At 42.0% G+C, this 288,358-nt stretch overlaps 3 protein-coding genes across 3 annotated transcripts; 1 reads left to right on the top strand and 2 right to left on the bottom strand.

The window, feature by feature from the left end:
- Nucleotides 1–52,502: 52,502 nt before the first annotated feature.
- LOC134601779 (uncharacterized) lies at nucleotides 52,503–53,456 on the bottom strand. The gene has a single exon (XM_063446280.1). It carries the CDS (start codon nucleotides 53,454–53,456, stop codon nucleotides 52,503–52,505), a length of 954 nt encoding a protein of 317 aa, XP_063302350.1.
- Nucleotides 53,457–110,800: 57,344 nt separating this feature from the next.
- On the top strand, nucleotides 110,801–126,731 carry MTHFD2 (methylenetetrahydrofolate dehydrogenase (NADP+ dependent) 2, methenyltetrahydrofolate cyclohydrolase). Its single transcript, XM_063448671.1, has 8 exons — nucleotides 110,801–110,943; nucleotides 118,795–118,979; nucleotides 119,565–119,687; nucleotides 122,051–122,203; nucleotides 123,240–123,347; nucleotides 124,320–124,412; nucleotides 124,806–124,931; nucleotides 125,404–126,731. The coding sequence occupies exons 1-8, from the start codon at nucleotides 110,864–110,866 to the stop codon at nucleotides 125,541–125,543; spliced, it is 1,008 nt and encodes a 335-aa protein (XP_063304741.1). The 5' UTR covers nucleotides 110,801–110,863; the 3' UTR covers nucleotides 125,544–126,731.
- Nucleotides 126,732–131,874: 5,143 nt separating this feature from the next.
- SLC4A5 (solute carrier family 4 member 5) lies at nucleotides 131,875–271,568 on the bottom strand. The gene is made up of 27 exons (XM_063448669.1): nucleotides 271,429–271,568; nucleotides 258,182–258,273; nucleotides 257,138–257,199; nucleotides 254,696–254,887; nucleotides 238,668–238,797; nucleotides 225,653–225,813; nucleotides 225,004–225,159; nucleotides 224,759–224,854; nucleotides 221,985–222,040; nucleotides 202,513–202,670; nucleotides 196,710–196,797; nucleotides 195,369–195,523; nucleotides 193,175–193,315; nucleotides 192,280–192,454; nucleotides 186,273–186,406; nucleotides 183,366–183,637; nucleotides 155,324–155,385; nucleotides 151,769–151,969; nucleotides 151,482–151,595; nucleotides 148,410–148,571; nucleotides 145,858–146,036; nucleotides 144,603–144,675; nucleotides 141,838–141,906; nucleotides 141,232–141,405; nucleotides 137,336–137,491; nucleotides 134,706–134,773; nucleotides 131,875–133,128 (listed from the first exon to the last, which is right to left on the bottom strand). Exons 3-27 carry the CDS (start codon nucleotides 257,184–257,186, stop codon nucleotides 132,963–132,965), a joined length of 3,387 nt encoding a protein of 1,128 aa, XP_063304739.1. The 5' UTR covers nucleotides 257,187–257,199; nucleotides 258,182–258,273; nucleotides 271,429–271,568; the 3' UTR covers nucleotides 131,875–132,962.
- Nucleotides 271,569–288,358: the final 16,790 nt, after the last annotated feature.

The following is a 288,358-nucleotide window of genomic DNA, read 5'->3' as shown; positions in this document are numbered from 1 at the left end:
CTACTCTTTAATATAAGTGCGGACTCTTGGTGATTCACCAACTGCTAAGACCAGTAATGGCACATCTTCGTTTACAAAGGTTTCCATTACCTCATAGCCGGACTCCTTATTACTCTCCCGCGAGGATGCCCTGGACTGATCTCAACCTCACTTTACGATCCCCTTGTTCGTATACCTAGGCCTCGCAGTCTTCCAAGGTAAGTCAACCCGCCCCCCATTCCAGGTGGTGAAGTTCCAGGTTCAGGATAGACGCGCCCTTAGGAGTACTTCGTCGGCCACAGTCATAAGTATTCCACAATTCGCATGGTGAGCCGGAGAATTCTATGGCGCGACCACATTCCACTCCGCACGCATACCACTCACCTCGGAGGTCAATGGGGAATAGGGAAACTTTTATTCTTTTCTTCCCCAGACTTGGTCGTGGTTCCAAACACAAGTCTTGAGATTGGGGAACTGCTTGCGCGACCACTTCGCCTTTTTCTTTTGCAATCTCAAGTTTCGCCGATAATTTATCAGACTGTTGCATCCTCCTGAGAATGGACACCATATTGGCATTGCATTACATCGACCTCCTTGGTGGAGCCCGGTCACATGTTACCAGTTACAGTGAATCCTGCGGCGGATTTACTTTTTCCCGGGATTGGAGGAACATCAACGACTGGTGTCTCTGTCAGTCACATTTCTGTCACCTCTCGCTGTTGAAGGATCCATTCAGGACAAATCTATTGGCCTTGCAGGATAATTACCAAAGGAACAAGCATTGTTTGCTTTGTTGACTGAGCGTTAAAACAGCAAATATGAAGCCTCCTGTCATGTTATAAAATTGTAGATTATGCTAGCTTTAGTGTACCTATAATCTTAATTTTATTAATGACAGGAGGCGAATATTTCCCTCCCAGTTTTTTCATCCCTACCGTTGTTTGATCTCTGGTCAGAAATTTTGGGTAATCAGGTATGTATGCAACTCTTCTTGTTTCTGCTACCTGCCGCTTTTCATATAACCATTTCTTACATAGAACGGTTGGGATCTCTGTACATTACAGCAATAGTGTTTGTCGCACTGCATGTTTTTTCAGAGTACATTTCATTATCTAACCAGCCCTTTCGATTCTGGTTCTCGTTTCAGTTTATAATCTGTCCGTTGCACGGAAATTTCCTCTCGGCTGGAAGACATCGTTGACTTCACTGCATACAAGGATTTATGTTACACTGCATGGTTTTATTCGGTTTCTTATTCTGTTTTGTCGCAACTTGAAAGAGGAAGTTATGTGTGGGGAGGGGAGCTTTATTTTATCTAACTTTTTTCTGATTGGTTTACTTTCTCTGTGTTAATGTGCTGCTGTGGAGTTCTAGTAAAGAGAGACTTAAGCAAATATTTGCCTCCTCTCATTAACCCCTTAACGCCGTTACGGCGTGCTATGCCGTCACGGGTTAAGTGGGCTTTAACGCCGTTATGACGGCATAGCACGCCGTAACGGCTTGCAGCCCCAGGAGGTAAGTTATACTTACCTCCGCCGCGATCCGCTTCGGGAGGACTGCCTCACAGCCCAGGCAGCCCTCCCACGGCAAATGAGGCCCCCGGGGGCCATGTGATCGCTCTCAAAGAGCGATCACATGGCCCTCTATAGCTGGCTGTGGATATGCCAGCAGGGGGACTGTTTGAAATATCAGACAGTCCCCCTGCTGGTGGGAAGAATTAAAAAAAATAATTAGACATGTGTAAAAATAAAATAAATGCATTTTTATATATATATAATATGTATATATATTATATATATAATATATATACATATTATATATATGTAACGTCATACAAAGTGTATTTTAATATTAATATAAGTATATATATTAATATTAAAATACACTTAGAATGACATTACATATATAATATGTATATATATTATATATATAATAGATGTACATATATATATTATATATAAATACGTATAATTAAAATAATAAATAAATTAAATAATAAAATAAATAAATAAAATATTGAAACAAAATTTAATATAAATTATATATGCATATGTAATTTCATTCTAACTGTATTTTGTTATTAATATATATATATCGGTAACAAAATACACTTAGAATGACATTCTATATATATCTATCTATATATAAAATGCAAATAACCGCAAATATATATATATAGATAAATACATATAATTACATAAAAGATTACATCAGTATACACGTAGAATTTAAATACCTATAAATGCATATATATTAAAATTCTACATGTATATTTAAATAATCTTTTAACGTAATTATGTGATTTGATTAATTAAAATTTGATTGACATGCATGACAACACAGGGAGAAAGTGCAGAGAAATTAATTTGCAAGCACTATATTTGACCCTGTAACTCTCCAAGACACCATAAAACCTGTACATAGGGGGTACTGTTTTACCCGGGAGACTTCGCTGAACTCAAATATTCGTGTTTCAAACTGGTAAATTGTATTACAACGATGATATTTTAAGTAAAAGTGACGTTTTTTGCATTTTTTACAAGCGAACTGCACTTTTATGGTCTATATTATTGTTGTAATATGTTTTACTGTTTTAAAACACTAATATTTGTGTTTAGTGAAGTCTCCCGAGAATAACAGTACCCCCCATGTACAGGTTTTATGGTGTTTTGGAACGTTAGAGAGTCACATATAAGGCTTGCATTTCATTTTTTTCACATTGAAATTTGCCAGATTGGTTATGTTGCCTTTGAGAGCGTATGGTAGCCCAGGAATGAGAATTACCCCCATGATGGCATACCATTTGCAAAAGTAGACAACCCGAGGTATTGCAAGTGGGGTATGTCCAGTCTTTCTTAGTAGCCACTTAGTCACAAACACTGGCCAAATATTCGTTTTTTGCTTTTTTCACACAAAAACAAATATGAACGCTAACTTTGGCCAGTGTTTGTGACTAAGTGGCTACTAAAAAAGACTAAACATACCCCACTTTCAATACCTTGGCTTGTCTACTTTTTCAAATGGTATGCCATTATGGGGGTAATTCTCATTCCTGGGCTACCACACCGTCTCAAAGGTAACATTACCAATCTGGCAAATTTCAATTTGAAAATGTAATGTTCTATATTTGACCCTGTAACTTTCCAAAACAACATAAAACCTGTTAATGGGGGGTACTGTTGTACTCGTGAGACATCGCTGATTACAAATATGTGCATTTTTTTTGCAGTAAAACCTAACAGTATTATGACATTCACAGTTAAAATGTCAGACGGAAATGCAAATTTAAAAAAAAATCTTATTTTCTCACATTTTTTTTACTTTTATTCATAATAAATTATGTTCCATATATGAATAGTTAATGATAGATTAAAGCCCTGTTTCTCCTGAACAAAATGATATATAATAAGTGTGGGTGCATATAATTTGAAAGAGGGGAACTACGGGTGAACAGACATATAGCGCAAATTCCAGTTTTTGTTTACGTTTTGTTTTGATCAGAACGTGCACTATTGACTCCGTCCTGAAGGGGTTAATAAAATGTAAGATTATAGCTACACTAAAGCTAGCATAATCTACAATTTGCATTCATCTCACTTTGGGAAATAACTGTGAAAGTTTGAGCAGGATCACAAGTGAATTGAATCGTTATGCAAAGAGTGGCAAGCTTGACAAAAATTCACTTGAAAATTCTTCAAACAAGGCTTTAAAATGTTACTTTCTAGAAAAGTAAGTTGAACACCAAGAGGGTTATTTCTTTAGCTCCAAATTGTAGAAAAAAAATCAAATTCTAAAATTTAAGCATACCCCGTCCTAGAGACACAGAGGAGCTTAGAGGGGAAAATGAGACACATGGAGGAGCTGGGGGTGAGACACATGGCTGGGCTGGGGGAGAATGAGACCAGTGGCGGATCCAGGGGGGGGCAACGGGGCAATTGCCCCCCCCCCCCCTGAGATTCTCCCCTGCCGGCTAATGCAGGGCTGGCATTAAATAAAAAAAAAACACACATATTATTAAAAAAAAGCCCCCCCATCCTTCTTATCACACACGCACATTGCCCCCGCCCCATACACACACATTGCCCCTGCCCCATACACACACATTGCCCCTGCCCCCCATACACACACATTGCCCCTGCCCCCCATACACACACATTGCCCCCATATACACACACATTGCCCCTGCCCCCCATACACACACTACCCCCATATACACACACATTGCCCCTGCCCCCATACACACACATTGCCCCTGCCCCATACACACACATTGCCCCTGCCCCCATACACACACTACCCCCATATACACACACATTGCCCCTGCCCCATACACACACATTGCCCCTGCCCCCCATACACACACATTGCCCCCATATACACACACATTGCCCCTGCCCCCCATACACACACTACCCCCATATACACACACATTGCCCCTGCCCCCGTACACACACTACCCCCATATACACACACATTGCCCCTGCCCCCGTACACACACTACCCCCATATACACACACATTGCCCCTGCCCCCGTACACACACTACCCCCATATACACACACATTGCCCCTGCCCCCATACACACACTACCCCATATACACACACATTGCCCCTGCCCCCCATACACACACTGCCCCCATATACATACACATTGCCCCTGCCCCCATATACACACACATTGCCCCCATACACAAACTGCCCCCATATACACACACATTGCCCCCATACACACACTGCCCCCATATACATACTGCCCCCATATACATACACATTGTTCCCCACACACTGCCCCCCATACACACATACACTGCCCCCCCCACACACACACACTGCCCCCCCCCACACACACTGCCCCCCACACACACACTGCCCCACATACACACACTGCCCCCCATACACATACATTGCCCCCCATACACATACATTGCCCCCCATACACATACATTGCCCCCCCCATACACATACATTGCCCCCCCCATACACACACACTGCCTCCCCCATACACACACACACACTGCCCCCCCCCCCACACACTGCCCCACATACACATACTGTGGTGGAATCTCGGTAAAAATAAATTTAGTAGGCAGAGATTACCACGTGGCATGTGTACGTGCATATGCTGACGTATCGATCAGTTGGTTGCACGAGGCAAGATACGATCAGTAGTGTACGGAGCATGTGCAAGAATACAGGATATAGTATTCCCCCTCCTCCATTGTGCTGGACAAGCCATGCGGTCAAACAGGAAGTTAATTCTTATTTGTGTTGATTGGTTAAGAGAATGTGCGGGTGGAGCTTAATATGGGAGGAGTTATATGCCTATATAAGGAGCCTGCACTATTGTCCGGGGCTCAGAACTTGCTGTATTTTGGTGACATTAGTCCCTCTGAGTCCCGATCGGTGATCCAATAAAGAATCTCTTCCTTCCTGAAGAAACCTGTGTCCATCTCTCTGTGCTTGGCTTCCGTCAGTTTCTCCGGTATCATTTGGTGCATTGGCCGGGAAGCTCATCGTTCAACGGTAGCTGAGAGGCAGAGGCGTGAGACGGTCTATCTTTGCCCACGTTCTCTACGGCTGCACCCCTGAACTTCTGCGTGGACCTCCCTTCGTCTCGGCGCCACTGGGCCGTTGTCCAGGAGATCATCGGCCTCTACGTGAGAAGTGCTGGGGTGTCCCCGTCGATGAGTGTGAACTCAGGTTCAGGAACGAGGAGGTAAGATAACTGCTGTTTTAGACGGCAGGACCCACTAGGGGTATACCGATTGTGCGGTAGGCCCAAAGGGGTTTTGAATCTGTGTATCTGCCCCCTCTGTCGGAGGGAAGGAGCGAAGGCGCACCGCTCGATCGAACGCTCTTTAGTCAGACCGTTTGATTTGGTTAGTCAGGCGGGGTTCTGGTGTAAATAGCCCTAGCCGGACACCGGTGTCTTGTCTAGACTAGCGTTCTAGGGTGTATATTACGTTCGCTAGGTCGGAGGGACCGGGAGACTAAGCGGCGCCTGTGTAAATTCGGTTCGCTAGTTCTCATCCTATCTGGGCTAAGTGGGAAGGCGTGTAAATTTGGAACCCACTAGACTTTTGATAGTGCGACTAAGAGGCGCCTGTGTAAATTCGGTTCTCTAGCTCGCTATATATGTGGTGATTGGGCAGTGTGGCTAACCAAAACGGGTGTATATAGTTTTAGGTAGTCCATTCAAGGTACTGGCCAATAGTTTAGTTGGGAATTGTAAATGTGTTAACGATTGTTTTAGTAAAGTGTATATCTTGTTAGATAGCGCGAGCTCAGCCGTCTAGCGAGAGTGTTAATAGTGTGTTGCTGTATTATAGTGCACGGTACCATAACCCTGTATATTTACTGACACTGTATATAAGTACTAATCATTGTCGTCCATTGCATGTTTAACACCATAACCACTAATAATTGTATTGTGACCTTAACTTGTGCTTTGACCTATGCTAACCGTACTGTAACCGCTATTTGTAAAAGACGATGTTACTGGGGTGTGTTATAGACGGGTAATTCGTATATAGAGAATTATAGGGTGGGTGACTGTATAGTTACGCCAAAGGGCATAATATTGATTATATAGTGACTGGTGTAACAGCTGTGTGTGTACGGGAATTCCCTGAGTGTTTATTGTTATTGTGTACGTTTCACTTGGTAACCGTACCACGTGGTGCTGTTGCCAGAGGAAACGGGTGTGACTGTTGAATAGTACGCGTGTATAGTATTCGTTGTCGATTCCGGATCCCTTAGGTTGTATGGTGAAGAATTTTAAAAAGGGATTCAAAACTTGTGATTTTGGGGTTAAGATGTCTCCTGTACGTTTAGTTACTTTGTGCACTAGGGAGTGGCCTACTTTGGTTGCGGCATGGCCGCCACGTGGCAGTTTGGATCTAACTCTGGTACAGCGCTTACACGTGGCTGTATCAGGTAGGCCTGAACTTTACGGCCAGTTTCCTTATATTGACTGTTGGAGACAGGCCGTAAATGACTCGCCAAAATGGCTCCAGACATGCCACGAGGAGCAGTGTCGCCTCATGGTAGCTAGGACTTGTTCGTCCACTAGGACTGGTGTTAGGCCCATTTTGGACACGCCCCCTGAGTCCGAGATCCCTTTGCCGCCCCCTTACTTTCCGTTAAGAAGAAGTGACGCAAACGCAGGAAGCCCTGCACCCCTCCCCTCATTACCCTCATCCACTTCCGCTTCCTCCTCCAGTACAGGATCCACCCCCCCTCGTACTAAATCTCCCCTTCCGGAACCAGAACCCACCCCCATTAAAAACGAATATCCTGATTTGGCGCCACTTCAGACTTCCGGTCAAGCTTCATCTAGCTCGGCTCGAAGTGTTTTATTTACGACCTTTTCCCAAAACCAACCTCCCACATCCCCATACCCTACCTCTCCCCGACCGGAACCCATGACTGACGCCTCTCTACGTAGCCCCATCCAAACCCGACAGTTGACTGGTGCCCAACAATTAAAGCACTATCAGATGCCTCTTCGCCTAAATCCCGGGTCAGCTTATATCGATGCCGCAGGTCAAATGGCACACGCTGACCCAGTCTTCGTATATGTCCCATTTACCACTACCGACCTTTTAAACTGGAAGACCCATAATTCCTCGTATACTGAGAAACCACAAGCCATGACTGATCTGTTCACCTCAATAGTACAGACGCATAATCCGACATGGGCTGATTGCCAGCAGTTATTAATGACTTTATTTAACAATGAAGAAAGGACAAGAATAAATCAAGCAGCCATTAAAGCATTAGAAGATAGAGCCCGTGCTTTGAACCAAGCTAATCCAGCAGCATGGGCCGCAACACATTATCCCAACACTGATCCCGATTGGAACGTAAATGGTGCTGATATGGTTCAACTCAGAGCCTATAGAGACGCTATAATTGCTGGCATGAAAGCAGGAGGAAAGAAAGCCATTAACATGTCGAAGACAGTTGAGGTGATCCAGAAAAGCGATGAAGCGCCCAGTGTCTTTTATGACCGATTATTGGAGGCATACCGCTTGTATACCCCCTTTAATCCGGAAGACGCAGACAATTCCCGAATGGTTAACTCCGCCTTTGTCAGCCAAGCATACGGAGATATTAAGCGCAAGCTACAAAAGTTAGAAGGGTTTGCAGGTATGTCCATCACCCAACTAATGGAGGTAGCTAATAAGGTTTATATGAACAGGGATACAGAAAGTAAGAAAGAGGAAGAGCGCAAGATGCGTAAAAAGGCTGATATGCTAGCGGTAGCGATCGCAGGCATAGATAAACGGGGCCCAGATAGAGGCAATAATAGATGGAGTAGGGAGCCTTTGAGTAGGGATCAGTGCGCGTATTGCAGGGAAGAAGGGCATTGGAGGAACGAATGTCCGCAAAGAGAGCAGTACGAGAGAGACCAACCCAGGGCAGGCTACGGAAACTTTAGAGGCAGAGCGAGAGGTAGAGGAGGCCCCGGAGGGAGTAATGGTTATAGAGGGAGTAATGGGAACAGAGGAAGTGTTAGGGAAGACAGGTATATTCCAGCAGCGCAAAGGTCCCGCGATAGAGAAGGTAGGGACTTCGTAGGATTGGCTGACACGGTCATGGAGGACTATTGATACCGACCGGGCTCCATCCCCCTTGGTCGAGCGGAGCCTATGGTCGATGTATCAATAGGGGGAAAAAGGAGTGCGTTCATGATCGACACTGGTGCTGAACATTCAGTGGTGACTAATCTAGTTGCTCCTCCATCTGGAAGGACTATTACTGTGATAGGAGCAACTGGAAGAAGTGCTGAAAGACCGGTTCTTAAAAGTCGACTCTGTACATTGGGAGGCCACGTAGTAAAACACCAATTCCTTTATATGCCTGAATGTCCAGTCCAATTGCTGGGACGTGATATGCTATCAAAATTACAAGCGCAGATTACGTTCCTACCAAATGGAACAACATCCTTAAAGTTTAATGGACCTTCAGGTATTATGACTTTATCCGTACCAAAGGAAGAAGAGTGGCGACTTTATACAGTGTTGACTAGCCAAAACCCTAGGAGTGATGAGACATTATTTAACATACCAGGAGTTTGGGCAGAGAACAACCCACCAGGACTGGCCCGCAATATTCCACCTATAAAAATTGAACTAAAACTTGGGGTTTATCCAGTGAGCCTAAGACAATACCACATCCCACAGAAGGCTAAGAAGAACATCCAATCCTATCTGGATAAGTTCATACGGTATGGTATCCTAAAATTCTGTACTTCCCCCTGGAACACCCCATTGCTGCCTGTTCAAAAGCCCGGTACAGATGAGTATCGACCTGTGCAGGACTTGAGAGCAGTCAATGATGCGGTTGTTAGTATACATCCAGTTGTACCCAATCCATATAACCTGCTTGCTTTAATTCCGGGCGGGGCTACTTACTTCACAGTCTTAGATCTCAAAGATGCCTTCTTTTGCCTCCGAATTGCCGCAGAAAGTCAATGTATTTTCGCTTTCCAATGGGAGAACGCTGTAACGGGCTCAAAACGCCAAATGACTTGGACAAGACTGCCCCAAGGGTTTAAAAATTCACCTACCCTATTTGGTTCAGCCCTAAGTCAAGATCTACTGGATTTCGAGTCTATCCCAGGAGAATGTGTATTGTTACAATATGTAGATGACTTGTTGATAGCAGCAGTTACAAAAGAAATCTGTCAGCAAGCAACGCACGATCTACTGCACATTCTCTGGAAGGCAGGATACAAGGTGTCCAGGAAGAAGGCTCAGTTGTGTTTGCCAACTGTCAAGTATCTGGGATTCCATATCTCTGAAGGTCAAAGGATTATGGGGCCAGAGAGAAAAGAAGCTGTCTGCCAAATACCAATACCCAAGAATAGAAGACAAGTGCGAGAATTCTTGGGGGCAGCAGGCTTCTGTAGGATATGGATTCCCAGCTATGCGATACTAGCAAAACCTCTGTACGCAGCTATCAAAGGTACAGAGCACGACCCCTTCTTATGGACCCAAGAACAGCAAACGGCATTTGAAGATGTGAAGAAGGCTTTGATGAGTGCCCCAGCATTAGGTCTACCTGATCACACACGACCATTCTACTTATATGTACACGAGCAAAGAAGAATGGCTGTGGGAGTATTGACACAGTACTTGGGATCATGGCAAAGACCTGTTGCCTACATGTCTAAGCAACTGGATGCAGTGGCCAGCGGACTTCCACCTTGTCTAAGAGCCGTAGCTGCAGCCGCCCTGCTAGTAGCTGAAGCCGATAAACTCACTCTGGGTCAAGAACTTTATGTACGAGTCCCACATGCAGTACAGACGTTGTTGGATTACAAAGGAAATCATTGGTTTAGTAACAGCCGTATGACCAAGTATCAAGCAATGTTGTGTGAAAACCCAAGAGTGCATTTAGAGACTGTAAACACCTTAAATCCAGCTACCCTTTTGCCACAACCTACTGAAAGTCAACATGATTGTTTGGAAGTAATGGATGAAGTATTCTCAAGTAGACCAGATCTTCGTGATTTTCCCATCCAGAACCCCGATGTTCAATATTATACCGACGGCAGTAGTTATGTGAAAGAAGGGATCCGCTATGCAGGATATGCAGTAACAACAATAGACAAGGTGATAGAAGCTCGGCCACTGGCGAAAGGAACATCAGCACAAAAGGCAGAATTAATAGCACTAACACGAGCGTTACAATTGGCTGAAGGTTTAAGAGTGAATATCTATACGGACTCTAAGTATGCGTTTTTAACCACTCATGCCCACGGAGCTTTGTATAAAGAAAGAGGACTACTGAATTCAGAAGGCAAAGAAATCAAGTACGCAGCTGAAATCCTACAACTATTGGAAGCAGTGTGGGAGCCGAAAGAAGTCGGTATCATACATTGTCGAGCGCATCTGAGAGGAGATGGTGATGTAACCAAAGGAAATCGGATGGCAGATAGTGCAGCTAAGCGTGCTGCTGAATCAGGAAGACAGGAGTATGTGGGGCATATAGCTGCTCTAATACCAACCCCACTGTCTCAATGGACTCCAGTTTATACAACTCAAGAAGAGGAGTGGTTAAAGACTGAACCGGGAAAGTATTTGGAGAACAAGTGGTATCAGCTAGAAGATGGAAGAATAGTCATACCAGCATCACTAGCGGTAGAAATTGTCCAAAATTATCACAACGGGACACATTCTGGGAGAGACAGTACTGAAGAATCTCTCAGGAAACATTTCTACATACCAAGATTGTCCAACTTGACTCAGGCCATTGTACGCAGATGTGTAACGTGTGCTAAGAATAATGCAAGACAAGGACCAGTAAAGCCACCAGGAGTCCAGTTTATGGGGGGACTCCCCATGTCCGATCTACAAATAGACTTTACAGTGATGCCTAAATCGGGTGGACATCGTTACCTGCTGGTAATTGTGTGCACCTATTCAGGCTGGGTAGAAGCATGTCCTACTCGTACAGAGAAAGCAGGAGAAGTTGTGAGATTCCTGCTACGAGAAATAATACCCCGATATGGACTACCCTGTTCTATAGGATCGGACAATGGTCCAGCTTTTGTTCACCAGTGCCTACAACAACTGACTCATATGCTTGGTATAAAGTGGAGGCTTCATACTGCATATAGACCCCAGAGTTCTGGTAAGGTAGAGAGAATGAATAGAACTATTAAGAACCAGTTGGCTAAAATGTGTCAGGAAACCCAACTTAAGTGGAACGTTCTCTTACCTATAGCTCTATTGCGAATCCGCAGTACCCCTACCAGAAGGATGGGCCTCTCTCCTTTTGAAATTATGTATGGACGACCACCTCCCGTACTTGGTAACTTAAGGGGGGATTTGAGTCAGTTGGGAGAAGGAATTACTCGGCAGCAGGTTGTAGAGTTGGGTAAGACTATGGAGGAGGTACAGAAATGGGTACAAGATAGATTACCTGTGAATATTTATCCCCCTGTTCATAGTTATCATCCAGGAGACCAAGTGTGGATTAAAGAGTGGAATAATGTACCGTTAGGGCCCAAGTGGAGAGGTCCTTATGTTGTTCTTTTGTCTACCCCTACAGCGATAAAAGTAGCAGAAGTGACTCCGTGGATACATCACTCCAGGGTTAAACCAGCAGCAGTCGATTCTTGGCAAGTTACAGCAGATCCAGAGAATCCCTGCAAGATCCGGTTGAAACGCACTACTCAGTCGGAGTAACGAGGAATTATTGTGGATTACAAATTTTATTGTTACAGGTGTGAGTGAGAAGGCCATAATAAAGCCTGTCCGCTTACCAACACATAGTGTATAAGCCAGGAAAGTCTCGAAGGGACACCTGTGAAGACGAGCAGAACTCCATTCCCTGCAGCCCTCACATCCTGGAAGCTGAGGTTCCATCGCACGGACGAAGACTGAGGATGACAGCGAAAGATGTGCTTTTGATTGTGTTTATTTATATGTGTTTTTATATTCAGGAAGGTAGAGGTACCGACACTCCTAGCTGTGAGGTATGCATTAAGACTACGAGAACAGGTAACCATATTTCCCAAACCCTAATTTGGCATTCACAATACGAGTGTAAAGGAGATGTATCGAGATGTAGATACTTAAATATAGACTATAGTGTGTGCCATTTAGGAGTAGGAGAACCTAAGTGCTTCAGTCCGGAGTATCAACCTCGTACAATTTGGTTGACTCTCAGGAATGGAGATCCTCAGGGGACCCTAATTAATAAGACTGTGTTAGAATCCGTACATTCTTCGGGTGTTCTGCTATTTGATGCGTGTAAAGCGATATCGAGTGGTAGAAAGCCGTGGAATGTATGTGGGGATCTTAGATGGGAGAGGACGTATGGGTCTAATGATAAATATATTTGTCCCAGTAGTAAAAATAAATATGTAAGTCCTAGATGCCCAAATAAAGACTATAACTTTTGCCCATATTGGTCTTGTGTGGGGTGGGCGACTTGGGGACAGACAGTAGATAAAGACATGATAGTGACTAAGTTGCCGACTAGCCCTTATTGTAAGTCTATGGAATGCAACCCAGTCCATATACTTATTAATAACCCCGACAAGTTCCTAGATAAGTATGGCAATTTATTTGGGTTTCAGATATACGGGACGGGTTTAGATCCTGGGACATTATTGTTTATAGGAATAGAGACTGATACGGTATCCTCCCAGACTCATCAAGTATACCATTCCTTTTATGAAGAGATGAGTATAGATAATAAGATCCCCCATAACGCTAAAAACCTGTTCATTGACCTAGCTGAAAGTATTGCCGGTAGTCTTAATGTTACCAACTGCTATGTGTGTGGAGGTACTAACATGGGAGACCAATGGCCTTGGGAAGCAAAGGAGGTAATGTCCGGTTCTGAGGCAGTTGACCAACTAATATCTACACAAGCCGATTATCATATGAGTGTTAGAGGTAAATCTGAGTGGAGATTAAAGACCTCCATCATAGGTTATGTTTGCATAGCAAGGAAAGGAATAATGTATAATACTTCTGTAGGAGAATTAACTTGTCTAGGGCAAAAAGCTTATGATGATGATACAAAGAATACAACTTGGTGGTCGGCTTCAAATGTCTCAGAACCATCTAACCCGTTTGCTAGATACGCCAATTTAAAGGATGTGTGGTTTGATCTATCCATCACATCTACCTGGAGAGCCCCAGCAAATTTGTACTGGATCTGTGGTAAGAAAGCCTATTCGGAGCTGCCACAGGACTGGGAAGGGGCATGTGTGTTGGGTATGCTCAAACCATCCTTCTTCTTGTTACCGATTGAAACAGGTGAGACTTTAGGTGTTAAAGTGTATGATGTGAATCATAGGAAGAAAAGGGGACCCATAGAGATAGGCACCTGGGAAGATAATGAATGGCCTCCCCAGCGTATCATAGATTATTATGGGCCAGCCACGTGGGCTGAGGATGGTACCTTTGGTTATAGAACCCCTATTTATATGCTCAACCGCATTATAAGATTACAGGCGGTGGTTGAGATTATCACTAACGAAACATCACAAGCGCTCAATCTTCTAGCGAAGCATAACACCAGGATGAGGACAGCAGTCTACCAAAATAGATTAGCCTTGGATTACCTTTTGGCAGTAGAGGGAGGTGTATGTGGGAAGTTTAACCTAAGCAATTGCTGTCTTCAAATAGACGACGAAGGGCAAGCAATAGCTGAGCTTACTAGCCATATGGTTAAACTAGCGCATGTGCCTACTCAGGTATGGAAAGGGTACAATCCAAGTAGTTGGTTTGGTAGCTGGTATGAGTGGTTTGGAGGGCTTAAGGCAGTGGTAGGTGGAGTCCTACTGATTTTACTGTTGTGTCTACTCCTACCGTGTCTTATACCCTTAGTAGTTAGGTCTGTGCAAAGCCTGATAGGAAGTATAGCAGAGAGGAAGGCTGCTGCACAGATAATGGCGATATATAAGTATAAGGCTCTAGATCAAGGAGAACCAATGCAGGAAGATGAGTGTTAAAAGATTCACATCATAAGATAAGTCTGGTCTGGTTCAAGGTAACTTGCGGTGTAAGCAAAACTAAGGTTATGTGATGCCTCAAGTAATTGTAAAATATCAAGAGGCATCAAAGGGGGGAATGTGGTGGAATCTCGGTAAAAATAAATTTAGTAGGCCGAGATTACCACGTGGCATGTGTACGTGCATATGCTGACGTATCGATCAGTTGGTTGCACGAGGCAAGATACGATCAGTAGTGTACGGAGCATGTGCAAGAATACAGGATATAGTATTCCCCCTCCTCCATTGTGCTGGACAAGCCATGCGGTCAAACAGGAAGTTAATTCTTATTTGTGTTGATTGGTTAAGAGAATGTGCGGGTGGAGCTTAATATGGGAGGAGTTATATGCCTATATAAGGAGCCTGCACTATTGTCCGGGGCTCAGAACTTGCTGTATTTTGGTGACATTAGTCCCTCTGAGTCCCGATCGGTGATCCAATAAAGAATCTCTTCCTTCCTGAAGAAACCTGTGTCCATCTCTCTGTGCTTGGCTTCCGTCAGTTTCTCCGGTATCAATACATTGACCCCATACACACACACTGCCCCCACATACACACACTGCCCCCACATACACACACACTGCCCCCACATACACACACACTGCCCCCACATACACACACACTGCCCCCACATACACACACACACTGCCCCCCCTGAAGGGGGGAAGGAGTGAGACACATGGAGGGGCTGGAGGGATAAGACATGGAAAGACAAGGGGAGAATCAGACACATGGGGAAAGAGACACATGGAGGAGCTCGGCGGGGAGAGTGAGACACCTGGGGGGATAAGAGACATGAAGGTGGGGCAGTATAATTTCTAGTTATGCCTCTGTGTGTAATAAGTGTGTGTAAAGAGCATCCCTGCATTTGTACTGTCACTGTAGTGTTTGTGTGTGAATGTATGATGTGGAATTTTGGCTGTATTGAGGGCTGAGAGGGGAGCAAATGCATTTTCATTATTCCTTTAAAAATAAACTTATTCTTTATTCTCTCCCTCCCTTTTACATGTCCCTCCCCCCCCTGCAAGTGAAAGGGGGGGGGGGGGGGCATGTAAAACCCTAGTGGTTCAGTGGTGACATGTTCTACTCATCTCTGCTCTGACAGGCCAAAGCTTGTGGTAGAAATAATCGCAGTCTGCATCAGGCAGAGTTGTAGGCTAACGTTTCCCCTGGCTCTGATTAACACCAGACAGTATGTGAGCACTGTCACTGCGACTTTTGTCATTGTATCCCTATTCTAGCATCTAGCTTCTTTATTGGCAGGGTGCTTATTATTATTATTATTATTATTATTATTATTATTAAAGCACCAACCAATTCTGTAGCGCTGTACAATGTAGCTCTTTTAGAGTATCTGGTCTCCTCTTTTGTTTTTGCTGTGCCAGAACTGACATTATCTCGTTTTGCTTTTACTTTTGACCATCTTTCCTTTTCCTGTAGCTGAACGAATTACGTAGTCCGTTTCCGCTGTCCAGATGGTTGAGTATATTGAGAGTCATAGTGTACACAGCGTCAGCTATCACTACATTGAACGGCATGCTGAAGCTGTCTCGTGCAAATAGGAGGTTCACCTCTGCTAGAGCTTAATATTGTAATTTATGGAGTGCCAACACATTGTGTAGTCAGTCTCGGACAAAAACAATAATGCAAACAAGTTATGACAAGTTTAGAAAACCAGAAACAAAAGCTAAGAAATAACGTGATCAAACAAGCTTACAATCTAAAGGAAGTAGGAAGTAGAGTTTAATTGCTCACTTGTAACTAGCAAAGTGTACAGAAAGAAAGAGAGATTGGCAGAGGTGACAGCTCTATCTACGTAACATGCGTATAATATTTATAACATGTGCGTGATCACACTGGGGGAAGAAGGTGAAACAATACCATAACTTGGCTGCTCCTTTTGGTAAAGAGAAGTTTAAACACAGATAATACATTGACAGAACGCTGCAGTTGACTACATGTGTTTTTATCAGGCAGGCTCAGGCTGTTATCAGTGTATACAGATGCTCAGCACGGTGTTCCTGCCCTAATACAAAGTCGCAAGGCAAAATAGGTCCTAATTTTAGAGGCAAGCAGCTCCTTATAAGAATTTCCTGTCAAAGATTATTAAAGGGAAACTATAGTGCCAAGAAAACAAACTTGTTTTTCTGGCACAATTGCTTCCCCTTCCTCTCCCTCCCCCTCCCCCCGGCAGGGGCGACCTAATGCGTATGCGCGGCAATGTCTCATTGCGATATCCCTATTGGAAAGCATTATACAATGCTTTCCTATGGGGATTTGGGTGACGCTGGGCGTTCCCATTCATAGCGTGAGGACCTCCAGTCTCAGTTAGGCGACCAAATGTTGCATAACAGCACAGAAGTCCCTCTAGTGTCTGTCTGGTAGATAGCCACTGAAAAGTATTACAAACTGCAATAATTAACTTAGCATGGTTAAGAGACTTGGGACACTGCACCAGACCACTTCAATGATCTTAAGTGGTCTGTGTGCCTATAGTGTGTGTCCCTTTAAGGTGAACAAAAGCTTATATGTTGGAATTTATAAGTGAATATTTTCAGAGTGATTTACTAAAGTGTGAATTGTTGGTAATTCACAGTGAGATAACAGTGAATTTTAAATTATCAAACAAAATTGCTGTGCTTCCCGTTTGGCTTTTTTGGCCTCAAATTTAGAATTCACTTTGAATTCCCAATTATTCTCACTTTAGTTTTCCTGGTTAAATACAGTAACACTGGATCCCCAGGGAACAGCTGTCCAGACCCGAGCAGGTGAGTGATAGTTCAGGCTTTATTTCCTATGATAATAAAATTGGCAGTACACCACAGTGCACAGAGAGGGTACGTTGAAGGAGACACAAATATGCATTTTTTTTTTGCCAACAGGGCACTTATATTATATTCACCACAGGTTATAACATTATACACACAATTACATGTCTGTTAGTCCACCCATTGTACAGCGCTACGGAATCTGATGGCGCTATATAAATATAAGAAGAAGAAGAAGAAGAAGAAGAAGAAGAAAAGAGTGGAACATCTACTAAGTAGTAAACAAAAAAAGAGGGTAATATTTACTAAGATATAGATAAATATACCCCCAATGAAAAACATGTATGCATTTAATTATGCATTTTTTATAGGAGTTATATCTAAAACCAACTTGCACGCCTGAATCCTTTGCAAGCCCGCTTCTAACCCCGCCCAGACTTTCTGTGGCTGTCCAATCAGACTTCCTAAAGGTGGCTAAAATGACAACATACAGCACCACACACACCTCCAATAAAATACAAAGATAGATGAAAAATCACCCCATGCAAACCGTCTAACGAGTTTCATGCCGCATGACACTTAATTTTAGGCACAAGAGACTGACAAACCGCCGAAAGACTTAAACCTCAGAAGTAACTGTTACTTAATTGAAAGGGTGGATTAACCCCTTCAGAGCATCCAAAAAAAAAAAAAAAAACAATCAAAAAAGGAAAGTTCTTAGATCAAAAAAGTGCAAAAGAAAGAATCCCTGTCTCAAAGAAATATACATAATAGCATAAGAGAATCAACACAGTAAAGGAGGAGACCATATTTAAAAGAAGAAAAACTACCACAACAAGAGGACAGTCTTAAATTAGAGGGACAAAGGTTTAAAAATAATATCAGGAAGTATTACTTTACTGAGAGGGTAGTGGATGCATGGAATAGCCTTCCAGCTGAAGTGGTGAAGGTTAACACAGTGAATGAGTTTAAGCATGTGTGGGATAGACATAAGGCTATCTTAGATATAAGCGACAAATTAAAGTATTTTGAAATATTGGGCAGACTAGATGGGCCGAATGGTTCTTATCTGCCGTCACATTTTATGTTTCTATGTTTCTAAACATAATACAAAATGTGTAAAGTAAAAATAAATTTAAACAAATATATAATTTAAACAAGTATCAAAAAACAAGAAACAAACCCTGCTGGAGAAAAAAAAAAATCAGTATTCAAGCATTGGTATAATAAAAGGAGCAAAACAATAAAAAACAACAACTTAGTATTAGAGAGGTAAGAGTTTCCTCTCAGAGTGATCTGTCTTGTAGGCCTTCAAGTCAACCAATCAGAGTGCTCTAACTGAGAATCAAGGCATAGGAAGGCCTTTATAAAGACCATCCCACCTTGAATATTAAATCTGAAGGTAGCAATCCATGGCAAAGATGGATTTTTATTTATTTATTTATTTATTTTATTTTTTGGTTGGGGACTTAAGGAGGGATTTTATCCTCCCTATAATTATCTGGGGGTCATACTGACATCCATAGGCCTTTATTATTAGATTTGTTTGCTTTTTTTAACGTGGCAGATGACTAGCAAGAGCTGACCACCTGACATATTATTTAGTATTTGGACAGGCTGAAAACAATATTCTGGCTCATTCAGTACTTAAAAAATCTGGACATTGTTAAATGTTTTTGCTAATGTATCGAAATGTACATTAATGTTCCAGAACTGCTGAACGCTGCTGGAGAAAGTCTCACTCTGCACCTGACTTCCTCCACAATAAATTTATGCTACGCTCCTACTTTTCCTCTCAAAAATAAATTACTTCAACACCCTCATAAGCACACTGTCCCGCCAAACCCATATACCTATTTCACAATTTTAATGCTCTTCTTCGTCCTGTTGCTCCCCCTCCTCCTACCACCTTGTCCACCTTAAACTTTGCAACTCACTTCACAGAGAAGATTTTTACAATCAGGAAAGATATCTCTAACCTCCCTCCATCCCCTTCCAATACAACACCCAACCCCACTCCCTCCGCTGTTCTACGCTCATTCGCACCTACTACAATGGAAGAAGTTTCTGCTCTGCTCCGGTTCTCCCGTCCCACCACCTGTTCCTTCAATCCTATTCCCTCATATCTCATCCGCACTCTGTCACTCTCTCTTGCTCTTCCTCTCATTAAAATTTTCAATCTCTCCCTTTCCTCCGGCACATTTCCTTCACCCTTCAAGCATGCAACCATAACCCCAATTCTGAAAAAGCCCAATCTTGACCCCAACTCCCCATCCAACTACTGCCCTATATCGCTACTGCCATTTGCCTCCAAGATCCTTGAGAGAGTTGTGTATGCAAGATTGACAGACTTGAATCCAACTCTCTGTTTAACCCGCTTCAGTCAGGATTCTGCGCTCGTCACTGTATCGAAACGGCTGTGACAAAATTATCCAGCGATTTAATTACTGCAAAATCTTATTGTCCAGTAGGTGGCACTGTAGTGAAAAAAATACATAACTAACTGGAGTAGAAAACAATTAAATTTTAAGACTTTATTTTAATATCACATGTAACAAACTAGGCCAAATCCTTTATTAAAGGTTTCATTATTATATTTACCTCATACAAATGAACTGAACGTGTCTATATCTAATTTGTGAGATTCCTCAAATCAAATTTGCTAAAAATTATCAGCAGTGCAGTTTGTCAGAATAAAAAAATCAAAAACAAATCAAAATATTTAATACAATCTCAAATAAACCCCCCCCACAAAAAACAATAACAGGAGGTGTATGCATTAGTAGCTTATTTCAAATGTAATAATGATATTTAAGTCATTAGTCCAATATTAGTAACAAATATACAAACCCGGGTAACAGAAAATCAAAAGTGACGGTGAAGGCAGGGCATAGAATCCTGCAATCAGGCCCCAACATTCCACCTATAGGCATTGTCCAACTGTTTATAATTGAGGGGTTCCCTTTTTGTGTACTATTGTCACAAACATACCTTTACCTGGTGCCCGCGCCACTCCTCTCCTCCAGCCACGCGGGCAGAACAGTTGCCTGAATGCTCCACGTGGCTGCGCGGCCGGATTATAATACTTACCCTTGGTCCCGCGAATGGTTCCCTCTGCTGGTTTGCAGGATGAACTGCAACCCCTAAAAATAAAACAAATAGCCATGGCGTCATTATCTTAAAGGGACCACGTCATGTAGGCGACCCAATGCTGTTTGGGCTTGCAGAGATGACCAATGGGGACTCTTTTGAGCCTATTTAAGGCTTGTTTTAGCCTCCATTTTTTTGCCCTATCGTGGTTTCTGTTTGGATCCTTGTTTGGTGCTCCTAGTGAATCGCCTTGTGATTTCCTGTATTTGACCTCGGCTTTGTATTTGAATTCTAATTTCGGGTATCCTGACCATGGCTTTGTATTTGACTTCTGATTTCTGGTGTCCTCACCCCGGCTTCGTATTTGACTTGTGTTTTCTGGTATCCTGACCCCGGCTTCGCATTTGACTCGTGATTTCTGGTATCCTGAATCTGGCTTTGTCTTAACTTGAGTACTTCGGTTATTCCTGTCCTTGATTTATCTTGACCCTGTTTCTTGTTGTATTAATACGTTAAGTCTGGCCATTCTAAGGCTCGGTAATGCGCATTTCGGATCCACCTTTTGTGGCTTTCCTCTTCCTGTGTGTTGGGGTATGACTCCCATGACATTACGATAGGGCCATGGACCCTACAGGAATGAGAGCTCCACAGAATCCTTGCCTGACTAAATTTGAGGAAATGGACCACAGAATGGACCAATTCGCTCATGCCTTCCAGACCGTGTTAGCCAGAAAATTTCACCTCTCTCCTGAAAACCTTTCACCCATGCCTCCCCAGACTGTGCATGTGGTGCTTGAAGCTGAGAAGTGCATGTGGTGCAGAGAGAGCCGGCTGCTCACTGTTTAGTAGACATGCCCTACTCACAGTATAGCGAATAGGGGCAGAAGGGAGATTTTTTTTTCCATAAATGGTTTTAATTAAAGTTTTACAATGGATACAGAAAAATGAAAATGTTCTCATAGATAATGTAATACAATCACAAAAGTACAGTACAGTCCACGGGATAATCTAACAATTGCTATTTGCTACACAGTGTAATTGTTAACAGTCGGTATGGTAGATAGATATTCCGGAGTAGGCATGTGCATGGGGAAAAAAACAAAAAACAAAAAAAAAAACTTACCATTTGATGTTTTCGTTCTTCTAAAATCTTTTTTTCAGCCCGCAAAAAGGCCAAATAAAAAGCCATAATAACGATGCACTTAAAAAAATAAAAAAACGAGCGCAAAAAAAATCCATCTTCACCCGGCGAGGGCTCCGCGCAGACTGAGCTCTGCAGGGCGGGGGAAGGCTTGTAAAGCCTTCCCCCGCCTTGCAATTAGGCTCAGAGCACTCTGATTGGTGGGTTTAAGCCATCTAATCAGAGTGCTCTGACAGGTAAGTCTCTACATTTACCTGTCACAGCACTCTGATTAGTTGGTTTGAAATCCACCACTCTGAGTGCTCTGTGTCATTTTACACAGCGTGGGGAAGTTCTTTGGAATTTTCCCACGCTGTGTAATTTGACTCATAACTCTCTGATTGGTTACTTAATCCACCAATCAGAGTGTTATGAGTCAAATTACACAGCGTGGGACAATTCCAAAGCTTTTGAAAAAGCCCTTTGGATGGGCAAAACGTGTCAAGTGGGACTTATTCTTTTATCTTGTATTTACTTTATTGTTAATATACCCTTTCTAATAAATAGTAACTTTTTTATAGTACTATTTATTTATTCATTAAATTTTTGGCTTGATTCCTGATACCATCTACATCCTTAGGTGGCGATAATACCACCCATGCTGTTTTAACTAGAGCAAGTCTTGCTCTAAAGAATGTAAGTACATTTCTTCTTTTTATTTATTTTATATACCAGTACTTACTGCACCATTGGAGTTTTCTTTTGTTCTTCTACCTCCTATATATATCATTGGTATCTGGAGGACCATCAACACTTCAACCACCATACATCCTTAGACAGGGATTGCACCGTCCATGCACTATACAGCAGAGCTCTAATTAGCTCTAGCATATGTGAGTGTTTTTTTTTATAGCTACTACTTATTTCATTTTGATTGTATCATATACCCTGAGGTTTACTACATTTCCTCGAAGGTTTATGTATGTATAAATGTTAAGGCGCAGTATATGCCACTCTATTTTTGTCTGGTTTTTAATTAGGCCTTTGATTTGTGCCAAAAATGGTTCTACCATAAGTTATGGCCCAAGATTCCCACCACTCTCCCACATCTCCAACAAGCTAGGGGGACCCCCAGGTATATGCATGCCAGCCTTTCCAGGGTCATATACCACCTCAACCAAACCTTGTAGGCAGATTCTAAGTGGTCTAGGCAATGTGTGGTTCGTTTCGTGTGTGAGAATGCTACTTTCCATTGTGAGTCTGTAAGCTGGAGATTGAGTTATTTTTCCCATTGCACCTGTCAGGGTCTTACCTGAGTTGGGAGTCTGTAGCGCAGATATGTTGCTCACCCTTGCAGATAGCCACAGGCCGAGGTGGTCAGGTAAGAATTCACCTGGCCTGTGGGTCTGTGCACGGGGGCTGTGCAGGATGCAGTACCAAATACGCAGGACAGGCAAGGACAGAACCAGCAGGATAGTCAAGGGATAGCCAAGGTCAAAGGATGCCAGAGGTCAGGAACAACGAGGAGTAGCCGAAGTCAAGGGATGCCAGAGGTCAGAATAAACGTAGTCAGAAGCCGAGGTCAAATATACGAAGCAGATAAACTGGAACACTGGTACGACACAGGAACACTAGATCAAAGACTTGACACTGAGCACAGGGCGAGGCTGGGTTTAAATACCCTGCTGATGATCGATCAGAGTCAGGTGAGACACAGACAAGTCAAGGTGCAGCCCCCGGTGTAGTAGCCATGCCAGGATGAACAGGACCGGACTCAGTAGTCTCTGTGTAAAGCTGCTGTGGCTCAGAGGTAGAAATCAGGACTAGGACTGATAAGTTCCCCGGTTCAAGTCCCTTGTTGGGAACTCCAGGAGCGACCACGTCTGGCTATCTGTCTAACAGGTGAGTACCCTGACAGCACCATATAACCAAGTCTAACAGGTCTCGTTAGGGATATTATGGCTCTGTAGCATACCGCTAATGGTTTCAGCTCCTTGGCTGACCCCCTTGACATAACCTCTCAAATTCATTTGAGGGTGTGAAGTTGTCTGTGATCGAAATGCTACTTTTGGCAGTATGTTTTAACAGTGAATATGTAAATATTTCTCTTGGGGGAAGATTATATTTGCTACATAGGTCAGCGAAGGGTAGTATTTTTCCCTTGTCCAGCACTTGGAACACTTTTGTCACTCCCGCATTTAACCATTGTCGTAAAGGCAGATCTGTGGTATAATACCCTAGTGTGGTCATAGGGGCCCTAGGGACAAGTGATTTGGTTACCAATGTAGGAACGAAGGGAAAGAAAAGATCGGAGGTAGAAAATAACTCATACCTCACAAACCTATACTTTCCAAGTACAAGTGCAACACATGAATTGAAAATTGAATGAATTAAATCATAACCTTTAATCAATTAAATGTTAAAACAAAGTATGTTAAAAGTATCACAGCTATTAGTGCTGAAAATACGGAGAGGGGAGGAGTACCGGCTAGAAAAGTCAGAAAATAAATAATAGCTGGGAACAGGAAGGGGGTATTCCCTAACAATAGGAGAACTCTATATACACCCAATATAAACTGAAGTACCTTTGTGGATACCCCTATAGAAAAGTCTAGACTACCAAATTCTCCAATGCCCAAAACCCAAAACGAAATAAAGGAGAGAACCAGACTCCTTCCCCTCACCTCGAATGCTAACCGTTGCTAGCTAGTGAATAGATAATTGCATACTAAAATCACAGCATGGTGGCTTGTCTAAAGAATAGAATATAGCTGCAGCATCATCCCTTATCTAACTAGCCCACTGCTCTAAACTGTCCCGACGTGCGTTTCGCCGAATAATGGCTCTGGACCGGCTGAACTATTGTGGCATCTGATTGAAGGTTATAATCGTCCAGAATATGTGTCGGGTCTGGGTATAGATGCTATCTTTGATTAATTGTATCTATTTTTCACCTGGGTGGCCAGTAATTCCCCAGCTCTATTTCCCTGTGAGTAATAAGAGTGCTTCAGTTTTAATATTTGTCTTTCCATAATAAGAAGCTGTTGTGTCTCTATTTGTACGCAAGTTTCTCTTAGTTGTTTCTCTATTATGTGCGTTGGGTTTTGTTTGTTCCGTCTGTGTTTAAGGAGTTTTTGATGTTCTTGGGTGTTGTGCCTTTTTAACCTCGCACCTGCTTGGATCATAAGTTCACCGCTTTATGAGCTAGCCATATGTTAGCTATAGATGTAGTATAAACCTGATTATGTTCAAAATACATAGTGAGAGACCCTTCGATTTTATCCCTAAGGTCTACTTTGTTAAGTAAAGTCTCGTTCATGCGCCAAGGCCCATAACCCCTAATTGGATATCATGTACGGAATGTTTTTTTCTCACTGGGGCATGATCTGAATATGTGATACGATCGATGTGTACGTCCTGTATGTTTTGGATATTAGCTTTATCCGTCAAGCATGAGTCAATTCTGGTATAAGTAGTGTGTACTTTAGAGAAGTATCTATAGTCCTTGGTCGTCGGGTGATGGGTCCGCCACATGTCAAATAAGTCGTATGTCAAATAAGTTGTACTTCTGTAGTAGTGTACACATTTGGGTACACATTTTGATGAGAGGGTACAGAGGTAGTGTAAGCAGAAATGCGTTTCCTGAAGGTAAGCTAAGGCAGGTTTAGCGTTATGTAACTGGCGAATCAGCTGACTGCGTTTATAAGGCGAATTTAAACCGTGTTTAGGGTAAGTATGAATAATGAGGTCGCCATAATTTTAATGCGAGGGGAGTGCATTGCTGATTATATCACATAGGTTAATACAATGATGCATGTTGTGTGGAACCAGGTTACCCTATCTTGGTCTGCCTAGGGCATTTTCCCCTGGTGTGGGAGGTAGGGAAGACCGCACGGTTTTGCATTATAAACACCCAAAGAAAAACATAACATAAAGAAAGTATATACAAACAAGCTGTCTACACAGCAACAACATTTGACTAACATGGGTAGTAAAGTACAGGAGGCCCTATATAAGTGGTCACCATTAAATAACCAAACACTTGTAGTGGGGGGGGGGGGGGGAAGGAGGTGAAGGGTTGGTCTTGAAACCAGTTTTACAAAGTAACACATTTAATGCGGATAGTGTTACTTCAAAGTAACTGTCAACTGGGCTTGTCTTTGTGGTCATCCGGCTTGAACTAGAGGGAGAAGTCCTCAACCTTTTCTTCATATTTTTGTTCATTTTACTGATACTAGTGTTTCCTCCTGTTTTCTTTACATATAGTACAAGTGGTACGCGCGGGCTAACATGGAGGCGTGTGGTTGTTCTCATATTAAGACCTCTACTTCCGTTTATCACTAATACAATCATATCTGTGCAGGAGCATATAGGGTACTGGTGCACAATATCACATAAAAGGGATGTGCATGGGAAAAATATTCAGTTTGGCAGTTCGGTTCGGCACTTCGGAACTTCGGCAACTTCGGAGCTTCAGAACTTCGGAATTGCGGAACTTCTGCATTTTGGAATTTCGGGATTTCGGCACTTCGGGACTTTGGATGTTCTCTTGCAGCCGCTTAGTAGATAACTCCCTTATTCCCACGGTATTATGGAGCTATCTACCAAAAGGCTGAAAGACCTAAATTGATCTTTCAGCCAAATTTACTAATACTAAGTAACAATTACTTAGTATTAGTCAATTCTACCCCTACTCGCTATACCGCGAGTAGGGGCATGTCTATTAAACAGTGAGCAACAGAGGTGGGGACCGGAGGGGGAGGACAAAAGGTCCCACCCCCCTTATTCTAATTTAGGGCCTGCCGCTCAGGAGTGGGGGCCGGAGGGGGAGGACAATAGGTCCCCCCCATTTACTAATATAGGGCCCCCACCCGCCGCTCAGGGGTGGGGGCTGGGGAGGGCAATAGGTCTCCCCTTCAGTTTAGAGGCCCCCACTCGCATGGCTCGGGACGGGGGACACAGTGTTTTTTTTTTTACATAAAAACTTCTGAATTAAAAAAGTCCATGTCTGTCAATTATGACATGAAGGAAATCAACAGTTAATTCAGACGGTGTCAAGCTGAAGGGTCTGCCGACCATGCCAGGGATCTCCTTGGGACAAATGGAGGGATCTCATCTACCGACCGTGTTCTTCTCTCTTGCGGTGGCGGAGTTACCGCTGAGACTCCCAAAGCTTGGAGGAAGGCAGGTGCATCTTGGAGATTCAAGAGAGGGAATTTCTTGCCGCTCTTTTCTGCCACTAGGTGGTGTGGGCCCCATCTGTACGGGATCTCAGCCTCTCTCAGTAGCTTTGTAGTGGAGCAGAGTAATTGCCTCCATTGCATTGTTGCTCTTGAAAGATCCTTGTAGAAGGATAACTGCGAGCCCTCAAAAGATAGCGAGGGAGATACTCTTGTGGCACCTAGGACTGCGGAATTGTCAGAGTCTCTTTGAAATTGCAGGAGCATGTCCCTAGGGGCCTCTGGTGGTGCCTTAGCTGCCTTGGGCAATCGGTGGCATTGGTCAGTAGCAGCTTGCTTGGCTTGCTTAGGCATTAGCAATGTGACCAGCAATCGCCGTATATAGTGAGGTAGCTCATCTGGTGAGACCGACTCCGGCATGCCTCAGATCCTGATGTTGCAGGCTTTGGCTATGTCCTCCAGACTTGCCAGTCGCAGGCTCATTTTGCCGCACATCTTTTGCAGAGTATGGAGCGCAGCATCTGTGGCTGATTGTGCCAAATGTGTACCCCCTAGCTCTCCTTCCACTGCCCGGACACAGCCTGTCAGCGTGGCGACGTCCTCCCTCACCACAGCTATGTCAGCTTTAAACATAGCTTTGAGGTCTTGAAATAAGGCTTTAATATCAGCCTTAGTCGAGGGAGCTGCATCCCAATGCCCAACATTCTGTGAGTGTGTGGGCAGTACAGCTGGCATTGTGGAATGCAAATCTTCCTCTGGGATGCTCTCGGCTTCTGACGAAGCCGTGGAGTAGGCCGCGGTCGGCGCCATCTTGGACTGCTCGAGAGGTTGCGGCTGTCTGAATAAACTCCCTATATCTCGGCAGCCGGATCCGTTCGCTGTTTTTCTGAGCGGCGCCCCGTGTTCTGTGGACCCAGGGGAGCCTAGCTTGGGCTTCGTGTGCGTCTGGTGAGTCGGTATATTAGCCGGTGAAGCATGCCGCTGTTTGGAGCTCCCTGTGAGTGCGACCGTCTCGCATGGGCGCTGGCTCCGCCCCTCCCAGAGACTGCTCTTTATTAGTAATATTCATTATTTAACTGTAACTTAAATTTATTTTGAAAAACAGCTGAAATAACAAAACTTATGTCAAAACTTTTATCAGTTTCCAAATAATTTCAGGCCTAACTATGTGTCAGGGTACCTGTTGTCTCTACCTCTGTGGAGGTGAGACACTTGGACGTTCTTCCTCGCAAAAGGGTTGAATCACTCGTTCCTCGCGGTTCCCTCGGTCGTTTACACGCCGGCCGCGAGGGATCCACTTCCTTTTATGACGCGGCGTTCAGTAGCCGACGTCATGACGACAACCCAACCCGATCTGTCAATCAAGCCCCAAGCACGATTCGTCGGGGGCGTGATTACCTGTTTGGAACCAGGGTATATAATAGGGCTTTCTACATTTGTTCATTGCCCTGTCGTGGTTCTAGCTTGTCTAGTCACTCAGTGCTCTTGTATGCTGTTAGTTTCTTTGGTTTTGACCCGGCTTGTCTGTTCTACCTCGTTTACCTCTATTACCCTTTGACTCGGCTTGTCTCTCGCTTACCTGCTCTCTCGTTCCCTCGACCTCGGCTTGTCTCTAGACCATTCTTTACTTACTACTTACGTTAGTCCGGCCATTCTAAGGTCCGGTATACGTACCCTGTACCTGTTTGTACTCTGCGTGTTGGATCCCTGTCCCGATCCTGACATTACGACAGGGCCAATGGATCCTGCAGGTACAAACACTCAGGTTGGTCCTTCCGATTCTAGATTTGATGCCATGGATCACAGAATGGACCAGATGGCTCTAGCGCTGCAAGCTTTATTATCTCGATCTAGTAATCCACCGGAAGAGATGCGAGCCACGTCCATCTCCTCTGTAAGTTCAGGTCTAGAAGTAGCCACTGTAGGTGCTTCTTCCCGTATTACACCTCCTGTACGTTATGGTGGTTCTCCGGAGAAGTGCCGTGGTTTCTTAAACCAAATTGGTATTCATTTTGAATTACAACCTCGCTCTTACCCTACAGATAGGGCAAAGGTTGGATTCATTATCACACTCCTCATTGATAAGGCTCTGAGATGGGCCAATCCTCTGTGGGAGAATGATAACCCGTTAGTCTATAATTATAATGCCTTTGTCGCTGCTTTTAGAAGAACTTTTGACCCTCCAGGTAGAAAGGTCAATGCAGCTAGATTACTATTGCGCCTTAGACAAGATAACCAAACCCTTGTGGATTATGCACTAGAGTTCAGGTCTTTGGCGGCAGAAGTTAAGTGGAATGAACAGGCCTATATAGACGTATTTGTAAACGGATTATCTGATGTAATTCTAGACGAGGTGGCTACTAGAGAGCTTCCTGAAAATTTGGAGGATTTAATTTCTTTTATTTCTCGTATTGACGAACGTTTAAGAGAGAGACAGAACACTCGAGATAATATTCGTAGACCTTCCTTTAAACTAGCTCCTTTATTTCAAAGTCCTCAAACCACTATCCCAGTTTTTTCTGAACCTATGCAGATAGGCAATACTCGCCTCTCAGAAGAAGAGAGACAGTACAGGAGGGGTTGTGTATGTATTGTGGAGTAAGAGGGCACCTTCGCCTAAATTGTCCTAATCGTCCGGGAAACGCTCGCACCTAAGTTTCTCTAGAGGACAGGCCTTGGGTGTTTCTATTTTGTCCTCTATACACAATTATAAAGATCACAGGCTTCTGCTACCTGTTTCTTTAGCATGGGAGAAGGGAGTAATAAAGACTATGGCATTGATAGACTCCGGAGCTGCTGAGAGCTTTATTGACCAAGTTTTTGTTTCTAAACACTCTATCCCATCTCAGCTAAGAGACACCCCCTTGGCCGTTGAGGCCATAGATGGTAGACCATTATCTGAACCTGTGATTTCTCATGAGACTATACCTGTTATTTTGACTGTTGGTATCTTACACGAGGAGGGTATATCCCTTATGCTTATCTCTTCCCCTTCTGTTCCTATAGTTCTGGGGTATCCATGGTTAAAGAAACATAACCCTATTATTGATTGGGAGCTAGGGGAGAACTTCATGGGGTCTGGGTTGCCAGGACAGGTGTTTACAGAAAGTCTCACCACTTTGACTAGGTAATACACCGGTTAACTCCACCCAGTCTACAGACTTACAAATACCGTCTCGGTATATAGATTTAAAGGCAGTCTTTGACAAGAAGAATGCTGATACTTTACCTCCACACAGGTCCTTTGATTGCAAGATTAATCTCCTACCTGGTACTATGCCTCCGAGGGGCAATGTATATCCTTTATCCACTAAGGAGAACTTAGTCTTAGAGGAGTATATCCGTGAGAATCTAGACAAGGGATTCATTAGGAGATCATCCTCGCCTGCCAGGGCCGGTTTTTTTTGTGTGAATAAGAAGGATGGCACGTTAAGGCCTTGCATTGATTACCGAGGTTTGAATAAAATAACTATCAGAAATGCATACCCAATCCCTTTGATTACTGAGCTCTTTGATCGTTTAAAGGGTTCCAAGATTTTCACCAAGTTAGATCTCAGAGGGGCGTATAACTTGGTGAGAATTCAGCAGGGAGATGAGTGGAAAACAGCGTTCAATACTCGATATGGGCACTATGAGTACACGGTAATGCCTTTTAGGCTCTGTAATGCACCGGCAGTATTTCAGGATCTGATCAATGAAGTTCTTAGGGAATTTCAACAGGATTGTGTTATTGTATATTTGGATGATATACTAATACACTCTAGAGAAATTGAGACCCACCACAGACAAGTCAGAAGGGTATTGCGCAAACTCCTACAACATGGGTTGTACTGCAAATTGGAGAAATGTAGTTTTGACCAATCTCAGATAAACTTTCTTGGTTACGTGATTTCTGGGGAAGGCTTTAAAATGGATCCGGATAAACTCCAGTCTATTTTAGATTGGCCATTACCCAGGGGTCTCAAGGCCATTCAGAGGTTTATTGGATTCTCCAATTATTATAGGCGCTTCATTAAAGGATACTCTTCCATTATTGCTCCTATTACCAATATGACCAGACAGGGGGCTGACACTAAGACTTGGTCTACTGAAGCTCTCGTTGCCTTCAAGACACTTAAGGAACTTTTTGCTTCTGCACCAATTTTAGTTCACCCTGATACAACTTTACCTTTCCTACTCGAGGTAGACGCCTCAGAGACAGGTATAGGTGCCATCTTGTCTCAAAGGTTAGGCGTGGATAAACCATTACATCCATGTGGTTTTTTTTCCAAGAAACTATCTGGGGCTGAAAGCAGATATGATATTGGTGACAGGGAACTACTAGCTGTTATCATGGCTTTAAAGGAGTGGAGACATTTATTGGAGGGGACCTTGCATCCTGTTACTATTCTGACGGATCACAAGAACTTGTCTTATATTGGGGAGGCCAAGCGCTTATCCGCCAGACAAGCTCGTTGGTCCTTGTTCCTCACCCATTTCAATTACGTACTCACTTATAGACCTGGTTCTAAGAACTCTAAGGCCGATGCTTTGTCTCGCCAACATGAACCTTCTACTATATCTGAGACGGTTTTGTCTTCTATAGATCCAAAGTGCAATATTATCGCCAACACTAGCCTCAGGATTCATTCTCCGTTGCTTGCCGAGATTATGAAGCTACAACATCTGGCTCCTAGACAGAGTCCTGAGTCACGGTATTTTGTTCCTGCTGAACTCCAACTAGAACTGCTACAATGCTTTCACAATAGTAAGGTGGCTGGGCATCCTGGCATTCGTAAGACATGCTCCTTAATAGCCAAAGATTTCTGGTGGCCCTCCTTACGTAAAGATATTAGGGATTTCGTCGAAGCATGTGAGGTCTGTATGAAGACTAAACGACCTCAGACGCTTCCATGTGGGCTTTTGCATCCCTTGGAAATTCCCGAGAAACCATGGACCTGTTTGGCTATGGACTTCATTGTCGATTTACCTGTTTCTAAAAAACAGACTGTGATTCTCACGGTGGTTGACAGGTTTACTAAGATGGCTCATTTCATGCCCTTACCTAAACTTCCATCTTCTCCTGAATTGGCTGAGATATTCGCTAAAGAGATATTTTGTTTACATGGGATACCTTCCGAAATTGTTTCTGATAGAGGTTCCCAATTTGTTTCCCGTTTTTGGAAGTCATTCTGCTCTCAAATGGGTATCAAATTGAATTTCTCTTCTGCCTATCATCCCCAGTCTAACGGAGCTGCTGAACGCACTAATCAAAATATCGAACAATATTTGCATTGTTTCGTTTCCGAACACCAGGACGATTGGGTTGGTCTGATTCCTTGGGCAGAGTTTGCACACAACAATCTCGTTTGTGATTCTACTCGTTCTAGCCCCTTTTTCATGAATTATGGCTTTCATCCCTCCATTCTTCCCTCGGTTTCTCCTTCCCAAGGAGTACCGTCGGTTGATGTTCATGTTGCCAATTTGAGGAAGTTGTGGGATCAGACTCGACAAATTCTTCTGCATAATTCCATGTTGTTCAAGAAACACGCTGATAAACATAGAAGGGCGGCTCCAGTCTTTGTTCCAGGGGACAGGGTATGGTTGAGTACCAAAAACATTCGCTTGAAGGTTCCTTCTATGAAATTCGCTCCTCGTTACATTGGACCTTACAAGGTTCTGACTCGAATTAACCCAGTTGCGTATCGTCTGGCTCTTCCATCTGCCTTACGCATTCCTAACTCCTTTCATGTTTCCTTGTTAAAACCCCTAATATGTAACAAGTTTTCCTCCACTGCATCCTCTCCTCGCTCTGTTCAGGTTGAGGGACAAGAGGAGTATGAAATCAATTCCATCATCGATTCTCGTATCTCCCGGGGGAAGTTACAATATCTGGTTGATTGGAAGGGATATGGTCCTGAGGAGAGGTCTTGGATACCTCAGGAGGATGTGCATGCGCCTCGCCTCCGCAGGGCTTTTCACTCCCGTTTTCCATCTCGTCCCGGTTCCTTCCGCCCGGTGGGCGTTTATGAGGGGGGGGTACTGTCAGGGTACCTGTTGTCTCTACCTCTGTGGAGGTGAGACACTTGGACGTTCTTCCTCGCAAAAGGGTTGAATCACTCGTTCCTCGCGGTTCCCTCGGTCGTTTACACGCCGGCCGCGAGGGATCCACTTCCTTTTATGACGCGGCGTTCAGTAGCCGACGTCATGACGACAACCCAACCCGATCTGTCAATCAAGCCCCAAGCATGAATGAGGATTCGTCGGGGGCGTGATTACCTGTTTGGAACCAGGGTATATAATAGGGCTTTCTACATTTGTTCATTGCCCTGTCGTGGTTCTAGCTTGTCTAGTCACTCAGTGCTCTTGTATTCTGTTAGTTTCTTTGGTTTTGACCCGGCTTGTCTGTTCTACCTCGTTTACCTCTATTACCCTTTGACTCGGCTTGTCTCTCGCTTACCTGCTCTCTCGTTCCCTCGACCTCGGCTTGTCTCTAGACCATTCTTTACTTACTACTTACGTTAGTCCTGCCATTCTAAGGTCCGGTATACGTACCCTGTACCTGTTTGTACTCTGCGTGTTGGATCCCTGTCCCGATCCTGACACTATGTCCAGTTAGCTAGAATTTCATTCCTTATTGTTGCAATCTACCCTGTGAAACAAAACTGAACATTTTAGAGTTTGGAGTATTGTGGCAGTGGAAATGTCAACAAATAATGATCAGAGAATGGATAACGGGTGTTGGAGAAGATAGAAATGAATGAGAGATTAGAAAAGATTAGGTCAGGAGTGCTGCCTGCTGTGAGAAGGTTAATTAGTCAATTGGAGGTCCATTAACCCCTTAAGGACACATGACATGTGGGACATGTCATGATTCACTTTTATTCCAGAAGTTTGGTCCTTAAGGGGTTAAAGGAAAACTCCAGTGCCAGGAAAACAATCAGTTTTCCTGGCACTGCAGGTTCCCTCTCCCTCCCAATCCCCACTTGCTGAAGGGGTGAAAACCCCCTCGTCGCTGCTTCCTACTCCGCGCCCACTGATGAGACCGCATGCGCATTAGCACCCCCATTGGAAAGCATTGAAAAAGATTTCCAATGCTTTCCTATGGGGAATTGAGCGACGCTGGAGGTCCTCACACAGCGTGAGGACATCCAGCGGCGCTCTAGCAAAGATCTAAATCTTTGCTATGAGTCAGGAAGTGCCCTCTAGTGGCTGTCTAGAAGACAGCCACTAGAGGTGGAGTTAACCCTGCAAGGTAATTATTGCAGTTTATAGAAAACTGCAATAATTACACTTGCAGGGTTAAGAGTAGTGCGAGTTGGCACCCAGACCACTCCAATGGGCAGAAGTGGTCTGGGTGCATGGAGTGTCCCTTTAAGGAGTTAAATGTGACCAGAAGAGGAAGCCACTATTTGGAAGTAAGGGAACTGGTTTAATAAATGTTCCAAAAGATTAGAATGATGGTGCTCTCAGAATCCCTCTCATGTGAACGGATAACTGGAGATTGACATCTGCATAGTCATAGGGATAGAAAACATAATGTTTTGTTTTTAATTTTTAATTTTTTTTTTTATATTTACAAAGCTTCAAATATTATCACACCAATCATTTTTAATAATTGGCACACAGCCAGCAGCTATGGCTCAGCAATAAAATTCTTGACCTTTCCAAGAAATACTGAAAGAAAACAATAGCGCATATATTTACACTTTGCTACAATGCAAATACTAAAAGTAACACACAACTAAAGGGCACCATTGTCATAAAACACAAGCATAAAAAGGGAAATAGAACTTTGCAAGAGGACTACCGCCTATTGCATTTTTAATTTTGTCTGGATTCTATCCAATGTGAGGGGTATAGAAGGCTGTCTGACCGGGCTAGGGTGTTGATATCAAGTGAAAGAGTTAATTTAAGGTCTCTCTCAGAAATAGACGGCAGTAGAAACAAAAAGCAAACATCAAAAATCATATTTTGAGACACTTTTGAAAAATTCTTTATTTATTCCAAGACATGACATTACATCCAAAACAAACGTGACAGGAAATGCCTACAAACAATCAGACCATTATACATTCACATTAACATTAGGTAAGCACAGAAAACCCGTAGAAACAAAACAATTTAGAGTTCAAATATTATGGTTAATAATTATATTCATGACCGTGTTGAGACACTTTTTTATAGAACGTAAAAAGGGAAATGTAACTTTATTTCTTTAACAAGAAAAAGATAAAGCTGAGACACCTCCCACAGACAAGGAAGGAGGTGACCTGACTTCACAAGAATTAAAGATTACTATTCATTGATATAGGAAATGGAGGGTAAAATAGATAAAATGTATTCATGACAATTGGAACTCATATGATAAAAACGAAAATAATAATCGCGAAAAAAATGTGAGTGTAACCCATGTACTGTGAATTAAAAATAGAGGGGTAAAAAAGTTGGATTAGAGAAAGACAAAGGATAAAGGTCAAACCCGTGTCAGTGATAAATGCTTAGTATAGTAATGCCTCGTTTCCACTGAGCGGATCGGTTCGGGTCGGTTCGGTCTGGTACGCTATTTTGAGTGTTTCCATTATGAAAGTGGCCCATACAACCGAACCAAACCGCACCATTCATGGTCCCCCTTCAGATGTAGGGCCATAGGAAAAGGTACGGTACGGTTAGGGCGGAGCTACTGGCGTCACACAATACATTCCACTGATTGGAGGACAGAAAAACGTCAATGCTCACGTCAAAGGCAAGCGCGAAACAAACACCACGTCGCCGTTTAGTCCAGATAATAGGAGAAGGATGCCTGCAAACAACAGCAAGGTCTGGTCGGCTCAGGAACTATCCACTTTCCTAACTATAATTGGCAATAGTGAACTTGATGGATCAGTGAGAAATAAAAAGGTGTATTAAGATATTTCTCAGCGGATGGCAGCTGAGGGATTTGAACGGACATCGGGTCAGTGTAGGGCAAAGCTTAAAAAGCTGAAAGGCCAATATAAAAAAATTAAGGATGCCAACAGCCGTAGTGGAAACAGTCGAAGTACTTGGAAGTGGTACGACGCCATGGATGCCATTTATGGTCATAGGCCGGAAAACCAAGGCAGGGAGGGAGGTCTGGACTCTGCATCTGCACTTCTCGAATCCATGATAGAACCCGTTGGTAAGTTGTTGTTTTTTCTCCTACTTTGCATTGGCTTTCACTCTGCTAACCATTTATAAATTCACTGCACAAAACCATTAACTATTTGCACCAAAAAACACATTTTATTTGTACAGTAGACTGAACTATTGATCTGTGCATTTTCAGATACAGTTGATGGACTCTCCAATGATACCTCAACCTTTTCTTATGTTTCTGACGATGGTCCATCAACGTCGTTCAGCAGCACCAGTACGATGATGTCAACACCGACCCAACCACAGACACAGAGTATGCCCAATGCACCCCGGCACACTGGTAAGACATAATGTTCAGAGTGAAAGTTGTAATTGTACATTTTCCTAACTTTTAATTCACAGCAAACTGTGAACTCACTCAAAATGCTTCTATATGTCGTCTGTTTGCATAATTAAATCCATAATCATAATTGTACATTCAAAATTAATAAGGTGCGCTACTATTTAAAAAAAATATTATTTAATATAATGTGATATATTATAAAGTGCATGTGCAATGTGCAATATGTGAAAGTCCAAACAAGAGAAATATACACTCACAGTTTATAACTGGAATATGCAACACTGGCGATGGTTATCACTCAGGGTGACATAAATATGCAAAATAAGCAGAACAAGAGAATCATAGGATAGTATGACTAAAATGGAAACAAAATAAAAAGGAGGGAATAAATCTCACTCACAAAGCAAGAGCAGTAAGAAGTCTGCTCTAACTGTATAGGCAGAAGTCCTCTTATCTCAGGACTTAGAGACCTTTAAAATCAGGACAGCAGCTGGATCCTTCTAAGACACTTTATTCATCAGAAACATTAAAAATCACACAGAGTGATAAAGTGATAAAGCTCTTGTCACCCGTCCAGAAGATATCACCATACAGACAGCGTTCGCAATAGATAAAGCTGAAATTCGCCGGCTTTCTGTCAGGGTACCTGAGGCCTCTACCTCTAAGGGAGGTAGAGACTTGGTGGTGTATCCGTCCAGGCGAGCTGTTTCCTCCGTTCCTCGCGGTTCATCCAGTCACTTAAACACCGGCCGCAAGGAATCCACGTCCTTTTCTAGCAGGACGCTCAATACGTGACGTCATGACGCTATCACGAGCAATCTGTCACTCAAGTGTCCGATATCCAATCGGTACTTGTCAGAGGCGTGATTTCCATCCAGAGCCAGGGTATTTAAGCTTACTCCTTACTTCAGCTCATTGCCCTGTCGTGGTTCTAGCTTGTCTAGTCACTCAGTGCTCTGGTATTCTAGTTTGCTCTATTGGTTTTGACTCGGCTCGTTGTACTACCCTGCTTCTCTGTTATCCCTTGACCCGGCTTGTCTCTCGCTTATCTGTCTTCTCGTTCCCTCGACCTCGGCTTGTCTCTGACTATTCTTTACTCTCGGTACGTTAGTCCGGCCATTCTAAGGCCCGGTATACGTACCTTTCCACTCTTTGTACTCTGCGTGTTGGATCCCTGTCCCGATCCTGACATTACGACAGGGCCAATGGATCCTGCAGGTACAAACAGTCAGCTTGGTTCTTCGGATCCCAGGTTTGACGCCATGGAACATAGGATGGATCAGATGGCTTTGGCACTACAGGCACTTTTGTCTCGTGCTAGTAATTCACCTGAGGAGACACGTACTCCTTCTATCTCTCCTGCAGTCTCAGGTCTAGAGGTAGCCACTGTAGGTGCTTCTTCCCGTATTACCCCACCAGTACGTTTTGACGGGTCACCGGAGAAGTGTCGTGGCTTTCTAAACCAGATTAGCATCCATTTCGAATTACAACCCCGCTCTTATCCTACAGATAGAGCAAAGGTTGGATTTATTATTACTCTACTCATTGAAAAAGCTTTGAGATGGGCCAATCCTTTATGGGAGAATGATAATCCACTAGTCTATAATTATAATGCCTTTGTAGCTGCGTTTAGAAGAACTTTTGACCCTCCTGGCAGAAAGGTCAATGCAGCTAGATTAATGTTGCGCCTTAAACAGGACAATCGAACACTTGTGGATTATGCACTAGAGTTCAGATCCTTGGCGTCAGAAGTTAAGTGGAACGAACAGGCTTATATAGATGTGTTTCTGAATGGGTTATCAGATGTAATTCTTGACGAGGTCGCTACTAGAGAACTCCCTGAAAATTTGGAGGATTTAATTTCTTTTATATCTCGTATTGATGAACGCTTAAGAGAGAGGCAGAACACTCGAGATAGGACCCGTAGACCCTCCTTTAAACTAGCGCCTACCTTTCAAATCTCTGAGTTCGAAGACTTACGTAGTCCTGAACCTATGCAGATAGGCAGTACTCATCTCACTGAAAGGGAGAGACAGTACAGGAGAAGGGAGGGTTTATGTATGTATTGTGGAGTCAGGGGTCATTTACGCCTAAATTGTCCCAATCGTTCGGGAAACGCTCGCACCTAAGTTCCTTTAGAGGACAGGCCTTGGGTGTTTCTACTTTGTCCTCTATTCACAACTACAAGGAGCTCAGGCTTGTGTTACCCGTTTCTTTAAAGTGGGAGAAGGGAGTAGTTAAGACTATGGCACTAATCGATTCTGGAGCTGCTGAGAGCTTTATAGATCAGGGTTTTGCTGCCAAGCAAGCTATTCCATCCCAGTTAAAAGAGACACCTCTGGCTGTCGAGGCCATCGATGGTAGACCGTTACTTGAGCCTGTTATTTTCCATGAGACCATACCGATTAACTTGACTGTTGGCATCCTGCATAAAGAGGATATATCCTTAATGCTCATTTCTTCTCCGTCTATTCCCATAGTCCTGGGGTACTCCTGGCTGAGGAGACACAACCCTATTATTAATTGGGAATCAGGGGAGATAGTTTCGTGGGGAGAGAATTGTCAAGAAAAATGCTTGCGGAAGGTCTTACCTCTTGGATTAACTAATACATCGAATACCTCTGACAATCCTACAGAAACACAAATTCCGCCTCAGTATCTAGATTTAAAGGCAGTATTTGACAAAAAGAAAGCCGATACCTTACCCCCACACAGGTCCTTTGATTGCAAAATTAACCTACTCCCTGGTACCATGCCTCCCAGAGGTCATGTATACCCATTATCTATAAAGGAGAACTCAGTCCTAGAGGAATATATTCACGAGAATTTAGACAAGGGATTCATCAGGAGGTCCTCCTCCCCTGCCGGGGCTGGATTTTTTTTTGTTAAAAAGAAAGATGGTTCTTTGAGACCTTGTATTGATTATCGAGGCTTGAATAAGATAACCATTAAAAATGCCTACCCGATTCCCTTGATTACCGAACTCTTCGATCGTTTGAAGGGCTCTACAATTTTCACCAAGTTAGACCTCAGAGGGGCATATAACTTGGTGAGAATCCAGCAGGGACATGAGTGGATGACGGCATTCAATACTCGATATGGTCACTATGAATATACTGTTATGCCTTTTGGGTTATGCAATGCGCCAGCTGTGTTCCAGGATCTGATAAATGAGGTTCTTAGGGAGTTCCAGCAAGATTGCGTCATTGTATACCTAGATGATATACTCATTCATTCTAGTGAGATTGAGATTCATCACAAGCAAGTCAGGAGGGTTTTGCACAAGCTTCTCCAGCATGGCTTGTACTGCAAGTTGGAGAAATGTAGCTTTGATCAAACCCAGGTAACCTTTCTCGGCTATGTGATCTCTGGGGAGGGATTTAAGATGGATCCGGATAAGCTCCAATCCATTCTAGAGTGGCCTTTACCCACAGGTCTTAAAGCCATACAGAGATTTATTGGTTTTTCCAATTATTATAGGCGCTTTATTAAGGGCTATTCTTCCATTATTGCACCTATCACTAACATGACCAAACAGGGGGCTGATACTAAGAATTGGACTACTGAAGCTCTCCTTGCGTTCAAGACTCTCAAGGAGCTTTTCGCTTCCGCTCCAATTTTAGTTCACCCTGACACTTCTCTGCCTTTTTTGCTTGAGGTAGACGCATCAGAGACTGGTTTAGGTGCTGTTCTATCTCAAAGGTTGGGTGTTGATAAACCATTACATCCATGTGGATTTTTCTCTAAAAAATTGACCGGTACTGAAAGCAGGTATGACATTGGTGACAGAGAATTACTAGCGGTCATCAAGGCTTTGAAAGAATGGAGACATTTATTGGAAGGTACATTACATCCTGTCACCATTCTGACAGACCACAAAAACTTGTCCTATATCGGAGAGGCCAAGCGTCTGTCCTCCAGGCAGGCTCGTTGGTCGTTGTTTCTTACCCATTTCAATTACGTTCTGACTTACAGACCTGGGTCAAAGAATTCTAAAGCTGATGCGCTATCTCGCCAATATGAACCCTCTGCTTCAGTTGAACCACTTTTGTCCTCCATTGTACCCAAATGCAATATTATTGCTAATACCAGTCTCAAAATTCATTCTCCGCTACTTGACCAGATCTTGAAGTCACAACATCTAGCTTCCGGAAACACTCCTGAGGGAAGAAACTTTGTTCCTCCTGAACTTCAACTGGAGCTCTTACAATGCTTTCACGAAAGTAAAATAGCTGGTCATCCTGGTATTCGCAAGACATACTCTCTGATATCCAAGGATTTCTGGTGGCCTTCACTTCGAAAAGATATTGAGGAGTTCGTCGCAGCTTGTGAGACTTGTGCCAAGACTAAACTACCTCATGCATCTCCATGTGGCCTGTTACACCCCTTGGACATTCCTGAGAAACCGTGGTCCTGTTTGTCCATAGACTTTATCGTTGATTTGCCTGCTTCCAAGAGACAGACTGTTATTCTCACGGTGGTGGATAGATTTACTAAGATGGCCCATTTCGTGCCATTACCTAAACTTCCGACTTCTCCTGAATTGGCGGAGATTTTTGCGAGAGAGGTTTTTCGCCTACATGGGATTCCTTCAGAGATTGTTTCTGATAGAGGTTCTCAATTTGTCTCACGTTTCTGGAGATCCTTTTGTTCTCAAATGGGCATCAAATTGAACTTCTCCTCTGCCTATCACCCTCAGTCTAACGGAGCTGCTGAACGTACTAATCAAAAGATCGAACAGTATCTGCGTTGCTTTGTTTCCGAACACCAGGACGATTGGGTCGGTCTGATTCCTTGGGCGGAGTTCGCACACAATAACCTTGTTTGCGATTCAACTCGCTCTAGCCCTTTCTTCATGAACTATGGCTTTCATCCTTCGATTTTTCCTTCGGTTTCCTCTTCTCAGGGGATACCGTCGGTTGATGATCATGTCGCCAACCTGAAGAAATTATGGGATCAGACTCGGCAAATTCTATTACATAGTTCCTCGCTGTTCAAGAAACACGCTGACAAACATAGAAGAGCGGCTCCTGTTTTTGTTCCTGGGGATAGGGTATGGTTGAGTACCAGGAATATTCGCCTAAAAGCTCCATCCATGAAATTTGCTCCTCGCTACATAGGCCCTTACAGGGTTCTCACTCGTATCAATCCGGTTGCGTATCGCCTTGCTCTGCCACCTGCCTTACGCATTCCTAACTCTTTTCATGTCTCCTTGTTGAAACCCCTCATTTGCAACAAATTCTCCTCTAAGGTCTCCTCACCTCGCCCTGTTCAGGTGGAGGGTCGGGAGGAGTACGAGGTCAGCTCCATCATTGACTCCAGAATTTCAAGGGGAAAACTGCAATATCTGGTCAACTGGAGGGGATATGGTCCTGAGGAGAGGAGTTGGGTACCTCAGGAGGACGTCCATGCTTCTCGCCTTCGCAGAGCATTTCACCTCCGCTTCCCATCTCGCCCCGGTTCATTCCGCCCGGTGGGCGTATCTGAGAGGGGGGGTACTGTCAGGGTACCTGAGGCCTCTACCTCTAAGGGAGGTAGAGACTTGGTGGTGTATCCGTCCAGGCGAGCTGTTTCCTCCGTTCCTCGCGGTTCATCCAGTCACTTAAACACCGGCCGCGAGGAATCCACGTCCTTTTCTAGCAGGACGCTCAATACGTGACGTCATGACGCTATCACGAGCAATCTGTCACTCAAGTGTCCGATATCCAATCGGTACTTGTCAGAGGCGTGATTTCCATCCAGAGCCAGGGTATTTAAGCTTACTCCTTACTTCAGCTCATTGCCCTGTCGTGGTTCTAGCTTGTCTAGTCACTCAGTGCTCTGGTATTCTAGTTTGCTCTATTGGTTTTGACTCGGCTCGTTGTACTACCCTGCTTCTCTGTTATCCCTTGACCCGGCTTGTCTCTCGCTTATCTGTCTTCTCGTTCCCTCGACCTCGGCTTGTCTCTGACTATTCTTTACTCTCGGTACGTTAGTCCGGCCATTCTAAGGCCCGGTATACGTACCTTTCCACTCTTTGTACTCTGCGTGTTGGATCCCTGTCCCGATCCTGACACTTTCAGATTAAGCCTCCACAAGTAGATACTTCCGGGTTTCGGAACTGTCACGTGGTGACGTCGTGCGTGATGACGCGTTTCGCCCAATCGGCTTCCTCAGATCACGTATTGGATCATGCTGTCCCTTCATTTTTATGCCGGCCTCTCTGGGCGTGAGCATTATCTAGTCCAAGTCCATTGGTTAAAATCTCACAGTAAATAGGTAACATAAATGTCCAGTTAATATGCCTAGGCATATCACCTAAATGTTGTATTCAAATAAAGGAAAACACCATAGGAAACAATTATATATTCCCAAATAAAAATAGCATGACTGACAATTTCTTTATATATAAAAAAACATCCTAAACACATACTAACTAAATATAATATATATTAACAAATTTTATATGCAAATGGATGTATAATCTTCTTAGATACAGACTCACTAATCATCATCCTGTCAATTATAATGTTTGTCTTATGAGAAATCCCACAGCCTGCTTTAAAAATAGATAAAAATAAAAATAAAAATAAAACAGAACAATTAGTGCAGAATAGTAATACATATAATAAATACATAAAATTGTTTACAAAAAATTAAAGAGATCGAATTCTATGTTTAAACCCTTCGGTTCCAAAGTTCCCAATTTGTGGACCCACTTCATTTCCTCCCGACCTATGTGCTGTATATGATCACCTCCTCGCCAAGATTTTTTAACCTCTTGTATCCCTACAAAGGTTAATCCTCTCGGATGTTTATTATGGTATTTTTTAAAATGTGCAGAGACACTGTGTAACTCAAATCCTTTACGTATATTGTTAACACTCTCTTATGTAGCGGACGGATCGTTCTTCCCACATACTGAAGTCCACATGGGCAAATTAACACATATATAATATTCTTACTAAAACAGGTGATAAAATCCTTAATTTTAAATTCATAATCTGAGTGTCTACTTTTAAATTTGTGCTGCATTTACAGCCTACACATGTCCCACATGAGAAGATACCTTTTTTACTAATGCTTAAAAATGTGTCTGGTATTTCTTTTTTAGGATGGTTAAACGTAAGGATTTGTTTCAAATTTGTGGCACCTCTGAATGTAATGTAAGGTTTTTGTGGAATAAGATTATTTAATTCTTTATCTTTTCTTAGCAGGTGCCAATGTTTATTTATAATGGATTTAAGTTTCTGTGAGTCCCTATTAAAATCTAATACCAGAGGTTGAAGCGTGTTATCTTTACTTTTTATATTGCTATTATTGAAGACTAAAATATCTTGATCTAATTTATTTACTTCCTCATAAGCTTTTAGCAACAGTTCATTAGGGTATTCTTTTTGGGAGAATTTTTCCATTATAATTTTTGCTTGCTCTTCAAATTTATCCTTATCTGTACAGTTTCTTCGTATACGTTGTAATTGTCCTTTAGGGATATTGTTAAGCCACGGGGTATAGTGTCCACTATTATACAATACGTAACTATTCGCATCTACTTTTTTTTTTTAAATTTTAGTTTTTAAAACACCTTCCTCAATATAAATTTCCAGGTCTAAAAAGTTAATGTTAACCGTACTAAAATTACTAGTTAACTGGATTCCCCAGGTGTTATGGTTAATATCTGTTAAAAAGGTTTCTAAATCTTCTTGGGAGCCTCTCCATATAAAAAACAAGTCATCGATGTATCTTCTATAGGAGACCAGGTTCGTCCCCCAGTATCTATGGCAATAGATAGAAATAGAAATTCTCCCAAAAAGAATACCCTAATGAACTGTTGCTAAAAGCTTATGAGGAAATAAATAAATTAGATCAAGATATTTTAGTCTTCAATAATAGCAATATAAAAAGTAAAGATAACGGGGGGGGTAGGGCTTAGCAGCCGAGACAGATAGTCGCACTATTCCGGAGCTCCGTGGCCCAAACGAGAGAAAACTGACACAATCCCAACAAATCGGCACCCGAACCACGGCAAAAGTCATAGACCTACACCCCAACGATATGGGTCGCAAAACCGGCAAGAAAATCCCGGGGAAAATCAACCCGGGACTGACTATAGGAGACATGTGGCGGCAGGCCCGAGGCGCAAATGAAGCCAGCATGGCGGCGCTCCACGGAGGCTGCTCAGACTTCTCCGACGATCTCTCAGGTGAGGAATACCTACCGGTCCACACAGCCAGACGGCCCTCACCACCGACCAATGCCTCTCCAGACTCCACTCCAGTGACAGTAGCCATCCTTAAACAAATGCTGGCAGACCATCACGATGACATACACAAAGAAATCATTGCACTGAGGGGGGTTCGAAAAAGGGGTGTCTAGCCGCCTAACTACGCTAGAAAATCGAACCGAAACGAACTCCGAGGACATACGGGAGCTCAAACACGCGGTGCATGAACTGCGCTTGCAACAACGCTCTCACGACGTCTGCATGGCCGACATCGAGGATGCCAGGCGCCGAAATAACCTTAAGCTCAGGGGGCTCCCAGAGAACATCACGGACGCAAGCCTTCCACAGACAATCAAACGCCTGCTCGCCATGATCTTGCCACCGGCGCTAGCAGAGCACACCCAGAACACTGCTTCAGAATCCCCAAGTCACCAAAGGCCCCGACTGGGTCCACCAGAGACACCATAATAGTTCTCCAAAAAGATTCCGACAAAATGGCGATACTAGATGCCATGCGGGGCAAGACGCCTCCACAGTATGAAGGCAGGACCCTAAACTTTTACGCAGACCTCTCCAGCGGCACCTTAGCTTGGAGACGGTCCCTCCAACCACTTACCACTCTACTCCGCCAAAAGGGCCTCAACTACCGCTGGCGACCAGCTCACACACTCACGGTCCACCAGGGTCCTGACTCACACCAGATAAGGGACTTAAGCGATGCAGCACCACTTTTACTATCCTTAGGCCTCACCCTGGACTCCATCCAACCAGAAGCCCAGAAGAGCCAAGCATCCCCGCAACACAGCTGGGACCCATCCAAGACCGTCCCGTTCATCCCGCAGGGCCTCACACCGGACCCATACGCCACCATCACCACCTGAACAGCGATGGGCGACCACAGGGACTATCGGTCCCGAGGACAAGCACACATATGGCAGAGGACTTATACCAGTTTTCCCTTTTTATCCTGGACTTTTTCCTGGAAACCAACTCCCACATATTAAGACCCTACCCAGGGTTGGTGTCACGTCTAAACATTTGTTATGAAGGAACACAACTGCAGATTTCGTATAGTTTGAATATTTATTATAAAAAGTAAAAGGTATTGACTTTAATTCCAATTTACAGGTACTGTAGTTTTAAGTAATAAACGATAACTGAAGTCCACAATTATAAGCACTGTAGCTTTAAGGAGTAAACGATAGTAAATTGCAGACACTGAATCAATAAAGAGTCTCTTAGTAGAATCAACGGTTTAGGTGATAAGCAGTCACAATAGCTGTTCCATAGACTTTAACCGAAGCAAGACAGATGCAGCTAACTGAGATAAAGTATGAGTTGAAGTTAGCTGTAACGGTTTTGTATTATCGAAGGATTTTGGAGACAGGAAATAACAGCTTGAGATGCAATGCTTATCACAGAGGTTTTACTTAGCTTCCGGCACATAGAACACTGGTTCCCGAGATCTCCTCAGAGGCGTTTATCCTGGATGGAGAGTGTTAAGCTTTTAGTTGTGGATGAGGAGAGGTGAAGGGAACTTGCAGAGTCTTTCAGTCCGGTCTGGTAACAGAGGTTTTCACAACGAAGTTGTAGCCGGTTCGTGAGTACGGAACGTAGTTCAATAATCCAGCCTTGATCAGCTGGTGCAGTCAGATTAAATAGGCAGACCGTGTCATACAGGGGTGTGGCTAGGCTCCGTGGAACCAGGAAGTAAGAGGATACCATAGTTAAGGCATTACAGTACCCCCTCTCTAATGAGCAACCTCTGGGTGCTATTGATTTGGCTTAGAAGGGTTATGCTTGTGAAATTTGGAAATCAATTTATTAGCATGAACAACAGAGGAGTTTTCCCATGTATCTTCATCAACACCATATCCTTTCCATCTGATGAGGTATTGTAAGGAGCCACGATGGATCCTTGAATCCAGTATACTTTGAATTTCGTATTCTTCTTCACCCTGGACCAATATGGGATCAGGAGAAGTAGTGACATTTCTTTGGAAAGGGTCAGGATGATGAGGCTTCAGCAAGGACACATGAAAAACAGGATGTAGCTTTAAAGTAGGTGGAAGTTTCAATTTAACAACATTACGGTTGATAACCGATATTATTGGAAAAGGACCAAGAAAAAGGGAACTTAACTTCTTTGATGGACGGTTTGTAGAGATGTTCTTTGAGGAAAGCCAGACAAGATCACCGATTTCATAAGAGGGTGAAGGTTGTTCCACCAAGAAGTCCATAGAAATGGATTGCCAAGGCTGTTCAGGAATCGGTAATTTCAGTAATTGACCGAATGGTCGATGATGGACATGTTTGGATCTTTGGCATATAGAACAAGATTTGACATAAGATTCAATAGTTCGGTCTTGACAAGGCCACCAATAGTATCTCTTAGACAATTCAAGGGTCTTTTTCATACCTGGATGACCTGCCAGAGGAGAATCATGAATAAATTCAAGTACTTTAATTCTGAAAGAGGGAGGTACATAAATCCGGTCTTTAAAATAGTAGAGACTGTTTTTCTTGGATAATTTCATTGATTTAGGAAGTTCAAGAGCATCTTCACTGAGATCTTTAATGTCGTCAATAAGAGAAGATAAGATTCCAATGACTGTAGGAGGAGGAAACTCCAGTTCGGTGTCAGAACAACATGAGGTTTTAGCTGGTTCTTTAGTAGACTGAAGAATTGGAATACGTTGCAAGCATGTTTTCTTGCAATAATCGGAATTAAAGGCAAGAGAGAAGGGAAACCATGAGATTTGAGGGTTGTGGTTCCTTAACCAGTTGATCCCTAATATAATAGGAAAAAATGGTGATGAGACAACATCAAATATAAGACTTTCAGTATGAGTATGATTGATGGTTACTTTTAGAGGGATGGATTCATTAAGTATTGGTCCCGATGAAATGAGGGACCCGTCAATCACTTTAACAGGTACAGAAGTTCTTTTACGAACACAAGAAATTTTATTCTTGGTTACAAAGGCTGAGTCGATGAATACTCCATTTGCACCAGAATCGATGATAGCTTCAGTCATAATTCTTTTATTGTCCCACTGTAATACAAGAACGATAGGGGACATTTGAGTATTTGCTGTAGAGGGAAGTACACTTAGGATGGAAGAGGCATGAGACTGCCTACTGCCTTTTATCCGTTTCAATGAAGGACAATCAGAGACTAAATGAACTTGAGAGGCACAATACATGCAGAGGTTTAATGTACGTCTTCGATTTTTCTCTTCAGGAGTGAGGGGACTTCTTATTATCCCTATTTCCATAGGTTCGATTGGTTCGGATGGGTTGTCAGGAGGCTTTGGAGGATGAAATGATTTTTTCCCAGTTGAAGTTGAGAGAGCCTTTTCGGTCTTTCTTTCTCTAAGCCTTCTGTCAATGTTGATCGATAGATGAATCAGAGCATTCAAAGTAGTAGGGAGTTCTATTCTGGATAGTTCATCTTTTACAGCTTCAGATAAGCCGATTCGAAACTGGTTGCGCAATGCGATGTCATTCCATTGCGTTTCTACTGCCCATCTTTTAAATTCAGCAATATAATCTTCAACGGGTCTATGGTTTTGTAACAAGGTTCTAATTGTTAATTCAGCAGTATTTTGTTTGTATGGATCTTCATAAAGAAGAGACATGGCTTTAAGGAATTCCTCCAGTGAATCTAAGATGGGGTCATCATTGTCCAAAAAGGTATGGGCCCAGGACATAGGTTCACCTCTCAGAAACGAGATAATTGAATAAACCTTAGATCTTTCTGTGGGATAAGATCTAGGTTTTAAAGCAATCAATAATTTGCAGGAATAAAAAATCTCCTTATATTTGGAACGATCACCATAGAATTTTTCAGGGTTACATACAGCAGGATCGCTAAGTGATTGCAGAACAGTATGAGGAGGATGTGTCTGTAAGTCTTTGACATAAGTGAGAAGTCTTTCATTAGTAACTTGAAGGTCTTGCAAACCTTGGGCTAGTGTATCAACTCTTTGATTCAGCGTAGTTATAGTAGAATCGAAATCTGCTGGATCCATTACAATGGCTGGATTATTCTGTCACGTCTAAACATTTGTTATGAAGGAACACAACTGCAGATTTCGTATAGTTTGAATATTTATTATAAAAAGTAAAAGGTATTGACTTCAATTCCAATTTACAGGTACTGTAGTTTTAAGTAATAAACGATAACTGAAGTCCACAATTATAAGCACTGTAGCTTTAAGTAGTAAATGATAACTGAAGTCCACAATTACAGGCACTGTAGCTTTAAGTAGTAAATGATAACTGAAGTCCACAATTACAGGCACTGTAGCTTTAAGTAGTAAATGATAACTGAAGTCCACAATTACAGGCACTGTAGCTTTAAGGAGTAAACGATAGTAAATTGCAGACACTGAATCAATAAAGAGTCTCTTAGTAGAATCAACGGTTTAGGTGATAAGCAGTCACAATAGCTGTTCCATAGACTTTAACCGAAGCAAGACAGATGCAGCTAACTGAGATAAAGTATGAGTTGAAGTTAGCTGTAACGGTTTTGTATTATCGAAGGATTTTGGAGACAGGAAATAACAGCTTGAGATGCAATGCTTATCACAGAGGTTTTACTTAGCTTCCGGCACATAGAACACTGGTTCCCGAGATCTCCTCAGAGGCGTTTATCCTGGATGGAGAGTGTTAAGCTTTTAGTTGTGGATGAGGAGAGGTGAAGGGAACTTGCAGAGTCTTTCAGTCCGGTCTGGTAACAGAGGTTTTCACAACGAAGTTGTAGCCGGTTCGTGAGTACGGAACGTAGTTCAATAATCCAGCCTTGATCAGCTGGTGCAGTCAGATTAAATAGGCAGACCGTGTCATACAGGGGTGTGGCTAGGCTCCGTGGAACCAGGAAGTAAGAGGATACCATAGTTAAGGCATTGCAGTTGGTTCGATGGTACCGGGACTCTTGGACAGAGCATCACCGAACCCGTGTCATGCTGGCCTGGTCACCAACCCTGCTGGACCTAATCACATGGCTTCAGCATTGCACGTCTTCACGCTGTCCCATACGAACTCGTTTTCTCTTTTTTTTTTTTTTTCTCTTCCCTTTTCTTTTCTTAAGCATGCCACACTTCGCAAAATGTGACCACCCACAGTCCCAAGACTCCAAGCCAGATGGTTGAAAGCTACATGTATAACCTGTCTGTTAGCATTACTCAGCCAGACCTCACATAACGGGTTCCTAAATGTTAAAATTTTGGTATTCTTTCACTCTCTCTCACTTACATGTAAGAGGCAAATCAACCCCAACCAACGTGTACCAGCCCACCTATACTGACACACATCGATTATATACCACAAGTCCCTCCGTTAATGGAGTACTACAGGAATCGCCTTAACAGACGAGCTCACATTGCTGGGTAGGCCAGTGGCAATGTAACGACCGGCTCCATAGAGCTAGTAGGCACCCAGGCTTACCTATATTGGCTACACGCATAATATACTCCACACCTGTACTAACATAATGTGTTCTACCATATAGAGAGGCACACCGCCTAAAGTCCCCAAGCAGACACTGAGCAACGGCTGTCGAGCCCACCTCAGCGCTTCTCAAGTGCACAGGCCACGCTTGCTCATAGATGACACACTCCTACTGATACAACACTTTTAACTTTGCTCCAAGTACCGTCTCAAAATTATACTAACGATGCTAGCAAACCATCCGCACACACACGCGTGCAGCCCCTTAATTCAAATGTAATGTCGGGATAACGGAGGTGACCACTACAGTTACAAAAGCATATTTTATTTAACAATGTTATCTTTACCCTTTATTTCAATACCTAGCCTCACAGCCCTTCATGCAAGCACAATATGATTATCTGCTCAGCGTGCACAAAAGCATACTGCTCTCGCTACTCATGCTAGCCTAGTAACTGCTTAGCTTGGTATATTAACCAGCAGTTCTGTAAGCCCCACCAAAATGCAATATGTTTAGCGAGGTGTGCGAACCAAGCGCCTCATATAAGATCCAGAAGGGGGTTACAAGGAGCTTTTGATTTCGGTTTTGCTTTGTTTTCCTTGTTTTTTTTTTTGTTTTTTTTTTTTTTTCTCTTAGGGTAAATGTCTAAAAATAACCCATCTTGAATATTCTATGATATTCTGCCATGGCAACTTTAACCTAATACTCCATGAAGCGGACCTCTTGCATTGCATACATCGAGCCCAACTCACCTGATGAACCATGTCTTTAGCGTCTAATCTGTACACCAAATGTGTCCCGCATATCTAACATATCCTCCCTCCATATAATGCATCCATAAATGCCTGTATGTTAAATGACCGTACCAACATAATCCCCATGTTCATAGTTAAGGCTTTATGCCTTCCTAGCAATGTTAAGACATGGTATATAGTGGAACTGTCACACACGTACCATTGCATGTTTTTCAAGCCTGTATATAATATGTTTTCGTTACACAATATAAAAACAAAAATGAGGCATAAATGTCGCGGAAATGTACAACTTTAATGTCATTGCTGCACCGGCCCTACATTGTGTATCATTTGTATATTTCACTTTCTCCATTCTGTAACCCAACTTGTATGCCTTAATAAAAGAAAGATTGACAAAAAAAAAAAAAAAAAAAGTAAAGATAACACGCTTCAACCTCTGGTATTAGATTTTAATAGGGACTCACAGAAACTTATCGTATTTTTCGCTCCATAAGACGCACCTCACCATAAGACGCACCTAGTTTTTAGAGGAAGAAACCCAGAAAACAATATATTCTGAACAAACTGTCCCATAGTGGGTCTTCATCCCCCCTCCCCTCCCCATAGTCTTCATCTATTGCGAACGCTGTCTGTATGGTGATATCTTCTGGACGGGTGACAAGAGCTTTATCACTTTATCACTCTGTGTGATTTTTAATGTTTCTGATGAATAAAGTGTCTTAGAAGGATCCAGCTGCTGTCCTGATTTTTAAAGGTCTCTAAGTCCTGAGATAAGAGGACTTCTGCCTATACAGTTAGAGCAGACTTCTTACTGCTCTTGCTTTGTGAGTGAGATTTATTCCCTCCTTTTTATTTTGTTTCCATTTTAGTCATACTATCCTATGATTCTCTTTTTCTGCTTATTTTGCATATTTATGTCACCCTGAGTGATAACCATCGCCAGTGTTGCATATTCCAGTTATAAACTGTGAGTGTATATTTCTCTTGTTTGGACTTTCACATATTGCACATCGCACATGCACTTTATAATATATCACATTATATTAAATAATATTTTTTTTTAAATAGTAGCGCACCTTATTATTTTGGATTGTACATTTAGTGGTGTTTGGAGCTATTCTACACTCTAAGGTGCAGCTTCAGTATTTATAATATTGCTTCACTTTTATGTTCACTGTCACTGTCAACATATAGCGCCTTTTTTTGCTTGTATATATTTGTAATTCATAATTGTACATTGTCTGTATATACTGCTATTTAAATTTTGTTGTATTTTGAGCTTATCTTAAGTATATTGTGTTTATTGTGTTTATTTTACTTTGTGCTTATACTGTTCTTATGTGTTACATCTTTTCCTTATTTACATTATGTTAAATAATATATATCCACCTGTTTTTTGTACCAATTGCTAAAAAAAAAAACACTATTATGGTCTTTTGTATATTCCAGGTGATAGGAGACGGTTTCAGCTGGATTTGCGCACAGTCATGGAGGATATGCGGGCAGCAGAGAAAAGGCAGCAGGAAAGGATGGAGAACCTTTCTGAGCGGCGGTTTCAGGCACTGCGTCAGGATGCCCAGGAAGCGAGGCGCCAGGAGGCAGAAATCGCCCGGCAGCAGATGGAGCAGTTGGCTACCTTCAACCAGGCCTTCCTTGGTGTCCTTGGGCAGCTTGTTCAAGTGCTGGGAGGCAGTCGTGATCCCAGGTCACTGCCCAGGCAGTAGTGCCTTTCAGCTAGCACAGGACCTGTACACTTCTTTTGTTTTATTTTTTGGTAAATATATTTATTTTTGTTTTTTGTAAAAAAGGTTTATTTGTAAATATATATTTTTACTCTGTACCTGTAAGTATATTTGGAAAGATCACTTTTTCAGTTGAATAAAAAACAGGAGAGACTTTTTGTCTGTGTCTGATTAAATGTAAAACTTTCTTAAAACTTTCTTAAAACTTTAATAAAACCGTAATAAAATGTTAATAAAACCAGGGTAAGAAATTAAATGTTGAGGTGCCGCATAAGAGCCTGACGTATTTCACTGCACTCTTCTTCGCTATCCTGTGTAATTACCCGTCCTGGCTCTTCTGCAGACGTATTCCAATCCTGGTGGAAGTCTTCTCCATGTCTTTCACAAAGATTGTGAAGAGCAAAGCAAGTAAGCACCATGGATTTGACAAGTGCAATGTCACTGTCATTCCTCTTCATAAGACAACGCCACCTACCCTTAAGTCTTCCGAATGCATTTTCAACTACGAACCGTGCCCTGGATGTTTTCTTGTTGTAGGTTTGTTGTTCTGGTGTCAGGCGGCCATTGTCAGGAAATGGTTTCAGGAGCCAATTTTGTAAAGGGTAGGCAGAGTCCCCGAGCACATAATAGCCAACATTCACCCCCCCAATGTTCTTAGTGCAAACAGGATACAGGCCTCCCTGGCCAACCCAGTCCCAAAATATGGACAGTCGTAGAACCCGAGCATCATGCAAGCTCCCAGGCTTTCCTACATTCACACTCCAGAATAGTCCTTTTCCATCCACTACTCCTTGGAGGATGATGGAATGCCAGCCTTTTCTGTTGAAGTAGTCAGTGTGGTATTCTTGTGGTGCTATTATTGGTATGTGTGACCCATCAATAGCACCAACACACTGTGGAAGGCCCCACCTGTTCTCAAAGTAGTCAGCCATGTCTTTAAGCTTTTGCCAGTCCGGAAAATGAATAATTTCAAGAGCTAGCAATGTGCATACAGCCTTACAGAAGTCCTGCACACACCGGCACACTGATGATTTACTGACACCAAAAAGATGACCTATACTTCTGTATTCACTGTTGGTAGCCAGCTTCCACAGTGCAATGGCAACTCTTTTCCTCACAGGCAAACAGGCTCTGAAGTTGGTGGTTTGCTTCTCCATCGCTGGACGTAGCTTTGCACAAAGGTATAAAAATGTTTCCTCCGACATTCTGAAATTGTGCACCCACTGTGTGTGTGTGAATCCAGGGACGGTCACATCCCACCACTCATTGGCGCGGCGGAGAGCCCAAATGACTGGTCCGCGTCGCTGTTTTGACAAAAGGAGAAGCATCTAAAAAAAAAAAAAAAAGGACAGATGTTACCATATCACTAATAATACAACATAAAATACTTTACACAGACAGATAGCATCATGTATAAAAGCGAGCAACATAAATAACATAAGGAGTATTTATGTATAAGGTGTAGTTCTTGATTTTTACATATGTGTGCAACATGTATGTTGTTAAATACATAATGTATATCCTTCCGATCTTATATTCGATTTTTTACATATTCTGTATTATTTTTATTTTTTAATACGTGTAGAACTACATGACAAATGGCATAAAGTTGCTTACCCTATAGTGCTGCCGTCTTTGTCTTTGCCGCACAAAGGGGTACTTCTCCTCCCGGCTCAAGACCCAAGCCATAAGTTTTCTTCTCTTTTCTGCTGTGTTTCTCTTCGCCGCTCGCAACCTTCTCTCATAAAGTGCGGCATGTACTTTGATTTCAAAGAACCAAAAGCCAAATAGAGCAAAGACGAGCTGCTGGATGACCTCCATTATTGTTATTTGAAGTGTCACGTATGTTGTCGCACTAGTGTGATGCCACACATTTGGCGTAAACCACGCAAGCCTCCAGGTGTTCCAACTTGCAGTGGAAACGCTCGCCGGAATAGGCCAGACCATTCAAAACCTTCCAAACTGTACCGACCCAAACCGATCCGCTCAGTGGAAACGAGGCATAAGTTGCCCTGTAGTCAAACAGTACACACAGAGCGTACTTATAAATTTGTATCTAAAGTAAGTTTCTATGTTACAATATTGTAACAAGAGTTTGTTCAGAGGAGGGATACAAATAGCAAGTTTGATAGGAACATTAAGGATGCTTGATGCTCCAAACTCTAGAGAGTGGAACTTGGAACCAATATAGATTAGAAGGGATGAAATGTAAGCACCTGTGGTTTCAAGATAATCGTCCTCCAACGGTGTGTGAATGTAGATAAACAATTACGATTATGATACATGAATAGGTAGACCCAACACATAGAGGATACAATTAGGATCTATCATTCATTATGCTGACTGAGTAGCCGGCATCTCTTTTACAGGGAACTCATCTAGCTCAGAATTCCATGGATAGAGGCATGGATAGGACTTTAAATTGTATCCCAGCCCCCTCCAAAAACTGACACCACATGGGGGTGAGCAATCAGGCTGCTGTGAAGAAAGCAAGCAATAAATTTGGGGGCTGGGGAACACAGTTGAATAGAGAAATTGTGTGTTTTTTCTTGGTGGCATAGGTGAGATGGGGGTTGGGTAAGGGAAATGAATACAAAGCAGCACTGCAATCAGACACACAGACAATGCACACAACATTCCCCTTACTTCAGATACACTCTACACACACTAATTTATGTGGCACAGTAATTGTTTACTAGCGTGAGAGAACAAGGAACTGTCACTTCTCTGTACGTGACAGTTCTGCTTTCAGGAACACATTTCTAACCCCTAAAAACCCTATGCTAGTTTACTGTAGAACAGGGTTTCCCAGTCAATTTTTCCCTTGGATCCTTTTGACATGGTATAGCAAAACTTTGGAACCCCCCAAAAATATGTGTGCCGTAGAGTAGCTCAGCGCAGAGCAAACCTTTCAATGAGCAGAGTGTAATGTTCTGTTTAGCTGGCAAATTCCTTTTATATGTGGTTTAATTGTTGACAATTGTATTCGCATGTCTGCAGTTGCGTCAAGTCTTTTTCGATACTTTATTTTTGTTGAGTAAAGTGAGAATCCAGTTTCACATAAGTACGTGCTGGCAAATGGCAACAGAACTTTGATTGCACACGTGGGCAATTCTGGTTATTCTTTGCGTAAATCACCCAAAAAAGCAATAAGAGAAACTTCTTTAAACTTTTGGCTTAGTTGACTGTCATAAGTTATATCGATCAGATTCTCAAAATCTACATCAGAAAAATTGTCTGGCTTGTCTTTTATAAATGGATTTCTAACCCACTTATTATTGTTTTCATCCACGAATGGAAAATACTGATTAATAGATGTGATTAAATGACTGAGATGATCTACAATTTCATTGCGAATTTAATCTTCAAGTTTAACAAAATGAGATAGTGATGGCTCTGATTCAGAGGTCAGAAGAAGTGGCCAATGAATAAGTGCCAAACAAGCCCTAAAGATTACTCTCCCAGAATAGGGAATAACCCTCAGATATTTGTAGGAAAAAAGGAGAAAGAGAAAGGGCTAAAGGAAGCCCATGTGGAGAGTAATTTAGTGAAGGGAGTCCCTACCTTTTAATTATCCTAAGGGAAAACACAGGTAAATAAAATAGATAGACAGGAAGGTAGTGATAGACCAGTCATAGAGGGATGTATACACAGGCAGCTGCTCACTGTAAATAAAGCAAGCTGATTAATGTCCTAATTTAAAGGTACATGGTAAACCCCTCAGAGATGAAAAGTCTCACAGTAAAATGGTACAAAGTAGTGTGTACTTAGTAGGGTAGGAGTCATAGGGGGATGTATACACAAGCAGCTGCTCACTGAAAATGAAGCAAGCTGATTACCTAATTTAAAGGTACAACGTAGACCCCCCAAAGATGTAAAGTCTCACAGTGAAAACGTACAAAGTAGTTGAGTGAACTTAATAGGGTAGGACTTAAGAAAAGAGCCGTCTCTAAAGAGAGACCCTAAAAAACCTCAAGTTTCTAAGCCCAAACAGAAGCCCCTGTGGAGGGTAGGCTGTCCCTAAGTACCTCAGCACAAGCAGCTGCTCACTGAAAATGAAGCAGGCTGATTACCTAATTTGAAGGTACGTAGTAAACCCCCCAAAGATGTAAAGTCTGACAGTAAAATCGTACAAAGTAGTTGAGTGAACTTAATAGGGTAGGACTTAAGAAAAGAGCTGTCTCTAAAAAGAGACCCTAATAAACCTCGAGTTCCTAAGCCCAAACAGAAGCCCCTGTGGAGGGTAGGCTGTCCCTAAGTACCACAGCACAGTGGATAATCCACTAGTGCCTACTGAAGTCCAAGTCCCTGCCTGTCTAAATAACTTAAATAAATCAAAAGGAAATTAATTCATAAGTGCTACCTATAAAGTGCAAATAAATAAATAAAAGGCTAGCTCGACGCGCGTTTCGGCGTTTCAGCACGCCGTCGTCAGGAGCAATGAACTTGTAGTGGTCCTTGTAGCTGTTTAAATAACTTAACATATCATGACGATTATTGCCGGCTGTGTGCAGTCACGTGTGCGGTCATGTGGGTCGTCCGTCTGTCATTCGCTGGATTCCGCCTCCCCACTGGTCGCGTCATATGACGCGGACCGGGAGGTAGTGCCGAGGGTGGGGAGTGTGTGTGTGGAGTGTCTCTAACCGCGCCCCTTGTCAGTCGCGTCATAATACGCGGTATCTGACTAATCTTCAAGTTTCATTTCCGATTCTTCAAGAAAATCCTTAAGTGTTGACAAAGAGTTCGAATAATTTTGCTTAACAGATGAGGTCCAAAACTGCAGCTTACGAGACAGTGAAAATATTTTATCTCTTGCATTAAAATTCTTAGTGTTTTATCCTTGGAGTGATAAACATACTGTTGCGGTTGCTGGCCCGCCGCGTGACACAGCTGTGCCTGACCGGCACAGTCTAGCCGACGGCACGAGCTTACCTGCTCACCGGCGAGCCGGCAACCGCTTCACCCGCATCCTCCGGCCGTCGCGCCCAGATCTAAAATGGCGCTGACCGCGTGGTCGCGCCTAAACTTAGCTCCGCCCCCGAAGTTTATACTGACGTGCGCGTGACGTCACGTCAACACGCACGCAAATTTTGTGGTCAGAGGTCGCCCTCTGAGCAATCAGACCTTTGAGAGGGATATTTAAATCCCTAACTCACTCCAGTACCTTGCCCTGTCGTGGTTTCCTGTTCCTGGTTTCCTGAGAGTGCTTTATCTTTGTGAATCTGATTTCCTGGTATCCTGATCTTGGCTTTTCCCTAGTTATTCTGAATTCTGGTTTCCCTGACTTGGCTTGTGTAAACGGTATTGTGTATTTTCTGGCTTCCTTGACCTCGTCTTTCCCTTTGACCATTCTCTGTCTCTAGCGTATTAGTCTGGCCATTCTAAGGTCCGGTTTACGCTCTGTCCTTTTATTTTCCTTTTCTTGTCTATGTATATGTTTACATAGTTTCTGCGTGCTGGACCACACTAGTAGTCGTGACATTACGACAGGGACATGGATCCTGCAGAACTATTCAATCATATGACTGCCTGTGAGAATAGGGTGGAGGATATGGACCACAGGTTAGATCAATTTGCCCAGGCATTTCATACCTTGCTCCAGAGAACTGCCTATTTAGAGGCACCCCCAGAAAACTTGCACACCTAAGGCACGTACGGGGACCGATCTTAGGTGTGATGTATATGTCCCCTAAATTGACTAAGAACCGTTTCCTTGTCAGAGTTACCTTGTCTTTTAAGAAAACCGCTGTACAGTGTGATTGACTCTGGGGCAGCGGAGAATTTCCTAGACAAAGAATTCTCTGCAAAGTTTCTCCTGCCCTTAAGACAGAAAGAGAGACCCATAGCAGTAGAGGCTATTGATGGAAGGCCTCTTACCCAGCCTCTCATCACACACGAAACTCTGCCAATCACTCTCTCAGTGGGTATTCTTCACTCTGAAGAGATGTTTTTTCAAATCATATCTTCGCCAACATTTCCGATAATACTCGGTTTCCCTTGGCTCCAGAAACACAATCCACATTTAGATTGGGTTGAAGGAGAGATTGTGAGTTGGGGTGAGAGATGCAGAGGTGTTTGCTTAAAGCAGATACCACAACCAATTGGTACCATCAATGTTCCCATTGCACCTCCCCTGACCACACAAATACCACTGCAGTATTTAGACTTAAAGGAGGTGTTCAACAAGGCCCAGTCGGAGGGGTTGCCACCACATAGACCCTATGACTGTGCCATAAATGTATTACCAGGTACTATGCCTCCAAAGGGAGGAGTGTATGCTCTATCCCCCCAAGAAAACCTTTGTTTAGAGGAGTATATAAAGGATGCTCTCAGAAAGGGTCATATCGGTAGGTCCTCCTCACCCGCCGGGGCTGGGTTCTTCTTTGTCTCTAAAAAAGAGGGAGACCTACGCTCCTGTATAGACTATAGGGGTTTGAATAGGATTCCGATAAAAAACGCTTATCCTATTCCCCTTATATCAGAGCTATTCGACAGGTTGAAAGGAGCTCGAGTCTTCACTAAGCTCGACCTCAGAAGTGCGTACAACCTAGTCAGGATTAAGGACGGTCACGAGTGGATGACTGCATTTAATACTAGAATGGGACATTACGAATACCTGGTTATGTCGTTTGGATTATGCAACGCTCCAGCGGTATTCCAGGATTTTATTAACGATGTCCTAAGAGAGTACCTCCACATGTTCGTTTTAGTGTACCTAGATGACATTCTCATCTATTCCCCAGACCTAGAGACACATCACGAACATGTGAGAATAGTACTCAAAACCCTGTTAAAGAACGGTCTCTACTGTAAGCTGGAGAAATGCCAGTTTGACCATACGGAGATACAATTTCTTGGATATGTTATATCTCCGTCCGGTTTCCAGATGGATCCCCGCAAGCTGGAGGCAGTCTTACAGTGGCCATTGCCCAAGGGCCTTAAAGCCACACAACACTTTATAGGTTTTGCGAATTACTACTGCAAATTTATTAAAGGGTTTTCTTCATGCAGGCGTGGGACTCGCTGCGCAAAAACACGCACGTATCACCGATCCCTAGTCCCCTTCTCCCAATAGTCCCCAACCCTAACCTTGCTGGTGGCATTCCAGCCAAAGCATGGATATTCCTGGAAGAACAAGATTACATACCGATTAGAACGGTCCTCCACGGAGGCGCTGTCCGACCCCTCCGAGCGTTACTGGCCGATAGACCTAATACACCTATGGCATCTCTCCGCTATTTACAACTTACACACTACTATGGGTCTCTCCCACATAAGGAACGCCTCCACAGAGATCTTACGTGGTTTGAAGAAATATGTCACCGGGGAGACACGCTTGGCAAGGCAGTATCACTACTTTACCAGCACCTGCTAGTGGGAAACACCACAACAAACAACACGTTCAGGAGACTATGGGAACAACAAATGGGGAGCCCGATCTCGCAACCACAGTGGGACACGGCACTCCTCTGGCAATACAAGAGCTCCTCCAGCTCCCATTATCAGGAAGTTAATTATAAGTTAATATCCATGTGGTATAGAACACCAGTGGCACTACACAGGATATTCCCGACAACATCCCCCACATGCTGGAGATGTCAAGAGGAGAGGGGCACGATAGTGCACATCTGGTGGGACTGTCAACTCATCACCCCATACTGGATCAACATCGAATCTGAAATCAAAACGATGCTGGGAGACGACACGGAATGGTCCAGGGAACTGGCCCTACTACATATCACCACTCGATCTATCTCTGGTTATAAGAAATCCATCCTACGCCACCTCCTGAACGCGGCTAAAGCACTCATACCCACGTATTGGAAGCGGACCGAGGTCCCCACGGTTGAGGAATGGTTACACAGGGTCAGAGACATACAATTGGCGGAAGCACTACAGGCGTCCCTTGCGGGTAGGGGAACCAGGCACGCGGAACGGTGGCAGCCATGGTTCACATACCAAGCTAACAGACGATAGACCCCCTGTACAAGGGGGAAAACTGTGACTCAAACGACAATTAACATTCCACACCACTGACTATGTGAGCGACAGGACATCCACAGCAATAAGGGCGCCGCCCAGGACTGGCAAAACAGACACGGTCCCGACGACCTGACACACACATGCACACACCCCACGGGGCTTAATACACGATACCCACTTAAAAGCACCTCACTTACACCGAGCCGGTGGCGCTACTGTGGGCGCGGGCTGCGCTCCATGGAGCCGGGAGGGGGCCCACTACGACAGCCACTCTACTTCATCCTATCTCTACCTTTCTAATTTCCCATCTCAAGATACATAATCGTACTGAAATAAATGACACTAAAATAACGTAACGGAAACAATGGATAGCAACATCACCCCGGATACCCTGAGCTGAGTGACACGGGTACTCGCTCAGGAGATGGCCGGCCATAATGCCCCGGTCAAATACGTAGCCATACACACTCACCTACTCACTTAATACTCCCTCTGACACATATGCAACACCTCATCATCACCTCCAAACTGCCACCCAGCCTGGTTCTGGCACAATGCACAGTGTTGTTTCGTAGTCGACAATGTATGTGTAGGTCCAGGTGTTTGACGCCACTCGATAAGCATACTCAGAAACCTATCCAACCTTACCTATGCTTTTACCTAAAGTTATATGTAAACTTGAAAACTTGTCTTGCAATTCAACTTTTATAAATGCAATGATACTCTTGATACAGCCGATCTTGGAGTACACACACCCGGCTCCACCGAGGTGTACTTCTACTCTTTGTTGGCCTGCGAGCCGAGCCTTTCTGTAATCTCTCTCTTCCTCTATCATAAATAAACAGATTTTCAAAAAAAAAAAGGGTTTTCTTCAGTAATTTCTCCTATAACCAACCTAACCAAAAAAGGAGCAAATTGCAAATCATGGCCCAAAGAAGCAAGTGAGGCATTTGAACAGTTAAAATCGTTATTTTCCTCAGCACCTGTCCTGACCCATCCTGATACAACCAAGCCATTTATTCTAGAAGTGGATGCGTCAGAAACAGGAGTTGGAGCCATCTGCCTGTGCATAACACTCAGAATGACAGGCGGATGCGTATTAGGGACTTTAACTTGTGGCTTGGTGAATGGTGTCGGGAGCAAGGATTTGGCTTTATTGCTCATGGTAGCTCTGTTTGGAATGGGAATACACTATACAAAAAAGATGGTTTGCATCTTTCTCAAAAGGGAACAAATGTTCTCAGTGAGCAGTTCAGAGGTTTTGCTAAGATGTATTTAAACTAGGAGGGGGGGGCAAAAGGGTGATAAAACATCAATCCAATTGTCCCCCAAAACAAGGACAGAAGGTGCCTGTAGCAAGTGTGTTAAAAAATGATAAGCTTAGAGTCATGTCTACAAATGCTCGCAGTTTAGGGAATAAGATCCATGAACTTGTGGCAATAATGGCAACTGATAGTGTAGATTTAGTCGCTGTTACCGAGACATGGTATAATGAAAAAAATGACTGGGACATAGCAATACCAGGGTACTCTTTATATAGAAAAGACAGGGAAGGCAAGAAAGGGGGAGGGGTGGCCCTGTATGTGAAGGATAGCATAAAATCTAGCCTAATAAAGGTTAGTGAGACGAACATAGAGTCCATTTGGGTTACGTTAGAATTTGGTAATCACACAGTAATTCGTGTAGGTGTGATTTATAGGCCCCCAGGACAAATTGAAGAGTTAGATAATCTACTAGTTGAAGAAATAGCTAAAATGACAATGAAGGGGGAAGTTATCACCATGGGTGACTTTAATCTTCCTGATGTGAATTGGAAAACAAAAATAGCTACTTGTGCCAGAAGCACACATATTCTAAACACTCTACTGGGATTGTCTCTAAAACAAGTCGTTGAGGAGCCAACTCGTAAAGAGGCCATACTAGATTTAGTGTTAACAAATGGAGATTTGGTATCAGATATTACTGTAGGTGAAAGTTTAGGATCCAGTGATCATCAGTCAGTGTGGTTTAATATAAGAACAGTGACTGAGTCACACCACACAAAATCAAAAGTTTTAGACTTTAGAAAAACAGACTTTTCTAAAATTAGAATATGTGTAAAGGAGTCATTATCAGACTGGAGCAACTTAAATGGAGTCCAAAAGAAATGGGATTATTTAAAAGCTGCACTACTGAAGGCAACAGAAAATTGCATTAGGCTTGTCAGTAAAAGCAAAAAATTCAAGAAACCACTGTGGTACTCCGCAGATGTGGCCAAAATAGTAAAAAACAAAAAGTTAGCATTTAGTAATTATAAAAAAACCCAGAGTGAGGAAGACAGAATGACCTATAAGATTAGGCAGAAAGAGGCTAAGCAAGTTATAAGAGCTTCCAAATCACACACAGAAGAGAAAATAGCACAGTCAGTAAAAAAGGGGGAGAAAACTTTTTTTAGATACATAAATGAGAAAAGAAAAGTAAAACAAGGATTAGTTAGATTAAAAACAAAAGAAGGAAGGTATGTAGATGAGGATAAAGGTCTAGCTGACTGCCTCAATGAATATTTTTGTTCGGTATTTACAGCTGAAAATGAAGGAAAGGGACCTCTGTTAAAAAAAAGGATAAATGAGTCATTTATTACACGTGAGTTTACAGAGGAAGAGGTTCTATTTCAACTGTCAAAAGTAAAGACAAATAAGTCAATGGGACCTGATGGAATACACCCAAAGCTATTAAAAGAGCTTAGTGGTGTACTAGCAAAACCATTAACAGATTTATTTAACCAATCATTGTTAACAGGAGTAGTCCCAGAAGATTGGAAGTTAGCGAATGTTGTGCCCATTCACAAGAAAGGTAATAGGGAGGAGTCGGGCAACTATAGGCCAGTAAGCCTTACTTCAGTAGTGGGGAAAGTGATGGAAACCATGTTAAAGGATAGGATTGTTGAACATCTAAAAACACATGGATTTCAAGATCAGAGACAACATGGGTTTACTTCAGGGAGATCATGCCAAACTAATCTTATTGATTTTTTTGATTGGGTAACTAAAATTATAGATCAGGGTGGTGCAGTAGACATTGCTTACCTAGATTTCAGTAAGGCTTTTGACACTGTTGCACATAGAAGGCTTATCAATAAACTGCAATCTTTGAGTTTGGATTGCAATATTGTTGAATGGGTAAGGCAGTGGCTGAGTGACAGGCAACAGAGGGTTGTAGTCAATGGAGTATATTCAAAGCTTGGGCTTGTCACCAGTGGGGTACCTCAGGGATCTGTACTTGGACCCATTCTCTTTAATATTTTTATTAGTGATATTGCAGAAGGTCTTGATGGTAAGGTGTGTCTTTTTGCGGATGATACTAAGATATGTAACAGGGTTGATGTTCCAGGAGGGATAAGCCAAATGGCAAATGATTTAGGTAAACTAGAAAAATGGTCAGAGTTGTGGCAACTGACATTTAATGTGGATAAGTGCAAGATAATGCATCTGGGACGTAAAAACCCAAGGGCAGAGTACAGAATATTTGATAGAGTCCTAACCTCAACATCTGAGGAAAGGGATTTAGGGGTGATTATTTCTGAGGACTTAAAGGTAGGCAGACAATGTAATAGAGCAGTAGGAAATGCTAGAAGAATGCTTGGTTGTATAGGGAGAGGTATTAGCAGTGGAAAGAGGGAAGTGCTCATGCCATTGTACAGAACACTGGTGAGACCTCACTTGGAGTACTGTACACAGTACTGAAGACCATATCTTCAGAAGGATATTGATACCTTAGAGAGAGTTCAAAGAAGAGCTACTAAACTGGTTCATGGATTGCAGGATAAAACTTACCAGGAAAGGTTAAAGGATCTTAACATGTATAGCTTGGTGGAAAGACGAGACAGGGGGGATATGATAGAAACATTTAAATACATAAAGGGAATCAACACAGTAAAGGAGGAGACTATATTTAAAAGAAGAAAAACTACCACAACAAGAGGACATAGTCTAAAATTAGAGGGACAAAGGTTTAAAAATAATATCAGGAAGTATTACTTTACTGAGAGGGTAGTTGATGCATGGAATAGCATTCCAGCTGAAGTGGTAGAGGTTAACACAGTAAAGGAGTTTAAGCATGCGTGGGATAGGCATAAGGCTATCCTAACTATAAGATAATGCCAGGGACTAATGAAAGTATTTAGAAAACTGGGCAGACTAGATGGGCCGAATGGTTCTTATCTGCCGTCACATTCTATGCCATTCTGTCTCAGAGAGAAAGTCCTGATGCGCCTTTACATCCCTGTGGATTTTTCTCTCGCAAACTCACACTTGCAGAGAAGAACTATGACATAGGGAATAGGGAACTTTTGGCCATTGTACTTGCCCTTAAGGAATGGAGGCATCTCTTGGAAGGTTCCTAAGAGCCACTTTTGATCTTTACCGATCATAAGAATTTGGCTTATATTGGGGACGCTAAGAGATTGTCCTCTCGTCAGGCTAGATGGTCATTGTTCCTCTCCCGATTCAACTTTGTAATTACTTATAGGCCTGGGACCAAGAACACAAAGGCAGATGCACTTTCTAGACAGTTTGAGACAGATGAAGTTCCTGAACAGGAGGTATTTCCTATCATACCCCTAGAATGCCTCATTGCCACCACAGTTTCCGAAGTGTCTTCTCCACTTTTCTGTGCCATAAAGCAGATCAAACTCAGGCACCCGTGGGAAAACCTCCTGATAAACTGTATGTGTCACCTCCCTTAAGAAAAAAGGTACTTGATTTATTCCATGATAATCTCACAGCAGGTCATCCTGGAGTCCATAAAACCCTCTCTGCTGTCTCCAGGAGGTTTTGGTGGTCTACTCTTAGGAACGATATAAAAGATTATGAGGGGGCATGTCAAATATGTGCCGTTTCTAAAGTTCCTCCTAGATCACCTCCTGGACTGTTACAACCACTGCCGATACCTAATGCTCCATGGACCCATTTAGCTATGGATTTTATTGTGGATCTACCCAGTTCAAACGGGTTTAATACAATCTTTATGGTCATCAATAGATTCTCAAAGATTCCTCTTAAAAAATTACCGTCTGCTCAAGATCTCGTTCAGATATTCTTGAGAGAGATCTTTCGGTTGCACGGAGTGCCCAAAAACAAAGTGTCTGAGAGAGGCACCCAATTTATTTCTAGGTTTTGGCGTTCCTTTTGTTTATTTCTAATCATAGTCCATTTTTTGTAAATCAGGGTTATCACCCTATAATTTTCCCTTCTGAATTCCCAGACATGGACATTCCTGCTTTAAATGCCCGTTTAGAATCTATTCATGAGACTTGGGATACCGTTCATTCAGCTCTGCAAAAGACTTCGATACGTGCGAAAGTCCAAGCTGACAAGAAATGGGGTGTCAATCCTGTCTATCATCTAGGCATGTGCATGGGGAAAATTTTCGGTTTGGTTCGGCATTCTGAAATTCAGAATTTTCGCAATTCGGGACTTCGGCAATTCGGCACTTCAACACTTCGGAACTTCAGCAACTTCGGAACTTTGGCACCTCAGCACTTCGGAACTTCGGCACTTCGGCAGTTCGACACTTCGGAAATTCGGCACTTCAGCACTTCGAACTTCGGCACTTCGGCACTTCGGAACTTCGGCAACTTCGGCACTTCGACACTTCGGAACTTCGGCATTTCGGAACTTTTGAATTTCGGGACTTTGGCACATCTATTGCAGCCGCTTAGTAGATAACTCCCTAATTCCCACGGTATTAGGGAGTTATCTACCAAAAGGCTGAAAGACCTAAATTGGTCTTTCAGACAAATTTACTAATACTAAGTAAAAATGACTTAGTATTAGTAAATTTTGCCTCTACTCGCTATACCGCGAGTAGGGGCATGTCTAGTAAACAATGAGCAGCCCTAAAGTGGGGGCCCTAAAGTAAAACGATGGGGGGGACCTATTGTCCTCCCCCCCGGCCCCCACCCCTGAGCGGTGGGTGGGGGCCCTAAATACTAATAAGGGGGGACCTAATGTCCTCCACCCTGGCCCCCACCCCTGAGCGGCGGGTGGGGGCCCTAAATTGGTATAAGGGGGATCTAATGTCCTCCCCCCTGGCCCCCACCCCTGAGCGGTGGGTGGGGGCCCTAAATACTAATAAGGGGGGGACCTAATGTCCTCCCACCTGGCCCCCACCCCTGAGCGGCAGGTGGGGGCCCTAAATCCTAAAAAGGGGGGGACCTAAGGTCCTCCCCCCTGGCCCCCACCCCTGAGTGGCAGGTGGGGGCCCTAAATACTAATAAAGGGGGGGACCTAATGTCCTCCCCCCTGGCCCCCACCCCTGAGCGGTGGGTGGGGGCCCTAAATACTAATAAAGGGGGGGGACCTAATGTCCTCCCCCCTGGCCCCCACCCCTGAGCGGCGGGTGGGGGCCCTAAATACCAGTGGGGGGGACCTATTGTCCTCCCCCCCGCCCCCACCCCTGAGCGGCGGGTGGGGGCCCTAAAAAAAATGTCCCCCCCAGGTGACTAGGGGTCCCCAAACCCCTAGTCACCCCCTCCCCCCAAAAAAAAGAATCCCCCTACCTACCCCCCTCACCCTAAAAATAATGAGGGGGGGACATTTAACTAAAAACCTGTAAAAAAAAAATAACTTACCATTCAATGTTTTCTTTCTTCTAAAATCTTATTTTTTCAGCCCCAAAAAGGGCCAAATAAACAACCATAATAACCAACACAATTAAAAAAAATAATCCTTCTTCACCCATTGAGGGCTCCACGCAGACTGAGCTCTGCAGGGCGGGGGAAGGCTTATAAAGCCTTGCCCCGCCCTGCAATTAGGCTCAGAGCACTCTGATTGGTGGGTTTAAGCCATCCAATCAGAGTGCTCTGACAGGTAAATGAAGAGACTGACAGGTAAGTCTCTACATTTACCTGTCACAGCACTCTGATTGGTTGGTTTGAAATCCACCAATCAGAGTGCTCTGTGTCATTTACACAGCGTGGGAAAGTTCTTTGGAATTTTCCCACGCTGTGTAATTTGACTCATAACTCTCTGATTGGTGGATTTGGGTACCCCTAGTCACCTGGGTTGGGGGGACATTTTTTTTAGGGCCCCCACTCGCCGCTCAGGGGTGGGGGCCAGGGGGAGGACATTAGGTTCCCCCCTTTATTAGTATATAGGGCCCCCACCCACCGCTCAGGGGTGGGGGCCAGGGGGGAGGAAATTAGGTCCCCCCCTTTATTAGTATTTAGGGCCCCCACCTGCCGCTCAGGGGTGGGGGCCAGGGGGAGGACATTAGGTCCCCCCCCTTTATTAGTATATAGGGCCCCCACCCGCCGCTCAGGGGTGGGGGCCCTAAATACTAATAAAGGGGGGGGACCTTAGGTCCTCCCCCCTTTTTAGGATTTAGGGCCCCCACCCGCCGCTCAGGGGTGGGGGCCAGGGGGAGGACATTAGGTCCCCCCTTTACTAGTATATAGGGCCCCCACCCACTGCTCAGGGGTGGGGGCCAGGAGGGAGGACATTAGGTCCCCCCTTTATTAGTATTTATGGCCCCCACCCGCCGCTCAGGGCTGGGGGCCAGGGGGAGGACATTAGGTCCCCCCCTTATTTTACTGTAGGGCCCCCACCCACTGCTCAGGGGTGGGGGCCAGGGGGGAGGACCTTAGGTCCCCCCCCTTATTAGTATTTAGGGCGCCCACCCGCCGCTCAGGGGTGGGGGCCAGGGGGGAGGACCTTAGGTCCCCCCCTTTTTAGTATTTAGGGCCCCCACCTGCCGCTCAGGGGTGGGGGCCAGGGGGGAGGACCTTAGGTCCCCCCCTTATTAGTATTTAGGGCCCCCACCCACCGCTCAGGGGTGGGGGCCAGGGGGGAGGACATTAGGTCCCCCCCTTATTAGTATTTAGGGCCCCCACCCACCTCTCAGGGCTGGGGGCCGGGGGGGAGGACAATAGGTCCCCCCCATTGTTTTACTTTAGGGCCCCCACTTTAGGGCTGCTCACTGTTTAATAGACATGCCCCTACTCGCGGTATAGCGAGTAGGGGCATAATTTACTAATACCAAGTAATCTTTACTTGGTATTAGTTAATTTGTCTGAAAGACAAATTTAGGTCTTTCAGCCTTTTAGTAGATAGCTCCCTAATGCCGTGGGAATTAGGGAGTTATCTACTTATTCATTCCTGTTATTACATTGACTGGCCAAGTAACTTACATTTTATATGAATGTATGTTAATTGATTGTTGTAAGTGTTGCAAATGCTTACAGGTGAATCGGGAAGTACCCGAATGTCCGAATTTCCCGAAATTCGTCCGAATACATATTCGGACCGAAACGAATTGCACATGTCTACTATCATCCGGGTGACAAGGTGTGGTTATCCACACGCCATATCAAACTTAAGGTTCCTTCCATGAAATTTCCCCCTCGGTACATAGGTCCTTTTCGAGTCATCCGACGTATCAATCCAGTGACCTATTCCTTGGCACTTCCTGCCCATATGAGGATTGCCAATTCATTTCACGTATCTTTACTCAAGCATCTTACTTGCAATCGATACACTAGAATGTCCACTTCTCCTCCGCCTTTGCTAGTGGGTGACCAGGAGGAGTACGAAGTTTGTTCTATAATGGACTCCAAAATATCCAGAGGTATCTGGTCCTATCTTGTTGACTGGAAGGGGTATGGCCCCGAGGAACGTTGTTGGGTTCCTGCTGACCGGGTTCAAACTACCACAACAAGAGGACATAGTCTAAAATTAGAGGGACAAAGGTTTAAAAATAATATCAGGAAGTATTACTTTACTGAGAGGGTAGTTGATGCATGGAATAGCTTTCCAGCTGAAGTGGTAGAGGTTAACACAGTAAAGGAGTTTAAGCATGCGTGGGATAGGCATAAGGCTATCCTAACTATAAGATAATGCCAGGGACTAATGAAAGTATTTAGAAAACTGGGCAGACTAGATGGGCCGAATGGTTCTTATCTGCCGTCACATTCTATGCCATTCTGTCTCAGAGAGAAAGTCCTGATGCGCCTTTACATCCCTGTGGATTTTTCTCTCGCAAACTCACACTTGCAGAGAAGAACTATGACATAGGGAATAGGGAACTTTTGGCCATTGTACTTGCCCTTAAGGAATGGAGGCATCTCTTGGAAGGTTCCAAAGAGCCACTTTTGATCTTTACCGATCATAAGAATTTGGCTTATATTGGGGACGCTAAGAGATTGTCCTCTCGTCAGGCTAGATGGTCATTGTTCCTCTCCCGATTCAACTTTGTAATTACTTATAGGCCTGGGACCAAGAACACAAAGGCAGATGCACTTTCTAGACAGTTTGAGACAGATGAAGTTCCTGAACAGGAGGTATTTCCTATCATACCCCCAGAATGCTTCATTGCCACCACAGTTTCCGAAGTGTCTTCTCCACTTTTCTGTGCCATAAAGCAGATCAAACTCAGGCACCCGTGGGAAAACCTCCTGATAAACTGTATGTGTCACCTCCCTTAAGAAAAAAGGTACTTGATTTATTCCATGATAATCTCACAGCAGGTCATCCTGGAGTCCATAAAACCCTCTCTGCTGTCTCCAGGAGGTTTTGGTGGTCTACTCTTAGGAACGATATAAAAGATTATGAGGGGGCATGTCAAATATGTGCCGTTTCTAAAGTTCCTCCTAGATCACCTCCTGGACTGTTACAACCACTGCCCATACCTAATGCTCCATGGACCCATTTAGCTATGGATTTTATTGTGGATCTACCCAGTTCAAACGGGTTTAATACAATCTTTATGGTCATCAATAGATTCTCAAAGATTCCTCTTAAAAAATTACCGTCTGCTCAAGATCTCGTTCAGATATTCTTGAGAGAGATCTTTCGGTTGCACGGAGTGCCCAAAAACAAAGTGTCTGAGAGAGGCACCCAATTTATTTCTAGGTTTTGGCGTTCCTTTTGTTTATTTCTAATCATAGTCCATTTTTTGTAAATCAGGGTCCATTTTTTGTAAAAAATGCTTACAGGTGAATCCTGACTATGTTTGTATACTTTTTATTTAAAATTGTATACAATGTAACATTTTTCTTCTTTGACTGGGTAAGTATATTAGTACTTAGGCAATACTGTGCTTCGGAACTTCGGCACTTTGACACTTCGGAACTTCGGCAACTTCGGAACTTCGGCACTTCAGCACTTCGGAACTTCGGCACTTCGGAAATTCTGTAATTTCGGAACTTCGGGACCTCGGCAATTCGGCACTTCGGCAATTCGGCACTTCAGCAATTCGGACATTCGGAAGTACCCGAATGTCCGAATTTCCCGAAATTCGTCCGAATACATATTCGGACCGAAACGAATTGCACATGTCTACTATCATCCGGGTGACAAGGTGTGGTTATCCACACGCCATATCAAACTTAAGGTTCCTTCCATGAAATTTCCCCCTCGGTACATAGGTCCTTTTCGAGTCATCTGACGTATCAATCTAGTGACCTATTCCTTGGCACTTCCTGCCCATAAGAGGATTGCCAATTCATTTCACGTATCTTTACTCAAGCCTCTTACTTGCAATCGATACACTAGAATGTCCACTTCTCCTCCGCCTTTGCTAGTGGGTGACCAGGAGGAGTACGAAGTTCGTTCTATAATGGACTCCAAAATATCCAGAGGTATCTGGTCCTATCTTGTTGACTGGAAGGGGTATGGCCCCGAGGAACGTTGTTGGGTTCCTGCTGACCGGGTTCATGCGCCCCGTCTTGTCCGGTCGTTTCACAACCGCTTTCCCCTCAAGCCGGGTCCTTCACGCATACGTCATTTAATTTTGTGAATATGTCTGCAAGATATGCTACTTTGGATAACCACAGAGCGTTTGTTAATCAATCAGATAATCCAAATTGATGATCCTGTAATTATGCAAACAACTCTTGACGCAATTCAAACATTCCATCAATGACTTTACCTTGTTATAGCCAATGGCCTTCTGAAAGCAAAAGCAGAGCAGAGTGGTGACTACCCATATCTTCACATATAATTTTAAAAAGCCGTGACTGTAATGGTCGACTTCTTATAAAATTTATAATCTGGACCGATTCGTCTAGCACAGTTTTAAGTGAGATTGAAATATTTTTAGCTACCAGTGCATGTCTGTGAAGAACTGGTGCTGTTTTTTGCTACATTTCTTAATCGTGTCACAGCTCCTGACACTTTCCCAACCATTGCTTTGGCACCATCACTGCACACATCTACACATTTGTCCCAATGTATACTGTGTGTGCTTATGACATTCTGGATACAGTTAAAGATGTCCTCACCAGTGGTATGAGTTTTCAAAGTTTCACACAGAAGCAAGTCTTCTTCAATCTGTTTGTCAAAATTATATCTAACAAAAAACAACAAAACTGAAAGTCCTGCAACATCTGTGGACTCGTCTGATTGCAGTAAGTACCCATCATATTGATGCAGTTGAGAAATTATTTAAGTATGGATGTCATCAGCAAGATCATGAATACGGCGCAAAACTTTGTTGTTTGAAAGTGACACAGCTTAAATTTTTGATTTTTTTGTAATTTTATTCTTTATTTTTGTTGTGCAAAAGTTTGACAGACATACATATTTTGCCACGGCAAAAAAGGCATTATACTGTGGCATATAAGAGGACTGCACATTTTTACGTAACTAACAGGTTAATACAGGTTGTGTCAGAGAATGGTAAGGTATTAAGCGTGATTGAAAGTAGTGTAGGCTGACATTAACTTTGTCAAAGAGGAGAGAGTTATATAACATGCTTAACTATGATTGACTCTTGAGTTTGGTAGCCACTGGGTACTTATGTTTATAATATGTGGAAATAGCATATTTCCATACAAAAGTAATTGCTAGGCATGGTATTAGCTGGTTATGAGCAGCAGGTAACATGCTAAATTATCTTGACTGGCATATAAACATATTGGAATTAAAATGAAAATGAAATAAAAATTAAAGCACAATTTCCACTGAAACTAGATGCAGTCCTGAGCTGGTTGCATTACAGGTGTGACTGCTAAGGGAGGAAAGTAAAAAAATAAATAAATAAAACAACATAACCTGAGACCATACAAAGGAAGGATGAGCCAGTGGGGGTTATTGCTCTTCCCCAATGCAGCAAGTGGGGATAAGCTGTGCTTTAGGGGGTTAGATGCCTCTGCCTGGGACTGCTTAACCAATTCTCTTTTGATGGCAGACTGTCCACCCCGGGGAACACGAGTCCACCTCTCTGCAGGTGAGGGCCGCACTGGTCCCAAGTGCCTGTGTGCTCTTGTTCTGCGCTGACTGAAAAGCCATCTAGTCCAGTAGCTGGATCTTGGCCTCCGGGCCTTCTCTGTGCTCTGGTTCTGCGTTGCCATGTGTGCACCCTCCGATGGGGTGGTTTGCTAGTGTTTAGTTGGCTCCCAACTGAGCATCGTGCAGAGAAGATGCAGCGAGATTGTAAGATGAGTGGTCGGTGTTGGCGTGCTGCTTTGTGGTTCAGTTCTGGGAGAGTCTGCCGGCGGGCCCATTGGCAAGATGGGTGCAACTCCGTGTGGGCGCTGGATCAGTAAGTTGCCGCCTCAGCCTCCTTCCCCTTCATAGCAGGTAGATCAGGGTGGGTGGCTTTATGCTCCATGCGCTTTCAGAATTCCTGGCAGATTCGATCAAATCGAGCCTCAAAGTGCTCTCTCCAGGTCTGGATCTCAGGGCTTGCTCGAGACTGCAGGGGTTCTTGATCGGCGGCCATTTTGGGCCCAAACTGTGGTCCCCATTCCAGCAGATTAGCCTTTTGTGGTAAGTTTGTGGGATTCCCCAGTGGGGACCGGGATGACCACTACGGGTCCAGAGGGGGGGGGGGGGGATGCGGGACATCAGGATAGCTGATGCTTATAGCGGTCCCCAGGGCGGGAGATCGGCCGCCTCTCCCAATCATTAGGCCGCTTTCCTTACTAGGCCGCATTTGTAGAGCGTGGTATTTCTCGACAAAAGTTCACAAAACAGGTGTCCACAAGCTCCCACGCAATTCAGCAATGAGTTATCGTTGAGCAGGACTGCTATATTCAAGATTTTGGCCAGTTATAGCCAATATTGAGCTTGTTTGTGTCAGAGCTCTCTGAATACACGTCTGGCTAGCTCGGTTGTCAGGCCCTGCCACCCCAGCTTCAATGTTTTTACTCAACTTCTCACTTAAAAATACATGACACTATTTATTTTGCACATGTTTTTATTAGTGATTCCCCAATTGTGTGTGCTTTTCCTGCAAGTGCTATGCGGTAACTCACTCTGTAAGAAGCCTCTGTGGCTTTTTCATTAGCATTTTGAAAGTTTTTGCTCATAAATTGTTTACTCTTCTGATACTCCTTTAGCTTTCACTTAAAAAAGTCAATGTCCAGGGCCGGACTGGGAACTAAAATCAGCCCTGGAAAAAAATTCTATACCAGCCCAATAATGCGTTGCGACAGCATAGTGTGCTGATATAGAGGGTGAAAAAATAACTTGAAATTGAAAGCGCTTACTCCAACGAAGGAACGCATATAGGGCTTCAAAATAAACAAAAGAGCGCCTTTATTTTAAGTAGACGTACATTTGCATGTAATCAATGTTTCAGTACAACTACTTTGGCCTATTAAGGACATTTTAGTAATGGTACTGAAATGCTGAATGTCTGCAGTTGCACAACTAAAAAAATGAAGGGATCTGGTTAATTTTGAAGTTCTATGGGTGCGCTCTTCACTTTGAATATGTTATTGTGCATGAGTATGCAACTAGCAACAAGACTGGGCCAATACGTGCTCATTACACACACACACACATATATTAATGACATTTATGTGTGTATTATGCATATATAAATGTATATTACTATATGTGTAAATATTATAGGCATAGTTATATGTTACTAATACACACATTAACCCCTTAAGGACAGAGCTTCAGAAGCTTGACTTACGCTTAATGACACAAGCAATTTTTGCATTTTCTTGCTGTTTGCGTTCAACTGCAATTTGCATCTCTCTCATTTATTGCACCGACACATATTATATACTGTTTTTTAAAGGACAGAAAGGGCTTTAATTTGATATAACATATATATATATAAATGCTTACTTATTATAAAAAAAATACAGAAAAATGCAAAAAAAATGAAAAATATTGTTTTTTTTTACAGTTTTTGCAATCATAATGTGTGCATAATTAGTGCAGGTTAAGGAAAGTAATTAAAAATAAATTCATTTATTTGTTCTGATTTACAGAATATATAATGTGTCTGGGATTTTAAGTTTTTTTTGGTAGTTACAGGTCACAAAGCACAAGGAGTAAAATAAAATTTTAATGTGGAGCGATTTTAGAATTTGGTATGTTTGTCTTGTAAGCCTAATAGCCATAAAATAAAACAAAATTGCCACACAAAAGTATATATTTATATAAAGTAGACATCACAGGCTATTTGCCTAAGGTTGTTTTGACACTTTCTACGTAGCCATTTTACCGCCAACCTCTGCTAAATATTGGAGTAAAATTGTGTTTTTTGGGGGTTTTCGCACACAAACGTATAACAAAGAACTTCTCATGTGTATTTTGTAAAGTTGGTGTGTGCTATTCCTGTACAAAGTTTTATTATGTGTTCAGTTACTTCTGCTGAGTACAACGGTACCCCCATTGTATGTCTTTGGCACTATTTTGTGAAGCTACAGTGCCATATAGGAGACCTGTCCTTTTCAGTATTCACAGTAGAATTTTGAGAGACGGATTTAATGAGCCTATGCTTCCATTTGGGGTATTATAACAGTTTGACTGTTCAAAACCCCCAACAAAGGCCTACCATTTGTAAAAGTAGACACTCCAGGGTATCTCATAAGGTGCATATTGTGCCTTAACATGCCCCCATTTTTTTACCATTACATGCCAAAGTATGTGGTAAAAAATAATTTTGTGCATTTTTTACATACGGATTGCATTTTTGCTGGGCATTTTGTATATTTCATATGTGCCACTAAGTTCAAACCCCCAAAATTATGCTCAGCTAAGTCTTCTGAGTAAAAGGACACCCCCATTGTATGTCTATGGCACTATTTCGTGAAGCTACAGTGCCATACAGGAGACCTGTCTTTTTCAGTATTCACAGTAGAATTTTGAGAGACGGATTTAATGAGCCTATGCTTCCATTTGGGGTATTATAACAGTTTGACTGTTCAAAAACCCCCACAAAGGCCTACCATTTGTAAAAGTAGACACTCCAGGGTATCTCATAAGGTGCATATTGTGCCTTAACATGCCCCCATTTTTTTACCATTACATGCCAAAGTATGTGGTAAAAAATAATTTTGTGCATTTTTTACATACGGATTGCATTTTTGCTGGGCATTTTGTATATTTCATATGTGCCACTAAGTTCAAACCCCCCAAATTATGCTCAGCTAAGTCTTCTGAGTAAAAAGACATCCCCAATGAATGTCTTTGGCACTATTTTGTGAAGCTACAGTGGCATATTGGAGACCAAGCCATATCAGTTTTTACAGAACTTTGAATTTTGACGCTGGGCCTATATGCAATTTCCAAGCATCTTCGTAAGTTTTAAATTCAAACTACCCCACAAAGGCCTACCATTTCTTAAAGTAGACACCCCAGGGTATTTCAAAAGGCATATTTTGAACCTTAGCGTGGGATAATTTTTCCGCTAGCTTGTACCAGGTGTAGTGGTAATAAGCGTTTTTTCTGCCTTTTTGACACACAAAGTGAGTTTGCACAGTATATTTTGCAAACCTTATGTGTACCACCACTCTATAATACTTTATATGTTGCTCAGCTATGTCGGCTGAGTACAAAAATACCCCCGTATGTACCTTTGCCAGGTATATGTGGACATCGGAGGGGCACATTTGGGACACAGCCATTCCATTTTTTTTCAAACTTTAAATTTTTACGCTGTGCCCATGTCCCATTTTAGAGTATTTTACCAGGCTATATAATCCAAATACCCCATAAAGCCATACCATTTCTTAAAGAAGACATCCCAGGGTATTTCAAAAGGCATATTTTGAAAATTAGTGTGGGATCATTTTTCCGCTAGCTTGTACCAGGTGTAGTGGTAATAAGCGTTTTTTCTGCCTTTTTGACACACAAAGTGAGTTTGCACAGTATATTTTGCAAACCTTATGTGTACCACCACTCTATAATACTTTATATGTTGCTCAGCTATGTCGGCTGAGTACAAAAATACCCCCGTATGTACCTTTGCCAGGTATATGTGGACATCGGAGGGGCACATTTGGGACACAGCCATTCCATTTTTTTTCAAACTTTAAATTTTTACGCTGTGCCCATGTCCCATTTTAGAGTATTTTACCAGGCTATATAATCCAAATACCCCATAAAGCCATACCATTTCTTAAAGAAGACATCCCAGGGTATTTCAAAAGGCATATTTTGAACCTTAGCGTGGGATCATTTTTCCGCTAGCTTGTACCAGGTGTAGTGGTAATGAGCGTTATTAAATTAATTTTGTAACTTTTTAAAACTTTTTTTACTTTTTTAAACTATTTTTTAAACTTTTGTTTTGCTTATTAATTTTTTTAAAGTTTCCTAAACTTTCGTAAAACTTTTTTTTTACAGATTTAACATTTTTCTAAGCTTTTTCTTTTACCGTTAACCCCTAACTAGCAGTAAGCAGCACTAACAGTAAATTCCCCATTTTCCCATAACTCCCACCCACCCCAGCTAGCAAAATATTTAATTATACAATATTTAAATTAGTTAATTAAATTAATTTAACCCCTGAGGGTTAAAAAATAAATAAAAGTTAATCGTCAGGGGTTAAAAAAAAATTAGATCACAGTATAATACTGTGATCTGTATTTTGATCACTGTAGGCAGTGATAGACTGGCAGGTAAGGGGTTAATTTTTATTTGGACTGGGTAAAGGGTTTATTTTTTTTTTTTTTTTACTTAAACGTTATTAAAACTTTTTTTTTACTTAATTTTTTAACTTTTTAAAGCTTATTTTAAAACTTTTTTTAACGTTAACCCCTAGTTAGCCTAACACTAAATCCCCCAATTCCCCACTAACTTCCACCCTCCCCAGCTAGCTAAATTTATCATTTTAAAATATTTAAATTAATTAATAAAATAAATTTAACCCCTGAGGGTTAAAAAAAAAAAAGAATTAACCCTCAGGGGTTAAAAAAAAAATCAGATCATATTAAAATGTAATCCCTGCCAATTGATCACTGTAGTCAGTGATCATTTGGCAGGGAAGGGGTTAATTTTTTATTAATATGGGTAAAGGGGGGTGGGATTTTAATTTAACTTTTTTTTTTAACACCAGGGGGCAGGATCATCACTGATCCGGCTCCCTGCACTTCACAGTGAACCCGGAAGTGCAGGGAGGCGGAGGTGAGTATACAGAGCACATGTGCCCGCTCTGACATGCTGTCAGAGCGGGCACATGTACTCTGACAGCCCGATCCGGTGCTCCCGGTCTGCCTCTAATGCAGAGGCAGACCGGAGCACCATTAACCCCACGATTGCCGCGATTGCGGCGATCTGGGGTTAATTTTACCGCGTGACGGACGAGGTCCGTCACCCGTCGTTAAGGGCATCCCCAGGATGACGGACCTCGTCCGTCACCCGTCGTGAAGGGGTTAATATACATGCATATTTATGTGTGTATTACTGTCAGGATCACATCAATTTACTTCTATTACCTTTTCCTCGTTTAGTGTATCTTGTCTCCAATTGTCTCCTTTTTTTTCTCTTACAGCGACCCTTGTGCATCTTTTACTTCATCCCAGTCCATGTGTGTTTCTTTTTACCCTTCTCCAGCCTCTGTATTTCTCTTTCCCCCAGCCCCTTTTGTGTTGTTCTTAGCCCCAGACACTTTGTCTCTTTCTCCCCTTCCAAATCTCATCTGTGTGTCTCTTTCTAACTCCAGACTGTGTGCCTCTTTCTCTTCTCCCAGCTACTCTCTGTCTCTTTTTCCCCAGCCCAGCGTTGCCTCCCACAAATCTTGTGTCACTTTGTCCCCCTTCCCTACTGTATGTCTCTTTGTCACCCCAACAAACCTTCTGTGTGTCTCTCTTCCCCATCTCCTCCCTGTGTCTCTCTCTTACCCCTCTGTCTCTTTGTACCCCCATCCCCTGTGTCTCTCTATTACCCCATCTGTCTCTGTGTCCCCCCTTCTCCTGTGTCTCTCTATTACCCCTCTATTTGTCCCCCCATCCCCTGTTTCTCTATTACCCCTCTGTCTCTTTGTCCCCCCTTGCCCTATGTCTCTCTATTACCCCTCAGTCTCTGTGTCCCCCCTCTCCCTGTGTTTCTATTATTCCTCTATTTGTCTCCCCCCTTCCCCTCTATTTGCCTACCCCATCTCCTCTATTTGCCTCTCCCCTTCCCCTCTATTTGCCCCCTTCCCCTCTATTTGTCTCCCCCTTCCCCTCTATTTGCCTCTCCCCTTCCCCTCTATTGTCTCCCCCTTCTCCTCTATTTACCCCCCTTCCCCTCTATTTGTCTCCCCCATCACCCTCTATTTACCCCCTTCCCCTCTATTTGTCTCCCCCTTCTCTTCTATTTACCCCCCCTTCCCCTCTATTTGTCTCCCCCCTTCCCCTCTATTTGCCTCTCCCCTTCCCCTCTATTTGTCTCCCCCTTCCCCTCTATTTGTCTACCCCCCTTCCCCTCTATTTGCCTCTCCCCTTCTCCTCTATTTACCTCCCTTCCCCTCTATTTAACCCCCTTCCCCTCTATGTGTCTCCCCACCTTCCCCTCTATTTGCCCCCCTTCCCCTCTATTCGTCTCCCCCTTCTCCTCTATTTGCCCCCCCCTCCCCTCTATTTATCTTCCCCTCTATTTGCCCCCCCTCCTCCTTCTCCTCTATTTGCCCCCCCTTCCCCTCTATTTATCTTCCCCTCTATTTGCCCCCCCTCCTCCTTCCCCTCTATTTGCCCCCCCTTCCCCTCTATTTATCTTCCCCTCTATTTGCCCCCCCTCCTCCTTCCCCTCTATTTGCCCCCCCTTCCCCTCTATTTATCTTCCCCTCTATTTGCCCCCCCTCCCCTCTATTTGCCCCCCCCTTCTGTGTGCCTGCTTAACTTGTCACAGGAGGACTGAGGGAGGGGGCGGAGCTAACGACCATGCTCCCTCGCGGTCCCCATAATTCCTAGCATCTACACATCATAGAGTAGTGATTACTCTATGATGTGGCTGAGCTGGGGATTATGGGAACTGCGAGGGAGCTTGGTCGTTAGCTCCGCCCGCTCCCTCAGTCCTCCTGTGCTGACAGCTATGATGCTGTCAGTATCAGTGAGTGTGCCGCCGGATCGCTTAGGCGGCCGCCCGGCACACTCACTGATACTGACAGCAGGTACAGCTGTCAGCACAGGAGATGGGGCCGCCGGCCGCAAGGTGAGTAATCACCTCAGAGTGTGCCGCCGGACCGGCCACCCGGCGGCACCGACAATGCGGCCGGCGGCCGCAATATTATTAAAATATAGGGAGCAGGGCTCCCTCTCTCCCTCCAGCCCCCCAGGTGCCGCGGCCCACCGGGAAATTTCCCGGTATCCCGGTGGGCCAGTCCGGCCCTGTCAATGTCATTATCTGTGTACTCTGCGTGGTTTTTCTCAAAATGACGACGTAATTTAGCAGGTACTAATGAACTGTTTGCCTATATTTTATAGCAAAGTACGCATTGTGCTTTAGGACAATCTTCATTTCTGGCACTTGTGAATCCAAATGACAAGTAGCTATCATCGTATTTTATTTTCTTTGTTTGAGAAGAAGATTGGCTAGCATTTTCTTTTTTTCTTTGACTTGTCATTTGTCTCTGTTATTTGAGGAACAGTAGGTACAACTATTTCGGGCATGTTTCCTGGATTTTTAGTTGTATCTTCTTTCTCAGTTCCTATAAGTGTAGAACAGATAGAAGTAGTAATAATTTTCTCTGAAGAATCCCCTGCTTTAACCCCCTTAAGACCGCAGGACGTTCTATGCCGTCCTTAATTGGCCGGCTCTAAACGCCGCAGGACGGCATAGAACGTCCTGGGCGGTCTTACCCCCCACGTGGCCGGCGGCACATGGCCGCTGCAGATCGCGGTCGGGGGGCATGCCTGGCCCCCCAGGCAGCCCCCCTGTGCCTGGGGACCACGGTCTGCAGCTTCCGATCGCAGTGACAGGCTGTCACTGGGATCGGTATTTACCATGTGTCAGACGATTTTCACTCTGCAGATCGCGGTCGGGGGACATGCCTGGCCCCCCAGGCAGTCCCCCTGCGGTCAGTGACCGCGATCTGCAGAGTATGATCGCAGTGAGAGGCTGTCTCTGCGATCTGAATGCAGAGACAGCCTCTCCCTGCGATCTGATCGCAGTGACAGCCTGTCACTGCGATCAGAGGTTACTATGTGTCAGCCTATTGGCTGACCCATAGTAACTGCAGGCAGGACCCCCCTGCAGATCGCGGTGGGGGGCATGCCTGGCCACCCAGGCACTCCCCCTGTGGCCAATTACCGCAATCTGCAGGAGGTGATCACAGTGACAGCCAGTCACTGTGATCACTGATCCTGTGTGTCAGTCAGTGATGTAAAATCACTGGCTGACACTGTCTCTGCCCCTCTCCTCCCCTCTTAACCCCTTAAAGTTTAAAATAAATTAAAGTTACAAATAAAATATACTTAGATCATTTATATATATATATTATATATATGATCTAATTATATTTATATATATATATATATATATACATATAGACACATTTACACATACACTAAGTGTATTTTAATATTTATATATATATAATTATATATATATATTAATATCAAAATACACGTAGAAGGATATTGATTAAATATATACATAATTATAATTATATATATATTTTATAATAAAAAAATATGTAAATACGTTAAAAAATAAAAATAAAAAAATAAAAAATAAATAATTAAAAATATATATGTGTGTAATTTCGTTCTAACTGTATTTTGATATTAATATATATATATAGATATCAAAATACACGTAGAACGAAATAATATATATATGTATATACCTAAGTATATACGTATACATCACTATATGTATACCTATATATAAATAAAAATAATTGTAAAAAAATGATATACATATATATATAAACACACACACACGTGTATACATAATAATTTTACATATATATTTATGTAATAATTTTACATAATTAGGTCCTTTTATTAATTACAATTTGCAGGACCTGCCTAACAACCCAGGCCGAAAGTATAGGGGATTTAATTTGCTAGCACTATATTTAATCCACTCTAAAACCTGTACATGGGGGCTACTGTTTTACTCGGGAGACATCGCTGAACACAAATATTTGTGTTTCAAAACCGTAAAATGTATTACAACAATGATATCATCAGGGAAAGTGAAATTTTTTGCATTTTTCGCACACAAACGGCACTTACACTGACGATATTTTTGCTGTAATACTTTTTACTGTTTTGAAACACAAATATTTGTGTTCAGCAAAGTCTCCTGAGTATAACAGTACCCCTCATGTACAGGTTTTATGGTGTTTTCAAAAGTTACAGAGTCAAATATAAGGCTTGCGTTTCAGTTTTTTTTTCAGTGGCTGCTAAAAAAGACTGGACATACCCCATTTGCAATACCTTGGGTTGTCTACTTTTGCAAATGGTATGCCATCATGGGGGCAATTCTCATTCCTGGGCTACCATACTGTCTCAAAGGCAACGTAACCAAACTGGCAAATTTCAATGTGAAAAAACTGAAAAGTGTAACATGCTATATTGGACCCTGTAACTTCCCAAAACATCGCTGAATACAAATATGTGTATTTTATTGCAGTAAAAGCAAACAGTATTATGACATTCACAGTTAGAATGTCACATAGAACTAAGAAAATAAAAAAAATTCGTATTTTCTCTCATTTTTTTATATTGTATTCATATTACGTTATGTTCCATACCTAAATATTTGATGTTAAATGAAAGCCCTGTTTCCCCTGAATAAAATGATATATAATAAGTGTGGGTGCATTTAATATGAAAGAGGTAAATTATTGTTGAACAGACATATAGTCAAAATCTGTGGTTTGTTTACATTTTTTTGGGTTAACAACTTGTACATTTGGCTGCGGTCTTAAGGGGTTAACCAGCTTTCCAAATTCATGGTTGTTTATTGGTAAAAACAAAACAAAAACAAAAAACACTTTGAAAAATACAGATCTCACAGCCTGACTGAAAAGGATGCTGATTTTGATAACACTCTTAGAAAGAACTGAACTTAAGCAGGATTTTTGTGTTAGACTTGGAGCAAAAAGATTTGAACACTTTGAAAAATACAGTTAACATTTTTTTGCCCCTAACAGAGTCTTTCAATGCCCCTGACAGAGCCTTTTAATGTCCCTTACAGAGCTGTTTAATGTCCCTAACAGAATTTCAATGCCTCCCTGACAGAGTTTTTCAATGCCCCTGGCAGAGTCGTTTAATGTCCCTTACAGAGCCGTTTAATGTCCCTAACAGAATTCCAATGCCCCTGACTGAGTCTTTCATATAGTTACATATAGTTACATATAGTTACATAGCTGAAAAGAGACTTGCGTCCATCAAGTTCAGCCTTCCTCACATTTGTTTTTTGCTGTTGATCCAAAAGAAGGCAAAAAAAAAACCAGTTTGAAGCACTTCCAATTTTGCAACAAACTAGGAAAAAAATTCCTTCTTGACCCCAGAATGGCAGTCAGATTTCTCCTTGGATCAAGCAGTTATTACCCTACATTGAAAGATTATATCCTTGAATATTCTGTTTTTGCAAGTATGCATCTAGTAGCTGTTTGAACATCTGTATGGACTCTGATAAAACCACTTCTTCAGGCAGAGAATTCCACATCCTGATTGTTCTTACAGTAAAAAAAACTTTCCTTTGCCTTAGACGAATTTCAATGCCCTTTCAATGCCCCTCACAGTCTTTTAATGACCCTTACAGAGCCTTCTAATATCCCTAACAGAGAATTTCAATGCCCCTGACAGAGTCTTTCAATGCCCCTCAGAGAGTCTTTCCAGAGTCTTTCAATGCCCCTCACAGAGTCTTTTGATGCCCCTGACAGAGCCTTTCAATGTCCCTAACATTTAATTTCAATGTCCCTACCTAACAAAGCTTTCTAATTCCCTACCTAACAGAGCTTTCTATGTCTCTACCTAACAGAGCTTTCTATGACAATAACAGAGCTTTAACTATCAGCTCCACTCTCTATCACTCCTCTACCACAAGTGATACAAAAAGGCTGACAGCAGGGCTGGCTGGCTGACTGCTGGGCGGGTGGCTGACGGCTTGGCGGGCTCTCTCAAGGACGAGCTAAGTGGCTGGTTGCAGCTAAGAGGAATAGGCCTTGACAGAGCCAGGAGGTAGGCATAGCAGCCACAGGAAGTTAGTGTCAGCTAGCATGCTGGGTGGGGCGGAGCCATCAGGGGTGTATTTATACCAGCCATTTTATGAAGTGGCCATTGTAAATTAAATTAAGCTTACCTGTCAGTTGTACAGGTTGGCGTGTTTTGTGCCTTTTTTCTTGCAGTTATGGCATCAGCTGAAGTAATCTGGGCAGACTTGTGACTGACGGGAAGGAGAAGAGGATGGCATGGTGGCAGGACCAGCTGGGGGTTTGAGCACCTCTGCTCCCCCCCCCCCTCAGTGAGGGAACGGAGGCCAAGGAGACGGGCGCGACCGCCCCAATGTATCAGCCTGGGAGCGGCGTCAGCGGGAAGGAGGCAATGGAGTACGGCGACTAGCGGCAAAGGAACTGCGGCCCAGGCAGAAGGACGGGCCTTGGATGTGGGAGTACGGCCGGCGCAGGTCGGGCGCGGAGGCCCAGCACAAAGAATGCGCCCAGCCACATGGCCGCGGGCAGGAAGGCACGGCAAGCGGCTAGATCCGGTTTAACCGGACGGCGGCTGGGAAGGAAGGCAGAGTCGCGGCTGATGTGGCGTCCCGGTGAGTCCGCCACTGGTGGCGATACCGAGGGACAGGGGGGTTGAGTAGAAGGGAGCAGCTCGGCACAAGTGACCCCTCTGCTGGCAGGGGGCAGGGGGTCAGGACGGCAGGAGAAGATGGGTCTCCCCCTGGAGGGGTATAGGCGCAGAGCAGAGGCAGGGAAGAGGAAGGAGGGCGCTGCAGGCGCAGCGTTTTTACAGGCGTAGCAGAACGGCGGGGGAGGTGAATCCGGGCCCCCAGGAGGGCTCTAGTGTCACAGGATCAGACAAGGTGGCTAGGATGTGGATGAGTCAGCGGGCAAGCAGCAGCTACAGGGAACATGGAGGGGAGAGCATGGCTGGGAGACAGAGGAGAGCAGGAGGCCACTAGGGGTTGCTTCCAGGGTCTGCAGGACTGGATAAAGAAATGTATCCCTGTCCTTGTTGGTGGGTCCAACTGATGGAACTCCTCAACACTGGCAGAGATTCACCTAGTTTGCTATAGCGTAGCTCGAGGTATGGCTGGATTTTTATCCGACAAAGCAAGTAGAGAGGCATGGTATACAGATATTGATTATGTGTTTTCAGAAGGACATCTAACAGAGAACATTACAAATACTAATATTCACTCAACTTTCAACCATATATCATATTTATTCAAACAACAAATAAGAGCAGGGTGGGAGGTAGCCTCACTTGAGAAATATCTCAATAAGGAGTTAATTCCAAGGGGACTTAGAGTCCAAAACATCCCTGGACCCCACATAGAAGAAACTGAGTTCATTGAGGAATGGAAGGAAGCAGCAGGCGTCTGTTCCCGTAAATTCATGGACATCTTATGTAGATGTGAAAAATTGAGACTAGAGAAAATCAATAAAGAAGTGGATGAAGAGATAGACAAAATTCAAGTTTTTAAAAAAGAAACTAACTTTGAACAACTTGAAATAAAACTAAAAAAACAACTTGACAGGTTTCAAAACTCTATTAAAACACGCAAACACACAAAATTCCTGAGGGACTCTAAAGACTTTCAGACAGGAAACATCTACCAAAAATTTAAGCGCAATAGAAGAGTGGATTTTGATCAATTTTCCACATCGGAATACGACACCAGTTGCTCTGAAACAGAACCAACCATAGAAAGTGCTTCCACCTCCACAGACTCAAATCCCAAAAGTATTTTGAAAAAGGGTATTAATTTTTTAGAAAGGGAAAATTTAGAAGGAAAATCCCAAAGGAACACAAGAAGCAGGTCAACACAAAAGTACAAACAGAAGAAAACATACTAACAAAGGAAAGCCTGATCATCAACCTGTCTTCTCACCAGCTTACTACCCTTGAGACTCAGATACTTAAGAGAGGGCTATCCTTTGTCCCCACACCAAAATTCGATAGATTTTGTTGGACAAAAGATATTCATCTATTTGCCAGAAAACTAGCTCTCCACAAATTTCACTGTATTCAAAAGACTAAAAGAGCGGGAAGACTAGGTCTAGAAATTCAAGATATGAACTTGCTGGACAATCTAGTGGACCTACTCAACCCCAACGATCCAGTGACTACGATGACGGCTCCTTTTACGAATTTAAAACCTAAAAGCAAATTTACTCCCTATATCCCAGAGTTCAAATACATAGACCTTTTCGTAGAACTAACCTGTAAGGAACTAGAGACTATAGGGGATGACATTTGTAAGGAAACCAAGTTTAGCCAAACCGCGTTCGGTAGTTTCCTCCCGAAAGGTCAGAGCCTAAGGTAGTGAGAGTTCTGTTCGGTAGTTACAGGAAACGAAATCCATACGAAATATAACAGCTGCATAAGATAATTCCCTTGTTACAGCATACGAATTCCAAATAACAGTCAGAGTCCAGGTTCAGGATACAAGTAGAACTAACGTTTATTCACATACATGGCTTTTTATGCAGGTCCCCATGCAAGGGGACATCCCACAGGGAGGAGTAACATTTATCCAATCCTGAACAGTAAAAATATAAAACACACCCAATACAAACAGGCAGTTCCCTCCCCTAGTCCTGGAGATAATCAGGTCTGATATAGTAACAACCTAATTATCTCCAGGCTGAAAATTCACTGTTTTTCCCAATTTCTGGAACACCCCTTTATACCTGGGGTATCCCCACAAATCTTATGTCCCCTGATAGCCCCGATCTGGGTGACCAACATATCCAAATTTCACCCAGATCGGTTCAGGGGTTCGCAAAAACTATGGAAGTCCTTTGTGACCGGTTCACTGTGGGTGGGCTGCCCAAAATAGTTCCAGAGATTCGTGGGGTTTTGCCGGTCACTTTAGAAAAAGGGAAAAAATGAATAAAAGTACAGAATGAATTCCCCTGGCTCCTAGCAGCGATTGTTCCCCTCATTCGTGTGCATATTTGTACCGAATAGCGCTCTTCTAGCTAATCGGTATCACTAGTTCCAGCGTTCGTATGATTGAGACCGGTGTTCGGGAAGTCGAGTGTCCGATTTTAGTTCCAGACACTCGACGACCAAGTCCCGCTGCCTTTGTTTGACGAAAAAAAGATGGCCGCGGTTTTCTCTGCCACGTGGCGTTCGGCAGTACGAACGCTGACCGCACACATAGAGGGTGAAAGTGATGCCGGCTTTGAAGTTAAGTGAGCCAGGGGTGGTCTTTGTTCGGCAGTCCCATCTGCCGAATGAAAATACACAGAAAAAGCAAGAACTATGCAAAAAATACCGAACAGTATAGTAATTTCTTCACACTGCTCCCCTATAAGTCCGTAAGTCGGCATACCCGCCTAGACCCTGTCGGGTTGGCTTGGGGATGTCCGAGAAAAGTAGAGGTTTAGGAGTCCAGTTCGGTCTGGCGTGACAGGCCATCCGCATTACCATTTTGTTTGCCGGGCCGGTACTGCATAGTAAAATTATAAGGTTGAAGAGCTAGGCTCCACCGTAATAGCCTGGGATTGTCTCCAGCTACCCGGTTAAGCCATACCAGGGGGTTGTGGTCAGTCATAAGGGTAAATGCCCGCCCATACAAATAGGGCTGTAGCTTCTTGAGTGCCCACACGAGGGCCAAGCATTCTTTTTCTACGGTGGCATAGCTGACTTCTCGGGGTAACAGTTTACGGCTGAGGTATGCCACCGGGTGTTCCATGCCGTCTGTTCCCACTTGGCTTAGCACGGCTCCCAGTCCGAACATGGAGGCATCTGTGTGTACAAGAAATTGTTTAGTGTAGTCGGGTGCTGCCAACACAGGAGCCTCACTCAATGCCGCTTTAAGCTTCTGGAAAGCGTCCGTGCACTCTGGGGTCCAGGAAACCTGTTTGGGAAGGGCCTTTTTGGTAAGGTCGGTGAGGGGTTTGGCCAGGGCGCTGTACTCTGGGACAAACTTTCTATAATAACCGGCCGTCCCTAAGAAGGCTAGTACCTGGGTTTTGGTCCGAGGTTGAGGCCAGTTCGCTATGGCCTCTACCTTAGCTGGTTCTGGACGCTGTCTACCGGAGCCCACCCGGTGGCCGAGATACTGTACCTCGGCCAGTCCTACGTGACATTTGTCGGGTTTTAACGTGAGCCCTGCAAGGTGGATTTGTTTGAGTACCCTGGACACATGACCCAGATGGTCTCCCCATGTGCGGCTGTAGACGGCAATATCATCTAGATACGCGCATGCGAAGTCCTGAAACCCCTCCAGGAGCCTATCGGCCATCCTCTGAAATGTAGCCGGGGCATTCTTCATCCCAAAGGGCATAACCTTGAATTGGTATAGCCCGAAAGGGGTGACGAATGCCGACTTGGGGATGGCCGCAGGCTCCAAGGGGATCTGCCAATAACCCTTGCACAGGTCCAGGGTAGTCAAGTAGTTCCCCCCCGCCATACGGTCTAAGAGCTCATCTATTCTGGGCATGGGGTAGGTGTCTGTTATGGTACGATCGTTAAGCCTCCGATAGTCTACACAGAAGCGCGTGGTGCCGTCGCGCTTCGGTACTAGTACTACCAGAGGAGCCCCAAGGACTTTGCGAGGGTTCTATTACCCCTAACCGTAACATATCCCTTAACTCGGTGAGCATACTCTCACGCACTGCTTCCGGGATCCGATATGGTTGTTGCCGCAGTGGCGTCTCTCCCTGGGTTTCCACGTGGTGTACCGCAGCGGAGGTATAGCCTGGGGTGGCTGAAAACATCTCTCGGTATCTCTGCAGCAGTTGCGTGGCCTCACCCTTCTCTAGGGGGTTTAAATTTTGACCCAAGCTTACTTGGTCAATAGTACAGGGAGCGGGGTCTAGCAAATCTGGGAGGGGTAGTCCCTCACTATCTTCCGTGGCGGGGGCACACACGGCGCCCACATCCTCTGTTCTCTCAAAATATGGTTTGAGCATATTCACATGGAAGGCTTTGGTCAGCCTTTCATCTGAGCATTTGCTCACGATGTAGGTAGTCTCGCTAATCCGTTCTACTACCTTAAATGGTCCCTGCCATGCTGCTTGCAGCTTATCCTTTTTAACTGGCCTCAAGGCTAATACCTTCTGCCACTCTATCTTGGGCTCCCCTATCGTACCATTTCCTCTGGTCCTCCTGGGCCGTCTGCAGGTTCTCCCGAACCGATGCGGTGAGCGCCCGCAGACGGTCCCGGAACTCCAGGACATACTGGACGATAGGGACTCCCCCCTCATCTGTATTGCCCTCCCAGTGTTCCCGTACGAGCTCCAGTGGGCCCCGAACTTTTCTCCCGTACAGGAGTTCGAAGGGGGAAAACCCAGTGGAGGCCTGGGGCACCTCACGGTAGGCAAACAGAAGGTGGGGAAGGAATTTTTCCCAATTCTTGTGGGACTCTGTAAAGGTTTTTAGCATCTGTTTTAGAGTGCCATTGAAACGTTCACAGAGCCCGTTAGTCTGGGGATGATACGGGGCGCTGAACAGGGGTTTCACTCCACAGCTCTGCCACAATTGTTGTGTCAGGGTAGCCGTGAACTAAGTTCCCCGATTGGAAAGGATCTCCTGTGGGAAACCTACTCGGGTGAATATCTGAATAAGGGCCTCTGCCACGGTCTCTGCCTCTATATTGGGGAGGGCGACTGCCTCCGGGTATCTAGTGGCGTAGTCGACCACGGTTAGTATGAATTTTTTGCCCGACTGGCTGGGTCGGCTGAGGGGTCCTATTAAATCTACCGCTACTCGGTGAAAGGGCTGTTCTATAATGGGCAATGGGTGAAGTTTGGCCTTCCGAAGGTCTCCCCTTTTCCCTACCCTTTGGCAGACGTCGCACGTCCTGCAATAATACTTGAGGTCCTGGGTGACCCTGGGCCAGAAGAATGTTTGGGTTAACCTGTCCCTTGTCTTTTTAACCCCTAAATGTCCTGCTAGGGGAATGTCATGACTGAGTTTTAACAACTCAGCCCGGAATTTACGGGGTACAATTAACTGTCTTTTGATGACCTGGGTGGCCCCCTGTCCCACCCCCTCGGTCACTCTATACAGCAACCCCTTATACCACTCAAACTTTTCGTGCGGGTTGTTCCCTGGGGTAACGGCCGCTGCCTTCCTATAACCCTCTAATGTGGGGTCGGTACGCTGCTCTTGTTCAAACCCCTGGGGGGTATCCCAGAAAGGAAAGGGAGGATCGGGTAAGGGGGGTATTTCGACTCTTACCTGGTTTTCCTCAGAGTGCAGCGGAGCTTCCAGTCTGGCTTGAGCTCGGGTGGTGACCGGGTATGCCTCGGCAGGGGGGTCTCGGGCTAGTTGGGAGGTCAAGCATCCCACATCATTTCCCAACAAAACCTCGGCGGGTAGCTCTTGCATAATCCCAACCTCCAGCTGTTTGGACCCAGAACCCCAATCAACAAGGATATTAGCGGTGGGCAGTTTGTGGATAGCGCCCCCAGCCACCCTCACAGCGACTGTGCGTCCGGTGCGAGCTTGCGCTCTGATCGTGTGAGGTTGCACCACAGTCAAAGTAGCCCCAGAGTCTCTCAGAGCCCGGGCCCCCACGCCATCTACGGTAATCCATTGGCGGTGGTGGTCCCGGTTGTCACCCCCAGCTTGAACTGGGTTGACCTCGTGTAACACACTCCACTGTTCTTCTTGGTTAGGGACACCGGTTGTGCTTTCTTGTTGCACACAATGAGCAGCTGCCCTGGGTTGTTGTGGGGGTTGCCTTTCCCAGCTTCCCCGGTTTAAGCGAGGGCACTGATTCTTATAATGTCCTGGTTGCTTGCAATAATGGCACACTGCAGGGGGTCGAGGTGTGTTTGCTGGGTTCGGTGAGGGGTTACTCATGGAGGGTCTAGGAGGGGTAGGGGTTGTTGGAGCCGTGTAATTAGGCTTAAAAGGTGGTCTGCTCACCCCTTGCTCCTTCCTCCTGTTATCCTGGTACTCATCCGCTAGCCTGGCGGCTTCCTCCACAGTTTTTGGTTTTCTATCTTTAACCCAGTCTTTTATGTCCTCTGCAGAGTGATTAAAAAATTGCTCCAGTAACATTAGTTGCAAAGCATCCTCCAGAGTGGTTGCTTGGCAGCCCTTCATCCAATTGCGGGCCGCCCGTTGTAGCCGAAAAGCCCATTCCGTATGGGAATCTCTCCCAGTCTTCCTCAGATCTCTAAACTTTTTCCGGTATGCCTCCGGAGTTACAGCATATCTGGCCAACAAAATGTCTTTTATTTTTTCATAATTATGTATGTCCCCCTCAGGTACTGCTCGCAGCGCCGCGGCTGCTCTACCTGACAATTTACTGCTAATGACTGCAGCCCATTTCGTGGAGTCTAATCCCTCCAGTGCACATTGACGTTCAAAGTCTTGCAAGTAACTGTCAATTTCCATCTCATTGTCATTAAACGATTTAAAGGCTGCATAATTTACCTTCTTTGGTATCTCCCCAGTACTTCCCGGGGAGTGCAGTAAATCTCCTTGTGACGGCCTGTCCCGGTCCTCTCGCTCTTTTTGCGCTTGTCTGGCTTGTGCCATGACCTGCAAAAGCGCCTCTGCAGTTGGGCTGGGTCCCAATAGACTGATCATCCATCGGATGTCCTTTTGCATCACGGTTTCTTCCTCTTGATCCATCTCTGTATTACTGGTATTATCGCTCTGTGGTTGGCGTCCACGCGCAGGGTGAGAGGCAGGGTGAGAGGCAGGGTGAGAGGCGGTGAGCTGAAGGAAGTGACGCCGGTAACGGAGATGGCGGATGGGGCAGGGGAGCAGTCAGTAGTGAGTGGTGAGTTACTGTCATGGCGCGGCAAAACGTGCGCATGTCCTGTGTGGGGCCTTTGGGGGATCATTTGGAGAAGGGGTAAAATAAAAATTTCGATTGGTGCCCAGTTCCTCATGAAGGTGCAGGAAAAGCGCTCTTTCCGGGGGCGGGTGGCGTGATCCGGGGTGGCGCGGTGCTGGCCGGCCAGTAGAAAGGTTTTGCTGGATACATTAGGAGGGTTGATGCAACTGGGGACAGTCGGGTAGGCCTGGATACGAGTGTTCTGGATGTGGGAGGGTCACGGTGTCAATTGACGCGGCAAGAAAGGAACACCTAAGGCAGGAAGGGTACTCGCTGGGGCTTCAGCACCGCGTTTGCCGATCTGGGTGGCACCGGTGACGCTCAGTGCGTTGATGCTGTGGCTAAGGCGGTACGCCTCATAGACAGGCACAAATTTTATGGCTGGGATTGTTGGGGGGGTTTCTCCTATTCCATTCCAAGTTGAGGGAGTGGGAACGGTGGTAGGCGAGTATCGAGTCCGTGGGGAAACAGCTGGGATTGGTGGCGAGGAGTCACGCAAGGAAACTCAATTGGGGGGATGGCGGGCTCGTGTCGCCCTGCCAGTAGCGGATCGGTGGGTGTCTCCATAGGAGGTGGACCGCGAGAAAGAGGCGGGCAAATTCTGTAGCTACAAAAAACTTATCACGCCCGAAAGGGGGCATCGGTAAATGAGGCGTCAACGCAGCCCAGTTCTGTATCTCAGGCATAATTCGGCCTTGCTGTCGAGTTGGTTCGGGGGAGCGGGATGCGTTCGGTTATTGGCGACCCTTCCATCTTAAGGGTAGCATGTTTGCAGGTGCCTGTTGGTAAACTCTGCTTGCCAAGGGGCGATTCCATGTCATGTTCCTACGTTAGAAGTTGGTTTGTATGGCTGTGGGTGGTGAAAAGAGATTCAGAAAAGGGTTCAGTAGTACAGTATCTGGAGGGGAGCTTGCTGAGTGGGCTCGGCTGGGCCGGGCCGTTGTGGACTTACATTTCGGTCGCGGGAATCCTACCGCACGGCTTTGCTGGGGTGGGTAACTCTTTCGGTGGTAAGAGAGTGGCAATTGCCCAGGGGCAGTCAAAGGCGTGGGGGAAGGCAGGGCGAAGTTTTGGCAGGTCCAAAACGGTCACGCTGAGAAATTGCGGTGGTGCATAAGGCAGGATCAAATCCGTACATTGGGTGAGTCACGGGGGGTTGGTCTTTAGCCGTCACGTGGGGGAGGCTACTTGTGGAGCCTTTGATGGTGGCATGGAGTTGGTAACGGTTGCTGGGAACATGGGTTCCAGGGCATACCGGGAGGACAGGTGGTGCACGGATCGGTGGCGGGATGCATGAAAGGTAAGTCCTCTCATTCGAAGTTGGCATCTTTTGTGGTATTGGTGTAAGAGTAAGGGATGGAAAGTCGTAAAGCACGGACAATACGGGGGGTGATGCGGTTGTCCATCGAGCTGGGTCTTCGGGCTGGAAGTACGACGATTGCGGCAATTTCTATCACGGTGCAGGTCGTTTTAATATCGGGTGTGGGTACGGCACATGCCTTGTTGGCGGATGGTAAGGGACGATTCCGGGGTTTGTGTACAGGGTTACAAGCTGCGAATGGCGTCCCCGGGGGCGCAGGAGGAAGGGCAGGCAGGTTTGAGGAACATGTGGCAGCTCGGGTCGCCATGCTTGGAGGATTGATACTGGATCCTATGGCACCGGGCACGGGGATTGCCATGGGAAGGCTTGGTCCATGTGAGACGAGGCGGTTGCTTTCACTGGTGGGTCCCAGTCAAAAGTGGGGCGAAGGGTTACCTTGCGGTGGTTCCTAAGACTTTGGTACATTCAGCGTTAGCTACATTGGCAACAGGCAGGTGCATGGATTTTGGTGTTAAGGTTCGAACGGAGCGATTAGGGAGAAGTGTTGGAACATTGTTACGAACGTCAGGCATCGCGGGTCTTGCGAAGGATTATGGTTATGTCGGTGCCGGGCGACTGGTTTCCTTGGATAACGCAACGCCGGGTAGGCGTGCGGAAGGTGGTGTGTTACTCTAATTTTGAGGTGAGTTTGTTTTAGGGGGCCTTCCCGTGGGCTTGGGACAATTCGGTTAGGGGAGCCGGTGAGTGCCTTTCGGGCTGGTGTTGGGGGGTTCCACAAGTGGTTGTCGAACTTCAGTCGGTTGGGGTAAGGATTCGGTGGGGTTGTACAAGAACGGATGTGTCTGGAAAAGGAGGTTTGGTGACGCTATATTCCCTGCCGGGGTCCAAGTTATGCCCGGTTTTCTCAAGCGCATCACACTAAGTGGAGATTCGCCCGGACATCCCAGGTGGCTTATGGGTAAGAGGGGACAGATCGGCGCTGTCACGATTCCGATTCGGCAGGGGTTTGTTCGAATGGGTCTGACGGCACTTTGGGGATGATTCTTCTCGGATATTGGCGGTGACAGAGGCGTCCCGTCTGGGTTTTTAAGTGAGGATTTGAGGAACCATTCAGGCAGGTGGAAGTCAGTATGGTTAAGTCCTGTTTACTGCCTGTCTATTGGGTTCATGGTCGGAACGTAAGGGTTGTTTTGTGCTATGCTTGATCGCTAATTACTTTCGTTCCGCTGGCATGGTAGATGGCCCACTCGCACATCTGAAGGGCACAGAAGGAGCCCCGGCATGGGTCTAGATGCACAACGAGGCTGTCCTCTGGAAGTGGGAGAGCTGGAGAGGTTGGTTTTTCGGGGGTTTCTGGTGGCAAAACGTAACATCGGGTATGGTTCGAGGCTTTCGGGTATTCCGCGAGGGCGGAAAGGATAGGGCATGGTCCCGAAAAGGAATTGGTCAGGAGGTGGCTGAGGGTGGTGGATCGGCTACAGAAGTTGGCCACAGGTGGAGGTGGTATGGCCCGAGTGGTTCCTCGGTTACATTGGAGACTTATTAAGGACCTGGTCGCAGTGACTCGGTGTCGAAGACGAATTCATAACAATTGGTGGCGGTATTTATTGGAAGTGGGTTGCGGTGTAACAGGGAGACACAACGGAGGGGGAGGCAAGTTCCCTGGGTACTCCAAGGTGGATGGGGTACGTTTCGGATGTAAGGGGTGATCAGTTCAATTGGGCCTTCAATAAGGCATTCCACAGGCCTTATTCCTGTGGTGTGGGTCGCTCAGGAGCTTTAGGTGTCAAGTCCTGAGCTGTGGCGGGGAATGGCCTGGTTAAACCGGAGGGCAGATGGAGGAGAAAGTGGGCATCCTGTGGTTTTAGTGTGGATTGGGCAGTGTTGCACGTGGTTGGTAGGTTCGAGCCCGTCAGTGGCTCCGAACCTGGGGGTGTGGCGGTGTCTTGGTACACCCTACACTGGAACTGGTGGGGAGCGGTGTCTTGGTACACCCCTACAATTGATATGGTGGGTAGCGGTGTCTTGGTACACCCCTACAATTGATATGGTGGGTAGCGGTGTCTTGGTACACCCCTACAATCGATAAGTTGGGTAGCGGTGTCTCGGTACACCCCTACAATTTAACCTGGTGGAAACGTGCCCATATTGGGCGGCCAGTTTCTGTATTAACATGTTATTTGGATTGTTTTCTATTGTTATTATTGGGGGGTCATTGCTAGGGGGATGTTATGTACGTGGGGGATGTTAATTATAATAAGTTCAGTTGGCAATCCGACTGTGTGCCTGTCATGTAGCTGAGCTGCAGGCAGCCACAGACCCCTGTTCATCGTTTAACTGTTCAAAAACTGTTTAACCCTGAAAAGTGGGACAGTGTCAGGAGAGTCCAGGCACCAACACCAATTCAATGAGATGAGGTGCTTATGGTTCCAAGAGTGGTCAGTTAAAGACTTCTGCACACCAGAGATTTGACACATGGCATGGCTCTAACACGGGGGATGGGGAGTCCCTTTATTTTGGCTTGGAAAGAAAGCATTGCTTCCAGCATGAGAGAATAAGGAACTTCCAGCTCACTGGTTGAGCCCATCCCTCCCACCCCCAGAGGAGTGAGACTGTAGGTGGGCACAGCTGATAATACAGTAAATAGTAAGATGTGAGTCAGCTGGCTGGTAAACATTGCCAGGCAAGATGGGGGTAGACAACAATGGGATTTTTCATTAAATTAAGAATTGTAATTTATTGACAAGAGAATTAAGCATTTTCTCCAAAATAGCTGAACTTGAAAACAGCTGAGTTTTGAGAATGTCATCATTTCAGATACATAGTCCTAATATTAGCTATTCCCTTTTCATGTGAATACACCATCCTTCCTGGCTTAGTAAATAAACCTTCATACCTAAAGTAAACAGTAAACATGCAGTGTTATGACAAAGTATATGTAAAGTCATCAGTGACTGGAGCTGAGTAGTTTTCCAGATTTTTTGCTTAAATTATTTCATTTAATTTGACACAATATGGAGGTAATGGTTTATCACCATGGAGTTACAATGTTCTTTAAAAATGGAAAATCCCTCAGTTTGACCTGACATTGTTATCAAGTATTTACAAAAGGCATTGCAAAGTAAAATGTGGAAATAAGGCTTTAATGTACAAATATAATTGATTCAACTTGATATCCACTTAAAAAAACTTCCTACAAAAGTTGGAATTCTATAAAAACTGTTGGAATTTGTAAATTTTCAAACACTCAATTTGAGATGTTTTCTCACTTGCTTCTGAGTCCAATGTGATAGAAAAATGCAAAATCTGCATTACACAGTCAGTGGATAGAGGGATTTAAAAGAGAAATGAAATAGCTCCATCTTCTGTGTATTATTTAGAGGTAGTCCAAAAAATTCCCTATTCACTGAACCTGGGGTGGCAGTGTGAAGGTTAAAGGACCACTATAGTGCCAGGAAATAGTGCCCTAAAGGGTGCCCCCATCCTCAGGATCCCACTCCTGTTGGGCTGAAGGGGGAGGAAGGGGGTTAAACACTCACCTTTCTCCAGTGCCGGGCTCCTTCGGGACTGGGGACTCTCCTGCTCCTTCGGTCGTCATCGGCTGAATGCGCATGCACGGCAAGAGCCGCGCGCATTCAGCCAGTCCATAGTAAAGCATTCTCAATTCTTTCCTATGGACGCTGGCGTCTTCTCACTGTGAAAATCACAGTGAGAAGCGCAGAAGCGCCTCTAGCAGCTGTCTATGAGACAGCCACTAGAGGCTGGATTAACCCTAAAGTAAACATAGCAGTTTCTCTAAAACTGCTATGTTTACAGCAGGCAGGGTTAATCCTAGATGGACCTGGCACCCAGACCACTTCATTGAGCTGAAGTGGTCTGGGTGCCTATAGTGGTCCTTTAATTAAAAAAAAAGTATTATCTTGTTAGTTACTTTTTTTAAATTAACTCTTCCATGCTATCCGTGGTCATAGCTGGATTTGCTGCAAGGTCACACTGAGACCTCAACCTCAGGGCAGCAGGGCTGTGAGGCCAAAGCAGATAGGGGAGATTTTCCCTGATCTCTGCTGCAGGGATGGCGCTTCAATAGAAAGTGCCATAGTTGCCTGTACTGTATCAGAGTATTGATGTTCCTTACCACGGCAGCTGGATCACATCAGCTGGAAGGATCATGATTCCCCTCTCCCTGTCCCAAGGTAAGCCTCAGGGAGGTGGGAATAAGCTTTAGTTTAGTTTTTTTTCAATAGCACCTGCCCCTCACTCTTTCCCCTACACCCTACTACAGCCCCATCTCCACACTACAATGTCTATCCCCCACTACAACCACTATCCCCCACTACAGCCCATATACTACCACTACAGATACTACCCCTTTACCCCACAGCCAATGTCCCCTTGCTATAGCCACTATTCCACCTAATACAACTCCTAATCTTCCACTACAACCCTTATTCCCCTACTACAGCATCTTTCCATCTCTATGGATACTACCCCCTTAATATAGCCCTATACCCCTATTATAACCACTATTCCCCCACTATACCACTATTCCCCCATTATAGCCACTATCCTCCCACTACAGCCCATATTCTTCCACTGCAATCCCTACACTGCCACTACAGCTCCTATCCCCACATTATAGACCCTATCCTACATCCTATCATACACTATAGGCACTGTCCAACGCTACAGACCAAAGGCCGCACAACAAGCAGTCACCGCCATGCACACAATCCCACAAGCTACATACCCAAAAACATACAACACCACAATCAGCCTTCACACACATAAACACACACACAAACTCGCCCTGTCCCACTTATCATCCAAACATTCACCTAGTCACATTCACCATTCTGTCATACACCAAACTAGTAGCATAGATACATCCAACTGATTGATCCAAACTTTGCGTATATATATATATATATATATATATATATATATATATATATATACAGAGAGATAAGAGATGCACTCACAGGACTTGATACGAAAAAAAGTCACTATTTTATTGTCCAAACAAGGTTTACATCATCCGATCGACGTTTCGACCCCTTAGGGTCTTCCTCAGGATCAATGTATCCCCACAAAAATACCAAATATATACAGAAAGACAGTAATGTACTCACCAATCGTGATTCAAATCCCTCACCTCCGACGTGTATACCCGGAAGTGCACCCGCGATCATGTGACCTAACGTGATTGGCCGTGATGCGTGCGTGCTGACGTGTCAAGCGGTTGCTAAGTGACCAGAAAAACAATTCTTAGAATAGCGAGAGCATCTTTTCCCGGGCATACAAGCGAAAATATGAATGTGTGTATGTAATGTGTGTTGTGCACCCCATCTGGGATGTTACACTGAAGTGTATTAAGTTGTGTATAATATTGTGTTAGTGATCAAGGCGTGTAGTACGCAACCAAGTGAAACAGTGTATGTAATAAAGTGGATGAATACAGAATACACTATTTCCACAACCCGTGTGTAATAGTGAAAGTGCGTAGCGCTAAAGAATATTTACTTACTCCCCGAATTTCTTTAGGGGTGCAAATAGTCTCCTGGTAGCTAGAAGAAATAAAAATACATAGTGTGCTCCAATTTTTTCAAATGATTATACCCCTTATAACTAAGAAGCACTCACGTGGTTTAGAGCCTATTTGGATTGGCTCTAATCACTTTCGCTTTTGTGTCATTCAGGTGACACACACCTCAACGTCCAGATGGAGTGTACTCCTCAGAAAGGGAAACAAAAGCAGGGGAGGGGAGGACAGGAAGAGCTCGCCCTGGTGTTGAAATCCTTATGGACACAATATAATAATAAGCTAAATATAAGAGTAAAGGTTACTCCTCACCTGGTTCAGAGCCTGTGACCTGGCTCCCAGTATAACAGTGTATGAGCTCGTTTTAGGGACAGCTCTCTCCCTTCTTTTAACAGGATTGATAGAACTTCAGATGCATGCACTCCAACTTTTAAGAGCATTTATTGCTTAAAATTTAAAATCAATCTGATACATACAATAAAATAGTCCAAAACGCGTTTCGCCGAATCCGTTCAGCTTTCTCAATTGGTGTCTTCTGATCCGTTTGGTTCCGGTTAAATTTCCCACTTTCCGTCCTGATTGGTGGCCACAAAACAATTTCTAACCAATCACAGGCGTTCGTGCAGGGGAGGGTGCGTTAGCACAGCTGTGTTACTTTATCCCATAACAGTGGCGTCATCACGTACCCACACGTGACCGGGCGTGTGACGTCACTTCCGGGAATTCGGGAGAGCAGTATCTCCTCTATTGCGCATCCGGTTTGGTCCGTTTTCAAGTTCTACTTCCTGTTGTACGGATCTGTAACCGATCCTCACTTGTCTCAATGTTCACTTTCCGCCATTGCACTTAAGGGCAAAGTGCTGGCAACCCAAAAAAACCCAAAAAAATAATTGGAAACTGGAGAGGCGGTGATCCGATAAAACAAATAGGGCAAACAGAGATGAGATGGATTTTTAACTTGAACACCATGCAGCCTTTCGGTTTAAATGATGATTTTGAACTGTGCCACTTTTTGTAAATGGATATTCTTAGAATAATTTTTTAATGCTATTAACCAATTTTTTAATATTATTAATTAATTTTTTAATATTTCCTATATCCATATATTTTTAATAGTCTTAATTATATTGATATACATTTCCTTTTTTAAAGTTTGTTCAAAATCATCATTCTTTTGAGGGATTAGAATGTTGAGAGAGGAACCTGAACTTTTGGGGTCTATCTTCTAAATATACGGAATGTGAAAAATCTTCTGTGAGAAGAATATACATGTTTTTACTGATGATGATGTTTTGTATATATCCCTTTTTTCTTTCTTTTTTCTGTGCCTCATAATGCTCTGATATGAGCATGGCATCTTTAGAGCAAATTGAAGACGAACCGAGTGTATTATGGAAGTTTTTTTGGGTTGCCAGCACTTTGCCCTTAAGTGCAATGGCGGAAAGTGAACATTGAGACAAGTGAGGATCGGTTACAGATCCGTACAACAGGAAGTAGAACTTGAAAACGGACCAAACCGGATGCGCAATAGAGGAGATACTGCTCTCCCGAATTCCCGGAAGTGACGTCACACGCCCGGTCACGTGTGGGTACGTGATGACGCCACTGTTATGGGATAAAGTAACACAGCTGTGCTAACGCACCCTCCCCTGCACGAACGCCTGTGATTGGTTAGAAATTGTTTTGTGGCCACCAATCAGGACGGAAAGTGGGAAATTTAACCGGAACCAAACGGATCAGAAGACACCAATTGAGAAAGCTGAACGGATTCGGCGAAACGCGTTTTGGACTATTTTATTGTATGTATCAGATTGATTTTAAATTTTAAGCAATAAATGCTCTTAAAAGTTGGAGTGCATGCATCTGAAGTTCTATCAATCCTGTTAAAAGAAGGGAGAGAGCTGTCCCTAAAACGAGCTCATACACTGTTATACTGGGAGCCAGGTCACAGGCTCTGAACCAGGTGAGGAGTAACCTTTACTCTTATATTTAGCTTATTATTATATTGTGTCCATAAGGATTTCAACACCAGGGCGAGCTCTTCCTGTCCTCCCCTCCCCTGCTTTTGTTTCCCTTTCTGAGGAGTACACTCCATCTGGACGTTGAGGTGTGTGTCACCTGAATGACACAAAAGCGAAAGTGATTAGAGCCAATCCAAATAGGCTCTAAACCACGTGAGTGCTTCTTAGTTATAAGGGGTATAATCATTTGAAAAAATTGGAGCACACTATGTATTTTTATTTCTTCTAGCTACCAGGAGACTATTTGCACCCCTAAAGAAATTCGGGGAGTAAGTAAATATTCTTTAGCGCTACGCACTTTCACTATTACACACGGGTTGTGGAAATAGTGTATTCTGTATTCATTGAATTTGGAGGGATTGGAGAGATCCCACTTTTTGTGTGTGAGCAGCTGTATCAAAGAGCACTTGTTTTAATTTTGTTTAAAAGCGCCTATAAAGCACAGATTATTTTGTATATTGAACACTGTTTGAAATTCTCCATCTCTGTGTGTGCTGCTATTACCAAATATGTCTCTCTTTGAGAACAGATCCAAATATGGACAAAATATTGATGCTCTTTTTAACAATCCACTAACACCAAGGGTAGAGCATGAACAAGAACTAAAAATCAAAATACGTAATTCATGCTATAAATTAGAAAAACTATTATTAAGGGAAATCAAGATAAAATGGGAAGTTGCTACGCTGGATAAATATACCAGGGAGAAAATTACTCCAAGAGGCCTGAGGTTTACAAAAAGTCCCTCATTCGATCAAGAGGAGGAAGACTTTATACAAGAATGGACGGACCTCTTGGAGAGTTTCTCCTTTGGTATGATGAATTTAATTATTAGGAGAAGGAATAACTCCCTACCTAAAATAGATTCAGAAATAATTGAGATAAAAGATTTTTTGTTAGAAAATATGACTAAAGAAGAATACACCAATGCCATGAACGAGATACAAATTAATTTGGAAAAGAATGAAAAGAGTGTTATAGAAATTAAAAAAAGGAAATATTTACGTGATAAAAGGGATTACGCAACAAACCAGGTGAGGACGTATGCAAAGGGGAAGGAACCATCGTATACATATGGGAGACAAAATAATAGAAAAGAGACAAATAGGAACAATAAATTAGAGTTTTATGGAAATGAAAGGAGGAGGGGGAGAGAACAAATAAGGAGGACTCCTATTCGTAGGAGCAGTAGAGAATGCCACCAGAGGGAAAGGTCGCCACAAAAGATCCATGACCCACCGACACGCAATGAGGGCAGATGGGAACAGGTGGTCAGAAGGAAACAATTTAGATCCCCAATAGGAGGCAGGAAAGGACCATCTAGAGGCAGCCCGAAAAACATAAATGATAGACAAGTACATACGTCTAAACACCTTATGAATAGAGCTGAAGCCCCAACACAGAATAGGTTCCAGATTCTCTCCACACCCCGAGTAGAGGAGGATTTTTGGCACAGACAGGCAAGAGAGAGGTACAAAGAAGCCTCACTCCCCAAGGCATCTCCAAACAAACGGAGACGCAGTACAGAAGAAGGGGAGCTAGAGGAGGAACATTTTTTCAAAAAAGAAAAGAAAGAAAGATACCTAAACAAAATGGAATCTTCAATCTTTCCCAAAAGGAACTAACTAAGAACCAAATTAATTTACTAACTAAGGGTTTAAAGTTCGCCCCTACGAAACCAATCGATAGGTTTAGTGTGTATCTAGACTTAAACAGATTCAAGCGTAAACTCTGTTTGAAAAAATTCTTTCTAAAACATCCTATGAATGCTAATCCTGTGGTAAACTGTGAATCAGATGTTATTCACACTGATTTGAAAGTAAATTCCTCTTTTTTTCCTCGTTACTATATTTCCGAAGAAATGACGACATTCGAAAAAATGGTAATGAGTGATATAAACAAAATAAAGAAACCTAAAGTCTGCAAATACAATCTAAATATTCAAGAAAGACAGGCCCTGAAACAACTAAGAGAAGATGAATCTGTGGTAATTAAACCAGCCGATAAGGGTGGGGGGATTGTTATTCTCAGTATAAACGATTATAAAGAGGAAGCACAGAGATTATTGAGTGACGATTGCACATACCGCACTCTAAAAACAGATCCCACTAAGGAAATTAAACTTAGCTATGGCAAATTAATTGAAAAGGGCAAAAGCATGGAAGTTCTGAACCATAAGGAATACAAATTCTTAGATGTACAACATCCCAAAATTCCCGTATTCTATTACCTGCCAAAAATTCATAAGAACAAAGATAGACCTCCAGGAAGACCAATAGTTTCCGGAATAGGGTCAATTTCCAGTAAATTATCACAGTACATTGACAGGTGTCTGCAGCCCATTTTTGTAATTGTCCCAGTTACCTTAAAGACACCATCAGTGTATTGCAAATAATTAAGAATATAGAATGGAAGGAAAATTATTATCTTGTAACTGCAGATGTCAACTCACTGTATACAATAATCTCCCATGGAAAGGGTTGTGAAGCAACGAGGCACTTTTTGGAACTTTCAAAAAAATTTCCACAGCAGCAAATAGATTTTATAACAGAAGGGATAAATTGGATTTTAACAAATAATTATTTTTGGTATGGTGACCAGTTCTTTCTACAAATTTGCGGTACGGCGATGGGCACGAGATTCGCACCCAGCTATGCGAACCTGTTTATGGCACATTGGGAAGAGGAGTATATCTATAAGGACCATAGATGGGATGCGAATCTCGTGTCCTACAGCCGCTATATTGACGACATATTCTTCATCTGGAATGGAGATGAGACATCATTGATTCAGTTTTTAAATCATCTCAACACAAATGAATGGGGCATTAAGCTCACAAGTAATTTCAGTAAAGATTCTGTGGAGTTTCTGGATCTTAACATTTATGTGGAACAAAACATATTAAAGACCTGCACGCACTTTAAAAAGGTGGACGTTAACAGCTATATAGGGGAAAGTAGTTGCCATTTCTCCCCCTGGCTGCTAAACGCCCCTAAGGCACAATTACTCAGAGTCAAGAGAAACTGTACAGACCAACATAAATTTGTAGAGCAATCGGAGAAAATCATTAACGATTTTAAAGAGAAAGGATATAAAAATGACCTTTTAAACAAAGCCCTCACAGAAGTGACATGCAAAGATAGAATAGAACTATTAGACTATAAAGGGACCAGAGATAATACGAAACCAGAAAACACGAAACCAGAAAACGTGAAACTAATCTGTGATTTTAACCATAACAGTTGGCGTTTTGAAAAAATCGTCCGAAAATATTGGCCAATCCTAAAGAATGACCCCATTTTGAATTCAATCCTTCCAGTGAGACCCGATATAGTGTATAGAGGGGTACCAAATTTAAAAAGTAGCCTAACGAAAAATCACATACCGGTGAGGAAATTAACGAATCAATTTTTTAAAGAAAAAAACGGTTTTTATGGATGCGGTATGTGTGGAGCATGTAGCGGCTCAAATAATGGTAAAAGAGTAGTAAGGGAATTCCAAAGTACACAGGAGAAAGATAGAAAATTTAAAATTAAACAAGTAATCACCTGTCACACAACTAAAGTAATTTATATGATCACTTGTCCATGCGGATTAATGTATGTAGGTAGGACTACCCGGAGCCTGAATACCAGGATCCAGGAGCACATAAGGAACATCAAAAACGGATTCCTGAAACATAGTGTGTCCCTACATTTTAAGAACTGTCATAATAAAAATCCTCACCTAATGGAATTCACAGGAATACAGAAAATAATTGGAAACTGGAGAGGCGGTGATCCGATAAAACAAATAGGGCAAACAGAGATGAGATGGATTTTTAACTTGAACACCATGCAGCCTTTCGGTTTAAATGATGATTTTGAACTGTGCCACTTTTTGTAAATGGATATTCTTAGAATAATTTTTTAATGCTATTAACCAATTTTTTAATATTATTAATTAATTTTTTAATATTTCCTATATCCATATATTTTTAATAGTCTTAATTATATTGATATACATTTCCTTTTTTAAAGTTTGTTCAAAATCATCATTCTTTTGAGGGATTAGAATGTTGAGAGAGGAACCTGAACTTTTGGGGTCTATCTTCTAAATATACGGAATGTGAAAAATCTTCTGTGAGAAGAATATACATGTTTTTACTGATGATGATGTTTTGTATATATCCCTTTTTTCTTTCTTTTTTCTGTGCCTCATAATGCTCTGATATGAGCATGGCATCTTTAGAGCAAATTGAAGACGAACCGAGTGTATTATGGACGTTTTTTTGGGTTGCCAGCACTTTGCCCTTAAGTGCAATGGCGGAAAGTGAACATTGAGACAAGTGAGGATCGGTTACAGATCCGTACAACAGGAAGTAGAACTTGAAAACGGACCAAACCGGATGCGCAATAGAGGAGATACTGCTCTCCCGAATTCCCGGAAGTGACGTCACACGCCCGGTCACGTGTGGGTACGTGATGACGCCACTGTTATGGGATAAAGTAACACAGCTGTGCTAACGCACCCTCCCCTGCACGAACGCCTGTGATTGGTTAGAAATTGTTTTGTGGCCACCAATCAGGACGGAAAGTGGGAAATTTAACCGGAACCAAACGGATCAGAAGACACCAATTGAGAAAGCTGAACGGATTCGGCGAAACGCGTTTTGGACTATTTTATTGTATGTATCAGATTGATTTTAAATTTTAAGCAATAAATGCTCTTAAAAGTTGGAGTGCATGCATCTGAAGTTCTATCAATCCTGTTAAAAGAAGGGAGAGAGCTGTCCCTAAAACGAGCTCATACACTGTTATACTGGGAGCCAGGTCACAGGCTCTGAACCAGGTGAGGAGTAACCTTTACTCTTATATTTAGCTTATTATTATATTGTGTCCATAAGGATTTCAACACCAGGGCGAGCTCTTCCTGTCCTCCCCTCCCCTGCTTTTGTTTCCCTTTCTGAGGAGTACACTCCATCTGGACGTTGAGGTGTGTGTCACCTGAATGACACAAAAGCGAAAGTGATTAGAGCCAATCCAAATAGGCTCTAAACCACGTGAGTGCTTCTTAGTTATAAGGGGTATAATCATTTGAAAAAATTGGAGCACACTATGTATTTTTATTTCTTCTAGCTACCAGGAGACTATTTGCACCCCTAAAGAAATTCGGGGAGTAAGTAAATATTCTTTAGCGCTACGCACTTTCACTATTACACACGGGTTGTGGAAATAGTGTATTCTGTATTCATTGAATTTGGAGGGATTGGAGAGATCCCACTTTTTGTGTGTGAGCAGCTGTATCAAAGAGCACTTGTTTTAATTTTGTTTAAAAGCGCCTATAAAGCACAGATTATTTTGTATATGTAATAAAGTGGACTCAAATCAAAAACCAGTGAATGTGTATATAAATAGTGTGGATCACCTAACAACAATATGTATACAATCCCGTGTGTAACAGTTACCTGATGAATTATAAATTAAAAAACACATACAATATTTTTAAAAATACAATGAAAGGCAGACCTTGTCCTATTCTTTTGTATGCAAAAATGATTATACATGGAATAATTATATATGGAGAAATAATACAGAAAACGGTTTTAAGGAAAGTAATACAATCCTACAAACATAAAGATCTCAACATGAAAATCAAATGCCAGTAGGGGTAGTCTCCCACAGCTATCAACAACAAAGTGGCTCTGTATATCTGCACTAGCCGTATAAACACCATAAGCTCTCTGTTACAGTATTAAATGAATACACTCTCCCATATGTTACCCGATAGGGACCATAAAGAACCAATTCAGTTCACACTAGTGAGTGGACGAACCTAGATAGGAAATATCTGGTAACAAGAAACCACCTGGTAGGGGACGGACAATATAATGAAGGGCATCCCTCCATTGAACCAGAAGGCTCAAATACGAACAAATGGACCAGAAGTAAGACCAAATCTATTGTATGAGAATAGGGTCTAAGATCTCAATCTCCAGTGAGTGCTGACTCATAGGAACATCCCCAATCCGGGTATTAGCTAGATTAACGTACAACAGACCCTATAAAACTCGAGGTCTGAAACTCTGTCAATTGCAAGGTTATATCTAAATCCAAAAAGCAAGAATAAACCACTATATACATTTTTTACATTTTTTGGGGTGAGCCAATGACTGTTCAATTTATAAGAACATAGAAAAGACTATGTTCTCATTAAGTCCCTTTGGGGCCACAGTGTCCAATCGGTGTATCCATTGGGCTTCCCGTTGTAACAGCATCCTCGATCGATCACCCCCTCTAGACATCTGGGGGATGTGATCTATGGCCACAAATCTTAAAGTTGGGAGTCTGTGTCCCATATTCAGAAAATGTTTGGCGACCGGTTTGTCGCTGTGTTGATCTCTAAAAGCGGTCATAATCGTGGATCTGTGTCCTCGTATCCGATCCCTCAGTGTCAAATCCGTTTTCCCCACGTATGACAGGCCGCATGGACAGGTAATCATGTATATGACATGATCAGTGGTACATGTGATGTAATGAGGAATTTTGATCTTTACACCACTCTGGGGGTGTGCAAAAGTTGTACCACTGATCATGTGGCTGCAGGTTACACAACCAGTGCATTTATAGCATCCTTTCTTGCAGATCTGTGTAGTCTTACGGTAACTTGCTACAGGGTCATTCTTCACCAGAAGGTCCTTCAAATTCTTGTTTCTTTTATAGCTTATGGTCGGAATGTCCTGGAATGACTTGGGTAATGTTTTATCTGAGCGCAAGATTCCCCAATGCTTATGTATGGATTCTCTGATTTTTGCGGTCCCTGTGTGAAAAGTGATGGGAAGGTATATCTTCGGTTTCTTCAATGTTTTTCCAGTTTTAGCCGTGGATGTCTCCCAATTCCTGATGTCCACTGCTCTGGTGTATGCCCTCTTCAATGTATCCGTTTGATATCCTCGCTGTCTGAATCTTTCCCACATCTCTTTAATCTGGACATCACACCTTTCTATTTCCGAATTGTATCTCAAAACCCTGAGAAACTGTGATATAGGTAAAGATCGTTTGAACTGTTTTGGGTGAAAGCTGGACGCCATCAGTAACGTGTTTCGATCGGTCTTTTTCCGATGCAAAGTAAATTCCAATTTATCATTTTTCTTGTATATTGTGACATCCAAGAATTGTATTGCCCCAAGATCGTGCTCAACACTTAACTTGACCGGGGTGGGTAATAGATTGATTTCTGAAATCATAGTTTCCAAGTCAGTCAAAGTTCCAGTCCAAACAAAAAACAGGTCATCCACAAACCGATAGTAATGTTTAATATGTTTACCATATTTTTGTAGGATATATGTCTGTTCGAACATAAACATATATGCGTTGGCATATGATGGCGCCATGGCCGCCCCCATCGCTGTTCCCGCTAGCTGAAGAAAAAATTGATTTTCAAATTTGAAGTAATTGCATGAGAGTGCTATAGATAGGAATTCCATGAGGTACTCGATGGGCGGTCCTTCATATACTGTCGACTTGATCAAGATCTCTCTGAGGGCTTGTATACCTTCCCCATGAGGTATAATGGTGTATAGACTTTGTACGTCCATGGTTACCAACAATGCTGTGTTTTCAACAAAAGGATCTTGATTAATTCTAAACATGAGGTCTTGTGTATCCCGTATGCATGTTACTAAAGCTAATACACTCTTTTTAATAAAGATATCGATGTATTTGGCAATCGGTTCCAGAAGACTGTCTTTGGCCGACACTATGGGCCTCCCTGGTGGTAGTGTAGGATCTTTATGGATCTTAGGTAAAGTATATAATAACGGATGTTTCGGATGTTCTACATAGAGGAATTGAGCAGTTTTTTTATCCAAATATTCACACTGTACTCCAAGATCTATATGATTTTGTATTCTCTTCTGGAATTTCTTGGTCGGGTCAAACGTAAGTTTGACATATGTCAAACTGTCATTTAATTGTCTGTAAATTTCAGTTTGATAGTTGTGATATGATTGGATGACTATATGGAAGAAATATTGGGACACTTGACCATTACACCAACAGGGACTTTTATGACATCACATTCTAAATACATAAACATTATAACAGCCCCATACCATTGTCCCTCGTCCACCAAATTTTACAGTTGGCACAATGCAGTTAGGCAAGAACATTCTCCTGGCAACCACCAAACCCAGACTCACCCATAAGACTGCCAAACAGAGAAGCGTGATTCATCACTCCACAGAACATGTTTGCATTGCTCCAGAGTCCGGAGAAGACATGCTTTACACCAATTGATCACTTGGTGATGTGAGGTGCATGCATCTGCTCGGCCATGGAAACCTGTTCCATGAAGCTCTCACTGCACAGTTTATGTGCTGATATTGATGCCAGTTGCAGTTTTGAACTCTTCAGCTATGGAATCAGCAGAGCGTTGACGACTTTTATGCTCCATGAGCCTCAGCACTTGATGACCCTGCTCTGAGACCTTGCCTCTTCCAGTTTCCAATAATACCACTTACAGTTGACAATGGAATTTCTAGCAGGGATGACATTTCATGAACCGACTTTTTAAAATGGTGGCATCCTATCACAGTACCACACTTAAATTCACTGAGCTCTTTAGAACCACCCATTTTTTTCACAAATGTTTGTAAAATGAAAGGGTTACCCCAACCACCATGACCAATTCTGCTTTTAGTGGTAGGAGTCGGGATGTGCAGTGTTTCTGCTTGAAACACTACATATCTGGATTTATTTGCAATTGTGTGCTGAGGGCTAGTTATACCCCATGCACATGCGATAGTTCTGACCTGCCAAATGTCAATTTGATGCATATTTTACTGCTGTAGCCAGAGAGCAATAGTGACAGACCCACTTCTCTCTTTGCAGTTCTGTCTCCTCCCTCCTCCCTATCCCCTCTGCTATTGTTTTCTCCCACACTCCATCCTCCTCCCTTCTCTATGAGAAGCCTTTAATTGGACCTCAGCGCGATTCCCAAGATGTCGGTAGGGAGTGTTTCAATTAAGTGAAGTAAAACTTATTTTAAAGCTTTTTTTTAAACTTGTTTTTAGATGGAGGACATAAAGAATAATAGGGCATTATTCGAAGAAGAAAAAAGGTTGGAATATCCCTTTAACCCCTTAAGGATACATGACATGTGTGACATGTCATGATTCCCTTTTATTCCAGAAGTTTGGTCCTTAAGGGGTTAATATTATCAATAGGAATTATGTTAGTAAAATAGGAAAACCAACTCTTTTAACATACATTTTTATTTTCTTCTCATTCAGTAAAATAGGAAAACCAACTCTTTTAACATACATTTTTATTTTCTTCTCATTCAGTAAAATAGGAAAACCAACTCTTTTAACATATGTTTTTCTTTTCTTATCATTCTTAAACAGTTAAACATATGATGTTGATGTTAAAAGCTACACAATATTTTCTGCAGTAATTCGTCCCACCCCTTCCTCCCGGTTCCTACACCAATGGTCGAGGGACCTCTATTTTTTTTTTTTTAACTCTTTATTTCTTTAATATCCAGTGTTGACACAATACAGGTAATTAGAAGATATGCAGTGGCACAACATACTCCATACTGAGTTGATACAGGTGCACATTTACATAAGAGTACAAAGTATGAGAATATGGAGAAACGAAAGACGTCCCCCGCTTCTTTACAATTGAGTGACCCCTATTTAATTTTATTTATTCATAACTTTGGGCTGTAAAACCTTTTGTGTTTTAGTAAAGCGGAAACATTACCGAAAGCTCAGTTTACATTATAGTCTGTTTCAAACTGTGTACACTAGCTATGCGAAAATAATCCTGTATCTTTGGGCATTAAACTATGAAGTTATTAAACATCTGTTATTAAAAATTGCAATCCCATTGTCAACTCTCCGTTAGTAAACAGCCCTTGAATGAGTTGTGCTAAGTCGACAGATATTCAAGTATATGGTAAATAAAATTGTGAATAGCCATACTGGGAAAACTTGCTGTTTTGTTAGGCAGTTCTGGCTTTAAAATAAAAATGTCATGTTAACCCCTTAAGGACCAAACTTCTGGAATAAAAGGGAATCATGACATGTCACACATGTCATGTGTCCTTAAGGGGTTAAATTCACAACATTCACACTTCAGTAAATAACCCTATATACTGGGACTTTCAGAGAGAGGTATATTTCACTCCAAAGTAGTTAAGTTGTAGAAATAATTCTATTTTTTTTCCTGCCCAAAAATTTCCTATAACCTTGCAAATTGTCCCACATTCTTTGTATAGTGTCTGTCTTATTATCTGTCTAAGGCGCCGAGCTGCCTAGGATGCAACAAAAGCATTAATACAGGGTAATATACCTTGCCATAGCATATTACAAGGTACCCAGCCATGGCAGCTCTGCACACACACCATATTATATTATGTGTACATTATACAGTAGGCAAGCAGAGAGGCTTTCTGCTCAGCCAATAAGGGTGGCGCATAGGATGTCAGCAAAGCTGGGCGTATGCCTCGCGAACATTCCGTGACGTCATCGAGTTTATATAAAGCCTCCGCATCTTCACCGCTCCCCCTTCTAGCTTAAGTCACAGGCGCTCCACTATCGGACCTCTGGGTTCTAATCACCATGGCAACCATCACCTCCCTGCGTTCCATCTGCTGCATTGTGAGAGCCCATGCTCGGGCATTCCACGCTACACCCAGCCGGTGAGTAGCCACAGGTCCACTTACCGCCTCCTCTTTTGCTCGCTAAGGGCTGGCTGCCTGTGCCTGATGGGAAGGACCAGACGTCTAGTGTCTGCCTGCTGTCTTCATTATACCGTTATATAGTTTAATCGTGTGCTATTAGAGTAATCATGTGTTTAATACCCTTATCTCCTCAATCCCATTAATCCTGCCTACTGCGGGTGGTGGTAACACAGTGCTCTGGTCCAGTCATTATAGATATTTCTTGCTTCTGTAAGCTTTACCCTTATATACTCTATAATATATACTATACTGTATAGGGGTATGCAGCCCATAATGAAGTGTTTTTAGGAAAACGCGCCACCGTGGTCTGTAGTGCTGTACTAGAATAGGCAGACATGACATACAAGGAAACACAGATCTAAGCAAAAAGAAACTGGAGGTGACCTAACCCCTTCCAAAAATAACTTGTGAATAATCTCAGTTCTGTTCTTCACTTTCCCATCAGTAGGGTATTTCTAATTTAACCAGCAGATCACAGAGTAAGGTAGAATTCAATGTACTGCGTTTTAGAGAAAACCCTTAATTACACAGAGCTAATTTAGGTAGTCTCATGTTAGTGCTTTAGTTGTAATACATAGTTATGTCTATGACGGCTAAATGAAATATGTGAAGTTGGATGTCATCCTACGTAGTTGGCTTATATAAGTGCTTTCTGTGTATTGTGTATGTATACACGTTGTGCAGTGGCATGGAAGGAGCAGTGGTGGATATAGGAAGTGCAGAGTGGCTGATGAAATCACACTCACTGGTTGCATCTATGTGCCTTACCACTCCCCCTTCCTTCCTCATGTTGTGATCTACCCATGACACATTTTACAGGGGGTTTACTCAAGTTTTCCCTCCACACATACCTGTCAAGTGGCCCATATAGTAATTCCTTTTTGGCTTTGCTGTGTTTTGTAGGCGGATACAAATTACACATTTACTTCAGTTTTAATAACCCAAAATTGATCTGCTGAACTCTGAATATACTTTTCAAACTTTATTATCCACAATCATCATCATTATTTTTTTTTTACTTTATATAAAACATTTTTTAATAAATGTAAAATTTACCTCAAGTCTAATTTGTGCTAATTGTTTTAGATGGTCTTTTTGATATGACTTTATCACCCTTGTTACATTTATTTGCTGTCTATAGGCATAGATGCCAGAAAACATTAAAGGGACACTGTAGGCTCTGAAACTGTTTTATCTTATTGAAGCAGTTAATGTCTGGAGTACACTGGCGCTTACTCTCCATTCAGTCTTAAACCATTTTTACAGAGTTATTGACTAAAATGAGAATTCTAAGGTAATTAAAAGTAAATTTCAAAATGAAAAAGTAACTGTCTTGGTACTTTACACGGTGCATGCACGTACCATGTGCTAGCAAAATAGCTAGACAATGTAAAGATTTTGCACTAAATTACAATGACATCGTGGTTCAACTGTCAGTTAATGCCAATGTCTGTCTGCAAGGAAACACGCCTTCAGGCTGATTTCTGCTCAGATTCGAGATCTACAGCGTGCATACCATCCCCACACACAAACCCGCAACTTCGATTAGAAAGGAGAAAGGTGGGACTCCTGACATTACGTTCATTGGGGGGCTGTGCCATTTGTGGGGAAACCATCTCAGGCTTCCCAAACTGCAGTGCAAGTTAGTGCACTATGCAAGATAGAAGGTTGCTGCCCACAAAAACACGCAAATAGCGGTGCTGGATCCCTTGAGAGGTAAGAGGTAAGTATGATGGAATCGAAATGGTAAGTAAAGACACTTTATTTGGACAATACGACAGGAAAATCTGCAATATCACACATAGTTTAAAAAAACTAAAATCAATTACTGGTTCACTTTAATGGCAGTGAGGCTGAACTGGAGGCATTTAGTGTTAAATGAACACTACAGGGTCAGGAACACAAACCTGTATTCCTGATCCTATAATTTTAAAACCACCACCTAGCGTTCCTTACCCCCCTAAATATAGATAAAAACTTACTTTTGTTAGTCTGCAGCTGTTGGCTCTGCCCCTGATCTGCCTGCTTCGCTGGCATCATCAGAAATGATTCTCTGAGTCAATCACAATGCTTTCCCATAGGATTGACTGAGACTGTCAGCGAGGCAGATCAGGGACAGAGCCAGCACAAGCCAAACACAGCCCTGCTCAGCATCTCCTCATGCCAAACACAGCCCTCCTTAGCACCTCCTCATAGAGCTATATTAAATCAATGCATCTCTATGAGGAAAGTTCAGTGCCTGCATGCAGAGAGTTGAGACATTGAATGTCAGTGCTGCTCACTGTGCAGCACTGCTCCCGGAAGCACCTCTACTAGCCATCTGAGGAGTGGCCAGTGGAGGTATCCCTAGGCTGTAATGTAAACATTGCATTTTCTCTGAGTAAAACCGTGTTTACTGCAAAAAGCCTGAAGGGAATGATTCTACTCACCAAAACACATACAATAAGCTGCAGTTGTTCTGGTGACTATAGTGTCCCTTTAAAGGAGCACTATAGTGTTAAGAGTACATGTTTGTATACAGTTCTCTAGTACCTACATTTCCACTCCTTCCAATAATATATATTAAAAAAAAGAGTATAACATAACTTATTTCCCCAGGCGTGTGCCTTTCTCCATGCAGTCTCCACATATATAAGCATCAGGAGGCTAGTGTGCATATAAGACAAATTGCCGCACTGTGCCAGTCAGCATCTCATCATAGAGATGCATTGAGTCAGTGCATCTCTATGGGGAGTGTTAAGCATTTCCATGCTGAGACGCTGAACAAAAACCCCAACAGTGACTCCTCCGGGGGTCCGCTTCGGCTCCGGCCCTTTATCTGCGAGGAAGCCATGTCATTGTTGTACTTTGATCCTCCATAGACCATGTCTGTTTCCTTACAGCCGTTAACAGAGCAATAGGTAAGACCTAGAGCAAATGCAGTTTGTGTACTGACTGAAATTAAGAAAGGTGCCAAATAAACATTTATTTTTTTCGGAATGTGTTGGGAAGCTCTCAGACTGGGATGTGTGGCGGGGGCTGCAAAAATAAAGTAGCTTAACACCTAAATGGCCGAAAACAGAGAAGTGAGAATGCAGGGGCATGGTTAAGCTAAACTGGTTTTGTGACATCTGTTTGTTTGGGTTGACAGACAAGCAGTTGAGGACATGTGGGAGGGCCTGGGAAAATGGTGTCATCTAAGGGTGTTGGTGTAAGCAAAAGGTATTGTATTATGGGAAATGGGGATCAAAGAATATATGATTTACTGAGACTGAGTGCAGGGAACAGATGGTGAAGCAGGATATGAGGATGAGAACTAGTGTTGCCAATGGCAGCTAAAGTAAAGTTTAACCCCTTAAGGACACATGACATGTGTGACATGTCATGATTCCCTTTTATTCCAGAAGTTTGGTCCTTAAGGGGTTAAGCTACCGTGATCTTCGTCAGTCAGTGGAGAGGTCAATGAGAGAACTGGAATATATTATTCTTATACTGAATACAGTGAAAAATCTGTAAACCAGCAGGCCTTTCCATTAATCTACAAATCAGGTGGCAATCTGGTTAGTGTTTTGTTCTACACAAAGGATGAGGGAGTAATTGAATAGCATAACCAGACAAAGGTAAACAAAAGCAGCCTATACACAACAGAAAATTACAGAAAGTTCCCAGAGTAAGGTATTTCATTCCAGGCTATTCATCTGGTCACATTTTACAATGTTTTCTGAAGTTATTTGTTAAATCACTAATTTTTTTATTTTTTAAACCGAAGTTATGTTAATCATTAGTTTCCATGTGCCTTAATAGCAAAATAATATTGATACCTTGCCTAAACAGCATGATTTGATATAATATGCCAGTACTATTTTGTCTCGTCAGAAGACCCACATTTCTCGAGATATTGTCTTGCTGTTTTCTAACCTGTGTATTACAGTGGAACTTATTTGAGGAAGCTATGAACATTCAGAATCTGCTCAGACTGTGGCCAAAATATTTGAAAAAAATAACATTCAATTAAATATCAGGTATTTTACAAATGATATGAATAAAATACATTGTGAAATTTAGAGGGACACTATAGGCACCCAGACCACTTCAGCTCATTGAAGTGGTCTGGATGCAGTGTCCCAGGTCCCTTAACTCTGCAAAGCTAATTACGGCAGTTTTTTTTGTATACTGCAATAATTAGCTTTGAGGATTACTCCACCTTTAGTGGCTGTCTAAAGGGACTTCCGGGCTATTAGGCGACTTTTGGTTGCCTAACTGACCCTCTGTGTCCTCATGCTATGAAGTGGAGGAGAGCAGTGCAGAGGGACTTCAGCGCTGGACCCAGGTAAGTGACAGAAGGATTTTTTAATCCAACCTGCATCACGGGGAGGGGGCCTTGACAAAAGGGGAAGCTATAGTGCCAGTAAAACATTTTTATTTTTTTCTTGGCGCTAAAGTTTATCTTTAATTCTCCTCTACTTGTATGCTCGTAGGTTAAAAAACAGACTTTGTTTAGTTAACCCCTTCACACCACATGCATCCACAGAAATTGTGTATACATGAGGTTTAACACTCAAATTACTTTTGTTTGCAAAGTCTGTCCTTAGTAGGAAGGCCACCCGGCCACTGTCACTGGCAATATAAAGACTGCCAGGGATGTTGCATGCTGAGCTGCTGTGGGGAGAACAGGGAGGGAAGGATCCAGAGGCTGGGCTTGAGCATTAGCAGAATTAGATGGAGAAGAGCAACAATTGAAGCCAAAGCAAGGAGTCAGGTAAGTATTTACTTGCAAGTTTGGAGAGGGGGCGGGGGGGGATTCAAGAAGTCACGTAAAAGGGTGGGGGCCATAAAACATGTATGAGGGTGGACACGGTCAGTATGTGTGTCAGTGTTTTTGCGTGTATCAGTGTCCAAAGATGGAACTTGTTAGCAATACGCCCCAGGTATGCAATATACTCAGGGCACATATATATCTATATCTACACTCAGTGTGGGAATAGTTTCAGTAAATGTTTTAACAGTGCTGTTTTCAAATACGTAACTTGAATTTTCATTTTTGATTCCATTAAATAATGTGCGACCTATGAAACTAAATTACATACGGAATTGAAAAATACATTTAAACATCACTTTAGGACATTCAGAGTACTTGGATTCCTGAATTGGGTATGTTTGGCAAGCTGCTTGGTAGTTAAAAGGGATTCTATAGTGTAAGAAATGCATTATAGTGCCATATTTTGTTCCTCTTTCTGCTGGTGCATAGGATAGGGGTGTTGTCTGTGGTGTTCTAGTGAAGGAATTGGGTATTGTATGTTAAGTAAACTTATAACGTGCTTAGGACTACAGGTTACTAACACAGGGACCTTTTTAACTTGCCGTTGAGTGCCTAAACAGTCATATTTCCAGTTCCGACTGTTTGATTACCCAAGCTCTGGATTTGACGGCCTTCTGGGTTATGTTTACGTTTGATTCATTGTGAATGACTCAGTAACCTGTCTTTTTAAAGGTGTTTAGTATGGAATAAAATAGTGCAAATTCATACTGACCGGTATTATTGGGGCAGTGGCAGCCACTCCTTGTCTGCAATGCTGGTGGTTACCACTCTGCAGTGAGCTGTACATCACACTTCATGTGTCTTTATAGTAGAGCTATTTTACTTTACTTCACTTTGGCTTAACCCCTTAAGGACCAAACTTCTGGAATAAAAGGGAATCATGACGTGTCACACACGTCATGTGTCCTTAAGGGGTTAAACCCAAGCCACCTGTGTGAAAACTCCTTACAGTAGTGCCAAATAAATGTACAGTGGTCTGCTCTTTTAGTGGACTTTACAGACTTTACTTTCATGGTTCAGGGTATGGAGTATTTTGTTCTGCTCTCTTTATATTTCATGCGATAATAGTGTACGGTAGCTTTAAAATTGTCTTTTTCTTTCTAATATCACAAGGTCCCCAGTACTGACCCTCTTCAGAGACAGTCATGTCAGTTTGGGTTTTTTCTTCCAGTTTAATATTGGATTCAACAACTTTGCCAAATAATCTAATACATCTTGCAGCCATTTCAATTAACATATCTACATCTTTAAGTTTTTAAGCCCTTTAATGTTTGGTCCCTCCCCACCTGTTGATCAGTTCTTGGCATTAAACCTTGGCATATACAGGCCTAAGACTGAGTGACAGGGAGATAATGAGAACCCTTCCAAAGGTGGTTCAACTGCTCTCTGCTATTCCACCAGTGAGTTTCTCACACATCGAGGGCAACTCATCCCAATGTACTGGCGATAAGCCAGCAAGTTGTTGTCATCAGGGAGGCTTGCTCTGCTTATCGTGAGTCCCCAAGCTGGGCTAGTGACAGCAGAGTGAGACAGTAGTGGAAGGTGGGTTTTATAACAGTGGAATACCCACAGACATTGAAGAATGGTAACTTCCAAAGCATAGAAATACCTGTTAAAGTCTCAATATGAACTGCCTTGGGAGCTGTCATATGTTGGTGAACTTGTCATGAAAGGACCACTTAACAAAATGGGTAACTGGCTATGTATATAACACTGCATTGTCGGGAAACTTAATCAAAAAGTAATTTCTGCAGGATCATACATGGTCATTCACCGACTAATATTTACAGTAAATTACTGTATTGGATCCTGGTTCTGGAAACTGCTAACCTTGGTTGTATAATTCCTCTGGGTCTGGTTTTAAAATGTTTGTTTAGTAGAATGTGTTTGCATTTGTTATTTTTTTGCTACTGTTCAAATTATCTTTAGAAGGCCAGTGGGTTTGTTATATAACATCTATTGATTGTGTGCTGGGCAAAAAACCCAGTGTCATTGGAGCGCAGGGGAGTTCATGGAGTTTACTCAGTCTGCCATTTAGAGTTATGTAAGAATGACAAGATTGATTTTTACCATCTGTCTTGTAATTGGATATAAATGTGCATTGTGGAAGAGGGACTTGGTAATTAGCGAACACTCACATGTTTAAAGTGGATTATTGAAAGCCTGTGTGGCATGTTCTATACTTCTCAAGGTTTGCAAAAAAGCTAAATAAGAATATTTCAATTATTGTCAGAATTTTTTCACGAAGTTTATAAAGAAACACTTTTAAATGCAACGAGGACATCAAAGTATAGTTTTGTTTAGATTGGGCAAATTATTTTGTATATTTTTGACATATAAACTTTGTACAGTAGTTCAAATTTGCTGGCTACCTAATTTAAGTATGCCATATAAACTGTTAGGTCTAGTAACATGCAACAGTCACACTGGCAGCTCAGTCTATTATTAGTTTGTGCCTTCGATAAGCATTCCCATACCTAGAATGGGCTGGTGGAGAGGCGTTCAGAATGCTGAGTGGACATTTGATAACTGTCATATCTTATACTGAACTAAATTTGTCTGTCTGAAAATAGCATGGTGAAAAAACATCAATAAAATCCACATTTTCTTATTTCTTGAATGCAATGCCACTGCAGATACTAGCACTCTATTTTCTACCTAGTTATACATTTCCTGGATAGTTCTTGCCACAAACATTTCTGAAATCGCTTTGTGAATTTCCTAACTCTTCTTGAAATGAATGCCATGAACTCATTTGCCCCTACAGTGCAGTTAGTCCTCACCTCATTCATGACGACAAGTCTACCTTAATTAGAAATTGTTTTAGCAAAGTTTAAATCTACATCATTTTTAAAAATATTTTACAAATATGTTTGGCTCTTCCTCTTTGCTCTGTTCTCTCCAGTGCCAGTCTTTTAATTTCATACTTTATGTAGGTGCTTCACCTTGATATAGCCGTGTTGTTAAGTTGATAGGTTATCTTATTACTTCCTCGTGTCTTGTCTGTGCAGGAATGAAGCCGTTATCATATCAGGAAGGAAGCTGGCCAGGCAGATACGGATGGAGGCTCGGCATGAAGTTGAGCAGTGGGTGGCTGCCGGCAACAAAAGACCACACCTGAGTGTAGTACTTGTTGGAGACAATCCTGCCAGTCATTCCTATGTTCTGAACAAGACCAAAGCTGCTGCCGATGTGGGTATGTATACAGTTTTCTGTATATTAACGGCTGTTTGCAATAGTTTTCTGGGGCTGTGATATGGTAAAAAATTTAAATAAAAAAAATCTTTAACCCCTTAAGGACCAAACCTCTGGAATAAAAGGGGTTAAACACATCGTTGGCTATTCTGTTCTTTTAGTTCACACTTTATGCTTTCTTTAAGGATCACCTAAAGCAGAGGTGTTGAACTGCAATATTCCCCAGGATATTATTAAAGTGCTATTGCTGTCAGGGTTCAGGTGTAGTCCAGTTATTGAATAGTGCAGAGTTTGAACCATGCCTCTGGTTTGTGTCAAACAGTTTTTGAGACGTTTTACAAGGCTGGTTTCTCACAGCTCCTCTGTTGAAGCTTGGGCTTTGAAGATGGACATTTCTTACCTGTCGGACTTTGGGCAGCAATGGAAGACTAAGAGTCCTGACACAGTGTGAAGCCATGGCCTCATAGGATGTAAAATATAACATACACCAGTTTATTCTCTGGGCCACACAGAAGAAATGTTTTTCTCTTTGTGAAATGATTAATGTTCCAGAATTCCCCTTATTAGATTCACTTTTTGCTTTCAGGGATCAGCAGTGAAACAATCCTCAAACCAACCTCCATCACAGAAGAGGAGATGCTTGACCTGATCAGCAAATTAAACCATGACGACAAGGTGGATGGTCTTCTGGTCCAACTTCCCCTCCCAGGTAATTCATGCTGGCCTCAATCTTGTGTAACGCCAGATTAACAGCAAGGCAGTAGCAGTTCTGCCAGTTCAACGGTTGCACGTTTTTCAGGGTCTGTGTGTCTTTTAAGTGAGGCTGTAATTTGAGTCGTCCCCCCCACCCCCCTATATTAAAATCTTTATAAAAACTATCCATGTCTGAATTTAGATTTGAATTGATACATTTGTGTATGTGTTAGGTAGTATATATATATATATATATATATATATATATATTCCCGAAAGAGTGCACTCAAAGGACTTGTGTAGATTTCAAATAAGTGCTTTTATTCAGCAAATATATACAAAATATGCGGATCAAGTCGACGTTTCAGTCCAAACGGACTTTTATCAAGATAAAGTCTTGATAAAAGTCCGATTGGACTGAAACGTCGACTTGATCCGCATATTTTGTATATATTTGCTGAATAAAAGCACTTATTTGAAATCTACACAAGTCCTTTGAGTGCACTCTTTCGGGAATATATGGAGTGGCTGGAGCTGTTGCACCGAGGCACCGAACAAGACCGACTATATATATATATATATATATATATATATATATATATATATATATATATATATATATATATATATATATACATTCTTACCCCTCCTCTACAACAGGCCTGGGAGTTCGAGGGTTCTGCGCAGTATCTTAGCTGTTCTTAGAACTGCACTCTTCTGGACAGTGATCTCCGATGTCCCACTTGGAATCTGTTGAAGCCACTCCCCCAACTTGGGAGTTACAGCCCTGAATGCTCCTATTATATATATATATATTTGCCTCTTCAGTACAGTTAGCCCTCACCTCATTCACGACGAGAAGCCTACCTTACTAGAATTATTTTTTTTATTCTTGTAGACCTAAATATACTCGCTATTGTTACCTATCCTGCAAATACAGTGGTTGCTCTGCAAAGGCAGGCCATTGCATAAGGACACCGATGGCTAAATCACTAGCAAATACTTGGATTGAAATATAATGATATATTCTATTTAATTACACTATTGGCAGAGATGACGTCTTTTCTTGACAATGCGTAATATTCTAATTCCAGTAAGATATGAGCACCATTGTTACACAAATTACAATCACACAATGCAATGACGCTTGTGGTTTGCATTAGTCACAAACACACCCTAGTCTCTAGTTAATATGTAGAATTAGCGTTTTTATTCTAGACTTTTGATTTCATTGTAGTACATATCAAAATATAAACCAGTCCAGGAGGTAACCTTAGTGAATTAACTACTCTATAGATTTCATCTTGCATTAGCACATGTTGATGTGGAGCTGGGTAACTTCCGTGGAGATGTTCTCTGTTCTTTGCACAAGTGTTAATCCATAGTTACATAGATTATGAAAAAAACATGGTGGCCCTCTGGAGTCCATGTTTTCTATTGTTTTGGCAGAGTTTAAAGTGCTCTACTATGTACAATTCAGATTTAATTTTTTCAAGCTGCCCATTCAGATTACTCACTAGAACCTTGCCATATACTTGTTTATTGGTAACTGGTCAACCTGGAAACTTATATTTGGTGTGTACTTTTAGAGGCTGACTTTGTCCTCACTCGAGTGATTTCATTAACCCCTTAAGGACGGTGAGTCCCCCTGCTGCTGATCCGGCCCTCCTGGTCCATAGCAGTGCCAGCAGGCGGAGTGCCTGGAATATATATATATATATATATATTCATTCTCTGGCTATCTATGTAATTCAAAGAATCATGGGAGTTGTAGTTTAGCAACATCTGGGGGGCTGGAGTTTGAGGACCCATGCCTTAAGGGGTTAATGAATTGAGGTTATTCCCAGTCAAACATTTGCACACGGAGCCATGGGAGGCCTAACCGATAATGTTTACGTTGCCAGCTGTATTAGATTATGGTTCCGAAAGCTACTAACCCTGGATTATATATTGCTATATCTTTTTTGTCTGTCTTTACATACCCGAATGTTTGCATTTGTTATCTTTCTGCCCTTGCGATTAGGAGGCAAAAATATATATCTTGGACTTTGAATAACATATTGTATGCTGTAGAAGTTGGATTTATTAATACTCTATCTGAAATAACGCAGACTTATCTGCATAGGCTGAAAGTCTTGTTTGAAATGTGGATGGCCCTTACACTTGTGCATAAATTGAAAGAATTTGAGTTTACAATGTTTACTTTTGCGGGCTGCATTTACTTACACAAATTGTTTCAATTAATATTGTTTTCCTTACATAGATTGAAAAGACAGCTCAATACCTTCAGCTTTACAGTTGTTAAAGTAAATCACTTATCTTACTGATTTCCCATGCTTACTGTCAAAATGTTAATGGAGTTTTTATTTATTTATTTAGAGCATATTGATGAGAGAACAGTCTGTAATGCTGTTATCCCAGATAAAGATGTGGATGGCTTCCATGTAGTAAATGTTGGCAAGATGTGTCTGGACCAGTATTCAATGCTACCGGCTACCCCCTGGGGCGTATGGGAGATCATAAAAAGAACTGGTAAGAACCAAGGCATGGCAATATATTTTTCCCTTAAAATTCTATCACCTGACTACAGGGATATCTGTGCATTCCTGGAAATGGCTGTATATTTCCAACTGATTCTTGGAATGGTATAATCAAATACTCTGAGCATTTATCCAAGTTTAGAGCTCTGAATGTATTGAGTAAAGGGCATAAGAACAAAATCATTTGACGGCAACAAACTAACACCATAGATTTGAGAGCTATGGATGCACACTTAGTCTAGAAGTCAGATGCACCCGTATTGTGCTTCCACCATAGATATAAAAGGGAATGATATTCGGAGGTAGCAGTACAATTTAAACCGCTTTTATGTGTAGTCTATATATGTATGTAGTCTATAATGAACATGTGCAAGTAACTCTGATTTCTGTGGGGATACAGGCTGCACAGTAAAGAGTGTACGCACAGTACAGTCTCTCGACAAAAGGTCAGAGACAGGTTGAGAAGTAAAGGTTCTGTTACAGATTTAGAAATATACCTGTCGAACTTGTAATATGCGTTTAAAAAAAAAAATGCCTACATTTTCTGAGATAGAATGTCTGGTGTATACCTTTACTTTATTGCCCGTGTTCCCCAGACTGTCCAATGTATACCTAACCATGCTGCTTTAAAAAGATCTACTCGTTCTAAACAACTTGACTAACTGAAGTCTACATGACATGTGGGTCTTTCAACAGTTTATAGTCAAATCTTTAAGGATATTTTTTTTGTGGATTTTTTGTGTGAAATTGGAATAGCTGAACAAATGCATCACGATATGGCAGTAGGACAGTCAATTCTCCTTGTTATATTTTATTTGCTTGGGCTTAAGAGTGAAAAGTAGCCAACACAGGGCTTCTAATACCTTGGCATAGCATAAAGTGAAGAGTTGAATGAACATTTAAATACTTGCAGACCTCCCCTATGGAAAGAAACACACAGATATATTATGTTGCGGGAGCTGTATAGCATAAAGATAATGTTGCCAATAATAAGACTGACCATAATGTTTATTTTTTTCTCAAAACAGGAATCCCCACTCTGGGCAAAAATGTGGTGGTAGCTGGGCGATCCAAAAATGTGGGGATGCCCATCGCTATGCTGCTCCATACAGATGGCAGACACGAGCGTCCTGGAGGTGAGTGCTTCTCCCTAGTGTTGTCTACATTTACATTGTCATCCGTTCACTTACATGGATTTGATGGTTGACCTTTTTGGTCGAATAGAGATCCATCCCAGCTGTTGTACTATTTCTACTACTAATGCTTTTCCAGCATCTTGAGGCAAAAATGGAAGCATAAAATACTATTTCTGTAGAACTAGAAAAGAAGCAAGTCCCTTTTAAATGACATAGGTCGGCACTTTCTCTTGATGGACATTCTGTATGGGATTGGAATCTTTCTCAATTTCACAATTTGAAAGTGCAAAAAACCTTGACATCTATTCCTAAATGTTTTATGAATGATATGGGTGATTCTTTTACTTAAAAATTAATATAGATCAACCCTTGGTGTAATACCGTTCTGAATGCACATTTGAAGGACAACATACATTCATAATTCATTATATGCATGTGGTCTTTTTTTATCTTTTTGTAATCTGATTTTGAAAAAAAAAAATTTTTGTGTGTGGCATATATATATCTAGGATTACTCCAGGCAGCCAGGAATGTTTGGTTAGTTCTGCTAAGATTGATTAGTAAATAACTACAATCCCAACCTGCAGTGTTTCCCTATCTTCTCTAGTAATCCAGGTCCACTTGCTATCATGCCTTTGTACCTCTTTGAGCTGTGGATCAGCTGTTAGCTTTTACAGTAGAATACTGGCAATTGAACTAAAACTTCCGCAAATCATAACTTATTAAATAAGCCATATTGCTAGGGTGTAAAACTTGACACCCTGTACTACTTGCCTGTTCTTAAGTTACTTGCATTTGCAAGCCATAGCATACTTACCAGGGATAGATTTGCAAAAGATACAGAAACTTCGACAGTTTTGTTTTACATTTAATGTATACCATGCAGAGAACTCCAGTCTGGACTGTCCTTTTTTTTTTTTATAAAAAAAATCTGATTAAGGCCAGTTTTTACAGTTTGTGCTTACATTTCAGGTGATGCCACAGTAACCATCTCTCACCGGTACACCCCTAAAGAACAACTGAAAATGCACACTAAGCTAGCTGATATTGTGGTTGCTGCTGCAGGTACGTTACTCAACTCAATAGTTATATAGAAGCACTAAGCTAGTTTACAAGTAGATGTATCCATAGCCCTTCACAGTAGAGAAGGAGAAACTGATATTGTCTGGCATTTTCAAATGAAAAAAAGTCTTAAATAATATAACAGATGTTCAGTAATATAGCAGTCTTAAATATATCCTATTCATTTATATAAATATATCGTATGTTTTGGTGATTAATTAAAAAGTAATAGGTTTTATAGTCTTTGATGTTTTTTATTTTATTTATTTTTTTAAATTTATATTTCAGCATATAATTCCAATGCATGAAGCGTTCCTTTAACATGAGCTTTTAACTTATTTGATTTAGTTATTTTGACCTATAATGGGTATACTAAATGTCCTTATTCCTCCCCAGGAATCCCCAATCTTATTACAGCTGATATGATTAAGGAGGGTGCTGCTGTTATTGATGTTGGAATAAACAGAGTGCAGGACCCTGTGACCGGAAAACCTAAACTTGTTGGAGATGTTGATTTTGAAGGTAGGAGAACGGATAGTGTAACTAATGAACAGAGAATCCGGATAAGTAATAAATATGCTTTTAGAATGTCCTTCTGTTTAATGTCCTGTATATCTGTGATATGGAATGTTGCATTGTTCATCCAGCCTGTACAGGTGGTCATATTTGAGACGATGGCCCTTCAGAAAAGCAATTTCAATATATAAACTGGAAATGTATTCATTAAATGACACATTATTTTAAATTTGCTTTATTGCTGCTCACCAGTGCTTTCTGCATTTCAGCTGCATGCATCGCATTTTGTGTGCCTTTGCAGCTATGCATTTGGTGTGAGATTCAGGCACACATCAAGCTCTTCATGCAGCTTAACCTTATATTAATTAAAATCTTGTTCTTTCACTTTCTACTTGTGTTGTGAAAGTCAGTGTTTATTTCTCATGACAAAGCACGTTTTGTTATGGTTGTAATAACAGCTCTGTTTTCCCTGAATTAGGTGTAAGGAAGAAAGCCAGTTACATCACACCAGTCCCAGGAGGAGTTGGTCCCATGACTGTTGCCATGCTGATGAAGAATACAATCATTGCCGCCAAACGAATGCTAAAACATGCAGAGCTTCAAGCTGTTGCCATGTAACATCCGCCCCCTCTTACAACTGACTTTACATTCCGAATCCATACAAAGAACAGGCCGAAGTTGAAAATGCAATATTTATATTTATTGTAGTGAAGCTGTGCTCCGACGGTGAATTTATTTATTCTGAGCAGTCGTCTCGCTCGGTGTGCAGAGCAAGGAAATAATTGACTTTTTGGAGTCATTTCCTCTGCATGAAATGTAAAGTCCTCACATGTGCTATTTAAAGTGACTGTAACTAGTTACTGGTGCATGATTTAAGCCAAAGTTGATGCAATTGTGCATCTAGGAAGTTGATAGTTTATTAGGCCTATGCTGGAGGGCTATGCAATGAGCCAGAGTTCTCACTCAACCAGAGAAGGATTATTCTGTTACAGAAAGGAGTCCTATGGGGAATGGACATTTTAACTTGTTGAATGCATGCAGGGTTTTCATACCAGGATTTTTTTTTCTTAGGATTTTTTTTAAACTGGGACCCTGTTGACATGTTTTATAAACTGCAGGTCTCTGATAATGGGTTAAAATGGTCAATCGTTCATACATTAATTTACTTGAAGTATATTGGTCATAATAACTTCATTCTAATAGTGGCGCCTTAATTATTGTGTATGTATCACCCAGAGGGTCAAGCCTCTAGAATGTGACAGATTCTTTAGAATAACTGAAGAGAATGTAAGTGTAACTGATATGCGTGACCAGTGATAGCAGCAGGTAGACATATCTAATAGTTAAGTGATGGCTAACCTTTTCTGCTGTAGCAGCATGAACTACATCCTCCATGATGCCCAGCCTGTGGTATGCCATTATTATAGCTTATGGAGCATATCCTAGACCCTGTGCCTGACTGCATTAAATGCTGTACTTGCACGGAAGACCATCTGGATATAAAAATGTTAATATTCAGTTGCTAATGCTCATATGTGAGCACCTGGGTTTATTTTAATAACCCATCTGAGTAACATACCTATTTTTACATGTTTTTATGATTTTGTGTGAAATGCAACAAACGGCAAATGTTTTTTATCTACATCAGCATCTGATAATGGGTTTACCAATGCTGTGGATACAGATTTAATATTTCATGCTGATCTCGAAAGGAATTATGAAATGATTGCCTGCTCTATCATTTGTGCAATGACATGTGAATGAGATAGGTGTCATTATTACATCAATTAAATTCTTAATTCCTTATTTGTTTCTTGAATTCATTTTTGTTTAAGAGGAGAAGGGTTTATTCCATGTCCCTGTAAAACGGATATTGCTGCTCTGTTTTTATTTATTTGAAGAAAAAAACAACAACAAATTTTTCCATCTATTTGGGCTTGAGATGGGATGGAGAGGTTTCCAATCATTTCAAATACACACAAGCTTGCACAAACCAAAAAGATCAGCGTATGCGTGGACCTAGGGCGAGATTCTTGCCGATACTCCTTTGTTCAGAAATGGCACCCAAGGGTTAGGGTCCAGTTGTTGAATAGATTGTGTGCTTGCAGATACAAGCTCTCCCATTAAGGCCTAAGTAATGGACTGGGCTACCAGGTACGCAAATATATGCCCTCCTCTCCACATCCCCAATAGTGTATAGCAGTCAAGCTGGGGGAATATATATATTCCATTCTAGAAGGGTGTATATATCCACTAGCAAGGACTTTGAAGCAGTTTTGTTTAATTAACATACATGACAATGTCAGTGTTATCAAAAATATTAAACCAGTATTACTTAATCAGTTGGACCAGACAAATCATGCTCCCATTTCAATGTATATTGAGGAGGGCTATAGTAATATGAGAAAGTGAGACTGCAAAAGAGATCTACCTGGCACTGGAGTATTCTCTGGGAGGCCACTTTCAGGCCTGTTCCTGCAGCAAGATCCACTGCTTGAGTGCAGGAGGCGGGGCTTATGTGCGTAGGCGGGGGTGGAGCTACAATGCAGGGCAGAGCTTCCCTGCTGGGCCGGTAATATGTCTGCTGAGGAAGGTGCTGGGAAATAGGAAGGGAGACTCCTATGCGAGGGAAAAATTATTTAAATTAAACATTAGGGCTTCCTGTCGGCCTCAGGTGCTGCGGCCCACTGGCGAAATTCCTGGTATCCTGGTGGGCCAGTCTGACCCTGGAGATCTTAACACAAGTTAAGCGCACACAGGAGCCTCAAATAATGAATTGACATTTATTGCATGAAAAGAGTATGAAAACATAAAATGCACTCAATTGTGCAGGACAAAGCACTTATTGTGCTGCACAGAGGTCCATTCAGTGGTTTACTGCACCAATACAGCTCCCTGTGTGACTCCTATCAAGAGCAGCTTCCAGCAAATGCTCTTACTGTTGCTCAGTTGCATGTAGGTTGGTGATTAATGTCACAGGGAAGCAAAGGATAGCTAGATGTCATCAACAAAAAGGCTCAGCTAATGTTTCTTTCCCAATATCCACCAAGTTAATATCCAGGTTACCCTGAATCAAACAGACAGAAGAAACCAGGGGCAACTCTTGAAGGTCCCATTTGTAAAAGTATTTGTTCCATCCATTTATCTGCCTGTATGTCCTGCTGGGGAAAAATAATTGCCCTCTAGTTTCCATGCGCGAACACAATGTGGAGGAATCATTTAAACCTACGAGACATTTCCAGAGGTCCGCTACAGTCTTGCTCCTCTGGTACTTTCTGTGGCCTGCAATATCAACCTACGTCGAAAAATCAGACTTATAAGCATTCCAGGTTATCTTAGAAACCTCAGTGAAACCTTCAATGTAGCACTCACAAGAGATTGAATGATATAAGGCTGTAAACTCCTCCAATATTGGAGGAGCTTAAGGCCTTCTATTATTTAATCTCTTGTGAGTGCAACATTGAATAGCCTTTAAGCTCCCACCTGACCTTATTACACTATTTTAGTTTTTTTTCTTTCTTGTAGATATACTTGTGTGTATATGTATGTCAGAGGAAATAGAGGTTTCAATCACCGTGTCTCAGAGAAGGGACTTTGTCTCTATAGTTTCAGTGCTTCTGTACCTACATTGAAGCTGGGAGTATTATATAGAGAGAGTCCATTTTCAAGCACAGTCTGACCCAAGGTGCATGTATATGGCTGAAGGATCTTTTCACAATGTGATGAAGAGATTATTATACTTAAGTTGTTTTGTGCTGAAAGTTGTCCTTTAAGGAATCCTATTTAAAAAAATACATACTTTAGTATCACATGACTTATCGTATAAATATGCAACCTCTAGCACTCGACAGTGCGGGTTTTGTTGTGTGACCGCTAGATGTTGGACTTCTATTTTAGAATTAAACTGGCAGAGCTGGGCAGGAGGATCTTTGACAGTGTGTGTGTGTATAACCAACCTTGCTATGGGCAGCCAATCCAGAGGCATCTGGTGTTGGCATGCTATATGTGCCAACACCAAATGCAAAAGTCTCAGAAAAATCACATAATCAGCCAAGAGGAGCAGTCAATAGAGGCGACACTACACACGAGGAGGGAAAAAGGTTTTCTTATAAAGAGAGGCTGCATTAACAGTCTTTGTACCAAAAATACTTAAGATGACATTATTATGATGCTTAGAGTGACCCTTTAACCTTTTCACTGATAAAACTTTACCATGTATGAGTGTGCATTTGCAAAAGCAAGCAATAAACAAGTACCTAAACAGAAGATTGTTAGACCATCAGAGCCATTGTTTCTCCACCAAATTGTACACTCAAAACAAAATTCAAGGGCAAGAATTCGACACACAACCATAGGACGAGAATGACATTTTTATTCTGTAAAATATATTAACATTTATAGAACAGAAAAATGTACAATATTCCTTAAAGCATGAGGAGTGTGTAAAGTGGGTCGTTTTTTTTTGCTTCTTTTAAACCTGTCTAATACATTTACAACAACTCATTCATTCCACCTTTACCACACGTGAAGGTTGCAAGAAGGTAATTAAATGTTTCAGTTTAGAAGATATAGCGTAAATTTTCCAGTACAATTTATTTGTTTTTTTTTGTAAGATTTAAATTTTTAGACTGTTTTTGCTTCCTATATATTGGACATTACATAGAGAGATGAATGACTTGTTTAACTTCCATGTACCCCTGAGAGAGTGGTAGCTTACTTTAGTAAGGCGTGGAGTATGTTTGGTGAGGAATGCTCACATAGGAACCCTCCATAATGGTGAGTGAGGAAAGTGGCAAATGTTTGCAGCTTGCAGGTGGCATGGTGTTGAGTATTGATGGGAGTGGGTGGCTCAGTGTAGCAGAGGTCAACTCCACTATCTATCCCGATAGAAATAAGAGGGTCCTTTAATCAACTGCTAAACATAGAACCTCTGTATATATTAAAAAAAAATAAAAAAATCCCAAATGCAGTGGGGGCTGTTGAGTGTTTAAGATGGTGGCACATTTGTGGTATCAGTTGCCTCCTACTGTATAGTCAGAGTTAAGGAGCTTCTGTAAGCTCCACTGTGCTAATCCCTGTTGTGCAGGGGCAACTCTATGGCTGACTGCATCAACCAAGTTTTCTCCGTCAATGAGAGAAGCCCTGAATTGGCCTGCTCAAGGCAGGAGCTGACCTGGGGCACAGGAGAAGGTGACCGTTGCTTGGTGGACCCCAGGTGAGTTGTTAAGCAGCATTTGTGAATGCTTGGACTACATATACTATAGACTTTAGGCTTGTCTGAGCAGGGTCCTCTTCAGCCTATTGTTCCTGTAAGCATTCTTGTAATTGTCCTATTTATAGTTAAATCCCCCCTATTACGCCTGACACTTCTAGACACTTGGCGAAGCTACCGCATGCACGATAATACAGCAGTTATGTCAGCTTCTGGCAGTGAAGCGCAAGAAGCTGAAGAAGACACTCTGGAAGAAGATGGCAGGTTCCGATAAGTAGAACTCCTCTTTGCCAGTCCCCCCGGCAACAGGACCCCCAGCGGTGATGGCACCATCGGGGGTCTTTGCAAAGTCCCTAAATGATGACAGTACAGCTTTAACCCCTTAAGGACCAATCTTCTGGAATAAAAGGGAATTATGACATGTCACACATGTCGTGTGTCCTTAAGGGGTTAAGGACCCTTAGTATGCCACTCATTTAGAAACAATATGGCTGTAGAGAGTTGTCATTGCTATATAATTAGGGTGGTGTTAGCAAAATTCGGTAATCACTCAATGCTAATCAAAATGTAGTGAATTGAAATATAAATTGCTAAATCCAGAAAAAAACAGCCGAACTGGAGATTATTTTTTGCAATGTGTTTTTTTTTTTTTTTTTTAATTCTTTATTTTATGCGTGCATGTATAAACATTAAGGTCCCATGCGCCACAATAGCGGCATACGACCTTACATCAACATCTGTAAATATGGCTTATGAGATACTGTGCAAAATTTTCCTTTTTTTTTTTTTAAACGAAAAATACAGGTTGGGTCGAGGTGCGGGCAATGTGGTTTTTAATTCATTGTTTAGTAATTAAACCCCAAATGTAAATGAAGAACCAAACATTAAAAAAACGAATTCAGGGACAAATCGGGTAAGTGGTTGTAGAGTTTCTGAACTTTTGAAATACACAGAACACATAAGCATTCATTTGTAACTCTTTCAACGCCTTCATATAATACATGGTTTGCCTACACTCCTCCTTGAATGGATTAATATAAAAACACGTGAAAAGGTGACAAACCAACATAATTCTTGGCTGCAAATGTTGTTCTAATTTAATCCACAGTTAAATATCACATACAAATGCAAAATAAATTAAAGGTTAGGCACATGTCACTTGTGTCAATTATCTACTGATGCTCAGGATCCAAACATTCACACACCCTTGGACAGAATATTAATCAGTGTTTTTATATATGGTGATTTACCAATGTTAATAGAAACTAACATTGTATTTGTACTAACAGACACAAGTAATATTTGTTTATACCCTTTATATTGCTTTACACAAATCTTGCAATATTTAACCCCTTCAAGAAAATTTGCTCCGCTAAGGCCCTAGTTTTTCAGTTCCTCTGCATAATGCTGATGAACTATAAATGTCTCTCCTCTCTCACTGTACACACGTTTCTGCATCAAAATACAATGTCTGCATTGTAGCCACCACACAGGAGGGAGGTAGCTTGCCATGCCCATTATAGTACACAACCCTGGTAGCCTAGCAATTGTGCTTACTGTATGTGGTAATTCTCTGAATATTCATGTAAAATTGTTACACTTACACCATGCAACAAAAACCTTGTTTGAAAAGTCACACGATAAGGCATGCCATATAGACTTCAATACTTCCAATATTTCTGTAAAGGATGGATGAATGAATGAGATGTAAAAAATATTGCGTAAATATATAAATGTAATTTTGTAACTAACTATACCTGAACAGGAATCTATACATGTAGTAGGCTTTGTCATGATTTTAGAGTGAATTTCATAATTAAGGCCAACATAGCCAAACTAGAAAAAAAATATGTAATCTCTGCTTTCAGTTAGTTTAATTTGGCCTTACATTTGAAATTCACTTCGAATTTTCACTTTAGTGAAAAACCTTGAATATTCTGTAGCTGATTGATGGATAGTTGTTTCACTATTGTATTCACTTTCATTTAAGAAAATGATACACTTATATTTGTGCCTGGGAATCTTTTAAACTTTTTAGTTTGTTTTGCTTCACTTAGGGTTTGGGGCCTAGCTACTTATGTCATCACCTATGGTTGCCTGACCACCATGTTTTTGTTGGACACTTGTGAATTCTTCACTTACTGGTATTGAAAGTGCTATATTACAGTATGAAATAAAAAATGAATTATAACATTGAATTAATCATCAGAAATTGCTGTGATTGTGGTTAATTTTGCCCTAAGATCACATATGTTCCATTAACTTACAAATTTACAAAAATATGGCGATTGTACCACCACTATACACCAGCCTTGCCGAAGCTTTAGCATCCTGTAAATTCTCAGGTCTGGGCTTGAGCATAGCTACTGTTCTGAAAACATATACAAACTCTGAAGAAACATAAATTAACTTGGTTAGGTCAGTGTAGCATGCAACTGGTTTATGCCTGTGCCGACCTTCTCCCCCATCTTTGAACTTTTTGTGAGCAATGGTCTGCTCTACATGTAAAAGTTACTGTAGTTATATTAGCACATTGTCTGGAGTTACTGATTCGCTGCTTACATTCCAGGAAGCACCTCACCCGCTCGTGTAGAATGGAGTAGTGTGGGTTTCAATGCGGTTGTCCTATGCACATTTACCAAACATTTTTAATTCATTAGTAACTTGTTTAAATTGTCTTTTAGTCATGCATTTGGTAGTCAGCCACCCCTAAATTTATAGATACTCTAGGCACCTTCTTGCACCGCCTTATCTGAAATCCATCCAATCTTGTACAGTTTCCAGTGGACATATTTTAGTATTGATTGGTGACAACAGGGCAGAGGTTATAAAGTGGTTTCACTTCCCCTGTCTCTAGGATTTCTCTCTATATCTGAGTCGTCATACTCTGAATCCATCTCGATTTTGACCTGTGGGACCGCACCGATGGCACTCCTAGGATAGCTGACGGCAGGGGACGAGGGGCAAGATATCTTCAAATGCAGTGTAATACTGTAAAGGGAAGGAAATACATGCGTGATGCTACATAATAAAGCACATTCAGAGCATAAAAATAAGAAATACATCATTGACTTATGCCTAAACTTTACTTGTGATCAGTATTTAGACACGTAACTTTTACGTTGTAAATTCAACGTGGTTTACAGTTACGGCCTAAAAAAGGAGTTGAAATATTTTCTGCACTAATTGCTCTTGTCGCTCTGCTATTTTGTCCTAAATTTCTGAGCTGTTTAGTAATTAAAGGGATTCTCCATTGCCAGGAAAACAAAGCTGTGGGCTCTGCCCACGCTCCTCACCCGCCAACATTAGCTGGCGGGGGAGACCTGATGCGCATGCGCGGCAATGGCAGCACACGCGCATTAGACCACCCCATCTTTCCTATGGGGAAAATCTGACACTGAAGGTCCGTGACGATAACGGATAAAGGACCAAAAGTCCATTTAGATTCTGGAAGTGCCCCCAGTGGCTGTCCGGTAGACAGCCACTGAGGGCAGACTTAGAGCTGCAATGTAAACATTGCAGTTTTTTTGGAACTGCAATGTTTTACATTGCAGCACTAAGTGCAAAAGGGTCACAGCACCCAGACTACTTCAATTAGCTGAATTAGTCTGGCTGCCTATAGTATCCCTTTAAGATAGAAAACTATTTTATAGAACTGCTAAAAGTGATCTAAAGTAGCACTTCTTGAAACTTCCCTTTTAGTATTTCATAATCTTGTTTCCCACATGAATATTTTGTTTCTCAGAAATACTATGTGCAATATTGGAAAACCCAGAAGAAATGTACACTGTGCTTTTAAATCTTGTATAGCTTTTAAAATGTGGCAATAGATCCAAGATGCATTGTTAACAAGCAGACTGCTGAGTTATGAGGTTAGTAGAATGGAAAGCTACCTTAGTGATAGTGTGATAGTAAAGGCAGTAATAGGATTTCTGACTTATTTTTCATATAATTCATTGTTCATATGAGGACAGTATAGAGATATAGAATGACACTGTTTTTAGGTAAGGACATCTAGCAAAGCAGCAATCTATAGGAGTAATGCCAAGCACCCAGTTTATCAAAATAGGATAGACACACTAAGATTAGTGCCAGTAATTAGAACTTTACTGTGACATGGAGGGGTGCTACTAGCTACTACAATGTTTTTGGCATATTTGTCTTGGTCATGTATCACTCATAAGGTACAGGGACATAGCCCTGGATTTATGAAGGTTAATTTTAAACCCAAAGATATGGGAGAATGTACTGAGAGGGGAAACTAACGGTGACAGGGTAGTGGAGAGTCACCTAATGATATCAGTACATTGTCAGTGTATACTGAGACAGGAACAAACAGATAAGGCCACTCCAGCCTCTCAAATGTCTTCTCTGCATTAAACGAGAGAAGAAAAAGAAGGCACCTTCTTTGAGCAAGAATACAATTTTGAGTGTATGTTGAAATGACATAGCTGTCTATATAGTGCATCACATTAAATATATATTCATACTTTTTATTTCTTTAAATTGCATTGATTGCCCAATAGTAAAACAAGGATAGGTCCATTATAAGGGATAGGTCCACTCACCTTCGATCCACATCAGAGCCATTGGCAGAGGAATCTGAATTTAATGCCCCAGGATGGCCAGCTCTTTCCTACATTAGAAGTGAGAATTATTTGCATGTCACATCAGTAGTTGACAAAAAGTAACAAATGTTGAGCAGATTCGTGACACATTTCTTAGTGCCAACGCTATACAATGCAAAACAAACCCACCTCTCCTGTTTAGTTCCAATTTGTTTAAAGGAACACTATAGGGTCAGGAACACAAACATGTATTTCTTAACTCTATAAAGTAAAAAAACAGATTAAGTCCTCAGCTCTGCCATTAACCCTCCTTAAAAATGTATAAAACATAACCTTTTCCCGAACCGCACAGGACTGCTGGTACTAGCTCCACCCAAACTCCCCCTCTTTGGCTGAGATCATCAAAATTTACGCTCTCAGCCAATCCAATGCTTTCCCATAGGAAAGCATTGGGAGGCTAATGCACCAGTGCAGCAAAATGCCACTCTGCACCAATCAGAATCTCCTCATAGAGATGCATTGACTCAATGCATTTCTATGGGGAAAGTTTAGTGCCTCCATGCAGAGTGTCTGAGTGACTTCCACTGGAGGTGTAACTAGGCAGTAATGTAAACACTGCCTTTTGCCAGTAAAGGCAATGTTTACATGAAAATGCCTGAAGGGACTGACTATTCTCACCAGAAGGGGCGTACCTAGAGCTTTTGGCACCCGGGGTGGTTCTGAGTTTGGCATCCCTCGCCACAATTGAAATGTAAAAACACATACTAATTTTTTTTTAATGTTTTCTTGTCTCTCTTTTTTTATTGTTTACTACAACACCCTGCCCGCCCCCCCTTTTACAAAACACCTGCCCCCGCTACAAAAACTCCAGCCCAGTCCCCTTTCTACAAACCCCCCCTTCTACAAAAACCCCTGCACCCCCTCTACAAAAAACCCTGACCAGTCCACCCCTCTACAAAACCCCCTGCCCAGTCTCCTTCTACAAACCCTTGCCCAGTCCACCTTCTACAAATCCCCTGCCACCCTACACAAAAACCCTGCCTCCCTCCCTCTACAAAAAACCCTGCCCAGTACCCCCTCTACAAAGCCCCCTGCCCCCTCTCCAAATAAACTTGCACCCCTTTACAAAAAGCCCTTCACCACTCTAAAAGACCGCTGCCCACCCCTCTACAAAGCCCCTGCCCAGTCCCCCTTCTAAAAATCCCCTGCCATCCTGCACAAAAAACCTGCCCCACTCCCTCTACAAAAAACCCTGCCCAGTCCTCCCTCTACAAAAATTACTGCCCTGTACCCCTCTCCAAAATCCCCTGCCCCCCTCTCCGAAAAAACCTGCACCGCTTTACAAAAAACCCTGCAACCCTCTACAAAAAACCCTGCCCCCTGATTCACAAAAAAACCTGCCCCCCTCTACAAAACCCCTGCCCACCCCCTCTACAAATACCCCTGTCCCACTGCAAACCCATTTACAAAATCCCTGCCCCGTTTCAAAATCCTTGCACAAAAAACAAACAAAAAAAAACACTTTAACCCCTTAAGGACACATGACATGTGTGGCATGTCATGATTCCCTTTTATTCCAGAAGTTTGGTCCTTAAGGGGTTAAAACAAAAAAAAAAACAATATTAGCAAGCACCGCTCCTTTGCCTGCTTGCTGCTCCCTGCTGATCCGGGGCTCCAGACTCTCCCGCTGCGGCGCCGCCCACACAGTGTGTCAGAGCGCTTCTGCTCAGAACACTGAGAGGGCGTAGCATGTTGACAGCACGTCATTGCATGTCTCTGTGCACCTCCGCATTCCTCCTCCTGCTGCCCAGCCGTAGCTCTCGCTAAGAGGGTGGATGGCACCTCCCGAACGAGTGGAACCCGGGCGCCCACCCCTCCCCATATTAGTAGGCCACTGCTCAGCAGAACAACTACATTAAGCTGTAGTTGTTCTGGTGACTATAGTGTCCCTTTAAAGGATCACTATAGGGTCAGGAACACAAACATGTATTCCTGTCCCTATAGTGTTAAAACCACCATCTAGCCCCTTGGGCCCCTCATGCCTCCATAAATATAGCAAAATCTTACTGTATGCAAGCCTGAAGCTGTAGCTCTGCATGTTGTTTGTCTCAAAAAAACTAGCAGTCTGCTGACATCATCAGAAGTGGTGGCCTGATCCAATCACAATGCTTCCCCATAGAATTGGCTGAGACTGACAAAGAGGCAGATCAGGGGCAGAGCCAGCATGATTCAAACACAGCCCTGGCCAATCAGCATCTCCTCATAGAGATTAATTGAATCAATGAATCTCTATGAGGAAAGTTCAGTGTCTGCATGCAGAGGGAGGAGACACTGAATGTTTGGATGCATTTTAGGCAGCCATGAACCAGGAAGGATCTCAAACAGCTATCTGAGGAGTGGCCAGTGAAGTTATCACTAGGCTGTAATGTAAACACTGCATTTTCTCTGAAAAGACAGTGTTTACAGCAAAAAGCCTGAAGATAATGATTCTACTCACTAATTCAATAAGCTGTACTTGTTCTGGTTACTATAGTGTCCCTTTAATATTTATTACAATCAATATGGAACTGAACCCACTATTATTTCTGTATAGAATCATTTATTTGCCTAGAACCTCTGTTAAAGTTCACCTCATCACTCTCTGCTTCATCTTTGCCTTTTTTCTTCTTTGACTTGTCGTCCTCTTTCTTCTTTTCCTTTTCGGGCAGGATATCATCCAACCAGGCAAGGTCATGCTGGCTGAACACCCAGTCCAGCATTTTTCTAACCATTATGAGACCAAGGATCTTCAGAGAAACCAATGGTTAAAGTCAGGATAAACATAGTCCATGTGTACAGCTCTTTCCAAAATGCAACAATTTATTCTACGAATGTTTGCACTCCCTTTGTGAATGCTTTATGGATGCAAATACAACCATAGAACTCTCTCTAGTCTCACAACATAATTGAATATCTTCAAATAAATACAAGCTTTGTTCCTTCATTCATTAAAATATATTGTAAAATAAAAAAATGTTTCTACACATATACACATAATGTTGTCTAATTTTTATTTTGATGGTGTACAGAGCTGCATTTCTCCATGTACATTTGCTTACATTATGCATTTAGAAAACTTGGAACAGAAGTATTAGTAATGCTCTGAATTAACGGGGGAGATTTATCAAAGTGTCGACAACAATTTTCCACAAAATGTTTTGTGAAATCCTGGCACAGTTTATTAAATTGGATTTTTTTCATCTGTTGCTTTTCTTGCGCCCTAACCATAATTTTTTTGGTAACATAACATAATTTATATTTCTGCCGTTTTTTTCCAACAGAAAAGTGGTTACATCTTATTGTCACTATAAATTTGGAGGTCTTCTAAAATGTGAATTTCTGCTAAAACTGGCACAATTTACTATGAACAAAACTGTTACATCTAGGTTTGCTTTTATAAGTACGCTCAAAATAATGATGGCATTTTAATGCCACTTTTTAGGACACTTTTACGTATGCCCCATTGTGGTAACCATGAATCTTGGACTGGATAAGAATGATTGAATTAGTTGTCTCATCTTCTCATTTAGCTTTTCCCAAATAATGATTTACAAATTCTGTGACAAATTCATTGCAAAGCAAAATAGAATGAAAGCAGAATGATAAATTAGAGAGTGCTTAAAGAGACACTAATCATCAGAACAACTTTAACTTAATGAAGCAGTTATTGTGCATAGATCATGCCACGGTAATATCACTGCTCAATTCTTCGCAGTTTAGGTTTTGAATCACTTTGTTTATGACGTTATAACCTCATCTACCCTGGCTGGGACTAACACAGACTTCCTACACATTACCTGAAAAAAACAACAATTTAGACCTTTTTTACACTGCTCTGTTAATTGCCGGATAGAGTCGTTAGCAGCCTCCTTGGTGTGATTGAGATTCAATTAACAGAACAGGAGACAGGAACTGCTAAAGTACTCACACTGTCCTGTAAAATGGGTTTAAAAATAAAACCTTTGGGGGGCGGGGCCTGCCCGCCATGTAGAACAGCCGCATGGAACAACAGCTCCTGCAAACAAGCAAAAGTTCAACATGTCAAAGCTAAACTGGTACCCCCCTGACGACCAGAGAACACGGTCCGAGACACGAAGGGGCACTGGACCTGGGGAGAGGCTTGCACTCCGTGTTTTAGTCCCCCAGAATGACTCATGTCGTCCGCATAGGATGAGGCCTACTTAGGCGGTGAGCGGGGTAGACGGCCGCTGCCCCGCTATCCCGCCCGACTGAATCACACCAGACCCCCTCAAGGTCGTGGAGCAGGTCCCGTCTCCCCCCTAGGGCCGGTGGGGGTTATCCCGGCCCAAGCCCCAAGACCCTTGAAACGGCAGTGACGACAGCATGTCCACAAGGGGGCAACAGCTTACACAAACTCTCCGCCGTGCAGTCAGAATCCTCGAGTAAAGCAGTCGACAGCTGGAGGAAGACACTAACGGCAGTTCCATGGGATATCTGCCTCCACCACACTGTAGCACTTAACATCATGCAGAGTCCTAACCTTTACTCTGGGCCCTCTCCTTTTGATTTATGATTATTGATAAATGCTGTCTGTAATACTCACATGCCCTACATCCTAAACCATGGATCAGCCTGGGGGAGGGAGGGGGATTCCTCTGCATACTCAGCATACTACAAATTGGGGAGGTCTCTGGGGCAAAATAATCTTCTGTAACTTATTTCAGCAAAAGTTATGTCCAGCCTGCATTTAACTTAACGCCTGCAATCTACACTAACGGTTGTTCCTGCAGGAGGGCATAGAGTGGGTAACCTGAAGCATTTGAATCACATCCCAGCTTTTAGTTCAGATACATATTTTATAGTTGTTCATGTAAATGATCTTTTGGCAAGGTATTAGAATGTCTGGTAGAATGTCCTCTCTGTTAATCTTAGCATTGTGCATAACTAATGATATATCCATTTCTTAACTGTAAGATGATGCCTTATTTAAATTGCTGCCCACAAAACCAGATATGGGACCATGCTTAGCAACTCCCTCACACTGATTGCTTTAGTTACTCCAGCTTCACATTGTCTAGCCTGTATAGCCTACAAGCTATCTAACTTAAAAACGAGCCACTATTTTAATCAACAATAGCTCGACTAACTCATGCTGTACCTACAAACTTGTTGTTAGCTTAATCGTTTACTATAATATAAAATTTCATGCTGTTTTACTAAATGATGCATGTATTAGTTCTAATAGCCCTCAAAGTCGTCTAACATGTATCATTGTACCGCAAGTCCTCGCATTTGCTGCTGTGGCAATGCAGGATGCAATGTAACCTCATGCATGTTCAAAAATAAAGAATTTAAAAAAAAAAAAAAAAAAAACCTTTTTTCATGGAGGCTATGAGATCTTAGCCAGGGGAGGTGAGGCTAGGGTTGCATAAGTGAAGAGAAGGGAGCAGTGACACTGCTAGGGCATGATCTACACACAACAACTGCATTAATCCAAAGTAATTTTGGTGCTTAGAGCTTCACGTTAAAATACAGGAAAACATATTGGTTTGCTATCTATATGAGGTTGATTTAAAGGAAACATTGGGAGCCTCAGTGGCTCTGAAGCATTGATAATACCTTTCAAGCAGTAAACATATTGAGAAAGAACAAGCGAAATTTGCTAATTTTGCTTACAAACAACATACATTCAAAGAAATATATTCACTGAACCTGGAAATATAAAATATTTACATCAAGGAAGGAAGTATTAGGCCAAAATAGTAGAGCTAGAAATAAAGATGATTGCTCTGTAAGTTAAAAAGTTTGGACATTTCGAACCTTTGTCTTTTGTAATTAATGATTGCATTTGACGCAAATAATAATAATAATAATAATAATAAAAAAAGAAATATAGAGGATAACTTGTCAGGTCTCCATGATTTCCAGTTTAGTGAACCCCAAATTAAAAATGGCGGGTACTCAGATTCTAAACCATAGTATAATAAACATTCTCAAGTCCTGTCTACATTTACAGAACTCCAGTCCAAACTACATAGTGACATGCCCCCATCAATACTCTATGAGCTGTTTGGGGACGTTTGGGGAGTGGGGGGTGTCTGGAGAGAGTATGGTGAGTTTTAGCTATATGGTACCATGCAGTGGCGTACATACCGCGGTCGAACTCCTGCGAACGGGTGCCCGCCGCCATGTGTTGCGGCCCCGGCCGTGTGGTATAATTGCCGGGGCCGCACTGAAGGGGTCCATTGGGTGGCCCATGCTGTTTGGGCCAACCGATGGAAATGAATATAACCATCAGAGAGCAGTGCGACCAGCCCCCTCTGATGATGTCAGACGCTGGGAGGAAGTGACTGCTCCAGTCACTATTCCCAGCAAACATCGGGAGCAGCGTGGGAGGCAGGAGAGGGGGGCCCCATGGATCAGTTTTGCACCAGGGTCCCATGGATTGTGTGTACGCTACTGATACCATGCCAAAATATAGTTAATTTTATAATATTTAGAGCTGTTACCCACATCCCGTCCTTACCATGACTGGGAAAATAATTGCTGCAACTGTAGACTTCAGTATCCAGAGAACAGCAAGGCAGACTATTTGTACAACAGTAAAGAGATGGACTCGGCGTAAGGGGACATGTCGAAGATATGCATAGTCTGGCTGATGCTTTGCAGGCATCATGAAGAGCTTACAGCGATCCCAGAACTGGAAATACAAAAGACACATCAAAGCTCCACTTCTGAGCAAAAAACAATTACGAGAAACACAGTTTGACAGCCCCAAAATAGAAATTGGTTCTTAAATTTCTCTTTGTCAATCAGAAAAGCGCCTGTTCCTGCTATGGGTCTCTCTCTTCCTGTAGCACCATGGAGAGGGGATCTCATGGTGAGCAAAACCACGAAAAGGCCAGGTGGCCTGTGATAAGTACCCATGTCCCAAAACCATTAACCATGGTTAGTCAAGCTTCCATGGTTAGCACCTGCTGCTAAACTACAATTAGCAAATCAAATGAGTTCTAGTCTAATTTCAACTGCCTTTAACAGCGATTGACATTTAAAAACAAACTATACCACAAGTTAAAAAAAATACTTTAGAACAATCTAAGACATAAATGAAGAAGGGCTTAGAATTCCTCACCTGTATTCCATTCAGTGATGCCACTCCCATGTACAGGAAGATGCCATAAAGCACTGGCATTGGGATATACTAGGGAAACACAACACAATCATTCAGCCATTCTACTTCATGTTTATAAAACGGAGTTTAACAATTAATCAATGTATTTGAAGGGGAGCTAGCCCAAATCATAAAATGTGACAAAAATGCTCCTAGAAATGGAACGCATGATAAAGTGAACTTTTAAACTTTTAAAATGCAATGCGAAGCAGATGACACAGGTAAATATATAATCACAAGCAAGATGATCAACGTTTCTACCCAAATTACTATACTAAGTAGATTAGCGGATATAATTATTATTTATATCATATCTGCAAGCTGTCGGCAAACAGGTATACGTGTATGCTATGCTAGTGAGCTAGTGTATGTTTAGTGCACTTGATTGATTATCCCATAATAGACTGCAAGTGGATACATGCTGCTCTCGGCAGACTAGAGCGGACTACAAAGTCATAAACCTGATCTCTTCTTGTGGATTGATTGCTTATTATTTATCTTTTAAAACATACGTGACATTTTCCCCTCCCCCTCCCACACCCACCCCCTTGGTTTTCCTTAGCTGTTTGCACAAGGCAATGTAGGAAGTCTAATGTTATCAGAACCAATATGCTTTATTGAAAAAATATGAAAACAGGTTACTTAATGTGTCATAACTTTCTTTATGAGTTTAGAAGGATGTTCCCCTATTCTTCTTCCAAGACAAACGTGCCCAGGACCGCAGACCATTCATTTGTAAAGGGGATGATGGCAGTATGCATGTGAGAAATATGTTGGTTATAAATAGCTGGAATTATTCTGGGCTTTCAAAAAGTTGCAAGCCATATATGTTCAAATGGGTCGGGTGACATTAAGCACAAACATAGACTTTGATGAACAAAAAGGCCCAGCAAGTCTGTTTATATTGCACATTAATCATATTCTTAGGCCTCACAGTATTATTAGATAGGCTTTAGATTTAATATTTTTTGATAAACTTTCAAAATTGTGACGAAACCAATCTCGCCACATTGTATTGGAGGACCCGGTTGCCCGCCTGCAGCCTTTGGACTATGGCCCTGGGAGATTGGGCCCTTTACAAACAGTATTCGGCCCTAACAGAGTGCATGTCACTCATTCTGGCCCTTTAAATACAGTGGGGCCATTCGGTACTTGCCCTGTGTGAGCAGTGATACCCCCAGATAGCTATGCCATGGAGCCTATTCATATAATGAAAGACTATGGGAAAGACTTTGGCGCCATGGCAATTAAACTGTATTTGTGTGGTCTGCGTGCCATTCACCTAATAATGTGTACGCAGACCTGAGCTATCTGGGGATATGTGAAATGTAAGTGTGTTATGTGTAAAATGTGACTTTATGTATTTTAAAGAGTTTTATGTTGTTTTGCAACCATGTGGTTAATGGAGTCTGCCTCTAGTCCTGGATAATTGGATTACTTCTCCAATTATCTCCAGGGCAGAAGGGAGGAAACCAGGATGCATTGTGGGGATGTTTTTCTTCTGTTTGAACCATATTTTGCCATGCTGCAAGCCAGGGCCCAAAAGATACTTTTACTAACTTTTGAACCCCTGGTCTGATTCATGCAATTTTTGAGTATGTTGTTCCCCCGAATGGATTGATTGTGAATATGTATTTTTATGTGAATGTGATGTATGGTTTTAAAGTTATGAAAGTTATGCAAAAGTATATTTTGAACTGTACACATAATGGGATTAAGTGTCACACTAAGGGGAGGGGATGTGTGGAAGGTAACATCTATGTTATTGGTTATTTTATGCCTCCCCCTGGGTGTGGCCTGTATGTGTACTCATGTAATAAAAACCAGGCTGGGTGCCCCAGCACCTCAGACCACTGCTTGACCCTCAACACGGAGCCTTGTCTCGTTCTTGGGGGGATTCACTGTATGCTGTCGGAGATTGATTGCTAAGGAGTGTAAGCTGATGTCTGCTTTTCCTATTCATCTGCTAGCAGCTATTTGTGAGGTTCCAGCTGGAGTGCTACCTTATTCATCTATATCCAGTTCGTGAGTTTTGGTGCTTTTACAGTAGCTGTGCCTTTCTGAGAAAAGGGGATTATCGCCTAAACTGATTTTAACCCCTCATATGCTGAAACGGTCCGTTACAAAAATTATTTAATATTATTAAACTATTTTAATTTTGACATTTATAATTCTAAAATCAAATATATATATATATATATATATATATATATATACACACACACACACACACACATATATATATATATACACACACACACATATAACCAGGCTACAGAAATATGTTTTGATATTTTAATATTTAAACATTTTTATTTCTTTTAAGTTTATCGAAAAATATTAAATCAACACCTTAGTTTGTTAGGATGTTCATATGCATATCGCAGGCATTCCTGTATTCCCTTTCAGTCTTTGACTTTGCCGTACTCACCGGACATCTATTCCATGGAGGAACGGCCCTTTCTACAATGCCCATTAACATGTTACGCTACATTCTAATATCAGGAAATCTTCACCTGGTACTATTTTTGTGAACAAGTAAATCTACTTTCTTATAGTCCTTCATGCAGATACAGTCATTGGTTAAGTTGTGTCTGAATGATCTAACCTTTAATTTTTTTTAACGATGCCAAAAACATTTAAAGGTACACTCCAAGTACCATAACCACCACAGCCCATTGCCTTATAGTTTATTTCTATTTTATTCTCACGTAATGACAGTGTACCTTCAGGACAGGTGCCAAGAAGACAGAGATTCCGGTGAGAACAAATACTACAATTCCTGTCACTCTTTGTTCCCTTGGGAGAAAAACAAACAAAACCAGAATAAATGTCCATTAAGATAGAAACATATGGCATGAAGTAATGATGTTCTGTAGAGGTTTAGACATAGACTTTGTCCTTCCTCTGACCTTTGGTTTCCTTAAAACAATTAAATGCTTTGTATTTAGATAATAGTGTATTGTATTTGTATGTAGCCTGGTGGGATAGCTAGGTTAATGTTCCACTTTTATGACATGGTCAATCATCAAAGCTGCAGGTTCTATTCTCTTTGTGGTCAACTCTTCTTCATATTTCAATATAATACACACCACTGAGCTAAGTAATGAGATTGTAAACCAGAAGTGTACTTGGGAAGAAAAGTGATCTTATAAATGATTATATTTACTGCTTAAGTTTCTTTATAAAATGTATTCATCTAATAAAGTACCCCATTGTAGATAACCACTGGATATGTTTAGGACTGGTTTATACCACATAGTAAACTGTAATAAAAAAAGATTACAAAAACAAACATAAATAATTCTTTATTTCTGAAATCTCTTATCCTGGGACTATAGCCACACAAACTGCTGTGTAAGAATGACGTGTGTGAATTTACAATTTAGCTACCTGTGCAACTTTTAAATACCTAGAAATTCTTAGTGGACTTGTACTGTGATGACATGACTTCACACATGCCTCCTGAATATAAGAAACCAAGCTCATGTGTGCCTGTGTTCCACCAAACCCCTCAATGATGAGAAAAGACAAAGTCCTCAGCACAGAGGAACGTGGAATAGTGGTCGTTTATTCAGTCATGAAATGTATAAAGGCATTTCCACGTTTAATAGACGAATAAAGCACCATTATAGCATTTTAACGTGTGCTGAGGATTTAGTCTATTTTTCACGCATGCTATTGTATTGGGTAGGAGCCACTTTTCATGAAATCCTTTTATTTAGAATTGCTTCTCTAATTGAATGAAGTTCTCTTTGTCATTTTTCATTTTCATTTGTTATCCTTTCTCAATAAATATTTTTGCTGTGTTACTTTAGGCATATCCAATCAGTATTTTGCCTGTTAAAACATATTTCATAAACAGTTCAGTTTAAAAAAAAAAAAACATTATTGTATAATGTATTTTCATTTTATGGTGAATGTGAAATGCATCTCATGTATGAGCATGTAGGTTACAGATCCTTTTTTGCAGTTGCCTACCGTACTCCCAAAAACTGTGGCTGTTCCCCAGGTGCGCTGGTCTCTGTCTCCATTTTCAAACTGTCGATGTGAGCAATGGAGATAACTGTGGCAGCCACATACCAAGGTAGCCCCATGAACGAACAAACAGCCAACAGAACACCTACCCAGAAGAGATCCAAATGGTACCCACAGGCTTTCTGCACGGGATAAAATATATTTCAGTATTAACAGAGGTATTCACTAAACCAAAACCAGATGAAGGAAAATCTACCTTCACTAGTGGTAAGCCAGTCTTAGCACACAGAGCTTCTGTATTTGGAAAAGATATATCTATATGTCTATCTATGACTCCCACACTGTATCTCGAAATTGTAAAACATTGCTAGAATACACAGATAAGAGCATCTGCAATGCTTTATCTTTATAGTTTGAACAATGAGTTATTGCTCATAAACCTAATGATAATACATCAGTTTTCTTGTGAACACAATGACATTTCTGTAGTGATGTAGAAACAACAGCTTATAGAACTTATGCTTTTAATAATCTCGCTGGGTTACCATAATGGCAGTTTTGCATGGTTGTGATGAGCATGTTTAAATTAATACAATAATTATTTATTTCTCTCCAGAAACAATTCCGTTTGATTTGTTTTAGGTTTGTCACCAAAGTGATTTTTTTGTTTTCCATTTTTACGTAGGAATCCAGCATTTGGTGGTACACAATCATATTCCAGCAATTCCTATCATCCTGTCATAGTGGAAATCTTTTCAAGTTAAATGCTAGGAATTGCATGGATCAAATAACCCAGCACCGCTTAGGAGTATATTGTAAATCATGCAGTGTACTATAGACAAAATGATCCACTATCACTTTAAATGCCATTATTAGAATGGGAAATAGGCTTAATAAGCTACCGGACTTCAATATTTTATATTATACTTTGATCAGCCATAACATTAAAACCACTGACAGGTGAAGTAAATAACATTTATCATATCATTACAATGGTACCTGTCAAGGGGTGGGATATATTAGGCAGCAAGTGAAGAGTGAGTTCTTGAATGTCATGTGTTGGAAGCAGGAAAAATGGGCAAGTGAAAAGATCTGAGTGACTTTGACAAGGGCCCAATACTGATGCCTACACGACTGGGCCAGAGTATCTCCAAAATGGCAAGTGTTCCCAGTATGCAGTTGTTAATGCCTACCAAAAGTGGTGCAAGGAACGACAACCAGTGGACTGGTGTCAGGGTCATGAGAGTCCAACACTCATTAATGAACATGGGGAGTGAAGACTAGCCTGTCTGCTTTGATTACACAGAAGAGCTTCTGTAGCTCAAATTGCAAAAAAAACATAATTTTGTCCATCTTATAAAGGTGCATTGCAGTTTGTTGCATATGGGGGCTGCATAGCTGCACACCAGTCAGAGTGACCATGATGACCTCTGTCCACTGCCGAAAGCGCCTTCAGTGGGGACATGAGCATCAGAACAGCACTATGGAGAAATGAGAGAAGGTTGCTTGGTCTGATGAATTATATTTTATTTTAGATGAGGTGGATTGTTAGGTTCATGTGATTTGGGTTAAATGGGGAAGAGATGGCAAAATGATGCACCATGCGATGAAGACAGGCCAGCAGAAACAGTTTTATGCTCTGAGCACTGTTCTGTTGGGCAATCTTGGGCCCTGCCATTCATGTGGATGTTACTTTGATACGTACCACCTACCTAGAGATTAATACAGACCATGTACAGCAAATGATGGCAATGGTAGTATAAAGTACCCTGTCACACTACAAAAATTGTCCAGGAATGGTTTAAGAAACATGACAAAGAAATCAAGGTGTTGCCTTGGCCTCCAAATCCCTCAGATCTCAATCTGATTGAGCATCTGTTGGATGTGTTGGTACAACAAATCTGATCCATGGAGGCCCCAACTTGCAACTTGCAGGACTTAAAGGATCTCCTGCTAATGTCTTGGCACCAGATACCACAGGACACTTTCAGAGGTCTTTTGGAGTCCATGATTCGAAACATCAGAGCTGTTTTGGCAGCACGAAGGGGACCTACACAATATTAGGGAGGTGGTTTTAATGTTGTGGCTGATCAGTGTATTTTTAATGCAATGTTTATATTTAAAGGGATGCTATAGGCATCAAAACACTTTTAGCGTAATGAAAGGGCATGATCTATACACCATAACTGCTTCATTAAGTTAAAGGTATTTTGGTGCCTATAGTATCCCTTTAAGTCTTACTACTGATATTTGTGCATTTTATTTCAAGAAATCTGTTTTATTCCGAATGTGGCTGGATTCAGATAATATTTAGCAGTTACACATTCACGGTTATTCACTAAAGTGGGAATTCCTGGGAATTCAAAGTGATTTTCAAATTAAAGGACAAAATAGCCAAACTGAAAACTTGCCTTGGAGAATTTTTATAATTTGTCTATTTTGGCCTAAATTTTGAAATTCATTTTGATTTCACTTCAATTTTCAGTTTGGTGAATAACTATGTATGTTTTTTGAAGATCATTGTGCTTTATATAAGTTGTGAAAAAAAATCCTACCCTGAGTTTGTGCTCCTTCCTGTTGACTATAACAGCTGTAATCTGCTCGTCCATGAAGATTAGGATGGTTACCAGTAAAGCAGGTAGAGCGCTGGCCAGGTAAACCCACCAAGGGTTTTTCCCGAAAGGATAAACAAACCAGCCTCGGTCAGGGCGTGTGGGCTTGTGAGAGACAAAGATAATGTGATTAGTAAGCTACATTTTACTCATTTGCTATGCCTTATTAATAGGCTCTCATCATTTTTGAGTAAACAGCTAATAGAAAGTCATAGTTGTTATAAAGAATAATAAGACTATATTTGATATGTGCACACGGTTATCCTATTACAATAGCAATGTCCAGCAATTTATCACAACCCTTAAACAACTGTTTGAGTCCTCCTGCTCGCAGGAAGGTAAGTTAGCGGATACTCATGCTACCTTGCAGACTAGTTATTGTGCAACAATAAAATAGCATGCTTTCTGCCTCGTTAAGACAATTGATTGTTCTTTACCTTAAAATCAGTAGGCACTTGCAGTTTAGGAGTATTTAATCCACAAAGTAGGTCAAGACCAACAAAGATTAGAATGGACATGAAGATTGAGAAGTCACTAATTAGTTTGCGTAGCTAAGAAGGCAGCATGTGGGAGAGAAAAGGAGGACAGATTTAAGAAGCAAATTTAAAAGAGACAGCATATATCAGATACACTCATTACTCAATGTACTGGAAGACTTGCTTTTAGAAATCAGATTTGTCCACTGGAATAAGATCTATATATCTTTCGATGGCTTGGCAAGCATTTCCACAGACCAGAGGTGTAGAAAACTTTCCAGAGTCATACACCCTGCAATGTCCACCGTGAATTTATCAATGGTAGCCAACAAGGATTCAGTGTAAAAATGGACATGGTTGCTGTCATGTTAGCAACACTTTTCATAACCCCCCCCCTCCCCAAAACAACGATAGGTATCAATACCATACTGGGTACAAGACTTGGATATTGGTCGAATTCCCAAAGCTCAAATGTACCTGAATCACAAAGCAACTGAAATGGATTATGGCCGAGCATGTCGACCTCGATCCGTGATTCTGAATTCCGCCCATAACGCCCACCCAAAAAAAGAGACGATTGAAGAAAAAAAAAAAAGGTCATTTATGGCTAGGGTACAGTTACTAAATGTTTATTTTTTTTCCTTGATCAAGGGGAAAAAAAGAGGATCAGTAAAAAATATATATTTTTGTGTAACAATATAAAAATATATTTCTATATTATAATTTATTTGTAATATTTATATTTTTTCTTGTCCTCCTGTTTTTCTTGTCCGCCTGTTTCTCCCTCTATTGGTTACTTTCCCTCACTTGATCTGTGAACGAAAAATTTAAATAATAATATAGTATGTATATATTTTGATCTACACTGTTTGGCCACTTTTCACATCCTTTGGCTCATCTAATTTGAATCAGTGTGCCAAGCCAAACTGTTATTTGGCCACCCCAAATAATTTTCTGTTTTCAGGGAACTATGTCAGGCAGGTGGGACAGGACCGAAAATTGAGTGATACAGGTTGAGGGACAGCTAGGGGGCTTGGACAAGAGTGGACATAGCGTTATAGCTAAGTGTTAAAGGAACTCTATAGTCATCCAGACCACTTCAACTCGGTAAAGTGGTCTGGGTACAGCGTCCTTGTCCTCTTTTTTTGCAGCTTCACCATATTGAGATGTATAATCATAGTAACATGGTACTTCACATGAAACAAATTAATTATATGCCGTGAACCTATAGGTCTTTGGAGTGTTTTACACTATATGTTCATTTATTGATTTCAGAAGATATTGTAATAAATTAGTTGATACGTAGAATGAGCAGTCGTCTAATTATCCCAGGATCTCGATCCTTTTTTTTTGTATTGGACACCTCACCTGGAAGCCCCATAGGAAAACATGGATTCAAAGCTTTCTTATGGAGAAATTTGAATGCGTGCATAATTTTCCCAGTGCTCCTCTACGAAGAGGAGAGCAGCATTGAAGAAACCTTGGTAAGTGAAAATCTTTAATTCTAATGCACAGGGACACACATACCTAAACATGAGTAGGAGCAGGTATATTACTGCATTTGTAGATTCGTATTCCTAATGCTATAGTGTCCCATTTAAGAGGACATTATGGGTTACATGGCTTCAAGATGCAGTGGACTGTAACCGCTATCATGGTAGGTACAGTCTACAACATCTCGACGTATACAACATCTCGATGACAGGTAACCGCTTTCACCAACAACCTGTAATGTTATAGACCCCTCTTACCTACCCCCAAACCTAACCTTACCCATAAGCGAATATGACATGCCCTTTCCACATTAAAAAGTTCTACAATGTTTTAGACTATACGGCTATAGTGATGTTTTTAGAACTATATAGAGGCGAGCTAAGTTGAGCATAAGTTCTTCAGATAACAGTAGAATCTGACCTAACATGGCTGATTAGACAGATAAAATGTTACATTTTCTAAAAAAAACAACTAAAAAAACAACTTAAAACCAATATACATTATGAATAAACTTTAAAACAAGAAAATAAACTTTGATGTCCTTTAAGTGAGTGCACTACGTCCGCATATGTGTTCAAAATAAGATTTGGCTGATTCAGGGGATTTTGTTCTGTGGGAAGAGACGTGGTTGATAGTTATATTGTCAAAGGTCTCAGGATCAAACATCAGTTTTGATTTTTTTTTTTTTATGTCCACTATCACTTAGGGTTTCATAAAACTTCTAGACAAGGACACTGAAGTTCTTGACAGCCATAGCCTTCATAATGGATGCTTTATCTTCCATTAAAAACAGTCCATTTTAGAAAATACTAGTAGGCAGAATTAAACTTGTTAAAAAGGCCATATGTACAACATGTGTTTTTGATCCACTTTACAGGTTATCCCCCAACACCTAAATATTACCAATCTGTTCCTAAAAGATTGTGTGCACAATTAGTAGCAGACTCAAACATATAAGTTATCAACACACATGTAGATATTTAAATGGAAAATACGAGAGGAAAGACAACAAAACTGAAAAAAGGAAAAAAGCAATAGGGCCAACCTTTATTTTACTGGGAACATGCAACTTTGGTGTCTCCAATTCAAAAAATGCATCCACCCCACAGAAGATAAGGATGGTGAAGACAATGGCAAAATCAGCCACCAGGGTACGTAGCTGGGGAAAACAGGGAAACGGTTGAAAATGAGATGAAAATTATGGATATGGATGTAAGAGGATCTTATGGATATGGACTATAACTTTCAGTAACAACACCACAATTATATCCTCCCTCATAATCCATTATGCATATACATAGTACGTGCTCATTTGGAAGAAGATGGTCTTACCTTGGTGGGAAAGTAGCGACTGAACTTGAACTTCTTCAGTGTCAAGGTCATGGAGTATGTTCCAAAGAAGAGTATAAAGGACATGAGTGCTAGGTCGGGTACATAGTTACATGAATTCCCCAGCAGACTGCCTCCATATTTCAAGCATTCCTTCATGCTTAATTGACTCCAGTCCAGCGCTGTATTATTCATAACATTGTACTTGGAATTCATGTAAGGAGATAATAACCAAAATATTGTTAGAACAGCACTTATCCTCTACCTTAACTGTGCATTACCCAAAGTGATTTAGATCATGTGGTTGATACAAACGCACAGTCAATCAAGTCCATCCTTCAAACAATATACATTTGTTTATGGAATAACATATCCGCTACAGAAGCTCCTGACAGACACCATGTGTGAATTGTTTATAATCACAGTCAAGGCCTTACCTCGTTTGCCTGCGTCCATTAGTGTTGGATAAAATTCCATCCAAATTGTTAAATTGCATTTGTGAGCTGATACATATATTATATGTTTTAAAACAAATTAGAGAAATGAAATGAGTTACAAGTCTCATGTTTTTTTTTCTGTTTTGCAATGATAATGAATACCAAACAGACTGATAAAAATAGTTTATAACAAAATGATAAAAAGAGCTCAGGAGGATCAAGGACATATATAAAGAGTGAACCATAGGCACCAGTCATGGTGTTTTCAACAGAAACCTGGCTGGAAACGGCAACCTTAAAAAGTGTCATATTTGTAGAATGTGCTTAGGTAGATGATTTAATTCTCCTTCTCTCCTCTGGCTAAGTCTCTGCCACCCTAATCCTATTATACTCAGGTTGCTCATCAGAGAGGAATATATTAGGAATTTTCTTAGTCCAGGTGTATATTGGACTTTAGCTGTCTTTGGGTACTAAGGGTCTTTCGTGTCTCTTTTCCTTTTACCTTAACTTGTACTTAACTTAAATGATGTGATTGTTTGTGAGAGACCATTGTAGAGCGCTGTGGACTCTATATTAACTTTCTATAAATAATGCGCATTCATAAAGGAACACTATAGTGTTAGGAATACAAACAGGTATTCCTATCACTAAAGTGCCTGAGTGGCTGTTTAGGTGACCGCCCTCCTCTCTGTGCAGTAAAAAGGTATTTCAACTTATCTTTTCTCCACTGTCTCGCTGTGACTGGCCCCACCTCCATGGCTCAATCTTGATGATCTCAGCCAATTCAATGCTTACCTCATAGAGATGCATTGAATCAATGTATCTGTATGGAGGAGCGTAGAGATGCTAAATGTATGTGCTGCACACTGTGCCGCACTGGGATCAAAAGCACATCTAGTGACTGCCACTAGAGGAGTTACTAGGCAGCAATGCAAGCACTGCCTTTTCTGCTGGAACATCCTGTAGACCGCAGAACCACTTAATTAAGCTGTAGTGGTTCTGGTGAGTATAGAGTCCCTGTAAGAATGACAAAATTACTGACATTTTTGATTTTTGTTCACCTAGTAGGGAAAAGAATACAAAGCCACCACTGATGGAATAACTGAATGGCCCACAGACTGACTTAATTGTCACTGGCTACTTGCTGTTTAGCATCCTTGCCCCCACTTATGGTGGTGGGGAATAGGTCAGGTATAAGCAGCCACTGGCTGCTCGCTGCGATAAAAAAACCTAGTGATTGGGCAGCTGTACAATCCCCAATGCCTACACGGTAAGGGCTAATATATGAAATAAAATATATAAATATAAAATAAATATAGGTACTTTATTTTTAAATAAATACAAAATAAAACAACGAGGGGCTGACATAGTGCCTACCATGGGCATGGTGTGTGGGACGTCACAATAATTTAATAATGGCAGGTATACAGATGACTGTCAATCCTCGGCCCCCACCCATGGCCTTGGATGAGGGCTATTAGAAAGAACGGAGGGGATATCCGAACGTCCCCCCTGCACCCACCCATGGTCGTCATCTGCCATTATAATTAAACCTCTCACCTGCCATCCATGTGTAGGGACTCCCCGCTGGTATTATAATTACCAGGATTTTATGTAGGGATATAATATTTACATTAACTGGCATAATATATTATATAATTACTAGGAAATTAGGATGTCCCTGCCCCTAATAATATCTCGTCTGAACTAAGTGTGCAAAATTAATTTAACCTTATGGTTTGAGAGTAGGAAGTGGTGGGGAGCACTGCTTCCATTTTTAACCCTCACTCGCGGTCAATGAGTGAAAAGTTAAATATGAAATGGATTGATCTAATTTTCGTTTGCAACAAAAATATGCAAAAAAATTCAGATGAATTCTGATTAACTGAACCAAACCATGGGCAAAATTCGGTTTGTCTGAAACATTTTTATTCTTCAGACGAACTTAATTTTTAATCTGTGCACAATCCTACTTGCTATTGATGGAAACATACTGTGTCATATCATTAGATTAAATGTATCCATATTACTAAGTGTGATTGGGTCTTTCCATTTTGGTAGCGTGCACAATATGTGCACTGCTTGGTAGCAGGGATTTCAAATCGGTTTTGCAGGATACATTTTCTATAGCCATCTCCCGTGTTATGCGAAGCTTGGTCACACTCCCGGATCAGTGGATTTAACATAAGAGCAGCAGTATATACACAGTCCATAGTTTCACAGGCCTGGATGATGCAAGACTAAATACGTATCTCTATGTATAAAGTATGAGTGTAATCTATTAACAGAGATGCATGTTCAGAATTCTGTGTGTCCATAGAGTAGCACTTTGGGATCAAGGTCATTCATTCAGACAGACAGACTAAACAGTCAGCTGTGTCAGATATCTGTTCAGCCATGAAACCAGAATATATCAAGTTATCTCCCTCTCAATATTCTTGCTGCAACTAGCCTTAGGGGAATACGTAATAATGGGAAATTAAACATTTTAGAAGAGGCTAGGAAATAGGAATTATATGATTCAATACCTTTCTAATTTGCGTGCGCATGTGCATTAAGTTCCCCCATCGCTGTGACGTTGTAGGAGGAGGCAGTTTGGCACTGATCAGATGAGTGAAAGAAAGGGTTTTTAACACTTTCATGACAGGGGGTTGGTTTGTGCAGAGGCAGAGGGACACTATAGTGTAAATAAAACTGTTTTGTTTTCCATACACTATAGTGTTCCTTTAAAGCTTATCTTACTTAGATAATGTCTCCAGTTTGGCCATTCTGAACTTCAATTTAAAAATCAGTTTGAATTCTCACTTTAGTGAATAACCATGTTATTGTAAAGTATACATTTAAGAGATAAATATGAAGAAGCAATGGCTCCACTTGGAACTAAAGGAGTTTGTGAACTACTTCTCTATTATTATTATTATTATTATTATTGCCATTTATATAGTGCCAACAGATTCCGTAGCGCTTTACAATATTATGAACTATTTCTTGTGTTGGATGGGCACATGGGAATTGTAGTTCACAAACTGCTTTGCCAAGCTTAGCCATTATAGGGCTCAACCATTCTATGAGAGCACAGCTCTTCCTCAGTGAATGAAAGCCAAGCTAATTAATTACTTACCAAAGAACTGTTAGTGTTGTTTGGTGCAAATGAAGCTGAATCATTGAATAAAGTCAAGTTCACTGCGAAAACAGAAATGTTTGCATTAAAAATCTCATTGTTACAGAAAACACAGTGAAATCTATGATTTTTTTATTTACCTTTTTTATTTTTGTATGGAACAGTTACTTATAATTACTGTCACAAGATTGCCATTTTATACAGAAAAGTAAAAAACTTGGTACCCTTGTGGGATTGCCATATTTAAGTCTACCAAATTAGAGAACTGTTTAGTAGATGGCTCCTTCTTGCTATCCTTATGGCATCCCCACATAAGGATTATGGAGCAATCTACTAAGAAGCTGAAAGACCAAAATTACAAAAAGCATTTCCTTTTTGTAACTTTGGTATTTTAGCCAACTTTACTAAAACTATGTAAAACATACTTAGTATTACTAAATAGGGGCCCTCTTACCCCCCACCATGACTTGAGTAGGAGCATGTCTACTAAAGTGGCTGATCACAGATGAACTAGTGACTATGCAGCTACTGGTGAGGCACCTAATAAACGCAGAACGCAGGTGGGGTGAAGATGGATAATTTTTTAATCAGGATTTTCTTTTCTGCTTGGTTTTTTTTGCAGTCATTTTTTTATTTTAATAGTTTGACGCAACCTTATAGATTTTTATTTGGCCTTTGGGGCTTAAAAAACGAAGATGGAAGAAAAAAGAAGACATCTAATGGTAAGTATGATTTTTCTTATTTTACTGATATTTAGTTTATTGACCCCCTTCACTATTATTAGGGTGAGGAGGGGGTTGACTATGAGCTTGGGGACCCTTCGTCACCGGGAAACGGGAATATTTTTTATTATAAGCCCCCACCTTTGACAATTGGTGGAAGATGGGTGGGGTCCATATTCCTTATTTCACCCCCCTTATCATTTAAGGCCTCCACCCACCATCGATGTGTGGTGGCTTTTGGGACACTGTGTCCCCCCGTTATTACTTATAGATCTTATAGATCCACTTATACATCTGTTGTCAATGGCAGGGCAAATGGGAGCTATTGAATAAACAGGGGAACCTAGTGCCCCCAGTTAATTTATTAGGTGCCCCTTTGCCATGTACCAATTTATTGCATTAGCTATTGCTGGCCAGTCTCTAGTGTTTTTTTAGGACATCGAGCAGCCACTGGCAGATAGATGTAAAAATGTATGTAATCACCCTGAAAACTGAATGTTGTTACCAAACTTATGTACCTTCTGATGAATTTAATTTAATTAACTTAGTTTAGTATAACAGACATTACGTTACCCTCTAATATTGAGGGACCAGTTGTTCATGCTGAGCTGGCCATTGGGCAAATGACCATTGAGCCACAGTTGCCATGGGCTGAGGTTGGCAGGAGCTGTTAAAATATATCTCCGCTAGGGGCGTGTCCTGGCTCGTGGAGAGAGCATCTGCATGTTTGAGTAGCTCCGTGCTACCCAGGCCTAATTGACGATCTAAAGTGACCAAAAGGGGACCTAAAGAGCCATAACATGTCCCAGACCAAGCACAGGTGTCCGACCGAAAGGAGAGAGAGAGGTCTAATTTCTTTGGGGTGAAGGCAACCTACAGAAAAACACAAACTAGCCTCAACAACACCCAAGATGGCAGAGGTGAAGAACTGCAGCTTTCACAAGACAACGCCGCCGGAGACTTACCGATCACGCAGCAAATTCTACAAAACATGCTGGATGCCCTGTTGGACAGGCTCCAGCAATCGCTCCACAGCTCCATCAAGGACTTGCGCTCCGATATTCAGGAGTTGAGCGCCAGAACTTCCACCATGGAGGACAAGATGGCGGAGCAAACAGAGGCCCACAATGACCTTGTAGCGGCAGTGGGAGGCCTTAAAGCACTAATGCGAGAATATGAGGTGAAGATGGCTGGCATGGGGGACAGGGGCCGGCAGAACAACATCAGGATCCGAGGTATAGCCGAAGCGGTAGGACAGGCAGACCTTCATGCCTACATAAGTGCACTACTCAAATCACTAGTGCCAAAAATACCCCAAGACATGCTGCCACTAGACATGCTACACAGAGTGCCTAAGCCAAAAATTTTAACGCCAGCAGTTCTCAGAGATGTCTTGGTATGTTTACACTACTACTGTAATGGATCCTGCTATCCGTGCAGCGCTGATCCCTGTAGTGTCTCCCGAAATCCAAGCTGAAGTAGGATAAAGTAGTGATTACAGCTCCCAATCCCCCAAACATGAGTCGAGACTTCATGAAGGGGTAAAACGATCTGGTTTATTGATGGCCAAACTCAGCCCTTTTATGATGGTCTCCCAGCAAGGGAACTCCCACATGGGACCTTGTGGAAGACTGTGACAAAATATACAGAACCAATCAGTGTACAGTACAATTATTAAACACACCCACAGTAACAGTGCAACCCCTCCTCTCTATCCTGGAGATAATTAACTTAAGTGGTTGAAAAGAACATAATTATCTCCAGGTAGAGAAAAACATGTCCTTTTTATATTTTAACAAAACAGTATTAAAATCCATAACTTATATTTAGCCGAACGTAGTCTCCATGTTCCACATACCCCCAGATAGCTTGGATCTGAGCGCATAATATAGACGAATAGCGCTCAGATCCCACGAACACAGTTCTCAATATCGTTGAGTAAAGTTTTAGTTTACCTGTTGTTTGAGAGATTGAATCCGAAAAGAGTTCCATAACTGCAGCTACCTGGGGTCGGTCTATTTTGTATAGAAGGAAAGTCCCGAACGGTAAAGTGGTTAACGTGTTCGGGAGTTATTAGCCGTATGAATGGGGACTTGGTACGCATCAGCGGTGTGCGGCTGAATAAGTGTCCGAAAATAGTTCCAGAGGATTGATGCCTTTCTACCGCTGAGCGTTCAACGACTTTAAAATAGCGACCGCCACGTGTTCGTCAAACGAATGAGGACCACCATGCCTTTCATCAATTATCTTGCGGTTAACCGCATGGTCTGGGTGGTAAATGGGCTGCACACGACCTCAGTGGGAGGTCGGGTGGTTCGGTACTTTGTTCGGTTCTTTGAAACTGCACGACATGTACAAAGACATTCAGGTATTTGCGGACATTTCTACATTTACACTGAAGGGGCGGACCACGCACCGATTACGCTAACGCTTAAAGATAAATTTAAACAATCACACAGGAGCTCGTGGAGAATCAATGACTCGCTCCTTAAAGATACACACTTTACTAAAGAATTAGATCACGCAATTCACACTTATTTTAAAAAAAATTTACCCCAGACCTCCAACACAACACAATCTGGCAGGCCCATAAGGTGGTAATTCGAGGCCTACTAATTCGTAGCGCATCCTTTATTAAAAAAAGATCCCAAGCTTAACTGCTGAAGTACCAAGCACCATTGTATGACCTAACTACACAAAACCAACTCTCTCCAAACGAGAATCTGAAAGCCCAAAATATCGAAACCACCAAACATTTGCAACAAATTGCGATAGATAAGGTAGGATACCATTTGAAACAAATGAAAGCTAGGTATTATATGCAAGGCAAAAGGGCGGGCAAACTCCTTGCTCAGAGATTACAAGAGAAAAGGGCAAATAAAAAAATAGCTTACCTTGTGACCCCACGGGGAAAATAACTAAAAATATATAGCATGTGTGCTCCACAAATAATTAGAGGAAACAAACGTTCCTATAAAAGATATATACCTTTAATAAAAAATTAAAAATAATTACCCTCGATATTTTAATTAACTCTTAGGTGGAACATATAACACACTAAATAAACAATGTATCCAATTCTAACATTGGTTCATAACATATACTTCCCAAAAACTGCAACAGTTTCAATTAATACAGAAACAGCATGTAGCAGTCCAAAAGGAAAGTAGATGTGAACACATAGGGGGTTGAGAAAATAAATGTTGCAAACCTAGGTGAGAAACCCTTTATAGCATTACATGTAGATTGTATAAAAACTGTAGGTAATGTAAAATACTGGATAAATACCCCTAACTAAGAGAAAAATATCAAATAAATATACAAAAACAACAATAATATTTGTATTGAAAAATATAAAAAAAATAATAAAAATATTTGAAAAATCCAAAAGTTCAAAAGGTAACAGCTGATATAACAAATGTAAAAGTACCTGACCTGGGGCGTGGCTTGGATGCCGACCAGGATGGACGCTTAAGCTTCGAGCTCCGCTCCACCGGTCCCAACAAAGCCCTTTTAATACGCTAACACTGCTCCTAATGGGAAGGAATCGCAGGGGGGACCCTCCGAGAACCCCAAGGGGAACCCAAACACAACAACCGGTGGGCCCGATGGACGATTTCGTTCACTCTCCAGCAGACTCACACAAGGAAACCGGAGGCCCCAAAATGGCGTCTGCCTCCTCCATGCCAGGAGCGCCGTCTACCTCCACTCTGGACGGGGTCATGGATGAAATCCGCGCCCTAGCAGCAAACATGGTCACCAAAGCAGACCTGCTGATACAGACCACGACCATCCAGGACGCCCTGCGAGCTGAAATGGCCGGCATTAGAACGGAAGTAACGGCGCAAGGTACCCGCGTGCAAGGCCTGGAGCGTTCCCATGAGGCCATTAACGCTAGACTGACTGCCACAGATACAGCAGTGGCCCGTCAAGGCACTATGCTCCTACAACTGCGGAGAACGACGGAGGATCTGGACAACCGCGGACGCCGCTGCAATATACGGGTACGCGGCCTGCCAGAAGCAGAAGGCGAGGAACTAGTTGAGGCCGAGCTGACGGCCCTGTTCCGCCTGATTTTGCCCGACACTAACACCATGGAGATCAGGTATGACAGGGCACATAGAGCACTCAGACCCCGCTCCTTAGAAGACAGCCCAAGGGACATCATCTGCTGCTTACACTCATTTGCCGTCAAGGATGCCATCATGAAAGCGGCCAGATCCCAACGCACTTGGGAATACAAGGGGGCTCATGTATCTTTATTCAATGATCTGTCCCCAATGACCCTGGAGGCTAGAAGAGCACTAAGACCCATCACCACACTCCTTAGAGAACACAACATTGCGTACAAATGGGGCTTCCCATTCGCCCTCATGGCGAAACACCAAAATGGGTGGATAGCCATTCACTGGCCGGAAGAGATCCCCAAATTCCTAGAGGACCTCGGCCTACCACACGTGACTGTACCGGACTGGGTGTTGGGTCCGCTGGAGGCGGGCCCGAGACCACCACGAGCGTCACGTCGACGCAGGCGTCGGTCCCCACTGGAACTACCCCACCACCGCCGAGAAGAAAGAGGGGGACAAGACTAATGACAACCAGCGATAACGTTGTCCCACCGGGTAGTTCCCGCCCCACGCACCCTGGAACTACCCCTACCCCGTAATGTCACAAGGCCCACTAACCCAGAACTGCACACCTCACTGATGTCTACACGGAGCTGTAACACGACACTGGACTACCGTTGCCAAGTGTTCTGACTTGCCCGAATCCCGCCACAAGAACGCGGCTGGTGCCCCCGGCTAGGTGCTGGAAATCCCGTCTCCATGGAACTGTGGACTTGCCTAGCTCTGACCCCATCTCACATGTTGCACTGATGACCTCGCTTTTCATGCCCCTCTGCGGCCCCGGACACCCAAATCCTCATCCAAAAGCATATGCAAGGGCCCAAGGGTTCAACCATGTTGGGGTGGGAGGGGTTGGGGGGAATAGGGGTTCATGGACTGCCTGGTCCCTGTTCAGATGTCATCACTATTACCCTCCTCTCCACCGTTGACACATGGGACGCTGCTACGCATGAAGCAACATTGAACACTGTTGCTTTGACAGTTCTATGGGACATTTTCAGCAGCTGGACCCAGAGACTATCCGCAACTGCTAAGTATCCACAAATACCATATTATCATATACATGTTTTGCTAATATGTCTCTTTATATGTCTATTTGCTCGTCATATCTAATGTTGTTGTTATACACCTCCTACTCTCTGAATGGGGATGTCAGACTGGGTACAGAACTGGACACCAGGACAATTAACACTGGTTTAAAGTCAGTGGGGCACAGACAACTTGATCAATACTATAGATACTGCAGGGAGCGACCTGAGTGCAGTAGGTTTCACGGGACGGACACCTGGAATCCGCTCATGTACAACCCCTAGCGAGACTCACATATATCTTGGGACTAGGATAAAACACTAGCAAACCACAGCTAACCCACACCCTTAGCTCCCATATAGACAATGGGCTACACTCACTACTGGCGCACAACACTGGGCGGGCTACAGGGACAAAGGCTACAGGGGTCGACCCAGGGGGTGGGGAACTGGAATAACTGCCTGTAGGGTAGCTTCTACGGATGGGGCGGGAAAGGGATGCTACCGGTTGTTATTATTGCTGTTGTTATTGCTGCTATTGTAACTGCGTATACTCATGATGTTTGAAATGCTATGACGTTGTTTGATTCCCCCTAAGGTGACCTTACCCACGACTACACACTAGGGCAGGGTACTGGACGGAGCGTATAGAACTGGAACCAGACTTATCTATAACACCCAGATCACACAATTCCTGGACGGAAATCCAACCACTGCTCTACACTACCACTGGCGCAAAATCCCCAGAGGAGTTCCAGGTTTTTCACCCACCGATCTGGCCATCGGAGGGACGCCTGGCCACTCCTGCTGCGGCGCAAGTGACTCTCCTCTTACGGGAGATCGCGGGGTACCCTCACCCCCGCTGGGGACGCTCCCCTGAGGGCGAGCACATCTGACTCGCCCTTATTTTATTTTATCCCACCCTAATCTTTCCCTTATTCTCCCCCCCCTCTCCACTACAACCCATTGCGCACATCCCCCACCCCCCCCCCCATATACACCCGCACATACTTACTTTCACCCACAATATCCCTGGTGGCGGCTGCACACGTCCTAGCCAAGCAAAGATAACTAGCAGAGACACTCCCACGAGAGTCGGCCTCACACCGAGACCCGAGGGACCCCTATCCCCCTAACTATACTCAGGACTAAACTAGACACATAAGACGGTACGCCTCATAGTCACATTCCTGACATTACTAACTGCCATTGCTTTCCCGACTGCCCGTCTCACCCGAACCCTCCATTTGAGTACCGAGCAAGGGGCCACGAGGGCGCTATGGCATACAGCCGTGCACCCCTGTCCGTCATGACCATCAACTGCAGAGGGCTAAATATACCGGAACGCCGCTCCCACCTTTTACGATCCCTGCGACAAAAACACATTTCGATAGCAATGTTGCAGGAAACCCACTTCAAGGAGAACGCGGCCCCCAAACTTAGGAGCCCCCACTACCCGGTGAGCTATTGTAACAACCACCCATCGGCTCGCCGTGCGGGGGTAGCGATCCTACTAGCTGCGAACCTGGGCTTTCAGGAGTTGGATAGAATGGCTGACGAAAACGGTCGCTACCTCTTTCTGAAAGGTACAATAGCCGACAGGCTATACACCCTTGCAACCATATATGCCCCCAACTCGAAACAATCACAATTCCTACGTGGGACACTGGACAAGCTCCACGGTTTCTCAGAAGGGGCGCTGATAGTGGGTGGAGATTTTAATGCTCCCCTAGATCCTCTCATGGACTCTTCTACTGGCCACAGTTGCCTATCCCAGGCCCGCATCAGGACCATCCGCAAATCTTTGGACAAATTGACATTAGTAGACTGCTGGAGAGCGACCCACCCCTCCGTCAAAGACTATACACACTATTCGGTGATACACAACCGATACTCCCGAATAGACTACGTATTCGTCAAACAAGACGGACTCTCTCGTCTACAGTCGGCCAACATAGAACCGGCCTCATGGTCGGACCATGGTTCGGTCCTGGTGGAACTGGAATCCCCACTATTTAAGCCAGCAACTTGGACGTGGCGTCTGAACGAATCCCTACTCCAAGACGTCGGAGTGAGAGGGGAAGTCTCACGGGCCTTGGAATCTTATTTCACCGAAAACGGGACGGATGAGATGTCCCCGGTAACGGTGTGGGAAGCTCATAAGAGCGTGATTCGGGGTACTCTAATCAGTATCGCAACGCGAAAACGGAAAGACCTGACCAACGCGATGGCAGAAGCGTACAAATCCATCACACGCCTAGAAATGCAACATAAACACTCCCAGCTATCCGCGACCTACGATGCACTGACAGAAGCCAGGCAACATTTACTGACCCTACTCACACAAAGATACCACCGATCACTTCAGAGATCTAAATCATTCTTCTATACCCACGCGAATAAAGGTGGAAAGCTCCTCGCACACCTTTTGAAAGGAGACACACCCCGCACCCAGGTGAGAAAGTTACGGCTAGCAAACGGCAACACATCCCCGTACCCGGAGGAAATAGCGAATGAATTCCGGGAGTACTACAATGCTCTTTATAACCTCCGCACCTCGGAGAGTCCGACACGCAGACAAGAATCATCGACACTCGCCAGAGCATACTTGGAGAGTAACGTACGAAAACGGCTGAACCCTGAGGCAGCGACCACACTAGACGAGCCAATTACTACAGAAGACCTGGCTGCAGCACTGAAGAGCACGAAAGCCGGACGAGCACCTGGTCCGGATGGATTCTCCACGGGGTACTATAAACACTTCGCCGAGATACTCCTGCCCTGGCTAATGAAGGCGGTTAACAAAGTCGCAGACAGAGGCAGCTTCGGTACGGAATCCCTGACGGCGACAATCACAGTCCTGCTTAAACCCGGCAAAGACCCGGAACAATGCGGCAGCTATCGTCCGATTTCCCTACTGAATGTAGACACCAAACTCCTGACGAAAGTACTGGCGACCAGACTCCAAAGGACACTACCGAGCCTGGTCCACGCGGACCAAACGGGGTTCATCCCAGGCCGGGAAGCACGAGACAGCACGCTACGACTATTTTCCATTCAACACCATGCACGGAAACATCAGAAGCAGCTCCTTCTGCTGTCTACGGACGCCGAGAAGGCATTTGACCGGGTCAACTGGGACTACATGTTCCATACACTACGATATTTGGGCTTCGGTCAGAGGACTATGACATGGATCACGGCTTTATACAGTAAGCCGAGAGTGGCAGTTAGGGTCAATGGAGCGCTGACGGCTAGTTTTGGTGTCGCAAATGGGACCAGACAGGGCTGCCCCCTGTCGCCGCTTCTGTTTGCACTCGCATTGGAACCACTCCTGCAGGCGATTCGGGACTGTCCAGACATCCACGGCTACACCTGGCAGGGCACGGAACATAAGGTGGCCGCCTACGCGGACGACCTTTTGTTCTTTATCTCACAACCTCGAATCACACTGCCGTGTGTACTCTCGGAGATGGACAGGTTCGGCCGAATATCGGGGTTCAAACTCAATCTGGCGAAATGTGAAACGCTCAACATCACCATTCCCACGGCGGAATACTCATCTCTCAGTTCACTATTCCCATTCCGGTGGTGCACAGAAGAGATGAGATACCTGGGCATCTGGGTCACCACGGACCACCGGGACATATACCCGCGCAATTTTACGAAACTACTGTCGAGCATTGAAAACGACTTACAGAAATGGTCCCACCCATACATCTCGTGGCACGGCAGGATAGCGGTCCTTAAAATGAATATCCTGCCAAGGATCCTATACCTGTTCCAGACTATACCGATAGCCCTACCGGCCAAATTCTTTTCGTCCCTAAAATCTGCGGTCATCAAGTATGTATGGAGGGGGGAGAGGTCCAGGATACGCCACGACATTCTATGCAGGCCTAGACACAGGGGGGGCTTAGCACTTCCCGACTTCAGAAAATATCACCAAGCAGCTACGTTACAGAGGATCCTGGAGTGGCATGAAACTGAGACGACCAAACAATGGGTGCTCCTGGATCGAGAAGGCAGGGACACCAACCTGAAAGCGGCAATCTGGAAGAGGCAAACAACGAGAACCAACAGGAATGTAGATAGCGACCCAATCACACAAACCCTCCTCACATGGGAAACCCTCAGGGAGGCGACACAAATATCCCCTACCCCCAGCCCCTTGTTACCAATCGCTCATAACTCCGACATAGGGGGCGGACTGCCGCCAAATGCCTGGTCTTTCATGGGCGAAGCAGACTACATCCCAATCTACAAAGCCACTAGGAACGGCAGTCTGAGATCCTTGGACTCCTTATTAGACACACGGCCGCGCTCACATATGGCAGTCTTCCGATACATGCAGCTAAAGCACTACTATGACGCAATCCCACACAGAGATAAGCTCCACAGAGACCTAACCTGGTACGAGAAGTTGTGCTCTCAGGGCACCCCATTGGAAAATGCTATTTCGAAACTCTACCAACATCTACTAACCAGCCCCGAACTGGAAACTAACACCTTTAAACGACACTGGGAACAAGCCATGAATAAGACCTTTACACCAACACAATGGGACAAGGCCTTGATATGGCAGCATAAAAGCTCCTCTAGTTCCCACTACCAGGAGGTAAATTATAAATTACTCTCCATGTGGTACCGCACACCGGTGTTACTACACAGGATTTTTCACACTACACCACCAATGTGCTGGAGATGCCAAGAGGATAGGGGTACCATGCAACACCTATGGTGGGATTGTGGACAGATTGTTCCCTACTGGAACCGAACTAAATCCGACATTCAACTAATCCTGGGAGATAACCTTGACTGGTCGGAAGAATTAGCCTTATTACACATCTCCTCCCAACCAGTATCTGCCTACAAGAAGTCTATTCTACGCCACTTACTCAACGCAGCCAAATCGCTCATACCGGTATACTGGAAGAAAACAAGCATTCCCACAAGGGAAGAATGGATCCGCAGAGTCGAGGATATCAGATCAGCCGAAGCTCTAAAGGCGGAATTGACGGGCAGGGAGACACAATTTGCTGAGGCCTGGTCACCGTGGTACACCTACCGGGCACGACCATAGGAGGGATTCGGGACGCAGACGGGCCGTGGGACAGTTACACGTCCACAACACCCACGATACACACAATACAGCCCGAGACCACTATATCACACCCACTCAAGCAGACTGAGACGCTAACATACCACATACATGACACGAACGACCGAGAGACAGACACGCCCCTACCGACTGGACGAGCACTTGAGCCAATACCCCTTACAATAACCTTCCTAGACCTCATTTAACCACGACCACAGGAAGACCCCTAGAGAAATAGCCCACACCCTCGCAGGGAACACAACGAGGGGCACCTCGCACGGACACCACTGGGGAACCTACACCCCCGATGGGACAACTTTGCGACAAGGCCTTGGGACATGTGCAGCCGCTCTGAGGTTCCACAACATACACACACTAGACTTCCACACCACCTCTCCCCGAAACGCCATGAACAAGTTAGGTCCAAGATCACACCGTACCAAGCATTAACAGGCATACCTCCCCACTCTTCACCCCCGTCATGCCACAACACAACCACAGAAACAGTCAGTACTTCCACTTGGATGCAGACCACCCTTCCTGGCCATATAACCACTACCGAACTAGATCGAGTAGTAGGCCCCCTGCACTTCTCCACCTATGCCCACCTCTGGGGGGGAAACGCAAACGTCCTAAGTGCGAAGCCAATACATAATAGAATGTAGCAAGATAGGAGGATACTGATCACACAACACCCTCGATCCACACGGACCACCCCCCCCCCCCCACTACTTCCACTATCCTAATACAAACACCTAACAACACCCCATCAAAACCCGCCTCCCCCACATGATCTCTAGGTAGATCACCCCTCCCTTTTAGAACTAACCTGCACGACATACCTTCACAGACGACGGTCTGGGAACCCAATGTGACCAATGAACACCACCTGTTTAATACCTATGGCCGTTATTATGCCCACCTCACCCTAAAACATCCGGACGCTCCTGGCCTCAAAACATGCTGATGCTCAGACCCTTTGAGCTATGACTATAATACAGGAACAATTCTCGCAATATTATTGATACATAACGATGCTATAAAATCAAACCTTGTTTACACCTGTACGCACCTATGTTATCTGTAAAACTGTTAACCTACTACATGTTTCTTGAGGGCCTGCGTGCCCACCTTTACCCTGCTTTCCTATCAATAAAATCTTGATTTTCAAAAAAAAAAGTACCTGACCTCAGGGGGGCCCCCCCAAAACCGAGGTGACGATCCAAATTATTCAAAAATAGAAACAGCAGTTCTAAGATCAAAATGTGGCGATAAAAAAATGGTTTCCCTTGTTGATGAATGGTAGAAAACATGGGATCTCAATGAAGGCAGTCACACAGGCAGTAAACCATAGATATACTTGATGAATATCAGCACGCCAGACAATCAATATAAATAAATAGCAGAGTAGAAAGGTACTGCGTCTATGCACGTTTCGTCCTGTTCACAGGAGTTTCTCAAGACCTTTTTTTTACCCCAGGGGGAGACAAGATAATAGCCCCCAAAGACATTAGCAATCAGTTAGTCAAATATTATGCAGCGCTGTATAACCTCAAAGATGATACACACATGACGCAACCCCAGGAAGCCAAAATCAATGCATAGTCAGACTCAATATCCCTACAGCACCTGACGATATCCCAAGAAACGGAACTAACCTCACCCGTTGAGGACAATGAGGTACTCTAAGCGATTTGGCTGCTTCCGCTAGGGAAGCCACCAGGACCGGATGGCTCCTGAATTGCTACTACCGACAATTTCAACACACGCTGACACCATATCTTATTAAAGCGTTTAATGAGGCAGTGTTAAGACAGGCACTCCCTTCTGAAACACTACTAGCCAATATTTTTACACTCCCGAAGCCAGGCAAGCCACCCACTTACCCACAAAACTTTCGCCCATCTCGCTCCTAAACACAGAAGCGAAACTCTTCGCCAACATTTACGCACTTCGATTAGGACGTATTTTACCACACATAATACATACAGTTCAAGTGTGGTTTGTGAAAGGGAGGCAGGGGGGTGATAATACAAGAAAGGTCCCGGACCTACTACACACAGTCCAGAGACGGAGAGAGGGAGGTGTTACTGTGTCTTTGGATACAGAGAAGGCTTTTGGAGGTTCTTTGAAGCAGTATTACACAAGTTTGGGATACCTGGGGGCTTCATCTTGGCGGTCAGGGCCTTATACAATGGCACCTCCTCTCAGGTCCTAAATACAAGCTTCGCATCCAAACCAATTCACATCACCAATGGCACCCGCCAGGGATTCCCGCATTCGCCCCTACTGTATGTCTTGGCGCTGGAGCTGTTGGTGGAGAAAATAAGGAGCCATAGTGCCATACATGGAGTGCTAGTAGAGGATAGATCACGTTGTTAGGCATTTGTTCGCTTTATATGGGCCAACAAAAAAGTGTGTGTAGCGACCAAAGTACTGCAGGGGACAATTAGAGAAGGTGTACTGGGATTACCAAATCTGAAACTCTATTATAAAGCAGCACTATTGTCTGCTATAGCAGTTACTAATACTGAATCAGAACCCCCCAGTGGATACACATAGAATCTCACTAGGCAGGCAAACAAGGATTGGCACCCCTGTATAGGATACCCAGGGACATACGTCCCCAATACTTCGCTATGCTGCTAACAACAGCCTTGATGTTCAAAATATGGGATGCACTGCGGGGTCCCATGGGAATGACCAAGCCTACTATGACATACACCTCATTAAAAGAAGTTAGTGTGGGGATACTGACCTTTGACTATACCCCATGGGTGAAGGGAGGATGCACATTACTACACCAACTATGGGACAACGATAATATCCTGCCGTTTCCTGATATCCAAACCAAGTTCCAACTACCCAGCCGTATGCTGTTTTCCTATATCCAACTATAGTCCCTTTTATTTAAAGTAAAAGTGAGCACGAAGCCCACTGAGGCGATAGAGACCCTAGAAAATATGTTTAAAAAGATATGTTTATCCAAAAAACCCTGAGGTATCTTCTATCTCAATTGTATACTTTTCTGTTGACTCACACTATAGACAAAGGGGGACTTTAGGGAGGCGTGGCAGAGATAATTGGGAGGGGAGTTGGATGATCTCCATGGGCGAAAGCATTCTCGATCCATAGGAGTAAAACCTCATGTGCATCTCACTTAGAAATTACTTGCAAAATACAGTATAGATGGTACTTGATCCCTGACAGGTTATCCAAGGTGTCCCCAGGGACATCCAACAAATGTTGGAGATGCAATGTGGGAGTGTGGACTATGCACCATATCTGGTGGACGTGTCCTAGTATCAGACCATTCAGGAGTGCAGCAGTCACACTCATTACGAGGGCGTGGAAAAAAACCACAGGCCCCAATGAAAATGGCCCTAGTGAGCCAAATCACAAGGAACTGGGAATATGAGGCCATGGCACATAAACCTATAGCTGTAGTACCCTGTACCCTGGCTGCGAAAGCAAGATAGGAGGTATTCACGGAAGAACACATACTGCTGATGTCACATGAGGGGTAGCAGCACACAAACATACCCGTAGTACAAACCTGGGAACTGAATATACAGTCTCACTGCCAAGAACAACTTAGGCACCAACCACTGATCTAGCAAACAGATAATAGCGCACGTCGAGGGAGAGGGAAGAGAGATATCCATGCGGGATAATCCCCCCTTATTTCCCCCCAAGTTCAAGTATATTGGTTGAAATATGGTACACAAGCAAAGTACACCACCGCAACTGTGCCTCCTATTTATCAAAAATTTTACTTTATAACACAAGGTACAGAGGGACAATGAGAGGCTTGAATAACTGCTGACAGCAGCCCAAGGCCAAACGGAAAATATAGGATGACAGGCAGCAGGCCATGATTAATATAACGGCACGAGAAGATGTGGTGGGACACAAAGCATAAAATATAAGTTAATGTAATAAAATGTGTATGTACTAAGATGTAAACCATATGTATGCATATGCAACCTTTCCCCCATAACCCTCCTTTCTTTTTTCTGTACCCAAAACGCAATAAAAATGTCTAAATTTAAAAAAACGATGGTAACAATCTGACACTTGATGTAAGTGCAGAAGCTTGCAAGAAATTAACACTGTCTGCATCTGGCCATGGTGCAGACCAGATATGCAGCCTGATGGACCACCAGGTATTGGCATGTCCCTTTTCCTTGCAAGGTGACAAGATGGGTAATAATGTTTTGCTTTTAATTTTAAATTAAAAATAGTAACTCAATAAATAAAGCACACACTATGCCCCTAAGTGGGGTCTATGCTGGTGATGGCTATGTTATGGCTATATTTCCAATTATGCCCAGCTAGCCTGAAGGTTAATATTAAAAAATATATATATATAAAAAAAAAAAAGGAACTTGGGTTCCACGCACACAAGTAAAACAATTATCCACACCGAATAAAGTGTCTGGATACTCTGAAATTAAACATTTAATTTATCTGACAGCAAGACAGGATGATCCAATCACATGCAAGCAGAATGATTCTAAGAACCAGATTGTGATAATGACATAGAAAGTCCTACAATCGTAATTTTTCACAAGACCCTGAGCAGCAGAGATTAATTCTGTAACTCTCAAAGACGCATATCATCTCAATTAATTTAATACTAATATAACTTGTATAGAATATAAAAAATAATGCATATGCAGCGAATGAAGTATTTTTACACACTTTAAACGAAACGTTTTCAAGCAGTGAGCTGACTCAGCAGACCCATAATGACATTCATATATACTGGTTTATACTAGTACCATTCTAGCACATACAAACAGTCTGCACACGGTCTAAACAGAAGGTGAGTCAGTGCACTGAGCGAGTCTGTGCAAACACAAATACTTTAAAAAAAAGAATTACACCATTTTTTCTATTAGAAATTACACAATACTACTAATATTATAGAAGTTATATCTAGACCAGTTTTGTACACTATAGTCACACAATTTGTTGGTATTACTTAACTAAATAATAAATGACGTTTACTAAAGAATTATTTTAGACATTACCCTTTTATGCCCTATCTGAATAAGATTAGTTTAGCGAAAATCCTGACAAGCATGGATGCATTCTTAAAGGGACATTATAGTCAGCAGAACAACTACAGCTTAAAGGGACACTATAGTTACCAAAACAACTTTAGCTTAAAGGGACTCTCCAGTGCCAGGAAAACAAATCAGTTTTCCTGGCACTGCAGAATCCTGCAGTGCGCCCCTCCCTCCCATCCCCCATCCCATGTTACTGAAGGGGTTAAAAACCCTTTAGTAACTTACCTGAATCCAGCACCGATGTCCCTCGGCTGCTGGGTCAGGCTCTGCCCACGCTCCTCCCCCGCCGATGTCATTTTTGGTAAATATTTTTTTTAAAGGCTTTTCTTTTGAGACAAAATTTTGTTTTTTGTTTTTATTACATAGTGTGCTGTCTATGAATACTATAATGAAAACAAATTAAATTTTTTATTTTCTAGCTTGGGCAGTGGTTTCCTTCATGTCTATTCATGAGTGATACTGCTGGTGAGTGCTTAAAGGGACTCTCCAGTGCCAGGAAAACATATTAGTTTTCCTGGCACTGCAGGACCCTACAGTTGCTGAAGGGGTTAAAAACTCTTCAGTGACTTACCTGAATCCAGCGTCGATGTCCCTCGGTGCTGGGTCAGGCTCCGCCTGCTCTCCTCCCTAGCTGACTTCAGCCGGCGGGGGAGACCTAATGCGCATGTGCGGCAATGCCCGCACATGCGCATTAGACCTCCCTTTTGGAAAGCATTATTTAATGCTTTCCTATGGGAATTCCGGCGACGCTGGAGGTCCTCGCATAGCGTGAGGACATCCAGCGTCGTTTAAAACACTAAGAACACGTTAGTGCCTCTAGTGGCTGTCTGATAGAGGATAGAGGAGGACTTAACCCTGCAAGGTAATTATTGCAGTTTATAAAAACGGCAATAATTACACTGGCAGGGTTAAGGGTGGTGGGAGTTGGCACCCAGACCACTCCAATGGGCAGAAGTGGTCTTGGTACCTGGACTGTCCCTTTAAGTAGTGGGTTGGCTCCACCAATCAAAACAGAAATACTTTTTTACTTCTAAAAATATCTCAGTTATGTTATAATACTGGCACATATTTTTTTTACTTGTGTGTGCATATATTTGGCCACTAGGGGTATATTCTCTATATATGATTATGGTATGTCGTTGAAACGTTGTTGGTTGGATTACATGGTAACACCCAATATGTAAATAAAGTAGTTTATATGGGCACTATATTAGGTGCAGTTGGTTTCTTTGCTATCTGGTACTTCTTGTTGGTCTAGTAGTGTCCCATGAGACTGGAGCTCCACCAGGTTCCATATAGCCCATCAGTGAAGCATTTCTAATCGATGCCACCAAAACAATCTGTTTTCTAAAGATTATTTTCTGAAATTAAATATTTTATATATTTGGACGCAGTCAGGTTGATACAAACTAAGAATAATGCATCATGCAAGAAGAGTGTTTTTATGGACCATATTGTGATAAAGGCACGGAATGTCCTACAATCTAAAGAGTTTACAAGACCCTGAACAGCAGACATTAATGCTGTAATTCTCAAGGATTCAGATATTGTTGATACGATGACTCACCACAATGACTTTTATAATTATATAACAATTAATAGAAAGAACTAGTACTACATACACAGCGACCAGGGCCGGCGCTACCTGTAAGGCGGACTAGGCAGCCGCCTAGGGCGTCCCTTGGGAAGGGGAGCCGCCAGGGGCGCCGGCCCCCCTCATGCTGCAGCCGCCCGAGCGCTCTGTTGAGAGCCTCAGGCGGCTGCAGCCTTGCCCAGGCTGGTGCGTCCATGAGGGTGCACTGCCCGGGCGCAGCCAGAGGAGAGGGACTGACAGGAGGGAAGCGCTCAGCGCTCCCTCCTGTCACTCCCTCACTGTAGCGTGGCCGAGCCCTGTATGGTCCGCGGGTACAGGGAGCATCTGTCTCCTGTACCCGGCCGGACTAACAGGAAGTGAACACTGAGTGTGCACTTCCTTTTAGTCCGGCCAGGTACAGGAAACAAAAGCTCCCTGTACCCGCGGACCATACAGGGCTCAGCCACGCTACAATAGAGGTAGGGGAGGGTGGGGGGGGAAATGGAAAGGGGGGGGGGATAAATGGAAAGGGGGGGGGGAATAAATGGAAAGGGAGGGGGAAGAATAAATGGAAAGGGAGGGGGGGTAATAAATGGAAAGGGAGGGGGGGTAATAAATGGAAAGGGGGGTAATAAATTGACAGGGAGGGAGGGGGAATAAATGGATGGGGGGTAATGGACAGGGAGGGGGGGTAATAAATTGACAGGGGGGATAAATTGACAGGCAGGGGGGGAATAAATTGACAGGAAGGGAGGGGGAATAAATGGACAGGGGGGGTAATGGACGGGGGGTAATAAATTGACAGGGGGGGGATAAATTGACAGGCAGGGTGGGGGGAATAAATTGACAGGGAGGGAGGTGGAATAAATGGACAGGGAGGGAGGGGGAATAAATGGACAGGGAGGGAGGGGGAATAAATGGACAGGGAGGGGGGGAATAAATGGACAGGGAGGGAGGGGGAATAAATGGACAGGGAGGGAGGGGGAATAAATGGACAGGGAGGGGGGGTAATAAATTGACAGGGAGGGAGGGATAAATTGACAGGCAGGGTGGGGGGAATAAATTGACAGGGAGGGAGGGGGAAGTAATAAATTGACAGGGAAGGAGGGGGAATAAATGGACGGGGTGGGGAATAAATGGACGGGGGGGGTAATAAATTGACAGGGGGGGGATAAATTGACAGGCAGGGTGGGGGGATAAATTGACAGGGAGGGTGGGGGGAATAAATTGACAGGGAGGGTGGGGGGAATACATTGAAAGGGGGGGAATAAATTGAAAGGGAGGGGGAAATAAATTGACAGGGTGGGGGGGGAAGAAATTGACAGGGAGGGGAATTGACGGGGTTGGGTGGGGAGAAGAGAGTGACAACGGGGAGACGAGAGTGACAAGGGAGGGGGGAGAAGAGAGGGACAAGGGAGGGGGGAGAAGAGAGGGACAAGGGAGGGGGGAAGAGAGGGACAAGGGGGGGAGAAGAGAGTGACAAGGGAGGGAGAGGGGGAGAAGAGAGCGACAAGGGAGGGGGGAGAGATTGACATCCATCACACACACACACAATGCACCCCTTGCACACATAAAAACACAGTGCACTACACACACAGACACACACACACACAAGCAATGCAACCCTTACACACACTCACACTGCATCCCGTACATACACAGAAACACACCTTGCAGCCCTTACACATACAAACACAGATTCACACAATGCATTCCTTACACACATCAGGACATCCCCTACTCCACCTCCTGTGAACAAACTTATTGGTGGAACATGAAGGTGGACCCTGGGACCCAGACCTTGAGCTGTGTAAAGGGCGTTAAAAAAATGGAGCTGCTTCCCGTTCTCCCAGAACATTGATTTTTGTGACCACAGTTACAAACAGCCTCCAGAGAGCCTGTTCTACACCAGACCAGTGGAGCCAGACTGAAGCTAGAGCCCATCATCATCCTCATCTGGTTGTAAGTAGGCAATCTAGTATATTATTCGTGGCACTAATCTCTAATTTACCTCACATTAAAGAAACACTATAGTCCCCAGAACCACTTCAGCTTAATGTAGTGGTTCTGGTGTCTATAGCCTGTCCCTGCAGGCCTTTTAATGTAAACACGTCGGCACTGCTGCACTTGCGTTAGTTAACATGGCAGATCATATGGGTGGGACATTGTGATGTGATATGGGGGGGCAGTCTGCACATGGTCTAGAGTCTGTGTAAACACAAATACATGGGAAAAGCTAGAATTACATCATTTTTTTGGCATCGGGAATTATTATTTACTATTATTTTTCTATTTACTATATTTTTACATATCTTTTTTTTTTTTTTTGTAAATCTTTTTATTGAGGTATTAACATGACATAGAAAATACGCAGTAAGTAAGCAGTGTGAAACACGCAGGTTTCTGGTATTTGAAGTAATATGTCATAACACGAGATATGCAAATCTCAGCGGGATTATCAATAAGGAGATACGCAGGTCTCGTGAGAGGTAAACATAATATTCATGCTTTATGGATAAAGTAGGCACTTAAATAGGTGTAATGAGGAGATCTCTCGGAGCACCAAGCAAAGGGTACCTATAGGGTTTCCCAAGACATAGCTATATGCTAAGGACAAGTGTGGCTAATGTCGGAGGAAGCCGTTTACAACTAGGTGTGGGGCACGGGAACAATACGTAATTATGGAACTCCAGAATCTGTGGCAGAGTGCCAGGGCAGAAATAAGAAAGGTGGTCCATGTGTCTCTATCGAGTCAGGCGCACCAATCTGTAACTGTGGAGTCAGTCAGTCATTTGGGCCCATGGATGTCGGGGTTACTATGGGTGCCTTTCACAGTCAGCTACGGGGTCCCCGGGATGTCATCTATTCACTTCAGTGTGTGGATTGGGGCCAGATCGCCCTCTCAAGACAAGGTGGTCGGAGATGTTGCCCCTTCTATGGCTTTGCTATTTTTACATATCTTAACCCCTTAAGGACACAACTTCTGGAATAAAAGGGAATCATGACAGAATATTTCCGTCATGTGTCCTTAGGGGGTTAATATTATATAGATTTATGCCTCATACTTATCAAAGATTGATGGCCCCTTTAAAATCTCTGACATGATATATAGAATCTACATAATAAAATGAATCACTATCTATCAAACTTAAAGGTGCACAAATTTTGTATGAGACCCCACTATGAGGTTCCATCACAGATTTCAATGAGGTAGCCTGTATCACATGTGTATCCACCTTAAAGGGATCCTCTCATTGAAGTGATCTGGGTGCAATGTCCCAGGTCCCTTAATGTTGCAAAGGCACCAGGAGCAGAGGCAGAGCCTGACCCAGCACTGAGGGAGATTGGCACTGGAATCAGGTAAGTAACAGAAGTGGCTTTTAACCACTTCTACCCCAAGGGTGGAGGTGGGGGGAGGGGGGAGGGATGGAACTATAGAGAGCTATAGTGCATGTGCATTATCCTGGTATTATTGAGATACAATTCTTTAAGGTAAATTACATCTGTTTGAAAGTTAAACCAGTTTTTTTTTCATGCAGGCTCTGTCAATCATAGCCAGGGGAGGTGTGGCTAGGGCTGCATAAACAGAAACAAAGTGATTTAACTCCTAAATGACAGTGAATTGAGCAGTGAAATTGCAGAGGAATGATCTATACACTAAAACTGCTTTATTTAGCTAAAGTAATTTAGGTGACTATAGTGTTCCTTTAAAACTGTTGGTGCATGCACAAGTAATGAGTTGGCTCCACTAATAAAAGCTGACATACTTTTGTATTGTAACATCTATAAGAACACTAACAGTAACAGAAAGCAGGCAGTACACATGGTAACAACAAACAAGGGTGCGATGTGTGCAGATAAACCTGTACAAAAACAGATACATTAAAATGAAAAACAATTATTAAAAAAGGGGAAGGATTCCATAACTCCCAAGAATACTCACTTCAAATGGGAGGCAGCAAGGCATGCAAGGAATAAGAAGAAATGTGGCAGATATCAGTTACAATAGTTGTTTTGATCAAGAATTCACAACAAATCACCCAGTATTTAGCAGAGGACGTGTGAGGGATTCCTCACTTTGCATATAGTTCTACCGATTCATTTACATTGTGCTTTACACAGAATGAAGGCAGATTTATGCTGTAGATAGGGCAGGCTGGTAACTAAGCCCGGAGGGGCAAGACGATTCATTGAATGGTCCAAAAGATAGATATCATGTATCACATTCTTCAATAAAGTCAGTGTAAATGAATCTGTCCAACACATTTAAGGAAAATATTTGGAAAAATGAACTGTGTGAAAAAAAGTTATAATAATCATTATTTCATCATATTAGATGTAATGAATTAAGGGTAAATGGAAAACATGACTTGCAGTGAAATATAGTGTTAACAGAACAAAATGATCCATTAGTTAACATATTTGTACAATTATAACATTTCCTGGGAATCTTCAATGTATTTAAGAAAAACTGCTAGTGCTGCACATAACAATGTCATAATTATTTATTGGTCAGCTTTGTGTGATTTATTAGCACATCTCCCATCATCATTTAGCCATGGCAGCATTAATAAAAAGCCAATTGAATTAGTATATTTCCTAGTCATGGATAATTTCCACAATATCCACTAGAGGCAGAATCCAGAAAAAAACTATTTTCAGCTTATTTTACATAATAGGTCCATGATTATGGTTGGAAATAGGCCAGCCAACTACAAAAGCTAGTAGTATTTATAGTTATTACCACAATGTACGCTATGCACTCATCTGTACAGTATACATTCTTATGAAAAAAACGAGAAACAACAAAACAAACAAACAATAAATTCACTAAGAACAAACTGATGTAAAATGTGATACAATACAAAGCCATAAAATACACAGCTATTTTTCCGTCAAATATTAATCTGCAGTTTGCTCATTTTCCACGGTAATAAAAATCATGTAACGATAATCTGTAGAAGGATGTGTTCTCACTGCCACTTTGGAATAACGCAAATAGAGGTGTAATGGATGCTCAAAATACATGTATGTATGGCACTATAAAACATTTACAAGCATTTAGAAACTAGGCAACGATAGCAAAACAAAGCCCAAAACCCTTTCTACGCAAGAGCGACATCCCTACCTAACATTAACACTTTAAGGTTTCACCTGTGACCACTAATGCTAAGTCTCAGATGCGATAGCCGGAAGAGTTCCACAACAGGTCCTAAACATTAAAAAAGTTGGGCTCCACAGGGATTCCTCAAAAGAGGGATGGTGAATGGCCTTCCCCCTCCCCAATAACACAGGCTTAATGGGACCAACACAAAGCCCCCTTTACAAGAAAATGTAACAAATAGTTCCTCTCTTTTTCCACCGTGTGTGGTTGTGTGAAAGGTAATTATATCAGGGAAGAGCGAACAAGTCCCACCGATTCCCAGCCTGTGCAGTGAATATACAATTGCATTCTAGTGACTCCTCATGTCCCATAATCCAATTATTGTATTTATTTGCTTTTCTCAAATGGTAATTGAAAATACTGCACTCGGATTATTTCTCTTCTTTTCCATATATACCCTATTATGAGAATATACCTTGGATTGATTCTAAAAGAAGGTCCAGTTGCCACCATAAGAGCACACAAGCTGGAATTTTAGAGCCTATTTGCATTCAATTATGTGAGTTTTAATACTATACACATAAACAGTGTAAATGTTAAAAACGATATCACACTATCTTTCTCTGTTTTATTTACATATTTTGAACATCAACCCCCAATATAATTGAGGGGTAAGTGTCTATTTTCTGAGCGCTGCACTTGACCTTACACTATCTGTTTGTGAACCTGGTATAAATATTAACAGAGTATATAGAATTAACGTCTGTGAAAGGAGCAGAGAAAGTCTGAATATATAACTTACTAAGGCCTCCATTTACTTCTTTTGGATTAGCTTTTCAAATGATCACAATCTGTTACAAAAACTTTTCAAATTATTTATCTACAAAAATTCCCATAGGTTTTAATGATGACCTTCTGTAGATATATAGTTTGAAAGGTTTTTGTAACAGATGGTGATCATTTGAAAAGCTAATCCAAAATAAAAAAAAATTGAGGCCTTAGTAAGGCATAACAAATAAATCAAATATAAAGCAATATATCCTTTAAGGGGTGAATATTATTTTAAAAGTTTGATGTGTTTCCTTCTATTGTTAGATTCACCCCTGTTTAACCCCTTCCCGACCGCGGACGTACTAAGTACGTCTGACAAAAACGGTCCTTAAGGACCTCGGACATACCTAGTATGTCCGTGGCATTCCGAATTACTTACCCGATCACCACCATTCGCCCACCGGCGATTGGTGTTCCTCTCGTTTTGGGGGTCTGTCTGACAGTAAATTAGGCCCCCGCGGGCCATGTGATCACTCTAACAGAGCGGTCACATGGCCGTAATAGGCGTCCAGGCATCTGCCTGCAGGGGGACTGCCTGAACTGACAGGTAGTCTCCCTGTATCTGTTAAATTAAAAAATAAAAATATTAGTTATTAAAAAATTTATATATGTATATTTTGTCATACTAAGTGTATTTTTACATTAATATATACATATATTAATGTAAAAATACACGTATAATTAAATTACATATATATATAATAACTATATATATATTATATAGTATAAAAAATAAATAAATAATTACAAATAAAAAAATTTAAAATAAAACAATTATATATATATGTAATTTTATTCTAACTGTATTTTAATATATATATATATATATATATTTATATCGAAATACACTTGGAATGAAATTATATATATCTATGTATATATAAAAAAATAAAAAAATAAAAACAATACAAAATATACATATGTCTATATACATAATTACAGAAATAATTTCATAAATATACATGTAGACTTCAAATGTAGAAATATGTATATATATTTAAATTCTACATGCATATTTATGTAAAAAAATCAATCATTTTATTGATTGCAATTTGAGAGATCTGCCTGACAACCCAGGCCGAAAGTCCAGATAATTCAATTTGCTAGCAATATATTAAACCCTGTAATTTTCCAAGACACCCTAAAACCTGTACATGGGGGTGGAGGGGGGACTGTTTTACTTGGGTGACTTCGCTGAAACACAAATATTTGTGTCTAAAAACAGTACAACATATCACAGCTATGATATTGTCATTTTTCACACACAAATGGCACTTTCACTGATGATATCATTGTTGTGATATATTTTACTGTTTTGAAACCTTAATATTTGTGTTCAGCGAAGTCTCCAGAGTATAACAGTACCACCAGTGTACAGGTTTCATAGTGTTTTTGAAAGTTAAAGGGTAAAATATATGGCTTGATTTTCCATTTTTTTCCATTGAAATTTGACAGATTGGTTATGTTGCCTTTGAGAAGGTATGGTAGCCCTGGAATGAGAATTACCCCCATGATGGCATACCATCTGCAAAAGAAGACAACCCAAGGTATTGCAAATGGGGTATATGTTCAGTCTTTTTTAGTATCTACTTAGTCACAAGCACTGGCCAAAGTTAGCATTCATAATTATTTTTAGCATTTTTATCACACAAACAAATATAAATGCTAACTTTTGCCAGTGTTTGTGACTAAGTGGCTACTAAAAAAGACTGGACATACCCCACATTTAATACACTAGGTTGTCTACTTTAAAAAAATATGTACATGTGAGGTGTTTTTTGGCGGTTGTAGATGCGTAACAGATTTTGGGAGTCAAAGTTAGAAATGGTGTGTTTTTAAAAAAATGTCATCATATTTTATAAAACATTTTATAGAAAATTATATGACATGGTGAAAATAATGGTGTCTTTAGAAAGACCATTTAATGGCGAGAAAAACAGTATATAATATGTGTGGGAACAGTAAATGAGAAAGAGAAAAATTACAGCTAAACACAAACATTGCAGAAATGTAAAAACAGCCCTGGTCCTTAACGGTAAGAAAATTGAAAAACGGTCTGGTCACCGAGGGGTTAAAAGAAACCATTAAACTTACCTGTAATTTAGTGTCAGGACACACTCTGCAGCCTTTCTTCCCATTGTGAGATCATCAAGTATGATGATCACTGATCCCATCTGCTGCTTCTCACAGAGAAGCATTGTAGACTTACGGTGCATGCTTGGCAATCGCCGCTCTCTGCCAACCCATTGCTTCTCTGTGGCACTGAACTTGAAGCCTTTCGAAATGCCAAAAAGAAAGTGCCTCTTGTGACTGCCTGTCGGCCAGACGCTATATACCTTTTTCATGCAAAATATAAACATTGCCATTTCTCATTTTCTCACCAACCATGAGTGGCTTTGGTGCTTAGATCAGCCCTTGTTATGCATTTTTTCTCTTTCTGTACGTGACTAAGTTACTGTGACCCATCTAGCTATTTTCCCCCACAAGGATCGAATTCTCTAGTATCCTGGGTAATCCACTTTCTTTCTTTGGTGAGTCTGACTTCTTATCATCCCTTTGAATACTTTTTCAAGCTGCTGTTTGTTTTGGTCCCGAACTGAACCCCTCTTTGTTTATCTAATGATTATGTGTGTATTTCTACTAATGTACTAGTCAATGATTCTTTATGAGCTGGCCTGGTTACATTTTAAGCTAAAACAGCTTGACTGATTGATGAACACGGCCTATTCTATTTACCTGTTAATAAGTGGCTTATAGATAACCCAACTATTGATATGTTTATTGTCATAGTGCCACACAGAGTTAAAAAGGACACACTGGTATCTGTATTGAGGAGTGACACTCTCCAAGGATTGTGGCAGTTGTGGGTTTGTTTGTGGTCATAAAGTCTGCTTTGGACGAAGATCTAAGTTTGACGCAGGGTGTAGGTTTTATGGAATTAAGTGTCAGAAGCGATCTAAAGAACGCACATGGAGATTGGCAATGAGGGATTTAGTATCTCTTGATCTGGTGGGCAGGTATAGGCAAACAAACGTGTAAAGTGGTAGTAAGATTGGCAGCATAGATACAGCAGTGGAAGATGAGCAATGTATGCAAAGTTTGTGTGCGTGGTGTGGACATTAGGTGGATGATGTATCTATTATATGATGGGCATAAATTGTACATGAATACAGAAGGGGATGTAATGGCCGTAATGGGAGAAGCATGTGGGTTTTAACAAAGTAATAGCATGTGAAGGTAGAGATTTTAAATCCTTTAAATCTGATTTCCAAGTGCTGCTTAAACCATCCTTATCTGTTAAAAATATGCATTTTTGTTAGCTACTAATTGTACATTAATTATTTGCTTAATTTGCAGGCTCTATCACAGTAGATCAGGGACTTGTGGAATAAAGTGTTCTAATCAGAGACATTTGTTATTCTCCTGAAGCAGAACAAGATTTATTTATTAGCATTCCCAGGTTTATGAAAAATTTGCATTTCTGATTTGAAGTATTTTTTTTTTTCTAATTATGTTGTTTTTTTAGATTAACTAGTAGTTTTCACTGACTAGCATGGGCAAATAGAGAAGATGTTTTTTATATACTATTTCACACATGGACATGGCTATTGAATGCAATACAGAAATTAACGTAATACTGGAGAAACCTCCAAATATTGAACTTAATCGAAATAATTCATCATTACGTCTAAATATTGATATAGAGCACAAATTCAATCACATTAAAAATAAATCAAAAGCTGTTCTGTTGCATGTTTTCTTCCATAAAGGGAAAAGTAAATAAGTGTCAACAGTGGAGATTTATGAGTGTCGCTAACAGAAAAATACAGAAAAATTGTAAAGTAAGGGCAGTTGTCATAGGAAGCAAAATAATTAGCAGCGATATTCCCTTACAAACCACTGAAAGCCACATACCCACTAGTGTGCAGTGTAGTGGTTATGGTAGCAAGAGTGCCCTGGTACCCCCCAATATAGGTAGTCAGACCATTTGCTTTAGCTTTGACAACTTACCTCGGACCAGCTGTGTGCTGGTCACTTCCTCTGTGAGACTCGGAGGCTCTCTACTCTGACCTAATCCTGGTGGAGCAAGGATTAGCTAATTGGCTGAGAGCAATCAGCTGACACTCCATGCAGGCACTTCTGGCTCTCCATAGTCGTACTGACTGGCTTCTGACCAGTCCCCAGGTAAGAAGTCACACTGTAAGTAATTTGGTGTAACTACTTACATTGTGAGGTGCGAGGTCACTCTTGGCAGCAGTGGGTATGGTGCTTGGAATGTTCCTTTAATTTCCACATTGATTTTTCCTCTTTTAGAGCTATGCATTAAGTTAGTATTGGCAACATTTTCCTTAATCTCCCTTGATGTATCCAGCAATCTGTGCCACCGAAAATGCTACATTCTACCGGTTGATTAATTACGGTATTTTTCAAATGTAGATTCCTAAATCGAGAAGAAGATTGTTCATGATATGTCCACTCACCTGGGTCGGGGGCCACACACTCACATCTGTATAAGGTAACATAATCAGGTTTGAAGTCAGAATTGATTGGGTAGTATTTGAAAGCTCCAATCATTTTTTTGATAGCATCATAAATGAAAATGAAGCTTATAAGCGTTGAGAAACCCTCTTCTGTGAAACGCGTAATGTACTTAATGATGAAGCTGGCATCAGTAGCAACTAGAATAAGGCACTGAAGGGCTGAGTGGAGACCGATCCACAGACGAAACTCCATGTAGTCTATATCATTACCTCTGCAAGCAAATTTGGGGTAATATTAGTAAATATCAAACAGACACTCATCATCGTGAAAGGAAGGCAGACAATACTTTAATATTAAGGTTTACAACATCAATTTAAGTCTTTGCCCTTAAAGGATTGTTTATTCATTTATACACTCCTATGTTCATTGTGTGTGTTTTCAGCATAACTATTACAGACACATGTAATACCAAAAACGAAGTGAAGAAAGTGCTGAAAATATTATTAAACCCAATAAAATACTAAGATTCTAATAAGCAGCACCTTATAAACCAAATACGGTAAAAAAAAAAAAGGTGCACTGTGTCTTTAAATCACAATTTTTTGTGATTGTGACAACCACAAAACAAAATATGAAATTTATATAACGAAGTGCTTTATAACAAAAGTGCAAGGTGTAACAATATTGTTGCAATAAAGTGCTTCTCAATAACTGTGAAATGTGTACAAATATACCGTTGATATATGCAAACAAAGTGATAACAAAAGTGCCCTGTGCACATTAGACACTGATGGTAAATGGTGTGTCCATTCAAATGATATAAAAAAAAGAGGAAAAAAACATACAGTGTAATATTTGTAGATATTTATACAAATAATGATATAATAATTTCATATCTTGCAAATATTTTGTATTGTGGTGGTTAGGAACATAAAACTTTTCGATTTAAAGACACAGCGCACCTTTTTATGATATTGCAGACACATGGTTTAACCACCTGATCAAATGCACATCTTATGGAGTGGGAGAAAAGTGAAGACAGAATTAAACCATGCTATCGACAAGTCTACAAATAATTATAGTAATGTGCGAAACACATATGGATCCTGCTTTAACGATAACTGAAAATATATACATATTGGCGTACTAAAATGCTCCACATTCTCTCAATATTGCACATTAATGCATATGCCCTGGGTATCTATTATTCACCACATTTAATAAAAATCCTTGAATAAGTGAAGGTGGTTTAATTTCTGATAATTACAACACTTTTGAATAATGTATTAAATAAATATAAATGTATTTAAATTCAGTAAGCTTTAGAGAGGAACTTATTTTGCAACTAGCAAAGCTCACGGTGTCCTCTATTTGAAGAGCACATTCTGGGTTTTCATTTTTGTCCGAGGTTAGGTCACCATTGCTTTCATATGACATGATCATGTGTTGGAAGGACCTCACCAGAGCAATGCTGGGTTTCCCTGAATTAAGCAACTACCACATTTACAATGTGTGGCAAGGCCCCTAATGGACAGGTTGAATGTGTTTCTTCCGAGCTTTTTACATACATGCAGGCTTTACATGTGACTCCGAATTTATGTTGCTGAGCCTAGGGGCATTCCGACAGATATCTTGATGATATCACTAACTAACTAACTATGATACACTAACAGAGAGGTGGGGCTATGTCATGACATATCCCACCTCTCTATGTGACCTCTTCTATAGCCGTAACCAGCATGTTGCCGATGCTCTCTGACATCTCAATGGAAGCATAGCCTGGAATAAGAACATGCTGTACAGCCAGGTGTTCATTGAGATCCTACCAGGCTACCTAATGAATAGAGGATAAAGAGCCCCACATTCACGGCTTCAGCCTTCAAAGCCTCCCTCAGCAACACCTGTGGTTGAACCGCACATTTTGACATTTTAATTCCAAATCTGTGGAGGTGTTACTTTTGTGTCAAAATGGCATGATTCTGTGTGCCATGCAAAAGTGTCTCTCTTGCTATGTATTGTGGGGCAAGATTGGCATAGTGGCTATTTTATGCCATACTTGCTGGACATAATGTTTTTGGTAAACAATGCAGCACAGAGCAAGCCTGTGTAGTGTAGGGCAATGATATTGAACATGTGGCTATGATTTGTAAGCCAAGGCACACATGCTGGGCACAAATGTATAAAAATTGGTAGAATGGCAAACAATCCTCTCATATTACTACAACGCTGTCATAGCAAGAGATTCGCCCAACTTTTGTCCTATTTTAGCTACAGAGACATTCAGTAGAGGGAATACGTACTTTTTCTAAGCAATCTGCATAATTTGTGTAACAAATATGTGAATGGGGTGTGGAAGAAACCACATTTTAGATTTTGGACAAATATTGGAAAAAATTACTAAATATAAATACAATTTTACATGTAAAAAACAAGCACTCTGTTTTCTTGCCCATTGTTCATGATCTGTGCCTTTTGCCCTGTGAGATGATACCTTGTTTCCCCGAAAATTAGCCCTAGATTCGCGGAATTCCATTTGCAAGTAAGCTTATCTATGTTCCGGGAAGTTACCCCGAACATAGATACGCAAAATTCCATTCGCGAGTGAACTAATCTATGTTCGGGGAAGTTTCTCCAAACATAGATTTGCAGTATTCTATTAGAGAGTAAGCTAATCGATGTTCATGGAAGTTTCCCTGAACAGAGATTTGCAGGATTCCATGTCCTAGTGAATTCGGGGAATTCCCATGAACATAAACCTGCTTTCTAGCAAACTTTTTTCCTTGAAATAAGACCTCCCCTGAAAATAAGCCCTAGTGTGGGGAAAAAATTGATAGAAGACCCGGTCTTATTTTCGGGAAAAGACGGTAGTTCTTTATGGTCTTTAGATGGAACTTGTTTCAACTTACTTGCTGAAATCAAAGAGAAGCTTTTCAAAGATGAGGATGGGTCCAGTACTGCTCAGGATGATGAGAGGCTGCCCAGCAAAGAGACAGAACACTGCGCCTGTCATTGCTGTGCCAAGGAAGCTCTCCATTACCCCCTGAAAGGGAATGCAGAAAATTCAGATTTATACAGTTAACATCATTGAGAAAACTGGACTGAGAAACCCTCTCTATTACAGCACTCTATGGGGACATCTAGTGGTATAATTTGCTAATTACACATTACAAGAAGTTCAACAATATGCATATTCATTATGAAACAACATGTGCTTATCATTTCACAGAACACCGTAAATACTAAAGTGTGCTTGTTTGCACACATTGATGAAATACAACATCATACAGTAGGAAACTAGATACTGCGAGAAAGGGATTTTGAGATGAGAAAAGTTATAAATTGATTTGCATGTCAATGAGGGAAATAAGTATTTGACCCCTTGACTTAGTACTTGGTGGCAAAACCCTTGTTGGCAATCACAGAGGCCAGACGTTTCTTGTAGTTGGCCACCAGGTTTGAACACATCTCAGGAGGGATTTTGTCCCACTCCTCTTTGCAGATCCTCTTCAAGTCATTTAGGTTTCGAGGCTGACGTGTGGCTCCCTCCACAGATTTTCTATGGGATTAAGGTCTGGACACTGGCTAGGCCACGCCAGGACCTTAGTGTGCTTCTTGAGCCTCTCCTTTGTTGCCTTGGCTGTGTATTTTGGGTCATTGTCATGCTGGAATATGCAACCACGATTTTCAATGCCCTGGCTGAAGGAAGGAGGTTCTCACCCAAGATGTGACGGTAAAAGGAATGTCCATCATCACTTTGATGCAGTGCAGTTGTCTTGTCCCCTTAGCAGAAAAACATCCCCAAAGCATAACATTTCCATCTCGATGTTTCAGTGGGGATGGTGTTCTTGGAGTCATGGGCAGCATTCCTCCTCCTCCAAACACGGCGAGTTGAGTTGATGCCAAAGAGCTCGATTTTGGTCTCATCTGACCACAACACTTTCACCCTGTTCTCCTCAGAATCATTCAGATGTTCATTGGCATACTCAAAGCAGCCCTGTACATGTGCTTTCTTGAGCAGGGGGATCTTGCGGCATTGCAAAATTTTAGTCCGTCACTGCGTAGTGTGTTACTAATTGTATGGTTCCAGCTGCCTTGAGATCATTAACAAGATCCTCCCATATAGTTCTGGGCTGATTCCTCACAGTTCTTATGATTGAAACTCCATGAGGTGAGATCTTGCATGGAGCACCAGTCCAAGGGAGACTGTTATTTTGTGTTTCTTCCATTTGCGAATAATCGCACCAACTGTTGTCACCTTTTCACCAAGCTGCTTGGCGATTGTCTTGTAGTTCATTCAAGCCTTGTGTAGGTCTACAATATTGTCCCTGAAATCTTTGAACAGCTCTTTGGTCTTGGCCATGGTGGAGATTTTGGAAACTGAGTGATTGGTTGCTTCTGTGGACAGGTGTCTTTTATACAGGCAACATGGTGAGATTAGGAGAACTCCCTTTAAGAGAGTGCTCCTAATCTCAGCTCGTTACCTGTACAAAAGTCACCTGGGAGCCAGAAATCTTGCTGATTGATAGGGGATCAAATACTTATTTCACTCATTGACATGCAAATCAATGTATAACTTTTTTGACATGCATTTTTCAGGATTTTGTTTGTTTGTTATTCTGTCTCTCACTGTTTAAATACACCTACCATTAAAATGTAGACTGATCACTTCTTTGTCAGTGGCCAAACGTTCAAAATCAAATACTTTATTCTCTCACTGTATGTGAATTCCACCCGTAGTGTAAACCATCCCTTCTGTTGCAAGAACTATAGTATTCTGTTGTGAAGTTATCTATACTTCTAATTGTAATAGTAAGGATAGCCAGACTTTGCTATTATAGAACTACATCTCCCATGATACTCCTCTGGTTGCATGGTGCTTAATGATTTGCAACTTGGAGCAATACATTGCTGTACTCTAATACATTTTAAATAAAAATGCATAGAAAGGGTACCTCATGCCAAGTACACTCTTTTAAAAGAGCGTAAAATGTCATCCATACATTGTGCGAGCAGCCCCCTGTACCCACCTCAGCCCCCAGTACTCATCTCTGCCCCTCATTACCCACCTCAACCTCCTTTACCCACCTCAGCCCCCAGTACCTACTTCTGCTCCCACCTCAGCCCCCAGTACCCACCTCTGCTCCCACCTCAGCCCCCCTGTACCCACCTCTGCTCCCACCTCAGCCCCCAATACCCACCTCTGCTCCCACCTCAGCCCCCCTGTACCCACCTCAGCCCCCAGTACCCACCTCTGCTCCCACCTCAGCCCCCAATACCCACCTAAGCTCCTCCTCCACACACCACATCTCCCCTTGCACGCACCTCAGCCCCCTTTATCCCTGTACCCACCTCAGCCCCCCTGTACTAACCACAGCTCCACCTGCACCCACCTCAGCCCCCCTGTACTAACCACAGCTCCCCTACACCTACCCCAGCCACCATTCCTCCTTACACTCACCCCAGGATCTACCTATCCCTGTACCCACCTAATCCCCTATGCACCAATCACAGCCCCTATGCCACCTCCACCTAGCATAGCTCCTACGCCTTCCAGTACCCACACAGCCACTATGTCCCTCCCTGTGCCCACTACAGCCTCTATGTCCCATCCTGTGCCCACAACAGCCCCTTGTCTATCCGCACCCACCACAGCTCCTTCTGCACACACCACAGCTCTCCCTTTACCCACCTTAGCCTCCTGTCTCCCTGCACCAACCACAGCTCCCCCTCGCACCCACCTCAGCCCCGTCTGCATCCACCACAGCTGCTCCTGCACCCACCTCAGGCCCCCTGCACTCACCTCAGCCACCATTCCTCCCAACACTCACCCCAGGATCTACCTATCCATGTTTCCACCCAAGCCCCTATGCTCCCACCTCAGCCCCCAGTACCCACCTCGGCTCCCACCTAAGCCCCCCTGTACCCAGCTCTGCTTCCACCTTAGCCCCCCAATATCCACCTCAGCCCCCAATATCCACCTCAGCCCCCTGTACCCACCTCGGCTCCCACCTAAGCCCCCCTGTACCCACCTCTGCTCCCACCTAAGCCCCCCTGTACCCACCTCTGCCCCCCTGCTCCTAGCTCAGCCCCCTGTACCCACTTTAGCCCCCAGTACTCATCTCTGCTCCCACCTCTGCCCCTCATTACCCACCTCAACCTCCTTTACCCACCTCAGCCCCCAGTACCTACTTCTGCTCCCACCTCAGCCCCCAGTACCCACCTCTGCTCCCACCTCAGCCCCCCTGTACCCACCTCTGCTCCCACCTCAGCCCCCAATACCCACCTCTGCTCCCACCTCATCCCCCCTGTACCCACCTCAGCCCCCAGTACCCACCTCTGCTCCCACCTCAGCCCCCAATACCCACCTAAGCTCCTCCTCCACACACCACATCTCCCCTTGCACGCACCTCAGCCCCCTTTATCCCTGTACCCACCTCAGCCCCCCTGTACTAACCACAGCTCCCCCTGCACCTACCCCAGCCACCATTCCTCCTTACACTCACCCCAGGATCTACCTATCCCTGTACCCACCTAATCCCCTATGCACCAATCACAGCCCCTATGCCACCTCCACCTAGCATAGCTCCTACGCCTTCCAGTACCCACACAGCCACTATGTCCCTCCCTGTGCCCACTACAGCCTCTATGTCCCATCCTGTGCCCACAACAGCCCCTTGTCTATCCGCACCCACCACAGCTCCTTCTGCACACACCACATCTCCCCCTGCACCCACCTCAGCTCTCCCTTTACCCACCTTAGCCTCCTGTCTCCCTGCACCAACCACAGCTCCCCCTCGCACCCACCTCAGCCCCGTCTGCATCCACCACAGCTGCTCCTGCACCCACCTCAGGCCCCCTGCACTCACCTCAGCCACCATTCCTCCCAACACTCACCCCAGGATCTACTTATCCATGTTTCCACCCAAGCCCCTATGCTCCCACCACATCCCTTATGCCACCTCCAACTACCATAGCTCCTATCCCTTTCAGTACCCACCACAGCCCCTATGTCCATCCTGCGCTCGCCACAACATCTATGTCCCACCTCATACTCTGTCCAGCCCCACCCCCACTTCAGTCCCCGTGCCTCCCCGCGCCCACCTCAGTTCCCGCGCCTCACAGTGCCCACCAGAGCCCCTGTGCCTCCCTGCACCTATTTCAGCATTTATCCCCCTACACACACACTACAGCCACTATCCAACTTATACACAGTAGAGCCTCTATAATCCAAACACGCACACACTACAGCCCCAGTAACCACCAGGTGCCTACTACAGATTCTATCCCACACACACTGCAACACAGCCAGCCCTCTCTACTCACATAATGCACTGCAAATAGCCCAATTCACACACGCAAAAACCCACAAGGAGCCTCACTGTATAGACACACCACAAGCAGCATCCCCACACATACAAAATTACATGCAGCCTCCCTTCACATACACATCACAAACAGCATACCCACCATTGCAATACTGCACACAGCCTTCACACCCACAACTTTTACAATCTCTTATAAAGCGCCAACATATTCTGCAGCGCTGTACAATAGGTAAAACAAGAGAGGATTAATCTAACACAACACTTTGACATACAGGAACACAACACCACTAGCCACATCCCCACACACGCAACACCACAAGTAGACTCCAAACACATGTGGCTAGTTGTAAGGTTGTACATGTGGGGGATGCTGCATGTGATGTCCTAAGCAAAATTAGTGGAAGTGTGTAATTAAATTTGCTTTATTTCTTTATTTTAATTGCTGGGGAGGCACGCCAGCAAGGGTTACTCCATCTAAAAACAGTGTTTATTAAAACACTGGTTTTGGTTGGATTAACCCCTTAAAAGTAAATCTGGCCATTTTGGGGGGCACTCAGGGATGTGGGAGTCAGGGATGTGTGGCTCTCACACATCTATTCTGTGTGCTGGGCAGCCTACACATAATATATGTATAAAAGCACCAGAAAGAAGGGGGAGAAGAATAGACGGGGACCAGAAAATCTTGTACCAGGACCAGGAGGGCGGGCCCTTGATCACCCACTGCCCGAGGGCCCTTGGAGGTGTCAGTCCGCCCCTGCTCATTCCCAAGCATAGTAACGACATGTGCTGTGGTTGCTATGGTAACTCCTCAGCGGACGCTGCTAGTGCTGGCTAGGGAGCATAGGAACGGAGTGCTGTCAAGCCATTCAAAGCTGGCTGCCAGTATGTCCCCATCATGGAGGAGGTTTGCCCTGCTTCCATAAGCAGGGTAAATGAAAAAAGAGCTAGGGTGGACTACAGGTCAGTATTAAATGTAGTGTAATGCCCATGAAGATGTGGGAATGGCAATGCAAAGGTGAGCAAATCTCAATATTTTACAATGTATATATTTATACTTACCTTGGGAGGGCACCAGGCCACTTTTGGCACCATAACTACTACAGTTTGCTGTCAGACATATTATGCCAGGAAATATGAATAATATTCTATTACACATATTACAGGTCACAATTAAGAAAAATTGTATCACAGCCTTTTTTGTAGCCATGTGAAACCAAATAGTGGAAAATGTTTTCTGACTTTTCTGAGAATAGTTGAGAACGCAAATTGTTCATTGACACCAAATGCCTTATTTTAGAGTTTCTTTAATGGGATGTTTAATGGGATAGACAAATATGATCAGACCTAGAGTTGGAATATTATATATTAATTTGCTACAGTGATTTATTGACCTAGAAAATGCAGTGACCTTTTAAGACGAATTACCTCTTGAATTATTATTGATTATGGTTTTTATTTTAAAGCACGCCAATTATTGTGAGCAAATGAGTTTGACTTTAACAGGTTTTTCATTTTTGTTACCTTTTTAATACAACAACAGCACAGAGTCATAATGCAGAAGACAAGCCTATTGTCCGCCTTTGTGTACCTGGTAGTTGTCTGTGGCATCTCCAAGAAGGCCTCCAAATGTTATGGCATTTGTAATGCAACCAAGGTAGATGAAGATGATTGCAGAAATGGACTGGATGTGGAAGGCCTCATAGAAATCACTAAGAAACCAGGGCAGCTTCCTCTTGATATCAAGATACAGACCACCACAGAACCTACATGGAACATTGATTAATTTCCTAAGTTTACAGCATCCATAGCTGGAGTCCAAATGCAAAGGGAAAGGAGGGTCACATACAAGTTCCATACATTTTGCAAATGAAGCAGAATTATGTCAAAATGTTGAGGAAAGGAACAACAAAACAGAAAGACAATAAAGATAAAAATGGAACGGTCTAATAACTAGCATGGGCACAGCTGTATGGCCCTCTATTCCGTCACCTCATGGGCAGAAGTATCAGTGTAATAAACTGAGCAGGGGCATGCCACTGTCAGTCATATCATTCTCTCATTCCAATACGTAAATTAACAATAGAAGGGGTGCAGCACACCTGCTAAACCCAAATGGGAATGCTAGAACCTGCTTAGACCCCATACGGAATAATCTCCATCAGAATGAACAAAAGCAGAAAAAATATATGGAAAAATATTACAATAGGTCCCAAAAACCTTTATAAGTTATAATAATATGCATATAAATAAGACTGCTCAACTCACTTTTTAAAAATACAATGTTAAATATGTAGACTAGAACATCATTAATGATTATGAACTAATATATTATACAAGAGCATTAATTACATGCTTCTTCAATTATTTTTTATGCAATTCTAGACCACCGCAATCAGCTATTTGTGAGATTGATGTTCAGTATTCCAAAATCTCTCTTTTCTTCATTACTTTGAAATATAAACACAAATGCAGCATCTCCGTACCTTCCTGTAAATGCAAGTTCTTCTCCAATCTCATGTGCACATGGCATCTCTCCTTCTTCACTTCCTCCACCACCACTGCCACCTCCTCCTCCAGCCGAACCATTCATTTGTCCAGCCTCATTCACAGAGAACACAGATTTTCTATAAGGGCACAAAGGGGTAAGTTTGGAGAGTTTTACCAGCAAACAAGAATTAACCATAGAACATCAGTTTAGTTTTACATGGTGATATAGATAACTTCTCTCCTTCTGGTCTATAAACATAATTTCCAGTGTAGACTCCAGGTGTTATAAACCAGCTAAATAATCACTAAAGTGGCTGTCATTATCTTTACCAAGTAGTAGCTGTTTCCCTAATGCATAACCTTACCATTAGCATGGAGTTACCATTAAAGTGACACTATATTCACCAGAACAACTACTGCAACTCTCCTTCCCAGGCAGGTATCCACCTCGGCCTTCACTGTGGCTCTCAGGCCTAGGCCCAGTGGTGGAGCTTTAGGAAGGGCTCACCAAATTATTTCTGAGCTAAAGCCCCAAGTGTTTTTGACGCTAGCAAAGCCCCTGTATGAAACCAAATTAAAGAATATAAAACAATGCTGAATAGCAATTACAATCAAGGAAAAGGCCAGACTTGAATAAAAACAAAACAAAAAAGTATTCTTTATATAAGTAAAGTGCATGTGTCCTTCAATTGAAAACTCAGAACAGAAATATCATCTTAAAAATAAGGTGTAGGCAAATAAATAAATCACATTTCAATCCACGTAGCATAACTCTACAACAACCATCTCGTACAAATATAGCAGATTGGGAAGTAATATTGTTTAATCAAAATTCTACTGCAAATCATAATAATTCATACCATAAGACAGCAAATATTTTTCTAAATAAATATTGTCATCTTATTAAATATATAGCATTTAGCTATACATCACACATAACAAACATCATACATAACCAGATAGAACTTATCAATTTATCCCAGAGGTAACAAGTGGCAGCTGATATCAGATCATTTAAAAAGAATGGACTATGAATGTAAGATACACTAGATGAACATTAGGGAACAGCCATCTCACACATATTTTCGAATTATTCATGATTAACCATAATATACATTGATCTTCAAGTTGGAGGACACGACAAGCACATTCTATGCACTAGATTGCCTCCCAAAACTGTGAGTGCATCGTGGATCTGAGGTTAGGGATCTCCAGGTGATATGCCATTTCCAGAAAAACATCATTCGGGACTACCTTCTCCTCTCTTCTCTCTGACAGCCCCTATTACTGGTAGGCTAAGTTACCTTTTGCTCTCTGCATTCTGAAACAAAGTCCTTCCTGATCTGTAGCAGAACCCTGTGACTGCTCTTTTACTCATCCTCCCTACTCTTCTCTGAGCTTCCTGAGAGTGGCCCCCTCAATCTTTTCCACCTCCTCCAACACAGCCCTTTGGCTTTCTTTTTTTTTTACTTTCTTTATTTTGATTTTCAGAAGTATTGGCATTAATATTGGCCAACAGAAGATAAGAGGTACGTACATGAATGCATTAGTGCGACAGAACCTTTGCCCTTCTTAATGCCCTTCTAATGACTCATCTCCCTAACATCCCCTACCCTGCTTCATGTGCATTACATGTCGCCCAGTTGTGACTCCCATGACAATGAAGTAGAAGACTCGCTTTATACTATATTAAGTGTGAGGCTACCACTAACATAAAGTTGGTATCGGTAGGAGCTGGTGTTAATACTGGTAGACCACAATACCTGAATGGGAGGGTTGAAAACCGGTTGGTTATTTACAGTCACAAATAGTTACTGGCTGTTTCTCACAACAGCTGATGGCAGATATTTACCGCTAAGATTGGAAATAATTTTAAAGCCATATTCTCAGCCTATCGAATATGTACACCAGGGATTCTTCAAAGCTACACTTCCGTCAGTGCCAGTAAAAATGAAATACTGTGCAAAATAAATACTGACATTACGTGGGAAGTTATTAATGAATAACGCATTATTAGGGGTGATGTTTTATCAATTGAAAAAATATGTATATTGCAGGTTATTAAGAACATTAGCCACATCTGGTATGGGTTAATGAAACAAAATGTCTGCTTGTTCCCTTCCACGAATAACTGCTACGTTGGAAGAGGTAAAGCTTTCATTACACATTGGCAATATACCCAGTACATACCTTTGATCGGCTGACGGGATTTTCTTTGGAGGTTCTATTCTGATTGTTGGATCCCATTCACCAGGAGGAAGGACAATCACTTCATCAAGAAATTCATCGATACCTGCAATCAGGTCTTCCCGCACTTTGGCTTTGTAAGCAACATCACTAAACAGCTGAAATTAAAGTATATATTTAGGCACATGGAGAACGTTTATGGAACTTTTTGCTCATCTGTTAAATCCCTACAAACTATTTTTTCCTCAAATGGGTGAACAGTAACAGTAGTGAGATGAGAAACATTCCTGGCATATAGATATTTTGAATTTCACAAGTCTCTATATATAATACTATGGGGATAGTCAAATGTATACATGATAATGTACAAATCAGTTTACAGATCATTGATTAGGTTTTTAGGGGGAAAAAAAACAGTTTATGAAAATGTTAAATGCGGCATAATCTGAAAGAAATTTTACTAGATTAATAAGCACTTTGTTTTAAGAGAACAGACATGTTATTTTCTGCCAATCAGTTTGTGGCCATGTTTTAAATCTTGGCTATTAAACAGAAAATGCACAAAAATATCTATAGAAGATGGTATTTCTTCCCCTAGTCAGAACACTTCTGTAGATCTCTGTTCATGGACTGAATGTCTGAGGGCAACATGTTAGCTAAGGGTGCATACACTCTGTGTTGCCAAATCCCTCTCCCTTAAATGGAGGGCTCTAGTGGCTATGATGCTTGAAGTATATCTTTAAACGCAGTTTGTGCATGCGCAATCGTATTCACTTAAAGTTGAATTGAATGTCTTGGTGGCCTCTATTCCCTTGCTCTCTTGTATCCAATTATTTTTTTAAAAGTGTATGAGAAACCAATAGTGAATGTCCAGCACATGCATGACTTTCATCCTCATTTACTGGAATAGTGATAACGCAGTGCAGGGGTTTAGAGGAAATGTACAATTGTATGTTCCTCACCATTTGAGATGGAAATTGAATGGTTGGAGCTAGTGCACACTATTTTCTTTGCCACCTCACATAAACTTGCATCTATCATTACACAGTAAACGTGGGTGATATCCAAGCCAAACGCTCGATTAGATGAATGGGTCAGGATATTGTGTCTGGAGTGTCTCTTCAAATTAAGACATTAGTATATCTTCGATGTTTTATGCAAAATAGTAAAAAAAATTCTAAATTATAGAGTTGTCAAACAGTACACATGACAACCTCTACATAAGATCACTTCTCATTTGACTTTCTAGCTCCTTACAGTAGGCTCACTCAGTACCCTGTAGCAGTAAGTTTCCCAAGAGTTCAATCCGATGTAGAATGTATTTAATATTTTTCCTTTACTCACATCATCTACCATCAAGGTTGCAATCGCTCTGCCAATTTCAGTATATGATTTAGCTTTTCCAATTGGGCCCAGCAAGATGAATAAAAACCTGGACGTGAAGAAGAGTTACACATGTGAATTTTATTCATTGTTAATAATTTATTTATTAATATGGTGAACACCAAAGAAAGATTGATGAAATTAAATATTGTTTTCCAAAATATTTTCTTAAAGGGACACTATAGGCACTCAAACCACTTACGCTTATTGAGATGGTCTGGGGTGCTGTGTCCCTATTGCACTTAGTCCTGCAATGTTAAACATTGCAGTTCCAGAGAAACTGCAATGTTTACATTGGAGCTCTAAGTCTGCCTCCAGCGTCTGTCTCCAACATAGCCACCGGAGGCGCTTCCCGCTTCCAAATGGACCTTTGGTCTGGTAATGAGGCATGAGAACATCCAGCGTCAGATTTTTTTCCCCATAGGAAAGCATTCAAGTAGAGGAGATGGAGAGGGGCTATAGTGCCAGGAATACAGCGTATTCCAAGCACTTATAGTATCTTTATTTAAGTAATAAGCCAATATAAAGATGATTATAGCGGATCCTTATGAGACAGAGATTGGAGGAATGTTGAGTTGAGCTTTTCAATCTTTTGAATATCTCTAACGTTTGAGAAGTAGCTACCTAGTGTTGAGTTCTCATTAATATTCAGAGCCCTCTTCCAGGTCTAAACATTTAAAAAAAAATTTAAAGAACAAATATAATGACTATATCGTCATATATCTAGTTATCATTAGAACAAAAATATTTATTTTTAAAATTAGTATTCATTAGTATGGTTTGCATGATGATGCTATTTTGGTACACACCCTAATGTAGAATGTTGCCTAAGCTTAATATTTTTGGATAAACTTCTAAACAAAAATAATACAGTATCAAAAGTATTACAATATTTTTCTAAACATTAGGTAATTCGAAAAGCTTATCCAAAAATATGAAATCATTTTTAAAGCTTATACAATTTGTATAAAATCAAGGCCATAATGTGTTATGTATGAAAGCAGTAAATGTCTAAAGAAGAGCACTGGTTTCCAGCCCTTGTCCCTTTAATGTAGTTAAGTCCTGAGCTTATCATTAAAGGGACACTATAGTCACCAGAACAACCACAGCGAATTTGTTCTGGTGAGTTTGTTTTGCTGTAAACACTGTCTTTTCAGAGAGAATGCAGTGTTTACATTACAGCCTAGTAATAACTTCACTGGCCACTCCTCTGATGGCTGTTAGAGATCCTTCCTGGGTCATGGCTGCCTAAAATGCATCCAAACATTGAGTATCTCCTCCCTCTGCATGCAGACACTGAACTTTCCTCATAGAGATTCATTGATTCAATTCAGCTCTATGAGGAGATGCTGATTGGCCTGGGCTGTGTTTGAATCATGCTGGCTCTGCCCCTGATCTGCCTCTTTGTCAGTCTTAGCCAGTCCTATGGAGAAGCACAGTGATTGGATCAGGCTACCACTTCTGATGATGTCAGCAGACTGCTTGTTTTTCTGAGGCAAACAGCAATTAAAGGACCACTATAGTGCCAGGAAAACTAACTCGCTTTCCTGGCACTATAGTGCCCTGAGGGTGCCCCACTTAGGGTCCCCCTCGCGCCGGGCTGAATGGAGAGGAAGGGGGTTAAAAACTCACCTTTCTCCAGCGCCTGGGCTCCCTCGGCGCTGGGGACTCTCCTCCTTCTGGCCGTCATCAGCTGAATGCGCATGCGCGGCAAGAGCCGCGCGCTCATTCAGCCAGTCCATAGGAAAGCATTCCCAATGCTTTCCTATGGACGCTGGCGTCTTCTCACTGTGAAAATCACAGTGAGAAGCGCGGAAGCGCCTCTAGCGGCTGTCAATGAAACAGCCACTAGAGGCTGGATTAACCCATTTGTAAACATAGCAGTTTCTCTGAAACTGCTATGTTTACAGCAGAAAGGGTTTATTCTAGATGGACCTAGCACCCAGACCACTTTATTAAGCTGAAGTGGTCTGGGTGCCTATAGTGGTCCTTTAACCCCTTAAGGACACATGACATGTGTGACATGTCATGATTCCCTTTTATTCCAGAAGTTTGGTCCTTAAGGGGTTAAGATCTACAGCTTCAGGCTTGAATACAGTAAGATTTTGCTATATTTATGGAGGCATGAGGGGACCAGGGGTGCTAGATGGTGGTTTTAACATTATAGGGTCAGGAATACATGTTTGTGTTCCTGACCCTATAGTGATCCTTTAACCCATCAGCAATGGCACAATAGAACCTTCACAAGGATAAGAGTTTTCACTGGTGCCATCTTACTCTGAAAGGTGGAACTTTGACTTTATAAGACTTAAAATCCTGCAGACTAAGGAAGTGATGCTCAAATAGGTCACCACATTCCCATTGTCTGGGTGTGCAATGGCAATGACACAGCAGAACATCTACACACAAATTGTCATTATGACACAAGTGAGAGTGTATTCTTTAAAACCTTCCAGACCACCAAACATCCTGGCACACTGTGACAGTGTTCCACAACGATTATGTTCTTGTGCCTCTAGTGATGGTTGGTACATATTGCATTCCTACTTGCACCACATTGACAATACTTTGAGTTGCATAAATCCAAGCAAATGTTAAGACTGCATTATCAACATTGTTCTGCAATTGCAATTGATAGCATAAGACAAAAAACAAAATACAAAAACAAAAAAACCCTTTCCAAATATAATTAATCTTATACTTATAACATTTCTCTGTTTTGATTCCCTTAAAATGTTTTGCTTTGAACACTGCATCTATTAATTGTCATTTCAACTGAACCAAATAAAGGGAAATGTTGTTTGATATTAAATATTAAGATTGATTGCTATTCTGTGCAATTACATTCAGCCTACCATACAAATTAATCTTGGGGGACATATTAAAATACATTATGGAGAATGTGTACTTTATCATCACAACAGTTTTATATGCAAACCAAGGAGACCTAATGGAATTCAATTGATTTTAAGAATAATTGAGTAAAGAAATTAATCTTTCAAGAGCTTGTTTATTGGATACATTTAGATCTCTTTCATTGTGAATTTGTATTGGGTTTACAGTAAAACATAATTCATTACTGAGCAGTGAAATATTGTGCATTGATTAAAAAATGTTTTATTTTAATAACTAAATAAATAATAAATGGTGAGCAATAGTGTAACACTTTAGCTTTTGTTCCCATGGGAAATTGCAATGAATGACTAAGAGAAACATATCAAAATATAATAGAGAAATGGATAGGTAAGTAGACTGATACATTGATAGATATACTACAGCCGTAGGTTATACAGTAGAGTAATCGATAATTCATTTCTTGAAAGCATTTTGTTTAGTGACGCACTGAAATAAAATATTACAAACAGGTAGACTTTGTCACCAATATTTGACTATCATCTTGCAAGCCAAATGTTGAATTAGCCCATGTATCACAGATTCAAAGTGGCTCTGTCACCACCCAAACATTTTTTGAGCATATGATAAAGATAAAATATTTATGGAATGATCATAAAGACTGTGTTGGAAGTTCACTGAAGTTGTAGTACACCAATACCAAAAATTCCAAGTGGTAATAGTGCTTATTTCTTTTTAAGAAAATAAAAAAATAAGTCATATAGCAGCACCTGTCAAAATGCAATAGCTTATGAATACACTACAATAACATAAAACAAAAATGAAGGTGCACTGTAACTTTAAATCTCTTTCATGAGTATTCCCACTCTCATATAAAAGTACACTATGCCTTTAAGGTGAAAAAAAAAAAGTGCAAAAAAACACTGTGCACTATTGTTACAATAAAGTGCATCAAACAAAAGTGCAAAACATTCGTGTACACACACTGCCTTGTAAAGTGCATACAAATATATGATAAACACACTTAATACAAAAGTGCATCAAACATATAGTGCAAACATAACTTGGAACACTTGTTACATTTATAAAATATATGTAATTTAAAAAAGGGAACAATATAGTGTAATACTGTAAATACCAATAATAACTTATACATAAATATATGCACACTCACAAACAGGGAGCAGGTGAAGACAGCTCAGACTATAGATGCTCCAAACAAAACACTTGGATAGGTATCCACCAGGCAGCAGCTTTCTTCCAATAATCTTTATTAATTAAAACAGTGAGAGGTTTAACATAACCGTCCTTGGAAATTAAGTCCCCCACAGATAGAGTGCTCCGAGCACTATTTGGTTCAATTGCCGGCTCTGAACCTCTCACTCGCAACTCCAGTTTTGGGAGGCAGGGCAAAGACATCACATGCAGCATAATGACGTCACTCGAAATGATATTTTTCGCGATCCAATCGGCTCTCTCAGATCATTATTTGTATTTACAGTATTACACTATATTTTTCCCTTTCTTCCTTACATATATTTTATGAATGGAACAAGTGTTGTAAGTAAAATCTAAGCACTTTGAAGTTATCGTTGCACTATATGTTTGATGCACTTTTGTATTAAGTGTGTTTACACTTAGCACTTTATCATATATTTTACACTTTATTGTAACAATACTGCACAGTGTTTTTTGCACTACCCTTTTTTCACCTTAAAGGCATAGTGCACTTTTATATGAGAGTGGGAATACTCATGAAAGAGATTTAAAGTTCTAGTACAGCCCAAAAATATCATAAGACAATGTACTACCTACTTTGTCATATAGTAAATGCCGCAAGCAAAAGCTGTGAAAATCAGGCACTATCTCACTCATAATGACACAATATGTACGGAGGTTCCCGCAGAGTTGCCATTGTTTTGGTGCATTTGCAAGAGTACAGCACTGATGTGGGTTCCTGGTGAAAGACATGCCAGGAGCTAAAGATTGAATACTGTGGCACCCACGGGGAACAGCATCAGGTAAGTATAACTTATTAAGGCTGCACTCCCGGGCAACCACATCTCAAACAGTGACATCACCATTGGAATTTATGCAAAATATGCAAAAACTCCAGATAGTGACAGAGGATTTTTAATTTGACTGGGAGTTCCCTGGACATAGGAAACTTCCAGGGGCACACAGTCACTTTAGTGCGTAAAGGGGAACTATAACATAGAACCATTGAATAAAGCAATGAAAATCACCTATAACATGTATTACCCATATTTCATGTGATGCTCTGTTTTCTTTTAAATTGTATTAAAGAGTTAGCAAATTGCATTACAATCCAGTTCGGATCAGATCAGGTAAAGCCAGGGCACACAATGCAAATTAGGAAACAGTGTTTATGTTTCTACTCTACCAGTAACTATGCTCAGTAATAGAACAGGGCAATAGAGGTAAATATGGCAGTGTGGTTATCTACATTTGATTTAGTCTTTTTCATACCTCACAAACACATATTTGCTTAGCATAGAGCATAGTATTAAACATCAAACAGTAAACATAATATTAAAAATCCGGGAAAGCAACGGTTAGCTTTTTATTATCTTGTCAAATTATTTAATTCATTCATGAGTTCTTTTTATGAATGCACTCATTGTGGCTTCATTTAGTGAAAATATGTTTGAAACATCTGTGTAATGCATTAAAAACTCCAGACTGAAGTGTCCCTTTAATCTTTTAAGAAATCTATGGATCTTTGTGGGTTATTCATATTCTCAAATTGTCCCTAGTTGCGGTCCTCTACGTATTGGGCGGTTTGTTTAAGCCATAGCTATGTAGTACGCATAAAGTTAATTGTTATGGGAGTGGGATACCCACTCAGAATTTGCTGTTTTAAGGTCAGATTATTATTATTTGCACATACCTGGTAGGCACAGGTACTTCAGTGACACCTCCCAGCATTACAGATTGGACCAGCCTGACAAATGCTACAAATGGTTTGTCTAGAAAATCCACTTCTCCGACCAATACATTGGAAGCTTCGGCATCCCGGGGGATCTTCTTCATAAATTTATTTCTAAGCTGAAGTAAAATAAGCAAAGTGTATAGAAAATCAAGCAGTTTTATTTATGGAAAATTGTCTGGGTTATTCATTAATATGATAACTGTTCGGAATTAACCAGGGAATTGCAAGTGTTAGGCCAAGAGAGCCGAGTTGGAAACATGTTTATGTTAGAGAATTTTTCACTGCTGAATTCCTGGCAACTAACAGTTTTGTTAAAGGGACACTATAGTCACCAGAACAACTACAGCTTAATGTAGTTATTCTGGTGAGTATAATCATTATATGCAGGCATTTTAATGCAAACACTGTCTTTTCAGAGAAAAGGCAGTGTTTATATTGTCCCCAGGATACCTACCTCCAAGTGGCCACTCCTCAGATGGCCACTGGAGGTGCTTCCTGGAGCAGTGCTGCACAGTAGGCAGCACTGCCTTTCAGTGTCTCCACCCTCTGCATGGGGACGCTGAATTTTCCTCATAGAGATGCATTAATTCAATGCATCTCTATGAGGAGGTGCTGGTTGGCCAAAACGGCGTTGAGCCCCGCACCCATCCCGCCTCCATGCCGATTTTGGCAAATCCAATGCATTCCCCTATGGGAAAGCATTGGATTGGCTAAAAATAGGCAATTATGGTGATGTCATCAAAGAGGCAGATCAGGGCTGGGCCAGCACCGGCAGGCCCACGCGGCGCTGCAAATATGGTATGTTTTAATTTCTTTTAAGGGGTTTAAGGGGGGGGAAGCCACCTAAATGGTGGATTAAACACTATAGGGTCAGGGATATATATTTGTGTTCCTGACCCTATAGTGTTCCTTTAAGAATCCTGGAAGTCACTTCTCTTGTGATGAAAGCAAGTATCTTAATTTTATTTCTGATCAGATCATATCCTGTGTGAAATTAACAGTATGTACACAGATGTCATAAAGGATAAAACACAATTGCTGCTAACCTTTTAAAGGGACATTCTACGTACCATGACTACTACAGCTGACTGTAACAATATGGTTGTATGACTCCATGGTCATCATCTATGCAAAGAAGTTTAACCTTATGGGGGGTGGATTAGGTTGAACAGATTTGTGCAGAAAATGCAGCTCAGTTTCCATGTTGTCCCTGCAGCTGCAGATTGGCCGGGCTATAGGCGCTTAGGAGGATCCCTCATTTTTATCAAACCACTCAAACATTTTAACAGAAACATAGAGGAGGTGCCCATTGACTCATAGTAACATAACCACTACAATGAGCTGAATTGGTTATGGTCTTTAAAGAGCCCCTTTAAACCCTTCTCTACCAAACACTTTTGGATTAAAAAATATTAACACAGCATTTATTTGAAGCAAGGGATGCATAGCTAGAACATAAACATACATTTAAACTCAAAACCTAAAAATGGAAAATATGTAAATACAGTACTATTTTTATTTTTCACTTATTCATACATCCTTTAAAAAAATATTTGGAGAGGGGCGGAGCCAGCACCCAAGCGAGTAGGACGCATCCTGCAGCAGCTCCGCTAAGAAATTCACCCTAACGCTGAATATAGGAGAAACACGGCACATTTAACAAGCCAACCAACGCTTCCTGAGTGTCTTACACCATGGGCAAAAAGGCTAAAAAGTATAAAGCCGATCCCGGATCGGGTTCCAGAGACATAGGAACTTTTCTTTGCACGGCCACGTGGCCGCGGCCCAACCTAGGCAAGATGGCGCCGGCAGAGGCCTCCACCTCACCATCGTCAGACGAAGAGAGCCCGACAGCCGTTTACTTACCTCCACCGAAGGTACAAGCCAAGCCCGTGTCACCCTCGGAACTAGGAGACTCAGCTCCCTCCACGAAAGCCGATATAAAGGCACTAATTAAAGAAATACAGGCTATGTTCCATGCTGATATGGCGCTGGTCAGGGAGGAAGTCTCGACACTCACAAGCCGGGTAGTCACAGTGGAAGAGAGCCTCAGGGGTGCCGGGGTCGCCCAAACTGCCACAGACGCAACCCTGGGATCACTGCAAAAGCAATGTAGTGCCCTGACTACACAGCTAGCTTATATGGAAGATAGGGCGAAGGCACGGAATGTGCGGATCCGAGGGGTCCCTGAATCAGTCACCAACTCTGAATTACCCCATTACTGCCGACGGATGTTAGCTACATTACTGCTGCCCAAACAAGTGAAGCAGATGGGAGTGGACTCATGTTTTCGGCTCCCTAAAGCCACCAAAGCACCTCGGGAGGCCCCCAGAGATGTGCTTGTTAAATTTAATCGGGACTCTGACCGGGTGGTCCTCATGGGAGCCACCAAAGACTCTCCCACGGTCCCCTTTGAAGGAACACACTTAACCTATTATAGGGACATATCCAGGCACACTCTGGCATGGAGGAGATCTCTTGGACAGATCACTCAGCAGCTGCGGGAGAAAACCATCACATACAAGTGGGGGCAACCCTGACTGATGGCGGAGAAAGAAGGCAAGATGCACATCCTAACGCACAAGTCGGAAGCGCCAGTTTTCCTTCGAGCCCTAGGCCTACCAGCAGAGACAACCCCGCCGGTCACCCGCCCTTCATGGACTGTCGCAAACATCAGCCTATTTGTGCCTAGGGGAACAAGAACGGGCACACCCGACTCCCCTACCTGAAACGTGTAATGTCTGCTGTTTATATTGCCACTTACTGTCTTGTTTTATCTTATATTTTGTATTATTTAGAAAAGTTCACTTAGATCTCCAATTGGTTCGAATATATAAATCTATATAATAAAGCTCCCTACACCTGGCTCTGAAAGTTACAAGCCAGCCACCATGACCAGCTACTTACCCCTACCCCCCTCACCTTATTTGCACGTGCCCATCCCTTTGTAAGCAAACGAGTGATTGCAGGGCACGTATAACAGCCAACCTAGCAGACACGACTTCTCATAGGCTAACCACCACGGGTGGACTAGGTTCTTACCTACCAGTTGACAAATTGTACTGCTCAATGCCCACGCACCCTAAGCGACGTTAACCCCAGCCAAAGCCTTACCTGACTACACTGAGGGTGCACATGCTAAAAACCGGCAACCTCCAGTCAATAACCGACCTAACCGACTGTACAGTGAGAGGAATCCATGTTGGAAAATTATTATAAAAATTGGGTGTATAACATGCATGCGACGCTGTTTTTACTGCAAACTGTAACCTATGTTGAAAACCTTTATTGCACACAATGTAACTTGATATGTTTATGACTACCCGCAAAAAAAAAAGAATTAAAAAAAAGAAAATATTTGGGAAATGAAAAGCTTTAGACAGTGTCTATATTTCACACAAGGTCTGAAATGTTAGTATGAAAGCAAACATTAACATTTTCTCACAATAGGGGTGTAAAGAATATAAATAAAAATGGTCAAAAACCTTGCCTATAAGTATTTGTAAGGACCCTGAAGGAATTGCTAGCAGTGCTGGCTAGTAAAAACAGAATGTAAAAAGAATTTATGCATTTGAAAATAATGACCACATACCGTAAATACAGTTAAATCACATATTTCTAAAATAAAGGTATTTAAAAGTGCTAGAGTAATTTTTATCAACCTCTGTAATACTAATGTAATGTAACAGTAAAATGGTAAGTTTAATTTTCTCCTTCCATCTCTCTGACTGTTAGAATGGTATCACCCAGTGAAACTTCCTGTGCTCTTTGAAAGCATGAGTGAGCTTACTTTTTAAAAACTGTACATTCATTATATCAATGACTAGAGGCTTCTGGCAAAGAAAATTGCTCCTCTACAGGCTGGTAATCATAACAAGAGTATAAATGAGAGTGAGTTTTTATGGACAAGATGTTATACTGCAAGTGAACCTATTTCTGTCACAATCAGTGGATACCTATACTTCAGAGGCGTGTCCTGAGAACAAGTTATTTTGTTAGTACCACGATTGCAAAAATATTGTAATGAATGACAATGGACATTGTTAATATATAATGACTAAAAGGGAAAACAGACATGGGAATTAAAATTTCATAACAAGCCGAATACAGCCTTCATTACCATCCAACATCTGTATTCACTCAATAACTTTTTCTGTCTTACAGATCACGCAACAGTTATCAAAGTGATCACAATATAAAATCACAAACCATTTTCCTCATGATGTTGAGATTGATAGACCGATACTGCGTGGTGGACAAGAACAAAAATTGCAATTATGTTATTGATCTCTCTATGATATTGTTTATTTACTGTAACGGATTCCCTATACTCTGGCTGAGTATATCCGCTGAAGTTCTCCCATATCCCCAGTGAAGCACTGATTATAGCTCACAATTCCTCAAACATCAGCCTAGACTTGATGAAGGGTAGAAACGAATGTCTTTAATCATGGCCAAATGGCACACTTACATACAAAAAAAGGATGCAGTAAAACACGCCCAGAACACTCCCACAAAATGTCCACAAATTCCTGTGTCAGAGTGACTCAGCATAAAAACATAAAATATCAAAATACATAAAAAATACTTACAAAACAAGTTCTCCAAATATGAAATAAAGAAAAAACATCGACCCAGGAGCCATAAGTTTGACCCATGAGTCAGTGTTTGAGAAAAAAAAGCCCCAATAACTCTTCCCATCGGGGAATAACCCACAAATTAAATCATAGAAAAGTATGGAACCAAAGGTCCCAAGTAGAAGAGTTATTCAGAAGAAATCCCTATCTTTAATAATCCTAAGGGTATAGACAGTAAAATAGACAGGAAAAAGTAGAGGAGCCAGGGTAGAGGGGGTGAGTATGACTAAATACACACAGACCCTAATAATTCCTTAACAGAGAAATTGGTTAAAGCCTAAGAATTAAGCTTAGATCAATTAACATACAAAAACTGTAAGGAAATAAGACTAGGTAGAGGAAAAAGTGGATAAGTAGGGGAGAAGGGGGAAAAACCCTCTAAAACAGAGGAATGAGAAACTCCCACCAAAACCTAATCCCATAAGGGTCCACTCACTAGGAGAGGATCCTATAACTAAGTGATGTGGGATTATTTAAAAAACCTTATTGTATTTGTATTCAATTATTGCACTAACTCCATTTTAACTTTATACTGTGACAATCCTCCATTTTGTCCCCCTAACCTGACTTCTTCAATCCTCCATTTTGTCCTCATAACCTAACTTGTTCATTTTAAAATCACCTTACATGACAGAATTTCCCAGCACATCTAATACAATAGAACAAAGACTGTATTTTCTATAAAGATATGATTAACACAGGAATTGCTGACTTTTCCTTAGATTTGCAACAAAGTATAATTTGAAGGCCATGCGAACACAGTAGTAATGAAATGTTCTATTCATAAGAGACCTTGCACCTGGCCACGAGGCCTGAGATCACCGACCGTGTAAAATGACGCTCAAGACCCCTTGTCCCCCACCCGTGTCCAGAACAATCCCACCTCTTGGTGGGTGGACACGGGATTAACCACTTAGTCTTTTGAGCCAATTAATAATATTGATAGGTGGACACTAATCCCGACACTTGACAATTAATCCAATTAATGATGTTTATTTACTGATATTCTAATAAGCAATGATGACGTAAAATGTCTCTTAAAAGGACCTGCGTGTCCGCTTTTTAATCACTTGCCAATAAATTTTCTCGAAGTTATTTTAACCTGAACCTTGTGTGTCAGACTTAATTACTTCAGCGTATATACGCAATTTATTTTATTGATTTGGACAGGAACAGATAGACATTTAAACATTTTGGTTTACTGCAAAAAGTACCATAACAACTTGGCGCCCAACGTGGGGCATCGGGCTATGTCCGGCCGGTGAGCCGTCCTAAGGAAGACAAGGGTGGACGGAGGAATCCAGGGGGAAGGAAGGGAGATTGATCACCTCCAGATACACGGTAGAGACTTCTGCAGAGCCACCGGTACGTTCCGGCCCCTTTGATTGACCCGTCCACGTGTCTGTGACTGCTTCCCGGGAGGACATCAAAGACAGGTAATATCTTGCCCGGTGTCTCGTTACTCATTTGTTTACCTGCATTTTAGTCTATCTGTTGCCTGGGTGTGTTTGAATTGTGTTTGAATTGTTTGCCTGTTTCCCCATTTTGAGATAAAGGGGGGGTGGACCTGCAGGGGATTTGCCTGGGGTTCTGTCTTGCTTGTTTTCCCCTTTTTGGGATAAAGGGGGGTGGACCTGAGGGGATTTGCCTGGGTCTTCTGTTTTGTCTGTTTATCTGTTTGTATTTTGCCCCTTTTGGGATAAAGGGGGGTGGACCCGAGGGGATTTGCCTGGGTCTTCTGTTGCCTGTTTTACTCCTTTTAGGAACCACGGTGCCGTGGTTGTAGGGAAAAAGGGGGGTTGACCTGTGGATGCGTTCCTGGGGGTCTTCTTTGCCTGTTTACCTCTTTTAGGAGCCTCGTGGCTGTGGCTGTAAGGAAAAAGGGGATTGTTGGAACTGTGGATTTTGTGTAGACTCATAATTTCCTGTGATCCTTCTCGTGACACTCTGAGAGCTTAGCTAGCCTCATTGTGCACGTGGTAACCCACAGTTTCGAGTACTGGGGCTAGTGGAATTCCAATTTTGGTAACCACTGTCCCGAGTACCGAGGCTGGGGGGATTCCAGTTTTGGTAAACCTCAGCTTCGGCTGGGGGGATTCCAGTTTTCTCTTGGTAACCGCCGCCCTGAGCGCTGGGGGCTGGTGGAATTCCAGTTTTTCTGTTTATTTGTGGTAGTGAGACTTGTAAGTGGGTTTTATAGGGGCACTACGGGGTTGAGGGAGGTGACTTTGGAGTAAGCACATGAGTAAAGGAAAGGAATTACTGTTGATTTCATTTGAACTGTGATGCATACACTGTATTTCAACTGTATTGTTGTCTTGTTTGTTTAATGAGGAGTCTCATGTACTCCTGTGTCTGTCTCTAAGGATTTTTCCTTGCCTATCCACTCCACTATCCACTCCCATTCCTCTTAAAAGAGAAGTGATTGGTCACACACTTCTCACCTCGCTCCAATCCGTGTCTACCACCCCGGGTAGGCGGATTCAGTGACTAGTCTACGTTTTGGGAAGACGCACCTGAGAAAGTCCCACGATTCTCGGGTGGCAGTCGAGCATTGTAGACGTTCTTGTTCAATTTTCCTTCTCTCCCTCTATATCTAGGACGCTGGTATAGGGGTAAAGGGATTATGGGACAGGATTTAGATAAGCCCAGCAAGGGCTGGTTAGCATGTGATTTGGTAGAGAACAGAGAGGGTGAAGAGATGGTTAAAGGTGTTGAAAAGATTGCAAAAGTATGTAAAATTGCTGTACCGACATGTGGGAGATTGCAACCAGAAAGTTGGCGCAAGTTACTAGCAGAAATGAAAGGCAAGCTTACAGATAATGGTTTATTAAAGACTGCTGAAGCATGGTACAGAGTAGCGAAGGCTATTCAGTTAGAAGGTTGGGTTGAGGAAGAAGTAAATCACAAAGGTGTGAAATTGTTTGTGTATCATAAAAACTGTGTTGCTGGGGTTTTCCCTCAGCCAGCGCCCCAAAATGGCGCCCAGGGGATGTCCGTCCCTAAGGTTCAGTCAGCCATAGGTGATAGCCAGCTGACCATGTTCCCCACTCCCGATCCTCCCGAATCCCATCCCATCACCTCCCCTGTCTGCCCGGTCCTGAATTCTGATGGATCTTTCTTTACCCCTTCCCTTTCTCTAACGGTCCCATCATCCTCAGCCATCCCCACGCTCCCTTCCATGCCTAATCCTAACATCTCATCTGCCGCCTCCTCCCTGCAATCCCTCTCTATGGTTAATCCCCTTCCATCAGCACCCGTCCAGCTAACTACCCCTCCCTCCCATGCTACGACTCCTCTTTCTGCATCCATCCCTACTAATCCTGTCCTGTCTCCTCCGATAACCAGCTCCGCCCCAGTCCAATATCCTACCTCCTTAACCGTACCTGCCCACCCTACTCTTTTGCCCTCCCCTGCCTGGCCCTACCCCTTCCCATATCCCATGGCCCTGCCCTACCCCGGTTACCCTCCCTTTCCCCAAGCCACTCCCCAGGTTCCGGTCATGCCCAGTCCGGCCCAATCTACCCCGGAAGTGCCCATATCAAATATGGCCGCCGCTCCTTCCCTTAATCCTGAAGCAACTCCTTTCCCCGCCTCCAATATGGCGGCTCCCAGTTCAGCCCTGATGCCAGTAATTCCCGGCGACTACCTGTCCCCAGGTTACGACTCGCTAGCCACCCCTGCATCTGGGGCTCATTCCCAGCCACCGACCCTTTCACCTCACGCGGGACCTGCACCGCGTAGAAGAGTCAATATCATAGAATTCGATGATGACGAGATGGACAGGGTGTCCCATGTCTCATCGGAACTTGCTGCGGGAGCCCCATCTCATCGTTCTATCGATGATCCCTTCGGCCACAAGGGTCGGGGAGAACAGGCCCCTCCTAAATATGTAGCTTTTAACCCCACTCAAGCTAGTGCTCTGATGAAATCACTCCCGGACCCAGAAAAGCAGCCCATGCCCTTCTACCGAGGGATAGTTCAAATTCAAAAGACTTATTCAGCCGCATGGCGTGATCTATTGAGCATTTGTGCTATTAAAGCAGGGGATGCATATTGGCCAAGTATGGCCCGACACCTCAGTACAGATCAGCTCAACAGTGATGTTGATTACCCCTCTGGAGTAACTTTTTGCACCCAATTAAAAGAATGGGCTAAGGACAAACTTGCAGATCAGGCTGCTGGCCTTACTGATGTTATTCAAGATAAAGGAGAATCAGTGGAAAGGTTTCATGCAAGACTGTATCAAATGTTTACAGATTTGGGGTTTGATCTTACTGACAAAATTCATTCACAAATGCTGTCAGGTGCGTTTGTCCAAGGTGTTAAGGACTCTATACGCAAGGGAATCATTGCTGCACGCCCTGAATATAAGGTTGTTCCCCTGGACACCCTACTTTTAGTTGCTAGAGGTTTGGAATCCGCTCAGACCCCAAGAAGATCCACTTCAGCGCCTCTCATGGTATCCCGCTCCACCCCAGTCCCAAAAGGTACTAGACCGGAGGAGGGGGGACATTGTTTTAATTGTGGAGCCAAGGGGCACTTTAGAAGTGACTGCCCAGAACCTAAAAAGGAGCCAAGGGAGCCCAGAAAGCCCTCCAAACCTGCCCCAGCTCCCAAAGCCACCAAACAGGTTCCGATAATTGAGGAACCAGATGATTAGGAAATTGGCAAGCCTGTGTCTGCAACCCCTGTTATGGCAGTGTCTACAGGGGATAAGGGGGGGCCACTTGCCACAGTGACTTTGCCCATTGAAGGCCACCCTACCACATTTCTAGTTGACACAGGTGCAGCCCGTAGTGTTCTGCGAGAACAAGACCTGCCAGACCCATCCTTTCTGTCAAATATTGACGTCTCTTGTGTTGGAGTGGATGGCCAGCCAAGACATAGCCCTTTAACAACTCCATTACGAGTTGGCTCTAGCCTGCTTGCTCGCTTTGTGGTATCCTCCACATGCCCAATTAACCTATTAGGTGCTGATGTTCTTTCACGCCTGCAAGCATCCATCACCTTTACCCCGGATGGGCAGGTAGAAATGTCCACACCTCTATCTGAATCAGACACCTCAGCCTTGTGCTCCTTGCCTCTAATGCTGCATTTAGAAAAGCCCCGTGAGAAAGCAGCAGAATTAAGGTCCAATTTCCCAGAGGCATTAAAAACACAGGTGCCCGCCAAGTTATGGTCCTCAGGCCCAGAGGACATAGGTCACCTAAATGTTCCCCCTGTGGTGGTAAAGCTTATTCCAGGGGCTAAATTACCAAGAAAACCACAATATCCATTAAAACCAGCACAGGCTGCTGCCATTTCTACCCACATCAAGGCACTCTTGGAGAAGGGTGCCCTAGTGAAATGCAAATCTGAATGCAACACCCCATTATTCCCTGTGAAAAAGAAAACTCCAAAAGGTGAGCCAGAGAAGTACAGGATGGTTCAGGATCTCCGTGCTGTTAATGAAGCTACCGTCCTGGACACCCCTCTTGTACCAAATCCCCATACTCTGCTCTCTGGAGTCCCACCATCTGCAAAATTTTTCACAGTCATTGACCTAGCAAATGCCTTTTTCAGTGTTCCACTGGACCCATCCTGCCAATACCTGTTTGCTTTCACCCATGAGATGCAACAGTATACCTGGACTGTCATGCCCCAAGGGGCACAAAATTCACCAAGTCAGTTTGCAAAGGCCATGGCCACCATCCTTGACCCATGGCAAGCCGAGCACCCAGAAGTTGTTCTGCTTCAGTATGTGGATGATTTGCTGCTCTGTGGAGATGATATACCCACTACTGAAAAGTGCTCAATTAGCCTGCTTTGTTATTTGGCAGAACAAGGATGCAAAGCTTCACTCATCAAGCTACAGTTCTGCCAACCCTCAGTAATTTTCCTTGGACATTGCCTATCTCAAGGTACCAGACATCTTACCCGGGACCGGGTAAGAGCCGTACTGGATATTCCAACTCCAAGAACCTCAAAATCTCCCCATGCCTTCCTAGGCCTCATTTCCTACTGCAGAGCATGGATCCCAGAAGCCTCCCTGCTCATGCAACCCCTCTATGACGCACTTAAGTCTGACCCTTTCTGTTTAACTAATGAAGCTCTGGACAATTTCAATGCTCTCAAACGTGCCATGGCTTCTGCTCCTGCCTTGGGCCTACCTGATTACTCCAAACCTTTCAAATTATTTGTCTCTGAAAGACAAGGCCACGCAACAGGAGTTCTCACCCAAACTAATGACTTAAGAGGCCGCCAGAGGCCTATTGGATATTTCTCATGTCAACTGGACATTGTGGCCTGAGGGACTCCTTCCTGTCTCAGGGCTGTTTTTGCTGCAAGAGAGCTCATAGAAAGAACCTCAGACCTGGTCCTTGGCCACCCCCTGGTTGTTTTGGCCCCTCATGACATTTCTGCCATCATCAACCAAGTCCAGCTCAAGCACGTGTCTCCAGCCAGACACCTACGCCTCCAGTGCCATCTTCTTCTACCTGACAACATTTCCATCCAAAGATGTCAAGTTCTTAACCCATCCACTCTTCTTCCACTCCCTGAGGGGGGTATCTATTATGGATTTATCACAGATGAAACCTACATTTACCTGCTTTGTGGATGTATCAAGAAAGTCATGCATCCACATTTGACATTTTATGAAGGTGAAAAGCCTCTCTGTGAAGGCCCAGATCACGCCTTCTGTACCATGTGGTACAAACCAGACATTACTCCCGAGCCTTGCTATGAAGATGAGCTCTACCATTGGACTGATGTTAAGCTCACTGCTCAAGATTTCTATTGTGACTCTGAAGGCAATAGCATGGTCTTGGTCCAACTACCTCAACAACTTAACTACCTCTACCGCCATTGGGATACTGCTATCCCACATATTCCTGTTACCAAATTGAAGACAAGGTCATGGAATGACCTTGGGCCCATGGCAAAGCTATGGGCCACCATGGATGAAGAACAGCTACAGGAAAATGGTATTGTCAAATACCCAACAACTGACCTTCTGGAAGCATGGCCACGCCACTTCCTAGAAAAGGAATTTCAAGATCTGGTCATAGTGAATGATTATGACCCCGAAACACCTCATGACTGTTTTGAACAGATGAAAATGGAGACAGTGCACCTACCAACTGTGCATGAGAATCCATTACAAAATCCAGATTTTACCCTGTTTGTGGACGGCTCAAGATATGCTGATGAAGAAGGAAGATATCATACAGGATATGCCGTAACCACAACAGACGAAGTTATCAAATCATCATCTTTACCGCCAGCAATGTCTGCGCAAGAAGCCGAATTACAGGCTCTGACTTCAGCATGCAAAATTTCCGAAGGAAAACGTGCCAACATCTATACAGATTCAAGATATGCTCTGGGTGTGGCACATGACTTCGGCCTAATTTGGAAGACAAGAGGATTTCTTACCACCGCCGGTACACCAGTCAAACATAGTACTGCAATTAAGGAGCTAATGGATGCCCTCCTACTCCCTGAAGAAGTGGCCGTTTTGAAGGTAAAGGCCCATGGGAAATTGGATACAGATGAAGCAAAGGGCAACCATTTGGCTGATCAGGCTGCTAAGCTAGCAGCCAGGGATCTGCAGGAAGTGGATGAAGAAGTGTCCGGACAAGAAGAAGAAGAAGAAGAAGTCCCTATTTTTGCTCTGCAAACTCTTCCTACTGATTTGCGAATTTTGCGAGAACAGCAAGCTGCAGTCACTCCTGAAGAAACCCAAAAATGGAAAAATAAAGGAGCTGTCCAAAAGGACGGAGTATATTACAACAACTTCAAATTTTGCCTTCCAAAAAATTTATATCCAGCAGTTGTCCAATGGGCACATGGGCCTGCACACCTGTCAAAAGAATTGATGGCCGCCCTCATACAGAAGTATTATGAAGCACCCGGAATCACAACATTGATCAACAGCTTCTGTAAGGCCTGTGTTATTTGTGCAAAATGCAATCCAGGAAGACCAATCAAGGTGCCTGCAAAACACCTGGCAAAGCCCATGTACCCCTTCCAGCGAATTCAAATTGACCACATCCAAATGCCCAAGAGTGGGCCCCATGAATATGCACTAGTCATAGTGGACATGTTCTCAGGGTGGCCAGAGGCCTACCCAGTGGCCAATATCACTGCAAAGACAACCGCAAGACGCCTACTTACAGAGATAGTATGTAGATTTGGACTCCCAGAAGTCATTGAAAGTGATCAAGGCCCAGCCTTCACAGCAACAGTGACTAAAGAAATTTGGACTGCTCTAGGGGTGACCCTAGCCTTCCACACCCCTTACCACCCACAAAGTAGTGGTAAAGTAGAGCGCATGAATGGCACTCTAAAAGCCAGAATGTTAAAAATGTCGCAAGAAACAAAGATGCCCTGGCCAGAAAGCCTGTCAATAGCTTTATTCAGTGTTAGGCACACACCTAGAGGGAAGCATTCACTGTCCCCATATGAGATTCTATTTGGGACAGCACCCAGACTAGGTTGTTATTATCCGCAGCAGTTACAGCTCCAATCAGATGTTTTAGTAGATTATGTAACTGAACTTGCAAGTGCCTTAAACAAAATACATGCCCAAGTTTTCTCTTCAATTCCAGATCCCGAATTGGATACAGGTGCCCATAACCTGCTCCCCGGAGATTGGGTTCTGGTCAAGAAGTTTGTGCGGAAAAATACCCTGGAACCAAGATTTGACGGTCCATTCCAAGTTCTCCTGATTACCGCAACTTCCGTCAAACTGGCCGGTAGGCCAAATTGGATCCACGCTTCCCACTGCAAGAAATCTCCTGCCCCAGAGGAAGCAGATACCGCACAAGCATGTACCTCTGGCACATCTTCTCCTTAATCAGCCTCATAAAGGCCCAACAAGTAGCCATCACCAAAGATATTAGTGGGTATACCTTCTGGTACAATTCATCATGCACCCATGTGGCTACTTACACCTTTGACTATTGTGATATTGTAGAATGCCCGTTCCCCACATCACAAATCCAGAGTATTTACAGAGATATCCCTCATTCAAAAGATCCATATGTTTGTGTAGTTGACAAGCAATGGGGGCACAATTGTAATCATTGGGGGGCGGCGGGATGGAATGCCGGGCCTGCCTGGGGTTACAAGCCAAAAAGTGCCTTATCTAAAGTAGATGATCAAGGTAGATCCCTTCTCCAGAGAATGACTTTAAGAAAGCCTGGGGGGGGTACACCAATGAAATTAATCCTTAACATTGAGCATCCAAGCCCAACGGATGCAGACCAGTATGTGATGGGAATGTATTGGAAAAAGGGTTCCTACCGTAAATTAGGGCATTTCTTCTTAAAAGATATGTGCAACTCTTCTGAGTGGCAAGGGGCCACCCACATGGTCCCTAACCCATTAAAACCTCACATCCAGACCTTTCAAGACATGATGGCCATTGCTAACCCCACCTTTGAAGATACCATGGCCGCTGAAACAGGTTTTAATGATGTAAATCTATGGTTAGAATGGATGAAATATAATGCCAATAAGCATAATAAGACTGCATGCTATGTGTGTGGTGGTGCCCGGCCTCACCTGGGCACTGTACCTCTAATCCTGCCAGTAGATATAGAGGAATGTGTTTTAAGCCTTTTTGCCTATCACTATGATTTTAACAGGTCCATATGTATTGCATGGACAAAGGAGTATCCTCTCCTAACCAAGGATGTCAAACCCCCAGATGGTATTACCGTGTATAAAGGTAATTACACTTGTTATGCTAATTATGATGGAATTGGTAAATTCTTGGGTAACTTCTCTAAGGGGTATTGTGCTACCTACAGGAGTGTCTCTATGAACTTGTTGCAGTTTCACACCAGGTCATTAGGGGATATCTACTGGTTGTGTGGGGATTTACAGTTAAGATCCAGAATGGACAAGGAGTGGTGGGGGGAGTGTACTTTGGCTAAAGCTATTATGCCTATACATATCATCTCTGACACACACCTCAACACCCATGAGTCCAGACACACTAAGGTTAAGCGTGATGCCCCAGTAAAAGGAAGTTTTGATCCTCATGTCTATATTGATGCTATTGGGGTGCCTAGGGGGGTGCCCAATGAATTTAAAGCAAGAGATGAAGTTGCTGCAGGATTTGAATCACTTTTTGCCATAGTTACCACAAACAAGAATTTAAATTGGATAAATTACATTTATTATAATCAACAGCGTTTTGTTAATTATACCAGAGACGCCCTCCAGGGATTGGCCGAACAATTGCAGGCCACATCCCAAATGGCTTTCCAGAATAGAATGGCCCTAGATATGATCTTAGCCGAAAAAGGAGGAGTTTGTAAAATTTTGCCCGACACCTTGACATGTTGTACCTATATCCCAGAAAACACAGGCCCTAATGGTAAAGTTACATTAGCCATAGAGAAATTAAATGACCTGTCTATAGAGTTGAAAAGGAATTCTGGGATACAAGATCCCTGGGAAAGATGGTTTGGCTGGATGACGGGATGGCAAAAGGCTTTAATGCATATTGGTATGGCTATACTAATTTTTCTTTTTCTCTTTGCTCTTCTCTTTTGTTGTATTCTCCCATGTCTGAGAAAATCCCTCCTGAAGACTGTTGACCAAGCGGCACCCACTTTCGCCCATCTTGAAGTTGATGACCAAGATTTCCAAGACATCAACTCACCCTGTCTGCCGCTGCAAACAATCCCTTTTGTTGATAAAGTGCAGGAATTCTAGGAAGGGACTAGCTCAGGGACAGCATCTGTCAGTGAATGGTAAAGGCCCCATGTGGAGAAGTGGTGGGTTAGCTGCCATGGGATACCCTTGGGTGTGAAGTGTTCGAGAGCCATACTGACGGATGAGTTAGCCTATTAGGGTCAGATCTAGGGACAGCCTTGCACTTTGCATTAACACCTAGCTAGCGGCCACGGGGTTTCTGTGCCTTTGGGTTAACACGTCTTCCTGGTACTAACTTAATAAAGTTTTATCTCTTAGAATCTAACATTTCATAGGGGGGACTGATGTGGGATTATTTAAAAAACCTTATTGTATTTGTATTCAATTATTGCACTAACTCCATTTTAACTTTATACTGTGACAATCCTCCATTTTGTCCCCCTAACCTGACTTCTTCAATCCTCCATTTTGTCCTCATAACCTAACTTGTTCATTTTAAAATCACCTTACATGACAGAATTTCCCAGCACATCTAATACAATAGAACAAAGACTGTATTTTCTATAAAGATATGATTAACACAGGAATTGCTGACTTTTCCTTAGATTTGCAACAAAGTATAATTTGAAGGCCATGCGAACACAGTAGTAATGAAATGTTCTATTCATAAGAGACCTTGCACCTGGCCACGAGGCCTGAGATCACCGACCGTGTAAAATGACGCTCAAGACCCCTTGTCCCCCACCCGTGTCCAGAACAATCCCACCTCTTGGTGGGTGGACACGGGATTAACCACTTAGTCTTTTGAGCCAATTAATAATATTGATAGGTGGACACTAATCCCGACACTTGACAATTAATCCAATTAATGATGTTTATTTACTGATATTCTAATAAGCAATGATGACGTAAAATGTCTCTTAAAAGGACCTGCGTGTCCGCTTTTTAATCACTTGCCAATAAATTTTCTCGAAGTTATTTTAACCTGAACCTTGTGTGTCAGACTTAATTACTTCAGCGTATATACGCAATTTATTTTATTGATTTGGACAGGAACAGATAGACATTTAAACATTTTGGTTTACTGCAAAAAGTACCATAACATAAGTACCTCTGCACTGTGAACAATCACAAATGTCTACCTATTACCCTGCTCCCTAATAGCACTCAGATCCATGTAGTGTAGGGGAAACGGCACTGTGTGGAAGTTCTGACCGGCCGCACACATGGTCTTATGCCCAAAACAGTTGCAGGGCGTTTGGTGCTTTTGCCGGTCATCTACCGAGAGCTCCTGCAGCCACAGTACTGGCTGGCTTCTAGGTAGCATTTGTTACCCCTTAATCTCAGGCATCTTCCCTCCAAAAAGCGCTACCCATGCGGATTTAAAAGTGGTTCAAAACTGCGAACCAAGTTGTCTGGGTTGGGATTATTCGTGGGTTTGGTTCACACGATGCCGCCAGACAGCCAGCTTTTGGTTCCATTCGCATGAAGGGAAAGTGCTGAAAATAGAGCACCCAGGGCAAGTTACTAATGGCAGTTGGGGGGGGGCGGGGCCGGGCCGACTGGACGCCATCCGCATGAGCTCCAGCAGCAAGCCGCCGGGAACGGCGCCAACCAGGACCCAGACCCACTCGAAAATAGCACAACCTACCGCATCTGACGGGGGAAAGCTCCGACACCCGCCCGATACCCGCATAACTCTGACCGCATGGCGGGCGGGCATGGAGGGCGGGCTCGGCCTACATGCGGCATATGAGCATCGGCCGCCATTGTAAGTGGCATGGCGCCGTGAAATGGCGTAACACAGTGCCAACCTGCCGCAAGACAAACATCCCCGGCATGGAGAGACCCTCGGCCCGGGGCCCGGCCCCGTCTCCCCCCCATGGCCGGCGGGGGATATCCCGGCCACATGGTGGCGACTGGTGCCACAGCGGGAGCCCCCGCATGGACACTATGCCGACTACCTAACCTGGCAATGGCAGAGAGACGGCCAGCCAGCTGCAATGGACATCACCATTGAAAGAGGAATGCAGAGGCACCAAAGGAGATATCTCACCTTGGGGAGATGACCTGGATGGCCGGGGCGGACCCCGGAGCTGCCGGGCCCCTGATGGACCCCCCGTGATGCCTGCCGGCCCGCAGGAGAAGTGAGTGTCCGGGCCTCTGGGTCTGGGAGGTCCCCAGAGAGCCATGTCCCTGATGCTGAGAGCCCTGTGGGGTGGGCTCGCGCGGCCCTTCCGGCGGACCGGTGGCCGGGGGCCGCGTGCACCGGTCCCAAGTATGAGGCCGGCACCGGGAGAGACACTGGGACACAATCTTCACTGGGTTTGAGGTGGTGATGGGGAGGTGCAGGGGGCGGGCGACCCGCGGACTCTAGGTGTGGGGGTCTAACGGACTGTCTCAGTTCCCGAGTGCCCACAGCAACACAGAGGACTCAGGTGCTGGGCCGAGGACGTCCCGGGGGAAACTGACGGAGTCTCGGCGGCCCGGGAGACGCACCACAACCAGGCCATGGGTGACCCTCATCAGTTTTGTTTTAGCTAACTAAGTCGCCTCTCCTCTGTAAGGGAGCCCACATGCACTCTAGTTCTAGACGTTTCCTATATTGTTGCTTACAGATTTAGTTATATTGCATGCCTCCTCCATGACGCATTAGATGCCGCCCTACCAGGCATTGTCTGTTTTCAAGTGATACCTATTTGCTTAGTGATACATGCCTCTGAAATAAGATTGTAATGCATTTGAGCTGTCTCGCTAACACACATTTATGCTGCCCATATTTTGCACCTGATTGAAGTGTTATCATATTAAAACTGCAGTACAGCGCTTACCACTGCATACTTGCTAATCAGATAGCTCCATTATATATTCTTGCACAGCAGCTTAACAACGAATGTACTCCTTGTGCTAAAAGCCTGAAAGCCATTATTTTTAATATTTGTCCACCTAATCCATAGCATGCTTATAGTGCAATTAATGGGACATTGGCATAATGCTAATAGCTATGATATAATACAGCATCACAATGCCAGACACATACACCGCTTCAGCCACAAAAGCTTTAAAGTTAGGCTTATGTTAATTCCTGTTATGTAGTTCAATAATACGCTACACCATGGAACTGTAAAGCTACATATTATTCTTGGTGCACATAATTGCCTTCACTGACTACGTTATACTATACAAGCTATGACAAATCTGCTTCTGCGTAACCGACAAAATGTTTGCACCTTTATCTACTGTTGTTTATGCCCCTGCGTGGGCGACTACCTGCATTACCATAAATCAGTTTGATATATGCGTTTATATTGTGAAAACAATAAAGATATATTCAAAACTAATGGCAGTTGGGTTGGGGAGATTTAATTTCCCAACAGAGTCTTTGTATAAGACCCATTGTGGGTGGGCAGGAGGCCAGCTTCTGCACTCCTCCATGAATTTGTGACAAACGTCCAGGGCAAGGAGTGCTTATCACAGTTACATTTCTTATTTGTTCGTTTATTAGTGTAATTCATTAACAAGGAATCACCATCTAAAGTTGCTTGAACATCAAGTCGGTGGTTGTCTTTATGGTGTCGATTCTGCTTATTTTGGGCTACTGTTTATTTGTTACAGAAGTGTTTTCAAGTCCATTGAGATGTTGAATTCACTACATTTTTTGATGGTCCCATTAATTTATTGATAATTCCTCTTTGGCAGGAATGTAAAAGCAGAGAACACTTTTTCACCAGTACTGGTGAAAGTTATGACAGGAAGTTTTGCTATGGTTGGATTGTGATAGCGTCAACATTGTTAATGAACATTTTTAATGGTACCCGTTAACTTTTCAATAAATATGGGATAAGAGAATGTAATTTCCATATAAGTGTCAGTTGTAATATTAAATGGTATTTACCAGTATATGATACTCGAGTGACCTATAAGGTAACATCAAAATGCATATACCATTGCTTATTAATTTATTTTATATATGCATTAAAACAAGATCTAAAGGGGCAGTTGCCCAGAGTCCAGGAATTCCTAAAGGGTCCATAACTACAGTGCTGCCTCTGTGTCACATGTTCAACTGGATGTATAATATATAATAAGTTATTTATTATCATTAATAGAATAATGTTAATTGGACTTGGGACTCACTACCTGGTCTGTGCTTGGAGCGTCTGTAATGTCATTCATACTCCTGCTCTGCGCATGGCCTGTGAAAGAAAGAAAGGTATTGTGTAAGTATTGTATCAAATATTACACATAATATGCCATGCTTCACATTCGCTTACTGGATTCCCAGCAATGATATCTGCCCTACTTTCTAGCACAGATTTGAGAGATAAGCACAAGAAAAGCTCCCAATCGTGTAATTTTTGTAAAGTTTTTTTACATGCGGCAAATACAAAATAAAAACAAGGTGGCTGTAGCAGAGTAGCAGGGGTTAATCCAAGAGGTCTCCGCTGGCAATAAAGATTCAGCATACAGAAGGCAGGAAACACAGCATAATTCCCATTCCCAAGGACTAGACGACACATAGTCTGGGAGTCAACTGATTTTTAATAACACCATCTCTGCTTTTATGGGATTCCCCCATGCAAGGGAGGCAACTACTATAATTATTACATTGCCCAATCACATAGATGGTGTCTCCCCCACATCTCCTCCCCTTAGCTTAACAGTTAACATCATTAAAAAGTATACATTTTCCCCCAACTTTTGGATGTACCCCAAATATGATAGGTACACCCTTAAATGATAGGTACACCCCAAATATGATAGGTACCCCCTGGTAGCCCTGGTCTGGGTGAGAAACATACTCAAAAATCACCCAGATCGGACAAGGGGTTTGGGAGTTATGGACGGGTAAAGATTTGACCGACCGCACGGGCAAAGTAGCCGAAAATAGTTCCATGAGTTTTGGCCCTGTGGTCGGTCTCAGTTCACACATCAAAAGTCCCGAAAGTCTATGCCATCCAGTATTAATTTAACGTTCGGATGAATCCCCTGGTTCGTTGGATTCATCCTACCGAACGGCGGGCCGTTCGTGGGTTTTAATCTGTCTTTTCGGTATCCCTGGAGGTCTTAGCGGTGTTTGGTTAGTCAAGTGTCCGATTTGAGTTACAGACACTTGACGACCAAACACCGCTATTCATGCGTTTAAGATGGCCGCCGCCACGTGTTCGGCATACGAACGGCGGCCACACACGAACCCTATTTAACACTGGCAACATTGTTTCATTCTGTTAATGAGCGGCACACGACCACACCAGGGTGGTTTCTCATTCGGTAGTTTTAATCGTTTCCCGAACAGGACGGAGTTATGGTTCGGGAAACGATTGCCTGGTGCATATATACATACAATACTGATACGACCATTTTAAAAGTCCCGAACATAGCCTATTTGTATCAGGACAGTTCTTTCCCAGTCTGTTAGTGGCTAGTTTTGCCACAGTGGCAAAAAATTTAATGAATAGTCTGTACTTTGCAAAAATCTGAGAATTGGAGCAGCATGGAACAAAAAGATGTTGGGACTCTTAACACACAAGTCACCAGAAAACTAAACAAGTGGTCAGCCCGTGCTTTTATATTTTGTGATCATGCAGTTTTGTAATAGTGCTTTATGAACACCTCATTGTTGTTATTTTTGTACATGAAATCAATAATATTGCACCAGTAGGAGCTTCTGTTTAATCCAATAAGCCCTCCAAATGTAACCTGGGTCCCCCAAACCTGGCTACCAGTACTCCCACAGGGCCAACACATAGTCTAGAGAAGCATGATTCCTCTTACATACCAGAGTGGTGTAATACCCTTATACTCATTTAGTATACAGAAATATGATTACAGTAATGGAACCCCTCTGATACCTAAAAAGCAGTGATGGGACCCCATTGTTCAACACACACAATTCAGTAGTCCGAATTGTATTTGATGCCCAAAAAAGGTTTTTGGGATTTGTAGATCAGCTGTTAGCTTTGTAGAGCAGAACGATTGAGCTACATCATCCAGAAACCCATGAGGCAGCAATATAACACTGCTGTTCTGGAGTTTTTAGCATAAACCCAACATTTTCATTGAAAGCTGCAGGATCATTTTAATTGGCAAAGCATGAGTATTTATACCCTAGTAAAACGTGAGTATAAAATGGACAAGCTAAGTCTGTAGAGAGAATTGTCCATTATGTTTTCATATTTTCTATATAGTTACACTATAACATGTTTTTCCTTTTTTCAATATATCAGTTAAGTTATAAAACTTAAAATGTGACTTCACACACCATAACCACTTCAGTGACTTGAAGTGGTCATAATGCATGGAGCTTGTATGGGCAGGGTTTTGCTATGAAACTCAGCACATACAGTGATTAGCCCCTCTTCTGCTGGAGGTGTAACTCCACTTTCAGCAATGTCATCGGGGCATCAGTAACAAGCCCAGAACAAGAGTTCTGGGTGGCTAATGTGAATTCTGTGCAAATTTGGCATCTGATATCAACATCCACAGCATGTTGGCACCAGATTGTGAACTGCAAGATGGCCCACCCTCTGTGAAGCTCATGTTATTACTTCAGCCTCCTTAGTTTCCCTCCAACGAGGGTGGCATAACATCACTGGAGGAAGATCAGCCTGCAGAGAGAACTTAGCCTCACAGCTTGAACGGGGGTAAGTTTGAGATGTTTTCCTTATTTTTTATTTTTTGGGGTTGGGTACCAGTATAGGAAGGTTTACTGTGGCTAAAAACAGGGCTTACTTAAAACACAGTTTTTGGTTGGTATAACCCTCTAACATATTATCAGTTAAAAAAATAATATTAATAATAAAAAAACCTAATTGCTGGCAAATACATCATTTTTTCCCAGTCACATTGGTGATATTATACACTTGGATAACACTTTCACTGGATAGCAGAATATTAAAGAAAAAAAAACATACGTAATCTTCCATAGTTTGAATTCTGTCTCATTCTCAGGTCTTCTGTGGAGCGATGAAATTGAGTTCCAACAGGAGTACTTGGAACAGGGATTCGGTCTACAAAAAACAAAAAATACATTAAACAAATCACCTTATATCCTCTGCACGGATGGATGAAAGCCTGATTTCCATTTCACAATTATTCTTATTCAAACAGTTAAGTCAAATGATGTTTGTTTCACCATAATTCTCTCATTTTGACTCACTTGTGCTGGATGAGACAGACTTCCCGATGTCCGCCAGAGACCTGTGGATGGGCTTCTTGGTTTGGTGCTTGTGTTTTCTCAGGAGGACAAAACTGATTTTGTCTCTGAGCTCTGGCTTTAACATCCCGTCCTCCACCTGCTTCTCAATGATGTCATCTTCATGAGAATATTTAACATTAGTATGCTATGTGGCAAACATGTCATACTTTGCTATGTTAAATATCATTAATAGCTATTTCTTTTACTCATTATTCTTATTATGTTATGTTTATTCAATACCTGAAAGATTTTTTTCCCCCTTAAAATCAAATAATATCATTGCAATTACACAGGGTAAGTATCCACATTTTGTATGAAAAATCTACTCTTTATTATTCATCTAAAAAATCTATTCGGAGTATATATATTCACTATGGATGCACTACACAAGGCGAAGATAACCGGTTTAAAAAATAAACAGATCCTTGTTATAACATTAAAATCTATAAAATAACTAAAGGTAAATAATTACCAACTAAACAAGTGGAAAAAAAACAATCATTTGAAAGATTATAATATAAATAAAATAGTAAAAATAAAATCAACATATAAGAAAAACTGATGTTTTGTTTTTAGTAAATGGTTTAATTCGGCAAGCTTTGGTTTGTACCTATGATCTGCGGCAGTGAATACCCATCTAAATCAAGCATCACAGTTCCAGTCTGAAGACACGTTCTCAGCTCAAAAAGACTGTGCAGGGACAATGTAGACACATGAGGTTTACTCCACCTCTCTCCTCCTTCCTCGACCTTCTCCTCAAACTTTATCCACCTAAATGAGAAGAGGAGAATTAAAGACATAACAAGTGTTCAATTAAAATACAGGTATATTAATATGTAAAAAAAACGTTAGAATTTATAAACAAAAGTGCTTACAGTGTTGGTTATAGAAAATAACGGGTTTGTCCAAAAGTGTGAAAAGGCATGTAGTTAAGCAAAAAACAGTTTTCAGATACATTTGGTCTACTTCATTCCTGAAATAACCCTACTATACAATGTGAAAATTGATTAAAATAATGTAAAATAATTTGCATATAGAGCTGTTTTAATTTTTACATCTTTTACATTGATTCATTTAGAGAGAGACAGCCGAGGAAAAAAAATCTAAAACAATTATTGCTTATTTCTCCTTTTATCCAAAACTACATCTGTTGTTTTTGTAGGGAAGCTTCTTCCCAGTCTGAGATATTTGATACCTAGTGACTGATGGAAATAATGAAATGTGTTCACATTATTTGTAATATTATGTAAACTGAATACATGACAGTATAACACTGAACACACCTGGTTAACTCCGGTTAAAAACAGCATGGAAAATGGGATGGTGAAAGTTAGGAGGGGGAGGGGGGAGGGGGGGGGGGGGGAGATTTACAATAAATGAGACAATTACAGTGACACAAAAACAATAAGTAGATGAGGGCCCTGCTCAAACCAGCTTACAGTCTAGAGGGAATGGGGTACAAAAACACAACATGGCAGCAAGGATGACAGCCACCAAGCAGGGTGGAAAAGTATCAGAACTGGAGGAGAGAGTGGAGTGTAGCTCTTTAGGAGAGCAAGAGACAGATATGGATGGGTATTGATAAGTTACTCTTGGAGTCCATAAGCATTTCTGAACAGATGTGTTTTGAGGGACTTCTTAAACAATTGAAGACTGGGGGAGACACATTATTGACGTGAAAATTCAAAGTAAATTCAAAATGATTTTCAAATTTCAGATTAAAGAACCCAAACTGCATTGCTGAAGTTTCCCAACTCAACTAATGAAATTACTTTGGTCTTACGTTTGAAATTCACGTTTTTGACCATTGAAGAAAGCTCTGCAGCTAAAAGCCTGCAGTTGGCCTCTCTGATACACAATGAGAAATCTAGAATTTCTTTTTTCAACAGTTTTAGGAGTAATTTAATTTTTTTTGATTTGGGAATTCATTATCCACTAAATATATTTGAAAAACATCTTGTAAATCAGGCTACCTCTATCAAACATCTATCGATAGAGATATTGGTAAAGTTTGTCTAATCATCATGGATTATGTAGATCATTAATATCTGCCTTGCCAGTCTTAGCCACCATAGTACATTGACACTCCAATAAACTCAGGATTAAAATATAAGCGGAAACATTTAGGATAAAATAGGCAAGCTGTGACTATATCAGCTATTTCAGCCTAAATTGTGCTATTCCGATTCTAATCATGCCGTATAAATGTTTATTGTTATAGAAAGTAGAAATACAATTATACAAAGATACAGGGACCAGTAAGAAGAGGTAGGCACTGTTAGCAGTATAAACACAAACAAATTGCAATCACGTTTCTTTTGTGAAAGAACAATCTCATTGTATAGGTAAACATTTTACAAGAAAACCAAACTCAGAAATGCATTTACAAATGGTAGACAGTTACTTCAGCCTGTGGGGCTAGAGTACACTTTCGCGAGACCCAAAGCGTTGCCATGACAAAACTCTGAATCTCTAGAGAAGAACAGCTGCACGATAGAGCTCCTCCGGGTTCCTCTCCTGTCTCCCTCCCTCTCTCCCCCGCTGGCGGCCGCAATACACTACACGTGGGCCGGTGAGGGAGATCTTTGATCTCCCTACCAGCCCGTCATGGAACACAGTGGCACTCTGATAGCGCGGGACCTGCATAGACTGGCAGAGGAGATCCTGTGATCTCCCCTGCCGGCTTCGGCCCATGGCCACCGCAGCCCACCGGGCATTTGCCTGGTGTGTCTGATGGCCAGTCCGGGCCTGCTTGATTCTGTAATTTGAGTATTTGCCCATTGTGATGGAGTTACACCCTTTATTGCTTTAGATTGTAAGCCCGTTTGGGCAGGGCCCTCTTCACCTACTGTTATCATATATCAAACATGTTTTGTCTGGTTTACCTATTGTATAGCGCTATGTTGGCACTAAATAAATAATTGTGATTAGATAAATAATTTTCTAGTCTGTGCCAAAAGGGAAAAGAAAAAGGAGGGAGAAAAAAAAGAAGAAGAGGGGAATAAACATTTAGAAGGCAAGAAAAGTAAGGGGAGGTAGTCCCCCCCAACATCCTCCCAGATTCAGATTGTAGTTAGAGATAATTCAGTGTTTGTTAAACAAACCCACAGGGTTATTTACTAAAGCCAAAATTGTTGGCAATTCAAAGTGAATTTTAAATTTTAGGTCAAAATCTCTGAATAGGAAAAAGTCAGATTTTTTTTTGTTCAACTTGGCTTACAATATTTAACTGACTTTAAATTCTCCAAGAATTCAAACATTAGAGAATAATGAATACCCTGACAAAGTGTTAGTCCAGATTTTGTTGTTTATGAGTAATGATTTGATTTTGTATCAGCAAAGTAAACCACTGCAAAACTAAGCAGAGGCAGAATAATTTGTTTTTGCCAACGGCAGAGAACATCCTTAACAGGCAGCGAGGCCATCAGATTAACAACTCATTGATATTAGTTTGATGCATCCTTTAAATGAAGCAATCATTTGTTATTTTTTTTTTTTTTTACTTTCACTGCTCACTTAATATTGAATATTGTAATTTGAAGCCATAAGCATGTAATAAATGTTACCAGTTAACTGCTATTGACCTTTGTTGCAGTTAAGAGGAGAATTTAGCTCATTTTACATTTCCCTTGCCTATAATAAAGACTTTAATAGTCAAGCGAAATTGGAGCATGCATGGCCCATCTAATCTGTGTTCTGCGGAGAATATGACTGATTTATTCTTCCAGTTCTAATCCTGCTAGAATTGTTTTTCTCCCCCCATGATTTGTTAAAGTTGCGTGACTTGTATTATGGATTACAACAGGAAACAACAGAGGACTTAAAGAAACTCCTAAGAGTTACATTTTCTCGGAAAACTGATTTTTAAGCAGAAGTACAATAAATCGGGTGATATAATCCTAATCCAATTTAACATTCCATGCCTGTTCCCTTTCTGTTATTATAATGTTTGATTATTTGTTCCATCAAAATATGAGGAATGATCAGACTAATGTAAAGATACAAAGAGTTAGAAAGAGGTAGAAGAGGAAGACAGTGTTTGTTTATTAACTAAGCTCAGTTGAGCTGCAAATTTTATTCTTAAATACCAGAGTAAAAAACTAAATCTCACAATTTTGGTGGTTATCCTGGTTTCTACCAAGCAAGGCCTTATTTATTTTACAGCAGTTCCTGTGAGTATCTAGTGTGAGCTGCTCTTGCGTGGCCTATCTAAAATGGCCAACGGCAACAATGCTGCACAGCAGGACGCAAAGGCTCTGGTGCATACCCGGGAACAGGGCCGGACTGGCCCACCGGGATACCGGGAAATTTCCCGGTGGGCCGCGGCACCTGGGGGGGCTGGAGAGTGAGAGGGAGCCCTGCTGTCTAATAAAATCGCGGCCACCGGCCGCATGTCAGTGCCGCCGGGTGGCCGGTCCGGCGGCACACTCTGAGGTGATTACTCACCTTGCGGCCGGCAGCCCCATCTCCTGTGCTGACAGCTATGCTGCTGTCAGTATCAGTGAGTGTGCCGGGCGGCCGCCTAAGCGATGCAGCAGCACACTCACTGATACTGACAGCAGCATAGCTGTCAGCACAGGAGGACTGAGGGAGGGGGCGGAGCTAACTACCAAGCTCCCTCGCGGTTCCCATAATTCCCAGCATCTACAGATCATAGAGTAGGGATTACTCTATGATCTGTAGATGCTGGGAATTATGGGAACCGGGAGGGAGCATGGTAGTTAGCTCCGCCCCCTCCCTCAGTCCTCCTGTAGCAGCAGCAGGTACAGAGAAAAATAGGGGAAGGGGAAGGGGACAAAAAGAGGGGAAGGGGGGACAAATAGAGGGGAAGGGGGGACAAATAGAGGGGAAGTGGAGGACAAAAAGAGGGGAAGGGGGACAAATAGAGGGGTAATAGAAACACTGGGGAAGGGGGGACACAGAGACTGAGGGGTAATAGAGAGACAGGGGATGGGGGGGACAAAGAGAGGGGTAATAGAGAGACACCAGGGAAGGGGGGGGGCAAAGAGACAGAGGGGTAATAGAGAGACAGGGGATGGGGAAATAAAGAGAGGGGTAATAGAGAGACACCAGGGAAGGGGGAGACAAAGAGACAGAGGGGTAATAGAGAGACATAGGGGTTGGGGGGACAAAGAGATGGGTAATAGAGAGACACAGGAGAAGGGGGGGGGCAAAGAGACAGAGGGGTAATAGAGAGACAGGGGATGGGGAAATAAAGAGAGGGGTAATAGAGAGACACCAGGGAAGGGGGACAAAGAGGCAGAGGGGTAATAGAGAGACACAGGGAGGAGATGGGGAAGAGAGACTCAGGGAGGAGAGGGGGAAGAGAGACAGGGAGGAGAGGGAAGAAAGAGACACAGAAGGTTTGTTGGCTGGGGCTAAGAACAACACAAAAGGGGCTAGGGAAAGAGAAATACAGAGGCTGGAGAAGGGTAAAAAGAAACACACAGGGACTGGGATGAAGTAAAAGAGACACAAGGGTCGCTGTAAGAGAAAAAAAGGAGACAATTGGAGACAAGATACACTAAACGAGGTAAAGGTAATAGACGTAAATTGATGTGATCCTGACAGTAATACACACACACACACACACATATATATATATATATATATATATATATATATATATATATATATATATATATATATATATATATACACATTGATGTGTGTATTAGTAACATATATTTATGCCTATAATATTTACACATATAGTAATATACATTTATATATGCATAATACACACATAAATGTCATTAATATATATATATATATATATATATATATATATATATATATATACATATATGTGTGTGTGTGTGTGTGTGTAATGAGCACGTATTGGCCCAGTCTTGTTGCTAGTTGCATACTCATGCACCATAACATATTTAAAGTGAAGAGCGCACCCATAGAACTTCAAAATAAACAAGCTAACTTCATTTTTGTTTAGTTGTGCAATTGCAGACATTCAGCATTTCAGTCCCATTACTAAAATGTCCTTAATAGGCCAAAGTAGTTGTACTGGAACATTGATTACATGCAAATGTACGTCTACTTAAAATATAGGCACTCTTTTGTTTATTTTGAAGCCCTATATGCGTTCTTTCGTTGGAGTAAGAGTTTTCAATTTCAAGTTATTTTTTCACCCTCTATATCAGCACACTATGCTGGCGCGACGCATTATTGGGCTGGTATAGAATTTTTTTCCAGGGCTGCTTTTAGTTTCCAGTCCGGCCCTGCCCGGGAAGCAGGCTTTCAATCGACAAACAACACCCTCTGCCAGAGATCCTGTTCGAACCAGCAGAGGCAAGAACCGCAATCCACACTGTACATTCCAGTGGTGCAGTTTGCTCACACAGCCTCGAGACTCACTTCTAGATGGAGCTCTGGCTCAGTGGAGCCACCTTCACGGAGCTACGAACAGATAATCCCATGATAGACGCCACACTCAGGGTCTGGTGTGGCTTGCGGTACCCCCGACAGCTAGCCACCTCACCGAACCCACTCACCCCCATTACACACAATCCGGACCTCAAAAATTTCCAGACGACGGACTGGATCTACATACATCAGTGGTGCTCTGGGAGAACACTTAAACCGTTAACAGACATACTGACGGGCCGACAACCAACCCAACTAGACACATTCCCCTACCACCAAGTGAAGACATACCACGCTAAGCTGCGAGGGAAAGACCATCTACATAGGCAACTTCTGGACTTCGAACCACTGTGCACGAATAGACGATACATGGAACATGGCGTATCATACCTGTACGCCACCCTCCTGATGAACGGAGATAGTAGCCCACTGGGTTTCATGGAAAAATGGGAAAGAGAGACCAGGATTCAACGGACGGACCATGACTGGGACAAAATATTCCTCTTAACTTACAAATGCTCCATAAGCTCGAAGTTCCAGGAAACTAGTTACAAGTTACTGACACACTGGTATAGGACGCCAGACATTCTCAGGCATATATACAACACCAGCACAGGCGACTTTTGGAGATGTGGTGCAGCGATAGGGACTAGCCTACACATCTGGTGGTCGTTCCCCCGTATAGCACCATTCTGCCAGATGCTTAACACAAAGATAAGGGAAATCACGGGCACCCACCATCCTGCAGGCATACAAAAACTTCCTCACCATCCAACTGCTCTCTGTGGCCAAGGCCCTCATTCCCTTGCATTGGAAACGCCCGACAATGCCTACTTTCAGACAATGGGTGGGCAAAGTCAAAAAAATCTATGACATGGAGATGATGACCGCCTCCCTGTGGAAACGCTCAGACAAGTGCGCCTTAAAATGGTACCCATGGAGAGCATACATATCGAAGGGGATTACATAGCCCACCCCCAACGAAAGAGACTCCAGACAAGGGTCTGGAGCGGGCAGACGCACAGCTACCGATCACAGTCCAAGAAAATGCAGGCACCGTGCTCGGGGCTCAGCGACCCAACCCGGGCCTCTCACTCTCATTCAATCTCACCCATGTCCATCCTTCTCTTAGGACCCCTATCCCACCTCTCCCCTTACCCCTTCCCCGATCCCTGGATCATGACCCACCCACCTGAATTGAAATAGACGGACACGCGACACACAACTACACACGATATGGGACTGGGAAGACGACCTGAGGGAGGTCTTGAACAGGGGGGCTAGAGGCTAAAGAAGTAAATAGACGGTACGCGACATGGGTCACACGAGCACAACATAGGGTACTCATCTACTAGGGCACCAAACACGAAGTACCGAAGAAACATAGAGAGACGCAAATAAGACTGAACTAGACAGCTTGCCCCCACACACACCGAAGAGTGAATCCCTAGGCAGTCAAACGAATATCGTACTTCACTGCCATGGCCCGTTAGTGAGGGCCAGTCAGCAAAGTATGCTATCATCGAAAAAAAACACAAAATAAGAGCAGGAACAAGCCTTGAAAATGCCAAAACCCGAACAATAAACAACCTGGCTACAGCTTGGCTACCCCAGGTAGGCAGCAACTGACCCTAGTAATCGCTAAAAGGTACACCAGTGAAACCCAGGAGCGGTAAACCATAAGCTAACCATAGTCCCAGGGCCACATATTTCCAGCACTGTTTATTGACACCCCATGTTGCATTATACAGGTCGTCTCAACTCCCCAACCTAAATGCCCCTCACAGTTCTACGCGACCCAGGAAGGACAAAGGCGCACTGGGACAGGATAACCGAAAACACATAGACCAGCAGAGGGAATCCCAGTGCCTGAACTAGGCCGGATAAGGACTTAGCCATAGGTCTGAATCAAAGCATGCTTCACGGGTAGAAATAAAGCTCACACGAGCGGTGTTGTTTATAACTGTTCACTAAACCGACATACAAGTTGCATCTGTAATATTTACTTGAACTAAACTGTTACATGCATACCCCTGTTTAAAATATAAAACTACAAAATAAAGATTGTCAAAAAAATAAATAAATAATTATTTGGTTTTGGTAGTCCGATATTTCATGTGGTGATTCTGGTTCTGGTTGTCCGAATATCGTCAATGCAAAATATTCATAAAAAACAAAAAAGGGAGCAAAACTGGGCCAATTTGTACACTGCAAAATGTAAACGTAATATAAATATTATGTATATTGTGACAGTATTCACCATCACTGGGAGCATAATACTGACACTTCACATGCAGGTCCCTGGATGACTTTGTTTAAGTCACCCTCTGCCCATTATAGCTGCGTGGTGTATATCGTAATGTTATTTGGAGAATGTCTTGTGCTATTCCATGTGTGGCTGTGGGGCCTGTGCAGTGCCACCTGTTGGTTGCATCAGTTATGTGCACTACATGAAAAGCAAGGATAGTTAATTAGATTTGCATATCATGGTTTATGCAGGCAGGTGACATATTTCTTGTTATTCTTTTTCTCCCCCACTCTTCATAGATATTGTATTGTATTATTATGAGTGCCTGTATGATTCCCTATATGATTTTGTTATATATATTGGACTGAGTGTGTCACAAAAAGTTTATTGTAATTCAGATAGGGGCTAGTCCAGAGTGTAAATAAAATATTGTGTGCTAGTTCCACAGGGAACTGTATGTCCTACCTTGTTTGTACAGGGATTCCAGCTGCAATGTTTTTGTACCTGCTTTCAAGCTGGCTTGGTCCTGGGAACTGAGAAAGAGCTGAATTCTGCAAGTGCAGTGCAATGCTGTGTTAAGGCAGTAGTTGGAAGAAAGACAGGCAGATGGGTCAATACCTGCCTGAGAGAAATAGGACAGGCAGAGGGGTCAATACCTGCCTGGTAGAAAGAGGACAGGCAGAGGGGTTGCTATCTGCGTTGGGGACAGAGAATGGGCAAAGTAGTCGTTACCTGCCTGGCAGAAGTTGGACAGGCCGAGGGATTGATACCCGCCAGGCAGGACAAACCCTTACAAATGCAAGCGCAGCTGGGGTAGCTGTAGCTGCTGGCTTGACCCGCGGTCTCGGTGATGGTCTTCACTGGTAGATCTACATCCCCGGTGACGTTTCATCACATATATATTTTGTAGTATATGGATAGGCACATTTTCCTGGCATTTCGTTCACAGGTCAAGTGAGAAAAAGTAACCAATAGAGGGAAAAAGAGGAGGAGCAGTAAAAAAAGTATCTATATTTAAATATTCATATATTGCATAAGTTTATTAAATATATAATACAAACAGAAAGATTTCTTCTTTTGTTTTTACAGCTCTTCTTTTTCCTCCTTTATTCGTCACTTTTCTTTTGATCAGTAAATAAAATTTACATTTACATTTAGTGGCTGCCCCCTAACCATCAATCATCATTTTTCCCATTAACCATCTCTTTTTTTGGCATCATGGACAGAAGTCCAAAACACAAATTAAACGAACAAGCTCATTCACTGCAAGAGTTGGTTGTTGGGTTATATATTCATATGGCACTTTGGAGTTATGGAATGCGGACAAATTGCAATTCAGCCAAAAAACAAATGCACAAGTCTAAAAAAGACAAAGCTTTGTCTTCAAAGCCAAAATATTAAAGGGATACTTTAAGCACAGCAAACATTTCATCTGATATAATTAGTTATAGTTCATTAAGTCCTCTGGTGCTTTCCCTCCAGTCAGTGTTATATCATGTTTGTGCAGTTTAACACTAAATTAGGGTCCAAGGCCTCCCATTGCCTGGCCCCTGCTGAAGGTTTGGCTAAGGCAGAGAGAGTACACAGTTTTTTTCTAGCCATGCCAATTTATACCAGCAGTGGGCACTGTGATAGGATGAAAGCGATCTACTGATACTCTCAGCCAATCACAGCCATAAATGACTTCTCAGGCTAATGTTTCCTAATTAGTCCATCTAAGCAGCACAGAGGGGATGGGCTGCTGGGGACTCTCATTTAACATTAAAACATTAAAAACAGGTTAATGATGAATAGAAGGAGAGTGACAGGGGACTCCAGACACTATAACCATTTCAATGAGATGAAGTAGTTACAGTGACTCTAAATTCTGAAGATATAAACGAGGTCAATCTATTAACCCCTTAAGGACACAACACTGGAATAAAAGGGAATCATGACAGTATATTTCCGTCATGTTTACTTAAGGGGTTAATGGAAACAGAGGTCAATGAGGGTAAACAAGTAAAAAAAACATCATATCACATTAACAATTGAAACAGTGGTCAATGAGAATAAACAGGGGTTAAACACTTTAATTCAAAAAGGTATATAATGTGCATTCTGTGTGAACATTCTAAAAGCGGAGTTGCGATTATGAAATATTTCTGTTGATTGCCCCACATTTAGAAGTCTGCCCCAGAAACACAACTCAGGAAGAGGTGCAATGCCAGTGAAACACTCATGGATACCTGGCCATGAGTGGTCCACTGGCATTGCACCTCTTACTGAGTTGTGTTTCAAAGCTGTTGTATGCAGCAGACACATACTCCAATGAATCCATGTATAAAGTGGAATTATGAGGCAAAAATGTGGTTGTTTGTTGAGCTCATTTGCATATGACTACCCATAATTCCTTGCAGTAGTGAGAGCACTGTTAAAGTGAGATTTCTGTGGTAAAAGCAAGTCTTATGGCTTGCCTGGTGTGTGTATTTGTGTTTAACATGGCAATATATATATATTTATACATTTATATATATTTTTAATTATTTGGTTGGGGATTGGGACTTCTTCCTGCATGGTGCTGTATATTGGAGGCAGGCCAGGAAGCTGTCTATCAGGTGCAAGTTGAGTCATTGGCAACGCCCCCAGAAGGTCCTCCAAAAGTCCATGCCTCACAATGCTGGGAATTATGACCACCAACAATATGGAGAAAAGAGAGACATTGGGACAGAAAAGAAAGACAAGGGGCTCAAAATAGGGACTGTCCCTCCTAAATAGAGACACTTGGGAGGTATGCTAACCTGTAGTTCTACAATGCTAAAGAAACTACAGAACATGTGTTATATCATTAATATCTAGAACATGTTTTCACAATTTGTAAAGCTCTGTAGTGCAGGCTGGGAAAGGCTCATCTCCTACTGTGACCGACTGGGGAACTGTGAACACAATAATGTTTTACTTGATGTGTCCTAGAGAGAAAATTCTTTGTGGACTTTAGATTTTGACTCGTTAATCTCCAGGTTTATTAAAGTGGGCCTTTCTCTGCGCTCATTTAATACTTTCATTAGAGTTTAAACCAGGATTTGTGTTGTGCCATTTTAATACTGAATGTCTGCCTTTGTTTAATTGGTATGCTAATTTGTTTTGAGAAGACACAAATTACTTATACTTGTAACCCCTCCTTTAACCATTTTGCCACCCACCTTCTGCTATAAACCCCCCACAAATGACAGCAGTAATAATAATAGTAATAATAATAATACTGCTTTTTAATATATTACTAATGAACTAATAAGACTGCTATATATAAATATTATAAAATATAATAACAATTATCATTATACACTAAGAATAGTGATGTTTCTATACTTTCTTTATTTCTTGCATATGTCTATAAGTACTTACTATTAGCAGTCATTTTATCATTTTCTTTGTCTTGTTTATATAGTATATAGTTACACAGCTGAAAGAGACATGTGCCTATCTAGTTCATCCTTTCTCACATCTGTTTTTGATGTTGATCCAAAAGAAGGGAAAAAAGACAGTTTGAAGGGCTTCCAATTGTCTTTCTTTACCCCAGAATGACAGTCAGATCTCTCCTTGGATCTCTCCCCACTAATTAAAAATGATATCCCTGAATATTATGTTTTTGCAAGTATTCATCCAGTTGCTGTTTAAAAATCTGTATAGGCTCTGATAAAACCACCCTTTCAGGCAGAGAATTCTACATCCTTATTGTTCTTATCTCCTTTCTTCGAGTCTAAATGAGTGACCTTGTGTCCTTTGTATAGTCCTGTTTATGAATATATTTCCGGACTATGATTTGTATTGGCCCCAAATATAAATGTATAATGCTATCATATCGCCTCTGAGGCACCATTTTTACAAAAGAAGGAGATTTAAACTTGTAAACCTTTTTCATAACTAAAATGTTCCATTCTTTTTATTAATGTTGAGGATAGCCTCTGCACTTTTTCTAGTGCCATAGTATCGTTCTATAGAAAAGGTGTCCACAATTGCACAGCATATTCAAGGTGTGGTCTTACCAGTGATTTATAAAGAGGCAAAATAATATTTTCATCCTGAGAATTAATGCCCATTTTTATACATGACAATACCCGACTGGCCTTAGCCACTGCTGATTGACATTGCACATTGTTGCCTAGTTGTCTATAACAATCTCCAAATCTTTTTCATGTGTTATTCCTAATTCACGACTGTTTACTTTGTAAGTTGCTTGTGGATTCTTTACCCCAGTGCATAATAACTTTGCATTTATTTACATTGAATCTCATCTGCCATTGGAGTGTCCAGTCCTCTAATCAATCTATATCCCTCTACAGTAATATAATAGTAATTTAATAAAGTAATATCCTACTCACATTGTATTACTTTACAAAGTTTTGTGTCATCTGCAAACACTGACACATGGCTTTCAATGCCTATTTCAAGATCATTTATAAATATGTTAAATAGGGGTCCCAGAACAGACACCACTTACCACTTTTGTCCAGCTTAAAAAATTACCATTAATGATAACTCTCTATACTCTATCTTTAAGCCAATGTTCTCTGTGAAATTTTCAGATACATAGGTTTGTTAATAGTTTCCATTTAATTAAATCGACTGTCTGCCTGGTCTAATGACACCAGCTCACAATGCTGAATATTTGTAATAATAGCATTTCAAGGAAAGAGTTTCTAAATACAGTAAGTGCAGTCAACTATCATTTAAGTATGCCTTACTCTAACATGTGGAGTGAGTGAAGGGACCATTGATTGATTCCTTTATACATTTTTTAAAATATATTTTTGTCTGCTGTAGCCCATGCTAATTGTGTTTGCAATTACTGTAGGTTTCCAAACAAGAAGGCCCTGGATATCCACCTTCTAAATCCACTAAAAACTACACAATTTGCCTTTGTATTCAAACAGGAATCATTTTGAGAATAATAATCTTAAAGGACATGAAACACAGCACTTTGATAAGAATTCCACTGTTTCTTTTTAAATATCACCTTGCAGTTTCCTTCCACTCAAGCTCATCACCATCATGCTGTAGTGTGTCCATCTCTGTAAACAAGGTGGGATTCGGAGCTTCATCGTCTTCTCCCAGAATGTATCGGAGCCGTTCAGCCGCAGGAGACACTGAAAGAGTTATTGAACAATCAAAGCAAAGCCAAGAAAATAAACAGATATCATATTCTTAACACACCAACTTGCTGATATTTGGAGCTCATGAATAAACTAGGATATTCAAAAAAAGGACTTCTTTAGTTTCTATGAACTGAATCACTTATGAAGAGAGTTTCTGTGGCTGCACACTTTAATAGCAGTGTAACAGAGTAGCCTATAAAGCACATTATGTTAAACCTTGTGTGTGTAGAGAGCCATGTCTATATTAATAATTAAGTTTGAAAGGGTTGCGTGTTTCGAGAAGGCCCAGTCCTGGCAGCACCTTCATCAGCCGAGGTACTACTAATCTAGCAGAGTTAGTGCTAAATAATCCATGCTACACATCTCTTTAGTAATAATATCAACATATCTTATATTAGTACCTCAGTTGCTCTGTAAAGGAAAGATACAGTGTCTATATGTCCACATATGTGGTCCCCACACTGGAAACTCTGTGGTTATATTGAGATTACACATGGTACTAGCATCTCTTAAAGCTACAAGTGCTTGAAGTTATGTTGTTCAAAAACTTGAATGGTCAATGACGAAGATATATCTCCTCATTGTGGTGTTGTAAACTGTGGGTAGACCCCTGAGTGCCAGAATTTTTTTTGTGTTTTGCTGTTAGGACAGTTTAGGATTAAGAATCTCAATTTAATTTTTTCGCCAAACATTGTGTAAAAAAACTAGCTGGGAATTGTTTAATTTGTGTGCATATATGGTTAAAACCATAACTAGGTAAATGCAGGAAAAGCTTATGAGTAATTAGCTGTAATCAGTAGTGCAAAATTTAAACCTTGAATTTTTGTTTGCCTCCATTGTCCATTCCCTGTGTGTACTTGCATGGATCAATAAAGTTATTTCCAGAAGAGACAATTGTGAGATTGCCTACGTTCTTACATATACTATGAAAACGAGATAATAGAAAGGTTGCTGGTGTAATAGGATTGCAGATATAGTATTGCTATTGCCAAAAACTATTACTTCAATACTACCATTTTATAATTGAGATTTTCAAATATTTTTTCAGATTAGTTGAACCCACACATATTTCATCCGACAGGTATGTGTATATATCATTTGAGTTAGTCTTGCAAAGAAATAGTGGGGATGTCTGCTCTGGGTGCTGAAGGGCCTAAGAGGGCAGTTGTAATTAAGACTAACTTTCAGGGTTATTTACAAAAGTGACAATTCAACGTGCAATTCTATTTTACGGCCAAAATAGCTGAACGGAAAGCATAGCTGATTTAGGGAATATTTCCAGTTCAACAATTTTGGGCATTTAATTATTTATTTGTTCACACTGCATGCAAGTAATACAACAAGTGGGCTACCGCCCTATCATTGAAGCAGACAGTTAGTACAGTATTCACATTGGCTTCGGTAAGAAAAAATGCAGAGTGAGGATTTTTGTAACAGGACAGTACAACTGATGAAGTACAACAATAACATCCCTCTGGGGTACATCTGTTAAACTCAATACTGGGGTATTCTTATGCTGTTGGGCTAATTGTGCCCCAAGGGGCACCACCCCCTCCAGGGTTAAACTCTTAGTGTTAACTCTATTGTGGATGCAAGGGGGGGGGGGGGGTAATTGAGCCAGTTTAAGGTGGGACATTCCGGGCGTGTGGCCGCATGGTTTTTGTCCCTAGCGCATGTAACATATTAAATCATGGAGAACTATAAGTGGGGGTGTATATCTACCCACTCTGACATAGGTAGGTTCGTCTAGTACAAAAGATATAATAAAATTAACGGAGAAACATAAATTGGTTAGAAAAAATGACATTAGAAACGTGTTTGTTTATGCATTAGTTGTGGTGGTGGAAAGTGTGGCAGTCCTCTGGAAGGACAGGCGTCTGTTCCAGCTTAGGTCAGTTCAGCAGCCTTATCCAGTAGTTGTTGTCGTAGTTGTGGCCTCGGGATGAACTCCGCTACTGTGGAAGGATCCAGGTGAGACAGGTTGGTCGAAGTCGCTTCCTGTTTGGCTGAGAGGCCCAGCTGGCCCAAAAGAGTGTTTAGTTCTTGCAAGCTCCTTGCCCGGTGTGTAGTCCCTTGATAAGTTATTATGAGTAGCCTAGATCCCCCCCAGTGATAGGAGATATTCTTGGTGCGCAAATGTTGCAGTTGGGGTTGGAGTGATTTGCGCCATGAGAGAGTGCTCCTCGTTAAATCAGGGAACAAGGAGATTTGGGAGTTCTCAAATATTAACGGGCATCTCCCCCGGGCCGCTGCCAGCAGAGTAGCCTTGTCCTGAAGAGACTGGAACCGTACTATAAGGTCCGCGGTGGCCGTGGGTGGTGCTGCTGCGGGTTTCGGCAAACGGAAAAGTCAGTCTAGTTTTATATTTTTGGCCTGCTTAGGCTGTAGCAGCGTAGCCAGTAGGCGCCTAATGTAGTGTGGGAGGTCAGGTAATCCGACGGTTTCAGGCACCCCTCTAATCTTAAGAATATGTTTCCTTCTGTAATCCTCCAAGGCTTCCACTTTTTCAGCGGTGCTGATTTGCTGCTTTTGGAGGTCAGAGACCTTTTCTTCCAAAGTGCTTAGTCGGGTGTCCCGAGTATTTGCTGTGGTCTCAAGAAGATCAAGCCTGGTGGTTGCGCCCGCAATGGCGTCCTTAAAGCAGGCTATGTCCTTAGCTAAGTTCTGCCTAAGTTCGGCGAACATACTCTTTAGGAGGTCTGCAGTGACTGGATCACCCGGCGGAGGCGGTTTGGTCGTTCGCACCACAGGTCTATTCAGGGAAGATCCCTCTCCGGTATACCGTCGTCAGAGGAGTCCGAGAATCCTTCTTCCCCCAGCGCCATTTTCTCCCATGCGGCTTTCTGAGAGTTCCGCAGGAGTTCGCCAATGTCATGGCTAGCAGGAGCTTTGGGAGCTCCGCCCTGGGTTTTTTGTTTTTCCTGCCCATCTTGATGTCTGCGATGCGCAGTGTAAGTTGTGGGTAGGTAAGTGCCCAATTTCCACCAAAAAGTCAGTTATTTTGCCCGTTATGGCACAGAGCCTTCTGAGGTGCGTCTGCTCTGTTCGGTAGCTGGCTCCGCCCCCCCCCGTTAGGACAGTTTAGACAGTTTGATATAAACTAGATGTATGGCATCATTGGCTTCAAAGTACCATAACTTCAACAACACGATGTAGTTTCTTAAAGTGCTTGCTTGGAGCCACAAAGTTAAAATAAGTTCTAACAAAATTAGGTATTTTTAGAAAGGCAAAAGGGTTGTCTGTTATTGTATTTTTGGAATAGCTGCGAACATCTGCTACACAGAGATGTCATTAAAACATGACAAATTAGGAAGCTGCCTAGGACCCAAGAATTCCAAAGGGATTACTTAGCAAAATCCCCTGCAGTTCTGTTCTGATAGGTGGACGGAGGCTGCTCTGTACATCCCAGTGGTCAGCCCTAGCCAAGCTCAACTCCACTATGCTCTCCCTCTTATGACAGTACATATGGGGGGAGATTTTTTCAAAGCTAAAACAGGTGCTATCATTGGGTAATGTGCTAAATAGGGAAACTAATAGAATGCCTCTCAACATTTTACAATTCGCACTGAAAATAAGACCTGCCTTGCCTTACTAAATTTCTTTCATGATATTACATCAAACACTATTTCAGTTCCTCAGTAGTATACCTGTTTTTCTAGCAACTACACCACTTAAAAAAAGAGTAGTGGGTAGGCATGTGCATGGGGAAAATTTTCGGTTCGGCATTACGAAATTCTGGACTTCGGCAATTGGACACTTCGGAACTTTTGCAACTTCGGCATTTCGGGACTTCGGGACTTCTCTGGCAGCCGCTTAGTAGATAACTCCCTAATTCCCACGGTCTTTCAGCCAAATTTACTAATACTAAGTAAAAATTACTTAGCATTAGTAAATTTTGCCCCTACTCGCTATACCGCGAGCAGGGGCATGTCTATTAAACAGTGAGCAGCCTAAAGTAAAATGATGGGGGGGACCTATTGTCCTCCCCCCCGGCCACCACCCCTGAGTGGTGGCCCTAAATAGTAATAAGGGGGGGGGGCCTAATGTCCTCCCCCTGGCCCCCACCCCTGAGCGGTGGGTGGGGCCCTAAATACTAATAAGGGGGGGAGATCTAATGTCCTCCCCTCTGGCCCCCAAACCTGAGCGGCGGGTGAGACCCCTAAATTAGAATAAAGGGGGGGGACCTAATGTCCTCCCCCCTGGCCCCCACCCCTGAGTGGTGGGTGGGGGCCATAAGTACTAATAAGGGGGGGACTTACCTGTCAGTCTCTTCATTTACCTGTCAGAGCACTCTGATTGGATGGCTTAAACCCACCAATCAGAGTGCTCTGAGCCTAACTGCAGGGCGGGGCAAGGCTTTATAAGCCTTCCCCCGCCCTGCAGAGCTCAGTCTGCACTGAGCCCTCCATGGGTGAAGATGGATTATTATTTTTTGCGCCCGTTTTTTTTATTTTTATGGATTTTTATTTGGCCTTTTTGGCGCTGAAAAAATAAGATTTTAGAAGAAAGAAGACATCAAATGGTAAGTTTTTTTTTTTTTTTACAGGTACTTAATTAAAGGCCTCCCCCTCATTATTGTTAGGGTGAGGAGGGTAGGTAGGGGTTAATTTTTTTGGGGGGGGGGGGGGGGGTGACTAGGGGTTTAGGAACCCCTAGTCACCTGTGGGGGTGGGGTAACATTTTTATTTAGGACCCCCACCCGCCGCTGAGAAAATCAATAATCAGAATTGGTCTTTAATAATTTGAAAATCCAATGGCATCAAAATGAGTAATGCACATAATGCACTAATTTTTCTCTCTCTGTAGGTGGTACAACCAATACAAGAAATACCTTTGCGTAGGTTGCATTATTTCAAAGTGAAGCTAACAACCTTGTCTTTGTTCCTCTCGCAGGATTAGCTTGAAATGCAGTTTTCACGCATTATATGTCAAAAGTTAATCCCACTTTATTTCTGTGGAAGAATTCCTTTCCCATTTTATATCTGCATTCTGAAGGGTTTTAATTACTGACCAAAAACAAAGAAATCACAATAAAAGAAACATTATTCAAACATAATGCAAGGCTATAACGTAATCTTCAAGGGCCATGTTTTCAGATTACTCACATATTTAAATAGTTTAAGAAAATTTACATTTTAGTTTATGAAATATATATTTTAAATAAAGTGTACCTTTTACAGAAAGGTCCTCTGGTCCTGTTACTAATTTCCCTCGAACGTTTGTCTGATCCACTTCATTCTATTAAAATTATAGCCCAATATTGCCATTAAAGGAACACTGCTAATTCTTAAAGTATTTTAGCATGCTGAAGTGTTTAAGGCGTTAACAGTGACCCCTTTGTCCACTTTATTTTACCCCATGAGAAATCAACACTATTTACAAATGTCCTAAGTTGATCCCGACTGGCTGTCAATCAGACAGCTGGGAGTGTAGCCTTCCTTATTTGGTTTAAGCACTGGCTCTATTGGCGCAGCCATGCGCTCTAGGACCCCAATGCTTTACTGTGAGAAGCATTGTAATGGCTAGAAGATCCTCATTAGTAAGAATCTTATGAGGTGAAGCGGAGCTTAGACAAGAAGACCGTCTCTCCGCTGGATTAGAGGTATATAACCCCTCTTTTTTTTTTTGCAGTGGGCCCCTAAATCTAATTAAACAGAACACTCCAGTGTTAAAAATAAATGTATCTATTTCTAATACTGGAGTGTTCTTTTAAATAAAAACTAGCAGACTAAAGAATTACTTGAAATGTGACTGTACGAGATGTATTTGATAAAAAGTGATTTATGAAATGTTCATGGTGTAAAATTTAGGTCAAATTTAAGTGAAAATAGTTTATGCAACTTTTTTTCAAATTTTTATTTCAATTTACCACAACTTACCATTTATTCAATTAACTCACTACATCAATTAATTTAAATGTTACTGTCCATACCATGCACCTGCTAAATCGTTATCAAAGCTACACTCACACAAATATATGCTGAATGTGAAAAATATATTTAAGTCATTTTTCTTTTTTTATCAGTATAAAACTTTTATAGCAGTTTAAAACATTTAAAAATGTTAAAGTTTCTAAAACGTTTTCGATTGCAATACTTATTACACCTAGTCACCCAGTAAGTTTTCAATGGTAGATTATAATAAATACGTATTCTGCCTGCCTCCAATATCAGATAGTAATCAATCTATTGTACATTACGGTTAATGGATCTCAAGGTGAGTCTTTTGTTTTTGGATATTTTACATTTAGTACTGAGAGAATGATAAATCAGCCATTATAAACATTAATTCACACATTAAATATTAGTCTAATAACTATACATATAGAACCTGATTATTATTTATGTTTAACAGTTAAAAAATATAAGCCATTTCATATCGTATTTTATATTCTGAGTTATCTGCTAAATCTCCCATTTGTTTGTTTTTTTTAAACGATGAAGAGGTTCCAGTCTATTGCAGTTCAGACATTCAGTGTGTTACTCCAAATCCAACATACTTCCTTTGGCTTTTGGACTTTCTAAGGGCTCTTAGTCACTATGCAGTGAATCATGGGAATTTATGTTTTATGTCTTTTGCAACTCCCCAACACTTGACTGTTAAGAATCGAATTTTTTTTTTGTCATTATTTACAACTTCTTTTTTTCTGTTCCACCATAAACCTTTTATTTTGTACTGGCTTTTAAATTATTATATTACTATGGCAAAAACTTAGAATTACGTCTCAATTGTTTTAAGTGGGCATTTTTAAAGGAAGCTTTACTTGGTAATTTTAAAAAGATGGGCATTTGTTTTTCATTGTTTGATAATTTAATTTTTTTTATTAAGTATTCATTAAATTTAAACTTAATATTACCATTATCTCAGGCAGATGTTTTTTACTTACTGAACTGATTTACTTTTTAGATAGAAAACGTAAATAAAATTAAAACAAAAAACAACAAATTAACTTTCTCTACATTAAAGATATAAAGTACTAGAAAATGCATTGATTTTTCGTGAACCAGCTCCTGAAGTACATTACAAAACATTTTATAGAAATCTATAGAAATGAGAGTTGTAACACAGAGGTAGAACATGGAGTTAATTGATGCAGTGCTAGTAGATCATTGGAGTGGCAATGCTTAACCTTGCAGAGAGTTCTCTAGATCTTACCTGATGATTCTGAATGCATGCTGGGTCCCCTGCCTCTGTCTCTATGGGACGTGAAGTTTCTTCAGCAAAGCTCCACAACTTAATGAAGAGATTACAAGGAATTTCAAGTGTTTCAAATCCAGACTGGGGCTTCCAGTATGTGAGGTCACAAAATCCTGATTAAACTGAGGAGTTTGTTTATCTAACCATAAAACTATTATTCTCCAATAGCGTCAACCTAATGTATAGCAAAATTCAATGTGTACAGACTGCATAGAAAAAATGCATACATATTGTATCTGTATATTACCCCCTACTTAGAGTCTGAGTTGCGTTTCAGACACCTGTAAGCACAAAACATTCAGGTGCCCCTACAACTACCCCTCCAGACAAAAAAATAAATAAATAAAAAATAAGAAATGTGTACTTCTATTCAATAGACATCAATAAACTCAAACTAAATGTGATGGCATATACAAAACTGTCTCCCTGGCATATACAAATTGGATTATATAAAACAATTTCAAAATTCATATATTTATATCTGAATAGTGAAGAAATTTAAATGTGTGTTCATATTTCTGTGTGTAGTGGGAAATTGTGTGTGCTATGTGGAAACAAGTGCATTTCTGTGTGTGTTTAGGTGTGAAGTCATGACTTTCTTTTTGTGTAGTGTGTTGTGTTTGTCGTGGAAATATATGTGTGGTATGATGCTTGAAGGTAGTGTCTATGTGGTGTTTCTATGTGAAGATGCATAGATGTATTTCTGTGTGTATGTATTGTGTCAATGGTTGTGCAGGAGCATGCACATATTTCAGTAATTATGCACAACGGCATGTGAGTTGTGTCTGAAATCTAAGAATGCAGTGTATAAATGCATGATTGCCCAGTGGCAGTGCAAGAGTACAGTATTAGATTGCATGGATCTAGAATGTAGTTTATACATTTAACCCCTTAAGGACCAAACGTCTGGAATAAAAGGGAATCATGACATGACATGCCAAATGGCAAATGATTTAGGTAAACTAGAAAAATGGTCAGAGTTGTGGCAACTGACATTTAATGTGGATAAGTGCAAGATAATGCATCTTGGACGTAAAAACCCAAGGGCAGAGTACAGAATATTTGATAGAGTCCTAACCTCAACATCTGAGGAAAGGGATTTAGGGGTGATTATTTCTGAGGACTTAACCCCTTCAGGACCGGCCTGTTTTTGCGATGTTTGTACGTTAAGGACCAGAGCAGTTTTAACACTTTTGTGGTGTTTGTGTTTAGCTGTAATTTTCCGCTCTCTCATTTACGGTTCCCATACAAGTTATATATTGTTTTTTTCAGGACAAAAGGGGCTTTCTTTACATACCATTATTTGTATTATGTCCAATATTGTATTTAAAAAAAATAATAAAATATGGTGAAAAATTTAAAAAAAAAACATGTTTTTGGACTTTTACTTGAAAAATCTTTTACTTATCTACAAAAGCTAATGAAAAAAACAGCTAAATAGATTCAAAATTTTGTCCCGAGTTTAAAAACACCCAGTGTTTACATGCTTTATTGCTTTTTTTTGCAAGTTATAGGCCTATAAATACAAGTAGGAAATTGCTGTTTCAATATATATATATTTTAAATGTATCAATAGTGACCTTGTAACACCGTTATCTGTCATAAATCCCCGAAACACACCTAACATGTACATATTTTTTTTAAAGTAGACAACCCAGGGTATTCAAAATTGGGTATGTCCAGTTTTTTTTAGTAGCCACTTAGTCACAAACACTGGCCAAAGTTAGCATTTATATTTGTTTGTGTGTTAAAAATGCAAGAAACGCTAACTTTGGCCGGTGTTTGTGACTAAGTGGCTACTAAAAAAAGCTGAACATACCCCATTTGCAATACCTTGGGTTGTCTTCTTTTGCAAATGGTATGCCATCATGGGGCTAATTCTCATTCCTTGGCTACCATACGCTCTCAAAGGCAACCTAACCAATCCGACAAATTTCAATAAAAAAAAAAAGTAAAATCAAGCCTTATATTTGACCCTGTAACTTTCACAAACACTATAAAACCTCTACATGTGGGGTACTGTTATACTCAGGAGACTTCGCTGAACACAAATATTAGTGTATCAGAACAGTAAAATGTATCACAGCAATAATATCCTCAGTGAAAGTGCTGTTTGTGTGTGAAAAATGCAAAAAAATTCACTTTCACTGACAATATCATCGCTGTGATATGTTTTACTGTTTTGAAACACTAATATTTGTGTTCAGCGAAGTCTCCCGAGTAAAACAGTACCCCCATGTACAGGTTTTAGGGTGTCATAGAAAGTTACAGGGTTAAACACAGTGCTAGCAAATTAAATTATCTGGACTTTCGGCCTGGGTTGGCAGGCAGGTCCCTCAAATTGCAGTCATTAAAATTACTTAATTAGGTAAAAATATTACATAAATACACATGTAGAATTTTAATATATATACATATTTATATATTTGACGTCTACGTGTATATTTATGAAATTATTTATGTAATTATGTATATGGACATATGTATATTTCGTATTGTTTTTATTTATTTATTTATACATAGATATATATATCATTACATTCTAAGTATATTTTGATATAAATATATATATATATATATATCAAAATACTGTTAGAATAAAATTGCATATATAAATATTTTTTTATAATTATTAAAAATTATTTTTATTTTTTGTTATTTATTTTTATTAACATATTATTTGTATTTTATAATAATATATATATACCATATATATAGCAATTATATATATATTGTATATATTCGTGTGTAATTTAAATATAAGTGTATTTTTATATTAATATACGTATATATAAATATAAAAATACACTTAATATGACATTATATATATATATGATACATATACATATATTATATATAGATATAATACATGTATATATATCATATATATATACACATATTATTTATTTATTTTTACACTGATTTTTTTTTTACTTTATTTTTTGGATTTTTTACTTGCAGGGAGACTGCCTGTCAGCACAGACAGTCCCCCTGCAGGCAGATACAAAGACCCCTATTGCGGTCATGTGATCGAGTGATCACATGGCCGTGGGGTCCTGATCTGCCGAGGGGGGACTGCCCGGGCAGACAGGCAGTCCCCCTGGACCGGGTGGAGCACTGATCGCCGCCGTGGGACCGACGGCGATCAGGTAAGTAGCCCCAGACCGTTATGACGGTTCAGGACCGTCAGCGGTCCAAACGCACGTTTTACCGCTGACGGTCCTGAACCGTCAGCGGTCCTGAAGGGGTTAAAGGTAGGCAGACAATGTAATGACCTCCATTTGTCTAAATATACATAGGGATTAAGGAAAAAGCGCATGTAACATTTTCTTTTCTTTGGTTTTTACTATATATTGGGGCTGATGTGTGTTGTAGTCCTTGCAGCTTAAGCGCAGGACTTCTCTTTTTGTATTTGTATTTACTTTGTATCACACAGCCTGGTTACAATGCTGCTACCCATCCCATGTGTTCCCTATTAAGGGTTAATAAGTAAAGGGGTGTATATATAAAAAAAAAAAATACCCTTTTCTGTCTCATTGGAGATATTTTTGCCAGAAGCTCAAGGAAGCAGGCTGAAGGGTCAGTGTTAGGACCCGCTTAGGGGGGGTCTGCCTTGACGTTGGCAGGCGGGCATCCCTCCAATGGCCATTGGAGCAACTAAATGACCTCCATTTGTCTAAATATACATAGGGATTAAGGAAAAAGCGCAGGTAACATTTTCTTTTCTTTGGTTTTTACTATATATTGGGGCTGATGTGTGTTGTAGTCCTTGCAGCTTAAGCGCAGGACTTCTCTTTTTGTATTTGTATTTACTTTGTATCACACAGCCTGGTTACAATGCTGCTACCCATCCCATGTGTTCCCTATTAAGGGTTAATAAGTAAAGGGGTGTATATAAAAAAAAAAAATACCCTTTTCTGTCTCATTGGAGATATTTTTGCCAGAAGCTCAAGGAAGCAGGCTGAAGGGTCAGTGTTGGAACCCGCTTAGGGGGGGTCTGCCTTGACGTTGGCAGGCGGGCATCCCTCCAATGGCCATTGGAGCAACTAAATGACCTCCATTTGTCTAAATATACATAGGGATTAAGGAAAAAGCGCAGGTAACATTTTCTTTTCTTTGGTTTTTACTATATATTGGGGCTGATGTGTGTTGTAGTCCTTGCAGCTTAAGCGCAGGACTTCTCTTTTTGTATTTGTATTTACTTTGTATCACACAGCCTGGTTACAATGCTGCTACCCATCCCATGTGTTCCCTATTAAGGGTTAATAAGTAAAGGGGTGTATATAAAAAAAAAATACCCTTTTCTGTCTCATTGGAGATATTTTTGCCAGAAGCTCAAGGAAGCAGGCTGAAGGGTCAGTGTTAGGACCCGCTTAGGGGGGGTCTGCCTTGACGTTGGCAGGCGGGCATCCCTCCAATGGCCATTGGAGCAACTAAATGACCTCCATTTGTCTAAATATACATAGGGATTAAGGAAAAAGCGCAGGTAACATTTTCTTTTCTTTGGTTTTTACTATATATTGGGGCTGATGTGTGTTGTAGTCCTTGCAGCTTAAGCGCAGGACTTCTCTTTTTGTATTTGTATTTACTTTGTATCACACAGCCTGGTTACAATGCTGCTACCCATCCCATGTGTTCCCTATTAAGGGTTAATAAGTAAAGGGGTGTATATAAAAAAAAAAAAAATACCCTTTTCTGTCTCATTGGAGATATTTTTGCCAGAAGCTCAAGGAAGCAGGCTGAAGGGTCAGTGTTAGGACCCGCTTAGGGGGGGTCTGCCTTGACGTTGGCAGGCGGGCATCCCTCCAATGGCCATTGGAGCAACTAAATGACCTCCATTTGTCTAAATATACATAGGGATTAAGGAAAAAGCGCAGGTAACATTTTCTTTTCTAATGTAATAGAGCAGCAGGAAATGCTAGCAGAATGCTTGGTTGTATAGGGAGAGGTATTAGCAGTAGAAAGAGGGAAGTGCTCATGCCATTGTACAGAACACTGGTGAGACCTCACTTGGAGTACTGTACACAGTACTGGAGACCATATCTTCAGAAGGATATTGATACCTTAGAGAGAGTTCAAAGAAGGTCTACTAAACTGGTTCATGGATTGCAGGATAAAACTTACCAGGAAAGGTTAAAGGATCTTAACATGTATAGCATGGATGAAAGACGAGACAGGGGGGATATGATAGAAACATTTAAATACATAAAGGGAATCAACACAGTAAAGGAGGAGACTACATTTAAAAGAAGAAAAACTACCACAAGAGGACAGTCTTAAATTAGAGGGGCAAAGGTTTAAAAATAATATCAGGAAGTATTACTTTACTGAGAGGGTAGTGGATGCATGGAATAGCCTTCAAGCTGAAGTGGTAGAGGTTAACACAGTAAAGGAGTTTAAGCATGCGTGGGATAGGCATAAGGCTATCCTAACTATAAGATAATGCCAGGGACTAATGAAAGTGTTTAGAAAACTGGGCAGACTAGATAGGCCGAATGGTTCTTATCTGCCGTCACATTCTATGTTTCTATGTCATGTGTCCTTAAGGGGTTAAAAGAGGGAATGTTTTTTAATGTGACAGAAAAATAGATCATTAAACTGCACCAAAAAGACATGAGGTTAAAAAGAATGGCACTGAATCTAAATGTTACATCTTTTAGTAATTTGAAGGGGACGGGGTTGTTTGGGGAACAATAGAGAGACCCATGGTTAGTTTGAGGGATGTTTAGGATTAGTGGAGACAGCTTAGCCTGGCTGAGAATCATCATATTAAGTTTAACAGTACCTCGATGGCATGTAAAACCTACCCATAAGCCCCTTTAACCCTAAGCCCCTCTTAACCCATATAAGACCTCCTAAACCTAATAATTCATTTTTGCTTGGTTTTTAACTTCCATCACTAGACATATTACAAGTAAAGGCATGCTGACTTATTAGCTCCGTTCATCTAATTACACACAGACTTATAATGTTTGCAACATATAAGCTGAATCCTTTCCCTATGTCTAGAACAGCTTTTAAAATTTACAGTCATGCCCTCTGTATGTTTTAGCCCTTACTCAAGCACCAAGGTATTGTTCAGTAGTGCCAATATATATATATTTATACACCTATACATATACATATATATATATATATTGGTCAATCTGTGTTTTATTTGAGGCATCAATGAAACAAGTAATACAGCATTATAGTTGTGACATTCGTAATACAGGTATAAATGTAACAGTACAAGAGCAATAACTTGTGTTGGCATGGAAGCATATCTAACTCAATATCACTGCTAAGTAGAACAAATCTGCAGACTGTACACAGACACCTAACAATTAAGCAAGCCTATTTAAAAAAAAAAAGAAGAAAATATGACGACATCAGAAGCATCAATCTATGCAAAAATTTTATAATACTAGTAGCTGTAAAGGATGTAGATTAACTGGCATAGTATAAACGCTACCTATCAGACTATACAGTCAAGATAAGAAAACCACTAGCACTGCATTTCAAAACAGTGTAGTTAAAAATAAAAGTTCATTGTGAACATTACTGTTTGACGTAAACTGGAGACACTCAAAGTAGGCAGGTAGACAAGTCAAAGTAGACAAGTCAATTATCAGCCAATGCCCCGGGTCTGGAATTGAAGGGGGGCAGCTGTTAGTTGCCAAATCAGCCGATTCCTGGACTCTGTTTACAGGTAGTAGGTATATGGAGGTTGCAGAGGGTGATGGTACAATGATGGCAAAGCAAGGCCCCTCTCCAGCCCCAGGCCTGTTTAAGGCCAACATCTTCAAACCAGAGACTCAACTTTGAGAGTCCTTCCCATGACGGGAGCAGCAGAAAGGCCCAGGTGTCCTTCCACCACCAGCGTTTCAGGGGCAAGACCCTGGAGGCCCTCAGCCTAGGTAGGAAAGCTTCAGAAGTAACTGGCACTGAAGAAAGACCTGTGCCCAAGAGAGGCGTGTCTGGCACTTCTTTTCGGTTCCCCCTCACCTCCATGTAAGGCTGATGTGGGTTCAAGGCCGTGCGCTTCTCCAATTCCACTCAGAAACGTCGGGAAATCTCATCCAGACGTTTGAGAGATTGTGCCACTGAGCTGTGGTGATCCACATAGGGTCGTGTGTGAGTATTCACTTTAGTGAGAGGAGCTTCCACCATCTTGCTGAAGCCTCTACCTTTAGATAGAATGCAGTTTGTTAGGAATCAATAAAGATACGTGCTTCTGGTTAGTGGGGACCAGGATAACCCTTTACAGGTCCAGCGTGGGAGTAACGGGACAGCAAAGAGTCTTCAGTAGATTATGGACCTCTCTCCAGCCGGCTGGCCTCTAGTTGCACCACTCAGCAAGATCAAGTTGCCTGCCCCTCAGGACAGTGCAATCCGTGCACGAGAGGTGGCAGACTGTGTAGGATTCGGTCTGCTGCCATTTGCAGTCGATATCTGAAGATTTTAAGGGCATTTGACTCCATAAGTGCGCTCTATCTCAGGAGTTATAAAGAAGTGCGTCATCTTAAACACCAAGACCCCCCCAATTGATATATTAAATTATTGATGACATGACCATCCGACCTCAGACTTCAAATACAATGTAAAGCCATATCTGCCTATTTAAAAGTAAATACATTTCAAGATGACCATAAACAAGTTGCCTTGTACTCATACAATTACCTATGTAAGCAGGAGAACAACTAGTTAAAGGAGGTTCTGCAACACAAATAACACACGTAAGGCTTTGTTTTATTCATATGTACCCCATTGCCTATGAATAAAGTCAAGACAGAGGTACAACACCTTAAAATTAAGTCTGCCCTGCCAAAAACTGTTGGGAGACCTGCATGATTTTATTTCTAAAGTACTTGGTCCCTGATGGTGACAAATGAAGATTACAATAGTATGAGTCTTCCTTAATGTTACTGTGGCCTTTTACACATTAGTAGAGTAGTGCAGTACATAAACCCAACCACCCAATACAACCACTTTTGCCACATGCCAAGCAAGCTCACAAATACACAGGTACATATCCAGATATTATATATGCAATGACATACACATATATTTTTTTTTTTGTTACAAATCTTCACCTTTAAGCTGTGAAGGGATTGTGGGAAATGTGGTCTACAAACATTTGCAGAGCCAAGACTCTTTGGGGGCCACATTTCTCTCACTGAATGTGACCTACATGGCTGTAAGTAATATGCCCATGATGCACAGCCACATTCTGAAAAACAGAACTCCTGGACATTTAGAGTACCATGCTTTTCCCTAGTCAAAGGAGTCGATTGTAGAGGCTTCTTCTGAACCTCTCTCACCTTATGGATTAATCCTGCATTACACATGTGACACTATGAGGAGATCAGGACATTCATTTTCCACCTTTTTTAATTTGATGTTTATGCTCATTCCTACCAGGACGTTGGCGAAGACCACAGACAAACATCATCACAGGATGTGGGATACTACTAATAAGATTATGTTTCTAGTTCAATCATTTATTTAAAAAAAATTATATCCTGAAGAGTAGTAGTAGTAGTAGTATGCACTACAGCTCCCCAATGCAAAAATTAATTTATTTAGCGATGGCAAGCCGTTACAGAAATATTTACTGTGTGTGTTAGCTGAAATAAAAGCTAACACACACATGTAAATAAACAAGGAGTACCTGACACATCCCTGATTTTAATAAATATGAATTACTCACTTGTTCTGCTGATGCTGTAGCTCTCATTGTCAAAGTTCATTCTACCTCCCTCATCTGTATCAGAGTGCTCATCTCTGCCATATTGTTTTTCATTGTCACAGTTCCTGTCCCGACTGGATAAAGATCTTCTTCTGCGTCGCTTTCTCCTGTAACTCCTGGGAGCAGGCACGCCAATATAGATGTTGTGATAATCTACAAAGATATAGGCATACTAGTGGAACATACAGGAACAAAGACATTTTCACATATTAACAGATTGTTGTTTTGTCATTCCGTCCTATAAACGTTGTCATTTTTTTAAAATCAGTTTTTGAGAGTTGCTGTTGGGTAAAGAAATGTATTAATTCATCAAAGTTCATTATATTTTTTTGATAAGGTAAACTCACAAAATCACTTAAAATTCCATAACCTTCTGTGAAATGCGTCTCGAGGGCCAAAGCAAAAATTCTACTGCGTTGCCAGAGTTAATGTGCTCACAAATCATTACATGGCTTCTGTCATGGGGCAGGTAGGGACAGTGTACATGCAAAACCTTCTATTCAGGTTTTTTTTTATGTTTACTTTCTTTGTAATCAAATCTTCTGGCAATTAAACAAATTCAGTATCATATATTGTTTTCCACTTTTTCTTTTAAAAACGGAATTACTTTTCCCACTTTTTTTTTTTTTTTTAGTATAAATTCTTTTATTTAATTTCTTACACACATACATTTAACACTAGGACTACATAAGTCCAATACTGTTTTAACATAATTAACACATTTACATAATACAAAATACAAAATACAGAATACAAACACAATACAGTGTTATCTGCCGGGTCAGGCATTGAGAGAGGATATATCTTTAACTCATGGCTCTAATTATTTCTGAGCTCAGGTAAGTCCTAATATGATCTATAGCCAATTTTCAATTTTGTTAAACCACCTTTGCCATAGGTCTCTTCTTTTGGGGGCATTCAAATATGGGATGCTCAGATCTCTCTCCATCATTGTCTGAACTTTTCCCACTTTTAAATAACTTTTTGCACATTTATTTACTTTTAAGCAAAGGGAAACGTCATCATACAGGATCTTATAAGAACATATTATAATGGCAAAAGCCTGTAAAGGTTGAAAAGTAATTGAGATGACCCTGGAAGAGTACTTTCGCCCTTGGGCAGTTGGCATGATGTTTGGCTGGGAACACCACACACCCTGCACTGAATATTCCCTACCTTCTTACAGACAATCCCTGTCTTAACAGCTAAAGACCACCCACTTCCAGCTCTGTACCCCTCCAGTATTAAGCATTAGGAAAACTATACAAATGAAGAATCCTTAAATGTGACAAAAATGATCAGCTCATTAGATACACCTCATCTTTCCATACATAGCTGCACTCCATTCGTGATATTTTCATGTTATATGAAAAAAGACTCTAAAGGTAATTGTTGTGCAATTCAGTCCATATAGAGTATCCTAAAGTGAGTCTCTCACATGTGGCTGACAGAGTGCCAAGAACAGGCCAACAATAAGAAAACACTTTGATTGAAGAGTTTGACATAAGGTTCCCCAATCCTCAAACATTGATGCCAACATAGAAAGGCAGTGATATTCAAAGAGGCATCACAACTGGTAACAAACACTTTACAAAAAGAGATCATAAAACATTTCCTAAAGTAACAATTGAACGAGTTATAGGAACAGGTGGAAAATGCCAGGTGTGACAAATCTGAGCTTATGATATTTCATGCTTATGTTAAAATTCAGTGGATCCATGCTACCTAGTGACATCAATGTAGGCTGTATGTTGTGAGGTTCAAAATAGGAACTGGCTTTATAATAGGTAAGAATATATAGGTAATCTGATACCGGTGAAACAACAGAAAAATATGTAAACACTGTTGCTAAGTAAGTGCATACGTACATGAGTACAATTCATTCTCTTTTTAACAAGTAAGATAATATACAATTTACCATTGTGTGTGTCACCCAGGAATGGTGGTAAGAACAGGATATTAACTTTAGTCTACAATACTGACTTGTGAACATTTAGAGAGTGTATGTTGGATGAAGTGGCATACAATGTTTGCAGAACTCCCCCAGATTGGTTTGTTTGCGTGTGTGTATATATATTTAAATTTCCATGAAGAAAGGCACACGCTGGGCTTTTTGAAGAAAATTATCCGTCTTTATTAATGACACACGGGTTACCGCAAATCGACGTTTCAGTCCATCATAGGACTTTCCTAATTGCTGTAACCCGTGTGTTATTAATAAAGACAAAAATCTTCTTCAAAAAGCCCAGCGTGTGCCTTTCTTCTTGGAGATTTATGTTGATTTAGCTGAAAGAGCTCCATGGCACTTATACTACAAATGTGAGTGCAGGATCATGGATTATATATGTATATATAAAAAAATAAATCACACAAATCCCAGTTTCATGGTAGTTCTCATCTTACCATCTTCATCTTCGTATTTCTTCCTGGAATTTAACACACTTTCATCCATGGTATCACCAGAACTACAAGAAAAAGATGCAAATAGGTCAGCGTGGTTTAATGTATGTAATGTAACTCGTTCCTTGGAGAATAATGCTTCTCAAATTTTACTTTAGCCCACTGGAAAATAACATCCAAAAAACAGCTACTAGTTTTACATTTAATGAACGCATTTTGTTCCATACTGGGACCTCCAGCAGAGATATTTTAAAGGAACACTATAAATGCATGATGTTATAGGGATTTAAGTGTCCAGCCCCCCCTTCCCCCCACCCTCCTCCCCAAGAGGGTTTAGAAGGTAGTTTTTACTTACCCTTAGTAACACATTGGTCTTTCCGTGGCCATCCGGCCTCCCTGGTTGAGATAATCAAAATTTATAAACTCAGCAAATCCAACCCTTCCTCCCAGGTAAGCATTGGGAGGATGGGGCTCATGAACAGCAAAATGCTGTCCTTCATCAAATCCTCTCCATGAGCAGCATTTGATTGAATAACCTAGTCTGTTTAGCTTGAAGCACCCCTAGTGTTGTCAGGAAAACAGACACTAGAGGTATGTTTGACCCCGCTATCATAACATTGCTGTATCTACTAAATGGCAATGTGTTACAATGCAAGGTTAAAACTAAAGGGCAACTGTGCCCAGACCACTTCTTTGAGATGAAGTGGTCTGGGTGCTTGCAATGTCCTTTAAATACATTTCTTTCTCCTGACTTCATTATAGGAGAAATGTGTTTGTTTATTAAGCATCTAGCCACACATAAAAAGTAACTATTGAAGGATAGAATTCAGTATAATTCTGCCCCGAGCTCTGTGTATTTCTGTGTTTTCTAATAGGTTTACCATTTCTCTTTTTGACTTCTGCTGGACAATGATTGCAGGCACCCAGCACTTTTTCAAAAAATCCTAACATGCCCATAGATTTACACTTCAACTCAAAACCATGTTTGGGGGCAATTGGGATGGTAGACAATTAAAGTGGTGTAACAGTAGCTAACACAACACTTACGAGCTAGGAAGAGGTCTGTGTAATTTACTCGTGATGATAAACAAGTTTCCCTTTCTTGAGAATTAGGTCTTGTTTCTTAAGAATTCTCAACCCTAAAAAAAGAAAGACATACGTATTAATAAAACATATGCTAAAAACGTATGTTCACAAAATATGAAATGTTCATTTTCTTTCCAGGTATACCAAAGTGAACGGGTACCCATTTGGTGCTACCAAGTACAGTAGACATGGTGAATATATTTTTTTAATAAAATCACTGTGCCCTTTGTTTCATTGAGATAGTGGCGGTGTCAACCCTTTTGCTTACAACATGGTGCAATAAGTTATTAGGAATCTGTGGAATTTGCTGGGTGTGTAATAAATAAATACTGTTCAATGGTCTTATAAGGCAATGGACTACATATTATGACAATCATTACAGAGGAACATGTTGAATTATTAATAAAGAATTCAACTTAAAATTTGTAAATTCTGTATTTTAATGGGTCTACTCTGATGGAAAAACCCTGGGGAAATATAGCAAGCCTATGTATACTTATTTGCAAAACGACTATTATATCAGTTTCCTGGTAGCTGACCAACTGCATGACTCCCGATACACATTAAGTGGATAAGCAACATGCCCTACAGGAGAACAAAATCAATCATTGCTTCTATATGTTATATATGTTATGGAGATTATTGGAAGAGATTGATTATATGTTTGTTCATAAACCCAGATGCTATGTCTAGCTTAGTGGCGCGGTATAAAATGCTCTTCTCATCCATGGCTGCTTTTACAGTATCTTAATATAAATTCAGCTCTATTTTAAAATTACTGTTCACCAGTGGTCTATCTGAACCATAAAAGCCCCTTTCAGGTAGACCTTAGCCTGGTTCATAATTATCTCCTGCACCTAGAGCGAAGGTAGCTGTACTTTATTTGTTGCTGATGATGTGACACCATCTGCGCTACCTACAGAATCTTCATCATCATTTGCACATAAAGAGGAAGATGTTCCTCCGTGTCCACCTGTGGGGTCTTTGCATAAACCTGTGTCTGACATTTTCTTCATTCTCCCATGTTTACTTTTGAACATCAAGGAGGGTAAAATGAAATCTGCCAAAACTGCACCTGTGCGGCAATTCAGTGGATTACCACTTTGAACTATATCCAGACCTACCATGATCTAGCCCAGGGGTAAGCAACCTTCAGTTTTCCATGTGCTGTGGACTATATCCCCTCTGATGCATTGCCAGCATTATGGTTGTAAGAGCATTATGGGAGATGTTGTCCACAGTATCTGGAGTGCTAAAAGTTGCCTACACCTAATCTATCATTGTGACATGAGTTGCCCTTAAACTTATACCATCCATCTTTTAGGCCTATTCTGTGTTAAACCATCGGCAGCACCCATCATAGGCATGCACAGCAAATTATTTTAAAGAATAAGCAATTGTCTAATCATCTCAATATCATATTATGCAATCCACAGCTGACACCAACATACATGACAGATTACTATATATGCAGTGTACTTGTAGTTTGATTTACTATATGGCCTGTTTTCTTAATTTCATGTTGCATTGCGAATGTAGCTTATTTGGATGTCTGTAGTGTACAATAAATATCATAAATTGGAAGAAAAAGATTTAAAGTATGGATCTTACTGTTATGTTTTTTTTATCTAGTGATAACCAATATATACAGATATAAACATATTTTTTTTTTCCAGAATACATAAAAAGCTAAAGTAAATTTGTTCAAGAATTACTCAAACTTTGTTTCACAGAGACCCAAACAATGGGCATGGGGGGGACAACTTGGTACAAAATTAGAGTATGCCTGAGAAAACCCAGTAGACCTCTCTGGCACCCATTCACAGCATTCATGCAGGAGATGCACTTTCAGAGAAGGAGATCACTCTGATTCTCAGACTGGCCATACCCAGCTGGATTATATACACATAGTGCCTCTCCTTGCTGCATAACCCCACTACATCCTTAACCATCCAGTACATTAAGATTATATAATTTTGTTAATAGTCATGTACACTTTATCCCTCTGTGGTCTCTTACTACCCTAATAGGAAGTACAAAGGCTTTCACTAACCAATCTTCCAATTCTATTATGGCTTCATTGAAAACCTACTTGTCATTAGACGTGACTTTAATGCCCCTAGGAACCAGGTCTGGACTGTTCCCACCATGCACAAGTTATTTTACTGAACATCCAACACAAATTTAATCTGGTGAATATATTTTGTGCATTGGAAGTGAGCAACCAGGTGACAATTGTAATTAGTACCAAACTTGAATGACCATAATCCATCCCAGCTACAAGGCCTTTCAATTTTGAATACTGCAGCTGTAAGGTACGGACTGAGATGGAGAAGATTTTCAACCGGATTTCTTTAATTTTGTTACTAGATTATTACTTTACTATAATGATATCATTGTTACAAATAGTTTACTACTGTAATATGTTGTACTTGATGTTACATGTAGTTATTAATAATCTGGGTGATAGAATTTTGGTTGCCAAACATTTACTTGTTTATAATAAATGGCTACCCTGCTCCATTCTCCCCCCCCCCCACCCCGCTTGCCTCTCCCAGCTGTAATTCCTTTTAAGTAATTGTTTTTTTTTTTAATCTCTCTTCCTTAGCCCAAAATCATCATACATCTAGGGTTCAAGGCCTTTTAATTTGACTTGGCTCTACCTACCTCCCCCCCCCCTTCCCCTCCTCCTGCCCACCCTGGTTCCAACTATATAGCATGCTCTTCTAGCTGTTTGGAACCACAGCCAATCACCTCATCCTTCCCTTCGCATTCTATCAGCTGCTGCAGTATTACTATTAACTCTCTCTGCCATCACATACAAATCCCTCTGCTACCTCTTGTCTCATCTACCCAGTTTAACTTTTAGATTGTCAGCTCACGGGCAGGGCTGTTTATTCTTATTGTGTTGTCTTTCCCAATTGTACAGCACTGTGGAATATGTTGGCGCTTTATAAATGCCAGTAATAAATAAATAAAAATCTTGCATTTCTAGGGCGCACTATTATAGAGGTACGTTTTATAACATAAGGTATAGAGCCACTTGGTACCATTAGGGGGGGTTCTCCTCTGTACCAGGAAGATCTAACCAGGCTGGTAATGTAGCTGTACCTAGCACTGCTAGTTCATGTAACATCTTGGTTATTGAGTCTTCTCTCCGTGACATATTCTTCTCTACATTGCCTATTTTTCTATTCATGACCTATTCTTCTATTATATAGCTCATGGTGAAAGAGGGATCCACCTGAAGATGCAGACAGCTTCAGGATCTTCTTGGCAGATAAACATTTTTAAAATTCTATTTATTAATGCATTACAAAGTAAAGAGTCATTTTTACCCTATGGATTATTGGTAACAAAGTGCACAAAACAACATGTGTGCTTTAAATTCCCTCTTTCTATGACGTGGCCAAAAAACTGTTTCAGCCGTGTCACTAGTTCAGGTCATTTCTAAAAAAAAAAAGTTTCATACAGAATAAATAAATAGATTTCTATCAATTCTGTGTTCAGGACAACGGAAGATCGGAAATGTAAATATGGGAATGCATCAACCAAAATAAAAAATCAATTCAGTTTCCAATCTTGGTGTGCGCAACCATTTGCGTATTTTATTTATTTTTAACCACTCTGGTAATTAGTTTGCAGAAAATGGCATATAACCTTCACACTTGGCTGGTGGAATATAACAGTGACCTGTTATGGCAGAACGATCAATATCTCACAGGGTGACTTTGGCGGGATCTCTCTCTGTGCCGGACAGCACATGCTGATGAGTGTGCTCTATGATATACATGACGAGATAGAATGAAGCACTCCAGCTAATGGAATAGAACTCCCATAATCTGGATCCAGTCTGGTTTTTTATTTCAATACTATCATTTTTTTTTTATTATGTGGAGCATGTAACAGGAACATAAATATATTAGAGATGTCTACAGTACTTTTGTAGAACATTTCTCACTATTTTATACCAGCAGGTAGATTTGTTGCACCAGGGTATATAGGGAGATGTAGTCAACGTAAAAATTGGAGGTAAATGAATAGAAGGTCTGGAAGTAAAACATGGCTGAGTTCAAAATAGCCGAGATATAAAAACGCTCAAACTGGAGAATCATATTTCTAATGTGATTATTTTATGAAACATTTTTCATTTTGGTTGCCAATGAATTGAATAAGCCCTGCATTTAGATTCTGAACAGTGTCATAGAGATAGAGAATATATGCCATTATGTTTATTATAGGCCATAGGTTATTATTAGATAAATCAAAATACGATGTCTGGGTGAACTAGATAATATGATAGGTAAAGACTCAAAATACTTAAATGAATAGTCCAAAACTAAACCTTTCTGTTTCAACATAAAGTTGCCGTAATGTAGTGGCTTTTATACCTGCAAGTATTCTATGACAAGACCCACCTGGCAGAGGATGCTCCCATACTAAGTGGTCAGAATTTAGCAGGTATCTCCTGCAGGATGGAAGCCTAGAATTTAGGATTTACCACTTTATAAAAAATTAAGATATTTGTGTTGTTGTGTATGTTGCCTAATACTTCAAGATGCCGAGAGCTCTGATAAGCCCAGTGAAATAATTATTAATTCAATTATTTTAAGAAGTTAAAGGGATACAGTATTGCTGGAATTGGAGATGGGAGTGTTCTGGAGGATGTGAGTCCACAATAATATAGAAAAAATATATACTGCTTTCAGAAAGTGAAAAAATAAACACAGTTCCTATTTCTGTTGCAACTGGGATATTGACAAAACACAAACAATTGGTGACCATTGAGAAGGGGTAGAAGAGATAAATGAAAGTCCTACAACATCAACATCACTCAGGGTGTGTATATTTGACACACACATTTTGCTGTATATAAGTATACTATATACGACTGAAAGACATTGAGCATGAACAATACCCTTGTGGACCATCCTCTGGTCTCCTGAACTCATTTAGCTGTCAGGATACCCCAAATGTTCTTGTATGGTTGATATTTTTTATCTTTTTAGATGATCAAATTGCTGCATTCTATGTGTTGGATGTGAATCAGATTTACTTTTGAGGTCCCACCACTCATATATTGGATGTATCACTTCTCAGAATGTCATATGTGTCCCTGCCTGTACCATGACCCAGAATGGTAGAGAAACCAAGTGGATCTATGAATGACTAACATCAGTCAATAGAATGATCCATACAGTGCAGGATTTTCAAATAATCTTTATAACCAAAACAACTGAATTTACGAGATATACAGACAGATATATAGGGGGTTGAAACAATGACACATTATAGATTTTGATGGAATAATGGCCAATTTAAAATACTGCAGTGTGTTGTGAGGTTTGCATTTCATGTACTACTGTGATTAAGACACTGTGACACTGTGAGCTACTATTTTATAGACTCACGTTTGATGGTCTTTCAATTCTACAATAGCCAGTCGGAAATCCATAATATAACAGTAGCAGCAATATGTCTTAAATGGACCTCGCTACAAATTGCTAGGTACAACATTAAAATACAAACTCCACCACACACCCTACAATTTATTAAACCATTCCAGAGTTTGACAAAATCCTCAACCCTAGATCAAAATTGTATTATGGGAACATCTGCGTTGCAAGTAACGGTAACATTAGGAAGCATGACCTTTTTTTTTTTTAAATCCTTTACCATGAAGTGGAAGTTTAAGCAATGTGTTTTCAGCTTATGCACACCATTTATTATTATTATTATTATTATTATATTATTTATAGAGCGCCGTCAAATTCCGCAGCGCTTTACAGTGGGTGGACGAATAGACATGTAGTTGTAACCAGACAAGTTGGACACACAGGAACAGAGGGGATGAGGGCCCTGCTCAATGAGCTTACATGCTAGAGGGAGTAATTTAAGTCATCCATGCCATTCAAGCAACAGCAACCCAGCACTTGCAACAACTAATATAGAATCTTGCAATGCATGTGAATATCATCTCTAAATAAATCTTTGGAGGCTCATTTTTGTAAACTGGCCCATAGGTGAAGCTTTCCTAGGGCCCCTTTAAAGATATGCAGTCAAGAGTAAGGGTTTTTTTGGCTGGATGTGGCGACCTTCATTGTGTTAATTACTTTGCTCTTTATTTTGGACCTACATTCTTCAATGGGACAGAATTCAGGCACAATGGACTCATATCACTGTCTGGCAGGCTGAGCACAGCTATTACAGTAGTGCTGTGATGATAACTGGCACAGTATGTGTTCAACAAATGGCGTTAAAGGGATTCTAAATGCACCCAGACCACTTTATCTCAAATGCGTTCCCCAGTGCAGTAGCCATTTGGTTTTAATCCTGCAATGTAAAATATTGCCATTTTCAAGAAACACCAATGTTTTCATCGCAGGTTTAACACATCTCTAGTGGGTGTCTTCCCGACTCTTGAGGTGCTTTACCTGTAATAACCAAGTCGGATTCGCTTATTCAATCATTCTTTTCATAGAGAGCAGTTGATTGACACAGCATGGTGTTTTGCGCACTTGCCTCCTCATGCTCCTCATGCTCCCTTTGGGGAAGCATTGGTTGGCTGAGATCATCAAGCTTGATGTTCTCAATCTAGGAGGTGGGGTGGCCACGGTAAGAACATCGGGAGAGTTAGGAATACAAGTTTGGATTCCTAATGCTATTGTGTTCCTTTTTAGTCAGCTAGGCTGTGAGTGGATGGGCTGCACTTCAATCTGCTAGCTGGGACTCTGCTCCTACCTACCTCTGATAACTACAAACCCCCTCACCTGGACTCAGTTTTCACTCACACACTGCAAGGGCGCGAGTGGAAATTTTGAGTACCTGTGATAAAATCTAAAGATCAACACACTATTGAATGCTTTGTACACCTCTCTGTGCTTACATAATTACCCCAATCAATGTTTGTAAAAATGATTTTTTTTTTCGCTAGTTTTAATCACGTCAGATACAAATGAAACACAAAAAGCAACAAAGACGTTTTGGTGGTTTTTGTTTGATTTAAAATGAAATTGCATTTAAATTTAAACCATTGCAGCAAACTGATTTTAGTGAATTGTCGGGAGATTTATCATGTCTGATAAAGTTTTCAGCAAATATCTCTCTACGGATATAGCAGACTGAACTTACAAGCGTATCAGTGTACTCATGCTCTCATTTATAGTAAAGAAGTACAAATAATTAGATCGATTCTTTCTCTAAGAAAATTGACACTTGTATTGAGATTTTACACAATATCCTTTGTAAGCATTAGTTTCCTAAATAACCTCATATTGGAATTCAAAGAGTATCACATTGAGAAAACGGCTCCTTTCGACACGATGAATAATTCAGAAGACTCACACCAAACAGGTAATACTGTTTAAGTAAAAGGCAGCCATTTAGTCTTGTCTGTCGGAATTTTCTAAAACAAGAGCATAGGAAATGTAACTGCATCCCCAGTGTGATTGTGATTTTTATTTAAATATAACCAGATCAACCTTCTACTGATTTTCAAATTTCCTTCTGATAGGACTGGACCTTATTAAATAAACATAGCTTTTATCTAGGAATACTGCCTGAACACATCATTCACATTAAGAAGTTATCTCTGATGCAGAGATAGCTACATTGGTACTGACAGGGTTTCCTATCCTTTTACAAAATAATACTTAAGCTCTGGAATAATCAGGGGACCAAACAGACTAAATGATTTAACATTGGTTTAAAGCACTAATGATCATTGCTAACTATATATAAGAACACAATTGATCATTTGACCTTTAATGGCCATCATCCAATCAGACTTAATAATCTGTGTACTTCTAAGCTATATATAAAGTGATCTTGACCATCTGAAAATCATTAAAAAAAAAAACGCAGGAAATACGAAACATTTGCAATGAAAGATAATTGAAACCGCATCTGACAAGGGACATTAAACACCAAAATTGTTACATCTTAATGTAGTGGTTTTGGTGCATAGAAGCTTTGTCTGTTTCCATACAATGTAAAGTGTCAATGTCTGGTAGGCAACCACTAGAGGCACTGCCTCCTTAAAGTATAGTGCCAGGAAAACAACATTTTTCCTGGCACTATAGGCACTATTAAAAAACCCTTCTGTCACTTACCTGGGTCTAGCGCCGATGTCCCTTGGTGCTGGCTATGGTCTGCCTTCGCTCCTCTACTGACGTTAACTGGCGGGGGAGATCTAAACCACATACACGGCAATGGTCACGCTCACAGTAGGATTTCCCCATAGGAAATCATTATACAGTGCTTTTCTATGGGTATTCTAGTGACCCTTTAGGTCTTCATGATAGACAGCCACTAGAGGTGGAGTTAACTCTGAAAAGTAGTTATTGCAGTTTCTTAAAAACTACAATAATTAGCTTTGCAGGGTTAAGGGACCTGGGACAGTGCACCCAGACCACTTCAATGAGCTGTAGTAGTCTGGGTGCCTATAGCGTTCCTTTAAGTTTTTTGTTTTTTTTTCAAATTCTTTATTTTCGTTTTGGTGCATCAAGTCACATTTTCATACATTCGTGACAAAGATCTTTCTGTGAGACATATGCACCTTTTGGGTCAAGCATTATCAATTCAGGTATAACAGTAACAATTGAACAATATGTAGAGATAAGAACAGTGGTATGTTGTCCTGTGTTTTTGGGTGTCCATTAAGGCACAGTGTGCTTTTGCTATATATGTGTGCGATAGTCTAGGAGGAGTTGGCACTCTGCGTGAGTGTGTGGTGGTAGGGCTGTACATGAGGAAACCGGTATGTGGTGTATGTTTGTTTTGTAGATTAGCCCCGTGTGTATAGTAACATGAGTGCCTATATGCCTTAGTGGTGCTGCGCTTTTTGTCGTTAGTAGTATATCTAGCTCGGGTGCCCTTGACCTAGGGGGTGGCGGGGGGGGGGGGATGTGATCGTATGTTGGACGCCAGGTGGCAGGATTTGCTGTGTGTGGGTTTATGGGGTGTCGTATAGCCCGGGTCTCTGTGGACGGGTTATTTATCTGTTATTCTGTGGTGGTAAAGCGTGTGTGTCATTAAAGGAAAGAAGAAGAGATTGTACGTCCATTGACATAAACGATTGTCCATAGGTTATTGAACATTTAGAACTTTAAGGCACGGGTGTGCAACTGTTTGGTTGGCAAAGCTAGTAATAGCGGCTCCCAATGTTCACGGCACTGGATGTTGCGATCCACTAGGTCTCGGTTCGTGCTGAGAGGTGCTCTCTGGGCCCCATGTCGCTTCAGACAGGTTTCTCTGTCGCATAGTCGTTGGGTGAGGCAGTCCCAGGGTGGCTAGGAGAGGGGATGCTTCCTCCACTGAGGTCAATACATGGGTAATTCCCTCATGGGGTACTTCCAGGGTCCCGTTGGTGCCCCATCTGTAGGCGATACCTGCTGATCGGAGTTGTGTAGTAAGTGGTCCATAGGTTTTGCGCCATAGGAGGGTGGCTTTCGAGAGGTCCTAAAAAAACGTCAGTGAAGAGTCTTCAAACTTTAGTGGTGTCTTGTCTTTCAGGCTTGCCATTATGTGAAGCTTATCTTGCACTGAGACGCATCTGAGAATGACGTCTCTGGCTGCTTTGTTCTTCAGGTGGGGGGATCCCGGCAGGCGGTATATGCCATCTATGTTTATTTTCTTTACCACTGTGTGCGGGAGCACTGTGTTAAGCAGGCGCCTGATATATTGCGGCAGTTCTTCGGTTGTTATTGTCATGGGGATGCCCCGGATTTTGATGTGTGAGCGTCGTTGTCGGTCTTCTATGGTGGACATTTTAATTGATAGGTAAGTTTGCTGGTGTTGTAATTGTTTAATGGCTTCTCCCATCTTGTTCATGTGAGTGTGAACCGACACCACCTCCTTCTCTGTGGTGCTCACTCTTTCTGCGACCTTGTTTAATTCTGTCCTGAGGACAGCTGAATCCGCTGCTAGGAGTTTGTGGATGTCTGCCAACAGGATTCTCAGGTCCCTTTTAGTGGTAGGGGCTGAATCATCCTCCATCTCCAATAGTGGCGACTGCATTATTTGTGGGTTTCTGGGTGAGGCAGGTCTGGGCTGTGATAGAGACTGAGCCCTGTCCTGCTGTGTTGCAAGAGGGTGCCCTGGTGTGTCTTGGCTCTGTGGTGCCAGAGTGTGTGGCTGTTCAGGCAGCTGCATTGGAAAGTGCCCCTGGAGGTTGGATCCCTGCCCTGCTGCCCTGGATGCCATACCTAGTAGGTGCCTGTGGGGGCTCCCTGGACGGTCTGGGCACTGCTGGGGATGGGGGGGCGTCTGAATATGCTCCGGTGTTACTGCCGTGGTAACCGGCCGGGTTTGGGCGGGCTTTTGGAACATGGCCCCTATATCTCCGTCTCTGGTACCTTGGTGCCTTTGGGAGCGTCGTCCCATGGCCGGGGTGTGTTCCGGTATGTCAGGGATGTCCAGCTGGTATGTCTGGCCTGTATGTTTCGCCAGATGTCCGCGCAGGATTTCCTCGAGGCCAAGGCTTGAAGGTGAGTGGTAGGCCCCGATCTTGTGTTTCCGTTTCTGTAGCTTCTGCGGTTGGAAGAACAGCATTGAAAGGTGTAGTGTTTTGTGCTGTAGCTTTCTAGGCGGGTATTGTTGCTGGATGGTTGCAGGAACGCAGGGATTTTCGTGGATTTAGTCCGTTTGGTCTGGGAGCTGTGAGATATGGCGTCCATTCATGTTGAGTTGCAAGCTCCGCCCCCTCCTTTAAGTTTTTTGATTGTTTCAAGGTCTTCACATTTGGCAATATTGTGGATCGAATGATAATGTTGAATGTTCCTAATAGAAAAGCTTTCAGTTCCATGCTTCTCTGAGAGCCATTTGATTGGCAGAGCTTGGTGGCTGCTGTACATGTGCTGTAGATCCTCAATGCTTTTCTATGAGAAGCATCTGATTTGACCAGAGATCATATATGTTGATGATAAAAGGGCAGGTGGATTGGGCTGCTAGTTGGATACTGTTTTAGAGGTAGATAACAAGGAATTTGGATGATTTATTAAAACGTTATTCCAGATGGGCCTTGAATCTAACACCTACTAAGGAATATATATATATATATATATATATATATATATATATATTAATAGACAATTTTTTATTTTTGGTATTTATGACTAATCAAGCAGGCCCAGCTATGTCTATTCCATACTATTTTTCTGGTGTCCCATAACAGTGTGAAATAAACTAAAGAACAGCTTTAAAGATAACCTGGCATAAAGCCCCCACTTTCGAGCTACTCAGATTCACTTACAACAACTCATAATCTCATACACTATGTCAGAATTTCATTCACCCGGATAGGCCTAGATCCAGGTACATTCTAAGCCAATCCTTTCATGCTGTAGCAGCTTCTGCAGCCTCTCGGAGCAAGATATAACTACATATTAAAAAGATTGGGCAGGTAGAAATCATTTTGTATTACAGTTTATGTTCCACAGTCTGTAACTGGGATAAACCTAGCTTTCCACTGTGTAGCTTCGTAATTATTTTGGTCTTATCTAATAAAGTGTTTATATTTTACTAAAACAAAACACTTTTGTTGTAACATCATAATGAAAGTTAAATTAATATAATAATAATAAAAAAACATTTTATTTTTATTATATTAATTTAAATTTGATGATGACATTACAAAGACCATGTGTAAATGACAAATATATACATTTCTAGAGCTTTATTTACTTTTGTTAGTTTGCATTTTGCAGACAATCTGAATTTGCAGTAATTGGTATTATTTTTCAAAGAACATTAGAATTGCAAATGTATGTGAGCAGTCAATGGAACATGTTAATATTTTAAGCAAATAGATTCATTAAGAGATAAATAGATTTTTGTTGTTACAAATACTTGCTGTCTCAACACTTAAACACTTCAATAGCATTAACTGGTGGTAAATAAACATTGGTTAAAAAAAAAGTTTACCTTTAATTTGCATAATTTATCTTGGTAAAATCATAAATGGCAGACAGACAAAGCTAGCAGGCAACCCTTTACATTTTGATCTATACATGGGCTTAGAGTATTGTTAAGTAATAAAATAAACACATTTTCATTTACACAGTAGCTTGATTTTGATGCACAATTTCATTTAAGAAACACATGAAAAATAAACCATAGTATAGTAATTTAATTCCATTAATATTTGTTCTCCTTATTAACATAACTGAGAAGTGCTAGTGAATAATAGATTAGAAATTAATTCAAAAATAGCTTCAATAGCTATATCAGGGATAGGCAACCTTCGGCACTCCAGGTGTTGTGGACTACATCCCCCATAATGCTCTTACACTCATAATGCTGGCAATGCATCATGGGAAGTGTAGTCCAAAACATCTGGAGTGCCGAAAGATGCCTATGCCTAACCTATATTATCGGTACCTAAAGCCTCTTATTTCACCATAACCGAAAACATGCATATTGATATGCAAGTGAAATCCCCATTACTTGTCACTCTTAAATAAATTGTCCACAAAATTCACAACATTCACAACTTATCATTATACTCCAGATTTTGTTTAGATTCTTACAGATAAAGCAAAAGTCAAACGTTCTCATTTTTCTAGGGGCAGCAGAGGACCAGGCCTTGGGTGACAGGTCAGCCCCAGGTTTAGTCAGTTCCACAAGAACCAGAAAGTCTGCATTTAAAGACCCCTTTCAATATAATTAATATATTATGTTTCAGTGGCATTGACACTTAGAGTGTCCCCTTAACTCCAGCATAATATGTATTTCTGCAGATATTATTTAAACACATAGTTTAAAGATGTAACATACCAATATTTCTAGAGTACATAAGCTTTGCTTTACACATTGAAACACATATTTAGAATTAAATAGATATTTAGAATTTATTTTGTTAGTCTCTAAATCATCTTCTGGATAACTATTCCATGTATCCACCACCCTTATCAAATATTTCTCAGATGCGATACAACCTTTCACCTTATGCAAAGTCTGGATCTATTACATCTATTTATTTCAAAACCAGGGTTCCAGGCACGCAGAACATCATCTAGTGTTAGACTTCAAGAAGCAGTCCAGTAATTTTTGGAGCACTGGCTAGCTACCACTTGAATGTGAAGTATGTGAAAACACAAGGAAGGCAGCAACAGAGATCTCTGATAGCTTTCATTCATCTAGTATAATACAATAAATAGACCTCTGACATCATTCTCATTAAATCTTCCCCAAACCAAGTCCATGTTTACCTCTTTATGTCTGCGGTGAGGAAGGAGAGATGGTCACAGTGTTGGCATGTGTGGCGTGCTGGGGGCAAACTGCAGATAGACGCTAGAAGCCAGTGATGACAATAGATCTGGGAGGTGTGAGTACTGAGCGCTGATGCCAAATGTCTTTCACTGCCCAGAATACAATTTGGTTTTGGAGCATTGACTTTTAGAATGTATCCCATCATGCCCTTTGGCAGCATCACATTTAGGGAGATGGAATGGAAAATAACAGTGGTCATGACACAATTAATCACAGAGAAAGGGTAGTCATCTACGAAGAGATCAGTGACATCAGGCAGGCCCTGCAGCCAAAAGTAGGAGAAAAAAAAAAGTATATAGAAAATAAAAATATATAGTATACACAAATTTAGCTGCGAAATATATATAAAAATATAAGAAGATAGATAGGCAGACATAGAGATGGTTTAGAATAGTCTCTAGAATTCACTGATTAAATGATTTTCTCCTAAGCTACGCTACAGAATTACATATCTTTTACATATTATTTTTCTTTTTTTTTCTTTTATAAATTAGGGCTAGGTTTCCCTCAATAGTGAAATGTAACATACCCTTTTAGTGATATGTTGGGAGAGATAGATGCAGTGGCTCTGTCTTCGCAGTTCGCCTCAGGATATCAGTTTTTGGAGAGAATTAATGAATTAATTAATGTTGGCAACTGCATTAGGGGCTACTGCCCGCTAGCATATTTAATTAATTGTGACTATATCATTAGAAAATAATCCCATCAAGGCTTATGGAAATATCATAAACCATGATACGGAATGTCTTCAAAAATCTAAGAAGGCATTATTTTCCTCTCACACAATTCACTATTATGTACCTTTTATATTTCATGATATTTTTTCCCCTCTAAATATTTTAAGGCACTTTCGTTGACAGCAGCTGGTGCCGCAGACTCTGCTTCCTGACATTTCTATGGCTGTGGAAGAAAGGGTACATAAAAAATATTTACAAGAAATTTATATAGACCATAAAAAGGTATGTAAAATGGATAAATCTTGTCATCATGGGGTAATAGAGGCCTTCATGCTTTGTTAGGATGTCTCCAGAACCCATTGAATGTTTAATAATACACTCTTCATTGTAATCTATTCTTTCTGACTCTCTCTATTTATTCTATTATTTTAGAAACAGATATGGACTTTAGAAACAGATATGGACAAAGACATGCCTTATAAAGGAGCCATGTGTGAATACATAGAAGGGACCAAGGAAGGTAAGCTAGTGTGAAACCAATGTGGGTGGGGGGGCAGGGAAGAGGGTGGTCTGCTCTAGATTGCAGGTAAGACAGAGGTGCACAGAGCACCCTTGTATCCGTTACTTATTTCAGCCTGGCCTTGCGGGACCATCATAGAGGATCTTTAGTATCTTCTGCCCGGTGTAGGGAGCTGCTCACAGCATACAGAGAATGGATGGGGGGGGATATGATGCTTAGGCTTAGCCCGGCCTCTCATGGCATACTGCAAGAAGCACTCTCTCAATCCTGCAAGGCCACACTACTATAGAGGGTAGAGTTTGCTAGTGGGGTTTTTTAAATTAAATAGCACGCTATAAGAAATAAATAAAATGACTGGCAGGGGCAGTGATTAGGAAGTTAAAAAGTTACTCTAATCACCATAAGCACTTCTGCTTTTAGAAGTGGTCATTGTGGTAGGAGAGTGGATGTGCGGTGTTTCAGCTTGAAATGCTGCACATCCAGAGTTATTTTTGATTGTGTGCCAAGGGCTGGTTATGCCTCCAACAAACGTGACTTCGGTGGCCAGAAACTCTGTTTTGGGCTACCTGTCAATTCTGTGTAGAAGAAATGTCTGTGGTCAGCACACACTGCATGCTGGCGACAGACACTCACTGCTTCTTCCTGGCAGGCAGAGCACCCAGATCATTTTTAAATGAACTAAAGAGGTCTGGGTGCCTACAGTGTCCCTTTAAGTGTGCCAATCAATGGCTTTGATTGTGATGTCAGGATAGGAAGTGCCGAGCAGCACCTGGAGCATCACCTGGCGTTTGATTAAGGTAAGAAAAAACTTTAACTTCTTTGGGAGGTTGACCTAATTAATAATCCCTAATAGGGCTTTATTCTAACAACAAAGAAAATGGTGAAATCTCACCATATCGAAGAAGCTTTGTCGGCTAAAACTTGTCTCTGGAACTTTGCACATATTAATCTAATTTTATGTTTAATAAAGTATATACTTTAATATATTGGCTATCAAGTTCCTGAATTATAAAGAAGGTGGTATGATCCTCAACCATACAGTGCTTATCTGCAGAGACAGCTCCAGGCTTGTGAGTAATACATTAGATTTTTTTATATTGAATGTTTCTTAAAGCAATATCAGAATATATCAATATAAAGAAAGAACATTAATCACCATTATCCTGTGCAGAAGCGAAGGGTCGCCTAAAGTGACCCATAAGCCTCTACTAGCAGAACTCGGTTTTTAGCTCATGAGCAGGTGAGTGTTCCATTGTAGACACTAATTTTATCATATATTTTATGGTTTACACTATATTTAATATTTTGTTTAAACGATGTACACAGAAATGTTAAAGAAATACGAGTTTAACAAAGTCAAGGTTTTTTTGTTGTTGTTTTTTTAAGTGATACCACCGTTCTATTTGCACTTTATTTATTCAGCACTCAACTGTATATGGTTACAAGATAGACAATGTCCCAAAAGATCCCTCCACCTCCAGCATGTCCACCTTAATTGGGAAAAATAAGTGTGAACAATGAGACAAGGAGCTGTGAGTTTACTTTGGTTGCTTCACTACAGACATAGATGTTGCACATAGAGCCACATACAGGTACCATATTTTATGTTATTACTGCTACGATGATAGCATTATGATTGGGGAAGAGGACATCAAAAACGCATATAACAGTTTTTCAGCTGTGCATTTGCAAATAATTTGGATATCACAATGTATAGATTAAATTGTATTCAAAGTGACACTTATTTTTTTCCCATTGTAACACTTTAATCTATTCAAACAAAAAAACCTTAGCACAGTATAAATGCAGTTCCATGCTCACAAATGCTACATACCAATAGTTCCTTGAATCTCCACTAGATGGCACTGGATCTACACCGGTACTTCATTCACCCCCTATAATAAAGCAGACTGCAAAGGTATTTCGCCTTTTATCAGCACGATTTGAAAATGTTACTGAGGGAGAAGCAGTTTTATTCAACAAAAGGCATGTTTAGGGCATGGATATACATACATGGAATAACATTTTTAACAATAAAAATAAAAATATTTAGATATGGTTTCTAGTTTTCAAGTAGGACATGTTGCTATTTACAAAAGCCATTATCATTCTAGACAAAATCCAGTATGCCTTCGCCAATGTCGACATATCGCCTTTAATATCTTTTTTTCTTTTTAGTTTCTGCCACTGCTGGTCTTATTTCTTTCTTCTAGTCTTTTTTCATTGTCTATCCCTATCCCCATTATTTTATCCCCAGTCTCTGTTTCCCAGGTTTCTGTTGGCCAATCTCTCTCTCCCATTATATCGAGATCACCTTTCCATCAGTCTTATTTTTTAACCAGATTTCCCTTTCTTCTCTTCACCAATTTCTATTTCTCTATAGTACTACTAGTATGTTCCACTGTCTCCCAGACAGTCTTTATTAATCATCACTATGTAGGTGATGATTGAGTGGATATGACCAGAACTGTCCGATGTAAGACGTGTATGCACTGTGTTTCCCTGAAAATAAGATCAGGTCTTAAATTATTCTCCTCCCTCCCCTCCTCCCCCCGAAAAATGTACTAGTGCTTATTTTCAGGCGATATCTTATTTTGGGGGAAGAAAGAGTAGTAAGCATGTGCTAGAAAGCAGGTCTACGTTCGGGGGAATTCCCCTGAACATAGACCAGTTCACTAGGGCATGGAATCCCGCAAATCTATGTTCAGAAACTTCTTCGAACAGCATATGGAATCCCGCAAATCTATGTTCAGGGAAAATTCCCCGAACTGATTAGTAAACTAGCGACTAGGGCTTATTTTCAGGGTAGGGCTTATTTTCAGGGTAGGGCTTATTTTCATGGAAAAAGGGTATGTGGATGGATATGCTTGACTGGAATTTTGTGTTTGAGGGAAGGAGCCCTTCCAGCTTTTACTAAAAAAATAAAATAAAATTTCATCATCTACCATATTCATTACCTTTGTGCAGGGAGGGCAGCATAGTGCCTGGCAGTGGCTAGAGAATGGGTCATGCAACTCTGGTGGTTGGAGACCAATATTATTCCAGCCTCTAGTTCTGTGCCCCAGTATGGATCCTTAACACAGTAAATTGAAAGTATACTTTTGCATGTGTGTAGGAAGGGGAGCGTAACCCCCAACCCCCAAAATCTTGTGTACTCTGTACTCCATGCTGAAGAGAATTGATATTAGTGATGCATAACTAGTGGTATTGTGTAAAGTCCACATTGACAATGAAGTTGGGGAGGGAGTGAGCTATTTGAGTTGGAGAGAGACAGATTTTTGTCAAATAGCTATAAATCGTTTTACGAGAAACTGTGGACAGTCATCAATGTTCCACACCAATTACAATGAGCTGTGTAAAAGAGTACTATTTGTAAAATTAAGAGGCTAATGGGCCTGGGACCAATGGATACATGAATATCTATGAAAGAATTAGACAATTAGGACATGTTATTTGGTATTCCTTCATCCAAATATATTTGGTGTGGAGAAGTGCTGCAGTGAGTGCGCCATAGACCCTAGTGTGCATAGAAAGTGGGGTATTCCATACATATGAAAAAGGTATTGGGTATTCTCTGATCCTCTAGAATGTGTGCTTGGTGAGGTCAAGCTTTAGCTTAGAATATCAGTGCCTGCTAGTTCTTTTAATTAAAGTTGGTCATCCTCACAATAACTACCTGTCGAAAGGTGTGTGTGTATGTATGGGGAGGGGACAGGGGGTAGATCAATCTACAGCTTATTTTGTGCATTTTATGTCCCACTCCAAGGGGCAATAAAACGGCTAATGAAGGAAAATAACGTGCTATCAGTCAGTGATAAAAATAAAATAAAATAAAGTGGCATTATATGCACCAAAATAACAATGGAGTGGTTTTGCTATATATACAAATGTCCCTGGAGCTTAACTCCCTGCCATTTAGAAGTTAAACCACTTTGTTCCCAGCATGTGACCTACACATTCTCCCTTCACATTTCCTGTAACAACAAATCTAATGTTTAAACTTCCTTTATTGTACAGTTTGTATAATTTAGAACTAGCTACCGTGTTTCTCCGAAAATAAGACCGGGTCTTATATTAATTTTAGTCACAAAAAACACACTAGGGCTTATTTTCAGGGTAGGGCTTATTTATTTACGGTACCGGTATGTACATTGAACACCCCCTTTCATTAATCCACCCCCTATAATTATTCCACCCCCCTTTAATAAATCCACCCCCCTTTAATAAATCCACCCCTCCTTTAATAAATCCACCCCCTCTAATTAATCCACCCCCCTCTAATTAATCCACCACCCTTTAATAAATCCACCCCCCTCTAATTAATCCACCCCCTTTAATAAATCCACCACCCCTTTAATTAATCCCCCTCTAATGAATCCACCCCCCTTTAATGAATCCACCCCCCTTTAATTAATCCACCCCCTCTAATTAATCCACCCCCTCTAATTAATCCACCCCCTCTAATTAATCCACCCCCTCTAATTAATCCACCCCCCTCTAATTAATCTACCCCCTCTAATTAATCCACCCCCTTTAATAAATCCACCCCCCTTTAATAAATCCACCCCCTTCTAATTAATCCAGCCCCCCTTTAATTAATTCACCGCCCCCTTTAATTAAATCAGTCCCAGACATAAAATATCTACTCACATTTCAAAGATGCCTTCCTTGCCCGCCGAGTCCGACCACTGGGTGCCTCACCGCCCGGAAATGGATCCTTCCGCTGAAGATCCGTGAAGGCAGACTGACGGCGCTGCGCGATGCCGCGGCCTGCAACGCTCCTCCCCCTCCTCCTCATAGAAGAAGGAAGTCCCGCCGGGCCGCAAAGATGCAATGCCTAGGTCTTATTTTCGGGGTAGGGCTTATATTGCAGCCCACCCTGAAAATTCAGCTAGGGCTTATTTTCGGGGTAGGGTGTATTTTCGGGGAAACACGGTATCTGCTATATTAATAGCCTGCAGGAACATTCGGCGTGTGAATTAATTAGCAGAGCAGGAGATGTTTTCTAAAGTAAACACACTGTACTGTCACATAATTTTTTTTTCATGTAGGCTGTGTGAGTCACAGCTAGGGCTGCATAGACAGAAACGTGATTTAACTCCTAAATGGCCAAAAACTGCTATACACTAAAACGTAAGTTGTTTAGGTGATTAGAATTCCTTTAAAGGATGTTTCATCTAGAATTTTGGCCTCTGTATGCATCACTGCAGAAGTAACAAATCACAGTTTGATTCAATGAATAGATATTTAGACCATGTATTAATTCATTACAGGACCAGGAGTGCCCAAAAGGTAGATCCCGCAGATGTTTTAAAACTACAGCTTCCATGATGCTTTGCAATTCTAAATGCATTCCAAAGGCATGCTTAGGCACCCCTGTATCAGACCATTTATTAATTAATTTTAGATTATTTATTAGTCTATTCTCAAATGTAAGCTCGATTGAGCAGGGTCCTCTTCAACCTATTGTTCCTGTAAGTTTATTTGTAATTGTCCTATTTATAGTTAAATCCCCTCTCATAATATTGTAAAGCGCTACGGAATCTGTTGGCACTATATAAATGGCAATAATAATAATAATAATAATAAAAAAATCACAGCACAATAGGAGCTACATACACCAGGGAATATTTCATGTCTTTGAATTGTGCCCTCGTCTTCCATTTTCTAGTAACATTAATACTATTTTAAAAATAGGAGTCAGATTCCTCTATTCTCACCTGCCATTTAAAGGGGATCTGCCACTTCGCTAGAAGTCATACAATGGAGTAAAACATTGGTAATGATAACTTGTGTTCCTTTTTTCATGATTTTTTCAATTTTCTTTCAAAATGTATAGCAAAGATTTAGAAAATTACATCATAACCCAGCTCAGACAAGGCAAAGCCTGGGCAGACATTGGAATAATGATAGGAAAGAGAGATATTTCATTTTTCTGGAGGCTTTCTCTATACTGACTGTGAGGTGCAAAGGACAGCAGTGCCCCCCTCCCCCCAACAATCTTTATTTAGATATTTTATATGATAAAACAAAGTTGGCAAGACGAAGGAGGGTCAGCATATATAAACATAGAACGCAACAAATCATCTGCTGGGAAACAGGGCACCATTATGGATTCATTAACACTCTAGATAATCCAAACAGTGAACAAAAGATCAACAATGACTGTGACCTTTAGAAGATAATGTGCACACATAGTTAGCATGGTGAGCTTGTTAAGACTAAAACATGTACCTCCAACAAATTATGGTAAACCAAGTGTAGTCCGGTCAGGGAGGAGTTAAGAGTTATCAGCTTAACCCCTTAAGGACACATGACGTGTGTGACATGTCATGATTCCCTTTTATTCCAGAAGTTTGGTCCTTAAGGGGTTAAGCAGTAGCAAGTGGAATTTAACTAATGATGAAACTAAGCTACATGTGGCGATCACTATATATGTCATCCATCACACCACAGGTCCGTGCACCACCCATGAAGAAGCAAGGACTAGAAAAATCATAAATGAAAAGGAAAAAAAGAGGGGAGGGGGGGTGGAAGAGAGAGAGGAAAAAAGAAAAACCACCAACCCCCAACCACCATGACCCCTTTGCGCCCCTCACTACATAATCATCGTCGGACAAGGGGAATGTTGTGTGATGCAGCAGTATTTAGTGCTGATTGTGCCCTGGTGAGCTATAACGTGAATTTTCCACTTAGCCATGCACTTTGGCGGAGTCCTCTGCATGGGCGTGAGTAACATAGAATAAAGATGGGGTAAGTTCTCTATCGACCAAAGGCTTAGCCAAGAGAGACATGTGGAAGCAAATTCGGGAGGGACACAACAGGAGTTTTCAGGAAGGAAAGAAGGTCATCCACGTAAGCTGCGATATTATGGTCTTTGGAGCCTTAAGTAAACCCTGTGAATCCCCCGTCCCATCTGACCGCCTCCAGAAAAGGTTTCTGTGTGTCTTAGCTGCTTTTAAGGTAAATTGCAATTTGTCTGTGTATCTTAGCTGCTTTTAAGGTAAAGTTCTTCAAGTTGTTCCTGAGTCGGTGGTCGCTAGATGTACAGTTGTGAGCAAAGGCTTGCATACCCTGGGATTGTTGGTAATATATGTACCATTTTTAAAGAAAACAAGAGTGAGCAGGCAAAACACATTTCTTTTATTCTTTTATTTCTTATGGGATTCATATTAAACTGTAGGTTATAACAGAATGGCACAAGCATAAAACAAAACATGTCAACAAAGAAAAAAAATGAAATTACCCCAGTTCAAAAGTCGGCATAATCTTGGTTCTTAATACTGTGCCCCCTTTAGCATCAATGACAGTGTGCAGTCTTTTTCTAATAGTTGTATCTTCGTATTGTGCTCCTTGAAACTACCACACTGTCTTTTTCCAGAGCAGCCTGTATTTCTCCTGAGTTTACCTGTGGGTTTTTCTTTATAACACAAACAATTCTTCTGGCAGTTGTGGCTGAAATCTTTCTTGGTCTACGTAACCATGTAAACTTTTGATCAGGGCTATTTGGGTGATTTCTGTTATCATTAGGAGTTAAAAAAGAAGCCAAACAATGATGTGATAATAAATGGCTTCATATGATCACTATCCTTCAATAAAAGACAATTTTTGCATTGTCAGTCATATTTCCAAAATTTCACAATTTCTGCCAGGCTATGCAAACTATTGAGCACAACTGTATTGGTTCAGATACGTGCTAATTGAGACCATTCGCTGTTGCTCCTCACCCAAATCGTGCGTTAACGGTAAGTTATAGAGAGTCGTATAATAGCGGTAAAACACGTCCACTATTTTATCTGGTAGTTTGGTTTTGAACTCTCTACATTTTGATCTTCGTGATATGTCTGATGTTTCTCTTTTTTTTGAGCATCCTAGCTAATAGTAGGCAACATTTGCTGGAGAATTTAAGTGCCTCCACAATTTGCACATGGTAAGTTGCAACCCTTCCGCTAAAATCTGTCTAAGGCTACTTTCTTCCAGTAATTCCCTGTAAGTGTCTTCTGATTGCGTTACTTTGTGTGAGCGCTCCAAGGAGGCCACTCTACTCACCCACTCAGTAGTCCTGTGTCTCTGGTTGTTTTTCCCCTGGGTAAAGATGCATATGAGTATTACTGCTTAAAAGTTTGAGAAATAATGAAAACATGCTCAATAGTTTGACCACCCTATAGATCCCCTTGCAAAAAAATTGGAGAGGCCACACCACAATAAAATAGATTAAACCATCATAAAGCAAAGGTGGTTAAAATTTGTAAAGCAACATTTCTTCAGAGTGTTGTCTGAAGACACCTTTCAGCCTATGCCTGTCAGTGGTAGGGTATAGTTCCAAAGTATAATGCTTGAGAATGTGCCATGTGCTGCAAGTAGTGATGAAAAGATAATAGGACAGTCCAGTCCCTGTGTTATTCTCTGGGCGCCCCTCCTCAACGAAGCCCGCACACACAGCCCAGATCAAGCCTGCATGAACGCAATGTCACTAATAAAAATATTAAAGAGAATGTGTCTGTGACGAGACCAATCTCGCCACATTGCACTGGAGGAGCCTGGTCGCCCGCCTGCTGCCTTTGGATTATGGACCGGCAGCTAAAGGGTTAATTTTACTGTGCAGAAGGATTTATTTCTCCCTTTCTGCACAGCCGTTAGGCAGATTCTATCTACCGAACAAACAGCCTGTTTGCAACCTCCCCAGAGCCGTGGGAAGCCGGCCGGCGCCGTTAATTGGCCACCCAGAAGCTGGAGTGTGCCCTCCATTTACCTCCCTGAAACTGCGGTTAACCGCAGCTTAATTGATTGTTACTGGGTGGCTGCGGTTACACTTAGCGGCCGCTAGATGGCGGTGTTCTGGAGCTCCCCGGGCAGCCAGCGCTTTTCTGCCCGGCTTTCATGCACCAAACCCGGACACTTTTACGTGCAGGCACCGTTGAACCTCCAGCCCCTGGTTCTAATTCGTACGGATTTAACCGAATACATGTTAATTCGGTAGTTTGAATATGTGAATGTTAACCCAGATAGCACAGCCATTGAGCCAATTCGTGTAATTAAAGACTTTGGCTCCATGGCAATTGAACTGTGTGAATAGGATCTGAGCGCTATTCGGTAGTTTTGTGCGCTCAGATCCCAGCTATCTGGGGATATGTTACATGTCTGTGTTTTATGTGCAAAAAGTAACTTTGTGTATTTTAAAGTGATAGTCTGTCTTTTTGTCTCCACGTGTGTAATGGAGTTTTGCCTTTGTCCTGGGAGATAATTGAATTACTTCTCCAGGGCAGAGGGGAGGAAGCCAGGATGCATTGTGGGGATGTTTTACTTCTGTATGTCTGTAATTGGTACTTGTCTGTCCGTTGTTACAGTCTCCCATTTGGTCCCCTAGGGGAGTGTCCACCAGGTGGGAGACCTGCATAAATACAGGGGCAGGTAGCCCTCAATAAACAGACCACTGCTTGACCCTCAACACGGAGCCTTGTCTCATTCTTGTGGGGATTCACTGTATGCTGATAGAGACTGACTGCCAGGAGTGTAAGCCGCTTGGGAGCTTTTCCTGTTCGTCTGCTAGCAGCTATTCGTGAGGTTCCAGTTCGGGAGTTTGGAGTGCTATCTTATTGCCTTGTATGCAGTTCGGGAGTTTGGTGCATTCACTTATATCCAATTCGTGAGTTTTGGTGATTTTACAGTAGCTGTGCCTGTCTGTGAAAAGGGGATTATCGCCTAAACGATTTTAACCCCTTGTCTGCTGAAACGGTCCGTTAAAATTGGTGGCAAGCGGCGGGATCGTTCCTACAGCCAGAAGGACAGCTACAGGAGACACCATTTCTGTGGATTTTACAATTTAAGGGCAACGCATGTCTGAGTACAGCGACCCTGACAGCACCAGGATGGAACCAGCAGTGGAGTATGATGGGGGTGTCATGGATGACCGAGATGCAGTCCGCAAAGGCATCTGGTACCAGGCACTGGGTATTGTGGAGTACCAGCAGGGCGAGAGATTCCCCAAGGAAGACCAGCGTTTGCAGAAGCGAGTAGCCCTGCGGATGCCCTTCCTGGGAGAGCAGCCCCTGGAGGAATGGGTGAGGAAATTGGAACACCTAGTATGGCAGGAGATGTGGCTGGAGGATGCCTACCAGGCGCTCTGGTGGTATGGGGCACAGTACCTGCCCTGGACAGCCGAGCATGACAAGCCAGAGGGAGAGGAGTTTGATGGTCCTGGCTTGTTATGGCAGTCGTTTTCAGAGCCCGAGTTTGGGAGCTCTAAGTGATCTCTTTGAGTGGAGGAAGAGCAGGTATGACTGGGACGACACTCAGGAGATAGAGCAAGACCTGGTCCACCTAGTGACCCGAGAGATGGAGCTGGAACAGGGCTACCAAAATCTGTTCCACTCCAGTGCGAAACCTCAGCAGGAAAGCGCAGACCCAGATCCCGTCCCATTCAGCTGGGCAAATATTTAGGAGATGTGGAGATCTCTCCACCGGTCCTGCAGGGAATTGGGAGCCCAGTCTCCATTCCCCAGCGGCAGTGTGATCTGCAGGGAATTGGGAGCCCAGTCTCCATTCCCCAGCGGCAGGCTGAGTTACAGGGGGCAGAGGTAGTTGTTCCTGCCCTCCAGCAGCAGAGTGATATGCCGGGAAGGCAGTGTGAAGTGCAGGGAGAGGAGAGCAGCGTCCTCCCTCCCCAGCGGCAGACTGAGTTACAGGGGGCAGAGGTAGTTGTTCCTTCCCCCCAGCAGCAGAGTAATATGCCAGGAAGGCAGTGTGAAGTCCAGGGAGAGGAGAGCAGTGTTTTCCCTCCCCAGCGTCAGCGTGATTTTTCGGGAATTGGGAGCCCAGTCTCCATTCCCCAGCCGCAGTGTGATGTGCCGGGAATTGGGAGCCCAGTCTCCATTCCCCAGCGGCAGTGTGATGTGCCGGGAATTGGGAGCCCAGTCTCCATTCTCCAGCGGCAGTGTGATGTGCTGGGAATTGGGAGCCCAGTCTCCAGTCCCCAGCGGCAGTGTGATGTGCCGGGAATTGGGAGCCCAGTCTCCAGTCCCCAGCGGCAGAGTATCCAGTAGGGAATAGAGAGCCCAGTCTCCTTTCCCCAACAGCAGGACTCTGTGTTGGGAGGAGAGACAGTCGGTCTCCCTCCGCAGAGACTGGAAGTATGTATGGGAGAGGAGCTTGTTACCACCTCTCCCCAGCGGCAGCTTAATGTACCCGGGGGAGACTGTAAGCCCCACAGCTGTGCAGATGGGACCGTGGTCTCTGCACTTACCACACAGGGGGTAGGGACAGTCGGTCTCCCCCTCCGGCAGCAAAGCTGTGTATCCAAAGGGGAGACAGCTGGTCTCCCCCTTCCGCAGCAGAGCTATGCACCTAAAGGGGAGACAGTCAGTCTCCAGCAACCAGGCTCCAACCAGACTACTCCCGTGGTAGTACTGGAACCAGGGCAGAGTACCGCTGGTCTCTGCCCACTCAGCAACCCACCAAGGCAGCCTACCAGTCCCCCACCCAGCCGTGGTGAGGCACCTGGACATGGACAAGTTTCTCCTCTACCCAGGTGTAGTAACCATTTATTGTGGGTGGGCTGTACTGTTTTTTCTGCTTTGTGGGTGGGCTGCTGGACTAACAAGGGCACTGACCGGCAGGAGGTCAGGTACCCTGTTAGTCTGTTTGGAAAAGGGGAGAGATGTGACAAGACCAATCTCGCCACATTGCATTGGAGGAGCCTGGTCGCCCGCCTGCTGCCTTTGGATTATGGACCGGCAGCTAAAGGGTTAATTTTACTGTGCAGAAGGATTTATTTCTCCCTTTCTGCACAGCCGTTCGGTAGATTCTATCTACCGAACAAACAGCCTGTTTGCAACCTCCCCAGAGCCGTGGGAAGCCGGCCGGCGCCGTTAATTGGCCACCCAGAAGCTGGAGTGTGCCCTCCATTTACCTCCCTGAAGCTGCGGTTAACCGCAGCTTAAGTGATTGTTACTGGGTGGCCGCGGTTACACTTAGCGGCCGCTAGATGGCGGTGTTCTGGAGCTCCCCGGGCAGCCAGCGCTTTTCTGCCCGGCTTTCATGCACCAAACCCGGACACTTTTACGTGCAGGCACCGCTGAACCTCCCTGGTTCTAATTCGTACGGATTTAACCGAATACATGTTAATTCGGTAGTTTGAATATGTGAATGTTAACCCAGATAACACAGCCATGGAGCCAATTCGTGTAATTAAAGACTTTGGCTCCATGGCAATTGAACTGTGTGAATAGGATCTGAGCGCTATTCGGTAGTTTTGTGCGCTCAGATCCCAGCTATCTGGGGATATGTTACATGTCTGTGTTTTATGTGCAAAAAGTAACTTTGTGTATTTTAAAGTGATAGTCTGTCTTTGTGTCCCCACGTTTGTAATGGAGTTTTGCCTTTGTCCGGTTTGATAATTGAATTACTTCTCCAGGGCAGAGGGGAGGAAGCCAGGATGCATTGTGGGGATGTTTTACTTCTGTATGTCTGTAATTGGTACTTGTCTGTCCGATGTTACAGTCTCCCATTTGGTCCCCTAGGGGAGTGTCCACCAGGTGGGAGACCTACATAAATACAGGGGCAGGTAGCCCTCAATAAACAGACCACTGCTTGACCCTCAACACGGAGCCTTGTCTCGTTCTTGTGGGGATTCACTGTATGCTGATAGAGACTGACTGCCAGGAGTGTAAGCCGCTTGGGAGCTTTTCCTGTTCGTCTGCTAGCAGCTATTCGTGACGTTCCAGTTCGGGAGTTTGGAGTGCTATCTTATTCCCTTGTATGCAGTTCGGGAGTTTGGTGCATTCACTTATATCCAATTCGTGAGTTTTGGTGATTTTACAGTAGCTGTGCCTGTCTGTGAAAAGGGGATTATCGCCTAAACGATTTTAACCCCTTGTCTGCTGAAACGGTCAGTTACAGCGTCCAAATACAGATCCCTGAGGTACCCCACTGGTGACAAGCCCATGCTTTGAATATACTCCATTGACTACAACCCTCTGTTGCCTGTCCATTGCCTAGCCCATTCAAGAATATTGGAATCCAAACTTAAAGATTGCAGTTTATTGATAAGCCTTCTATGTGCAACAGTGTCCAAAGCCTTACTGAAATCTAGGTAAGCAATGCCTACTGCACCACTCTGATCTATTATTTTAGTTACCCAATCAAAAAAATCAATAAGATTAGTTTGACATGATCTCCCTGAAGTAAACCCATGTTGTCTCTGATCTTGAAAGAGGCGGTATTCAGTGACTGGTGGGAACAACCCCAAGCCGGTCAGTAGATTCAGGATGCCGAGGAGTCTCAGGCTGCTTAAAATAAAGCATGAAATGGACTAAAGCATATCAGGCATGAGCAGCTCCGTGAAAACATGTCCAGTCACCATTAACGCATTATTGAATATAAGAAATGCACAGAATAAAAAAAATCATAGGATTTGACACTTCCCCGTTTACGAGATTAACTCTTTCTATAAAAACTGCTGTTCTATTATTGGATCAGCGAAAGAGATACAAATTACGTGGAACAAAATTGTCTTAATAATCTACCCAGTGGCGCTTATTTGGCATTATCCTTCTACGTCCTCAAAAACCTCCCAATTCTTTCTTTCTGGTATTATTAATTTTCAGATTTATTTAAGACATAACACACTCTGTAATTACATCTTCTCCCAGGCGTGAAGACCTCATTTTCTATCTTAATAGCCAATCTTCATACATGATGGGGAGGCACTGCATGTGTAGTTTTCCTCATCACAGAATAGTGCTTGTATTTCTTTATTGATGAACGCAATAACATTTGAGCAATTGTCTTGAGCTAAAATTATAGATTATACATAGCACAGTGATGTCATTAACTGGATAAATAGCAGCTATTATAGCAAAAAGTAAACTAACAAGATTTCTATCATTTACTAATATGTGACATTTATGTTGTCTCTTTTAACAGGCTTTAAATATTATTTGTGGTGTATATTAAAGGAACACACTAACCACAATAAACACTACAGCTTGTTGTTAGTCTTTACAGTTGCAGTCCTGCTGGATTTGTCAAAACAAATGTTTAATGAAGTTCAAAAAATAAAACAAGGCCTTTTAAGATCTGTTTAATGATCGGAACCGACCGTGCATAATAAAGTTATTCCCAAGCTTCTAAATGTAACTTTCAGCTACTTTTTCTTGCAGGCGGCTAAGAGGTTTTGCTGTTCCCATATAAGTAAGTGCTTATATGGGCAAGTTACAGAAATCTGTCCAATACCTTCACTTGCTGTATAAAGTATCGAGGCGGCACTTGTTCTTAATAAGCTGCTTTTGACTCATAAATGATTTCATTTGGATTTTCATTAATGTGGAATGTTAAATAGGAGATGACAGAGGGCATTCATTGTTTAACTGGTTAATCGGATGGCAGAGGTTATAAGGCAAAGGTGGGACAATTAGAAATAAAACAGAAAAAGCTTCATTCATGCTAGGTCTATCAGGAAATGTAATATTTAAAGGTTTCATTGAAAATACAATTTAGGTTTCTTACACTATTGTACTACTTTAAAGGAACACTATAATGTTAAGAATACATACATGTATTACTAACACTATAGTGTTGGACTACCTATTATGGTCCCCCTCACAATGGAGAAATAAGGTAGTTAACTAACCTGTTCCCCTTGCCGTGCCGGTCTCCCCCAGCTGGCTCCGCATCCATGGCTGAGATCAAACTTAGGTATGTCCTGCGTCTCCATGCAGAGCTTGGAGACACTGAACATATGTGCTGCAAACAGTGCAGCACTGAGATAGGAAGCACCTCTAGTGGCTGTCTGAGTGACAGCCACTAGAGACGTTACTATGCAGTAATGTAAACACTGCCTTTTCTTTAAAAAAAAAAAAAAAAAAATATGGGATTTCTGGCGCTTGTTTAAAGTCTGTGTGGCAGATGAAACTCCCCAAACCAGAGTCTCTTCTTTCTGGCTGTCACAAGTGTCTCATTTTGAATCGAGAATGATATGGAAAACAAGAAGATAAATAAACTAGAATATAGTGTGGTATTTTTGATACTGGTGATTATAAGTAAAAGGAAATTCACTTACAATCTTCTGGAGCTTGAAATCGGCTCCAGATATATGCGCTTGGATGGTACAATCCCCTTTTGTGGATATGCTGATCATGGTCTCAGTTTTAAAGGAACACTATAGAGTTAGGAACACAAACATGTATTCCTGACCCTGTACGGCTAAAGAAACACCATCTAGCCCCCCCCCCCCCTGAGCCCTCATGCCTCCATTAATATAGCAAAATCTTACTTGTATTCAAGCCTGAAGCTGTAGCTCTGCAGCTGTTTGCCTCAGAAAAACAAGCTGTCCACTGACATCATCAGCAGTGATGGCCTGATCCAATCACAGTGCTTCCCCATAGGATTGGCTGAGACTGACAAGGAGACAGATCAGGGGCAGAGCCAGCACAATTCAAACACAGCCCTGGCCAATCAGCATCTCCTTATAGAGGTGAATTGAATCAATACATCTCTATGATGAAAGTTCAGTGTCTGCATGCAGAGGGAGGAGATACTGATTGTTTGGATGCATTTGAGGCAGTCATGACCCAGGAATGATCTCTAACAGCCATCTGAGGAGTCACCAGTGAAGTTATCACTAGACTGTAATGTAAACACTGCATTTTCTCTGAAAAGACAGTGTTTACAGCA

This window comes from Pelobates fuscus, chromosome 3 (genome assembly GCF_036172605.1).
Source record: "Pelobates fuscus isolate aPelFus1 chromosome 3, aPelFus1.pri, whole genome shotgun sequence".
In the NCBI taxonomy this organism is placed as follows: Eukaryota; Metazoa; Chordata; class Amphibia; order Anura; family Pelobatidae; genus Pelobates; species Pelobates fuscus.
Note: the sequence above shows the minus strand (reverse complement) of the source record. Positions and strands in the feature narration are given on the sequence as shown.

What these genes read in the sequence shown, in the direction of transcription:
- LOC134601779 (XM_063446280.1), bottom strand. Translation starts at nt 53,456, where the DNA reads ATGTCGGAGGAAACATTTTTATACCTTTGTGCAAAGCTACGTCCAGCG.
- MTHFD2 (XM_063448671.1), top strand. Translation starts at nt 110,864, where the DNA reads ATGGCAACCATCACCTCCCTGCGTTCCATCTGCTGCATTGTGAGAGCC. An exon ending in CAAAGCTGCTGCCGATGTGG is followed by an intron (nt 118,980 to 119,564) that starts GTATGTATACAG and finishes TTTTGCTTTCAG; the next exon opens with GGATCAGCAGTGAAACAATC. An exon ending in TATTGTGGTTGCTGCTGCAG is followed by an intron (nt 124,413 to 124,805) that starts GTACGTTACTCA and finishes ATTCCTCCCCAG; the next exon opens with GAATCCCCAATCTTATTACA.
- SLC4A5 (XM_063448669.1), bottom strand. Translation starts at nt 257,186, where the DNA reads ATGGATGAAAGTGTGTTAAATTCCAGGAAGAAATACGAAGATGAAGAT. An exon ending in GAAATACGAAGATGAAGATG is followed by an intron (nt 254,888 to 257,137) that starts GTAAGATGAGAA and finishes ATATCTTTGTAG; the next exon opens with ATTATCACAACATCTATATT. An exon ending in CTTCTCTTTGATTTCAGCAA is followed by an intron (nt 183,638 to 186,272) that starts GTAAGTTGAAAC and finishes ATTTGCTTGCAG; the next exon opens with AGGTAATGATATAGACTACA.